General features: G+C 33.0%; 1 protein-coding gene across 1 annotated transcript; it reads right to left on the minus strand.

Annotated features, from left to right (window-relative positions):
• Positions 1-53693: 53693 nt before the first annotated feature.
• LOC129219156 (Ca(2+)/calmodulin-responsive adenylate cyclase-like) lies at positions 53694-224943 on the minus strand. Its single transcript, XM_054853475.1, has 20 exons — positions 224905-224943; positions 174835-174953; positions 169641-169752; positions 169425-169552; positions 153101-153259; positions 145660-145804; positions 138472-138651; positions 136978-137018; positions 120260-120404; positions 118525-118622; positions 113178-113262; positions 105723-105818; positions 102728-102984; positions 96781-96901; positions 96551-96670; positions 85516-85662; positions 74844-74942; positions 69417-69537; positions 63293-63417; positions 53694-58640 (listed from the first exon to the last, which is right to left on the minus strand). The coding sequence occupies exons 1-20, from the start codon at positions 224926-224928 to the stop codon at positions 56298-56300; spliced, it is 4665 nt and encodes a 1554-aa protein (XP_054709450.1). The 5' UTR covers positions 224929-224943; the 3' UTR covers positions 53694-56297.
• Between the last annotated feature and the right edge of the window lie 62281 nt (positions 224944-287224).

Below are 287224 nucleotides of genomic sequence, written 5' to 3' on the forward strand. Positions count from 1 at the left end.
GCAGGAATGGACCGCAATTGTGTTGCATTAAAATCAGAAAAGAGGACGTTTATTTTAACATGGTAAATCGTTGCATCGCAAATACTTCTTAGAGGTTTTTTTCTGTTTACTTAGGTGTTTCTTTAATCTTTACAAAAATAAAAAATAAAAAAATTAATTTGAACTAAAATTAATAATAATTTGAATTTTGATCTCTTGTATTCAAATTATGTTTTTCGCAATCACGAGTGTGTGTGTGTGTGTATGTAGGCGTGTGTGTTTGTGTGTGTGAGGGGTATGTGTATGTGTGTGTAGGCATGTGTGTTTGTGTCTGTGTGCAGGTATGGGTATTGGTAGTTGTGTGCATGAGTGTTTGTGTGCGTGGGGGCGGGGTATGTGTATGTGTGGGTAGGCATATGTGTTTGTGTCTGCGTGCAGGCATGAATGTGTGGGTAGTTGTGTGTGTGTGTATGTGTCTGTATGTATGCGTATGTGTATGTGTTTATGTATGTGTATGTGTGTATGTGGTTGTGTATGTCTGCGCGTGTGTAGGATATTGACACAACCTGGAGATGGCTTTCGCTATAAAAGCAGCATCGTGAGGAGCCGATTGACGGTGATGCTGCAGAGGGTGCTGGCGGGAAAATAAAATGATAGCACATGAAAACAGTCAAGTAAAAACAATAAGCAATCGTGATTGCTCAAAAAGTAGGAGATCATTTTTCTTTCACCCGCATAAGCAAAATATAAACAATTCACATTTTAAATGTTTTTCGAAAACTTACCGTTAAAAAAATCGGATATTTGAATTACCGCTGTCGATTGCGAATGCTTCAAGCGGGTCAGCATGTTGAGACATTTTTTTTTTCGTAAAGTTCCAAAGTTTAAACAAACAATGCTTCAAAGTTCAAATTTGGATCACAGACACTTTTGCGTGAAAGCCGACGACTTGCTCTTTCTAATGGTTAGAGAAAGGCCGAAAGTTTCAAAAGAATCATTCTCAATCTTGGTTCAAGTAAAAGTAAGATTGAATACGGTCCTTTTGAAACATTTTTTACACAATCAAAATGTAATGTTTCTAGATTCTGGAGGTAACTACAACAATATTACAAATTGTTTTAAAAGAAGGGTGTTATGCAACTGAATTGTTTTTAGTGCCCTGTTTGGCATGCATGGCCAAATCTTGAAAATTCTTTCCTGTTTATTAAATAAGTTCACTGTCTTGCTTTTTGAGAGAAAATTCAAACTACTATTTAGCCATAAACCTCTCAAAATTTCGTTAGAACATGGTATTTGACAGTATCATTTCTAAAATTTTAGCTCAGTTGTGACTAAGAAAATGAAGTTTCATGATGCAAACTATAGATAATGCAGAATCACAAACCATCAAATTTGACAAAACCGTAGTTTAGTTATTAGTGTTTCAACTTGACTTTCTCGAGGTACTTAAATCGTCATAACTGCGCTGTGTAAGATCTAAAATTTCTATACCAGAATTTAGAAACGTCTTTTATTCTTCATGTCGTAAAATTCATGTTAGATTGAGTAGTTTCTAAAACTGGTTTAGCGGCAACTTTCTAAAGTGAATTCTTGATTATCTAAAAAGAGGTCACAAATACAGTCGATAGGCATATTTTGATGCTGTGGTTTTTTCCCTTCGAAGTAAAATATGAAAAATTCCATAAATCTTGAAAATTACACACCTTGCATAAATCGACTGTGCTCTTATTTTAGAAACGGCTGGTTAAAATTTCATTGAAATGATTTTAATCTTCAAAGAATGTTGTAAAATATCAAATAAATAATTTTAAGTACTTACTTTTCCCTCTCTTGGGGTTTTCCGTAAAAACCGATAAAAATCGATTTTCGCATTACAACATGGCGAATCGTTATCTAAGCTAACCAATGGGAAAATATTGAGTAGTTCAATAGTTACCGAATCAAAACAATAACAATTTTAATGACGTTTCGAAACGGTCTTAGGGCTGCCGAATTTGTGTTATGCCAATTATGGCAGAAGAATCTCAGACTGAAGTATATGGTACAAAATCGGAAAAGCTGCTACTTTTATCTAAAGAATAAAAGGTGGTGTTGGCGTTTCAAGTTGTTCTCTAGATTGTCTTCTACTTAAATTGCCTTTATCCTTTCAGCCATTTCTGTCACCTACTTGTACTCTGCGTGAACTGAAGTTACTTTCAGCAGTAAAGAATATTTTTCTGTTTATTGAGTCAGAAAATATAATTGTACATTATGCATACTTTTTCGTTTCTGGGAATGTTATTTTCTATGCCATCTGAAATAAATTGCAGATCACTTTGCGATAGATCGACACGTCATCAAATGAGTGACATCAGCCGGAGGAGCCTCTTACGCGCTTGAACCTGTTTTTCCAGAATAGAATTTGAAAGGTGGTTTTTACATACAGGGTTTCCTTGACACATTTTAAAAAAATCCGAACATATTATGTGTCAAGGACTTTTCGACCATCCTGTGTATGGAGGGCGCTGAATCCAAAGGTGGGAGTCCAATTTTCCATTTTCAAGATAAAGAGTATATTTTATATAATGGCATATTTTATTGGCATAGTCTCAGTGTATCGAACAGGATCCGAAAAATATTCATACACCTTTAAAAATATTAGAACTAAACTGGGACTACTTCACACATAGACACTGAATTCAATATACAGTAGAACCTCTCAATAAGGGATACTAAGGGGGACAAGACATTTTGTCCCTTAAATAGAGGTGTCCCTTATTTGGAGGTGGATGAATTGATGCATGCCGTGTACTTAGTAGTATAATATCCCAATAAACATTAACTATTAACACTTATGATTAAATACTGAAAATGTTTCATATATGCTAAATAAAATTCACAATCATTAAAATTTCTAAGTTTATATTATTTTATTAATAAAATTTTTTTTAATGACAAAGTTTTATAGCATACAGAAATAATTTTGAAGTAATTCCTTACATATATTTGCTTTACATCATGTAATTTACAATGTAATACTATGTGAATTACGATTAATGTTCAAATTTTAAGTTTTATATACAAAGCTAATTAGTTGCTGTGCACGCATCGGCTTTGAATCTACTTGAATCAGTTGTTGAGAGGACAAATCATGCATGTTAGTTTCAGCGAGATTTTTACACAATACATTACTGGTTTTCTTCACACATGTGTATGTCAAACTTATAATTTTTAGAGGAATAGTAACACTTTAATTCCAGTAAATTCATTATTTCTTAAGCGCATATACATTATTTTTTGCATTTTTTGGGCTTCGTGACTGTCCCTTAAACAGTGTCCCATAATTAGAGGTAAATACATAGAAGTCCCTATTCAAAGGGACTGGGACCAAAAAAAAATGTCCCTTAAATAGAGGTGCCCCTTATTCGGAGGTGTCCCTTAATGGAGGTTCTACTGTAGAAATAGAAAACTGATTCAATATTTAAGAAAATGACTAATGACTACCAGGAAGTCTCATAATCGCTGCACAGCTACGTTACTATCGAGGGCCGTGGTCGAACTCGTAACCGAAGGGTCTCGGGTTCGATGTCGACACGGTCAAAGATCCTCCGTGTTCGTTAATAGTGACTGGGCACGTTAAATATGCTCGTGGTCCAAGTGAATCAATACCTCAGGGGGTGCTGGACTAGGGATTGCTCGGCTTCTGGTCTGAACAAAAAAATCAGAGCTGTCTTCTGGGCTCCGTCCAACCAGTCAAACCATAAATAGTGTAGGTACTGTAAACTCTGGTGTGTGATATGATACGTAACTACCGAGAGTTACATCATTCTAATACACCATTATATGCATTTGCTATATTTCAAGTTGCGAAAAATTGTATTCAGCGTCTTCGATGTATATAAAAACAATGTTTTCATTTTCCCCCCTGGATAGGCAAGTTCATATCATCCCCTCTTTAGGCTATTGTTAAAACTAGATGTAAACATCAAGAGTCATGAACATCGTTAGTTTAAATAAATGTAACTTGTTAAGAGAAAAAACTAAATAAATAAATTATTACAATTTTATACAATAAAACAAATTGTCGCTAAACGCCTTGTTCGATAATCTTTCAATTCAAATTTCACGATTCCTTCTTTTCAAACACATCTTATCATTTTTGTACTTCCGTTTTTTTTTTTTTTTTTTTTTTTTCAATGTATGCCTTTATTTTCCCCCATACAGCTTGTTTCCCATTTTCGTTAAATTCTCCCGCGTCACTTCGAGCCTATGAATGCTTTTGACTATCTTCCATTTTATTATTTACATAATATCAAGTAAAGGAGTGTCAGTCACGCCAGCAGCTTGAATAATAGAGTTTTACATTGCTGAAACAATCTACAAATGCGATATCAGATCACCCAGTTAACGAAAAATTTCTTTTCGCTACACATTCCTATGATAAAGTCGACAACTTAAACATTTAAATAAATCTTTCGCATGTTTTTGAGCAAAGCAATGCATCCTTTATGAAAGAAGTATAACTTCCCTCAGATATGGCCAATTTTTTATATTATATTTTGTACCTGGCATATCTGGTTTATATTTGCATCACATTGCAGCAAGAGTAAATCTTTTCTTGAGAAGAAAATTTTCTGAAAAGCTTTTGAGTGAGAAAAGCATTCAAAGGAATGAATTCTGATTTTTCGCCTCCAAACTAGTATTTATTGATCAGAGGGGGAGCTAATGTTAAGTAAAGCATTATTTTGTGACGAAAATGTTGACCGTTTTTAATTTTTTTTAATAAAAAAAATGTAATGCATAGTTTGACATTGTAAACAAATATAATTAAAGATGACGCGTTTGATTTTTTTTTCTTGGCGAGAAAAACAATTTTACTAGAAAATTTTTTAAAACCTGTAGCTTTTGTTGGCTATAAAACGAAGGTATAACGCCAAAATTTGTTTTTAATGAAAAACGAAGGAGTTGCTCCTTATCTGAATAGCACTTACAACAATGATACATTATTGCGTTAAAATATTTTTTTTTGAGCAATCACGATTGCTTATTGTTATCATTTGATTGTTTTGATGTCCTTTGACTTTATTTTCCCACCGCCAACATCACCGTCGACCGGGTCCTCACGATGCTGCACCTATAGCGCAAACCGTCTCCAGGTTACATCCATGTCCTACACACACACGCATATATACACCAGGGGCGGATCTAGAGGGGGGCCATGGGGGCCATGGCCCCTCCCAAAGCCTTGTGATTGTAAGAATTTTTTTAAGAAAAAAAGAAGAAAAAAATATGAGAAGATATCAAAATTTAACACATGTGTTTTACTGAAAAAACAGTATATAGGCCTTAACTGGGAGATAAATTATGTCCCTATCCTCAAAACAAAACTTTTATTTCCAAAATTTTCTCCACCTTTTACATCATTTCTTGATACCAACTACAGACACTTGGACGATCTCTAAATGCTGCTGTCGTCAGAGTATACCTATTGTTCAAAAGACCAAAGAGAGCCTAAATTTTCGTTTTTATGGCTTTAATTTCGAAACTAGGGAGAGCATCTCCCTTTCCCATGCGTTTTCACAAATGCCTTGACATGTAACAAAAAAATTGCATTTTAAGTCTTTTATTTGGAAAACATGTCAACGGAAACTAGCTTATCCAGCCCTTACCACTTAACTTGCTTAAAAGCAACTTAAATGAAATTTTTTGGACTTCAATTACAAACGATTTTTGATAGGACCCCCTCCCTCCCTAGTTTATATCGTGATGATAGCTTTAAAAGGAGGTTTTTGGAGGAATTAACGAATCTTCCATCCCTTTCTAAAATATGTATAAATATAGTTAAAAATCGAATTTTTAGAGCCTCGAAGGCAAAATATTTCCAGGAAGGAAGGATTCTAAGCACCTTCACATTTCCTTTAATGTAAGCAAACATTACCTAAAGGTGCATTTTTAGGCTAGACAGCTTAAGAGCTAGAGAAGAGCACCCCTCCTATTCTAACTTCTCAATGTATAATAACAGAATATTTTGGTTTCTAAGTTTTATTTTCAAAAAGCATTTTGGGGCCAGCGCCTGAAACCTGACCTTTCTCCGTACATCATCAAAAATAGTTTCCTAATTTTCAAAAAATACTCGGAAATTTAAATTTTGAAACATTTTCGAAGGAGATTCCTAAATCCACACCTTCACTTAATGTCTCGATACTCCGAAAATTGAGTTTTTAAAACTTCATTTTAATAAAATTTCATGGGGAGTTCGGAGCTTGTTCAAAAATTTCGGATGGCCCCTCCCAAAACAATCGGCTGGATCCGCCACTGATATACACAACTACACATACACACTCGCGCACACAAAGACACACACAGACACATACCCATAACTACCCACACATTCATGCCTGCACACAGACACAAACACATATGCCTACACACACACATACACCCCCCCCCCCACACACATATTCATATACACAACTACCCACACACTTATGCCAGCACACAGACACAAAAACACATGCCTACACACACATACACCCTACACACAAACACACATACCCGCCACACACAAACACACACGCCTACATACACACACTCGTGATCGCGAAAAACATAATTTGAATTCAAGATGTCAAAATTCAAATTAATTTTTTTGTTTTAAATTCGTTTTACATCTAAACTACCATTGTACAGATCAATAGCAGTGAAGCAAACTAATAATAAAAATGTTTAGGGGGTAAAAATATTAATTCAATTTTACGAAAAATTAATATAGGGGAAAAAAATCAACCGTATTATGTTTCAAAAAAATTATTCTTTACATAGTTATTTAAACCATTTTTTTTCATGTACCTGAAAATAACCGAAAGTTTTTTACTATGTCAAGCAATCATACAGTATCTCGGCTTTTTTAAATACGTTACAGTAACACTAAATGAAAATTCTATTTAAAAAGCCTAAACTGACTTAAGAATTAAGTTGAAAAATATACATAAATATCTATCATTATTTTTTCCCCTTTCACAAAATACCGAAGAGTACTGAGCAACGACTAAGCCTTAGTATTTTTTAAATTGTCAGTCAGTAAAAGCATGAACATGAGTAGAATTTTAGCAACTTTATGCTAAATTTATCATTCCTGGCTTTTTTCCTAATTATTCATCATATATGGTTTCCTAATTATTCAGTATATTTCATCAGATTAGAATCTTGAAGAATGTGCACGGTCATTATGAAGGGTTTGTATTAGTTATGAGTTCAATTCATGTCGAAGAGTCCGAGCACTTGCCAACATGTAAGAAACTATCTTTACATTCTAACATAAAATACAACGTTGAAAGGAAAAAACTGCAATAAATTTCTGACACGTGTTTTGAGGTTACGATAAACCCTTTTTACTTCCTTTTACAAAAAAGGAAGTATTGTATTCGCAAAAAAAATTTCACCCAAAAATCGGCCTTAATTTCCATTTTGCTCTCCCCGAAATGAATGTTGAGTTTTTTTTTTTTTCAACCCGACCTCACGTGGATGTATGCCTAGGAACGTACAGACATCCGAAATATCCATTTTGACGATCCCCGCGTTAATTACTACGAGTTTTCTCGTGACGTCTGTATGTATGTGTGTCGCATAACTCAAGAACGGAATATCCTAGAAAGTTGAAATTTGGTACGTAGACTCCTAGTGGTATCTAGCTGTGCACCTTCTTTTTTGGTTGCATTCAGATGCTCCAAAGGGGGTCTTTTGCTCCTTTTTAGGGGGAAAATCATTGTTAATTTCGATGTAATCTCAAGTGGTGTTATAATTTGGCGGACACTTGGCGATACATCTCCAGTCTTTTGGTCGCCAAGTCTTGTCGCCAACTTGGCGACAAATTTGGCAATTTTTTAAATTTTTTTTTAATTTTCAAATCTGGTTTCAATTTGGCCACTGTTGGTGATATTTAGAAAAAAAATTATTGAATCATATTAAAACTGCCAATAATGAGAAAATGACATTAAATTGGAGCAAAAGGAAGTCATGTGATGCACACATCAACTCGTTTCAATGCAAAAGTCTGCTTAGAGACATGAAAAGTACCAGTACTCAAATTTTTCCAGTTATTTTTGTTTTGAAATTTTATAGAAGAAAGCTGCTATCGACAATTCATCTATAAAAAAAATTTAAATCTTATTTTTAAAGCAAATTATGAACTACTTAATTCCATGATTGGTCTACCTTAGTTTTAATTTCCTATACACAGATATTGAACCGCAGATCAGATTTCTAAAAAGTCGTAACTAGCACCTTTAAAAGATATACAGTCAAACCTTGATTTCTCGAACCTCCTTATCTCAAAACCCTTGATGTCTCGAAATAAAAATTTTCCCCAGCATTTTCTATAAAAACCCCTATGTATTTTCCATAGTTATCTCGAAATTTATTTTTCAAAGCCTTTGATATGTCGAAATTTTTGCACAGTAGCAATTTTCAATTGTCGTTTTGCTTTGGCAATTTTTGTAGTAAATCCAGTTCCAGAGACAATTGCTTTTAACTTTTTTCATCCCTTTTCTTGGAAATTTTGTGAATAGGGGATTGGGGCAAGATGATAGGGGAGTGTTGGTATGAAGGAGGTGCTGTGTTTTCCCCGAGTTTAGAATCTTTGGGCATTTCTCTCGAACATGTTGTCCACTTTGAGGAAAAGGGTTCGATTTTTCGTCCGTCAGTATTCAATTGAAAACGAAAAATGCGTTCCCCATTTTCATCATTCAGCTTTTTTAACTCCTACAAAGTGGCTGTTGAGAAGTTTTTGAACGTGAGATTACTGGTTAAAGATAAAATTAGAATTTTTAAATTTTTAGGTGAAGAAACCAAGTTCAAATTGTTGTTCATTTCAAAATATCATCCTGTGCACTTTCGACAGTTAAAAAATTTCAAATCTAGTGAAATATTGAAGACTACTGATTGTAATTCGAAGTGGTCGCATAGTACATATATAAATGCATATAGCGTACGTGTGTGTAAATGTGAGAGTTACTAGTGTAGTTTTTTAAAAACCTTCATAACTCGAAAACTCGATATCTCGAAAAATTTTCCCGTCCCGAGAGATTCGAGATATCAAGGTTGTACTGTACTCAGCCTGCTAAATTTGAAAGTTTGCTTCAAAAAAGGGAGAAATTAATCTTCACACTTTTCACTGGCATAGAGATCAATCCGACTATGGCAACTTTCACTTCCAAGTGTTTTAGCATTTACGAAAGTGTAAATCCTTACTTCTGGGGAGAATATTGATTTCAAATAGGTAGCCGACGTGATTAATGGAAACTTACAAAAACTAACGATTGAACTTTTCCCATTTCTTCATCAGTTTTATGCTGCTTTCATACCAAAAGATACCCAATACTCTTTCAGATTGTGAGAAATGAGATGAGTTCGGTCTGCCTCGAGATCGATCATGCACTTTCGTTATTTAGAACAATCTAACTCTCAAAGAAGACTGTCAAGCACTGAATCATAGAAAAGAAATCTTTTGATATTTTTAGCGGAAGCACTTTTAAACAGTTGGGTTTTTTTTTCTTTCTTTTTTATTATTTAAAAGAGACATTTTTACTAAACCGTTCGTTCATTTCAAGTAGAAATAAACTTCAATTAGCAAGAGGTATGTTCTTTTGTTCTTAAGGGCTAGGGGGCATTGTGGGACAAATGGAATTTTTCCCATGATTCAAAATAATAAAAATTAAAACAGTATGCCATATTTTAGTCAACCTGTTTAGAAACTGTGGGGACTAGCCCCTACTACCTTTCATCTCGAAAGGAAGTGGCAGCACTTTTTTTATTTCCTTTTTACAAGAAAGGAAGTATTGTATTCGCGAAAAAAATTTCACTCAAAAATCGGCCTTAATTTCTATTTTGCTCATCCCCGAATGGTAAGCGCCATCCTTCAGGGCCCGAATGATTGTAAGATCTTCTCGGTTTGGTTTGCCCTGAACGACGTACGTGTTTATTTAATTAGAAAACAAAAACGGGGTTTTTTTTCGACTCGACCACACGTGGATATATGCTTAGGAACGTACAGACACCCAAAATATCTATTTTGATGATCCCCGAGTTAATTACGACTCGTGACATCTGTATGCACGTATGTATGTGCGTATGTATCTCGCATAACTGAAAAACCATTCGTCCTAGAAAGTTGAAATTTGGTACGTGGACTCCTAGTGGGGTCTAGTTGTGGACCTTCTATTTTGGTGGTATTCGGATGTTCCTAAGGGGGTCTTTTGCTCCTTTTTGGAGGGAAATCATTGTTAGTTTCGATGTAAATTCAAGTGGTGTTATAATTTGGCGGACACTTGGCGATATATCACCAGTCTTTTGGTCGTCAAGTTTTGTCGTCAACTTGGCGACAAATTTGGCGTTTTTTTTTTAATCTGGTTTTGATTTGGCTACTGTTGGTGATATTTAGAGAGTAAACTATTGAATCACATTAAAATTGTCAATAATGAAAAAATGACATTAAATTGGAGTAAAAGGAAGTCATGTGATGCACACATCAGCTCGTTTTTTTTTTTTTGATGTCACTGTTATCTAAATCGTGGAGGATTTATTCTTGAGCTTCAGGTAAAAATTATAGGTCAATAACCCATATCAATGCATTTATTTAAAGCTGTAACTGAATGCGTGTAGTGTTTCTGATTTCATTAATACATTTTTTGCAACTTTATACGCTTGATTTATAAATACTGCTTTGGTGGTTCAGCGGTACCCGTTGATTTGGGGGGGGGGGAGTACAGTGGGAACTGTGTCCGATTGTACCTCCAACATTCTCCACTATAAAGTAAACGTTTGAGAATAATGTAAAGCAAATACAATTTAGAATATCAAGAATAAAAATTATGTTATTAATTATGGACATTGATTTTAATGATGCTTTACGTGAACTATTTTCATTGGCTAAGGGGGCTATAGCCTCCCCCCCCCCGACCATGAGGTCTGAACTTACACTAGATAAAACCGAATTTTCAGAAATTTTTAATATTGCAATACATTTTAGAATTTAAATATGCATTTAAATAAACAACTATATTCAGAGCCATAATAATGAAAGAAGGGGGGAGGGGGACTAGGGGACTGTTGCCCTATTCTCCCATTTGGCCAAAACTTATAACAGATTAAGTTGTGATCTGCAATAGAAGGGAAAAGCTTATAGGAAATAGTTGCAATCTGCGATCAGGGTTTTTTTTAACTTGAAAGTCATTGATTTCAAATTAAACCAGTCAAATATATTTTGCTTCGTTCAAAGGCTAAAGGTGCTACAGCCTCCCCCCCCCCCCCCCCCCCATGAGGTCAGAACGTACTCTTGATAAAACCAAAATTTCGAAGATTTTCTATATTTCAATACTTTGGCGAATTTAAATATGCATTATCTTAGAATAATTAGGGTAGATCAATTTTTTTTTTTTTTTTTTTGGAATTCCAAATCGGCCAGGGTGAGAAAAGTTGTCCACTAGCAGTAAGCAGTTACATGTGAAATTTCAAGTGAGTCAGATAAAATCGCTCTCCAGCAAGGCGGTCAAAGTTCGCAAGTTGAGCCCAAAAATGCGTTTCTTCTTCTTTACAAATGCATCAACTTGTTTTATTTTTTCAAATCGGCCAGGGTGAGAAAAGTTGTCCACTAGCAGTAAGCAGTTACATGTGAAATTTCGAGTGAGTCAGATAAAATCGCTCTCCAGCAAGGCGGTCAAAGTTCGCAAGTTGAGCCCAAAAATGCGTTTCTTCTTCTTTACAAATGCATCAACTTGTTTTATTTTTTCAAATCGGCCAGGGTGAGAAAAGTTGTCCACTAGCAGTAAGCAGTTACATGTGAAATTTCAAGTGAGTCAGATAAAATCGCTCTCTAGCAAGGCGGTCAAAGTTCGCAAGTTGAGCCCAAAAATGCGTTTCTTCTTCTTTACAAATGCATCAACTTGTTTTATTTTTTCAAATCGGCCAGGGTGAGAAAAGTTGTCCACTAGCAGTAAGCAGTTACATGTGAAATTTCAAGTGAGTCAGATAAAATCGCTCTCTAGCAAGGCGGTCAAAGTTCGCAAGTTGAGCCCAAAAATGCGTTTCTTCTTCTTTACAAATGCATCAACTTGTTTTGTTTTTTCAAATCGGGCAGGTTGAAAACGGGTACCCAAATGGATGAAATACTATGATGTAAAATTACATTACATTCCGATAAATCTTCATGCACGCATGGCGGTCGAAATTCGCAAATCGAGTCCTAAAATAGTATGTTTTTATCACGAATGAAAAAAAAATCTTAACTTTTGAAATCGACCACGGGTAGGAAAGTTGCTAAAAGCCCTGGTTTCCTAGGAGCGAATCGCCGATCTTCGACGTCGCTCCTCGCTGTGACGCTGAAATCAAAGTAAAGTGGAGTCCGGCGTGACCATTCACGGCGTCGATTTAGCTCGGGCGCGCATGCGCAGAAAAATCAAGTTTTCCATACGGCGAGGAGCGACGCCGACGATCGGCGTGTTCGCTCCTAGGAAACCAAGGCTTAATACGAAGTGTGAGTGGTTTTCTCATCAAGCGAGTGCTCGGTTGGTTGGTTAAATTTTCATTTTAATTTGGTTCATCAAATGACTGGGGGGGGGGGGGGGCGGAAAAAAATTGTATGTTGAAAACAACAACTTCTTACTACAGCCAAAAAACGAATCTGCTTTGTGCAATATACTAAACAGACCACGGAGAACAACATACGTTTTCCCATTCAATAACCTGATCATTTCCTATTGCAAGGAAACCCCAAAGAAGGTTTGTTACATGAAAGTTCTTCCGTAAATTTTATACACTGTATTTGCAAAGTCGACGTCAACTAGTGCACTCTCTGAAAATGTAAACGAACTGAAAACACAAGTGATTCATTCTCTGGACTATATTCATCATTTTTATAATGAAAAAAAATAATTGTTGAAAAGCAACCTACAATCATTCAAATATTAAACCAGGCACGTACCTAATTGGAGTAAATGATTAGATCCATTGAATATTATGGTGCTTGAATTTGAAGGAACTAGGTAGTTAAAAAAAATTCTTTCGCGTGAGCTCTCGTGTTACTCATTTTGACTCGAAATCGGGAAGATAAAAAGCAATCCGATTGTAAAAATCAGTAATACTTTCAATTGCAACACAAATTATTCAAAACATATAAATACCAACTAGATTGCGAAATTTTCTCAGAAAATAGGCAGTAGTCAAAATTTGAAAATTGTATTCTCAATTATCGTGCAAAAAGCAAACGAAAAGTTTTCCTGCTTTGCAAATTCTGAAAAATCAGATTTTATGCAGAAATTTATTAAGTTTCCGAAAAAATCCAGAAACTAACTACAACCATTGTCCAAAAAATATGAGTAAAATATTACTTTAGCATTGGAAAGTGTTGAATCAATACGATTATAAATATCTCAACTTTTGTAGGAATCAGGCAATTTGTCACTTAAAAAAATTGTAAGAGCACTCGAAATTCCTCAAGTGAAACGGAAATGTCAAATAAAGATTGCTCATTCCACATTTAAAGCTACGTGGAAGCAATGGCATAGTGAGTGTTATCGAAATCAATCTGAGCATGATTAATTTTGAAATAAATGTTAGAAATACTTGATTTACAGTCTGGTATTTGAGAATATCGCATCTTAAAGATAACGATTCAAAAAAAAAAAAAAAGCTAAATTAATTTGAATTTTGGCTTTTTGAATTCAAATTATGTTTTTCGCAATCACGAGTGTGTGTGTATGTAGGGGTGTGTGTTTGTGGCCAGGCAGGAGTGTGTGGGTATGTGTGTATAGGAATTTGTATGCATGCGTGTGTGTTTGTGTCTGTATGCAGGCATTAATGTCTGTAGGTGTGAGTGTGTATTCGCGTGTATTTGTGTTTGTGTGCAGTCATGAGTGTGTGTATGCGTGTGCATTTGTGTCTGTGCAGGCATGAGTGTGTGTGCATGTGTGTGTAGGTGTGTGTATGTATGCGTGTGTGTGTAGGATATGGACGCAACCTGGACACTGTTTTCGCAAGAGGAGCAGCATCGTAAGGCGGCCGGTCGACGGTGGTGGTGCAGAGGGTGCTGGTATGAAAATAAAATGATAGGACGCCAAAACAGTCAAATGAAAGCAATAAGCAATCGTGATTGCTCAAAAAAATAGTTCATTTTTTTTCTGTAAACAATTCAATATGTCTCTTCAACTTTAGTGATTTAGGCTTTCTTTTGTTAAAATTATCTAATACTACAGCAGAAATTAGAATTTTTTTCTCGCTGGAAATGCGAACCAAGGTAAAATAGCGAAACACCCCCGTAATACTAAATGCCTATTTCTTTCCGTTTTTAACATAGAGGTAAAACTAACTAAAAACATGTTCATCTATCGGATACATAAGAAACTAGCAATACCCGCGCTAAGAATTTATAACAAGTCCGTTGAATAAAAAACAATAATGCGGCTAAATCAATGTTTTCAAATCGGTTTGAAATAAATAATTTACCATCAAGGTTGTCAACTTAGTGCCGCAGCATCTGTTTGATTTAGTTATTGTCGAAGTGAAAGTTGATTTTTTTTTTTTTTTTTTTTTTTTTTAGCGCTAGCTAGTAGAAAGTGATGTCTGCTGGTTTTTCAGCATGTAGGGAAAGTGGGGTAAAAGTATTTTTTCACTTTGCCACCCTATTTCACTTGGCCGAATATTCCCCTATTTGACAGATGCTGATATCAGTCAAAGAATGGCAAAAATGACAAATTCTTCATTTTCCCCTCCATTCTAACCTTTTGTGATAACAAAAATTTGAATGAATGCGTTGGTTCACGTTGCATCGAGAGAGACTCGCCTGAAACAACTCATTAAACTTATTTTAAATTCTTGAAAAGTTGTCATATTTCTGTGTTATCCAAGGTTAATAACCCGAACTGGCGATTACACACGTTGTTTAGCTAAATTGATCTTTGTGCCGCCCATTTTCAAAACTGAAACTGTATTATTTCAATATTGTCGGATGCTTTTCCGTAACATACAGCTTTATACTTCTGATAAATTTTGTTTGGCCTTCTACAAACATCAGGAAAAGAAGTAGGAGAAAGATGGAGGGATACTCTACCGAAATTTTACAAAAAACAAATTGAAAGACCGATGGAATCACCTCGAAAAAGTAGAAGCATTTATTTCTACCTAATGATAAGTCATGAAGATAGAAATGTTATTTTTACTTGTTTTTGTTTTTTTAAGAATTCGTCAATGTCTTCGACTGACACCTTTTCTGGTTGAACTGAAAATGTTAAAAGCAAATAAAAGTTCCTTTAAAATATATCCACAATTTTTAAAAAACTGTGGTTAAAAGTGTTAAAATATGTACCCTTTGAAGCTTGGTGAACTTTTGACATTTATGCTCCAAGTTTAAAGGAAAAGGTATATCGATACCCTAGAAACTTCTTTTTAGTACATCAAAAACTAGAACAAAAAAACAAAGTAAATACAAAATTTTTTTTCAAATTCAGATTTCAATCTTGAATAACTGAGTGCGACAACATTATGACAGGATCAGCTTAAAATATCTTTCTAATGAGAAAAGGGTGATGTTATACAAAGTTGAGACACTTATGTCTACAACTTTGTACCAAACTAACATTCTTCCACCCCCCCCCCCTTTTTTTTCAGGCACGGCATCACATGTCTGAGATGTGTGGATAGTACATTGGGTAAAATTTCCATCCCGTTACATCAAATAATATGGAAGATGTTCTTAAAAATCATCAAAAAGTGGCACAAAGTTGGTGCACTTGACATTAACTTCTTTAAGTTTATTTCTTTTTTTTTTCTCTCTTTTTTATTTTCTTTTGAAACTAAAATTTGTTAGGATAAAGGAATTGTATGCATGTTTTCTTAATTATGTAGCTCAAATTTAAATAATTTCCTAAGTTTTTAAAATTAAAGTAGATTGATGGTTTTTTTTATCATTATTTTAAGGATTACGAGGAAGATAAAACCAAGAATCATTGACACGAAGCATTTGGAAGAAGATTTTACAGATAAATTATTCTTATTTAATTAAAATAACTGAAAAAAACACGGACGAAATGAAACGATAAGACGAAAAAATACGAAATAAGTGGGAAGTTGCTTAGCCGTCAGAGAATTCTTTAAACAGAACAGCATTTAAAGAATATATTTTTAAAGCGTATTTATTCCCCCTTTTTTTTCGTTTTCAGAGTTTTGGGATCTACAAAAAATAATGTTTCTAAATAAAGTCTTCGAAAGTGGGTAAATAAATTCGATATATTTTTTCAAAACGTTTTTCAAACTGCAAAGAAAGTTCTGAAATTTAGTTCTTGCTGTCCATAAAAATGTCGATATATCTTTTTTTTTCCCAACCCTTGCGGGAAAAAGGACAGAAAAGTTTCCAATCTATGCTGAAGAAATTCGGCAAAGATGAAAAATATCCGAATTGTGAAGCTTTATTCGAACTGTCTGAGTCCATTTTCGTTGTATTCACGGAAGAAAATTTATCAGAATCAAGTTTGACAATCTTTTGGTTCAAACTGTTTGCACATAAAAGTTCTTCCGTTTTCACGATATATAAAGTTTTACTCATATAAATATTAAATGACTTTCGAATAAGAAATTAGCATTGATTAATAACTTTTTATTAATTTTAATTACTTTCTATTTTTATCAATTCGCAAAACAGAATTTCGGGAAGTTTTCCTTTAATTTTGAAAGTTCTATGTGGAACATTTGTTTAAAAAATTAATTATAAAATTTGCAGTATCAATATTTTTCGATTTCTAATGAACAGAAAGGTCATTTTTTTCTTCGTTATGGCTGTTGTATATATATAAGCATGTGAGTAAATATTATTCTGATACTGGGTGAGTGTTGATAATTGTTAACAATTACAAAAATTTACACTCCATTACAAACTATAGTTAAACTTAGAAATTTCATGCTTATAAAATGCTTATAAAACGTATTACTGTTTAATTTCATGGCACTTCCATTTAACGCGAAGAAATTATATTTGTTTGCAAGTGCACTTTGTATCACTCATACACACCTGTGCGTTTAATATTTGTTAGTAATTGCTGATATAAAGTGAATTTTTATTTATAGCTTTATTTTTAAAACATTTTCATTACTAGAAATCTATCTGAAAATGTAAACTAAAGCGAATATTAAATTTTTCTTCGTTTACTGGAGCCACATCGCAAAGTTTATGTAAATAGATAAAATCAGACTGAAACGCGAACAACCCAGTGTAGTCAAAAAGCAATTCTGAACTTTCTCCCTTTTTATTATGAACATTCTGTCAATTTACAGTAAATTATCCTATTTGGTGCAAAATATTTCACTTAAATAAAAGCGTACAAAAGCTACCGTGTAAAAAATTACTTTGTAGTAAAAACTATCAATAACATTTCACTAAGCCTAACACCCACTTCAAGTTCTTGACTTATATCATAAAAGAAATGGAACTTTTCTTACCTGGTTTTATTTTCAGCTGACTAAGACATCTTTCATTTCATTTAGTTCAATATGAGGCATTTGCTTCACCTATAATAGTGGCTTTGCCTCCAACAATCCACACTAAAGACATCTTTTAATCAAACACATAGTAGAAGAAGTATAAACCAAAGTTTAAAAACAAATCTTTCTCTGCAAAACTAGATTTTAGGGCCGTGGTAGCCTGATCGGTAGGGCATTGGACTCGGGGCCGGAGGGGCTCGGGTTCGATCCCCGCTGGTCGAAGACCCACCGTCGTCATTAAAGGGGACTGGGCGACGTTAAATATGCTCGTGGTCTCAATGTCCTCCAAGTGAAACGATACCTCTGGGGGTGCTAGTACCAGGTAGCTATTAGCTCTTGGACTAGTTCTAAATTCTCATTAACTGTTCGATCCGGTGATGGTGCTGCCATCTATCGGTATATAAAATAATGGAGGCAAGGCACTAGTATGCAGACTTCGACATAAATACAGTTGTAGTCAGTTGTGACTCTTAAATAGAAATAGAAATAGAAACTAGATTTTCACCAGGGCTGCGTTCGGAAACAATCCACCGGTTACACCGCGTGGTTAGCCCGGTGTGGTTATGACGTATTTGGAATTTCTCTAGGAATTCCGGTAGAACAGCTGTGTTTCCGAACGCACGTGGTTAAACCGCGGTAGTTCTAGTTCAGCAGCAAACGACACTCCAATCAAAGCGTAACTTTCATAATAGGCAAGTCACGTGCGTTACGATCAAAACATGAAACACGACCGGATTGGCCAACACAGACTTTGTGACGTTTGTGATCTCGCTAACCGCTTCCAGACAGCGGTGCCACAGGTTGCTACCAAGTCGACCGCCAAAAAACAACCGCAGCGTTTCCGAACGCGGTTAAGTGACGTCACCGGTTCCACCGCAAGCGTTCGGAAACGCTTGCGGTTGCACCGAGGCGACCGATCCTTGTTTCCGAATGCACCCCTGGGGTATCGGAAACAAGGATCGGTCGCCGCGGTGCCACCGCAAGCGTTCGTAAACGCGTAAACGCAAACGCTTGCGGTGACCCGGTTGCAACCAGTCCCACCGCTGCCTCGACGTGGTTAGCGAAATAATAAAGTATGAACAGTGGTGGTTAGAATTAAAAGGACAAACAGAAAATTGCACAGTAAAAAAAAATTATTAAATAAAAACAAAAAACCCGACTGCTTAAAAACCAAAAAAACTAAAAAGAAAAATGTATAAGTCCAGTAGTTTAGAATGTTATTAAGTACTACTGAATAACTACAGCGTTGAAATAGTTTTATAACCGTACACAGATAAGACAAATCATAAATTCAAAAGCAGAATAGAAGGATCAACAGTCGGGACCCATTTCTTTCTGATTCAATGAACCCCGTAAAATTTGAATGATATTTTGCTGCTTATTGCACGGGTTTATTTTGATGAGGACTACAATCTGAGTGTCTTGACTTCGTTACGCATAATATACTTTTTATTACAGTACAGAATACAAATAAAGAACACACGAAAGAGGGGAACTTACATCAGAAAGAGGGGAAAGTACATCCGGAGCAGGGTGTCTTGACCCACCGCCTCAAGTGAGATAAGCAATCGCTTAGACCACTCAGCCGCTGAGATCCCAATTAGTAGACTTAGTAAACAAAAAAAATTCAGGCAGCGAAAACTACCTACATTTGTCGCACGCAGGTAGCGTGCGACACAGTGTGCAACACCAAACGTGCGCCGATCCCGAACTGACAAAATATGGCAACAGGTTGTTGATATGGTGAATTTTGATCACTGTCATGTGTTTAACACTCCCAAGGTTAAGACAAATCGATTGAGGTAAGAATTACCAAAATTGACCAAGTCGTTTAGCCCCTTGAACGCCACATAGGAACAGACATACATACATACACTGATATATACATTACCCTCCTTTGTGTCGCGCACACGCAGTCGAGTAAAAAAATATTTCTTAAATAATTCAGTGAAATTCTTACACAAAATGTCTTTTTGTGTTAGGAATCATTGTGGAATGCAGAATATTTGAATATACAAAATAAAAATGTTTTTTCGTGATTAATAAAAAAAATGTCATTGTTAAAATTGGACAAAATTATAAGGACAACTAGAGTTTTGGCCTTAAAACCCCCATTAATCAATAATACCCCTCTTTTTTCAGTCACTTTCAGCAGTCTTGATGTCATGGAAAATGAAGAACGTTCTTGGAAATTTTTATCATGAATTTTTATGCGGAGAAAATGAGTTCTTGTTTGTTTCGATATTGAATACCATTTTTTTCATACTTCAGTTTCCAGAATGCCTCACAAAGATTCGATTAAACTTATATCGAACCTTTTGTCCGGTCAGTACAGTTTTTTCATGAAATAAGCACAAAAAAAATCATTTTGAGGTATGAGAAACATGTAATTAGGGATTATTATGCTAGAAAAGATTGTTTAAACTCATAGCTAACGGTGGTTTTTATTCAAAAAAATATTATTCAATACACCAACATTACTCTCAGAATTCATTCGGCCCTTCCCCAAACATATTGCTAGTGTTTCCGTCCGTTGCGAAACTTCCTCAGATCATTATTGTCCCACTTCCAAATGTATGCTTTGAGATTTGTTTTTTCCTTTACAGAGAATGTACCTGAAGCAGCAAAAAAAAAAAAAAAAACATCTAGTATATCTTAATTAAACTTTTTCTCATCAGAAAAGATTACATTATCCCACTTTTTATCCATAACTCAATTTTGGCACGCTCAACCCTTATGAACCTTTTTTAAGAGTCAGTCGTGACCTTAGTTTCACATCATGAAACTTTTCTCTTTTTGCAAAACATGTTGAATCGTTCGAGAACAGCATTGAAATTTAAATTCCCATTTAATATCTCATTATGTTTGTTTTTTGGAGCAAGCTTGTCTAATTATCATGTGTTTCACGCGCACAGAAACAGAAGATTTCCTACCTGTTCGTCTTTGTGGTCCTTATTTGCCGAGTGTTTTGACAAAACTCTAAATGAGCAACTCTAACTTTTCAGATTTGTTGTTATTTGACGTACAGTAAGTCGTGAAGTTTTAATTAAGCACTTTCCTTTTCTCAAATCCTTTGAGTTTAGTACCTAACGGCATGACTGAGAAATTGATTTTGACGTCCCCAATCGCTTATTGAGCATTTATATTGCTAAATTTATATTGCAGATCAAAAAACAAGCAAGTTTTGGTTTTTAGAACACACAAATCTAATTGTCCTTATAATTCTGTCCATATTACGAGGATATCTAAATTCAAACTTAATTCTATGAATACAAAATTCTAATGTATTTCCAATAAAAGAAGTTAAAATGTTTCTTTTATCATTAGTTTCCAGTCATAAAATTTGCATAACTTTCGAAACGCAGTCAGGATTTTAGGGATTTTTCTTTTGTCCTTATAATTTTGACCACCACTGTATTGGCCAATCCTGTCATGTTTCATGTTTTGATCCTAATGCACTTGTTCACAACACAAAAATTACGCTTTGATTGGAGAGTCGTTTGCTGCTGATTACAACTACCGCGCAGTAACCACGAGCGTTCGGAAACACAGCTGTTCTACCGTCCCACTAGAAAAATTCTAGCTACGTCATAATTACACCCGGTCTAACCACGCGGTTTAACCGGTGGATTATTCCCGAACGCAGGCAGGTGACTGACAAGATGGCTATCACTAAACCGATTGTTTCCAAAGAATTTTTTTTGGAGCCGAAACAAAGTCAAACCAATAGCAAGAAGCACATATCGGTCGTTTGGGAAAAGAGTGCCACAATAAGAAATTTATAATTTTCTTTTTTTTTTCGCTTAAAGGCCTTTAAATGACGTTATCTTCATTGGAAAATTTTCACAGATTTTTTGTTCCAATATTAATTTTCTAATAACAATAATATTAATTACAATGGGGCACATAGGTGCCCCTTGACCGAGAGATCGTGATTCCCTGTGTAAACCTGATGTCTGGGGTACGATTCCATTTTTTATGCTGTAAATATTTTTTATGTTGTCCTGTCTGTCAAAATTTCGAAAAGGTATCGTAGCTAGGCTACATTCGAAAACAGGCACCGGTCGTACCGGTGCCACCGCAAGAGTTCGGAAACGGTAGAGTCCCTATGCGTTTTCATACAAGGACTCTGCCGTTTCGACCACTTGCGTTGGCACCGGTGCCTGTTTCCGAATGCAGCCGTATTAATACGAGCCGATACGTGCATCACATGACTTCATTTATCTCAAATTTTAATGTCATTTTCCCATTATTGGCAATTTTAATGTGATTCAAGAGTTTACTCTCTAAATATCACCACCAGTGGCCAAATTAAAACCAGATTTTAAAAAAATCGCCAAATTTGTCGCCAACTTGGCGACCAAAAGACTGGCTATATATCGCCAAATCTCCGCCAAACTATAACACCACTTGAGCATACATCGAAATCAACAATGATTTCCCCCCAAAAAGTGGCAAAAGACCCCTTTAGAAACATCCGAATGCAACCAAAAGGGGAGGTGCACAACTAGACCCCACTAGGAGTCTACGTACCAAATTTCAACTTTCTAGGATATACCGTTCTTGAGTTATGCGACATACATACGCATATCCGCATATACGCACATACATACATACGTACATACGGACGTCACGAGAAAACTCGTTGTAATTAACTCGGGGAATGTCAAAATGGATACTTCGGGTTTTTATACGTTCATAGGCACTTATCTGCGTGTGGTCGGGTTGAAAAAAAAAAAAAAAACTCAACATTCATTCGGGGGTGAGCAAAATGGAAAATAAGGCCGAATTTTGAGTGAAAATTTTTTCGTGAATACAATACTTCCTTTTTATTTGTAAAAGGAAGTAAAAATATATAGGCAAGGCTCTTATTACTACGCGAGTGAATTCTATCGATTGAACTTGAACTTCCCCTCACAACCATCTACCCTACCTGACTCTATACCTTATCTTAGTAAAACTGCTAAATTTAGGAAAAGGCTGCAGCTTGGTCATTTAGAGCTGTTGTTCAGATGAAGCATGAATAACGCTTTCCTACTTTGTTATTTCTTACTCTTGAAACCTATATTGAAATTTTCGTGCAGGAACATGCAGCTTCTTTGTTTAATGCTTGATTAAATTAAATTATTGTTGTTAGGTTTCTTTCATGTCTTCATGAAAATTTTAACTTTTCCTTCTTAAACCTGGAGTTGGCTCGCTCTATACCAATATAAAATGTCGTATTGAAATTAGTGGAGAGGAAACAAATTTTTTTTAAATTCATTTATGTCTGAAGATATTAAAACAGAACAAAAAATTTCGTGCATCTCTATTTAGGGAACCACCCGATTTAAGTAATAATGAAAAAAAGTTAAAAACGGTAGTATTCGAAAGAGTACACTGAGACATTTTTTTGAGCCATAAATTATGTGTTCTCGTCCACTTGTTTTCGAGATATAGGGTCTTAAAGTCTGCCGAAATCTTTAAAAAAGTCGCCAAATAAGACTTGGCAAGAAATTGAAAGCACCGCGTGATTTCATCGCACTCATTTTGCAAGGCATTTCATTTCCATTTTTGGTCATGTGCAATGCGTGTGAAAGATGTTTTGCATTAATCCTTTTCTTGTGTGTGTTAAATTCGCCATTAAAGATCGCCATCAAGCCTATGAAGTGGAAAATCGAAAGCGTTGTCCAGAGGCGCGACAACTTTACAGCGAAATGAATTGTAAATTTTTCATTGCATTCCTGATAATAATATATTTCAGAATTCTACAGTATTTTGAGTGTGTTTTGATTAACAAATTTAAGCGTAAATTCTTATTAATGAAATATGTTGTAAGTATTTTTTAATAATCAAGGAAATTTTTTTGAATAAGTACAAAAAGCAGGCTAATTTGAGCTTATATATAGAAAAAAAACTGAAGTCTTTGATGTTGAAATGAAATGATCATGGGTTATGGTATCAGTTCTTATTTGTAAAAAAAAAGTTTTTATCGAAACATGAAGTTTTATTGTCTGACCACTGTAAGGAAAAATATTAAATTTTTAATTTAAAATCGAAAAAATAATAATAAAAGTTTAAAAGGAAAACAACGGATAGTAAATGTCGAAAACATGGACTTCAAAATTATGGATATCGGAAAATACACTATGCATAGACGGAAATAGTTGTTTTTATTCTTAAAAAATATTAATATAGTCGGCGTTTAAAAAAAAAAAAAAAAAAACTGGTCGTCCGAACAAAATCGGTCACTACAGCTGAAAGTGACTACAACGTAAATGCGCAACATAATTATATGTTACTTGTTCAATTTGAAAAATACTGGAAAATGTTTTCAAGCTATGCTTCAGTCAAACTACAAAGTCTTACTCATTCCCAAGTTAGTGCACCACGATGCTCAAACATGATAAAATATGCCTGGTACAAGTCTGGGTTATTACATACTCAGCCACCTCCATTTGAAACAGTTTTGCAATTTTATTTTTCGCAGGAGGTTGATCGTTCTTTACAGGACTTAAGTTCATGAAATTTTCCTGGTGCCATAATTTTCTATAGTCTGTATTTAATATTAATTTGTTAATTAAAATTTCTAAATTAGAGGAGTTTTTTTTTTCAAATTTATATTGCCTAAAGTAAACAAATTAGCTTTGCACAGAACTTAAAAGAAATACTTATAATTAGTACTTGTAAGAACTATACTAAGAAATACTTAAAATATATTTCATAAATAGTAATCAACACTTAAAGTAATGAAGTAAAATCTACTACAAATACACTAAGATGCTAAAATATACTTTTATCCTGTTTGCCCTCTCAAAATTTATGGGGGAAAGGGTCTATTCAGCCATGGAACGTTAAAGCGCAGTATCTGCAGAAATGAATTTTTGAGATGTTTATAAAAACGCGTTTTGGGTTCTATAAAGAGAAACGTTAGAATATGTCGTTCTTTTCGTGCTTAATTTTCAGCGGAAACCAAATGAGCAAGCTTGTACACTAAAGCTAAAGTACAGAAGATGACAAAAAAAAAAAAACTGAAAAATTTGGAGATAATACGCTTTACCTTTCCACGTCAGAATTATACTGAATGCTTACTGTACCGAAAAGCAACAAAACCTTACTAACATACTCGTTGCTAGAGTTAGCAAACACGTTTGGGGAAACTCACCCTAGGGTTTAAGGGATTCGCCGAAAAAAAGGTGGTTCGAAATCAATTTACATTATATTTGCATCGATTTCACAATAAAAAACCAAACGTTTCGGATGACGGCATTCTATTACGTCCCCTCCCCTAGCATTCTCCACCATTACGCGTATATGTAAATACCTTTTTCTAATACCAGAAGTATCAATCGACACCTTTTAACCCCTTAAGTGGTGGGCCTGCTTTTATCACCAATAATAAGAAAAATCTTAAGTTTAATCTAGTTTTCAAGTTGGAGTTACTGTGGTGAAAATTCCTTACTTCTCACTTCATAAGCTTGGCAATGAAAATGGCAATGAGATAGATGTCTTGTCAGATGCAGATGTTGAATTGGCGGCGCACTTTTCATTTAGCTACGAAACACTTTAAATTTGGCGCTTTTCCTTAAAATTTCGGCAGATTTCAAAACCTCATATTTCAATAACGAGGTCACGTGGGCACATAATATTCTGCCCTTTACATTTTTTACTATGCTCTTTCAAATGCCACCAAAAAGGATTTTTTTCAAATTTCTTTGATCGTGTGGTTTTCTGGTAAGAAACGTAAGCCTGCTGACAGTTCGATACTTATTTTGATTTTCCAAACATTTTAATTAGTGGACAGATGTATTATAATTCTTAATGTAGGACAAGAATGTAACAGAGTTCTAATCTGTATATTTTATTGAACAGTTTCTACGTTATCTGTGTTGCTGAAAGAGAATAGTAAACTTCTATAGTAAACCGCATCGTTTACTAGGAAGAAGTTAACAAAGGTTTTATTTTCAAATATCGTGTTCTCAGTGTCTGATTAATACATGAACCGGTGGACCTTAGGCCTCATAATTTTAGGGGCACCAAAATAGTATTAACTTCTTATTATTATTTCTTTATTTTTTTCGAAACTACTGCTTAGAAAATGTGCGGATTTTCTTGTGAAAATGGGCATCATTTGATGGGATTAATCGGGCCCAAGGGGGCTTAATGCGTGTACAACGAATATTGTTTGACATTTCTAAATCAGTCAGTATGTGATCTGGTTTTGTGTTCTGAGCAAACAATTGTGATAGTTCCGTTCACACAAAAAAAAAAAAAAATGAACTTTGACATCTTGAGTTCAAATTATGTTTTTCACAATCACGAGTGTGTGTGTGTGTGTGTGTGTTTGCGTGTGTGTGGGGGTATGCTTGTTTGTGTGTGCGGAGTATGTGTATGTGTGTTTAAACATGTGTTTGTGTGTGTAGGCATGTGTGTTTGTGTGTGTGTGGTTAGTTGTGTGTATGTGTGTTTGTGTGGGGAATCTGTATGTGTGGGTTGTTGTGTGTATGTGTAGGTGTGTGTTTGTGTGTATGTGTGTGTGTGTGTGTATGTGTAGGTGTCTGTATGTATGCATGTGTGTATTTGTGTGTGTAGGTGTATGTGTGTGTGTGTAGGTGTATGTGTAAGCGTAGGCAAGTAAGTGACGCAACCTGGAGACGTTTTTCGCTAGAAGAGCAGCATCGTGAGGCGGCTGACCGACGGTGGTGCTGCAGAGGGAGGCGGGGGGGGGGGGGAAATGAAATCATAGGAATTCAAAATTGTCAAGTGAGAACAATAAGCAATCGTGATCGTGATTGCTCAAAAAAATGTAGATTATTTTAACAAATTTACTCGCATTCAGAAGTAGATCTCTTTGAATTCTTAAGTTAGTTCTGTTCAAAAATTTAGTGCCCAAATAAACTCATTTAACTAATTTTCACACAAATTGATTTATATGGCTGACATTCACGAATATTTACATACACAATAAAAATGCACCGGGATTTACTTTCCAAAAAAATATTTCCGATTACTTTATCTGGAAATTCATTACTCTAACCTTTCAATTTTTTCTTTCCAAATGTTCTGAATATTTCTTTTTCTGTGTTTTCTTGCAAACCCAAACAGTTTTTCTCCCTCTTGCTTCTGGAATCTTTTATAACACTTTTTCTTGCGTAAATAAATGCTAAGAATGAAAATGTTGCAATTATTTTTAAGACATCTAAGAAAAGTAAGACTTCATCTGCGTGTAGAAATAAAGCTCCAGTTTCATGCTCCGTTTCCTGGCGTTTACCGACTTGTGAAAAGAGTCGGAATGTGATGGAAGTCGGTTGCCTTTTCAGAATATTGATCTTTTTTTTCGTCTCTTGGAAGGGAAGCAAGTTTAGAAAAAATAAAGAAATGAAAAGTCAGGTAGGATATGTATGTTGAAGGACCAAAAAAAAAAAAATCTTCAAGGATTTTTTTTTTCTCGTTAACATATTTCATAAATGAATTAATATTAAGAGTATTAATCTCTCTCTCTCTCTCTCTCTCTCTCTCTCTCTCTCTCTCTCTATATATATATATATATATATATATATATATATATATATATATATATATATACGTTTACTTATTAGTATACGTTGCATTTTAGCACTTCTGAATACAAAATAAGGACTGATTAACTACCAGTTGAGACTAAGTTTCAGAACATGCCATCACTTAGCTTAATCAGTATTGTAGAAAGTCGCCAAGGCAAAAATGTGAGATAAGACGTGAATAGGAAATAGGGATCAAAAATCACACCATTAAAAATTAAAAAAAAAAAACAATGTTAAGTTGGATTTTTCAGCTTTTTGAGATTTTTACAGTGAAATTAAAAACATAATACAAAATTTAAAGTCTCACACAAAAGGTAATGTGTAAGTGAAACTGTGTGTAGTGTCGAAAGTAATGTGTGAGAGTAGGCACATAAAAATAAGCAGTCACCATAATGCATATAAAATACGATAATTGTTTTGCTTTTGAGTGGTGTTTTGTATGGGTGAGGACGTCTTCTGAAAATTATTAACCGGAATCAGAAGAGTTGTAATTTATTTGATGCTTAAGGGAGGGTCAAAGACCAGTCGTTAGTTGCACAATCCGAGGAAGTAGCATGGTTGCTACTATTTGAAACGGTTTTTTACACACTACAAATGCATACCAAGGAAAAGACCAGAGTAGCGATGAATAATTACATCATTATAGAATCTATGTTTAAGGTTGAAAGGCAGAATAAAGCGACATACCCCTGTTGCTCTTCTCTACTAATAACTTTGCTCGATTACCATCACCACTGGATCCAATCAAATCGGACGAAATCGACTGCGTAGTAGGTAGTCTGTTTGTAATCTTTGCTGCCTATCTGTCGGCAAAGGGCTGAAAACATCTGTCATCGGATTGAGAATATGTCGGGGTAGCTACTCGGTCGTATCCCTGTAGAGCTTTAAGAACCAAAGGCATTAATTAAAGATATGCAGTTAAAACCTGCTCTGATATGTTTTCCCAGGCCCATGTGGTCTGGTGCTTCGTGCTGCTTTCCTTTACGCAGACGAGCAGCATCCGATCTTCGACATGTGATGAATCAATCACATCTTCCGCGCTATATGGCAATCCTAAAGCTTAGTTGTAAAAGAGTCTATGTCATTAGGAAACTTCCATGTGGCCAAGAGTTTAGGACCACTATCTTTCCCTCAGACAGCCCAGGTTACATAAGCAAGGATATTACATGAAAAAAATTTTTGAAAAAAAAAAAAAATAGAACCGACTTCAAAATTGCTCTAAAAAGTGAAAAATAATTTTATTCTTTAAACACCATCGATAATGCTTTCAAACATAATTTTTAAAGTTGGCGCAAAAACAAAACGTAAAATCCAGTGTAACCATGCTTCGTTCATATTTTTTTCAGAAAAGCATCCAAAGTTACGAACGAAACATTTATATCGTTAATCAAATTTGTTGTCATCAATGCATAATTTATGTGATAGTGAAGAAACTGGGCCTGGTTAAATTTATAGTTGTAGTTGAGTTATGACTGTGAATGATTTTATCTATCGTTTTTGCGCCAACTTCAAAAATTATGTTTAAAAGCATTATCGATGGTGTTTAAAGAATAAAATTATTTTTCACTTTTTAGAGCAATTTTGAAGTCGGTTCTATTTTTTTTTTCAAAATTTTTTTATTTCATTCTTTTTAGTGTAAATGTAGATATTTCAGTAAAAGTAAGAAGTTACCTAGTAAGAAGTTCGGCTTCGGCTCTATATCACTGTATTGCTTTAAAAAAGCCTTTATTCAAAATTATCATTACAATTACTATTAATGTTATATGGCACCAAACTTTTATAACAATGATTTCTTATTGTCGCGTAGATGAAGATAGCGAAGACAATGTGAAAGCCAAATGAAGCGAATACTCGTTAGTCTCAACTCGAGATCTTTATTCAGAACCACGAATGAACCTTACATCTCCTTATATACAACTTGAGAAAGTGCTGGAACTTTCCAGACTTGGAAAGATACAGAAATTAATAGAACATTTGAGGAAATACGGGAAACAGTAGAAACGAAATTTTAGTAAAATTCACTTTGTCCTAGTCGGGATCTGAACCCGGGTCGCTTGTGTGGGAGGCGAGAATTCTACCACTGAGCCACCGTTATATACGGTGAAAATTGCGAACTTCGCTACAACATCATTTTAATCATTTAATAGGGAAATTGTATGAAATTTATGGTTTTTTGCCCATAACTTTTTTTCCAAAGAACAAATATGGTCAAACAAAGTAATGGGACCTAAGTTGAGCCATCCCCTATCCATTAAAAAAAGAATCATCAAAATCGGTTCACTAGGTGAGACGCTATGAGTGGACAAACAAAAAAAAAAAAAAACATACATACGGTATGAACTGATAACCGCCTCCTTTTTGAAGTCGGTTAAAAACAAATATGAATCCAGAGCAAACAGCGAAGAAGTTATTTAATGAGATGGTTCCTATGTCTTACAGAAGACGATTTGTTGGTAGTGCGAGTGCTCGAGCCAGTCCGACATTTGTGCATTTCCCAAAGTACCGTGAGAGATTCGAGCTTCTTAGATATTATAGCATTTAGCCTTTGAAGTGTGACATTCAATTAAAATCTGGCGATTGAATTTAGGACACGTTGAAGCTTTTTTTTTTTTTTTTTTTTTTTTTTTATAGCATGCGCATTGTTGTTCACTGTTTGGAGAAAATGTCTTAGCATTTTGCTTCTGAGCTTCTATCGACCGCCAAGGCCTATTATTCGAGCACTATCAGTCCAAATGCGATTCGAAGGAAATTTGTGATCGAATCTAGGCTGAAGACAACCGGATCAAATGTTATACCATCCAAAAATTCTTAAAAGGACGATATGTCATTTTTTATTGATCTCATTCCAAATATCCAAAGTGACAAAGATTTCGGAAGAATGAGATTTATGGAGGACAGCTAACGACCTCCTCCAATTGATCGAGTGTTAGAAAGCCTGAAAGAGCTCTTTGGTCGAGGCGGCCACCGAAAGCGGCTAGCATAGATTTTTAAAAAAAATCAGGGTTGGCGTGGGCTCAGACAACTAATGCAACTACCCGGGATAACGTGAGTCTAAGACTCAGGGTTCTGAAGGAGAGGGAAGTTACGTGGAGAAACTCCACGTCTCTGCCAGTTTCACTTACCTATTTCATAGAGTTCCTCCTTTCCCTTCTACCCGACTTGATCGGAACCTACTCTTTGGGTACGGATCAAGCTCAGTTTGATTTCGACACTTCAGTGTCGATGCCGCCGAGATTTATCCAGAAATTATTACTTTCAAAGCCGTCTTAAAATGTGGAAGGTATCCAAAATACAGTCATCCACAAAAGGCAGACAACATGCACACTCCGAGTACTGTATTCATAAAGTTGACTGACTCCCATAACCACGAATAGACAGTCAGTTTTGGAGTTTGCTAATCATGTGAAGATGTGGGTTGTTTCATCGTTGAAGTTCCAGTGAAATTAACGCTTGAATTAACAGTGAGTGCATGATGTCTATCGGCTCAACGTACGTGGGGCATACTGCGGTTTTGCAGATTTACTATTTACACTTCTTCATTTATTTAGAATCTAAACAGCTTCACATACATAGAGGGCTGCGTGCCAAGTGCCTAGCCTCCGGACACACACGGGAAAGATTTACAACACAAGAGAAGGAAATAAAACCCACGACCTCCGGCTTAGAAGACGAAGCTTCTACCACCAGAGCCACGGAGGTCCCTATTATTTACATATTTTCCATTAAAAAAAATCATGCTTATCATTTTTTCTTTGTTTATTTACATTTTTTCTTCATAATTAGATAGCTATTTTTTAAAAAGCTTTATTCTGATACTTTTATCATGCTTTATTTGAAAGATTTATTCCTCATTTACAAGAAGCAGAGACCGAGATAAAAATGTAACATGCTATTGTATATTCATAGACAATTTTAAATTACATTGTTTTTCAGGTGCTGCCCGTTCAAAGTAGGGGAGACCGGGGTTAGTTGTTACACGGGGTAAGTTGTTACATCCGAATTTAAAAGTAACCGCCTGGAGAAACTGACTTTCCTTGAAGTAGATGATAGCACTCACCCATCTGCATTCCCTGACAGTCTCTGGAGTGCTTGCAGTCAGTAGCATGGAGAGTGCTCAAGAAAAACGGTTTTTTGTGGCAGGAAGTAATTTTTCTTTACGCTGTTATTTTTCTATTTCTGGCGAAGCCGTTGCAGATAACGAATTTATTTCTATACCACGCGAAAGCCTACATTTTTAGGTAAGTTCTAACATATTTTAAAATTTTGTACAAAGATATAATACCAGTAATATGTGAGACAAGAACTAAAGTGGAGTCGTATGGGGCAAGTTGTTACAATTTTGATGGGGTTAGTTGTTACAAGTAACAACTTGCCCCATGCAAGTTTTAATTTAATATTATGTCTTCTTTTTAAATGTGATATGGCGGGGGACTATAAAAACAAGACGAACAGGGGCAAAACACCTAAAGAAACATACCTGGATGTGGCTAAAGAAGTAATTGCAGGTAGTTCATTACGAAGGGCAGCCGATGAATTTCATGACACTAGAGATATTCTGTAGTAAGATGAAAAATGGTAGTGGTGGTAAGTAGTATTTCTGATCTGTGTTATTTCATGATTTAATGCATATAAAGTAGTGTAGTTGGATGACGATAGTAATAATAATAATAATATTTCTGATCTCTTACATTCTATGATTCTTGTTAATATGTATGGTTGAATAAATAATAATAATAATTACAACAATGATAATAATAATAAATAATGTATTATTTGAATGTATAGGTCTTTCTCCAACGCTGCAGGTAGTGCAGAAGTGAAGACGGTTCGCAAGCGGAAGCCATAGGTCAGCGCCACTTTAAGAGATACACCAGTAAAAAATGTTTTGCAAGCCGAAGCTGGGAAACAAAAATCTGTGAAAAGGAAATTGTGTCTAACAGAGAAGAAATCAACAAACACCAAGGCAAAAAAAAAAAAAAAAAAAAAATGCAAAAAGGTGCATCCAAACAGTGCGTCCTTCGGATGAAGATGATGCAGACTGGTTCTGCATAGAGTGCTCTAAACCGTACTCAGAATCCAAAAAACCAACTAAACGGCTTCAATGTCGTAATTGTGACAAATGGGCACATGACCGATGTGCTAAGTTTGATAAATTATATGCTTGTGAAAATTGTAATTCGGACAATGATGATAGTTTATTAGAATAAGTCATTTATGAAGTAAATTTGTAAAGCCAAAAGTTTTTTTATTTTTAACGTGGTTAAGAATTTTTAAAATTTAACAAAATAAACCAGAAATGTGTAAAATTCATTTCATTGCTAAAATATATCTCATGTAACAACTAATCCTATATACTGTAACAACATGCCCAGTGGTGGGGTAAGTTGTTACAATCTACATCTATTCAAAAAACTTGAAATATTTTGGAGCAGTGGCTTCAAATCATTTTTTTTTTAAATATGTTATGAATGTTAAACAATCAAGATGCATTTAAAGTTTCACGCGTGTAAATAATTAAAATAGTTTAGCGTAAAAAAATATTGAAACAAATTGTAACAACTAACCCCGATCTCCCCTAATTATCGTGTGCATTCCAGCTGAGAGTGAGAGAGTGTTGAGAACAACCACTCGACCTTGAAGTAAAAAATTAACTTTATTGAAATAAAAATTAGAAAAGAAAGGTAAAATGATTAATTTTAAACTTCATAAATAAAGATTTAGTTTCTTTTATGTTTTGAAAAGTAAACACAATGTTTTTTAGTGAGTTACGAATGACTGAGCTGGCGGCGTATTTCAAACACAATGTTGCACCACAAATGTTGTATGTATTTGTATCTACACCCTTTTAATTAACACGAAAAGCATAAGCGTATCTTAAATGATTTATTCCTTTTAGATGGCTTTTTTAATTTATCGCAAAAGTTAGTGGCGAATTTGGTGTAATGTAGTATAATAAATTGTCGAAATGAAAAGTGTACATTTCAAAAGAAATTAGTACGCATAATTCACAGCTTTATTATCATTTCTTAAGCCATAATGTAAGTAAGGCATGCTAGCATTATATTAATAGTAAAACAGTAATAATCAAAGATTCATACAAGAAGAAAACACTATAAAGAGATATATTTAAACACTAAAATATTCATGATTTATCACAGTTTATGCACTTTCAGAGGACGAACACTCACATTATCCTCTCGAAATCGAATACCAAGAACTAAAATAAAATTATGGAGTAATAACAATACAACAATAATGTGCAGTTGTACACATATGAATTCATTTTACATGAAAAATTCACAGAAAAAATTTAAAAAATACATCAAAGAAAAATTTTTAAATGTAAAAGCTCATACGTAAAAGCACAATCACACATTCATTCGCACATGTTTCGTTCTGCAACCAAAAGAAACCGAAAACCTCACCAGTTTCAATTTTAAGCAATGTTTTTATGGGACAGCTGAAATGAGTTTTCCGGAAGTTAGTTCATTATTTAAACCTTTTTTAATCCACGACGCGAAATGAAGGGAATATGAGTTGAACATGCGTATCAGTAAGTAGTATCATAAGACAACAATGAAACTATTATTGATATAATAGCATTCGAATTTAAGTAGAATTTTGCAAATTCAAATATGGAAAACAATATCACCTACGTAATGTCTTCTATCACTGTGTTCTTGGCTGTCGTGTCACGCAGCTTCCCAAACCTCACTCTGTGGAGAGAGGAACTTTCTCGAAAACAGTTAACTTCAGTGATTCCTATGCACGGAGTTCTTTTATACAGTGGTGGTAAAAAAAAATTGCATCACCCACGCCGCAAAGGAGAGGAATATCATCCCGACTGCATTCAACACACAGTCAAGCAACCCGTGTCCCAAATAATTTGGGGACGTATTTCTGATCAAGGAGTGGGTGGGCTTCACTTTGTGCAAGGAACAGTAAACGCTCAGGTGTATATTGGCATTTTGGAGGAGAAATTGCTTCTTACTATCCGGGATCACTTTACTTCAGTTCCGAACGTCATTTTCCAGGATGATTCTGCTCCGTGCCATAGGGCAAAACTGGTAAGTAACAATTTAAAAGCCTTTATCCTGCCATTAGACTTAAATTGACATGGGGTTAAGTAATTTTTTTTCTCTAAACTCACACGCAGGTTCAGAAATGGAAAAATGAGCATGGAGTCAGCAGTTTGCCTTGGTCCGAAAATAACTCCGATCTACGTAAACAATTATCGGATTCCTGCAGTTAAGTGTTTATTTCATAAGTTTTGCAGAATTTCACCTACATTCATCGTTAATCGATCGTCCAAAACTTCTCACATAATCCCACTGTTGTGAAAATGCGAGGGTGATGCAATTTTTTTTACCAGCACTGTATATGCCTTGAGGCGATTCCGCATGAAATTATCACCTATGGTAAAACAGGGGACCTTAGAGGCCTTTGAATATCCCGAAATTAGGTGAAATACGAAATTACATAAAATAGAGCGCCACCAAATGATTAAAAAATGCTGTATTCAGAATATTGCTTCTCTGCAGATGAACTCAAATTGCATAACATTTCCTCTGAAGCTTTCATTTTCTGTGTTACCTACCGTTCGTGTATTTCCGATGGTATTTTTCACAACAGATCAACTCGTGTACGAAGTGCTGAATGCCAATGCAGGATAGTGCTACGTAAATTGCATGTACAGGGGGATCCCTCGTATAACACGGTTAATTCGTTCCGTGTAGTGTCGAAACCGTGTTATACGAACCTTTTTTATAAATGGTTTTTTTACTCATTTTTTAACCAAATTACTAATGTACAAATCTTAATTCATGTCAATGTGTGCCGTGTTATATCGAAACCGTGTTATACGAGACTTTGAAATAATGTAAATCAAGGAATGTGTACCGTGTTATATCGAAACCAAGTCATAAGGTGCAAATTCTATAATAGCTGAAATGTCGGCTCAGTTGAACACACAAACGAAAACTGCCAACCAGAACATACAAAGATCCACTGATTTAAAAATAAGGGTTGTTATAAACGATAAAACTTAATTATTTTACATACCTCAAATTAAAACTGTTATGCACAATCAGAAAAAAAACGTTACCCACTTTTCTTTACTAAGAACAAAACGCTTCTTTATAGGAAAAAAAAAGAGCTTTTCTATCGCAATATAGTTCGTCTGAGCAACAACAACAAAACAAAATATAAAATAAAATAGAATTATTCTATTATTTCATATTTTGTTTCGACTACATTTTTTATTTATCGTTTGCCAAACTTAGCTTATGCTTAATCCTAATATTATTTTCTTACAATGCATTAGAAACAAAATAATATTCATCTCTTTGCTTTTAGAACACTGATGAGAAAAATAAAGTATGTATTTAAAAGTTAGTGTTATATGGGGATACCAAACTTTTGAGCAACAATCTTTATTGTTTGAGAGCAACATAATGATTTTGTGCAACAATTCTGAGAACAATCTTTCGTAAAAGTAAAACCTTACTGCAGTTTTCATCATACATTTTTAACAGTGTATTGAACAAAAATTGAATTCCTTCTTCTAAAATTCGTGTTGCATCAAAACCGTGTAGTTATAAATTAAGTTTTCTTCCGTGTAATATCGAAACCGTGTTATGATAATAGCAAATTTGGTACCGTGTAATATCGAAACCGTGTTGTAGAAGTACAGTATTATACGAGGGACGCCTGTGTATCGAAAAGGCGACGACATTCCTGTTAAACTGGCATGAGGGAACGTAATTCTAGGAGAAATTCTTCTGCAGAATCCCGGTGTTGAACTGTTCAAGGATTCATAGTTTCAACTGAAGAAAAAAAATCCTAATACTACGACCCAGGTTATACGCATTTTTCACTTCACTTACTCGGTGACGTCTAGCCTTTTCAAAAACGTGTTGCTTTCTGCCCCATCCTGTGTACTAATATAACGTGTATGTGTATGACCAGTCTAATATAATCATTAATTATCAATGTTCTTCAGAAATTTTGATCATCTTGTATGTGCCTTGTTTTTTGTATAAAACTCATTTATCCCATTATGCCACTAAAGAAACAGCTCCAATATCGCATGTCGAAAACAGTTTCACACATGTAGAGATAAATATAGAAGTTATTGTTAGCATGAGTTTGTGTGTGGTCGTCTCTTAATTTATAAATTTTATTAATCCTCCGCGTTAAGGTTTGAACCTACTCTTTGTTTAGCGTACTTTAGACATTTGATTGCTTTTTTACGTACTTTTTTTAAATTTTTTAATTACCCCCCCCCTATTCTGAAGGTTATTAAGGCTTTATTGCTATTAGTCATGTAGCAGCGTCTTATTTTTTAACTGTCCCGTGAACTGGACAGTGGGACGTTAAGCTTTTAACTAGCTTTGAAGTGAGACTTGCATTTCTGCCTTTTTGTGATAACGCGAAAAAGAAAGAAGTTTTTATTCCTAGTTTCTCCAGATCATCAGGCTCTGTAACTAATTTTGGCTTCTAACTTATCATTCCGCCCCTTGCTATATTTTGTTAATTCTTAGAGCTCATCTTAGCCGGAGATCAAAGTTGATTGTTTCTTTTTAGCTTTGCCCGATTTCGTTTGATAAAAGCAGAGTTTGAATTATTCGAAGAATTTAAGACAACATCACTGTCTGCCATGCTTAATAACAGTTTAACGAAGTTCTTAAACTCCCCAACAAATCTAATCCATATGAAATAATAATCATGCAAAACAAAAGGAATAATATGAAACATTTAACCCAAAGCACTACGTTTCAGATTTAAACTGGAAGTGGAAGTGAAGAACAGTATTAGAATTTCGCTCTCTACTGAGTTGCAAAATCTAGTACGAGGAAAAATACTCCACCGTATTGTGATGACCGATAACATATTAAATCCTTCAATTTGCATTTAATGTGTTGACGAATATTTACCAGAGTTAATCACATGAAAATTCTTCGAGCATGAGGTTAAGTCACAGAAATACTACTAGAAAATCTAACGAACAGAGAGTATTCTTCAGAAAAATAAAGTCACCGGCAGGCCCGGCTTCTGGGGTAAGGCAAACTAGGCGGCCGCCTAGGACGGCAAGTTTTTTTTTCGTAAATTTTGAAGTTGAAACATTTTTTAAAAAATAGTATGAATATCTGTTTCAGAGCCATAAGCTTCACTGCTTCAATGCTAAAAAAATAATAACTTAGTGTGTGCACGAGTGCTTAGATATGCAAAACATAGTTCAAAATTTAACTAGACATTCAATTTAATTTTAGAGGTGGCAAATTGCGTGAGTTAAAAGTCTTTTGAAAATATATAATATGTGTTTCAGTGCCATAAAATGCACTAATTTAACGTTAAAAAAAGACAATTTAAAGTGTGTACGAGTGCTTAGCAAATGCAAAACCCAGTTATTTAACAAGAAACTCGCTTTAATTGTAAGCACTTTACTATTACTTTTATTTTGTTAACATAGTATTATTTTATATTATTATACAATGGGGGCGGGGCAGCACTTGTCAATATCGCCTAGGGCGGCAGAACTACTTGAACCGACTCTGGTCACCGGGGAAGAAAGAACGTTGTACGTGTGGTTTTTCATTCGATGATCATTTAGAAACGTTTTTACGGCAGTGGATGAAAATAGTAAAAATTGCTTTTATTACTACCTAAAGATGAATTTGCGAAGATACCAAATACGATTAGTTCTTACAAGAAACATATTGGTATGCCGTTAAGATTCGTGAGGCCACTTTTTATTCGTCGCACAGCGTTAAATGCATAGGTAGCCCAAAAAGCTCTCAACAATGGTGATGTATTAAATTTGAAGTATTTCCAAAGATCGATAATAGTCTATCTGAGAAATATTGTAGGAAAAATAAGACGTAAGCTTAGGATTTTTTCTGCCCTTTCAAGCGGAAAAGTAGACATCTGCTTTGGTGTAAGTCAGTTTCTACGGAAGATTTAAAAACAGCGTCATTGTTAGAGAGCTGCCAAGCTAAACCGAGAGTAAAAAATACGGTAGAATGTTGTCAGGCTCTAGACCTTTTAGTGCCACATTCTAACTAACTCAGATGAAAATGAGGAATTGTTCGCACATGGTAAAATTTGTAGCATGAAATTGTTTTTCACTAATGAAGAGAAACATGCTAGAGTAGATTTTACTCCCCATTACCACTATCCGATTTAAGAAAATCATAAGACTTCCAGTATTTTTTTTTTTTTTTTCAAATTTTGTTATTTATTTAAGTTTATTATAGCTCATAAAGTATACTAATTCTCCAAGTTTGAACAAATTAAATATTAGTTGACACAAAACGGGTAATTACTGCTCAAAATACAAGGAGCGTCAACAAAACATTATAAATCACGCTGATGGCTACAAAATGACTTTCACGATGCAAGAAACATTTCGCTCTGCACTCTAGTAGAATTTAGGTGAATTATTCTAGTGCCCACGAGCCCAATTTCATCGATAAAATTCAAAGAGTGACTTAAGTACTGTCCCCAAACTATCTTCAAAGAGATTTTAAGTTGCTGAAAACGTCTTCATTTTCACAAGTCGTCAAATCATACATTGGGAAAAAAAAACATAAGCAAATGTAAGAAAGTTTCCTTGTTTTAGGCCTATTTACTACACAATATTTTTCTAGCTTCTGAACACATATATTCAAAAAAAAAAAAAAAATTGACTTTTTTGTTCCAGAATGAATTTTACAATGTGAATCAATGTTTACTTTGCTATACTTGATTAGCAAGAGAAAAGTAAAAAAAAAAAAAAAAAATACTTAAAATAAAGGGTTTTTGGAATTAAAGTGAAAAGGCTGCAATTATAATTTCCCATGCAATTTGAAAGTAAAGTCATTATTACAATTTCGTCTCACTCTTCAATTAGTTCATCATTTACGTGAACACTTAAACGCACTGTCTAAACGTAAAAAATAACATTATTTCATTATTTGTGAGACAAAACTTTTCGCACTAGCAGGCTTCTTAACAGGCTATCAACTTTTAATCATTTAAGAAAAAAACCACTTTTAATGATCACTAAAAAAAAACTTTTTTGTAACGTTAAAAAAAACGACTCAGTAGCGAAATCACAAAAGCCTTCGATTATAATTATTATTTTTACAATGGTTGGAGAATAGTAAATATCTCGATTATCTGCGGCTTTTCACACTTAAAAAAAAAAAAATAAAAAAAAAAAAAAAAAAAAAACAATGATAAACTGAATGTAAATAAATTCACACATTTTAACTCAACAAGTGCAAAATCTATTTTTAGACATTCCTATTTCTCTCCTTCTCCCTTCTATTGACATCAAACCTTCCAAGATCACCGAAATCTGACTAGTTGAAACCAGATTTTTAGATCTGCACTACTTCCTGATATTTACTACCCCACTTAGTGAATTTTAGATCTACACTACTTACGCGCGCAAACCTTAGAGCAAGAATTAAAATGGAGGGAGCAAGTCCAATCATTTTATAAGAAAAACCTGACCCAAACACTACAAGTCACGTGACTCAACAATGACGAATAGTTGACACGTGTTGCGTGAAACAGCGAGAAAAACCTGATTTCTTCCAATGCTTTGCTTACAAATTTATCACGTGACTTGGGGGTCTTAGTTTCATGAATAAAAGTCTTCACTACCTCCATCTTATCTCTTCTCAATGGCGCAAACGAGTGACTGGACCGGCCTTGAAAAAAATCTCCATCCGTCCCGTGCATTTTTTTGGTGTATCCAAGTTTTATCCATCTGTTGCAGGTAATCGTGTGGCACGATTTGCCCGCGTATGTGTGAAATCCGTTTGCAAAAACGAGCGATCTTTTTTTAAAACTTTTACATGCATTTTATCACACATTTATTTTTAGCTGCATTTTAAATGCATGCGAGTGTTATTGATATTTCTAAGCTATTGCACACAAGCATCGCTTTTATCTAGTTCGTGGATTATCCGTAGTTACCGTGCTTCGTTCCGTGAATAATCGGGAGTCGACTGCAATTATAAGGTCTTGAAGTTGCCATCAAGGCAAGAAAAAATTCGTGTACCAGCATAATATGAACATTACATTGTTTTTTCAGACTTCCCTGTCCATAACGCATACATGTATTAATCCCCTCATAATGATGTAATAAATCTTGGAATCCTTCACTGACATTTTTAGATGTTTCACATACAAGAAAATAAGTACTCGCAGATGCATAAAAGCATGGTGTGTAGGAGTAAAGAGATTTCGGGCTTTATGCATGGATTGCGAGCAAATCCATTCGCAGATAAGGTGACCTGATGTCAAGACGCAGTTAAAGGTCCGGTAGTCTTGTTAAGAGGAATTTCGCTTAAGGAGGTTAGATACAACGAAGTAGTTCAAAGCTAGAAAAGACCTCCAACCAGCAGTGATGATAATGGTTGAAATTGGAACAAATGAAATTCTATTTGAAAGAAATAATTTGTGCGTAGTTAAAGAAAGAATAGATATATGTTTGTAAAGTACTTGAAAAGTAGAAAATAAAATTAATAATTTCTCTTTTCCTTTTCAACGACTGCAAATATTAGTATATAATACAGAATGAGCTGCATTGAGATTGGGGCAGCAAACGCAAAAACGTTTTATAAGGGTTTCAAATATCAATTGAGAAAGTGTCCAAGTCTCTGCTCAGCAAGAAATAACAATAAAACTATGCAGATGAAAAACCACATATACAAGTTTATCAATATAAGAACGTTGTAGGGAAATAAAAAATCTTTAATGGGAAAGTAAAGTTATTCAACTCCTCCTGATCAAACGAGCAAATTTACGTCAGATGAACTTCGGCAGGAAAGAACTTGTGATGTACATTCCAATCTATTTTTTTTTTTCTTGCCCTTTTACCTTTATTTGATATAAGAAGATTTCCTCAAAACATAGCATTCATGGGTTTTCTGCCGTGTGAACGTAAACGGCAGTATCTGCAGAAATGAGTTTTCGAGATATTTGAAGAAATGCGAGATGGATTCAATACTAGGGACTACAATAGGAAAATGTTGGAAGAAAGACGTTTTTTTCACGCCTTTTTTTCAGCGGAAAACAACTAAGCGAGCTTGTACAATAAAAGAAAACGTGCAATAGATGACAAAAATGCAAAAAAAAAAAAAAAAAAAAAAAAAAAAAAACTTTACCTGCACACGCCAGTTTTGTCTTATATAGGGCACTGATATCAGAGCATAGTTGCTACAAGATATTTTTAACAAATCCGTGTTTTAAAACAAATGAAATTCGGTTTGAGATAACCTAAAAAAAATGTTTGCACATTTATAATATATTTATTATAAACAGGCGAAGTAATTTTGTGTGCATGTGTTTTTTTTTTTACAAAATAACACTCCAAAACTATTCATTTAGCTTTCAAAACTACGTTTCCTCAGAGGGAAAAAAAGTTTTATTTCTGAATCCCATATTTTTTTTAAAAATTATTTCTTCAATTAAAAGGTACTATTACAATTTTGGTACAGGAAACATCCGCTTCGATAGTACGGCAACTAAAACATTTTGTTAAAAAAAATGTGTTATGAAAGATTAAAAGATCTTTTCCACTTCCCAAAAGTGATTTTAATGGGTTTCTAATTGGGTTCGCCTATCATCCCCCTGTTACACCGTACAAAATCATTTTCCTTTCTGTTAGCAAAAGCAGATTAGATTTGTCTAAAAAGGGCCATTTGTTCAATGAATTCAACGACACTTCCAAAGAACAATTCGTTCACAACACACATTAGTTTTCCTGTTGCGACCTGTGTGAAATAGCTCTCATGCACTATATTATTTTTCCTCTCTTCGGATTGCCATGTTGCATTGAAAACCCGTGTTGCGCCAGGCACAGTAGGTTGCAAATAAATAAAATGAACAAATGAAGTAGTAGAGTTGAAGAGTAATAATAATGTCACAAAATAGACGCTGATTAAGAGGAAAGTCGTTCCAGATAAAAGTTTTGCCTGTTTAAAATGCTTTGTGCTTATAAGTATTTCAATCTGCCTTAATGTTATCCGGATGTCAGTTTCGACTGCTGAGAACTCGTTTAGACGAGAAATTAGGAGTACTGAAGCTATCTTCACTTTGTTTCTGTGAGAAGAAGAAGTTACGTTTTGCATTCATTCATTTTAAATGTACAAAGATGGATATTGCACCTAATGAGTTAGCGAAGATAACCTCACTTGATATGCACATATCCATGTCCATAAAAATATTTTTTCTTCCTGGTTTGTATTAGAAAATCGCACTTTAATCGACTTCTTTTCTGACCAACAGTGAGAAGACACAGCTGAATACTCGAAGAATGAATATTGAATATGAATAATAATAGATGATAGATGTCCCTTAAGGTATTTGCCAGTTCATATAAGTTTAATAATGCTTACTTAGGAAATTTAATTGATACTATTTTAAGAGTTTAATTTTTTTTTCTTTCACATTTGAGGCAGTGAGAAGCAAAAGGATGTAAGTGGACACTTTTAAGTTTTGAGTAAAAAGTGTTTTAAGTTCAGATCTTAGGAAGGCTTTCATTGGAATTGTTTTCTAAACCAAGCTGTAAAGCCCCACCTACCAGGGCTAAAAGTACCCAAAACAAAGGAGAGGTTCACCTACCATTTGTACTGGTTATCTAAAAATTTTTAATTTTGGCTCTTACATCCCTTTATTTCTCACTGCCTTATTAGTCCTTTCTTGGTAAAAAGAAATCATATTGCTTCAAGGAGTCGATAACAGCTGGATTGTTCAATACCAACAACGGAAGCGATATTCTTATGCCCACGGATGTGCGTAAGTTAAGTACGACTATCTTTGTTGATATTCTAGGATTTATATTCTTTTTTGGTACACTAAAATGAACAAATGCAAAACATAATTTCCTCTTTTCCCACAAACACACTGAAGAAATAATCTATATTCCTAATTTCTCACAGAATTCTACGCAGTCGAAAACAACACCCAGATGACATTAAGGCAGATAGAACTGCTTAATGGGACCTTCTGGAGGGGATGGGACCAATCAACTTAAAAGTCTCAAAAAATAGCTCTGTCCCAAATAAGCCAAACTTTAAAATAAGTTCAGAATTACGTCTTACATAGTAGCAGCAGCAGCAAAGGATCATATACGAAAAGCAATTTACCCTCAAAATCTCAACTCACCAGATACATTTAACATCAATTATCAAAGAACTATCAAAAATGAAAACAAATTTACATTTATAATCAGATTTGCAGCACTGTTTTCTATGTTAATATAGCTGTATTTTGTCAGAAAAAAACTCCCCCAAAACTTCAAGCATCTGAAATGCCTGATAAATTCTTAAAAATGTTTTACCATCCCTCTGGAGGCAAACACGCTTATCTGTTAAACAAAAGTAAATTTTATGGGAGCCATTGAATAGGCACATATACATTTAACAATATGTACACATTTATAAGTATTTTAACTAAGAAAAATTTGGGGAACATGGCTAGATGCACTTTACCTTCTGAATAAAAATTTTCTGTAATTTAAACAAGGAAAATAATAGAACATAAAAATGTAATTCTGAAAGATTCTTTTAATCCTATAATATGCAGATATATTGCAGTTTTATAGCCAAGCTATTTCTAAGCTTGTAGATATGAACTTTTACCTCATTCATCAACTTATAAATATCCATATAGAAAGCTATTTTGCTACTTATGTATAATCTTAACTTGTATGATGTATGAAAGCATACTTCAGTCTAAAAGAGGGATTGAAAATAAAGTGAATTTCACTTAATGATTGAGATGAATTTCTATTCCTAAACCAACACCAATAAAAAAAAAAAAAAGATTTTACTGCACTACCACAATTTAAAATAAAATTCAAAGAAAAACGTAAATGATCGGGTTAGTTATGTTACTATTACAAAAGATCAAGACAAAATCATTCCTAGACCAATCTCAATCCAAACATATTTTATTTATTACAACTAAAAAAAGGGGGGGGGGGGTTTAGAAAGTCATAACCGCCTCTTTTTTGAAGTCAGTTTTTATGTAATGCATCAAATTTAATTATGAATATTCACTTTCCTTTTGAAATTTTTTCATAAAACCAATTTGGAATAAAATTTCTGGAGATTGAGGTTTAAATATTTTATCTATATTTTTATACTAAAATTTCTAACAAAGTATATTCAATTTTTAACATTCAGAGTACAAAATAAAAAATAGCATTGATTTAAAATCAAGCATAAAATGACAATATCTGCATGAAGTACTTATAATCAAAGTTAGTAACATATACCACATTGTAATAAGCAGATCTAAATTCAGTAAACATATTATTACATACCATAGAAATATAAAAACCATTTAAGGTTTCGAACGATACATTATTTTAGAAAAGCTTGATGTAGTCAAATTCAATTAAAACATTTTTACAGCTAAAATATTAAATCCACTCAGTTCAGCAACAATTAAAAAATATCAATGCAAGTATGAAAACTTGTTCTTTAATATCGATTTGACCCTTTGATTCTTGTGATCCTTTTTTAAAAATTATTTAAAATCTACTTCAAAGGCTAATAAATATGATACACACATATATTCAATGCCATTTGAGGTAGTATTCGACTAAAATGTGCACGAGAGCCAGGGTTATTGGGGGGAAAAAATGCAAATTTTCTTACCAATTTTTAAACTATGACTTAGAAAATACTTATATAATAACAGTATTATGTATAATATCTATTATTACTGCATATAATTAAAAAAAAATCAATAATAAGAATTCCGTTTCACTATTCATGTTTCTCTACATTGGAAATACCATACATATAAAAACTTGAATAAGATTTTATAATCTTTAATCAACAACAAAATTGTTTCATAGTTAACAAAGCAAAAAACATATTGGATACTTAATATGTTTCATATTTTCTATTCATGTAATGTTAAACTTGTGTTTGTGTGTGTGTGGGGGGGGGGGGAGTATCATACTATTAGGTTGAGATTATTCATATAAGTGAAAGGAAGCCGTAGAAAAAGATAAAGAAAGCTAAAAACTTTTGACACATACAAAAATAGTTTTGAGTGTACAATGGAAATCTGTTAACATGCCTTACACTACCATTTCTGTGTTTAGAAGAATAGATAATTGATATTAAAATGTATCTTGCATATATTTCAATTGGAGAAAATAAGTGAAATATATGCATTAACATTAATAAATTATTCTTCTTTGCATTAATAATTTTTAATCATTTGCAGCAACTGTTTACATTTTATTAATTTTTGTTATTAAAGAAATTGAACAGAAACATATAAAATTAATAAGTTACGAAAACCTTATTAAAAACCTTCTTATAATGGAACTGTCTCATTCAACATGACATAATAGTATCCTTAATGTATTTAAAAGGTGAAACACAAAAAATTGATATGTGACAAAATTTACACTGACAGTCTATGACAACATTTGGCACATTGTTAAAAATTATATGGAACGTCACGGGTAATAAAATTTTCAATGCTACACAATATTTATATTCCATAGATTAAGCTTTAGAATCGATTGTTTTTCTTCATGTAAATGCCAAAATTCACAATGATTTCATCGTATGTCACAAGAGAAAATTAGGTACTGAGATTAAATACAAACATATCAATGAGTTATTAGAGGTTTAATAACATAACAATACTGAAGAAAATGACTTTCATTATTATAACACTGATGAAATTTGATTTGTTACTAGAAAAATGTTTTTATAGAACTACTACAAAGTAACTATGTTATGCAACAACAACAAAAAAAATAACGTCTCAGTTATGTAATGAAAAATGAACTAATATCAATAAATTTTGCTTTCGGGGAGGGGGGGGAGGACATCTCAAAGCTAAATATACTTGCCATAATACACTAAAATAGAATTTTTTCACCTGAAATAACCAGTTGAAGCTTCTACACTATTTTGCTATTTGAATTCCTTACTGCTTCAATTTCAATCAAGTACTAATGCAGTTTTCATTGTTTTATATAAAAATTACAGCATTAAAAAGCTTTGACAAAGTATATTTTATATTAATTGTCGTTGTCTTTGTATCACGTTTCAGTTTGATTTGTAGAAAATTTATTGACATTATCAAAAAGAAAAATAACCCAAAGTATCGACACAACCAGGCCAAATATATACAACATATTTTGCAGAACTAAAATCTGCCAACTAGTATTTCTGTTGCATTAAAATCATTTAAACATCCTTCAGCATCTAATCAATTTATAGTCTAACAGGCAGTCACATATACCATTATCCTTCAAGAGATATTATTGAAAAATGTTTATATTCAGTCATTTCCAAAATTATTAACTTTGAGTGTGAATGAAAGAAATCATCACATAAAATTGAATATTAAGTCCTGAGTAAAAACGTAACATGAGCAAAAAAGTATAATGATTTTGAATAATGTAATTGAGTAAAAAATGTAGAACTTAAATATCAAAGGAGTAGGAGTATTTTTATATGATATAAGAACTTCTGAAACTGCAGTCATAATTAAACTTTCATTTCATTTAAAGCACAAATAAACCCTCTACTTTGAATTATCAGTAAGATCAATTTAAATATAGCCATTATGTTATCAATATAATTAAAATTCAAGGTCAAGTTGCAAAACTATTTACGTTGCACATTTTACTTTCAATTTCGACCTGGTCAATATGAAATGACAAACAATTAAAATTGACACATGAATGCAAAAGTATATGTTATTAATGTTCCTGCTCTAAAAAAGAACATTAATAGAAAATTACTCTTGATAACACGTGAATAGACACTGAGTAAGAGCAAAATACATTTAGATGAAAGTGAATAAATTAAGTGCAAATACTGTGGAAAGATAATTCTGATAACATTCAGTCAAACAGCATAAGACACAAATATTTCATAAGCTTTACATACAAGCTATAACACACATTAGCACAAACAAATACATTAGTGAATCAAGATGAGTATAAGCTGAATTTTTCATGCATGCAAAAATATAAGGCACAGCTGTTGGGTGCATACATAAAGTTATAATATTTTGCTCTTTTTTATACAAATGGACAGCCCTAATTATTCAAGAAAAAAAAAGCACAACATAATTTATCAAATTAAAAGTTATACATTAACCAAACAGAATAAACCTAACAAACTGACAAATGAAAAATGCACATCAAAATAGATTCACATATTTTTTATCAAGATTAAAGATAACTTTTATATTTTTATATGTAAGTAAAGATACAAGCAGTAAATGCTGCATAAATAGTAATTGCAACACCAAGAAAGAATAATGGAAAGTAATCGCAATGCACATCAAATGCTAAGCAAGATTTGACAGGTAAATTATCAAAACTGAATAAAGTACAGTAGAGTGCTGAATTTTTCGGATCATGTCAGTATCAGATCCCAGAATGTTAGTAGTTAAGGATTTTTTTTTTCTGAGCACAGCCAATAGAACAAATTTTTAGTGCTTCTTGAAAACATTTTGCTATAGTTAGTTTCAGAAATATTCTTCAAAAGGACTATGAAGTGACTGTATAAACAATGGCAAAACATACAGAACCATTAATATTAAGTAAGTCAGGTCATTTCATTAGCGACCTTTCATACAGAGTGACATTATAGCAAGCTTTACCTGCATTAAAACCTATATGACTAAATAAAACCATTTTGGTTAATGCTCCATATGCCTTGACAAAGACAAAAGTCTTCATTTGAATGGAACTTGAAGAATAGGAAGCTTTTTAGCAGAAATGATAAAATTCACATTGGAAATGATGATAGAACTGGGATATGTATGTGAAAGAGATGAATGGAGAAGAACAAAATAGAGCCATTCCATTGCAGAATCAGGCAGTGCCTGTCACATGACCATCACCAATTTTTTTGAAAAAATTACAGTAGTTACAACTAAGGGACATATGAAATATCCCAAAAGGATTTTGCAAGACCCTTTTTTTTCTTCAGTTACAGCCTACTAAAATTCTGCACAAAATCGGCCATTTTGGAAAAAACCAGCAAAACACTCAATTTGAAATGGACACTCTGTTTCAAAAGTATTTAACCTATTTGAATAATTCTTTTTTCTAAAAATAAATAAAGATCCATATATCATCTAGACATCGTTTTTGAAAATTTAGTTGGGTTTTTTGATAAAGAAAAAATATTATTTTTGTGGCGAAAAAACTGCATTTTTACCGATTTTTGCCATGAAAAAAAAAGTTTCTTTTTTTTTTTACTAAACGGAAATGGCAATCTAAAACCCTTATATGATATTTTAAAAGCATATTTTATTATAATCTTACGATCCATACAGCCTTGGAAATCAAATTTGAAATTTTGAAAATTTTCAAAAATCAACGATTTTTTGAAGTGAAATTACTCAAAAAAAACCCATTTTTTTTAAATTTAAAAATTGGCTCATTTGAACCCGTTTTAATGCTTAACAAGTGGATATACACCGCATCCCGTGTTTTTTAACAAAAAATGTTTTATGATTTTTTTGAAAGTCACCTAATCGACCATGGCATACATGTAAAATGAAAATGGCTAATAATTTCATTCATTGAAATTCTGATTATATTAATGCGTAATAGCTACAGCAATAGTGTACTTTATCAGTAACAACTAAAATCTTACTGACTTTTAATAATACAGGTGTAAAAAACCGCTTTTGATGACCCTGACTATTTGTCTTTTTGTATGACTCTGCGTAATTATAGATGAGCCTTTGGTGACCATCTGACTACATTATATAAATATTTTCCTGCTGATCAGGGCTTAATTGTTATGGGAGCTGAGCTCCCATACTTCCTAGCTTATTTCACTCAAATTTTTGCATTTTTGACCGAATTCACGCCACTTAAGCATTAGAATAAGTTCTGAAGACTATAGAGACTTCTTCTGTTAGAAATTGGATCCCTGGCTATAATAGCTCGTTTGGTGATCTGTTTGGTTACCTCTTACAAACTTCTTCAATTGATTACTTCTCTTATAAAACAGGTGGTTTTTTTTTTTTTAATTCTCAAACTATAGGTAAGTTTTGCGTTTTGAATTTAGTGTACCTATACTTATGTACTATGAAATCGTACCCTGGCATTCAACCACTTATGCTTTTCTAGTAATATGGACATGATGAACTGCATGCAAAATGGCAACACTATCTTTTGAAATAAATAAAGCAAAAATGATGATTAGTGTTGGAAGTTTATGGTTCAAAAATTAAAGATGTATTATATGAAGCAAATGTATGTTAATACTCTTTAGGATGATGAGGAATAAGATAGTCACTTCAACCACTCCAATAACAGATATTCACATCATTAAGTGTTCGATGAGTAAACTTATGAAACCAGATATTTTATCTTTGCCTTTAACACATTCTATACCTACACACTCATATCTCTATAAAACATATATACATAATGAATGCATAAACATTATTAAAGCACAATATCTGGTTCTTTTATTACCTTTTCATTGTTAGGATGCTGCATTTAGTTGACCTAAACTGATAACTGCTTCAAACAAAGAAGAGCTTAAGTTTCATACTAGATCTAGGTCATATAAAATAGAGGTAAAGTATAGAACCTCTATTGATTCAATATCACAATGTATGCACACTTTCACAAGTGCTAATGTTGGCTATATACAATATGGATTCTAAGCAGGAAGTAAAAAGAAGGAGAGGAATCTCCATGACAGCAGTTTGGCGACCCAATTTCACTTCTGCTAGAGGGTGCTATGCCCCAAGACTCTTGATGCTTATGTGCTTATTCCCATAGTCTGCATTTAAAAGAGTGTTTTAAAATATATTGTCAAACTATTTTAAAGTATTGAGTTAATTTTAATATACAAGCACTTTAAAGACACATAGAATGTCTTTAGTTTCATTCTACGTTGGAGATTTGTTTTAGATTCAATAACTTTTTTTTTAAAATTTATTATTATTTATTCATTTATTTTTTTATTTTTATGTGAAGCTATAATTTTATCCATGAAACTAAATGATTAATATAACAACTATTTGGAAGATAATTTAATTGATTGCGTGGATGTTTCTCAATTTATAAGTAGAAGTTTATATTGTTTGTAAAATGTTGTGATTAATCTATCCTTAGAATACTTTGGAGTTTAGCCTAAGGATTGCAAAACTGCCGGGAAATAAAAACCAATATCATTCCTTTATTCAACATAATTATAATGTTATATAATTATAATGTTCTAAGTGCATAAAGCAAGTTGGTTAAAGAAAGGAAACTAAATATTACTGATACAATTGATAAGAAGACAATTTAATTGTTGGAATATTTTTAAGTTGCACAGAGAACATACCTGTATCGAAAAAAAAATGTGATTAACCTATTTTCAGAACAAAATTGTAGTTCAGCAATGATTAAAAAAAATGTATGTTAATCAAGCAATCAATCATTTTAATGTATGCAGGGGTTATCAAACTTTATCGACTAACGTCACCCTTAGACGAAATAGAATTTTCTCGGGGCACCCTATCAGATTAGGTAAATGAGCTAAATAAGGCCATCCTAATGTTCAAAACTAAATATCACTCGCATTTATAAGTGAATTAGCACCAGCTTCTGCATCCTCATCAGATGGTTTATTGGGGGTACAATCTACTTTTCTAGGATATCAAATAACAGGGCAAAATGATGGTGAACAAAAACATGTTTCTCTTTGAATTCATCAACTACATAAATTAAACTTTAAGAGCAATTAACAATTATTTTTATGCTACTCAACTATAGTGAACCATGTAGAAACAAAACCTGCTGTAAAATAAGACATATTGTTTTGACATCTCTCTTCGGTAATAAATTTTGCTTCATAGTTGGTTGGCAACCAAAAAATACTTGTTGAAAATGCTTGATCATCAGTCAGGCTTGATGATGACAATGAAGTCACGATATAGGGAAATTTTATAATGCTAGAGGCTGGAGAGAAAAAAAAGGCTTTATGAGTTTACATGACCTTATTTGGCACTCCCCCCAACATACATATGGATACCACAGACACTTCGAGGCATCCCTTGCCTCTTTCTACGGCACCCCAGGGTGCCACGGCACCCAGTTTGAGAACCCCTGAATGTATGAGTTAAATTCCAGAATTTTTTTCATAAAAAATTATAAAAGTCGGCACATTATTTAATTTAGAAAATTAAATACTAACCAATGAGCAAGCAAGAAAATTAATTATGAAATAATAAAGGCAATTAAATTTAAACTTAACTTTGCAAAAAAATTGTTTTCCTTCTAATTTATGTTTTCTATCACTTGGGTGACCTGATTCACAAAAGGCAGATGGATAATGCATTTTTGTGAAAGATAAAACTAAAAAATAAAATAAATAAATAAAACACAGCAAAATGATACAGAAATAACCATGATGCAGATATGTTAAATTTGTAATGACAATAATGATATGCGTAAAAATACTGAAAATATTTGAATTGGTCTAGTTATTGAATAAATAATGAGAATCAAAATAAAATATATGACAAAGAAACATGTTGATATCATAATAATAAAGATCTCTCTTTCAAGGGAATAACCGAGTGCCATATCATGCCTCTCATAATTTCCTCATATCCACGGCCAGAAACTAACAACTTGCCTGCTACCTCCCATTGGTATCTCCGCTGACTCCGTCGAAAACATTCGGGGTCCAGCAAAATTCTCTTTTCCCTACTTCATCAATAGAGAGTCATTGAGCACTAGCGCCTTGAGTGGGGATGGAAGAATCAAGCCACAATTTTCTCCGTGTTGCCAAAGGAGATGAGGTCCCTTCCTTTTAGCCTCCCTGATTCTAAGCTGCTTTCGTTTGTCATTTCAGTTTATAAATTCTCTTATTTTTCAAAAAAAAAAAAAAAAGGAAAACTGTAAACAAAAACTTTATTTAAAAATAGCTATTATTGTGGTCTGGTGATTCCTTCTTGGTGTTGTCATTTTCACAAACAATAATAATAGATTTATATAGATATATGTGCAAGTGTGTGCCAAAATCAGTCTATTCTTGAAGTAATTTCTTTTAATTTAAACGCCTGATACAAAACTTCCTTTGACCATGGTTCAGATCATTGCAAATATTCAAAATGTGGTTATATTGCGCAATACATGCTTACTAAGTGCAATTTTATGTACATATATATATAATGAATGACTCGGTGTAGAAAGATAGTTTTCTGATTATCAAAACAAATTTTGGAAAAGAATATAGAAGTTGAAAAAAAAAGCATATATATATATAATTCAGTTTGTTAAAACAGTTTTCAAGACTTAGAGAACAATTTTTGCTTCAATACAAAATTTTTACACTTTGCAGATTATTATTTTTACTAATTACCTTTTATATTTATAAATTAATGATTGAATTTTCAAAAACTTAAGAAACAGAAAGTAACAAATTATCTGCATTTTCAGAAATTTTGGAATAGTAATATCCTTGATAAACACACATACAAATACACACACATATATATATATATATATATATATATACAAAAATAAAAATTTAAGAACATAGTGTAAATTAATATTGGAATTTCTTTCTTATGCTATAAATGCTTTTCTTTTTAATAGCCATTATTATTTTTTCTATGATTAAAAAATTGTTAATTACATTATCACTGATTTTGTTTGCTTAGTTAAATCAGAACCATTAAGCTCCTATGCTAAAAAAAAGAAAAACTATAAATTTTAACAAACCAATATTTTTTACAGGAAAATGTTTCTAGTGTAAAATACATTTCAATGTTAATTTCTATCAACATTTAGTGCATGCGTAATTATCAATGATTTTAATAATCTAATATATTTTTGTAGTAAAATTTTCGAATTCTCACAATAAAAAATAGTACTTAATATACAATTTTTCTCTGAGTTATGTGGGCATGTAATACATTTGTCTAAACAGACTTCACAATAATTTGAGAAGTTGACCACATCATGTTAAAAAATTGTGCATGAATTAATAATTTCACTATTTCAACAATTAATCAAAACCATAAATATCAATCAATAACAACACCAGAAAAAAGAAAACATAATCAGAGAAAATTAATTTTTGAAAAAAGTTTTTTTTACCGCATTATTTGAGCAAAAGAAGGATTTAAAATAAATTTAAGGATTAAATTATTTTTTAATTGGTTTTAATGGTATCAATAAACAAAAATAGAAGATGAGCTGTCAAGTTGAATATTTTTACCTTCTAAAAGGTTAGTTGCTCATCAAACACCAACGAATAAATTGATACAACCATAACATTAAATGGTAGCCTCCATAGTCTTGCCTTCAGATAGCTGCATAGTTCATTTAACAATGGTTGCCAGCCCATTTTATATGCCAGCTTAATTAAATAGTAACAATGCACTTATATACAATATATCATGTATGACAATTAAAAAAATATTTCCTTTTAGAATATTATCATAAACATTTAATCCTTCATAATTAAAGAAACAGATTAAAAATTTAACAAACTACAATGCTTTTTTCAATCATTCCCAAGAGGTCAAGTGCATTAAGGACGGATGTGAGGGCTACATACCAGAAGAAAACGATAAAGTACCTTAAAAAAGAGAAAAAGAAAGGTATGCTATCAAAACAAGATGTTAAAAAATTAGATTTGTCAATGTTTGTAAAACCAAACTTGATGTATTAGTTACAATACAATAAAATTAACAATTTAATGAAAAATGCAGGAAGTATTTTATTTGAAAGATGGCATAATTAATATGAAAATGCAAAAGTAAGGGAACATCACAAACTTGTTTTCTACAGTACTAATATTACTAGATACTGCCTAAAATCTCAGAATTAAAGAAGGTGATCAAGATACGACATAATTAATTAGCCACTTATCTCCCACACCTAACTTAAAAATTAGCTTATGTTTTTATCACATATTCTGATAGTTTACAAAATATCAGTTTGAAAGGGGTTTCAATAGTTTATCTTCAATTAAAATTCAATGAGAACATGAGTCCATATACTGTAAAATGGGGTGACTTGGTAAGAAAGGGATTACAGGTGATTTGAACTATACAACTTCAAAATCTCTTTTTTTAATGACATCATCACTGCTGTCTCATTAAAAGTTTGAAAGGTGGTATGAGGACACTATTTTATGCTTGTTTCCTTGACAGAAATAAAAATTTTTTAATCATCTGGTTAGAGTTCCAAAAAAGGATTTAACATTGAAAATGAATCATATGTATATGATTCGTTTGAAATGATTGAAAGTCCCCCTAAATATAAAAAAGACAGCACTTTTAGCCTGAAAAAGAGGGAAATTTTAGTTTTGAAGAGCACCTACATAAAATTTCAAAATATGCTCAACTATTTTGATTCACAAAAGGTTTAAACTTTCCATCTATTTTTTCACTTATATTTTACTTATCAATCTTATAAGAGCTGTACAATCTCTTTTTTTTTTTTTTTTTTTTTGCTGAATTAAAAAAAACTATATAATGAGGTAATGCAAAAGCAGCTAAAGTAAGCAGCTGTTATTATAGTTTGATTAGCATTAAACATAGGTCATTTTATTTTTATAAAAAAAGGACATTTGCTTTGAGGAAAGGGGCAACCCTAATTAAAAAGATAAGATTTAAACAAAGATGTATTTTAATGTTTGATTAAAAGTATGATGATTGCACGTCTTACATTGAAACATGAGGTAGCTTTTTTTTTCTGTACAAGAATCTGAAATGTCTGTATGCCACTGCAACTCCAAAGATCAAGAAAATGTTTACTTATGGAACAGTTTCATGCAGGATAAAGCTGACCCGATTTCCCAGACAGAAGTTTTACTTCAGTCAAACATAGGGAAAGAAAGTAAAATATAACTTCAATTTAACGAAACCCGATTTAAGGATTTCCTCAATTTTATGATACATTTCACTAGTCCCGATTTAACTGCATTGAATGTATATGCTTCTCGATCTAACGATAGCCTTGATTTAGCGATAATTTTTTCCAGTCACTTGACAATGGTTAAATCTGGGTTATACTGTACCAGGTTTGATTGCCAAAATTTCTGATGGTAAATTCCATGCAGTAAATGAAAAACATTTGCATTTACTACAATTATGCAAAAAAAGTTACTTTCACTTGTTTTTATCTTAGATCTTTTGTTCTATTACACTCAAATTATTACTAGAGTAAGATGGAAACTTAAAATTCTGAAAGGTACATTATTGAGGTAAGAGAGAACAGACAAAGTCAACCCGCATGAAAGGATGATTTGAGTTTGAATTTGCAACCATTTTCTCAAAACATAACTAGCTGAAACTCAAAATTCTTTCACAACCAAACAATGATAAATCACTAATTTTCGGTTATATATTTTTAGTTTTTTAACGGGAGACTGCTCAAAATATCTATAAACCATACTCAAGTCACTCCAGCTTACAATATGATACAACTTGTAATTTCGTATCTAAATTTCTGAAGGAAAACAGACGTTAGTTCATTTTGGGATAACATAATGCAAGTCCATTCAAAACTAATTTTTTATGAAATATTCTAAATAAAATAATCATTGCAAAAGCATTCATAAGATTACATGATTTTATGATAGAAAATATGGTGCAATAGGAAATATTACTTATTTTAAGTGTCATGCTAACCCATATTTCTAAAAGTTCATGATACATTTTTTAAAAAACCAAATAAATTGAGCTTTAATATTTTTTTTTAAGCTGGGAGAAAAAGATTTTTCTTTCTCTCTTTCTTACTTTTATTAATATTTTTTATTTTTAATGTAGTTCAAAACTTTCGAAAGTTAGGGGGCGAAAACACCAATATGTAACTCTTCAAGTGGACAGGACTGGCTTTGAAATAAATGAAAGCATTACTGAGTAAAGGTCTCTAGTCTCAGTTAATTTATATTGAGGCACTTCCACATTTAACATTTTTTATATTTTTTTGTATGTATCATCTTTGAAATACAAATATTTAGCATTAGGATCTCATTTAAGCACACACTAATTTCTATATATTATTATGTGAATAGAAGAGGCTGATTGCTCTACCATTTGATTTCAAGAATTTCTCTACACACATATAGTCCTAAACATCAATGTGTTATTAATATTTACTGTAATGTTCCATTATTTTCAAATTACATTTCATCTGAATTTTACAGAATTTATTTTACTATTGAGTCACGTGCTAAACATGTGCACAAAGGATATGACCTCTAAATTTGAAGTGAGTGAACACAAGTTTTAAACCATTTACCATACTTATGAAAAATCAGAAGATGACTGGCCAAAATTTTTTGTAATATTATTTGACAATTCCTTTATATTTTCTGTATTTGGGTTTTCTAGATAGTCAGGATCAACATTTACATGTTCATGACAAATATCCTCATTAGAAATCATTTCTAATCTGTAATTGTCACACTCAGAGTCACAAGTAACATTTAAACTATCTAAACTTAACAACTGATCGCTATCAAACACTCTACTACTTGCCCTAGAAGATACACTTGTATCATCCATATCACCATCTCCATCACAGGGATCATTAATAATTGAATTGAGATCACTCAAAGCACCTTCAGCATCAGTCAACCCATGCTCATTTAGTAATGAAGCATTTTCTAAATTGGGATCATCTGTACAATATTCATCTATCAATGGAATTTCAACAGATTTCTCATCATCACTTTCATCAGTTTCGCTTTTTTCTGACACTGATTTTGCAATACAATTATCAACAGTTGATCTCAAGTCACTGTTTCTCAAGTCTTTAGAAGGATCTTTTGGGCATAAAGAAATTGAATTTGATGAATCATGAGTTTTCTGGTTAATATGTGATTTTGCATTTTTATGCGAAACTTCTGGAGGAAAAACTTTAGTAGAATATTTAGAGGGCTGTTCTAACACAGATAAAACTTTTGGATCAAGTTTGCTGTCTTGATAATCCGGTAAAGGAATGAAAATACCTAGTTTTTTTGGAACATCATTCTCACATAATTCAGCCTCTGAAGTGTTATTATTGTCATAATCTTTGAAAGGCTTTGATACAAAAGATAAACCTTCAGAAACTTGATCTGATTCCATTCCCTCAGAGGACGTACAATTTGGTGACAAAATGTGCCCAGATTTTTGTAAACAATGCATAGAATCATTAGATAAACTTCTTACATCTGACAATTTAAAATTTTTCATACGGGTCGAATCAGAATTATTTGTCAAGGATACATCTGGAAAACAAAAATTGTTAACTGCACTTTGTTTAGGAGATACTGGTGAGAATTCAGCTTTTGGTGGTAGGGAAAGGGAAGAACTTTTTTCCAGTTTTGACCTGTTTTTCTTTCGTTTGGAAGATTTAGAAAACAAAGGAAAATGTCTTTCTTCTAATACATTTGATTTCACAAATGTTTCTCCATTGGTTGAAACTAAAACCTCCCGATTGCATTTGAAACTCTCCTTTTTCTCATCAGCATTATCATCTTTACTTAAGTACATTTTCTTCAACTTTGACTGCAAATCATTTTCATTAGAATCACAGATTTTACTATCAGAGATGTAGTGAGATGGTGATAAACCTACTTCTGGCAACCCTTGTTTACCTTTTGAGTGATTTTGAGCATGCACAGAATGTGGTTGAGCAAGAAGAGAATTATCCCTATCTTTCTCTGATAGATGAACCCATGGAACATCTGAGCAATAATCGTAATATGCAGGGGAAGGGCTATCAACATCAGTACGTGACATATCTGTACGTGCATAGCTGTCACAAGAAGATACAGATGAGCGATTTGGTGATGATGTATCAACAGAGTTATTCCTTTCATGGTCCAGTAAACTTTCTCGACTGCTACTAATAGTGGTAACACTGGCATCAATAGGAATTGATTCTGTTGTATGAGTTTCAGGCCCTTGTGGAGAAGAATGAGATGGAAAGCAAAGCGTTTCTTCTGGTGGTGTAAGTACAACAGGTTGTTTGTTGGCAGGATGAGTTCTTGGATGTGTGTACATTTTGGAAGGCCTGTAAACTTTGCTTGTGTATAAAGAAGAATTAGAGCCCATTTTCTGCAATCTATCTTGCAGATCTTTAGATTCCGGCAACAAAGCATCATGTTTCTGTTGCTCGCCATCTTGAATTGCATTATTGTTGCACCATGGTCTTATTTGAGAATGAGCTTTAGTAGGAGCATTGCCAATGATTGGCTTAGGTTGATCATATAAGGCTGATTCCTTTTGAACAGGTAAACTAGATTGGTGAGTAGGTGGTTGCCATGGAGGAAGCTGCATTGTAGGCAGTCTAGGACTGCTTGTAGATAAAATTTCATTAACATGTGATGTTTGGTATGCAAGAGATTTTTTGCCACGTATACCAACATGTTCATTATTAATGTTGACAGAATTAACAGCACTTAAGGAATTTTGTTTCATAATAGACTGAACTTCGTTTTCTTTTTTCACAATTGGTTCTTCAGAATGTATTATTTCTCCTGCTTCCTTTCGTCTCAAGAGAAAGTATGTTGTCATATCACCTTTACCTTTTACTTTTACAATTCCTCGACATTGAAAAACATATCCATCTTTCAGTAGCAAGTATACATCTTCTGTAACCTTGATAAATAAAAAAAAGTAAGTGTTCATATCTTTTTTAAAAAATCCATAAGCATAAACTAATAAGGCTTTTAGGCAAAAAGCAATTTCAGAAATTAATAAGGGAATAAAACAGGTGATAAATGTATAGATAATTTAAACTTGTATGCTTAAATAAAACAAATTCTAGTACATTGAAATATTCTGCAAAACCAATTTTTGTTTCTTAATTATTTTAGAATACAATATTGAATTAGATCTTACACTAAACTAATCATTTTCTTTGCTTTTTTCTAAACCTCTTCAAGTTCCAAAAATGCCTTTCCAAGCACATACAAAATTTGAATTGAGGAAAAAGAAAATAAAAACTGAATTATTGACAAATGGAATACAGTTATAAGAAAAGTAAGAAAAACAATGTTAAAACAAAGCACAAATTTGCCAATTACAGCAGACACGTTGTTTCGGCGTTACAGGGAACGCCTTTTTCAATGCAAAAAGTAATGAGCTTATGGATGAAAAGACATCCGACAAAAGCTTTTGTCGATTACAATGAGTTTTGAGATTACAATGAGCCTGTTTTTACAATCCAAAAAGATGTAAGTAAACAGACAAAAAGCATGCATTCTATTCAAAAGCTCACATATCCTTGATTAAAAAAAGCTCCTTGTAATCAGTAGCAGGAGAGAGGGGCGGCACCAGGTGACAGTCAAAGAGGATTTCATAGTTCATAAAAAATATAAATACTTTATTTTTAAAATGTCCACCAATAGATTTTAAATTATATTTAATCTAACAAATTCAACAAAAATAAAATGCCCATTATAGCAGAGAGAAGGAAAGGGTACATGGGTCTTTCCATGTCAAATCACACAACTAAAAAAAGTGAGTGCTCATAGATTTTAACAATATTTTGCAGGTTCATACCCATTTACTAAGTGGTATAAAAAAAAAACAAATTTTGACCCTCTAGTTGTTGTAGTTTTTTAGATATAAGGGGTTGAAATTTTAATGTTTTGCTCCACCGGCTCATACCTGCCTGACCATAACTCTGGAACAAATAAAGTTAGAAACTTGAACTTTATATATTTTGAAAGTTTACATTCAAAGCTTTAAAATGATACATTAATTGATACAAAAATACAATTTTTCATTTTGAAGGTCATTTGAAATTGATCTTCGACCTTGAGTATTTTCTAAAGTTATAATTTTAAAAATCTGAAAAAAATATATTTTGTATACACTGCTATTTTCCTTATTTGTGCCGAATTTCATGTTGGGACAACACTGGGATCATGCATAATTTAAAATTAATGTTACTTCGAGTGGTCAAAAGTCAATTGCTATCAATTGAAAGTCGAATATGTGTGCCCAAATGTGTCATAATCATTCTGATAATACAACCATTAAAAAAATCAAAAATTCATTCAACTTGATGTACAATGAGTAAGTTACATAGAATAATTATACAAGTTATCCATGCAGTTAAACTTGACTTAAGAGTTATATACTTCTTCCTGACAATGCTTTGCTAGGTTGCTTTCTGCTTCTGCAATTTTATATCTCCTTCCAGTTTCTACACTTGAGTAAAAACTGGTCTCAAGTCTTCACGCACACAATGTTATGGCAGCCGTTGACTCGAGTATTCCATTGTTCTCACACGAGGTAACTTCATAGATTCAATTTTTCTTCTAAAAATACTCCACAACGCTGTTAAAACTGAACCGAGTTGACTCAACAAATTTACTCATGTGTAAAGCGAACACTTGGCAATGTCCCTAAGAGTTGAATCAACTAAAATGTTGATTGAACTCATTGGGATGAGAACCTTGTTGTTGTCTTGTGCCAGCAAGGCTGGCAATTTGGGGTGCGCTGCTTCACTTTTCCAACAGTGACATAATTTGGCGTGAACTCCGTCTTCCACAATACACACATGCTATAGGGACCCATTAATAGGGTAGGCAGCCATTCACAGCATAACAACCTATTTACACAAAGGAAGGACAAGGACAGGAGAGAGAAAGTACATCCATGCCCGAGTCGGGATTCGTACCAGGGACCACCCCATCGCAGGCAGGGAAAATAGCATCTGTAAGTCAATCTGCTGATGATATTTAAAATAGAGCAAATATAATTTTAAAATAGTTTTACATTTCTAATTTATCATCTGCCAAACGTTGCTATATCATTATTTTTCAATTTATCGTCAAACATCCGCTGCATGAAACATTAAATTATGCTGATCCCCTAATTGTCCCAACATGAAATTTGGCACAAATAAAGAACACAATAGTGTATACAAAATATATTTTTTTCAGATTTTTATAATAATAACTTTTGGAAATATTCAAGGTCAAAAGTAATTTTGAATGACCTTCAAAATTTAAGATTGCATTTTTGTATCATGTAATATATAATCTTAAAGTGCGTTTAAGAGCTTTAAAATGGTATCAAGTTTTTGCATGTAGTGCAATTAAAAAAGTTATGTGTGTTCAAAAGCAACTCCGTCTACCAAAATTCGATTTTTTGTATTGACCCCCTATCAAAGAATATTATTAAAAATCTAAAAATTTAGGTTTTTACTTTTATTACCAAACACTATCTGTGTATAAAATTTTAGAAAAACCGGAAGGGATCAACTTGAAATTTTTTTTTTATCGATTTGGTATGGAATGACCCACATATAATCTAGAACAACTTTTGCATAAAATGGATTTGGTTGTCTTGACTAAACTTTTGTTATGCCACAAAAATATGACTGAGTTGTATCTGATAATTATATATATTTTATATATACATAAAACATTTATAAAGTTGTTTTTTTTGGGGGGGGGGGAGCTTGGAGACACTACAAGTTACCGACCTTTGTGACATTTGTGCTAGGAACTCCACTTCTTGTAACACCTAAACACATGTTGCATTTTTTGTTGATATTTTGCTCTATACATTTTGCTTTTTTTTTTCTAGCAAGTGACTAAATGATAAACTTACTAATTGATCAACCTTCCTTTCATCTATAACTAAGAACACATGTGCAATTCTTACATGTTTTGGGAGAAATGAAGGTCTAAATCTTTGCAACTTCATTGTTAAAATAGATTGTATTGACACACTGTTAATTGACATTAGTATGAAAAAATTAGACATTGAAACGGCAGCAACCCTGAACCAGTGTCTGTATATCAGAGCAGTATTGATGCATCGGTTTAGAGAAAAAGAGGTTAAATGATGTAGGACGCACACCAGTTTTTGGCGGTTCATCGCCCAGTCAAAGTACATATTTTTAAACAACCAAGTGTGAAATTTTAATTTTTTTGATTAGCAGATAGGTCCCTAGGGTTAAATCTTTAGGAGAAGTTTTTTGTCTACAATCCTATGTATCTGGTTTAGTGTTCACATGTGTGTACAGATTCAGTGTGTTTACATTATGAAATTAAAAGTTACTTTTCTCAGAAAATGCAGAAAATTAAAAATAAGACTTCCTGATTTCCAAGTTCTAATCTTTTGTTTTCTAAATGCTTTATGGCGATAGCTGTTTGAGTTTTTCAATGCAAGAGCAGTGTAATAAACATCTTTCTACTTATTTTCAATGATTATTTTTTAAGAGCTCAAATATTCTATTCAATGGGGAAAATATTTGTAACCTAAGTTTCTTTGCTTTGTTATTAGTTTAGCATGTTATGTCTCTTGGTCAGCTTTTTGTTTTTATTTATTTACTGTTTTAAACTAGTTACTTACAGTTTAGATTTATTGTATGGTTTCTTATCCTTCAGGTTTGTTAAAATTTTTACTTATTTCATAAATTAGTTTAAATCTATCTTTAACGTCATTGGTTTTTTGAATTTAGATCCCCTTCAATCTCCTTAACATTAGTAGAATGATCTAGAATTGGCCACTCTTAATTATGTGTTGCTCAGGGAAAACCTTTTTTGCCCCCCTGTATTCCCTGTTGATGAAAAATATTAAGAACAATTGTTAAATTAGGAAATTTGCACAACGTTGAATGAGAGCAAACTGAAAAAAAAAAAAAAAAAAAAAAAACATGAAAAGTAGCTCTATGTTTTAGCTGCGAAAATGCAAAAGAGAATCTTAGGTTATATGAACATAATAGTGTAAGATTTCTTTGCACACAAAAGTGAGTCAAAAAAAAAAAAAAGAAAAAGAAATGAATAAAAAAGCACACATAAAAAAATAAACATCAACCAATGTGCATGTACAGTTTTAAAATGCTAGAGAAAACATAATTGTAATGCACAAAGTGAATAAAATTTCATGGGTTTTTCAACTGAAATTGAGTGTATTTATATCCTTCTTGCTTTTCATCTGCTTACTTGGGATAGGGTGCACAGTATACCAATATACAATTTATAAAAGTGCTTGAGTACAACAGCATTCAAAGATTTGGTGCTTCTACCGAAGAGACTAGCAAATATTATACAAGAAATTGAGTCATGTAAGTGAAAACCCTTGAAAACAAAAACATCTGCAAGACACTAGTCTGTACTGCCAACGAAATTTTTGGAAGTACATTAAAAATTATATGCATAAACTCAACTTAAAAATTAATAATTTATTTATTTTATACATGAATCAATTTTTTTGCTTAAAATATTTTACATACCAAATCATAGGGCAATATTTAATATTAAAAAAGTAATAACAGTAATATTCACTTGGATGTGATTTGGGAGCCCAGTACTATCCATACGACTAGCAACATTTACTGTATTACCCCAAATATCATATTGAGGTTTGCTTGCACCAATGACTCCAGCCACAACAGGACCAATGTTCAAACCTAAATTCAAAAAACATCGAAGTTCATTCATCTAAAGTAACTTGGTAAGATCATACAATACATCAGCCATGTACATGATATTAAAATCAGTTTATCAAAGTCAAATTCAAAGGAACAAACTCAAATAAATCATTATAAAATCACTGCCTCATAAGATTAGAAAGCAAATTGTAAAAAATCAAACTTTCAGTTATGTTAATCTTTTTCCCATGTAAAATAAATCAGAATTTTGACAAGCTTTTTATTTCAAGCCTGTATGCTGCTAAAGACCAGTCAATATTAGAATCTACAAAAGTTAGTTTTTGAGATACTTGAAGAAACGGATTTTTGATAGCCCCAAACATCAATTAAATATCAATTTTGAAGGAAGAAAAACCTTTGCTTTCAGCCAAAACAAATAATCATGCTTGTCCAGTAAAACTGAAGCAAAATAAATGACAAAAACCTAAAAAAGGAAGAGAGAAAAATGTAGTACTGCCCTTTAAACAACCCAGGACAGTATGAGTTACAATGCAGAACTGCACTAGGCAGGTCAACAGCAGTATCTTTAAATTTTTGGTTATTTATTTTTTTTTGAATCTTTGTCGTACTTTTTACTTTAGCTTTAGTGTATAAACTTGTTTATTTTGATTCCAATGAAAATAAAACTTAAAAAGAACAATAAATCCTAACATTTTACTAATGCTGGTGGGGGAATTAAAAATGTGTTTCTTCAAATATTTCAAAAAATTGTGCACATACATAATTGTGCACAGATAATGGTGCATACTACGGTTTACAAGCTCACGGCAGTGAACTTCTTTTTATCGGAACAATACCTCACCCTTACTTTTGCATCCAGTAATGTTTCCTGAGCCCTTCCCCAATATGTGGAGGAGCAAAGAAAAAGAAAAGTTAAAACATAATAAAATATCTTGAAGAACTGCGTTGCACAAATTCAAAAAAGGTGCTTCATCTATGGTCAGTTGGTATTTGGTCAGGAACAAGTGAACATAAGTCTGAGAAAAAGTAGGAAATGTTTTGAAACAGACCAGTCAATTAGTGGGTCGTGGAGGGTGGTCAGTTTTACTGCCTTATTTTGAAAAAAATAATGTTTTTATTTATAAATGGGAGTGGTTTTTGTTGTTTTCCAATTAAACTAGCATTAAGCATAGTTTAGTTGGAAAACAAGAAGCCTTTGCCCCCCCCCCAAAAAAAAAGTCGAAATCAGGCCTGTGTTGAAACAATATACAATGAGATGCCAAAAGGCAGACAACGAGAAACTTTATCAAAACTAGAGACTCCCCAAACTTCATTCTAACTCACTGAAATGACAAAATGTTACTTTTGAAGAAATTAAATAGAATAGAGACATCTCCTTTGCTTTCAAGAATTATAATTAAACTGTGCATTAAATTTATGAATTTCAACATTTGAGGTAGTTAGAAGCAAAGGGATGTAAGTGGCAAAGTTAAACATTTGGAGATAACCAGGGCACTTATTCCAAGCTTGAAATTCACCTAGAGAGATTAGTTCTGATCGTCTCACTAGAATGCGCAATAGGAAAAAAGCAGTCTCTCAAAGAAATTCTCACAAGTTGCTATTCCAATCACCAAAAAAAGGCAAAAGTGACTTTTCGCGCGCTTGTTTTCGGAGCTAAATCTTGACTGACCCTAAGTAGGTGAGATTGTGCAATTTTTTTGATACAATTTAGGAGTTTGCTTTTCTGAAAGGTATTGGCTCGAGGAAAACAAATTTGGATGATGCCAATCCCGGCGATAGTGCAGGGGGTAGGGGGTGGGTTAAAACTGCACGGGGGGGACGGGGGACAAGTGGTTTTCCATTCAATTTATGTGATACAATTGCAGGAGTAAGTTTTTCTAAAAAATATTCATTGGCAGGAGGAAAACGAATTAGAAATTAGGATGTTGCCAACCCAAAAAATGGTGCAGGGGCAAGAGGGGGGGGGGTCATAACTGCACTGGGAGTAAGTGGTTTTCCAATCAATTTTTGTGACAAAAATGGGAGTTTTTTTTTTTTGAAAGACATTGGCAAGCGGAAAACAAATTAGAATGTTGCGAGCACCTAACAGGGTGCAGGGGAGGGGGGGGGCAAGTGGTTTTCCGTGGAATTTTTGTGATAAAATTATGGGAGTTAGTTTTTCTGAAATGTATTGGCATGGGGAAAATGAATTAGGATGTTGGAGGGAAATAACTGCACTGGGGTAAGAGGTTTTCTGTTCAACTTTTGTGACACAAAAACGGGAGTTAGTTTTTCTGAAAGGTATTGGCATGCGGAAAACAAATTAGAACGTTGCGAGCACCGAACATGGTGCAGGGGAGGGAAGGGCAAGTGGTTTTCCATGGAATTATTGTGATAAAATTACTTTTTCTGAAAGGTATTGGCACGAGGAAAACAAATTAGGATGTGGCCAACCCTAAAAATGGTGCAGGGGGCAGAGGGTGGGGGGAGTGACCTCTCAGTACACATGGTAGGTGAACCTGTCATCTGTCTTTGCGCAAGAGATGGTACTAGTAGCCCTGGTAGTTGCTGCTATACAGCATGATTTAGAAAAAAATATCAATGAAAGCCTACCTAGGATGTTATCTTTAAACGCATTTTACTCAACACTTGAAAATGTCCACTTACATCCTTTTGCTACTCACTGCCTCGTATAATGCATTACACTGAAGTATCTGTTTTCACTTTTGTTTGTGGAACTAATTTTAGTTGTAGAGGGATGTAAGGCAGTGAAACAGGCTAAGATAAGTTGCACTTTTCAAAATGAATAAATTGGAAATTTATTTTTTAAATTACAGTATGTAAAGAGTATACAATGCATTTTGTACTAGAACTCTTCTTTCAATGAAGACAGAGCAGCTACTTTTCAGAATAATGTTCATGCCCCCATTGAATTTCTCATGTAACTCTGCCTAAGGGCTAATTGCTGTCTAGGGATATCTAATTGAATTAAGATTGACAAAAATTCAAGTTTTTTTTTTTTTTTTGTGATGAAAATTTTCTAGTTGGATAGGTACTCATTTATTGTACATTTGACTTTGTACTAGAAACAAAGAACGTTTTCAAATTTTTAAGAGAAAAAATGAATTTTGTCTATTACTCATCCTGTCTGTTACTGGGTATCATCAGATTTTTTGGTGTCTGTTACTGTGATTCGGAGCTTTCTTAGAAATTTAGCAAATAAAAATAGAATTGACTAATTCAGAGGATCCAGAAGCAGCCAAATGTTAGATGAGATGTTGTTGCATGAGAGAAAAATAGCTTTAAAAATCTAATTACATTTAAAGGGTCAGAAAATTGAGTTAACCTGAGAGCAATGTCTTGAGTATGTCTGTTACTGGTGCCGTTACCCTACTATCTATCTCTAAATTTTCTTCTCTATCACAATTTAGTTTAACCTAACAGCCAATCCTTAACAAAAAAAAAAAAAGCAAAAAACCATGGGCTGTATTTATTTAATTAAAATAGCACCAAAAGAAAAGTTCTATGCATGCTAAAAAAACCGCAGTGTGCAAAATTTTAAAAAACTCACTGCTTTTATTGAATTAAAAGCACACAAATATGTAATGTTAAATAAACATAGCAAAATGTCCGGGGGGAGAGTAAAGAATAAAATCCCAAAATTAAAAAAACAAAAAAAAAACCAAGAGCAAGTGCTGCAGTTAGATCACATGGCTGCGACCTCATCATACTTTTAAGAGTGCAAAACTTTGACTATACTTGGAAGTCATTCTGAACTCTGCATTAAAGAGAAATGCATATTTTTGAAAACTTTATTTCTGAAGAGGGTTATGTGTTTTTACTATTACATAGTTAATTTCAGAAAAAAAGGCCTTTATACTTGTTGCGGGATGAGTTAAGCAAAAAATTAAACCCATTAAAAATTCAAAATCAAGGTTTTTTAAAAATTTATTTAAAAAAAATAGCTCTACCTGCAAAAACTTTTTCATCACAGCGTAAACACGGAGTACTTGGCTCAAATTGAGAAAAAGATATAATGTTCTCCGTTTCTGTAAACTTTCAGGAAGCAATGTTTAAACATATTTTGACAAAATCCTTTAGAGAGCAGCCCCAAGGACTCAGTAATGTATACCAAGCAGTTTGATAGCTGTCCACAAGAAGCAACACTAGTGGTTTTGTGTTTCTTGTGTCAACATGTGTCTTTATAAACTTGTCGACTTTCACATGTAGAAGCAGTTCTACATCAGCTAAGAGTTTGTTAAGTACCTATTTATGAACACTATTCAATACTTAATGTAACAGCAGAGTTGTACTTCTCATTTCTGTTAAAGTTTTTGCTTAAAATTTTCACAATAACAATCTAACTCCTTACCTAAAAATGACGACCTACTTTGGCTCAACATGAAAACTTGAAAAAATTCATCAGAGAGATTTGGAAACGAAAAGAAAAGCTAAAATAAAACTATAAGTAGGAAAAATGAAAGAAAAATCCAGGAATTCTCCAAAATCAGGGTTCCAGTACATAACTTTTATTGTGAAAGATGAAGATAAACTAAAAGTTCCAACAGGTTTAGAAAACCCTGACCCAGCTGCATCTAATTCTTACAAATTCTGTTAAATTTTTAGGAAAGTTTACAGAATTTTGTTATTGTATAAGATTATTAGATATTATCTTATAGAAAAGAATGAGCTCAATTTTCCAAGGAGCTGTTCATGTAAGAGAAGAAGGAGCTAATGTTGAGAGCAAAAAAAAAAAAAAAAAAAGGAACGACCCACAAAGTTTTGGAAGTGACTGAAAATTTAGTATCCTTTGTTTTACGAATGATGCTCTCTTAATAAAATTATTCAACCTTCAAAACTCATAAAAGGACTGTATCTGTCAGTAATTTCTGAGTCAACAAATAGGTATGCATACACATTATATAAATATTTTTTAATTTTCCTTAAAATATGTGACTCAAATTTCTTGAAAAAATGTATTTTTCTTTAAAATAAATAGTTTTTCCTATCAACACGCGTCTTTCTTTGGCTCTAGTTAATTCTATAATAATTTTAAATCGGGAAAATCACTTTGGGCCAAAATAACCAATATGTAAGGGTAACATTGCCCCAAATAAAAAACAATGGTAATAATACTGTGAAACAAAGGTATCAGTATTCAAAAATTTAATTAAGAGAACTCTAGATGTGTTAAAGGTTTCCACAGATTGGAAATATGAATAGTTTAAAAATTATTGAGAAAATGTGAGAAAAGTTCCAAAATGTGGGTGGGCCAAACAAGCCTGCATTTACAGTACTTTAAGTTATGTTTCCTACATTTTAGTACAAAAATATTTTTCTGGCACAACTGATCCAGGGTCTGTGGGGTAGAAAGTACTAAAAACTGCTAATAACTTTTTCAGCCTCAAGTTTTTTAGAAATGTTACTTCCTGATAAGGTAGTTTTCTATTTGTGAAAAAAAATAGTTAAAATGGTATAGTAGTTTTGGAGCCTATTCAATACAAAAAGACAAAATAAAAAAACCCTCTTTATAATATCAGTATAGATTACCAACCAATAAACAAAAAATGTATGCATTCATACGCATAAAGATTAGTCTCAGTGAATGACAGAAATTGAAATTTTTTAAAAAAATTAAGATGATATAAAATCTAAACCCCACCACAATTTGGGAATGCACGATTACTTACCAGTATAAATGCATTAAATCGCCAAATTTTATCAAAATCCTAGAACATGGAGTACATGGCTAATTAAATTGATGTGGAATGATCCAATTGCCAAATAATTTGCATATTTAAGATGTACAAAATTGTAAAGTCAGAAGAGTTCAAATACAGTGTATGTTCTTAATTTAAAAATTACTTTATACAGGTTAGCTAAGGACAACATCTTAATTATAGATTGACATATATAACTGACATAAAGTTTTTAAACATTTGATAGTGTAATAACAGCTTAAATGAAGATAATTAATGTTCACAAAAAATTCAGACACAAAAGGGTTATTATGAACAAAACATTAAAATGTAATTTACCAACTCTTAAGAAGAAATTGTTATATGAGTTTTCATTTATATCAGCTAACTTGTCTTTGAATGCAAATACCATTTCAGCCAAAATACTCATATATTCCACAGCGGATTCATGGTTATCATCCTAGAATGTAGATGATAAAACTATATTTTTACAGCAGGAAATATATAACATAGATAATTTTAGTACTTACAAATATAACCAAGATTTTTTTGATAAATGGCACATAACTAATAAATGATAGACTACAAATTCAGTAAACAACAAATGAGAGTAGTTGCATTTACAGAATGGTTGACCAAACTTATTTAAGTTTATTTTTTAATTATCTGTGAGTATTATAAGCATTGAAAAAAAAGAAAAAAAAGATGTTGTGAATTGTTAAAAGTATTACAACTTCCCATGGTGCCAAAGATTTTGTGCTACACAGTAACCCAGAAAAAATAATGAGGTTACGTTCATTATGCATGAAAAAAAAGGACGTATATTAAATAAACAAGGAACATAGTTATATTTTGATCAATTAATGTAAATGTAACTAAGGTTAGGTGCGCATACAGCAACCGGTTGTACCCGTTGGTTGATTTGACAATGTCAGCCATTGATTTGATGATGTCACAGTGAGTTTAAATAGGATGTTTTCATTAACAGGTAGCTCTATGTGAATGCCTCTGATTAGTCATCAGTTGACCAAGGTTGACCGGTTACTCTTAGCGAATATACCCTGTATTCATAAATTTATATTGCAAGTAAAATTCTACCTTGGGGAGCGAGGGGGGGGGGGGCAATTCCTATCGCATTATGTGAAACATTATCTTGGATATTTTAGTTGACTGATAGTAAAATGTTAAACAAGAAGAACAATAGAAACTTGAACATAGCTGATTAGTCAATAAAAGTACAACTAATTCAATGCACAACAGTTTTTGCAGTCAATAAAGAAGATACCAGTCTTCTTTTTACATTTTTTATCAAACAGTTTTATTTGATCGCCATGAATATTGCATTGCTGAAGTTTAAGGACCTGTCATCCAGTTCAACAAAAAACTAATTCAGTAGTTAATGTATGTTTCTTTTACAAATATACATTTTCCTTTTCCCCCATCAAAATTCTTTATCATTGGCTATCTAAAAATCCCCTCAAGTTATTAAAAAAAAATGTTTGTGATAAATTCCAAACAAAACTTTTTCAAGTAATTATTTTCAGACAGGTTTTTGACAGATAATGAGTGATCTAAAGGAAGTATTAAGCTTGTTTCAGAACAGATCTAATCCCAGGTTACTTTCCTATTGGTTCTTTAAACAGTTTTTTTTAGTAGGGTCAGGTGGAGTAAAATGGGTGTAAAATAGCCTTCTTTTGCATTTTTCACTCAACTACTTTTGCCAAAATATTTTTTTATGCATACATTACATATGTTGAGAGCAAAATAAAATGATTTTCACACATGATTTATTACAGATTTTTCTTTTCTTTTTTTGTAAGGGAAGTGTTTATTAATTATATGTTTTATATACCCATTTTAACCCAATCAGGTGAAAATGGGTAACCTGTGGGGTAAATGGGTACACAAGTCTAATACAATAAGAAATGCTAAAAAAGCATACTATTTGTTCAATGCAGTGTGATAGTAGAGAATTAAGAGTCAGTTAACTAATATTAACTATCTAATTTTTAAAAAAATAGTGCATACAGTAAATTTGACAATATATTAATTAGTTTCCTTCAACACATGATATCCATACTTGTCATTCTTCAAAACAATAAATGAATTCTATTATTAAACTGTGGCATGTTAAAATTTTGTTACTAGATGTTCTTAAATGAAATCTATGTCATCTACATCTGGGGGAAAAAATCTCCCATTTCAGATTTTTTTTCAAATATTTCAACTCATAAGTATTTTCCTCAACAGCCATATATTTGCAAATAAATTATTTCTTGCTGTTTTCCTTAAGTTTAATGCTTTTGCCCAGGCACCTGTGGTTATACTTTGCTTTGTTAGCACATTTTTAGCAGTTTCTATTCCAGATACTTCTGAATCAAAAAACATTCTTTCTTTTTTTATTATTTATATTTTCTTATTTTTCTAATTCATTACGTTTTTCCCTTGCAACTTTTAGCGTTGCTAAAACATCTTTGTTAATCGATACTTCCTGTATTTGCCTGCACACGTTAATGTTTTTATTTTAAATTATTCACACAGGTTGCTGTCAAATTTGAAGCTACATATAGTGTACATTTAAAATCTTTATAAGGTGAGGAAATTGTGCTTTGTGACGGGTACTTTTTGGATTGAAACAAGGATATGTCCTGAGAATTTAAAAGTGCATTTGAGAAATTGGTAGCATCTCATTGCAATCAAATACAAATGTGAGGACCAGCAACAGGCTGGGCACAGCTAGGCTGTTCTACAAGATTCTGAAGATATTGTTATTTTGTGTGCAAGTGCACACAAATACTAGAATAAGTATACCTGTGGCTTGTTTTTATTCATTATGATGGAGCGAAGTTTATTTTGTATAGTCATGGCATTGCACATTTTTATGTTTCAATCACTTTAAATTGAACACGAACAGATTAATATTCATTTTAAGGAAAATATCATGCTGCATTTATTATAAACAACTTGCTGGAATGACAAGACTAACCACATACCTACTTGGCCCCATTTTCAAAAAAATATATAAAAAAGGGGCTCATGTGAACACGGGGGCACATGTTATCATGGTATTTTTACTAAAATCACTTCAAGCAAAAAATCTGGAAAAATTCTCAAATAAGGACAGTAGGAGTTGTACCTCTTGGACAAACATTTAAAGCAAAGTGATATTTTATGTCTGTGTAGTGGCGACTTCTTTGTTTTAGCAGGTGTTGAAAAAATTTGATCACCATCTTCTTCGTGTGAAAACATTTTTAAAACTAACTGCTAATCGAAATTTAAGTATTACAAACCATTGTATGAACAATCAAGTAAATTAATGACGATGTTTAAATTTTTTTATTTAATTATTTTTTTTTTTTTTTTTGTGTGAATTAGCTTTAAAGTAGATGATGGGGTACTTAATGAACACAACATCTAGAGGCACCCTATTGCTACTCTCCTTAATACTATTACTAGTGTGGGATATCGTAAGTGTTAAAAAATGTGTAAATATTTATAATAATTATTTTCTTATAATCAGTTAGTAAATTTATTGTCAGTTGTAATAATTACTATTGAATATTTATTTTTTTATTTTTAAATTATTTTGTTATTAAATAGTTGGTCAATAATTTAGGGTTATATAATACTTAGAGAAAATAAAAATACAAAATATTTTCATTTAATTAAAAACTGAAGTTTAAAATTATTTTAAAATATATATTCAAACAATGTATGAAGTTTAAAAGCAAAATATATATATGGAAGAACCCTTACTTTTTTAAAAAATTCTTTTAATTATGTAGTCTATAAGTTTTTTCTAGTCTATTCAGTGATCCAAACAGGCTGCAAGACTTTAAAATTTGACAATGAACAATTATGTATTTGGGAAAAAACATTTTCTTAGGGGAACAATAACTGTACAGTTGAAATTGACACAGTATAGGTAACAAACCCTTCAACGTATTTGTTATTTAGGTATATGTTTCATATTGTTGAATTTTCCTTTAAAATATGATGCATCTTCTGCATTTTTTACCTGTGTTCTCATGTGCCCCAGGCCTGTTCACATGTGCCCCCCTCTAAGGGCACATGTGAATAACTGTATACATTTTTTCAAAATACCATAAAGTAAAGAAATATTTTTTAAAAAATCCCATGACACAAAAAAAAGCTTATTCAATCATGGGGATACTTTGCACTGTGTTGTAACCTTGTCTGTTTATTGTTCTATTGATGTTTATATTTACTTGGCTTATTTGTTTGGGTGCTCTGCGCATCTTTGGGCTTCTGGTACTCTAATTTTTCCTATTTAATACATTTTTAACTATATATTAATATTTCCCTGTAAGTTGAAGCAGCAACAAAAATTTCCTAATTAAAGATATTATTACAGAACAAAAAAAATTCATCAGGAGCTCGAGACAGAAATTTAAGCAGATAAAATGCGGCTTGAATTTATCTACTACAATTTAAGGTGTTATCACTCACTAAAAATAATCTATTGAAAAAATATATATTGTGAAATAAAATTCAGAACAGCCAACTATAGTATTCATTTCAAAAAAATGCAAATTTAATTTAAAATAATTTGTTTTTTGAGCCATGTATTTTGACTACCTATTTTACCCTACCTGATCCTCAGTCTTAAAACTAGTTTTGATTCTATGTGGAAACATACTACAGGATCTACCCCCCCCCCCCCCCTTCATGTACTATATTTGGATTATTTTTCAACTATTTCCCTCCTATGTTCTCGTTAATGGGCTTTAAAATTTCACAGTCATATTATATGTTTGCTAGTATAAATATATAGACATACAGGAATACTAAGCCCCCAAAAGAACATTACAGAGCAAATATTAAGACATGAAAATTCACAGAAATATGCTTTTTCTTTGAATGCAAATGTATAAAAAAATTGTTTTCTGAGGTGAAAATGCAAAAGAAAATACCATCAAGTAAAAAAGAATTTTGATATTTTCTTATGAAAAATCACATTAACTCTGAAATTAAAACACAATTATAAAATAAAATAAGAAGGATTCTAACTGAAACAATTACAAAATGACTTGTAGATATACAACCATCTATAAGTTGACACCCGGATAACTTCACTACCCTGCTTAGCCAACATTTTTAAACCGTTGGCCTAGTGCTAATTTCCACATGAGAGAAAATCTCTCTAACTTGACGCATTTACATGAACTATTGTCGACCACTACTGGCTATTCTAGTCTACTCTTTGCTTTGGATATTCTTTCATATTGAACATTTCTGAGAATTCTACATTGAGGTTTTTTAGTCAGTAAAACAATTAAACAATTCTTTTCTTTAAGCTCTTTCAGAGAGGATTCTCGTTTATACCATGTAGAGTTGGCCTAACACCCTGCACAGTTGGTGCAATCCTAAGGCTTGGACCCCAGGGGAGCTGCCAAGAGAATGAAAGCATCATGGAACATGCTTTTCAAACATGTGTGAACAAGACATTTCTCTTTAATAAAACTGACTGCCAAAAAGCTCTTATCTTTTTTTTAAAATTATGGATAGTTCCTTATGAAGTATTTAAATTGATACAATTTATTTTGCTATTTAACCTTTCAAAAAAAAGAAAAAAAGAAAATCATTTTATGATTTTTTAAGCATGAATGGTAAGTGTACTAGTAAATAAGCAAGGTAAGTTGACACCCACTTAACAAAACCTGCTTTCATGTTCCCTTGGGGTATTGAGTTATCCAGGTTTCACTTCATTGCAAATGCTTTCCATAAATGCTCTTAAGAACTTACTACTATTCTGTAGTCTGGCATTAAACCTATTGCTGCCATGTAGGTACTGCCCACTGTTTTGATTTTATCAATTGCTCTGAAGCGATCATCATCTAGAAGCTGACAAAAGTATATTTGAAAATTTATTTCAAAAATTCGAATAACGAAATAAAGATATAAAATAAAAGTGATAATATGTATAGCTATAGGTATCACAGTTTAGTTTAAAATAAATGCATTCAACAAAACATACTCAAAAAACCATTTGTTAACATTGTTAAAGGAAGTCTGGTAATACTAGAAGCTTGAGTAGGGATGGTCTATCTATTTTAAACAAAAGCCATGTTTTTTGCTACAACTCTGGCAAAGGAGACTAGATTGTGGTCCTTCTCTCATTTCAGTATCCGTACACTTTTCAGCTGTCTCCATACAGTTTACATAATTTAATAAAATTCTAACAATATTTTTTTCTCTATAACAATGCCCTCAACAATCAAGGAGTGGGTAACATTTGACAGTACATCGGAAATGCTTGCACAGGGTCTTTATTATTTACGTTAACTTTGAAAATGCCATAAATGGAAATTTTTTGGATTAAATTATATTCTTGAAAGCTGTTCAAAGGAGGTCAACAGTATTTTATTTTCAGCAAAAAATAAAGTTGAAATGCTCACCACTAATAGGGAATTGGACAGTATGCAACATTGTCAAATAACAAAAACAAAGATGAATGAATTTATGCTAATTAGAAATATTTTCTAGCTCTCTCTCTCTCTCTCTCTCTCTCTCTCTGTATATATATATATATATATATATATATATATATATATATATATATATATATATATATATATATATATATATATATATATAACACATAATATTGAAAAAAAATTAAAGTCAATTTCTACAAAGGTAAAAAAAAAAAATTAACTTTTGTTACTTTTTCTTAAATAATTGCAATTAATATAAATATGCATATATGTATGACAAAATCACAATATTAAAAGGCAAAAGAGAAATTAAATTTAGTTAATGAATAAATATTTGAGAAAACAGCATTAACATCAAGTGTCATCCACTACAAATTTTAAAAAAATGTATTGAAACATGAGTGGATGAATAAAAGGCATTTTATTAATGGTTAGAAATTTGAAAAATACATAAATATGGAGAGGGTATGGAGAGGGTGAACTAATAGCGGGAATTGAAAAATAGCTGTATATGTGTGTTCCTTATATAAAACAAGTGTACGTGGGATCTTTGCCAAATTTGACACAGAAATCCTTTGATACTTAGAAATTCACATGGGGGGAGGGGCAGAAAATCCCTGAAAGGAAATGTGTTTTGCATATTAAAGCAATGACTGAAATTTTAAAAATAGAAAGAGGTCTAGCTTTAAACATTTACTCATAAAAATGCTCTTTTAACCTCATTGATGGGAAAATGTTACATGATTTTCCCTGTTAGTTAAGCCTGATTGTTGAAATATGCGTCGCTTGACACAACTTTTATTTTTGACATAGACCATGCAATGCAACTAGATTTATAAAAAATGAATGTGATGATAACACATAGCTAATCACATATTATAGCTAATCACATATAGATACTAATTATATCAATCAAAAAGGCAACCAGAAGTGACTACTCATTAAACTCGAAAGCATTTGTTTGAGCTGTTTGTAAGCATGAATTTTGTATAGTAATGGCTAATAATATACAAAATCAATAATATTGTTATAACTGCTATCACATGCAGCTGAATATTCATAAGCTATATAGTATATAGTTATCTGGAAAATAACTCTAATAGGTTTAATACTTGACAGAGAAATGCTCACCAAAACGAAATTGAAATGTGCAGACCTTGTTACTGTAGATATCGAAGATTATTACATATAGGCCTTAGCCAGAGATTAATCTCTGGCTAATGCCCTGGAAGAGGATTGTAGGCTCTTAACCTTATTTACTGAGACATTTAAATATTAATGCTACATTTCTGGTTTCATTATAAAACAAAGTAACAAATTAACTTTATTGAAGCACTGCAGTGCTATAGAAGAATTTTGTTTTAAAAGCAAATTCATAGGGGTTGGAAAGTGATAGCAAGCAAGTGGCTTTTTCTCCTACTGTAACAATTTATAATAAAGGCGGTGTGCACAAAGCTAAATTTCTAATGGAAGAACTGTGGGAGCCATTTCCTCTCTAACACCTGGTACCTAATACTTTGAGATTTCCAATGGTGATAAGTTCAATCTCAAAGCAGCCTTTCTTTTTCTACGTTTTTTTTTTCTTTTATTCCCCCCCCCCTCCTTTTTTTAATGTTTAATTCCATTTTTTGTTACTTGCCATCATTACTGTACTTAACTTTTGTAATTGCTGCTTTGTGCACTTTTTAAGTTAAAGTTGTGCTGTTTTTTTCTTTTCTACTTTTATTCGTTCATTTGATTTATGTAATATATATATATATATATATATATATATATATATATATATATATATATATATATATATATATATATATATATATATATATATAAGGGTGATCCTTAAAACTGAACTTTTGAAATTTGAACGGGCCACCCTTTCATTTTTGTTTACGGCATCAAATCAGACTTCCACAAAAATTTCAGACAAAACAAATGTATTTTAGGGGTTGCTATCAAGCTTCAAAGTCGTGAAAATTTGGCATTTTTTCCCAAAATTCAAATGAACTTTACTGTGAATTAAAAAATGCATAAATAAAAATCAATACCACCTGTTGTTTACACAGGAAGCCTACCTTCTTCCTCGTACAAGGTAGAAGGGAGTCAAATTAAAATTTAACGTTTTGATTTGAGATTTTAAGACCATATGTTCAAAGAGCAAGTCTGGTGAATTTTCTTTTCTTTCATTGGGGAATAATACGAATAATGGCGCCGCTGTTTGTTTTTTCAGGCTTGAACCAGTTGACAGTAAGGAAAGCAAAAACAATTCTAATGTTATTTCTATCAAACAACATTATTTTGTTGTTTTTTTTTTCTTTCTTTCTTACTTTTTTAAAAATTTGTAAATGTAGGAAAAGTAATGTAACAAAAGCAATGTATTTTGAATTTGTCTCACAAACAGATGAACACATTAGACTACAGTCTGCTACTATACAAATTTGAATATATTTCTCTGAAAGTGGATTGCCAATATTTCATACTTAATTTAAAGTAGACTAAATCAAAGGTTATTTTAAAATTGTTAGTCAAATGGTTTGAAAGATTATTATTAAATTAATACCAATGGTGCAGCTTATAACACTTTTTTTAATGGCATCAAGCAGAACGCCAAGGAAACCTAGATATTTGGCATGTTGGTCATCACTATGCCAAACAAAAGTGCTATCTAAAAGAGTAGCTCACTTCGGTTTTTTTTCCATTATAAAACTGCCTTAAATCTGAATAACTGGAGATTCTGCTCATAGTGCAGCTAGTAATGTACTTCTTGTTTGGGAAAAGGCTATGATTCCCACTGTAAAAAAATCATGTTGTAAATAAACTTGTAGGACTTTTATAGAATAGCAAAAGTTCAAAAAGAACAAAGAAAATAAAGCCAAGCGCTCAGAAGGTTTGAAAAAGAAGACAAATGAAGACTGGTTTTACCGGAACTGTTTGATATTGCTCATGCTAACGCTCTCAATATGATCCATATCCAAGAAGGTAAAGATTTTCTCGTTTCTCAAAGAAAGAAGACCTGGTAAAATTGGTAAAAAGATGCAAAATTGCCGAAGAAAGAAGCAATGCTCATTAAAAAAAGGATTAGTTTCGAAAAAGTGATGCAACGCGAATAAGAAAATGCAAGATTGCTGTTTGATCGAGTACCAATTCCTTCAGAGAAAAATGAAGATAAATGTGACTTGTTTGAAAGCTACAGTGGTTTTCGTTTTTTTTTTTTTTTTTTACTAAAGATAAAGTTTATTGTGCAATTTACCCCCTTGCAAAAGAAAAAGAAGTAAGAAGAAGAAGAGTTGTAAATGATGCTGCTGTAAGTCTTGATGCAGCAAAGTTGAATGATAGAAAAGTAGCTGTTGTCTTGACAACAACGCTTAAAAGCATAGGAGAGCTCTATCAATTACAGTAGTTTTCAAACTGCCATATCTGATGTTTTTATCTACCAGAAATTAATCCAAAATGCACCAGATATCATTGAGTGTGTCAAGAATCAACTTAACCAGTTCCAACCTTGAGACGAATACAAAAAACTTTTAGAGTTGCCCATTATATTTCTTGGAGGAATTCCCATAAGAGGAATATACCTCAAAGCTTCAAGGGGGTTATTTTGTTCGATGGATGGCAAATGCAATTTACGCTCTTAAAATGTATTTATTTTGAGATCAATTTGAACTTTCCCAACAAGAAAAAGCTACCATTCGCGACTTATGCTTGTTTGTAGTAAAATGATATGCAAAGAGTTGTTTCAAGCAGCAACTGCTGATTTTGCCCCAAAAAATAATTTGTAACTCTTAAAAAGTTTTAAAAAGTATGAAATAATTAATTATGAGATTTCAAAGCTTGCAATAAACAAGTTCGTTCGCCATTCGTGGTATCTATCAGAGGAGCTCGTCGCTCTTGCTTTTTTTGACGGTTGTGTTCCTCAAGAAATGAAAAAGAAGATGGTGGATGCTTTGAAATGAAAAGGAGATGATGAACCGTTAAAGAGAGCTCGAATAGATCCAGATGTAGTCCTTTAAAAAGGGGTTTGAATGATTTTGCATCGAGTAACACAATGCGGTTTTTTCAAACTTTGAGTATATCTTTAGAATTCTGCAAAACGATGTGACAGAATGGAAAGAAGACGAATCCTACAAGTAAAGTAAAGAAATTGTTAGTTCATTAAATGTTTGTAAATAATGCAGCGGAACGAGGAGTTGCCCTAATGGAAGAACCCAATAAGCATCTTACAAAAGACGAAGAACAAAGCAGTGCACTTGTTGCTCTTAGTGAAACAGTTCAGAAGCAAATATCTGGTCTCTGAAAAAAGCACCTTATTGTCTTAAAAGGTAATAACTGTGATTTGTTTTTTTATTTATGTTAATTGAAAGAGTATTTTAAAATCTTAATAGATGGGTTTAATTATGAATTGTAAGAAATATTTAATAAATACTGTTGTTTTTACTGAAAATAAAAAATTTCAAAATTTTTTGTAAAAATTCCAAAGTTTCAGCTCCGGTAGCGACCTCTAAAATTTGTCTTAAAAATCTAAAAAAAATACAGTAATTTGTTTTTATATAATAAATCAAAACTAGGGGGTAGCCCGTTGAAAATTTACAATTTTATTTTTTAACCTCACACATATAAGAACCACACTTATATATATATATATATATATATATATATATATATATATAATAAAAGTGAAAAATATTGAAAAGACCACTATGGACCGATTTCGGGATATGTTTTTATGTTTTTAATGTTTTGTTGACAAATGGATTGGTTTTTTTATCAGGCTGAACAATGGATTGGATTTGTTTACGTGGATTTCAAGGTAAGACAATTTTGTTATTGGCAGGTACTGTCCCGTGGAAGGCTAATTATCGGAACTTGTTTTCCTAATTAGTCGAGGCGAAACCCCCTGCTTTTAGTTTTAGGTTTGAGCTCTAGTTTATTGTTTTTAGTTTAGCAAGTGGTGCGTTTTCCCATTGTTACTCTATATTACATGTACTGGAGCTTAAACATTCTCTTCTAGTTTATAGTTAAAATTTTGGTCTTTTGACCATAATTAATGAATCCTCCACGGCTGATGAGCTCTGGATTCACTCTTTTTCTATTCCTACTTAATAGCTGTTTGCATTTTTCCTTTTTATCATCATTTGTTATTTATAATTTGTTTAATATTTGTAATTCTGTTTGCTTAATTTTATATACAGGGTGATTCTGAATTCATCATCAATATTTGGTGGGGAGGTAGGGAATAGGAAAAGAACACTATTTCACATAGGAAAGCATGGGCGCAGACGTCATGTAGTAGGGCAATATGAATCCGGTTAAATGATGGAAAGAAAACATAACAAGAAAGTGGTAAGAGAAAAAACATTTATTTGTGCATCTTTTGTACAGACTTACAAGAGGTGCTCGAAATTCTGACCATTTGCTAGATTACATGCCTCACAACGACGTTGCATGGACAACCGAACTTTCTGGAATATGCCTGGCGTTTCCCGGATGTTTGCGGCGGCGGCAACCGATATGCGTGCTACAAGGTCCATATCACTGGCAACAGGGGTCTCGTACACCATGGTTTTCATGGCACCCCATACAAAGAAGTCTATTGGAGATAAATCCGGTGACCGTGGTGGCCAACAAACCGGTCCACCGCGACCAATCCATTGAGCTCCAAATTTTCTGGTCAGGTAACAACGCACATCATTTGCGAAATGTGCTGGAGCCACATTCGCCGGAGAATAACAGCAGGAACCTCGTTCATAAGACCCGGTAACACAGTCTGAAGAAATATGAGGTAGTTTGTGCAATCTAAACGGGATGGTAGTAAATACGGTCCCAGCAAACAGTCGCCGACGATCCCAGTCCACACATTGACGGCAAAGCGTTGTTGCGCAGCTTGAACTCTCGTACCGTGTGGATTCTGATTAGCCCACACATGCGAATTGTGTGTGTTGAAGACACCTTCACGAGTGAAGGACGCTTCATCTGTGAAAAGAACATACGTTGGGAAATTGGGATCAACGGCTGTTCTCTGCATGAACCACTGACAAAAAGTAACACGCTTGGGATAGTCCTCTGCTTCCAGTAACTGCACTGTGTGCAAATGAAAAGGATGTAAACGTTCCTCGTGTAGTATCCGCCACACTGACGATTGTGAAACTCCAAACTGGCGAGCAATACCTCGTGTGCTAGAACTTGGCTGTTCTTCGATAGACTGTAGGACAGCTTCCTCGACTGAAACTGTCCGTGTTGATCGGCGCCTGCCTCGATCAACATTAATACCAGCAAATGATCCAGTTTCGCACAGTTGTCGATGCACACGTGAAAACATTTGATGCTGTGGCACGCGCCGGTTGGGGTAGCGCTCTGCATACATTTGCCTAGCTCTAAGACAGCTTTCTCCTGCGGCACCGTAAGTTAGATGCATATCTGCAAGTTCTTGAAACGTGTACCGGTTCATGTTACTTCTGCGAAGTCACCTTGTCGAATGACGACTGACTGCACACGGCAGACAGCTATGCGCGTTCATGGGAGATGCGGACACACACCGCCCTCTACACCGTCATGCGTTCGTTTGTGCCCATGCTTTCCTATGTGAAATAGTGTTCTTTTCCTATTCCCTACCTCCCCACCAAATATTGATGATGAATTCAGAATCACCCTGTATATATACATATATATATATGTATGTGTGTGTGTATAATAGATGCTCCCGCAACCCTCCCCCCCCCCCTGCTGCTCGAAAGAAAAAAAAAAGATTTTGATAAAGTATTAGCAGTTGTTGAATTGAGAATTGTATTACTGAAGTCCTGAAGTCAGTGGCATATTTACACTCTTGGGGGCTCTCCTCTATACAGAGTGCATATTAAAACCAATGAGTATAAGTCCACAAAAAATTATTTATTAGAGATATGGTTACAAAACTTTAGTAGTCTTCAAAATATGCTTTTGAGCATCAATACACTTCTGCAGTCGATGTTTCCACGCTTTGTGTGCTCCCTGGAAGTTAGCAACTGCAACATCCCTCAGAGCATGCATGCAAGCCCTTTTGACGTCATCCAGGGCCCCCTTGGTGGCACCTTTTGAGGGAGGTTTTCACTTTGGGGAAGAGGAGTCTGCTGGGGCAAGGTCAAGGCTATAGGGAGGCTGTGGTATTGTTACGATGCCATTTTTTGTCAAGTGCTCGGCAACCACCAAGCATGAGTTTGGCGCAAATCTTCTTCATCCCAAGGCCTTCACTGATGATTTTGTGCACAACCATTTTATCCATTATTAGCTGTTCTGCGATCATGCGCACATTTAACGCTGGTCCCTGTTCAGCAAATGTCGCACACGTAGTTCGTTGTCTGCGATTCTTGATGTTGATGGGTGACCCGCATGGGAATAGTCCTCCATGCTCTCCCAGCCTCTAAAACCTTGAATTTGAGATAAGCTTTCCCTGCTGTACACTTGCTGAATCATTTCCAGCATTAATGCACCTGATTTTCCAAAGCGAACGCAAAATTTGATTGCGTAATGCTGTTCAATGCTTTCTTGCATTTTGAACTTGCACACTTTTTTGAAGCTGTCCACGCCACATTTCATCCTGCCTCAACCAAAGCCAGCAGGCGACTGCCGAGTGGAGCATTATCAAAATCAAAGGCCCCCAACTAACTCCGACCGGTCGGAGCGCCCTCTGGTGTACAGCCGTGTCAGGACAAAAATATTCTCATTACTTAAAATACACACATACAGTAGGCATCGCTTAATGTGATCACAGTTAATGTTATCATTCGCTTAATGTTATCAGAATCACGAAGTCCCGGAACACTTGTATGTTAACACACGTTAAAAAACTCAGATACTGTAATCAGTGTCTTTACTTTTTCATAAACTTTCAATTTTTTCTCCGATTTTGTTCATCAATTAACAGAAATACATAGGTAAAACCTGATGAAACTAACTTTCTGTGTAGCATTCTGTGGTTTTCAATAGCAGTTCAAAATTTTTCTCGGAATGAAGCTAAGGAAAGTTCACCCCCCAGTGACCACAGACTCCCCCTAAGAAAACTTTCTTTTGCACCTAAAAAAATTCAGTCGCTGGACATGTTGTGCAGGCACTGATGTAGGATCTCCATTGCTGCCATTACTTTGTAAACTATTAGAGAATTGTGTCGAGAATGTAAACAAAGCAAAGTTAAATTAAAATTTAAACAACAAGCAAAACCATGCTGGAAAAGATAGAAAAGCTGAATGTGCTTTGAAACTGGTTTATGAATGTTAGGGAAAACAGTCATATTTTACTGCACCTATTAGGATGTGATTAAAAATTGCATAATTTAGCTTTAACATTTTATAATTCAGATATTTCCATTCTGTTAATTTAATAATTAATAATTGAAAACTGCGTTCAGTTGAGTCATTGTGATTTTAATTTGAGGTTGCCAAAACAAATGCACCTTAATTGGAAAAAAAATCATTATTTTGTGTCTCCTGGATTCTTTTCGGTTATTGTTATCAGTCGGTTATTGTTATCAAAATGTATTTTTCCCAAAGTGATCACATTAAGCGGCACCTACTGTATATCACTCATATATCCCGGACGACGCTGATCAGCATTACGGCAAATGCTACTCAAAAATCCAAACAACACTCATTTGCTTTTTGTTTTCCGAATGAAATGCTTACTATCACATGGCGTTACTTATCTATTTTCTGCTCAACTGATTGGTCTCAAACAATAATAATTCTCTCTCTGATGTCAGAATGGGGTCCATCAAGTGTCTACGATTTACTGGATTTCGTGAAAGCAAATAAAGATGTGATAGCAAGTGATAAGAGAAACATATACTCATTTTGGAAGTGGTTGTTTCTAGTTTTGATTCCATTTCAAAATGGGATATTCTAGCAAGGGATTTTACTTTTAAATTCCTTTGAGTAGCCATAGTAAACACATTATCTTTCCGAGGGGGAAATATCTATCTTTATGACTGTTCCATCGATGGATCTTTGGGGAGACAGTGAAACAACAATAAATTATTAGAGTTCTTCATACAGTAGTTACTTTAATTGTTATAATATTCTTCAGGTATTTCATAATATTAAGCGAAAAAATGTTTCCTATTTTGTACAAAATATCTAGTTTTGGTACTTATAGTCATAGTAAAAGCTATAGTATATTTTGTATTTTTACTTGTAAATATTAATTATTTTCATCAAATTTTTTTGTTATGATTGAAATTATGATATATTTTATCACACATTAAAAAATGGTTTCATTTCTACGTAAACTGCATTTTGTCTATTATTATGTAATGGGCGATTCTCAAAAAATGTTTTTTATTTTATTCAAGTAACTATTAATTAAATATTGGATTGACTGTTATGCTTTGATAGTATATTAAAGCATGTATTATTCCCCTACAGCATTATTTTTGAAGGCTTTGGTAAGTTGGACAAAATTAAAAACTTAGCATTATGCATGGGATATTTTTTCAAGAATCCTCCTAATTGATACTTTCCAAAATTGGGTATTAGGATTAGGGGAAGAAATTGACCCTGCCTGTATGCACAGTCCACGTGTAACAGCTGCAGTTCTGAAGGAGTGCTATTTTGATATACAGTCAACTCTGGATAACTTAAATCCTTATAACTTGAATATTTCGTTATCTCGAAGTTTTTGTAGGGTCCCAAACTCTTGAGAAGGTCGTGGGATCTTCACATGACTCAATTGTTTTAGCTAGCCCTTCGGGATATCGAGTTATTGAGAGTTAACTGTATATATAAGTTTGAAATAAATAAAATGAATTCATATACTGTGTATATATATATATATATATATATATATATATATATATATATATATACTTTGGGCATGTAAATTAAGTATTGCAGATTGTCATGAATTTTCACTACACTACAATAGTATCTTTATATAGTAACACAGAAATAGCTAAAATAGCAATATAAATACCAACAAAAAATAAAGAGAAGGACATTAGAAATATAAGAACTACTAACTTCATCAAAATCAGCAATAATTTCATTTAATAAACGCAAACACTCCATGCCTTGATTATTCCCATCCAGTTCCATATAAAATTCATGAAAATTTGGAATTGAGGCGAAAACAACTCCAACCTTGGAGTAACTTTGGTTATAAAGATCCTAAAACAGAATAGATACATTATTTTGCTTTTTTAAACAACATATTGCATCATTATCAACATATCCTCTTTGCTGTTGTTATGAAATTTGTAACTTTAAGTTGTAACTAGGTAACTAAGAAACATTAACAGTATGGGACCCAAATGCAGAAGGCTTGAGACCGCAACCTTTCCGGATTTTAGATTCTGATTCAAGTAAAAGTGAAAACTATTGTATTGTGCAATGTTTCATATGCTTTTGAATGATTCCCTAATGTTTGAACCACATTTCATTTTTTCCATGATCAATCTTAATGAAAGTACTTTAGTATGCTAAAACAGGAGTCAAAGATAACTTCCAGTGACTTATAATCTACAGATGTTGCGTTTAATTACTATGCATTATACAATGAGAGATTAATACAATGAATAAATCATATTTACACTATGAACTGTTTTTTTTTTTTTTGCTCAATATGTTTTGCATGACATATTAATAATTGAACATAGGTCTAATTTGAACATAGTTTGTGTTTACTTTTTGCTTTAAATTTACTGTAAAGGGGTATACCTATTTTACTCCAATGCATACCCATTTTACCCCATGCTTCGGGGTAAAATGGGTATACACCGGGGTAAAATGAGTATATGCTGTTTAAAGCTGAACTACACTGTAACTAATGGAGAAAATAAAAAAAATATTAAGTTTAATTGCATTGGGGGATAAAAACTTAATCTAAAACAACTACAAAAAATGTTTACTGAATCAAATTTATGAACAAAGGGTGTATTAGCAAAGACTTGTGGTTCCATTGAGGTAGTATTTTTATAATTAGTGATGTCTGCACATCATCAATGTCATCTTTCTTAGGGAGCACATAGGATGAGTCCTATATATAAATATACTTCTCATTTTATTCACCTTCAGTTGAGATTTAACCTATGAATTTGTGAATCAATTTCTTTCACAAATTTAATAATGACGCAGCGCCAATGGCTGGATTTAACAACGAGGAGAACCACTAGTTTTCACTTCTATTTAATTGGTTGTTTTGTCAATTACTGTTCATATCTTTTCTTTCTTTATTAATTAATTGTGTATTTATTTCTTTTTATCTATCTTTTTTTGTGTGTGTGTTGTTTTTCTTGCCTGTTCTTCTGCAGCCACCTGCTCTGTCGTTAAAACTTCTCCCACCTTTGTACACTCTTGCATTTCTTTTGTGAATTTCTCATAGTCTAACCAGTGCTAAAAAATGGCTGTGGACAAAGAGGTACAGCTGGAGAATTTAGTTGCTTCAGTACAACTTTGCTATGTGGCATAAGGATTATGTTGTGATTGTGTGAGGTTTTACTTAGATTATGTTCTGGACTTGGTTTAAAAAGGAAATTAAAAAGACAACATATCAGCTATCAATACCTACTATGTCTTATAATGTATAGCAATGAGAACCATATACATAATAATAAACCTACAGTAAATTACTAACCTACAGTGATCATGAACTATCGATAATATCAAAAAATATAATGCCTTTAAGTACTAATTGGCAAAACTTATGGTAATTAAAATAATAAACAGAACAAATAAATACAGCAGTAATTATTTATAAAACTTTTACAAAACGTACTTTTAGTTTAAAACATGAACAATGTCTAATAACTGTCTTGCAAAGATAATTTAAGTGTATTAACCTTCATGCATTCAATGTTTTAAACTCGAAAATATTGGCTATGCCCATTTTATTCCGTACAACTAAAAGTACTATTTTTTTTTGTTAATATTAAAATTTACTTATTTTTTGAATTTTTCTGTTAGAAAAATTCTTTTTCTATCAAATCCAAATAAAATTTTTCCGAAACTTTTCCTGTAAATTTTTCTAGAAAGAAGTTTAACACTCACTATAAACACATTGTTTTGTGTCCTGAAAAATCAAATGACTGCCAAGCCTGGTAAATGAGTTGCGATATTTTTCTTCCTCAAGTCAAATTGTGCCAGATATATGTAAATATTTTCATCATAATTTTTTCTTTTCCAAAAATGTTGTCTAGTAGAATAAAAACAAGAAAAATGCAACTATACCCATTTTACCCCGGGTCCCCCTACCCTCTGGAAGGGGAGGGGGGTTGACCAAAAATACTTTCTAAAGGGATTTTTTTGACCAAAACAGTCCCTTCATATGAATAAACTACTGTATTAGAATTTGCAATTACAGGCGAATCTTGATAACTCGAAGTTTATAATTCAAATATTCCTTTATCTCAAAGTTTTTATCGGGTCCCAAACTCTTGAGACTGTGGTGGAAACTTCCTATAACTTTAACGTTTTAGCCGGTCCCTTGGGACTTGGAGTTATCAGGAGTTGACTGTATGTTAAAACCAATGCCTCTGGGGGGTGTTTTTACCCCCCCCCCAATCCCTTTGCTGTGCCACTGGCTATGTGGGATCAAAATAGAATGAATGTCCTTACTGTTTTAATTTTTCTAAATTGCAAATTGATCTCTGATAATTTTATTTAATCATTGTGAGTAAATGTATTTAATCACTTCTGGAATCAAAAAAGGGTTGAAATCAAATAATAATGGTTGTGGAAATTGAGTACAATTAGTAGCAAAATCGAATCAACATCTCTAACGAAATGTATAGAAAGTAAAAGGCACTTTAAGGAAGTCAGAACAAAACATAATGTTCTTAGAAAATAAAATTTAGAAATGAAAACGCTCTTTTTTTTTAAGAATATGTGAGCGTGCACAAAAAAGTACTGAGGGGGAAAATGTTAGTAAGCATATGAAAACAAAATACACTATATTACAGAAACGCCCCTTTTTGAAACGTTACTACTTTCAAGTTAGTTTGGAAATTAAGAAAATTCGGAGAGTAAACGAAGCATAAAGCATTATTCTATCAAGAACAAGACATTTTTAAATAAAGCTAGAACAACAATATATGCCATTAGCACGTGCATTTGTTTACACTTCTCAGTTGATGCAGATGTCATACTGGATCTCAATGCTCTCAAAAACATATTTATTAGAGCACTTCAAATTTTTCAATAATTTTTCCTCTTCGGGATCACCTTAAACCTCGTGTTCTGATTTTTAGAGCAGCGTTCAAAACTGTTTCATGACGATTTAAAAACTCTGGTTCAATGGCACTCTCTTAATATTTCTTGCAAAGCCTTTAATGGTGGTTAGTTCTGTTACAAATCCCAAGGGCAGAATATTATATTAATTTTTTTAAAATTTACTCATATCTAAATCATTAAGGATTCCCATGGTTCGACTTTCTATGTGCACGTGAATAGATCGATTATAAACAAAAACAAATAGAATGATGCCAAACGAAATAAAATAGTTCGAAAATACTAAACAAGGCTGATTTCAATCCAAGTTAGCTGTAAATAAGCGCATTTAAATTCTCCTTTTCAATTCTTAAAAACGTTATTTTTAAAACGGGAGAATGTGTATGTAACAATGTAATATTTAAACTAAACCCTTTTCACAGTTGAGTTGGTTAGCAGGGTTTATTTAATAACCACTGAACGTAAGGAAGGTTTATACAAAAATGAAAAAGGCTCAGAAAAGGGATAAATGAAAAGAGAGTATAAGTTTTTACTAAGTTCCTGATGAGGAGCCACTAGGCTTAAAATCAGGAAAATACTGTTGTAAAGAGCAGGGGTGGCGATTCGGGAGGGAGAGGGGGCAACTGCCCCCTAACCCTTTCCAATTTTTATATTTCATTTACTTATTTTATTTTCTAATTTAGAAAGTAAAACTGGAAATTAAAAAAAAAAAGAACTGTCAAAATTTTCAGAACATATTTGTTTTTAGCATCGGGGGTTAGATTCGGGGAGGGGGGTTGCAAAACGGGGAAACTGCTCCCCTCCCCTTTATGAGAAATTTACTTATTTTATTTTCTAATTTAGGAACCAAAAGCCTAGAAATTATAAAGGAAGCAGAAATGTCAAAATTTTCAGAACATAATTATTTGTTTTACTTTGTATATCTGTTTACGAAACATTATTTAGCAAAAGCAATTACTTTTAGTTTATGAATTCATTGTTTTGATATTGGTAAATCAATTGTTTTGCTTAAACAAGCTATATTGTTTTATGAAGTTATTACCAAGTTTGTGACAGTTCAAAATACTTCGGGGTAGTCTAATTCAGGTCTTTTCAGGGAAAGATATTTGTAGAAAATTCATCAAAATTTTAAGAAAAACATGAGATAAGTTGATAGACTCTCAAAACCAGCCCTAACAAAATTTTGTATCCTCCCCCCCCCCCTTTTTTTGCCTCCTCTAACAGTCTCATGGCTTTTAGTTGTGTTTTTTTTTCTTTGCCCTCCCCCCCACCTCACTTATAAGCCCCAATCGCCGCCACTGATACAGACAATATTTTGTACCAAACGAATCGTTCTACTCCTACTATATAAAAGGGAGGCAAAGTGCTACGTCCGCATCCCTCATCATTATTTTCTGGTTGTTAAACCCGTGTAGAAGAAAAAAAAAGAAATAAATCGTTCGTCTCTCTCTTTTACAAGGTTTCTGATTTAAAACTTTTCAAAAGACTTCTTTTTGAAATAGTTCGTAAACCGCAAAAACGCATGTGCTAATTGACGGATCATAACCAGATTTTCGTGTGCTACAGTACTCATACCCACAATGCCGTTAATACCCGCAGTGACGTCAGGTATATAGAATCCATCCTTAAAAATCATTTTATATCTCGTGATCACAATAGGGAAGTTGCAACCTATTAAATGTTCATATTTTGGCTATTGGATATTGTTAATTGACCCTCAAAACTAAAAAATTCACCATCGCCGAATTTTAAAATACCGTGATTGATTTTTAATCAATTTTTAAAAATCCACGCGCAAAAGTGCGCTCTTCTGAAACGTCAGGAGCTTACGTCACAGGGCACTAATGGGCAGCCTTCCGCCGAAGATCCCTTGTTTTCGCTAGGGACATTTTGAGCACGCTGATATTTTTATTTTTTAGAAATTCAATAATCCTTTTGAACACACTATGGAGGCCGGATTCGTTAAAGCGCAATATAAATAATCTTCCTCAAGTAACATCAATGATGATATTCGAATATTTCCGAGAGGATGAGAGGTTTAATGCTCCAGAATTGCGAGGAGTTAAATGCGAAGAGATAAGCCTTTTACGTTTCGTCTTCGAAGACGAACGCACGTCCTTCGGTTTCTCCCCTATCGGAAGAGCGCATGACGTCACTTCCTATGCCATTTGACGTCACAAGCGCTTGAACTTCAAAAATTAATTTAAAAAAAAAACTACTTATCGTATCGCAAAATTTTTTTCACCTATGGTGTTCATATATGTTACTCTATCATATAAAAATAAAATTGAAAAATCGAAAACTTCCCTATTTGGGCTACTAAGATATTGAACTAAAGGAGAAAGCTGCAGCGAAGAGTAACCATGGACCCACAAATGCAGTATATGCACAACTCCGTAGCGACAGCCACTAGTCGCCATTGAACGAGCGAAACTAGATGAAAACGGGAAAGAGCGTGGCAGATGCTGTTTGTATCTTATCAGGTTACGGCAAAAGTTGCTTGCGCGTAAGATCTTTTCAGACACTTACCCGTCTACTAGCGGTTTAGGAAGATTGAGCGCTGGCAATTTGGTGTCGGAACATTGGATGCCGGAAACATTGCGGGCGCCCAGTTTTTGTTTTTGAGCGTGTAAAATTTACGAAAATGAGGGCTCAACATCCCATTTTCAGGCGATCTTTGGAGAATGATGTCTTAGTAACTTCATTTTTAATATCAATGAAATTGAAAATAAATGAGCATCTTAATTTTTTTTAAAGCCCTCCTGGCGGTGCTGTCGCCAGCGGCAAATATGTCTCCTCGAGATCCCCTTAATCCAGTCACTGCAATAGTATTTTAAATTAATGTAATAAAAACTAGAACAATATGAAAAGAAAAAAAAATTACCAAAAATGGATAATGTACGAATTTTTCATATAAATTTGCAACCTAAAGGGCTATATCATTAAAAACAGAACCCTTATACAGGATCCAATTTCTGACTACAAATGGCAAATAATGGCCAAAATCGTTTTCTCCAGCGACTAAAATTGCAAAGTTTGAATACAGGGCCCCCAAAAAAATATTTGGCCTTGGGCCCCTGATATCTCAATCGGGCCCTACCCTCATATGCACGTTTCGTATATGTATGCATACAAAAATAGACGCAAATAGGGTGTTTGCGTCTTTTTTTTTTTTTTTTTTTTGAGCAGAATACTTTTGACTTACATTGAAAAGCTAATAAATACATAAAGAGAAGTGATTTAAACAGTTAAAAAATGCACTTTTTTTAAAAGTCACATTTATTGTTCCTATTCTGTTAAGTCGTCTTTTTTCTAAGTAGCTGTGTCTTCAAAAGAAAGTTGCTGGCAAAAGCACTATATGAATTTCTGAGTAATTTACAAGCAAAAAAAAAAAAAAAAAAAACTGCATTGTTTGAAGCACCACTATAATCTGGGGGGAGATTCCACTCTTGGACAATCTACGCATTTTTAAAAACTACGTCATATGAAAAAATTATAATACTCATGCAATCACAAAGATCCCTCGTGCTTAGTCAAGGCTGAATTTGAGTAGGATCTCACGGAAGCTAAATCCTGCGCTTATTTTCTATATTATGGATTTTTTTTTCGCATATAAAACGGAATTCAGACTACACTATGACCAAAAGTATTGGGACACTTTCAAAAATCGACATTTTTAAGGATTTCTCAAGAAATAAAAGACCAATTGCTTTGTAACTTTTGTCACGTAAAAGGTATGCTCCAGCTGTTATTTTCCAAAAAAAGGTAACATTACTCTTGCATTTAGGGGATCAGTAACAAATTGAGGAAAACAAAAATGGTTTTTGATCATCATTCCTCGTTAAAAGCTGAGAATGAACTGTAAATTACAGAAATTAGTTCGCTGACTATGTACAATTATTTTGTATTTTGAGCTAGTATAACTGATATTCACGAAGATATGAGCATTTCTTTCAAAACTACGAATTCTATTTGAAGGTTTTTGGCACATAACACGCAAAGTTTTTCATCAAAGCCTTTCCAAACTTTCACAAAACTTGTCAGCATACAAGAGAAGCGTAACACTAAATTTAATGTTGAAAATTTGATAAAGTATGGACATTTAAAGCAATTAATTTCTCACTGCGCATGAGCGAAAGATAGCAATTAACAACTTTCACAATCTAAAACCCAACTAAATTCTTCAACCCGTAATAAAAATTACAGTTCACTATCTTAAAAATTCAGAAAGTTATCAGTGATCTAATGAGCCGAATTTCAACAATTCTTGGATAGGCGATCAGTCGTGAGGGGTCGTTCGCAAGTTTGCAACATTTGCTTGCAATCGTTTCGTGTGATTCATGATAAAAACAGATTATTTGCAATTATTTTCTTTTTTTTTAAATAGAAAAAAGAGTTTATAAGTCAGAAAAATGCATACGTTAATAGATGCCATAAAATCAAGTTTTCGTGGGCTTTAGTACCCACAATGCTGTTTAATACCAGCAAATGGCGTCAAATTTTCAAAAGTTAAGATTTAGTGATAATAAACTACATTTTTGTTTTTCACCTTTTAGAACAATGATTTCAACCTGCAGAGCTTTTATTATTTATGTGCCAACAGGTTTGATAAAATCATAGTTTACGGCATGGAGTATTGAAGGTGGAGTCAGAGACCCACAAGTTCCTCCAGAAATAAATTAAGAACTTCTCCATTGTGAATACGAACAGTAATATTTTCAAACTTAAATTTGAAAAGTTCTCGTAATATTTATCTTCGCATCTTCCTCTTCTCAAAAAAAAAAAAAAAAAAAAAAAAAAAACGACCTGTACGAGCCGCCTAAGTGCGCAATTTATAGCTTAGACGGAAAAGGAAAATGTAAAAAGATCCAGAAACCTATACTTCTTCAGTTTAAGACTACAACACTTCAGACATAATAAATTCAAAAATATGACCAAAAGGCCCATTTAAGCCGAATGAATGAAAAATTATCATATAAGCTTTAAAGGTCCATAAACCCGACATTTCTCTTAGGCCTATTGTTTCAAACATTGGTACTGCTTCATAGCTAAGTATTTAGTTTCCATCTTCTCTTCTCCTTTGATTAGCAACTCTTTTACTGTCAGAAATTTCGTTCATTTTGTTCAGAAGTTACGTTATTTTAAGCCGCATGGTTTAACGATGGCTTCTTTTGACGTGAAATCTCTTTTCACTAATGTACCGGTTATTGGGGCATCGGATTGTCTTAAATTGAGGCTCCAAGAGCATCATTTTTCTAGTTTTGAGATTGATGAATTTGCTTCTCTCACTCGTGTTTGTCTTGAGCTTGAGCAGAATACTTTTGTGTTCAATGGTATTTACTTTCAAATGTCTGAAGGTTTAGCAATGGGTAATCCTTTGAGTCCTATTCTAAGTGACATTTATAGGCACTATTTTTAGGCTAAACTTTTTGAAACCATAACATTTCCGTTCTGTTGTTCATTATGTTGATGATTGCTTTGTTTTGCTTGGTCAAAAACCATGTTGAAAATGATTTTTTACTTTATACTCTAAATTCTATTGATCCTTGCATCCAATTCACTATTCGGAAAAGGAAAATGCACCAAAATTTATCAGTTCTAAAAAAGCAATTTTAGACTGCATGCAAAAAAACAGACGTCTTTGGGATGTCAGAAAAGCGGAACGGAATTGCAGGGAACGGGGGAGCTCTTCTTGGAAATTTTTTGAAATTGAAGTATAAAAAAGCAGTTTTGGTACGGAGATGACGGTTGGGGTAGGGGAGGTGGAGAGGAACGTTAGGGGTCAGATAAACCACCCACGGTTTTTCTTCAAGAGTCCTCAAAGCTGATTTCAAAAATCGCAAATTTGGACTGTTTTGTGTAAACTGAATGGAAGGGGGGAGAGGCAGAAGTTCCCTGCCTACCGAATTATTCTTAAAACTTAATTTTAAATTAAGTTTGGTAACGATAGGGAATTGGGGGGGGGCTAATCTCACAAATTTTTTTCCGAAATTTTAGTCCCAATTAAGTGATGTTTGATGAAAATGGAGAAGAAAGGAATTTGGTAATGTTCTGCGGAAAACTTTCAAAATCGAGGGCTTTAAAGGCACAGTTTTAGACTATCATTGGTGACGTTGACGTTAGGGGATTCAGTGACTCTTTGAAAAGTTTCGATATTGCAGTGTTCAACTCAAATTTAGGCCCTGTTTGGTAACGATAGAAGAAATGGAAAGATATTCCTCCTGGATTTTTTTTTTCGAAACCGAAATCAATTTTATGCTATCCATGGGAGGAAGGGTTCAGGATTTTCTCGTAGTAGTATATTCTAAAACGGAAATTTTAAGCTACTGTGCTGATGCTAAAGAAAGGGTTCATTAGTTAGGAAAAAGGTTTCAGAGCCTTCCCCATGAAATGTTTCGAAATTTAAATCTTAAAAGCATTATTTTAGGCTACCTTTGGAGACGTTAGAGGAGAAGAAGGGGAGGAGGGCTGTCAAATTTTTGAATCTTCTTTCCTTGGGAATCCTTTAAAATTGAAAACTGAATGATGTAATTTTAGTCAGTTTTTTGTGATAAAGTTGAGGTAAGAGTGGGCGTTTGAGTAGCCTTTTCCTAAGTTTTTTTGAAATTGAAGTCTTAAAAACGCATCTCCAGTCACGTTAGGAGATGTATCAGGGTTTTGTGGCTGTCCAAAGAAATGTTTTGGTCTTGAAGATTTAAAAACCGAATTCCAGGCTATATATATAAACGTTACATGAAGGGCAATTTGCTTTCTTTAGAATATGGAGATGTTTTAAGCGTATTAAGCAGGCAGTATTTGAAGCTTATCATTTGCTTATTTATTTTTCAGAATGCACATACGTTAGGGTTAATTGTGAAAAAAGAAAATGTCATTGCTGCTGAATTTTAAGATTTTTTATTAACACAAATAAAGAATGAAAAGAATAAGAAAAGTGAATTAAATGAAATAAATTAAAAACATAGCTTTCGAAATTCCTGAAACTTCGGAGTCTTGGGGGTATCGGAGTATCTCATGGGCATTGCCCATGTGATAGTAAGGTTCTGGGATAGGGGCATTTGACCCTTACGCTATTGCGGACCGTATTAATTGCTGATAATCATTAAAAATTTATACTTTGGATCCCCACTACTTAGTTCCTTTGTCTTGACCGGAAGTTATAAGGTACAGACTTAGGTATGTATTTAAAAATGTTCAACTGGCTATATATTTTATTTTTTTCTTTTGGATATTTATTTGAGACTAGTAGTTTTGGACATGCATTTGCTAACTTTAATAAGGATGTTAAAAGCCTCAGGAAACTCCCCCTACTCCCTTAATTACATTGAAAGTAGCTCCATATATCCCCAGATTAAATATCAGTTAATCATATGATTAATATCAGTTAAGTTCGTTTGAACTTTTTATTTCCTTTATTTTCTTATTTAGGTTTGTGAGGAAAAAAAATATTTTTTTTTAGAGCGGGGTCCCATTGGGTTCTTTTGCTCTAATCGGCTTAAGACTGGTCTGCTGATTTTATCACGAATCACACTGAAGGATTGCAGCCAAAAGTGTTGCAAATTTGCGAACGATACCTTACGACTCGTCGCCAGATGAAGAGTGGGCTCATTAAGTCACCGTTACCTTTTTAACTTTTTTAAGAATTCAACTGGAATTTTCTTACAAATTGCTAAATCTATTTGGCTATAAAATTTTGAAATCGCTGAACTGTATTGCGTATCCCCAGCTATTTACGATGAATGATGATAATGTCATCAATATCATTAGTTCAATCCATTTATTCATTTAAAAAACTAAAATTTTATTTCTGAGTTACATGTACGGGTGCACTTACCATGTTGTTCTTGAATTGATTGTCAAGAAAATGCGTAGCAACATGTGCCGGTAATAAATTGAAAAGAATTCTTCTATTACTACTTTGCAGTTCATGCATTTCATGTTTTTCTTCATTAGCCTGTGTGAGAAAGCATTTTAGATGTTGCAAAAGTAATCAAATGGTGTTTAAAGACTCTTCTCATCTATTTCAACTAAATCATAAATAGACAAGGAGGAAAAATTTCAGACCTGAAGATTCCATAAGAAATCCAGTCTTGCTGTCCATTCAACTTGTCTGCCATGAATAAGAACAGCTATCAAAAAATGAATTACGACTATTAAACTAAGTCCGTGGGCAGGTATGGTAGATCTAAAACGAAAAAATGACGAAATTATTTCACAGAAATTAAACACTTATTTTAAAAAACATATACATTTAGTACACAAGTACATTTTCAAGTAACTACACCAGGGACTCCTAAACTTTAACATTTTTTAAAAATTCAGTTTATAGAGATTCATTTTATCCATGGTTCGTTAAAAGGTTAAGAGATAATTAATTAGCAATGTGAAACAGGAAGAGAAAAATAATTAAAAAGATAAAAAAAATTTGAAAAAAAAAAAAAAAATAGAACCGACTTCAAAGTTGCTCTAAAAGTGAAAAATAATTTTATTCTTTAAACACCATCGATAATACTTTTAAACATAATTTTTGAAGTTGGCGCAAAAACGATCGATAAAATCATTCACAGCCATAACTCAACAACAAGTATAAATTTAACCACGTCTAGTTTCTTCACTACCACATGCATTATGCATTGATGACAGCATATTTGAGTAACGATATAAATGTTTCGTTCCTAAGTTTGGATGATTTTTTGATAAAAATATGAACGAAGCATGGTTACAATGGATTTTACTTTTTGTTTTTGCGCCAACTTCAAAAATTATGTTTAAAAGTATTATCGATGGTGTTTAAAGAATAAAATTATTTTTCACTTTTTAGAGCAATTTTGAAGTCGGTTCTATTTTTTTTTTTTTCAAAATTTTTTTATTTCATTCTTTTTAGTGTAAATGTAGATATTTCAGTAAAAGTAAGAAGTTACCTAGTAAGAAGTGCGACTCTATATCACAGTATTTCTTTAGAAAAGCCTTTATTCAAAATTATCATTACAATTACTATTAATGTTACAGTTATATGGCACCAAACTTTTATAACAATGAGTTTCATATTGTCGCGTAGATGAAGATAGCGAAGACAATGTGAAAGCCAAATGAAGCGAATACTCGTTAGTCTCAACTCGAGATCTTTATTCAGAACTACGAATGAACGTTACATTCCTTATATACAACTTGAAAAAATGCTGGAACTTTCCAGACTTGAAAAGATACAGAAATTAATAGAACATTCGAGAAAATACGGGAAACAGTAAAAACGAAATTTTAGTAAAATTCACTTTGTCCTAGTCGGCATTTGAACCCGGGTCGCTCGTGTGGGAGACGAGAGTTCTTCCACTGAGCCACCGTTATCCACGGATGAAAAGTGCGAACGCTACAATATCATTTTAATCATTTAATAGGGAAATTTACTGTTTTTTGCCCATAACTTTTTTCTAAAGAACAAATATGGTCAAACAAAGTAATGGGACCTAAGTTGAGCCATCCTCTATCCATTAAAAAAAGAATCATCAAAATCGGTTCACTAGGTGAGACACTATGAGTGGACAAAAAAAAAAAAAAAAACATACATACGATATGAACTGATAACCGCCTCCTTTTTGAAGTCGGTTAAAAATTAAACAAAAATCAAACATTCCGGGCTGTTGTGCCGTAGTCATAGTGTATCAACTCCTAAAGTTTCGACCGAATCTGCGGCGGTCATCATCAGTAGCGGCTTGGACAAAGCTTCCAGGGAAACGACTTCTCTGCAACTGATGCAGATGTCGGATTGTTGCCTGTATTTTTCGGCGCCCTCTTCGTTCTGGTCGGGATTGGTTGATGAACGTCCGTCCTCGTTTCTGGTTGGCTGAAGATTTCTTTCAAGATGTTTCTTCTGAGTACAGGATGTCAGACTTCTTTAGTTTTATCCCTTCTTTTTTTCCTGTTAAAATTATTGGGATGCTTGAAAATCTCGATGGCTTCTCTGCTTAATTTTGCGTAATTGTGGGAAGTCCTTGAAAGTATTTCCGTTTCTTTAAATTTAAAGTCATTTATCCCCTCACTAAAAGTGTGTTCCCCGACTTCTGACTTCTCAATGTGGCCCAGACAGCAATTTCTTTTATTCTTGTACTGACGCATCCTTTTGTCGTTCCAATGTAAACCACAGGAACAGGGGATCTGGACACTCTTACGACGGAAAAAAGATCTCTGGCTTCTTTCACTGATCATAGTAGCAGCTGGTTCTGTGGGTAGGTTTAAATGCTGCGTCGGCGCTAGTCTTTCAATTCCTATCGGTGGCGTCCTCAACGTAGGGAAGGTAAGCTGTAGACTTGAATGGTAAGTGGCTGTCTTTCAATTTTGGGGTGTAAAGCTCTGTTAATTTCTTGCTTCGAAAAGCCATTGACTTGAAAGACATTAGTAAGGTGGGAAAGTTCCATTTCAATGCCATCGGTTCGCAGATTCTATTGGCCCTGATGACTAAAGTTTTCAGCATTCCCCCTGTCGAGGATGATGATAGGAGTCCTTGTGCAGATAGCGATAAGTATGTGTAGGCTTACGAGAAACACAACGGGGTTCCGTTTTCTTCTATGGTAACTTTCCGTCATTTTCAGCTTCCATAGTAAATTGGACTGTTATGAGTCAAAATCGCCGAAGTTCGTCTTTTCCATGGCTCTATATTACGAAGGTATCGTCGATGTATGTTTGGAGTTGATACACCTAAGATCGAGCACATTGGGCCCAAAGTTACCGGCACCCAATATGCTTGCGTCCAATGTTCCCAGCGCCCAAAGTTCCCGGGGCCCACAGTGCTCGGCGCCCAAAGTTCAAGACGCCCAAAGTGCTCGGAGCCCAATGTTCCCGGCGCCCAAAATGCACGGCGCCCAATCTTCCCATTTCGCGGGTTACAGGTATGCAAATAATTTCTCTACTTTTCAAATTCACATTAAATAAATTGATTATTCTAAATTTTTGACCCATATAAAAGATCAACATAATTTTCAAACTTGTTAACGACCCCTATATTGTTAAAATAATACCTTTGAGGTTGCTGAAATAGTTTCACCCATTCATTAATAACATGTTTTAGTTTGTTTAATTAGCCTGCATTCATTTAGCCCGACTCAGTGACAAGTTTTGCTTAAATAGCTATGATACTCTATTTTTTTGAATTTGGGTTATATATATATATATATATATATATATATATATATATATATATATATATATATATATATATATATATATATATATATATATATATATATATATACTCTATAACAAAAAAACCGACGCACCAAAAAGGAGAGATCAGATTGAAACGAAAATTGGTGGATAGGATGACAATGCACAGAATAGTAAATGATTACATTCTCAGAACAATTGAATACTTTATGTCAGAGTTACAGTAACAAGTTCAACAAGGTATTGACCAGCCTCTAGCCTAGATAAAAGCTGAAGCCCAGCGTGGCAAACATCGATAAAGCTCCCGAGGGTGTCCGGCGGTATTTCCGGCAAAATCCGCTCCAATTGTCGGACGAGGTTATCAACATTCCTTGCCAGATGCAATCGCCATCCCATCATATCCCAGACATGCTCGATGGGAGAGAGATCTGGCAGGCCACGGAAGAGTTTGACAAGCTTGCAGATAGTTCATAGCAACACGTGCCGTATGTTATCTGGCATTGTCCTGCTGAAAACCAGCCGATGGTACTGCAAAAGGAACGGCAGCAAAACAAGTCTTAGGATGTCGTCTACGTACCAATGATCAGTAAGTGTACGTCTAATTACGACAAAAGGGGTCCAGTTATCAAAGGAAATGGCATTCCAGACCATAATGCCTTGTTGAGGGCCAGTGTGACGTGCAAAAGGGACACCAGGATTCTCCTTCTGAATCTTCCCGGCCTCGTGAATGGCCACGACAGAATCCACTTGATTTTGATTTCAGCGTCACGGCGAGGAGCGACGTCGAAGATCGGCGATTCGCTCCAAGGAAACCAGGGCTTTTGCCAGCATCTTCGAATCGTCGCATCGCTTTGACTCAAATGACGAGCGATTCTCCTATTTGACCAAACGGCCTCTTTCAATCCAATGATACGACCTCTTTTAAAGTCTGACAGTTGCTTGTAATGAGCTTGAACCATGCGGCGAGGCATTTTTAAGTTGTCGGAAGGTAATCTGAATCACAATCAAACCGAAAGTTTTAACAAATGTTGAAGAATTGCTCTTTATATACATCTGCTGGATGCGCAGTTTCGATGCGCTGGAGATCAAATTATTCATTCATCGGACACCAAATTTTAATCATTAGCATATCTTGTCAAAACACTCATGGATACAAAATTTCAAAGCAATCGAATCATTGCTTCTTGGTGCGTCGATTTTTTTGTTATAGAATATATCTATATATATATATATATATATATATATATATATATATATATATATATATATATATATATATATATATATATATATATATATATATATATATATATATATATATATATAGGGCCATTCCAACATCACCTGCGGGACAAAAATACACTTAAAATATTTTAATGAAACGGGGGTAAGGAATTTTTTTAATCTTTACATTTGATACAAAGATACTCCTGACACAATTACAATTTTATTAAACAATTTTTTTACTTAAAATAAAATTTATTTACACGTGTCATGTGCGGTACATCCAAAGTCAACCTCTGGTAACTTGCTTATGAATAAGCTAATATTTTTGCTCTATTAATACAGCAATGACAAAACAAATTGCAGATTTAGAGAGCTATGGTTCCAACGTAAAGAAAACATATCTCATTAGTTTAGAAATAATTATTTAAACTATTGAAAAAATATGTGTATATGCCCATTCCATTGAAAATGGTCATTTTGTCCCGCACGTGACAGTTTCTATATTTCTGAAAAAAGAAATAAGTTTTGAAGAAAGGTTTTGCTTAAGAAGTTACACATGCGTTTGTGATTTTTTAAGCAACAAACTTTTGTTCATCATCCTTTTAAATTACTACATTTTATGAAATGTCTGAAGCGTTAAGTGCGGGACAAAATTACCGTTTTCCGTGGAATGGCCCTATATAGTTCCAAGTAAAGTTGCCGGCAACACTAGCGACCTATCAGTTTACCAGTCGAACTAGAATTTCAGACTTGGTCGTTTGAAGGTAAGCGTCGGAAATTGTGATGATTGTTAACAACATGTGGCTTCTGTTGCAGTGGAAGAATTTCTAGAATTTCGAATGGTAACACTCCCTTTTTCCTTGCGCAAATTAATCAGCATATTGGGAAACACAAATGGTGTTCGGAACAACTGGCGAGTGATAAAAATTATTTGATAATAGATTCGAGAACTCAATTAAGGAAACAGTCTTCTCACACTACGTTTTAAAAGACTTTCCATAAGCAATGCCTTGCAGTAGATGCTCTTTGTTTGGTGCTTTTTTTACTGTCTAATTAGGAGATTTATGCAAATGCGTCAAAGGTCTCTTCGCTTATGTCATCATTAGGCCTTCATAATGCTCAACTTTGCAAATACGTTGGCAGTTTTCGTCACTCGTCGATCCGACGTTGTTTGTGGTTTTCCACTACGTTTTCAATAAGTATAACTTATTTTATGCAGATTAACGTAATATAAAAAAGAAAAAAAAACTTGGTGGAACAAAAAGCAGATGTACCCTGTCTGACCAACTAAGCACCAGTTAACTCTACAACAATCGCTTCAGCTTGACCCTCAGAAATTAAATGTTTGCTTTTCTAGAGAATTTCCAGAAGGAAAATAATTTTTGCCTATTAAACTTCCGTCCGAATTTTTTATACTATTTACGCATGAATTCACTACATAAGTAGGCAATACCCATGTTGGTCTGCTGGTATCATGCCTTCAAAAAAAGTCACCTTCAGATGATACCTTTGAGTACTAAAGGTCTAAGACAATTGTCCCCTTTTTTATCATCACATTAGGCCGTCTTTGTTACTGAAATTCCATATGAAGAAAAGATCAGTCAAATTGCGATTGAAAAATACTCACCCTATGTGTTCATCATAGCACTGAAATATCTGCAGCTGAACAAATTCTATTGAAGCAATGAAAACGCTTGTGATGAGTAAAAGTAAACAGCTTTTGACTAAAATTGGGATGCGCAGAAATACGACGATAGAGAAAAATGTTAGAATGCAGCTAATGATGATATACTGAGGCAAAGGGCAATAGTAATGATCATACAGAAACGATGTCTGCGAGGTGATAGTGGATCCATTGCACTTCGGTTCTCTTTTGCAGGACAGCTGAAAAAGAAAAAGTTCAGTTAAGAAACTAAAATATATACGAAAGAAAACTTTTTTAATCAATAAATTTTGGAGTATGCTGTTCAGTTTTGGTCTCCTCATCTTAAGAAAGATATTAATGTATTGGAAAGGGTTCAAAGGCGGGCTACAAGGCTAATAAATGGATTTTCTCATTTAGACTAGGATTCCAGGCTTAGAAGGCTAAAAATGTACAGTCTTGAGCAAAGAAGAGACCGAGGGGACATGATTCAGTTGTTTAAATTTATTAAAATGAAAGATGTTACGGGCTGAAGTTTAGCACTGAAAACAGGACAAGGGGTCATTGTTTTAAGCTATTTAAATCTCAGGCTAACATGGATATTAGGAAAAATTATTATTATAGCAGGGTAGTGGAACCTTGGAACAGCTTAACGGAAGAGGTGGTAATGAGCACGGGAGTAGATAGTTTTAAGAGGGCCATTGATCTTCACTGGGGATTGTAAATTGTCTAGGACCAGTCTAGCTGAGCCCAGAGCCTGTTGCTGGTCGTCACTTTTGTATTTGTATTTGTAATATACTTCTGCCTGAACCGCATTTTTGTTCACTTCAGAGAGAAAAAAAGTTCAATTAATCCTCAGATATATTGTTGAAGCATAAGCATAACTTTTTCGACCCTGAATGAAGTAAAGGAAGAAAGAAAAAATCATCCATAAAATAAACAGAAAACTCGTTAAAGGAAATTGTTTAATCATATTCTTCTAAGTTCGGAACTTTTTCTAGAAAATTTAATTAGTAAGCATGTTTGGAAAGTAAAGAAGCAACAAGATCGTATTCCTCAAAAATAATTTATTCACAAGGAATGTTGTGTACTATGGTATATATTCCCCATTGAATGTTATATGCGGGTATATTAATTTCATTTCGACTCAGTTACCATCAATTTTTAAGAGCTTATTGAAACGGGTTACAAGCATTTGCATCATAGAGTAAGTAAACTTCACTGCCTTTTGGCAAAACTGCTATAAATGTTCTTTTCATCCGAAGATCTCCCAGTAACCGAATGTCTATTTCGAATGTAGCTTTTGTCGTTCAAAATAGATACATTGTCAACGAGTCATTTTCATATCTATCAGTGCAGCAACGATAGTAAGAAAATGATAATATATATTCACTCTCACACATTAACTTACACTAAGTTTAGAACTTTTGTTAGTTATTTAAAGAAAGGATTTTATGATGAAATGTTTCAGCACGTTTGTATCATAGGAATCAGTTTATCATCGGCTGCGACTCCAGATACGGGTCTATATAGGCCAGGTTCAATAATAATCATAGACACACAATCATAACCTATCGCTACTCCAGCTCTGGCGTTTGCCATGCACATCTGCTCTTTGCTGAAATAATTTTGAGAACAATCTCGATTTATTCAGACTTCTATGAACATGCAGAACTTATTTGGGCTTATTTTCAGGAGCTTATATATACTCTAGAGTGCGTGTTACTTTGCAGAAACTAGTTGTCAACATGACGAGAAAGTTATGGTCCACAGGGTTGCTGTCAGTTCTCTCGCGACTTTTAGTTGTGTTGGCCAGCTTTTTGCACTGATGAAGAGGCTCCATTGTAGCCTTGAAGTAGCTATATGCTGTATTTTCTTTAAAATTTGTGCTTTATTTACGTTGGTTTTTCACTTTAATCATACTGTAGCACAAAGCTTATTGATAATTTTTCATTCAATTTTTATGTATTTGTTCCTTCTTAATTAAGTATTATTTATTCACAATAAGCTTCAAAACATTCAACACAAAACTTACTAAACTTGGTAAAAAAGCAGTATATTATTTCTGCATGCTAGACCGAAGCTCAACTGATGCTCAAAAACTTATGCGAACATTTGCTAGAGAGCAGCATCAATCTGTTATGACTGTTGGTTCTCCATTTATAGTTGGTTTTGAGAAAAAAGGGCACTGCGTAAATGTGCCCGGTCTACTCTATATTGTTTGACGAATTAGCATTTATTGTCATACAAAGTTTCTGTTAAAAGAATAAAATCTGAGTAAACTGCTCTATAAAGGTGGTGCTGTTTTCTAGATTTTTACGGAAGCCAAAAGAAATAAACATCAACATCGATTTAATGACGCATAATAGGAACTTAATGGGCTTTATGACTGATTTTGTAAAAAATATATAAAGGATTTTATGAGAAATACATAAAGCACAGAGAGTCTATAAATAAGTAAGAATATGATGAAATGACTAATACGTTTTGCTTAGCTTTCATCGAAGACAAGTCACTAGGCAGAAGAAAACTCACGAAATTTAAACAAGGCCTTAAAAACTAAAAAAAAAAACCTTTGTGCTTGAAAAGTAAAATAAAACGTAACAACGTACGTACGTACGTTGTTACGTACGTACACAACGTACTACACAAAAATCCTTATCAAGGTTAAACCTTCAGTTGCGCACAAAAATTTACTGCTCGGTAGAACTAGATAGTATTATTTTCAATGCTGAAAATTTCGTTTACTTATGAAAGCAGAATCAATGTTTCAAAAGCAATTTCGTACAAAAAATAAATAAATAAATAAATAAAAATCTGTCAATTATTTCAGCGTAAGAAATGCTTTTGAATTGATTTTCTCATTGAAATATTTCTTTTTGAAAGAAATAAAATACATTTAATTAGTATATGCTTGATACACTTCAAAGTATGAATTAGTTTGATATATAGTTACCTAAATGGTTAACTTCTTACTTACTATATTTATTTGAGCAATAATGAAGATGAGAGAAATAGTTAGGACAATCAAGGTCATTCGAAGAGGAAAAGACCGTGTTATATCCCATTTTATGTACTAAAAAGAAAAGAAACACGTATCAGACATCAAGATGTGCAAAACTACGAACAAAGTTCATAAAGCAAAAAGTATGAGAGTCATATTTTGAATCTTATTTTAGCACATAAACAGAAGCGACATTTCAAATCAAATGAATTTAAATAGTTTAATTTAAATCATGAATTTGAAATCTCGGTACATAATAAATCAAAAACTATCTTACAAACAGCCCCATTACAATTTTATTAAATCTTAAATATTACACTTTAAACGTTTACTACCGTAAGGCTTAAATAGTTGTCATAAGTGCTTAGTACTCTTATATCAAATAAATTTCAAAACATTAATTAATTTTTTTAAAGGATTATTCCATGAGATTCTAATTTGTTGTAAGTGTTTCACGTTAAATGAAAAATAATGATGCTTTAACATATTAATAGATATTTCACCATATCCCTCACTATTCTTTAATATTGTTACAAATTCTGTAAATAGTAATTATTTTTATGATTAATTTGTTGGAATCTGGCTAAATTGGGCGTTTATTCCATTACACAGTTCGACACACAAAAATCATCAGGAAAGGTAATATGTCAGTTTTATGTATTTTGACGTCCTGATTCCAAATATGTGCTTAGTTTTGCTCTTTCACATAAAGTTTCTGAGATATAAGCATTTTAGTGATTACGTTATTTCTGCATTTTCAATGTAAAAGTGTTTTTATGTTATTCCCATTTCTTTGCTTGTCTTACTTAATTCTGAAATTTCTTACAGGGACAACATCAGTATAGGTGTTAGTGACTTTGCCATCACCATTGAACAGAGCGTACTCTACTGTTTGATCTGATTTAAATGATAAAAATGCCCCGAAAGTGTATCAATCATCCCGACAGGTTCTGTTATGTGTGTGGTTCTTTTACACCAAAAGGCCAAGTACGTTCAATCACTCATGATATTAAAAAGATGTACCAGTTGTACTTTAAGTGTCCACTTGGTGATCAAGACAAAAGCTGGGCCCCTCATGTGATATGCTCAAGTTGTTCAAATGGTCTTCGCGACTGGTTGAATATGAGGAAAGTGGCTATGCCATTTGCTGTTCCCATGATTTGGAGAGAGCCCAAGAATCATAGTGATGACTGCTACTTTTGTTTTTTGAAACTGAAGGGCTTTTCTGCAAAGAACAAACATAAGATTAATTACCCAGAACTGGAATCTGCAATTAGGCCAGTTTCACATGATGATACCTTGCCAGTTCCTGTACCCCCAGTGTCTCGATTGGAAGAAATTGAAGTCGAATATGAAGACTGTGGATCTGATGCTACAGGCAGAGACATGGATACCTCAATTGATGATGAGTATGTACCTGATGGAGTAGCAGAGCAGCCAGAACGCTTTACTCAACATGAATTAAATGATCTCATCAGAGATCTTTCATTGTCAAAAGATAAATCTGAACTTCTTGCATCTAGGTTGAAACAGAAAAATCTTCTGTACGACGATGTCAAAGTGTGTTATTACCGAAATAGAAGTGACACTTTAGCACAATTTTTCACAGTTGATGGACCAATGGTGTACTGTAACAATGTCAATGGCCTCTTTGAAGAACTGAATCAAGAATATTTTGTTGCAGATTGGCGATTGTTTATTGACTCCTCCCAGAGAAGTTTGAAAGCAGTGTTGCTTCACAATGGAAATATGAAACCATCAATCCCTATTGCTCACTCGTGTCATCTAAAGGAAAGTTATGAAAATATGTCAGTTGTTTTGGATGCTATACAATATAAGCATCATCAATGGAATATCTGTGGAGATTTGAAAGTGATTGGTCTGCTAATGGGAATGCAAGGAGGTTTCACAAAATATTGTTGCTTCTTGTGTTTATGGGACAGTAGAAATACAGAACAGCATTATGTTCGTCGTGATTGGGGACAGAGAAACATGTATGCTGTAGGTAGAGACAATGTTCAGCACAATCCTTTAGTTAATCCAAACAAAATCTTTCTTCCTCCACTACATATCAAGTTGGGATTGATTAAAAACTTTGTGAAAGCCATGGCAAAGACAAATTCGCAAGGGTTCCAGTACATTTCACAGAAATTCTCCAGCATTTCACCAGCAAAACTGAAGGAAGGGGTATTTGTTGGTCCTCAGATCAGAGAGCTTATGAGAGATGATGTGTTTGAAGGGACTCTACATGATAAGGAATTGAGATCTTGGAAAAGCTTCAAGTGGATCTGTAAAAACTTCTTAGGAAAAAATAAATCTCAAGAATATGTTGAAGGTGTTGAAAAACTACTAAATGCATACCAGTCTCTTGGATGTCGCATGTCTCTGAAAATGCACTTTTTGCATTCACATTTAGATTTCTTCCCTCCAAATCTTGGGGACGTTAGCGATGAACAAGGCGAGCGGTTTCACCAGGACATAAAATTAATGGAACACCGCTACCAGGGTTTTTGGAATGAATCAATGATGGCAGATTACTGTTGGATGTTATACAGGGACAACCCAGAAACATCATATCACCGCCAGTCTAATGTCAAGCACTTTTAATTTTTGCTCATATTTTGGTTTCCGGTTTTCATGTGAAATGTATGGTTCAATAAAAACTGTTTTGTAAGGTCTAGCATTTTTTGTCATATGTGTAATACTGTTTTCTTAATGTCGCCCATGTATTTTCTATACCTTATAAGCTATGGTTTTCGCGGAGCAGCACCATTAAAAATGGTGCTGCTACGCGAAAACTATATGTGCTACAGAAAAACTATTTACATTTTTGAATTCAGGACAAAAAAACTGATTCAGAAAAGTACAAAATCATCTGCGATGATTAAAAAAAGTTTTTTTTTGTCGACCTGTGTTATCTTTCATCTAATATCCCACACATTAATAAAGAATATCCCACACTATTCTTTAATATTGTTACAAATTCTGTAAATAGTAATTATTTTATGATTAATTTGTTGGAATCTGGCTAAATTGGGCATTTATTCCATTATCTTTCATTTAAAACTATTGTAGTAACGTAACCTGTAAATAGTTTCTTGTAATGTACATACAACCCCTGACATTCGACTGAAGTATACGGTCCCCCTATTTTTCATTGATAAGGTTTGTGAATGAATAAAAAGAAACTAGAAGGAAACTTCGGGAATCTTGTGGAATATTTGAGAGGTCTCTTTCGAGATTTATAAATAGCCACGGCCGACGGCGGGCGCTAATCTCGAGTTAGTTTTTGCTCGTGAATCGTGTCAGTAGTACGCTGGAGAGCATGTATTAGCTGTGTTTTGTGAAGCCTTTGGGTTGTATTTTTGCGTATTTGGATGTAAATACGTGTGTAACCGTTGAGTTTACGGTGTTAGTTGATATTTTCTTAATTGCTGATGATTGATTTAGCAGTTGTAACTACTCTTCCTGTATATAAATGTAAATAAATCTCCTGTGTTTTCTCAATAACTGTGTCGTCATTTCAAGAAAGTTTGAAGCTGCACCGAACTCGTAACAATATTATACTTTAAACAACACTTTCACCCAAGCATATGTGATGCTTTCAGTTGTAACGTATTCAAATTTTGTGCGAGTACCTAGTTTTAGATCCGGGACTGGTGCAAGATTAAAATGGATGCTTCAGTTGACAAATCGATTAACTCCACTTTAAAAAAAAAAATCCCTGTTTCTGCTCTGATAGTGCTTAATAAATGCTTAGAATATGAATTTATATTAAACTTTTTGTTCAGTACATTTCTGATCCTGCGATGGCAAAAAATGTAACACGAGGGCCCATTCACTCCTATTAGATAACACTATCTTCTTCATCACTTTTCTCGACTTTTTGTTTTATGGAGTTAATCGATTTGGCAAGTGAAGCATCCAAATAATTTAAGACCAAATAAATTTATACGAAATTAATGCTTGCCATTTTACTCGTCCTTTTTATTGTGCGATGAGGTTTTATCAATGAAGTTATCGCACCGATGACTAATTTAATTAGTGCATTTTTAGTTGCAGAGTGTAACTGGAGTCCTTTTCAGAAAATAATACCTGTATTTTAAATTATGACTTTATTTCCTCCTTGGTGATACTATACAGTGGTATCCTTGGCGAGCTATTTACATATGAAAAATGATATTGCAAAATAAGTTCTCTCGAAGCATAGATAGTTTAGTAAAACAGGCAAAACCATTATTTGTAAATTTGCATTATGACAAATGAAGAATCATTTATGCAATTGTAGTTTTAGTTATTTAAACTTAAGGTTTGCAGATAAAGTTTACTGTTATAAAATGCCTATTCGAGAGCATGACGGCAAGTAGCCGACTTGACTGACTATGAAACTAAAATACGGCGCCTTAACAGAGAGAGAGCAACTGAGCTACAGAAGCAACATATATAGTCAGCCAGAGTCATTTGCATGTGAAATGCGCATTTCCCGATGTTAGAACGGCGGCCAATCAAATGGATAAGGAATTTCGTCATTTTATGACGTAAGGCACGCACGTGTCTAAGATCGGGAAATACGTTACATACATTGAAATTAGCATTTGTGACTTTGCAAGATAAAAGAAAATGGTGATTTAATTAATGCCAAATATATCAAAATAAACGTGAATTATTGATAATATTATTTGGAATTCCCAATACTTTTAACGTGTGGAAACAATTGAGGCAGTGAGAAGCAAAGGGATGCAAGTGCCCAAATTGTTAATCTAGATATAACCAGTACAAATGGTACTGTCCTTTGTTTTGAAGCAGGAGATAGTACTTGTATAATTAGTAGGTGCTGCTATACATCGTGATTTTGAAACATTTTTCCATCAAAGTCTACCAAGGGCCAGGCCCGCGCCAAGCCTGATCGGCGACGTCGTGCAAATGTCTTTTGAGCGCCTTTAAGCAATAATGCTCGAGCAAAATATAGTTAACACTTGGGGTGAGGTTTTGTAGACAAATGTATTGTGGAAAAAATACATTTGGCATTTAATTTCTCAAAAGAAGAACAATCTGTAAATTTTTAACTGTGGAACAGTGTACGTTTTTACTCGATATCTCGAAGCTGTTTCGAGTAACGGCGGATGTGAGGGAGGGCCGATCGAAATTGACTTTTGAAATCTGACTTTTTCTCTTGGAAACCTTGTATTGAGTAAGAAATCTTGGAATTTGATTGAAATATTTATTTTTTATTTTAGTCTAATACGTACTTTAAAAAATGGGAAACGACTATTATACAGCTTAAAATTCTAATATTCTTCTTTGGTATACTGTCCAGAAAGCAAAGATGTCTATTTCTGAGCTTCGTATTGATGGATAGTTAGTTTCTGAAGAAAATTTCAAAATGTAGAACATTGTGAAATCCCTACCTAAATAGTGGGTTGTTTCAAGTGTACCTGCCCGAAAAAAACCGGGCAGGCTTATTCGGGCTTTGCTCGCTTTGACGAACCCCGTCACAAAAGACTATGATTGCACAAATTATAATACAAGATATTCATCGCAAGAACCAAAATGGGGAATAGCGAATTTCTTGCACCTTGCTCAACCTTGTGTACTATAGACATACCGAAATAGCATTCACAGCTCCACATTAAGAAGGAAAATGCCAATGTATGCATTAAGTAAAGTCACTTGTTTTCAGTGTAAAAGATTGCGCTTTTGAATAGCATGTGTAGACACAACAAGTCAACAATTTTACCCTTTAGATTCTCAGCGAGACGAAATAATTGTTTCAATGCGCAGCATAATTTCACCGCCGCCATTAGATATAATTATGAATTACTTTTTTGGTTAGAGCATTTTTTCCCTTCATTTGGAGCATTTTTGATCGCTAGAGCTCGGCGCCTTTTTGGCTCTGACGCTGTCGTGCGTCGCACGACCTTGCACATAGAGACGGCGGACGCGGCCCTGCCGAGGGCCTTATCTTTAAACGCGTTTTACTCAAAACTTGAAAATCTCCCCTTAAATTCCTTTGCTTTTCGCCTCATTTCATAAGAAAAATAATAATGTACAGCTGAAATTGCGAAGTGTATCTAATTCACGTGTTTTCGGATTAAAAATAACTTTTTGAAAGCAAATTTTTTTTCAATAGGGAAGTTGCAACCTATTAAATGTTCATATTTTGGCTATTGCATATTGTTAATTGACCCTCAAAACTAAAAAATTCACCATCGCCGAATTTTAAAACACCGTGGTTGATTTTTAATGAATTTTTAAAAATCCACGCGCAAAAGTGCGCTCTTCTGAAACGTCACGAGCCTACGTCACAGGGCGCGAATGGGCAGCCTTCCGCCGAAGATCCCTTGTTTTCGCTAGGGACATTTTGAGAGCGCTGATATTTTTATTTTTTAGAAATTCAATAATCCTTTTGAACACACTATGGAGGCCGGATTTGTTAAAGCACAATCTAAATAATCTTCCTCAAATAATATCAATGGTGATATTCGAATATTTCCGAGAGGATGAGAGGTTTAATGTTCCAGAAACGCGAGGAGATAAGCCTTTTACGTTTCATCTTCGAAGTCGAATGCACGTTCTTCGATTTCTCCCATGACATGGGAACCGGTTCGCTAGCGTTTCTCTCCTATCGGACGTCACTTCCTATGCCATCTGACGTCACAGGCGCTTGAACTTTAAAAATTAATTTTAAAAAAACTACTTATCGTAGCGCAAAATTTTTTTCACCTATGATGTTCATACATGTTACTCTATCATATAAAAATAAAATTGAAAAATCGAAAACTTCCCTATTACTGGACGCTTACACCAACTTCATTGAAGCTACAGATTGCTTTTCCCACGATAATTCAACTAGGGTAAATGACTAGTTATGGGCACTCAAGAAGTGATGGGCAGGTTCGCCTTTTGTTGTCAGTATCAAGTTTGTAACCGATAGTCCAGCAACATTAATAGTGAATTATCAAAAAAGCATTTTTCAAGAACACGCCCACCATATTTTGTTCTAAACTAACTTGAAACAATTTCCTATTATGCCCTCCGCCACTGCATTAATCAGCAGCGTCATGTAGTGAGTCTCTGTGAAGTTATTTCATTTTAAAGTTGTAGTTTAATTGAAACAGACACCCTGTTTATATTTTACATAGGAGCATCGGACAACGCAATCTTCTTAATATAGATTTGAAATTTTATTTGAACCCGTTTCGTTGAATCAGATCTATAAGCCTCTGAGCACTGTTAGTTTAATATTAAGCACCATGTACACTCACGAATGCCATACAATTATTTTTCAGTTTCATGGATACTAAAAATATTTTTTTGTGTTCAATTTTAACTTAATTTTCTCGCCTTCTTAATAGACTTCTTTGTATTAATAAGCATGTTCATTCTTATGGAACATGCATTTTTTATTATATAATGTAAATAGTTTTTTACCTTCACTTTGGCAGCTAGTGTCAGCATAATGAGTACAAATACCCAACAAAATGTAGAAAGAAAAAGAATCACCATCAACAAAGACCTGCATAAGAAAACATTTATATTTATTTGAGTTTGTCATCATAAATTATGTTTTTCAAAAAAGAAAACCCCATACACGAATATAGAAATACTGTAACAGACACGGTGAAACATACACAATAAGTAAAGCATATTAATACACATCACAACTTTCATAGAATCTATAATGGTAAGGCAATTAAACTGTAAATGGGAATCATGGAATTGAAATTTGTAAAATTCCCTTAAATCTGTAATAAGTAAAGCATATTAACAGACATCACAACTGTCATAGAATCCATAATGGTAAGGCAATTAAACTGTAAATGGGAATCATGGAATTGAAATTTGTAAAATTTCCGATTTTAGAGCCTTACTGTAATGCAATCATATACAGACAGCTCGATTACGACATCCAGACGGTGCAGTTCCAAGTTTATTAGTTATTGATTATAGATATTCCAGACTGATCATCGCTAATACGTGCAAAACTGCATCAGTATCTGGATGTCGTAACAGAGCTGTCTGCATGTCCTTCTACTTCTGCCTTGAGCCCGACTTGGAGCAGTCACTTAACAACTCATTCAAACTGCAAGCATTTTTTTTTGCTTAATCTTTCATTAAAGCTTTGATTTTCTACAGCATCAGGACATGATAACTTCAGAAAATGTATGCAACTGCCCAAACCACAATATCTATCAATAGATCAAATGAATCAAAAATTCACCAGCCGACACGTCTCATTACTGTTGCAAATGAAGTAACAAAAGTAATTTCAGATATAAATGCCATCGTTAACGAAGAATATTATTTCCTTATGGTATTTGAGAGCTTGTGAATTTAAAGCAGCCTTATGTTATTAAACTTCAGTTAAGGGGGGGGGGAGAAGAAAAGGGAAAAACACTTCTTAATACTCTGTTGTTATATGTTCTAAGAAAAAAGAAAGGTATTGATCAATATGGATTAAATCCTCCTTTAGAACTTGTATTCAGTAAATTACCACCCAATAGTTAGGGCTAAAGCAGAAAGACATGAAATACACCGCCAGCTCAGTCATTTCCAGCCGAGGACTGCAGTTTCGTGCTTATTAGCACTCATCAGCACGGCATAGGAAAGTGACTGAGCTGGAGATGGAAAATCTCTTAATGAAGCCAAGAGTGCCAAACAAACTGGTAGCTAATATAGAATTAGCAGACCAGACAGGTGAATATACCATGCCTTGCCTTCAATCTTCGAGTTGAACCGAACCATTGCTTCGGTCGTTCGTCTGGTTTGTGCTAATTCTATATTAGCTACCAGTTTGTTTGGCACGCTTGGATTCCTTAAGAGGTTTTCCTTCTCCAGCTCAGTCACTTTCCTATGCCGGGCTGATGAGTGCTAATAAGCACGAAATTGCAGTCCTCGGCTGGAAATGACTGAGCTGGCGGTGTATTTCATGTATTTCTACGTTAGAACTATTCAGATGGAATTTTTATGAGGGACTACATACAAATTAAAACGAATATAAAAATTGAGTTTTTGATAGGAAACACCTGTTTTTTACTACACAGTGTGTATCAGTTAACAGTTTCAGAACTTCTAAGAGGGGTAAGGTGCTTCGTGACGTCTCGAAATCATACAACAATGCAGGGTCGGAAATGCTTTCCTGAAGCGCTGATTTACACAGAAGCAGCATAAAGTAAGAGACCAGTAAGTGAAAAATCTTTTTAATTTTGCATGTAAAAAAGCAAAAAGTAAATGGGTCAAAATAAGTGTTCGAAGCATTTTCTACCGGCTACTATTCATACCTCACATCTTCAGCGAGTGGAACTCCGAACAATCTGGAATACTACCGGTATAAAATTTCTCGGGTCAAGAAATCATTTCCGACCCCTCAATGCAAAACGATTTCGAGTCGTCCCGATGCACCCTACAACTCTTAGGAGTTCTTAAACAGTTAACTGCAACACTCTGTATAAATAAGCCTTGCAGTCTAAACGAAGTGAAGTAAATGATGTTATTGAGAAATTAAAAAAAAAAAAAAAAGATTTCGAGAAATGCAGGTACCGAAGCTTAGTATTAAACAACGGAAAATAATTTAATGATACATCAATCACAGGAAATAAGTAAATCTACTTTTTAGAATAAGTAAGTTTTAAGTAATTGATTGAAAACGATGTGGTTTTGTCGAAACTAGTTAGCTGGTGAAAGAAAGCATACGGTTAAAGATATGAAACGAATGTTCGTAAACTATTAAATACTCAGTTTCTAAATTGTTCAGTCATTATTAAAACTAGTGACCAAATAGTTTACAGAATAGTTTAAAAATTAAAATTATACATTATTTTTCAAAGAGAGTGAATAAGGTAATACATTTAAAAAGTACGAGAATTAACTTTTATGTAGTTATATAGTATCATAACCAACTACATTGTTTTGTCGAAAGATTGCGGTTCCTTAAACGGTAGTAAAATTAATTTTCAAGAATAGCAATAAAACTGCTGAATATGTTGAGCTCAAATTTCAGATTGCCGTATAAAGCTCTTTTATATTCACTTTTCATTAAAATAACACGTGGATTTAAATAATTTGTTTTCAACAATTAATTTAATAATTCATTCAAAACCTAAATTAGTATTCGTGTGCTTGTTAATATGAAAATATAATCCTCACCGTATGCAAGATAGTTTAGATATTGTACGCACAAATGAGGTAAATCGTTTCAACATTAATAGAATTTTTTTTTCTCAATTTAACTTTGATGCAGCAGTTAAATCAAATAAAGAAAAATAATAGTATGCGAAGTTAATGCTGATACTTATTAGAAATATCTGATAAAAAAGGAGGTTGCTCCTCAACATTTTAAAGCTGATGCTCATTTTAATGTGAAGACGACCCCTTAACAAACATTTAATAAAGGAAGTTTATGGAATATATTATTCCTGAAAAACTGACGTATTTTATGTGTCTCTAGTGTAAATAATCTTTAAATACCCGAAGGAGAGTCCCCCCCCTCCACTATAACAGCACTTAGCCGAATTTTCAATTTCGGTTTGTAAGCAAAATGACTTACTTTCCCTGACAACTACGCGAAACACAAATCTCTGAACAGAACAAAGACAGTAAGAGTCCCTTATTTTTTAACGTTTAAATATGCAGTTGAATACTTTGCAACTGGACAAAGTAAAAAACAAAACTATGAAATTAAATATTTACAATTAATTCATAGTCATTGCTTCGTTAGTGATTTAGGTACTGCTTATAAGTTAAAAAGGAAAATTTACGTAACAAACTTTTGTGCTTGTTGACTCTTCTATAGAAAACGTTTCTACTGCACTAATTAATGCTTTAATTTTTAAACCATGTAAATATTAACTACGAAAATATAGCCACTTTCTCTGAAGAAACTTTTATATTTGCCTTCTTAAAACACACCTTAGAACACACATATTGAATAAAAATATTTAAAAAAAAAAAAACGCTCCCGATTTGTTCATGTTCTTGTGTCGCTGAGTGCTCCAAACGGTCCGTGTGTCTGCCTGTTTAGGATTGACACATCTACCGTCGAATACGGTATACTCTCGGGAAACCATTTCGCTCAGTTTCATCTCTTCATAGATTTTGTTCCGAATATATCTATTAATCTATATTATTAAAATTCATCCAAGCTTGTGGATGTGTATCTGTTTTTCCGGATTTTTATCAGTTGACATATGGGTGACCCCAATTTGGCGAGATATTTGCGACAGTTTCAGGATATTCCGAAAAAGTCATTTTGCCCAGTCTCAGTCATCTTGGGCTTTAATTAAAAGATATAATGATTAAAATCTTTTCTAATGTTAAAACCTGACCACGTCTGTTTGTCTATGAAATCCCTTTTAGACCTCAGATTTGGTGAGATATTGCCATTTTGTTGCCGAATTTCACTATCTCTAAGAGATAAAATGAACGAACGGAATTATACATTACTAGACATTATGTACCTTTGAATAAAATATGCGTTATTTTACATTGTAACCTTCTGAGTAGTTCATAATTCGCAAGCTCAATGCGTTTACAGATTTTCAAGCCCTCGTACCACCGTGCAAAATATCCACCGAAGACGGTTGCTGATCGTAAAAGATGACTACGAACGCTGCTTGCTCAACGTGCAGTTTACTTTTTAGTACGATATAATTCAAAAATCACAAAATAAAAATCATAATAACTCATCTTGACATTTGTAATTGATTGACATTTGTAAAGTGACATGACAAAAATAACCCAACTAAGGGCACATTTTTCATTTTTTACTCTCGACTATATGGAAATGTTTACAGATACTGGCGTGATGTGCTAATAAATGGGGCTTATTTTAGAGGCATAGAACTTTAGGTTCAAATAAAACACAGTTAAATGGTGTTAATCGCCATGAATTTGGCTTTATGCGAAAGATGATTCTTTGCCATTTTTATTTGAATATGATTTCTGGCATATGGCCACCTCGGCTGGCTCGGAGAAAGTAAAATCGGTAAGTCCAATTTTCTCACCTTTTGCAGCAATGGATGCCGTATGTCAATAACATGGCGAATGTTCTCTTCCGAGGCGTCAATCGTCTGTGGCTTATCGGTGTAGGCCAGAGACGTTACAAAGCTCCACAAAAAAATAGTCCAGCGGTGTTAAATCGCATGATCTTGCAGGCCAATTCACGGGTCCATTACGCGAAATTATTCGTTCACTGGACGTTTCTTTCAAAAAATCAATTGCGACACTCGCTGTGTGGCATGTTGCACCGTCTTGTTGTCTATTCATGATGAAATGACAAACTAAACTAAGCACAAAACAAGTGACAGCTATCACAACGGCGCACATATCAAACTGTGTTGCAAACTTAAATTTCTATACCTCTAAAAAAACACCCTTTATTATGACGTAAATGAATACGATATCAACGTATAAAAATCCCTTTAATGTAACAGTTTGTAACTCTACATAATTAAACATACTTCCGAATCAATTTATATGTAAAAGTAAATGATGAAGTCAAATTATTGATTAAACTTTATTAAATTCTGATTAGAAATCAATGAAATGCAATGATAGTTAAGCAGTTTTAGAAGAAAATAACTGATTTTAAAGTTTTTGTGCAAAGAAATTTTAAGAACCTTTACGTTTTAAAAGGTTTTAAAAAATTTAAAAAAACATTGAAAAAAGGAATTTTTTCAAATCAAAAATAACAAAAATAAGAACTGAAAGCAAACAATACTTATGACTTATTTCTAAAAAGAACATATAATACTCAATGGACTTAAAAGCCAAACTTTACCTGGTCAGAACAATAGCTTGAACGAAGCCTAAAATCATTAAGACGGCTAAACAACAAACCATGCTGTTGGCAAATCCTTCATCTCTTTCATTATAGTACTACAAAAGAAAAATAATTAATATGACGTAAATTCCTTTTATTTATATATTTTTACGCAATTGTTAAAAGGCAATGGTAGTTAGTGCTTTAACTCCAAGAATATTGAATTATGACTATGAATTGAAGGTAAAAGATCTAGTATTGAAATTTCTGAAATGACTACTTTTGTTGCAGTACATATACAGCATACATACACTTCTAAATATTTGTTATACCAGTTGTTTTTTACTCCTGCCTCATTTTTTTTATCAAGTCAGTTGAAATCTTCAGTCTCGGAAAACTATCATTTGTCTGTTCACAGAAGCCTTCAGATCATAACAACTGTATTACCTTACAAAAGCATGTTTTTCTTCATGTCATCTAGGCTGTCATTTGCGGTTGTTTGGAAAGTGTAATCGAGAGTGAGTAGAAATGTCAAACTTGAAACAGCAAAATCGAGATGAGAATCTGCGGGGGGGGGGGGGCTGTTTCATTCTATTTGTTATGCGGAGAATATTTTCAGTGCTGATGAAATCCAAGTGCGGTTTTTAATTAAAACTTTCTTCATTAGAGGAAATTCGCTAATGAGATTTTATAGTGAAGAAACCATACATTTTTAAACTGTCGATAGACGAAGACAAAGCCATTTGTGAATTTAGTACATTTTTTGTTGAATCGAACTAATTGAGATTGAACGTTATCTAGAACTATTCTATAACATCGTATATTAAAGTTCTTAAGCATTTTTATAAAAATTTAAACTATTTTTGATTTTTGTATCGTCATCACGAGCCTCGCGTCTTTTATAAAAACCATTTTACTTTTTGCAGATACTTTTGTTTTTTATGATAAATTTAGGAGAGGTCATATTGATTAAGGGTTCAGCTTATTATATGCAATGTAAATGTTCAAAATTTTGAAGTATTTTATTTTCAGGTATCTTTTTAGATCAAAATCATAATTATTGCTATTAGACTAAGCTTGGAAAAGACCTAATTTATTGGGATTTATCAACTTTAATAATCTTATACAGGAAGTATAAGTTGAAGCGCATATGTTAGAAAGCATCTTCGATTAGCAAAATTTGGGCAGTAATTAGAATTACTTTTTCATGAATAATTACCTGCACTAAGTAACCTATTTAAATGAAATAATGTGAACAAAAAAAAAGTTCATATGGTGACTTAATGATATGATTGGAAAAAGTCAACGGCATTAAAGTAGGAAAGTTTTCAAAGTATATGCATTTCCCTGTTTCAGGGTTACAAGAAATGCCTTTTAAAATACAGAAAAAAGTTGAGCTTCGAGCTCTAAGCAGCCATCATGCAAGTTTTATAGAAGGGTAGAGAAGATAAAAGCTGGGCAAGAAGAACCACTTGCATTAAATGTGCAATTTTCGAAATTTCTTGCTTTGCACCATAACGTTGAGTCTACCATTTAGTTTTTTATGAAAAAGATTCTACGTCTTATGGTTATTCAGCGTAGAAAAATCTGATTTTTTGCTGAAAAGTTAATAAATTACTCAAGTATTAGGCATTCGAGTTTCGAGTTTTATGCCGGAGAAATTTCTTCTTAAATCCCTCTTCAGAATCAAATGCTGCTTTTTAAATTTGATGGTTCATGTGAAAAGCAAGAAAGAAGAAGAAAACATCCTCACCTGTGTCTCTTTCTCATTATCCTTAAAACATAAGGTGAGCACATTTATGTAGGTTGATTTTTCCTGGTCAACGCTTCGAGCATCAATAGCCTGAGCCAAATATTTATTGACTCGACTTGTTGGTTGGTGATACACAGTGGAATGTCTGAAAAGAAATATATGTATATACATATATGAAACGTAAAATTTGGGCTCATTTTTATTCATTTTTATTCAAAGTTGGTAAACACAAGTAACAGATTTTCTTACTAATAAATTTTTGAATTTTTGGTATGGAATTTGAATAACGTACACTAAAAAAATAGCAGATATATCGTTTCCCGCAATTAGAAATTTTGTCTGACAGAAAAACTACACTTTGGGCAACTCAAAACGAGACAGTAAGTAGTATTTTGATTTACAACAATGCTACAACTGATACAAAAAAGTGGGGGGGGGGAATAGGTTTGAAAACAGACAATTGCACATTCAATACTTTTTTTTTCTAAAAGTTAATAACAACAGTATTTTAAAAGTAGATAATCTATATATAACTAAACGGATGTCTATTTGTTTGCGAGTGTTTCTTGTACAAATCCAGTTTACCTCCTATGTTTGCTAAGTTTGGCAAAGATGTTCTATGACGCTCAGAAATTCACATACGGTTTTTTTCGGCTCCCCTCGATGTGAAATACCACATGGTGGGTTTTCTTATGCATATCCACAATTTTACGTCTGATCTTACGTACGCTAAATATGGTACAAAAAAGGTCCTTTATCTATACAATGTTCCGTTTTAACCTGCAAGATCTTTTTTTTCCACACCCGTTAGTCCTAGATATGTACTTCCAATTGCAAAAATGTTCAAAATCAGATGCAGAGTTAAGATATTGAAAGTTTGAAGCAAGGTCGCCTAACTGATATTTAGAGAAGTAACTTCGATTGAAAACTATTACTAACACAAAAAACTTGACACTTGTGCCACCAAAACTCAAGGAGATATTCCAGTTTAAAGTTTTAAGGGACCGTACAGAAGATGAGATTGGAACTTATCGCTATTTCAGAAGAATGACAGGTCGTCAAAGTAAGAAAAGCAAGGTATTTATATTTTTCATTGCTTGTTCAAAAATAAATGCAAATGTTATGCCGTGATACGCAAAAACGCGCTACAAAACATTGAATGATTTGAAAAATCACACTCTATGCACACATGTAATTTTTAACACTTGTTATCCACTATATTTCCCCCAAAAAGGTGTTATTGACGGCTAGTGAAAAGTGGTGTAAGTCACAAAATGCTGCGTTTCATATCTCGGTGAATATTGGTCGTACTGATTTCAAACGTTTTGTGTTGGAGTTGTTTTTCAATGAAAATCATTTCCTTAAATTTAAATTAGGGGACCTGGGGCCCTTATAAGAAGTTAAATTTTGTATTTTTTGACTCATTTTTATTTTCACTTTAAACTTTCAATATCTCAACCCTGCATCTGAACATTTTTTCAACTGGAAGTATACATCTAAGACTAACCGTTGCGAAAATAAAGGTATTGCATGTTAAAACGGAACACCCTGTATACTGATTTTCCTACTCGATACCTACTCACGTTAAAGCACTGTCTAAAAATAATGTAAACCGGAGACTTACTTGAAAATTTACATAACACATAACACCTTAGTAATTTAATGCTCCAATTGATATTTCTCTAAAATAATCTTTGTAAAAGCAAGAAGGCAATCTTTTGAGATTTCGGAAGGCAAATCAGGCAATCACGACCGCGCTATTGTTTTCATATGAGAGTAAAATGCCTGGAAGATGTGGCAACTAAAACATAAAATGTAGCTAAAGACAGCTATATTAAAAGCGTCTTCTAGGCACTTGCTAATATAAAACATTCTAAATTTTCATTTATATATACAGCTCCCCTCTTCACGGAATTTAATATTCAATGATACTTAACAACAGTTTTAAATTGGTTTAAAACTTAAACCAATTACGTAGTTAAATTGTTTAATTGTCTTTTCAAAAAACTGATGCGAGAAAAATCGAACTCATATCCCCAAATGGTGCATTTAGTTTTAAAGAGAAAATCATTTTCGTTCAAATTAAAAAAGAAAAAAGAAAAAAACTGCTTCAAAATATCGTGCTTCGCTTTGGAAGTAAAGCAGTTTAAAAATGCTCTTAAAAATCGTAAGTGAGAGGTGATACCCATGTTGCCATGTTTCGTGGGCTGTGTCTCGTGCTAGGAGTGTTTGTTTTTATAAAAAAACATATATGTGCCTCTCAGTTTTTCGGAATTTCAACGTTATTACTGTTTAAATTCAAAAACTTTCGAGATTATGAAGGTAAGATTATTTTTTTCTCCTGAACTGACGTGGGCTACGCCACCTGTATTATTTGAAAATATTTACCATTTTGTATTGAGTAACACTAGATTCATAAAAAAATTTCTTAAAATCCTTAAAGAAAATTAGAAAATATAAGTGCCCAGTTTTACAATTGCGCGTAGGAGACTTATAAATACAGTGGTGGACATAATTATAAGACACCTATCTAATTTGACAGATAATGAAAAAACGATTTAGAGCTTAAAAATATAGTATCAAATACGTCAAAAACATCAACTTATTCTGTTATCACAATTAATTATTTTATAATAATGATCTTTCCATACAATTTAATGGAAAAAATATAAAAACATAGTGGACAAAATTATAAGACATAAACCGTTTTTCCCAAATACAGTGGTCATAATAATAAGAAGACACTAATGTTCTAAAAGAAAATCATCGAATTTGATTATTCGATATTTGCTGAAGTCGTCAATGTTTTTTATAACATGAAAGATACGATTCGCCATCGAATCTGTCAATTGTAACGAAATATCGCAAGACAGTTCTCCCTAAGGACATTTTATAGTATTATTTAGGTCTTCGACACATATCATCAGCCTCCCATATCAGTAAACCGCACGAGCTAAGATCCCCAATAAGTTTTCGATAAGATTTAAGTCTGGGGAGCGAGAAGACCACGGGAGAACATTGGTACTCTGCTCTAAAAGCCACTTTTTTGTTTCGCGTGATCGATTAATCCGTGCGTTATCGTGCTGGAAAGTAGTTTTCGCCACAAAGAAGATTCTTATACTTTTCAGAAGTTATTCTTGAATGCACAAAAACAATATCCGTTTTCCCTTGAGCCAGAAAACCAGCCCAAACCATTACTGAGCCTCCACCCATTTGGCAACTCATTAGTACATGAAGAGATTTCCGTAAATCATGTCAGTAATATTGAAACCCGTCAAGCCCCCCCCCCCCCATCCAGGTTAAACTTTTTTTCATCATAAAATTATACAACCATTTGGAGGTCGAGGCCATACTTAGTTTTGCGAAGTTTAGACGGTCCATTTTGTGCCGGTTTAGAAGCGGTGGGGTTTTTTTTCCCATTTTTTATATTTAACATAGAAAGCACTCGAGGAAAAGCAAGGATTACGTCCAGATCTTTTAATCATAGATCCATTAATTCCTTTTTTCAAAACATTTCTAGTAGCACATCAAAAGCGTTTAATAGTTTTTGAAACATTACTAGTTGAAGTACCCGTTCCATTTAATCTCCAAATTTCGCAAATTTCACTTTCTTTTAATTCTGTACCTCGTGGCATGTTTGTAAATGCGTGAAGTCGGTTATCGTCAGCTTTAGTTAACTCTGCTGACTTCATAACAGCGTGCAGAAAATTTCAATATTGCACATTGTTTACGAAAAAGAGCAGGGATTTTAATTAAAATATTAGGATGTCTTATATTTTTGTCAATGGTATTTTTATTTATTTATTAATTTTTAGTATAGCCCTGGTAGGTTCCGGTATACAGCTTGATTTAGAAAAAAATTTCAACTAAAGCCTACCTAGGATCTGATCTTTAAACGCGTTTTACTCAAAACTTCAAAATGTCCACTTGCACTTTGCTTCTCACTGCCTCATTTCTGTAAAACAATTATGCGTGATAAAAAAATAAATTTTTGCTTTTGACGTATTTGATAAAACATTTTTAGCCTCTGACTCCTTTCTTTCTCTCTTTGACAAATTAGATACGTGTCTTTTAATTATGTCCACCACTGTAGGGCAGTAATAGCTATCAGCAGGTAAAAATAACTATAAAAAAATAATAATCATAATTTTTTGGGGTCAAGCTTAAATTGAACTTAGTTACAACACAGCTGGTGTAGTGGTGTTCATTTTCTGACAATAACCGCAATGCGAGCTTCTGGAGGCATTGAAATCCCTTTATTTTTTCAAAACAGTTTTCTCACTCCAATGATTTCTCCTATTTTATAGTCAAACTCGTAAATACGTACATTTTTCCGACAGCAACAAAAAGAAGAAAAAAAAAAAAAAAGAAGAACTGTGTGAAAGGAGTTTATGTAACTGTCTTTCCAAGAACTAGTCGACGAATGGAAGCGTGAGAAACTGCCGCACAACCAGGTTGTCGCCAATGCACAACGCATTGGGAGTATCTTATTGTGTGGAAGTTTTTGAATGAATGTGCGAAAGAATAACAGATGATTGGTGATGAAAAATAACGTGCCATTATGTCAGTGTAAGTGCTACCACTGTTTGAATACTTCATTTTAACGATCAAGTTTGAAGTGCCAAGTTTAGGTTGTCACGATGGAAAGACATTTTGAAAAATAATAGACATGCATCTTTTTTATCTTGAAAAAAAAAAAGGGATTTGAAAAGTTGCCACTTATTTAAGAGAACGAAAATTAGAGCTACTTTGAAGACTTTGAAATTACGTGCTACTTTACTTACTTGCTACTTTGAAATTACGTGTTAGACTCATTGTACACGTAATTTCGTAATTTGAAGAGCTTGATATATATATATGTTAGTACATAAGATGCTCTATATAACACTCTATATATATATATATATATATATATGATATTTTAAAACAAAAAAGTCTGTAGAATATTTATGTAAGACAGATAATTTTTTTCAATCCGAACAAATTCGGGACGGTCATATATACAGGGTGTTCCGTTTTAACCTGCAAGACCTTTATTTTCGCAACCGTTAGTCCTAGATGTATTCTCCCAATTGCAAAAATGTTCAAAATCAGACGCAGAATTAAGATATTGACAGTTTGAAGCAAAAATAAAAATGAGTCAAAAAATACAAAATTTAACTTTTTATACAAGCTCTAGGTCCCTAACTAATATTTAGAGAAATAATCTCTCTCTCTCTATATATATATAGAGAGAGAGAGAGAGAAAGAAAAGTTATTTTAGTGCAATAAAAGTTAAAAGTATTTAACAAAAAAAAAAAAAAAAAAAAAGATTAAACTAAAAATGATTAAAAAATTACAAATACGAAATAAAAAAGCAAATGATGAGTTTTGAAAAAGGGAGAAAAATTCAGTTTTAGTATTTATTTCCTCTTTTTCTATTAATTGCTAACTAAAAACAATTTTCATTAAAATATATAATTTAATCATTCATTAGCGAAAACTCCGTTACACATCAAATGAGCTATCAGCTTTCTGGGATGATTTTTAATTAGTTTTGAGATGTCATTTAAGTGTTGATTCATAAATTAATGAAAAGCAGAAGCTTGATTAAGAGCATATCCTTTTCTTCATAAGCTTAGTAAACACTTTGAAGCAAATGAATAGCAGATGATCGCTGATGAAAAGACGCGTGCCATTTCAATTAAATAAATGAAAGTATTCAAAAGGTCAGCTAAGGACTAAGTTACAAATCTACTTAAGCTTTAGATATAAATTTGGGTTGGATTACTGAAATGATTAATCAAGCTTCGGAAGCACTTGGTCGTTGGTGATATCGCCATTTATCATGTATTTGCATAACTGGGAAATGCTGAAGGAGACTGTGAAAGTATTTGTTTTCGCAAGGCTTTCGTTTTCGTCATTTTTGCGAGCTCCACGTAATTGTGAAAATTTAAACCTCGTGAAATATTTTTTCCTTTCAACTCTTTGTTCTGTTCATATAAAATTTTCGGCTCGCGAAATCATTGATACATTTATTTTCGCGAAAATTGCGGTCAGCAAAAATAAATGCTTTTACAGTACTACTTTATTCTATACAGGATGAAGATTATTTTTCTGCGGACAGCAGTTGCTTAACCTTTCTTTGAACATTCTCTATTTTTTGTGGCAAATTAAAGCAAAAAACTATGATTTAACAAATTGAAAATATAATAATATATGTAATAGGATATCAAGAAACATGAAAAATACTTTAAAAAATTAATTATTCAAAGAAAGAGAGGAAAAAAAAAACAAACAAACAAGGAAGCTATAAGTGACAGCCATGGGAACAAAACAAAACGTTATTTTTGGCTGCGAAAATGAATTCTTAGTTCTAGATTTTATTCAAAAACTTAACTAGTTGCGAGGATTAAGATAAACCTAAGATTCGAGTGTTGCTGAAAACACTTATTGCAACTGTTCGATTTCGAATGACATAAAATGTAACAAAGTACATGTAATGTCGCCTCGAAATTAGCAAATTTACGCGAAATATGAGCTAAAATCAGAATAAAATAACAAAATGGAGTTTGAAAAAATGCTTCGAGGCGCACACAATCATGATCCAAACTAGTTTTATGCTTAATTTCATGAATATAGATCAAACGGTTTTGGCCTTATGCGAGTCACAAACAGACACACAAATTTTCTCCTTTATCATTAGTAAAATAGGTAACGGTGCATTTTGATGAGTAAAGAAAATGTAATACTTATTATTTTTGCACATGATGACGTTTGAATTAGATAGTTCATCAACCACAGAAAAAAATGTTAGGCGGAAAACTCCCTCAGCAATGAAAAGTATTTAAGATTTTTCTTCACTTTTGGAATGTATGATTGAGTGTTTCGTTTAAATCCTCAGCATAACGTTTGCATAGCAAATGGCTGCAGCTGAAAATATTACTGCATTTTTTTCAGTGAAAGTAAAAGATTGCATTATTATTTTTAAGAACTGTACCAATCAATTTCCGAAAATATTCCTAGTCAATAACTAATGTGCAAAACAAATATAGGCTCAAAGCGGGTAGGCATTCGTATCTCGCCGCATGGTTTTCAAGCTGCGATGCATGCATATGCGTTACCCGAACACCCCCGAGTCTCAATCAGTCACAGCGAAGCAGCAGTGAAACGGCATGGCGTAACCAGGCTTAAAATAAGAAAAATGATACATATCTAAAAGAACTGATGGTATGTATCTTGCGACTAGTAGAGGACCAGTTTATTTATTTAAATATCAATAATGTTATTATGACATCATTCACCTACGAACTAAAATGGTCATTTCGTTAGGTTCTTTTCAAAATTTAATGTTATAATTATTGAACTAAAAAACGTTCCTTCAGCCAAAGCGGGTAGGGAAAAACGGAGAGGAAATCTAGGAAATAAAACCGAAGTTGTGTTGTGATAAAAATCCAAAAACTACAACTTTCGCGCGTTCTTACTTAACCTACGCGCTTTGAGCCACCCTCCCTTAAATGAGTAGCACAAACGTAGTTTTAAAACAAAATATTAAGGTAACATTTTTCTTAGCAGCCCCTGAGGACGAATAGCAAAGAGTATAAAACATTTACCTTCTCTAAAATCTCTAAACAGTTTTAAAATCTTTCAAACAATTATACAATAATATCGTGTTTCACGACCTTTACGAAATATTAACTTGGTGAGAAAAAGAAAAGTGGAGACTACGCTGTAAGGAGTAAATATTGGAATCAAAATGACAAGTACTTTGAAAAAGTTAGAGTGATGCACAAAGAATGGGAAGAATTAAAATTTTATATCATTTGATATAAAGTCATAAATTAGAGTTCCATACTATTTGAACATGTATACAAGTCGTTATAAAAGTCTGCAACTCGTAACCCAACCAGGAACGTAATTAACAGTAAATTCTTTAATCAAAAGTTTGAAGTTTAAAGTTAATTTAAAAATAGTATTTTGGTTGGTCATGTGTGTATGCACAAGTCACTCAAAATACCGCAAAAACCAATCACATCGTCTTTTCACGCTTTGTATTTTAAATAAAAATTCAGTATCTTCAAAATGGAGGGAACAATTTTTCAATTTTAGAAATATTAAATTTGAATGCTTTGTTACATTCTTAATTACAGAATATCGAATATTCTAATTATAAAAAGCAATAAAGTATACATTTTTCCTTCCCAGAAATCTTCTATTTCATCTTTTGAATTTTTTTTAAAAATTAGAATTGATCACTCTACGGTCTCCACTCTACTTGGTATATTCAACTCCTTTCATAATATCAAGGAGTAATTGTCACGCTTTGATAAGGCTGATTCTAGGATGCGTGCAAAGGCCTAATGTTCCGCCCCTCATGAGTAATTTGCATATTTTGACTAATCTTCAACGTCCATATAAATCTTTCTTCAAATTTCTATATCAAGTTCTAGTTAAAAAAAAACAAAAGAACGATGAACTAATAAAAAGGAAGAAAAGTTTTAAAGTAAGAAATTTCTTAGGTACAATTTATATCTTTGAAGAAAGTAATACACTGTTAAAACTACAGGATGCATTCGGCACCTTTCAGGGGAGAAACGCTTGTTCACCAGCGGCACCCAATACGGAGCCGAAATCGCACCTCTAAATAGGGTGAAAAACAGGCACCTTTTAAAAACTAGACAGCCGGAGTGAAAAAAAGGATCCTTCGGAGAGAGAAATGGCACCCTTACTATAGATCCTCCTCCCCCCTCCCCCGTATTGTGTGCGTTTTTAAATACAGTTGTGTACCTTTTTTTTTAGTTTTGTTTTGATTTATGATATTCTACGTTTTGGACATTTTTCACATTGAACTCGGTATTGGAAATGATTAAAACATGTAATTACAGCATTTGATCATATTTCAGAGTTTTCAACATAGTTAAGAAGTGCTCATAGCGTTAATTCATCTGATCGTGCTCTAACTCAGTGTTTCTCAACCTCTTTTGACCCACGGGCGCGGTAAAAGCAAATGAAAAACTTTGCGGACCGGTGAAATCTTTATCGTTTTCTTAAAGAATCATAAAAAAATAATATGAATAATAACTCTGGGGTCGTTAAAAAACATGTGAAAAAATTCAGGGTTCTGATGGTTTTTTTTTTTTTTTACAAAAAGTAATGTTAAAAATTAATAAAACAATAAATATCTACCCCTTCACTTGTATCAAAGATCTGTCACAAATACGTTATAATTTAAAAACGAGTAATTATTTAAAACATGTGAGAAATTATACATTTACTAAAACTTGACGTATTCCGAAAATGAAGCATAGCTGTACTTATGGATTATTTAAATGATGAGCCAAAAATATTCAGGGATATTACAATTACGGAAAAACAAAATCGTTTCATAAACGTTAATCAAGAGTAACAAAAGAAACTGCACATAAAGTTTTTCAACAGTTAAATAAAAAACCAAAAGAAAGTTCTAACGCTTTCGAGGACTGCTAACAGGAAATGATTCTAACACTTGAATGAAAAAGCAAAAAAAAGAAAAAAAGAGCTAGACTGAGAGAGATTTTTTTTTTCGCTATCTTTATGTTATAATCTACGAAGCACAAGAAACATTTTTATTAAGGTTCTTTTGGTGACTAATAAAAGCTGCTTATCGAGTATTCAAGAAAATAATGACAGATATTTTTAGTAGCGTTTTGAATGATGGAAATTTCACGATAGTAACAGTAAACGAGAACTAGAAGACTAACGGTTACTGTGAAAAGCAATAAATGCACGTTTAAACACTTAACTATGTTTGAAAGCCCTAAAAGCTACAAAGTGATCAAAAGCTGTACTTACTTGTAATTTCGGATAATTAATCCTAGAAAAGTTGGGTTTTAATCCAATAGTGTACTTCATTCAATGTGAAAGACACACAAACGCAATCATCATTTGTCCGCCATATTGAGGTGGTTGAATGTATGTCTAAGGCAAAAAGCGCATGCGCAATGAGTCTTTCTGCGATTGCATGATGTTCTGGCTCCTCTGCTCTATTTTCTAGCCTGTGATGCACCTTCAGGCACTATGCTTTCACCTTAGAGGGAATATTTTCACTCGTCTGGAACCCCTGCTTTTAACAGTGTAGATACCAAAATTTACTAGTTGTAAAAACGCATTTTATAGTCTGTCTTCGGTGACATCAGAGGAAGGACGGAAGAAGGGGAAGCAGGAGGGGGGGGGGGATTGCTCCCAGAAAATAATCGAAATTGGCGTATGAAAAGTAGTTTTAGTTATTCTTTGGTTGTGTTTGGTTGCAAGGACAAAAGAGTCGGGTCTATTCAAGGTGCATGGAAATCTTTTTGAAATTGACGCCAAGTATCGCAATTTTAGGAACTTTTTCGAGACTTCAGGGGAAAGTAATGTTGGAGTTCTTTCATAAAATTCTTTCAAAATTGAAATCAATTTAAAGCAATTTTTTTATGACCGTAGCTTAGGAAGGATCGATACTCTTCCCGAAAATTTTTCGAAACTGAAGTTCTAAACACGAAATTTTGGGTTAGCTTTAATGATGTTGCTAGAGGGAGGGAGATTCAATCGTCTCCCATAGAAAGTTTTCAAAATTGAAGTTTAAAACGCTAATTTAGACTGTATTTGGTGACGGTAGAGGATCTGGCGGCTTTTCACCGGTATTTTCTCGACACTATTGTTTCAAAACCCCATTTTTGGCTAAATTTGAAAACGATAGGGAAAACGTGAAAATATTCCGAAAGGAAATATTTTTCGGAACTAAAATCCATTTTAGGCTATTTTTGGGAAGGAAGGGTTTTGTGGCTGCCAAGCGGATATCTCTAAAAGCGCTATTTTGTACTATCTTTGGTGACGTTAATGAAACTAGGAAGCTTGGGCGGATCTTTCCGATATTTTTCGATACTAATGTATGAAAAATACAACTGTAGACCCTTTTGTCCACCTCACCTCGACGATTGATAGGTATGTCTTAGCGTCGTAAAAAATTATATAAGACAGGCAGTTCTCTTCCGGAATTTTTTAGAAATAGAAGTCCCAAAATCGTATTTTTGGCATTGTTTGGTAATGATGGGATAAAGAGCAGGCGGGGTTCAATGTGTCATCACGAACTGGTTTTTGAAACTGAAGTCAATTTCAAGCTAGTTTAGGCAGGAAGGGTTCTGTGGCTCCACGGAACCGTCTAAAAACGAAGTTATGAGTTATATTGATTGCGTTTGAGAAAAGGGGGATCCGAAGTCCTTCCCCGAAAGTTCTTGAAACTGATGTTTGAAAAACGCAATTTTAGATTGTTTTCAATACGTTAAGTGAGAGGGGGTGGGATTAGGGGGCCTCTCTAAAGACGCTAATTGAGACTCTCTTTGGTAGTCATGTTTGGGAATGGATTTCGGGGCTCACCAAAACAAAAATTTTGGAAAAGAAATCCGAAAAATGTCATTAAGCAATTTTTGATGACATTAGAAAGGGCTGTCCTCTGAAAATACATTTTAGATTTGGAGCCAACATTTTTAGGCTATGTTTGATTAAGTTAAGGTGGAAGGAGTGAATCAGTGACTGAACTGGGTCCTTAACATCGGTGGGTCAACCAGCAAAATTTTCCGAGATTAAAGTCCTAAAAACGCAATCTTAAGCCTTCTTTAGTGTCGTAAAGGAGATCACGGCATCGTTTTGGATCTCCGTTTTAGAGCTACATTTAAATTTGCTACCCGTGGCAAGAGCCCTGTCTCTTACCTAATCTGCAACCGGGCAGTTCATTCGTGATTTCGATTAGAAAAAATATCTGTAATGGGGGAAAATTGCAAAATTTTAGTTTGTCATTCATATATGTTTGCCTCTCAGAAGAGTCGCAAATTTTCAGTCTCTCCACGCACACGCATCCGCGATTGTTGAACACAGAATTTGTTATTTGAAATGCTTGCGAGAGTATCTCTAATCAGTACAGCTTATATATATATATATATATATATATATATATATATATATATATATATATATATATATATATATATATATAATATGTCTTCAAAAATATGCCTATAAAAGCTTGGCGCGTTAACATTAGAGGCTGCCCTCGGTGCTCCTTTTAGAAGGCACCCTTTCATGCTTCAGGAGGGGGCCATTTCTTTCATTTCCCTGTATCCATGCCTGATTACCGGTTCTGCCACAAATTTTGCAACTGAATGAAGCATGTGTGTAAAGAGTAGATATTAATAGACAATAAACCAACACAATGTTCCCTAACATTCTGTTTTTCTTAAACTATACTATGCTGTCGGGAAATCGGCTCTTTGACAGTTGAACATTTAAAATTCAGCATATCTATTCGACTTATTATAAGTTATCTTGTGATTAATTCTTGAGGAATTTTGCTTGATAAGAACTATATGATGTGGCCAGTAGCAGCCCCTTGCTTTGGCTGCACACCTGATAGGATCGGCCCAACGCTTAGAAATAACCCAGCTATATCTTTGCATATGAGTGTCTGCTGAGGATAATAACGTGATATATGTTTAAATAGCATACAATACTTCTCATAATAGTTTCGTAAGAAGCATTCAGTACATTGAAAGAATTTGGCTGTGCTATAAACTGATCGCAATAATTTTGTTAATAGAAACAAAAACATATTTGGTCAGTCACTGGTATTATTTAGAACCGTGAAAGAGAGTTTGAACAAAGGGAGAAGCAACGAGAAGATAAAATGAAATCTTTAGAAAACTGCATTAAAGGTATTGAAAGAAGGAATAAAAGAAAAATTCTCTCTTTCTTTCTCTCTCTCTAATCATTTTATTTTTGAATACTGTCGGGAGATATCGTTGTCTCTTGGGAACATAAAAAAGCAAGATACAATCGATATTTTCACTGAAATTTGGAAAATACATAGAAAGAAAGCGATGCAGATAATTGTAGTTTTCGCAAGTATTCAGGAAGGGATTTATCAAGTTTTGAGAAATGCTGATTGCGAATAAAAGGGCTAAATTAAGTATTTTTACTTCCTTTTACAAAAAAGGAAGTGTATTCGAGAAAAAAATTTCACTCAAAAATCGGCCTTAATGTCCATTTTGCTCATCCCCCCAATGAATATTGAGTTTTTTTTTTTTTTCCCACCCAACCACACATGGATATGTTCCTAGGAACGTACAAACACCAGAAATATCCGTTTTGACGAGATAATTACAACGATTTTTTCGTGACGTCCGTATGTACGTATGCATGTGCGTATGTGCGTATGTACGTATATGCGTATGTATCTCGCATAACTCAAAAACGGTATGTCCTAGAAATTGAAATTTGTTACGTAAACTCTTAGTGGTGGTCTAGTTGTGCGCCTTCCCTTTCGGTTGCAATCGGATGTTACTAAGGGGGTATTTTACACCTTTTCGGGGGGAAATCATTGCTAATTTCAATGTAAACTCAAGTGGTGTTATAATTTGTCGAAAAACTGGCGATATATCACCAAGCTTTTGGTTGCCAAGTTTTGTCGCCAACTTGGCGATAAATTTGGCGTTTTTTTTTTTAACTTTTAAATCTGGATTTTATTTGGCCAATGTTGGTGATATTTAAAGAGTTAACCACTAAATAACATTAAAATTGCCAATAATGGGGAAATAAATCGGTGTAAAACGTTTTTTTGCTTCGGTTCGCAAGAAACTGGGTTAAAAATATTTAGTGTTTCCTTGCTTACTCGAAGACGCTATTATCATCAAGTTGGCGTAAAAAGAAGTCATGTGATGCACACATCAGCTCGTTTATACATTCACTTTTAATCATTTTTAGAAAAGAACGCGATCAAATGTACAAAATGAAAACACATTTATGCGTACAAATTATTAGTATAAATTAATGAAACATAGAAGCAAAAATAAGCTGATTGTAAGGTCCTATTTTTTTTTTTTTTGTTTAGTTTCTCAAGCCACTTTTTTAATGAAAAACAACTACAGTGGCTCCCAAAAGTGTTCGTACACCATGAGATTTTGTAGTAAAACCAAAATAACGCAAAACTGAATTCGAATATGAAGTCCAATTTTTTTTCGCACCATTCCTATGCCATTCTGAATAAAACCCAGTAGTTTTTTTTCAAAATATTGCCAGATTTTATTTTTGAAATTTGTCAAAAAACGAAGAGACAGAGAAAAAATACTTCACAAAAGTCATCGTACACTGAAATATTTTCGAATAAATTCATTATTTAAATTATCATATGTCGTTTTTTTATTATTTTTGCATTGTATTGACCCTTAAAAGTCATTTGGCTTTAATTTTTTGTTTATTTATTCCCTAATATTCTGCTTATTATTTTTAAATGGCTGGTATGCGTAGTAAAGTGCGGCTGAATACTTACTCAGAAATTGCAGAAAAAAAGAAAGAAAAAACAATGAAATCTATTCCCAGACGTTTAAAAGCTGTTGTTGATACTCCATGATCCTCTACTAAATAATAATTTTGTAAAAAGTAAGATTATTTACTAATTTTTTGACATTTTTTTCAAAGTGTACGAAGACTTTTGTGGGATAAAATTTCCGGCACTTTTTGGTTTTTGATTTTTAAAAAATTAAGTTTTAATGTTTGTTTAAAAAAATTCGTGTAGTTTTGTTAAAAATAGATCATATATCTTATAATTAAATACCTATTCCGAAATATTAATTCTAACCAATGGATAAGGTCCTATTTCATTGAAAGTCGTAGGTGTACGAACACTTTTGGAAGCCACTGTATGTTTTGCTCAAAATAAATGAAGTAAAATAGTTTCAAGAGCGATTGACAGCTTGTTTTGACGCACAGTAGCTTTAAGTAAGTTTGCATTATTTTCATTCAACCGCACTAAACGTTCCACTATATTAACATGAAAGTTCTGAAGGTATCCTTATACCAAAAAAAAAATGCAAAAGGTTCTAGTAAAATTGAATGGCTAAGACATAAGAAAAACTAGCACGCCAGAAAAAATTGCAGAACACTTTTTTTTGAATTTTCTCTCTCTTACAATCGTTATTTGTTCATAAAAGTCAGAATTGTGACTTACCTTATCAAATAATTTCTAATCAGCCCGTGGGAGAATTTAAAGCTCACAGCCACATCCATGCACACTTTGTCACTCATAAACAAGAATGGACCGAAATGTTTTTTTTTTCACGCTAATTATCGTTTAACATAATTTTGATTTGCGCTAATTCATCGTACCACTACTTTCACTATGTATCGTAATACTTTTACTCAGTTTTGGGAAAACATATTAAGTTGGCGTTGTTGCACAATTTTCAAGTATATCGAAGAACATTTCAAAAAAAAAAAAACTTTAATATGATAAGAAATATTTTTTTTTAAAAATACATGTAACTTCTCTAACAGTACATACTTCATTTGAATAACACAAACGGAAATGTACACATTTAAGCTATATCAGTAAAAAAAAAATCCCTCCTTCAAATTATGTGTTTTGCATGCGGTAACGAAACTAGCATTTTATAATTGTGTGTTAATACTTTTACAAGCACAGGCTCTAAATATATTGCAGAAATTACCTAAAGAAGACAAAAAAGAGAAAAAAAAACATGTCAATTTCAGGACCCTCTCAATTTTTCTGATGCAGTAGCTCATCTTCATGATATTTAAAATTTTATTACATAAAGGTCGTAAATTGACGTTAATATGTAAAAAGCAATGTATTTAACTCTTTCACGATCCAAATAATGCATTTTTGGAATTTTAAATACAGTATTTGGGAAGTAATGAGTCATAAATATTCCGATACACTAGATATAAACTAGAGCACTTGCTAGAAAATGTAATGAATCATCAATTTTCTTACATTTAGTTTAAGCTCAGCAAGTAACATGCAATCATGTACAGTGGTGGTAAAAAAAATTGCATCATCCGCGCCGCAAAGGAGAGGAATATCATCCCGACTGCATTCAACACAAGCATCCCATATCCCAGATGATTTGGGGATGTATTTCTGATCAAGGAGTTGGTGGGCTTCACTTTGTGCAAGGAACGGTAAACGCTAAGGTGTATATTGGCATTTTGGTAGAGAAATTACTTCTATCTGCGATTACTTTACTTCAGTTCCAAATGTTATTTTCCAGGATGATTCGGCTCCGTGCCATAGGGCAAAACTGGTAAGTAACAATTTAAAAACATTTATCCTGCCATTAGACTTAAATTGACATGCGGTTAAGTTTTTTTTTTCTCTAAACTCACACGCAGGTTCAGAATTGAAAATATGAGCATGGGGTCAGCAGTTTGTCTTGACCCGGAAACAGCTCCGATCTACGTAAACAATAATCGGATTCTTGTTGTTAAATGTCTATTTCATAAGTTTTGCAGAATTTCACACACATTCATCGTTAATCGGTCAACCAAAACTTCTCACATAATCCCACTGTTGTGAAAATGCTAGGGGGATGCAATTTTTTTTCCAGCACTGTAATAACAACACCAAACTTCTCACTTCAGTTTTTCTATTCTATTATGGTTTTGAATCAATTTTGCAAATGAAGAAGGAAAAACCGATTGTTTTATTACTAATTGGAGTTAATTGTTCCACACACTTGAAGTAGAAATCTGAAAATTTTCACTCACAGAAAGTAAACTATTTTTTTAAATGTCATAAAACGAGTGTAATCAATAATTAATTTTCAAGTCATTATAGTGGAGGTTTCCTCTTGTACTTAAGAACGGACTTTTAAAATGAAACTCAAAGCAAAAACATAAACAAAAAATAAGTATAACACGATTTCACTTACCTTTTCTTAAACGGCTTTCTCAGTTTATCGGCAAAATGTGACTGCATATGCAAAAAAGAAACTTTTGTAAGAGAGTGATTATAGTTAGAAAAATATAAACATGCTCAAAATGTAACGAATCAAAACCCTTGTGCTTGAAAATTAAATAAATCAATTAACCAATGTTTTGATGCACAAAAATCGGAAAAGACTGCAGACACGTGTTTCGGTGTATCAATGAACACCTTTTTCAATACAAGAAAGCGAGATGAAAAGTGATCCGAGTAATTAATTGATTCATTTAATGCTCAAGATATGCTTGAGTAGAAAATAAATGCTTTTCTATTACTGTAGTCGAATCTCATTAACTCCAAATATCGTTATTTAAGTATCAGAATCAAGACTTAAAAGGTTTCAAGACAAAAACTGCCATTTTACCAATCTTTACAATTAGTAATAAAATAAAATGAGGGAGCAAAAAGAAAATTATTAAGTAATCCATTAGGCAGGGTCGATGAGAGAAAGTTAGAGTCGTGAGTTAAGGTTTTCCGGTCACTAAAACAGACATTTACCCTTAGCCGTCAAACTCTTATACAGCAAAGTTAACAGACAAAAATTATGGGTAATCAAGAAGCTGTACTCTTTCTAGGAAAATTAAAGCTTTTTAACAATATTTCCTGGGAATGTGATGAAACTACGAAACTTGCAAGACATATATCGCATTTTTAAAACAAAATGTGTTTGAAATTATTCATTATGCTAAGATGTGTAAACTTATTTTTAAGATAGTTGGTTGTTTGAAAAAGTAGTAACTTTAAGGGAATCAAATCTTTAATTATGAACCTTGGTGTATTACGACTCAAAACCAGCTCGTTGGTGGATGGATACGCATGATAAAAAAATATGAAAAATTTTATTGCCTGCTGCATATACATTCGAATCTTTTTTTTTTTTTCCCTTTACTCATAATTAGTAGTTTTTATTATTTTTTTCGAACATAATGTCGAAATAGCATCGTGTTGAAGGTCGGTTTCCGATGGTAGAGGAAGAAAACAATTAATTTGTTGGAGGATGTTTATTCGATAGTGGAGATTTGAAATAATAATGTGTCAGCAGCCAGTTACTGATGGTAGAGAAAGAAAATATTGATGTGTCGTCCGCCAGTAACTAATAGTAGAGAAAAAACACATTAATGTTTAACTAAATGGTTATCCATAGTAAAAAGGAAGAAAACATTAATTGCTGCCAGATTGTTATAGATAGTAGGAGAAATAAAATAATAATGTAGCACCAGCCAGTTACCGAAGGTAAAAAAAGAGAAGATTGATGTGCTGTTCGTTAGTTACTGCCAATATAGAACTATCACATTAATGTGCTGTCTAACTGTTACAGATAGTAGAGTAAAATTACATTAATTTGCTTCCGGGCGATTAAGAGTTGATAAATTGGAAATTTCTAAGTAATTCTGGTTTTTCATTTAAAAAAGATTCAACTACCACTAGAGCAAACACTTACCATTTTAGTGCTTTGTTTCTCTGCATTTGTACTACCGGTTTCAGCCATATTTGAGAAAGGAACGTCCATGCTGTACTTGATGGAATGAAGCAGTTGTACGACCACGTTGGAGACATTTTTGAAGGATAGTTTCCGTCGATTGCCCAAAGCTCTCACTGGCAAGTTACTGAACATTAAAGGCTGCAGAAAATAATGAAACAATTAATTACCGCATAAGTTTCTCTCTGTCATTTGCAAGGGGGAATTGATTCTCTGTACCGTTTTTCTGGGAAAACAATTTTCCTTCCAAATAAATTGTGTTTTCTTTGGGTTATTTTTTTATTTAAACATCTTTAAAATACTTTTTTTTATTAGCAAGTGATTGCAGTTAGGTTTTATTTTGAAACGTAGTTTGTTTTTTCCTGAGTGAGAAAAAAAATTAATTGAACCCGTTAGGCTTCAGCTATTTCTCACTGGCGTTCCAGTACTAAAACATTTACGAATGTACCTGTATTTTACCATGACTTCCGTCAATGACGTACCATTTACGCTTAAATGAAATGTTTTCGAGTCAAATTTCGGGAATCTGAAAACGCGTTATACCAACACTTGGGGAAACTTATTTGACAATACGTAAGCTGAAAATACATTACGTATGAATGAAATATTTAATTTGTATTTTTATTGTAAATGTTAAAATACTATGTTCTTATTCAAAAATCATAAAAAATGTAACTCTGTATTGCTATTAAAATATAAATTGGTTACACGTCAGGGTTTCCTTTAAAACCTCTTTGATTCCCAAGTATCACATGTGATACAAAAATTCTGTATTTAAAAAAAAAATCGAAAGTAAAATAGCTCAGAAAATATTCTCTTTTGTCAACACTAGACAGAAATTGTGTCCAAATTAGGTTTATAGTACCAATTACAATGAAAACGAGATGTTTTCCCGCCATTTAATTAATTACGTAGAATAATACATTTTGAGCAAAGGAACAAAAGATGTTTAAATAATATTACTAAACTAAATTACAAAAATATTCCAGGAAGAAATGGTTTTCTCTGACCAACATGTTTTACGTGGTGACATTTGCATGCTGAATTCTAGTCAAAAAATAATTACTGGTCAAATTATATAAATATTAAGAAATTTTTTTATTATTCTTTCAGCGCTTGAGATTTCAACACCATGTCACGTGCTCACGGGTGTTAAATTTCTTGCTTTTGTTTTACGTCAACTTCTTTTATGCTTCATTATTTTTTTCTCTCAGAAATGACAGACATTAATCCTGATAATGAACGTATTAAATTTAAAAAAAAAAATTATCAAATACAGGCGAACTAAATTTCAACACTTGCCGGGAAAATGCGTTTCAAATTTTTCAGTAAATCTTGTGAATTCTGAAAGGTTAAGAAAGCATTGCTTAACAGCAGGTTCCGTGTGTACAATCATAATTTGTTTTCCCGACTTCTATTGTAAACAACATTTTAAATCAACATCAACACCGAATTTATCAACGCTTTGTTTATTTTGTGCCCAAAACCTATTCAGTATTCTAAATCAGAGGAGCACAAAAAAATAAATAAATAAAGAAAGAAATAAAAAATAAAAAAAAAATAAATAAATTAAAACTTTTCCTTTACCAAGACGCCACACACATCAGCAAAAGATTCAGTTATTTTCTATGGCGAAATAACTACCTGTATTCACTAAACAGGTGTAACACTAAACTCTTTTATAATTATTTTAAAAATTTCACTTTAATGCAGAAATTTTGTTACATGAAAAAATCCTTTAACAACTTCTTGAATAATTTGATCCATTTCGTACCTGCAAAATACGCTGTAGTTTGACAATATGCGTAAATATTCAGTTTAGTCTTTCATGTCGCCAGCTACGCACATCATTTATTTTGAACAAAGAGTACTTTCAAAGTGGCTTTAGATCGATAACAAGAGCAACAAACTTTCCGGGACTCAGGCTCTACGGTTGTATTCTCTCAACCCCAAAACTGAGCAAACATTGTGTTGCTTTTGCTTACAACGTGTACCAAATAAAAGGGAAAGTTTGTCTTCAAGGGTCTCTTACATCCGTCACTGTTGGATAAAAGGGCTGCTTTAATAAACGAGCCGATGTGTGCATCACTTAACTTCCTTTTACTCCAATTTAATGTCATTTTCTCATTATTGGCAGTTTTAATGTGATTCAATAGTTTACTCTCTAAATATCACCAACAGCGGCCAAATTAAAACCAGATTTTAAAAAAAATCGCCAAATTTGTCGCCAAGTTGGCGACAAAACTTGGCGACCAAAAGATTGGCGATATATCGCCAAGTGTCCGTCAAATTATAACACCACTTGAGTTTACATCGAAATTAACAATGATTTCCCCCCAAAAAGGGGCAAAATACCCCCTTTGGAGCATCCGAATGCAACCAAAAAGAGAGGTGCACAATTAGACCCTACTAGGAGTCTAAGTACTAAATTTCAATTTTCTAGGACATTCCGTTCTTGAGTTATGCGACATACATACACACATACAGACATCACGAGAAAACTCGTTGTAATTAACTCGGGGATCGTCAAAATGGATATTTCGGGTGTATGTACGGTCCTAGATATATATCCACGTGTGGTCGGGCTGAAAAATAAACTCATCATTCATTCGGGGGTGAGCAAAATGGAAATTAAGGTCGATTTTTGAGTGAAAATTTTTTCGCGAATACAATACTTCCTTTTTTGTAAAAGGAAGTAAAAATAACAAATTAGATTTTCTACAATAGCTTTCATATGATTTTGTTTTCAAACTATACAAACTAGCTGTAAATGTGCTGCATACAAAGAGAAAACTTATGCTTGTGAAGAAAACTTATCTGTATTAAAATATAGTTTCACCTAACACAGTTATACTATACCGCATGAGCGAATCTGCTGAATTTAGAAAATTATGCACGTTTTCCTAACAGTGACATTATTTATTTATATTTTATTCAATTTAGAAGCGGAAAATGTCTTTTCTTCATAATTTAAAACGATTTGTGCCACTATGCCAATGCAGAATTTTGCGGTGCTAGCAGAAGAATTGATCAAAATCGTGAATAAATAAAAAGCGTTGTCGTTACTGCGGAAAACTTGCAATGCTTATTCTTCGATAACAGTAGCAAAGAGATTGACGAAAAAGAAAAAAAAAAAAACTGAATATGGAACTTCTTAATATGAGAAAAAGGTTCTTTTGAAAATTTCGGAAGAAAATAAATGTCTCAACATATTTTTTAAAGTCCAAATAAGAGTCCCGAAAGTTTGTTTGAAGGAATGATTTCTTTTGGAGTAGAGATTGATGTAGCATATGAATGTTAAATTTCGTTCGCTGTTTTCCCCGAAAAATTCATGATTTCTTTCACACAGATTAATGTTAGTTTTTTTACTTAAATGCTCTCAAATCATAAATGTTAGACTTTTTACTTAAATGTTCTCCATTTATAAATGTTAGTCTTTTTACTTAAATGTTCTCCAATCATAAATGTTAGTCTTTTTACTTAAATGTTCTCCATTTATAAATGTTAGTCTTTTTACTTAAATGTTCTCCAATCATAAATGTTAGTCTTTTTACTTAAATGTTCTCCAATCATAAATGTTAGTCTTTTTACTTAAATGTTCTCCATTTATAAATGTTAGTCTTTTTACTGAAACGTTCTCCAATCATAAATGTTAATCTTTTTACCTAAATGTTCTCCATTTATAAATGCTACTCTTTTTACTTAAATGTTCTCCAATCATAAATGTTACTCTTTTTACTTAAATGTTCTCCAATCATAAATGTTAGTCTTTTTACTTAAATGTTCTCCATTTATAAATGTTAGTCTTTTTACTTAAATGTTCTCCAATCATAAATTTTAGTCTTTTTACTTAAATGTTCTCCATTTATAAATGTTAGTCTTTTCACTGAAACGTTCTCCAATCATAAATGTTAGTCTTTTTTACTTAAATGTTCTCCATTATTTCAAATGTTAGTTTTTTAACTGAATTGTTATCTCTTCTTTAACAACAGCATAGACGTGAGGGATGTTTGAAATACAAAATATAAATATTATGTCAGTGGTTTTAATCTTTCTAAGCTTCCTTAGGAGCTTTTCATTCAAATGTTCAATACGCAATATTTCGGCATTTCGAACAGACTTGCTGCTAAAGGATTGGACTGCAATACTTAATTTCCAATGGTTTTTCCCGCATGCAGCTAACAAAACCAGAACTGCATTTTCTTAAAGCAAATTCCGTTAAAGTAGTAAAAAACATATTGAGAATAATGTTTTGATCTATCACTCTTTGGTAAATCTTTGGTAAAATGGATGGCAGTCATTTCTTGTTCTTGGCAAAGCAAGAATTGTGATCAAGAAGCATCCTAGGTCAAGAGAAAACAATCTGAAATCTTTTCTAAAAACAAAGTTATTGTTAAGGTCATTTTGCTCAACTCATGTGCAAACATCTTATTACATGTACTATCAGTAAAAGCCATTTAGTAGGGGAATGTGGGGCAAAGTGAAATGGTTAAGATGACTGAGCTTTTTCAAAATGAAAAAAATGGAAATTTGTTTTGAAAATTACAGTACATAAAGAAAGAACATTGTATTTGATAAAATTTGCATTGAAAAAGTATTTTTTATTTTTGCCGGTGAATTTTAGCTTAAAAAAAAGTGGAAAAATGTCACTTTATTTTTTCACGGGGCAAAGTGAAAAATGAAATGTTTTTGTAATGAAATGTTTTCTATTGGAATATAAATTTTTTTTTGATCAAATGAATCAGTGAATAAAAGAATAACTGATGAAGAAATAAATAAATAGATGCTGAATGAATAAATGAATAGATGCTGAAAAAAATATACGAATAATTAAGTAAATTGATTAGTTGATGTATAAGGACAAATAAAGGAGTGAGTAAAAGGGTGAATGAATGAAAAAATAAGGAAATGAATAAATAAGTGAATTACTAAATGAAGGTTTGTAATAAAGTTATTAATAAAAAACGCGTAAGAGATTTAATAACTGATTGAATAATTAAGCGACATTAACTATTTCATTTTGCCAAGTCCACTTAACCTGGCCTGTACTTGTCTAATTGTACAAGATATTTAAAATACAAATAGGCTTAGTATTAACTAAATAAATGTTACACTGATTATTAGAAGGACTCAATTAATATTTCAAAGGTTAATTACAAGAACTGTATCATTTAATACACTGTTAAAAATTTTCCGGAAAATTTACGGTAATTGTTACTGGCATCCATGTTGCCAGTAACTATTACCGTAAAAATCAAATGTTACTGTAAAGTTTTACGGTTTCCTTGGTAGGCAGCAGCAACCAATTGGCGCTGGGATCGCTTATTTCTCCGGTAAAAATTACCGTAAAAATCGGCGATGCGTTAGCCCGCCATTTTACAGTAACAATTACCAGAAAATCTTCCTGAATTTTTAACAGTGTAGTACCAAAAATAATTTTTAACTTTCAGCAAAATATTACAATATGAGTATCATTTTTTGAAAACTGCTCGTTTTATCATATTCTATTTTCAGAGTTAATTTTTTTCTTGACTGGAATAGGCTAAAAGTGTAATAATATGTGTAACAATAACATAGTTAAAATATTAAAAAATAGGTAGCGCTAAAAGTAGAGTAAATATTTTACCGTTTCACTTTGCCCCGCTATTTTACTTTGTGTGCCCCCCCCCCATTCCCCTGCATATTTTCATATTTTCATTCGTGATAAATGCAACTAAGAATTCAAGTTCTTGCAACAAAAATGGGAACAATCGATTCTTGAAGAACTCAGCAGCTTTCTTAATGAAAGCAAGTACTGTCGAACCAACACGATTTGACTGGTGAAAAAAGCTTCCGCTTGAAACTCGTAAGGGACAATGACTATTTGCATATGACTAACCAACCATATACCACATATTCGAAATATGTATTTAAACGTGAGACTCTTAATTATATTCAATACTAATTACACTGTTAAAAATTCAGGAAGATTTTCAGGTAATTGTTACAGTAAAATGGCGGACTTAACGCATCGCTGATTTCTACGGTAATTTTTACCGGAGAAATAAGCGATCCCTGCGCCAATTGGTTGCTGTGGCCTACGGAGGAAACCGTAAAATTTTACAGTAACATTTGATTTTTACGGTAATAGTTACTGGCAACATGGATGCCAGTAACAATTACCGTAAATTTTCCGGAAAATTTTTAACAGTGTACTAGCTTCTTAGTCTAATTTTTTGCTTTGGCTTTATTTCTTTGATAGATCAATGTCAGTACTCTTCAACGCATAAATAACCATTACTGTAACTAATCGATTTTGACACGCCCACAAATTTTAAGCATTGAGTAAACAATGTAGTTTCAGTAACAATTATTCCTCAAATAAGAAATGAACGCTCTCAGGATCAGGATTCGAGTTACCTTATCCTGCAGTGCTGAATAAAATTTCCACAAAACAGACGACAGACGCTGCTCGAGAAATCATCAGTATATAAACTTAAGTACATATCATCAATATCTTATATCCTTAACCGGGAAAAATGTATATTTATTTATTTATATATATTTCGTATCTCGGAAATGGCTCGACGACGATTTGGATGAATTTTTGTATTTAGATGTAATTTTGCACTCTAAATTCATCTGCATAGATGTTTTTTTCTGTAAAAACGGGATTTTTCACACACAAAAAAACGTTTTTTTTTAAAATGTAAAACCTGCTTAAGTTAAGCTTTGAAAACAATTTTGACAGTCTATTGTCAGACGATTTGCAACCACAACAATGAAAATTTGTCTCACTTTAAAATTTCAAACTTGCTCAGGGTTGCCAGGCTTAAGTAATATTAGCCGTTTTAGCTAATTTCAATAACACTTGTGTAGAAAGAAATTCAAAAGCAATGACCCTTAGAAAAGCATGATTTGTTTAAAAAAATAAAAATAAATAAATAAAATAAAATAAAGCGGAGCGAGGCTCGGTCGTCCAGGTACTGAAGACTAAAGAAAGGAGAGTTTTCCTTCCCACTGATTACACTTTTCGACTATTACAGAAGACAGTTTTTGACATTAGTGGCATATCTCAGACTGGTTTGCGGAAGTTTTGTTATTAACCAGCCACTGACTAGATACTGAAAACAAGAATTTAGTTGGAGCATTGTTGTGAGAAGGACTTACCTTTCGTCGATGGGATGGTGGGATGATAAAATAGGAAACAACATTATGCTCTCGCAAATAAGAATTTCTCTCCGCCCCCCGGCCCGGTTCCACTTCATACTCGCCCTGCAAGTAGTCTAAGGTAGCTTGAGTCACGTGAACTCGCCTGCAATAGACATATTTCAGCAGAATTAATGACTGGCGGAGTTTTTGCAGAACTCCAAATTATGAGTCACGAATTTTTGGAAGTAATATTTTTTGTTATCTTAGACATTTGAATTTTGTCCATTATTTCTTTTTTACGAAGTATGTGTATAACTGATGTATGTGTTTACTGATGTATAAAACAAGCTCAAATTTTTTCTTTTTAAATTTTTTGAACAAAAACAAAGCTTTGTAGATTTTTTTCAAAAATTCGATTTTGATTACTTTTCGGAGTCAGCTTTCTGGGATGAATTTATAGAAATCTTCTTAATTTCTTTATTTTTCAACGAATTAAATTGAGCTGAATTAGGTATCCATTTGTTATCCATTAGCAAATACTTTCTTCTTTCAATATAAATAAAAGAAAATACTCTGTGAATAGCAGATTGATGCCACTCTAACTAAAGTTAGTTTTTATGCTTTTTCGATAGGGAGATTTAACGATTCATATCTCTGGAATGCTAACTAATATCTGCATCAAATTTTTGTATTGTAAATAAACTATTTTCTTGTTATGATCAAAAAATTAGAAAGGTGGTTTTTGTAGTTTCGAAATAAAAAAAATCAAGTTTGTTTTTCAGAAAATTTACTTCAAATTCAAATTTTCTATTACTTTAAAGACTTTTTGAGCTTAAAAATTCCAAAAACATTTTCAGAACAAATAATATCAAAAAAAAAAAAAAAAAAAAGATTTACATCCATTGTAAATCGTTAAAATTAGTTCATTTTGGAAAATATTTATGTAAAAACCTCAGTTTTAGACTTGACAAAAAAAAAAAAACCTTTTTGCTTAAAAAAAAAAAACTAATTATTAATAACAATTATAAAAAGAATAGTTAAAGAACCATTTCTAATGGCCTTATTTTGCATTTTTTTCGACACTAAAAGACAAAAAAAAAAAAAAAAAAACTATTGAAAAGTTTTTACAAAGTGAACTTGTTTAGATTGTGTAACACCTGACAATGATCCTCTACTCTTATCTTACTAATATTTACTTTATTATAATCCAACTTTAAATTTATCTCAGGAAGATCATTTTTCTGATTGAAGCATATTATAAAATATCTTCGAAACTCATTTCAAAATTGTTGGAAGTCCTGATTTTTCCTCTTTTGATATGAAGTAAATATGTTTCGTCTGCAGACTTAAGAGACCCCTACATCAGCCCAAATAAAAATAATTGAAAGAAACGTTAAGTTGCTCTGCAATTATACAAAAATGTAAAATAACTTTTAATTGAATTAAGATACAGAGTAAATTTTGAAAATAAAAGCAATCGGCGTAAGCATGCTTTCCATTTAATGTTTCATAATATACGAAATATATGCGTTGGTCTACTTTCAAAACATTAGAAGAATGATGTATATTATGACCTACAAACTATGTTGCTTGTGTTATGAAAGAAATGTAAACAGCTGCTTGTACTAGTACCAAGTACAAAAACTGATCGTTTTGTATAATGGAGAAATCATTATTAGAAAAGTTCAGAGGATTTATTTAGTTTTGCAATGACTTCGTTGTTACTTAAATGATCTGATTCACACTCTCTGTCTGAAAAATTGATTTCTTATGACTATTTAGAGGCAAAATTGAATAAAAATTCTTTTCAGCGAGAAATACATAATTGTGTACTGGGTACGAGTACAAGCAATTTTTTACATTATTTAAATAATGCAAACAACACAGTTTGTTATACACACATTATACACACACTGTACAGATCATTATCGCTTTGAAGGTGAATCGACGCATAGCTTTCGTCGATTATAAAATGTTAAATGAAAGGCATGCTTTTGCCGGCTACATTTATTTTAAAAATTTACTCTAGTTCTTAATTCAATTAAAAGTTATTATCTTACACTTATCTGTGCAGAACAACTTACAAAGTTTCCTTCAATACCTTCTGTTTGTGCTCTTTAAAAACATGATCTCCAGATTTAACACATTTCCTTTGTATCAAAATATGAGAAAATAGGAACTTTTATCAATTTAAAAATAAGTTACAAAGAGATTTTAAAATATACTTCAATCAGCAAAAATAACCCGGATCATTGTCAGGTGTTACGTAATCCAATCAAGTTCACGTTATAAAAACGTTTCAATAGTAATTCTTTTCTTTTTTTCCCTTTTTTTTTTGTCTTTTAATGTTGAAGAAAATGCAAAATTAGGTCATCAGAAAAATTTTCAAAAATTATTCTTCTTAATATTATTCTTAATATTTAGTGTAATTTCAATCAAAAAGCTTTTTTTGTGTGAAGTCTGAAACGGAGGGTTTTCCACAAATCCAAAGTGAACAAATTTTTAACGATTTACAATTGATACAAATAGATTTTTACTCGTTGACATTCCAAAATTAATGGTTTTGAAAATTTTTTGGGCTTTTTTAAGCTCAAAAGATCTTTCAAGTTATATAAAACTTGTATTTGAAGTAAATTTAATGCGAAACAAACTTAGTTTTTGTGTTTCAAAATTCAAAAAAACACCCTTTTAATTTTTTGAACCTTGCAAGATAATGATTTATTTATACTACAAAAAAAAAAAAAAAAAAAAGACGCAGATATTAGTTGGTACTCCGGAGCAGAGCTGCGGAGTTGGAAGGAAAATGGAATACTCCGACTTCTGGATTTTTAAACTTCCGACTCCGGTTTACTTATTAATTTCTTTTTTTACTTTTTCCCCCGGGGAAAAAACAAAGAGATCCCTCTTTAAGGGATTCATTCCTTGTACTATTTTATAACTGAGATGGAAGGAAAAAAATATTATTATTGTTATTTGAAAGTGATTACTTAGAAAATGTTAGGTAATAAAACCGTTTTCTGACAGTTGCTATTAGTTAAAGAAAGTTATAAAACAAGGAAACTAGGGGACGGTGTAGTTAGCTATAACAGAAATTTCGTTAAACAATCAGACCAGCTGGTTGTCACAATGGCAGTTACATGCATCTCTCGTATAACACGGTACAACACGGTTTCGATATTACATGGTTCCAAATTTGCGATTATTACAACAAGGTTTCGCTAAATACACGGTACGAAACTTAAGTTTAATACTTTGTGGTTTTGATATAACACGAACGGTATCTTTAAAAAATGTGGAATTTCATTTCTGTTTAATACATTCTGTTAATGTTTGATAACTCTAATAAGTTTTTACTTTGTTTTTATGAAACTTGGTTTCTATATAACACGGTATACGTCCCTTGATTTACGTTATTTCTAAGTCTCGTATAACATGGTTTTGATGTATTACAAAACACGGTTTCCATACAACACGATACATATTGACATGATTTTTACTACGTACATGATTAATTAGTGTAAAAAATAAGCTGAAAGTTTAATAAAAAAAAGTTTAATAAAAAAGTTTAATAAAATAATTAATAAAAATTTAATATAAAAGTTTATTAAAGTTTTAAAAATAAGTTATTTTTAAAAAGGTTTCGATACTACACGGAACGAATTAACTGTCTTATACGAGAGACGCCCCAGTATTTCTTATTAGTAGGCTTTTATACGCGTCATTCTTCAAAAAGTGTAACTTTTCTGTCTCACGCACTTTGCAGTAAAAACTTTAAGGAACAATTCATTCACAATGATTTTTACTTTCATCAAAAATATATCTATTTAAACATGCCAAGAATTTCTTTCATAATAATTTAAATTTAGTATATTTATGGTTCACAACATGTGAATTCTCACCTCCGTGACATGTCACGCACCTTGTGTGACTGTTTATGTTGCTTAATAACTTGTTTGATTAAAAATATATACTTATTTATTTATTATTCATTTTATAAGTGTCTCAAATACTAATTTTTTAAGTACATTTAATCTTTTATTACTGTGTTTTAGTTCGTTTTAGTAAGCCAAGGAGTCATGTCACACAATAAATTCTCATACCCGTTACCTAAACACAAAGTGCTGTTTCCCATTGACACGTGGCAGTAATGACATCAAATTTTATTTTCCATGATACAAGGGAGCCCCCTTGTTTATTTTCAGCCATAGTTCAAGTTGTGAGATTTTTGTTGAAAAACAAGAAGATAGATGTCGCTTTAAAAACTTAGTGTGGTTATTCTGACTTCTTACTTCTGTGAACTTGAACTTCAGGGATGCAAATTAATGTAAAAAAAGAAGTGAACATGTTTTCATATGCTTAGCATGTGCAGATTGTAGCAGCGAAGAAAAAAAATCTTGAAAAATGTATCTATTAGGCCCATATTGCTAGAAAATTCCTCACCTCCTTGATAGACCTTATCAATGTCATTATTTCTGAGGTGAACATAAATGATGGAGGGGAAATACATCAATAATAGGCGTTCTACCAAAAGTATAAATCGCTAGAATATCCTCAAATTTACTAAATACTTTTTAAACATACAGTTGAAACTACTAATTAAGCCGTAATTTAATTAAGAGAGCTTAATATTATGTTCCCACTATTCATTAAAATAGCTGATTGTTTGCATAATCAACAAAAGTACTACTTTGATATTAAATTGGCTTCGATTTTTAAACTTAAGAAGCTTTTTTATTTTTTTATTTCCGTGAGCAAGGCATTTTTTAAATTTTTTTTATTTATGAGTAAAATAATTGGAACTTCGCTGGGCCATTGTTTATGGTTACTTCTAGTAGGTAACACATTTATGTTAGAACGAAGAAAAAAAGAAAACAAAAGCTTTCGAAATTGAAAAAATATTTGCGTTCAAAAGTTACGTTTTCTGGCGAAATGACCCATACATGTAATGGAACCAATTAGGTAGTTAGTTTTTTTTTAATGCAAGGAGAGTCAGTTAAAGTTAAAGAGAAAAAAAAAGCCCGGATCCGGCAAGTTTTCCAACTATTTCAACTCCAACTCCTTTACCCCAAAATCAGTCCGACTCCGACTCCACAGCCTTGCTCCGGAAATGTGAATAATTAAACTTCCCAAATTGAAAATGCATAAAAACTGACTTTAGATTTACTTAACCTCATGTCAATTTAAGTCTAATGGCATGATAAAGGGTTTCAAATTGTTACTTACCAGTTTCGCCCTATGGCACGGAGCAGAATCATCCTGGAAAATGACGTTCGGAACTGAAGTAAAGTGATTCCGGATAGTAGGAAGCAATTTCTCCTCCAAAATGCCAATATACACCTGAGCGTTTACTTTTCCTTGCACAAAGTGAAGCCCACCAACTCCTTGATCAGAAATACATCCCCAAATCATCTGGGATACGGGATGCTTGACTGTGTATTGAATGCAGTCGGGATGATATTCCTCTCCTTTGCGACGTGGGTAATGCAATTCCTTTTTACTACCACTGTATTAGCTTGAAATTGACACCTAATTCAGCTTAATTGGTTGAAAAATAAAGGAATTGGAGAGTGTTTTCTTAATTCATACAAGAAAGGTGAATCCGAAAAGTGATCAAAAATTCTCTAAAGCTTAATTTTCATTCAAAAAATTTTAAAAGTATAGTTTGAGCTTTCTCATAAATATCTATTCGTAAAAAAATAATGGAGAAAATCTGAGACATGATGGCAGTGTGGAATATTTAACTAGGTGATTTGAGGTGGAATGATCTTTGTACGCCTATTGTCATTAAATTGTGGATTAATTGAAGAGTGCATTTTAACGTCAGAAGGAACACGTTAAGAACAAGGAAAGACACAACTACAGAAATTCTATGGATTTTTTTTCGATTTGCGTTCGTACAAAATGAAGAATTTTTATTCATCAGTCATTTCATACTATTTGCATTTATTTGATGCTCATAATGATTCATTATTTCAACAAAATATGAAAACATCAGAAAAAACTGAAGCAATGCCTCGAAAGAAATGAATAGTAAAATTAGAAAGATGTATTAAGCAATATTTTCTTACATTAGCATTTATTTAAATACTAGGTACTATCTGAAGACCACAAAAAAAAAAAAAAAAAAACCCTCTAATCAAGTTATACGAGCTTCCCGAATAAAATAAAAATTAGAAATTTCAGAACACAAGTACAAAAGCAGCTTATGTTTATTGAGTAAGAGCTGAAAAATTCCATTGTACTTTTTTTGATGTAAAATGTTCGTATCAATTAATACATCCAAAGGCTCGATTTGATACATCAAAAGGTAAAAAATAACTCTTAGAAAAAAGGACTCCTATTCAAATGCTAAAAATATTCCCTTTTTATGCAAAGTAACATGTAAGCCCAATATTTTTAATGCATAAAGACGAGAAACCTCTTTTTAAATCCTGTTCGGATTGAATTTTCATTTCAGCGGTTGCTAAGGAAACCATGACTTGGAGCAACAATGGCTTAACAAAGCTGTGTACCATGCGTACGTGTAAACCCGATTACACTTAAACTCACAGTTTTATTTCAGGCTAGATCATTGTTAGAACGTCTTACTTTAGATCATGTGACACTAGGCAAGGTGTCACAAGGGACTTCTGAACTTAACTTTTCGGGAAAGAGGATTTTTTCGATTTACGGAATGAAACTCAAAATCTTACTGAATGATAAAATATGTATGAGCATGAACTGAATATATATGTACGTCTAATGAGAAAGACTTGAAGCTTATTGGGGTTTTTTTATGGTAATTTAGCAATTCTCTCTCCAAATATACCGAATGGTCAGACAAAATTTCCTGGATAAGAATATTTTTGGGAGGGCACAGTTACCTTCCATTAAGGAGTTCCTGTCACCAGGTGCATAACGGTAAGAATTGAAATCAAAATGTTTCGTCGAGTAACACATGAGGATTTATTCAATTACGGTTGTTAAAGAATTTTACTCGGATGAAAAAAAAAATTGCTTAGCTCTCTTGGTAACTCATTTCCGATATGAATCTCATAAACCACCCACATTTGCGACAGAATGTACACAAACAAGTGCTACAAAAGGTAAAATCAAGAAAAAGTATCTCCATCTCAACATTGAAACAGAAAATGGATGCTTCACTTGCCAAATCGATTAACTCCATAAAACAAAAAGTCGAGAAAAGGGATGAAAAAGATAGTGCTATCCATAGGAGTGAATGGGTCCTCGTGTTACCTTTTCTGCCTTCGCAGGGTCGGAAATGTATTGAACCAAAAGTTCAATATAAATTCACATTCTAAGCATTGATTAAGCACTATTAAAGCAGAAAAGAGGATTTTTTCAAAAAGTGGAGTTAATCGATTTGGCAACTGAGGCATCTAAGTAACAGTCTGCGCAGATTAGTTAGTTTCATAGCTCAGTGATTAAAGTTGTGATTGTTTTTGAATGCATTTCTTACCCTGGTTCTCCACCCGCTTCCATGTAGTTAGCCAAGGTGACATCGTTGCTCCACACGTCATATTGCCACTTCCTGAGTCCGAGAACTCCACACAAGACGCGTCCAGTGTGAATACCGACTCGCATATTCAGATGCACGTCGGTTGCTTCCACAACGGATCTGAAATTGAGATGCCTATTGATTATTTGTAAACTGGAGAACCACATATTGAGATCTGAAAATTTGCAATAGAAAACTTTCCCTTTTACAAAGTTCAAAGTAAACGAGCTGATGTGTGTCACATGACTTCCTTTTACATTAGTTTAATGTTATTTTCCCATTATTGGCAATTTTAATGTGAGTCAATAGTTAATTCTCTAAATATCACCAACAGTGGCCAAATTGAAACCAGATATAAAAAAAATCGCCAAATTTGTCTCCAAGCTGGCGACAAAACTTGGTGACCAAAAGACTGGTAATGTATCGCCAAGTGTCCGCCAAATTATAACACCACTTGAGTTTGCATCGAAATTAGCGATGATTTCCCCCCAAAAAGGGGCAAAAGACCCCTTTAGATACACCCGAATGCAACCAAAAGGTGAGGTGTACAACTAGAACCCATTAGAAGTCTACGTACCAAATTTCAACTTTCTAGGACGTACCGTTCTTGAGTTATGCGACCTACATATGCACATACGTACATACGGACGTCACGAGAAAACTCGTTGTAATTAACTCGGGAATTGTGAAAATGGATATTTCGGGGGTCTATACTTTCTTAGGCACTTATCCACGTATGGTCGGGTTGAAAAAAAAACTCCACATTCATTCAGAGGTGAGCAAAATGGAAATTAAGGCCGATTTTTGAGTGAAATTTTTTTCCCGAATGCAATACTTCCGTATTTGTAAAAGGGAGTAAAAAACAAAGGTTTAGCGTCAAAAGGCAACTCAATATATTCTTCACCCAACTAATTCAACCACAGACCTCTAAGACATAAACGGAGCTACCCTCTTACTACTCTTCCTACGCTTCATCGGTGACTAGATCACTCGATGAGGACCTTTCACTTTAAAAAAATGTGTCAGGTTGTCAATAATTGGAGTAACGTTACTGGAGTAAGTGGTGCCGATTTTAAGAAAGTTCTCACTGCTGGAGCAAACATTCACGATGACTTGCGAAAAGTTCTACCAAACTACTTTTAAAAACTGAGGTAGAATTCATAGCGCATGCGCAAAGACCAGCTAATAGGCTACCTCATAGTAACTTGACTATGGTGTAACTTCCCCAAAGCGATGCGTTACTTTACACCAATTATATCAGATTATTCCAGAACATTGGAGGCTGCTATGCTGCCACAAATTTTATCGAGTTAGAACACACCACATTCTTTAGTGTTGATTACTCGAGTATGGAAGAAAGAGCTACTGCCGGACTTGAGAACTAGCCACAAGCTCAATAGCATTTTTACAAAATGTTTTTGTACAGAACGCCACGGTATTATACGGAACATCATATGTTCGATATTTACATACAATCACGCAGAAGTCATGTTTTTGATGTACTTGCGTACGAGGGTGGATCTTACTTTTGAACTATGAATTTTGTTCCTTTTTCACGAAAAAAAAAAAAAAAAAAAAAAAAAAACCAAGCTAGCGTTTAGCCCAAACTAACAACATTCAGAGGTATCTCAATGATGCAAACGTTGGCAAGGTTAATGTATGTAACCTTATGGAAATCGAGTTTAATGCTCACTCTCTCTCAAATGCACTACTAAGCTTTATCTTTTAACTACTATTTAAAAGATAAAACTTAACTACTAGGCAGCAGCACTAGATTATGTCAAACTACAGTAGATACAAAAACTGCGATTGTGCATTACAATTATAGAATGCACTGGCATTTTTTTCGTACTTTGAATCATATTTTAGATTTAGTATTTAGAAAGTTTAGGCAATTTTACGGGGATTTAATTCTGAAGGCAAGATGTTATTTAACATTGTCAAATTGTAATAACTACAAAATTATCGTAAGAAGACTCCCAAAACTGTGCTTAAAAAATCGATGTAAATAATATATAAATACTCGAAAATGAATTAAAGTTCTTGTTTCTAAGAATAGAACGATCGTTACTTATTAAAAATGATTAAGACAGCGAGATTTAATTTCAATTATTATAGTTCTTTGGTGACTCAATCTCTAGGCAGCAATTTGCTGCCTTTACAAATGTCCTCTAGAGCTAGTGTCTTTCGTATCTTTCCAACGAAAACTTTTTCACAAAATAACTTTTATCGTTTGCTTACGGAGAAGATAACTACGTAGTTCGGTCTTTGAAGCATACAAGGGACTCATATCTTTTTCAGATGTTGCACTGCTACTCCCAACTCAACAACAAGACTCAAAGAATTGTTAAGGAATTTTAACACGTTGCAATAATTGTATGTCTTGTACATAAAATGCAATATTTTCAGACTAATTAAGTAAGCTTTGTTACAAAAACTCAATAAGGTTTCAATTTCAATGAGGTTGTTTCAATGATAAAGACATGTATTAATCAGGGATTTCTTTTGATGTGGTTGTAAAACTAGTAAATATATAAAAATAGAGACTACGCAAGGAAGTAGTACCAGCAACAAAGCTAAGAAGAGATTATAAGGAATTTCAAGAATTGCGATTTCCTTTCTTGGTGCTATTCCAGTAATGGGAATAAGATTTATGTCACTTGGAGCATTCGCCAAGACCACTAGATGTCTGAAATCACACTTGTCTCAAGATCTGGATGCCCAAGACTTTGTTTAAATTTAGCTTTACCCACATCATACAATCCCTTCTCAACAGAAGAAGCAAGGGCGCCAATATAGGGAGGCGAATGGGGGCTCAAGCCCCCCACCCCCTTAGAAATGAGAATTTCCTTGCTTTTAGTGCTTTTTTCTTTGAAAAACTGTATTAAAATTTCTTTTCCAACCATTAATGAATTCATATTAGATTTATCATCATGTACATTTTTTAATTACGAGTGATATTAATATGATTTGCTTTTATATATGACACAACTCTGACTGAGTTTAGACCGAAAGACGTATTGCAAACGTGAAACAAAACAAAGTTCTGTCTGGAATAAATGAAAATTACTCGAATGATATCAATGTTGACTTTAATTCGTTTCAGAACAAGCACAATAATTTTAAATTCAAATGTTAAGCTAAAACTAATTGCAACTTTCCCTATTTTTTTTAAATTTTGAGTGCAATGAGCTATTTCTAAAAATGTTACACACAAAAAAAAAACTGATCTACCTTTTCGTGTGTCACTTTTAATCTAACAAGATTAGACGGTGAGATACGCAAAAATAAATAGGTATTTTTTCTTATGTATTTTGGGGTGTTTCACCGTCTTGGGCCATCTTAGAATTTTTCTCACTGTTATGACTTTTAAACTCTAAGCTTAAATATTTAAGCTCTAAGCTAATTTTACAATCAAAATCAGGCCTAACTATTTTCCATATTAAACATAATTTCTTAGTTTTCAAATTAAAATTTTCAGGTAGTCAAGGATTAGACATTGTTTTAAAAGCATTAAGGTTTAAGTTTTAATGTACCTACCTGATGTTCAACTGATTTTTCGTTTGCTTTATGAAAATTTGAAATATTAGTTATTTTTCTAACAGTGGTCCGAACGTGGATCGTTCGGACCACTGCTATCGGACCACTGTTATGTACCACTGTTATGTACCACACAAGGTATCGATCTCCTTGATGTGTGTTGAACTGTAGCATTATTTGTATTTTGTAGCATCTTTTTTTTTTTTTTTTTTTGTCTCTTCAAAACCTTAGTTATAATATTTTTTGCATGAAAACAATATCAAACTTATAATTGGTACGTTTTAAGGGGGGAAAAACATCTCTATTTTTCTACAGATTAGTTAATTCAAAATAGTTTATCTTTTTTTTCCTGAGATTAATTTATAATGCAGACTTAATGAAAAATTGAAAATTTAACTATAATTGTATGCATAAAACATTAAATATTATTTCATATGTATTTTTTTCTCTCCAATATTGCTGGGTAAGCGACCTTTTGCGGACCTAGCGCGATCCCTCTCTATAGCATCCAAGTGCCACCATTTAGAGACGGATGACAATGGCACAGAAGGTTTTAGACACCCCATTTTCTATCAGATGGTATACACTTGGGCTCTCACGATGCGAAATTTTGCCACAAATTTGTTGTTGCTTGTCCCACTTGGCAGACAGAAACATCATACCAAGTCCATGAAGCCGTGCAAACAAAGTCCCTCCAAAACAGCAGAAGGGTCGGAATACAGCTGATTCAGGTCACAGCCGATGCAAGAGAAAATATGGGCGGGAGCAGCCTGAGTCAAATTGCATTTTGGGCACAAGGGGAAAACCTTAATACCAGCCACATGTCGCTGTGCTCGAGTGTGTCCACTTCTCAGTCGGGTTAGGACGGTTTGTTGTTCCCTACTACTTGCCCGAAGTAAAGCAGCGCCAGGGCGGGATGCTTTGTACCATTCATGAATAGGGGGCTGTCTCCAAGAGGAACTGATGCTTTGCTTAACACGGGTTGCAATTTCTGAAAAAGAAAGGCATCCGTTATGGGGAGAGATCTCTCGGCTCCCCTGACGAGCCAGCCCATCAGCAATCTCATTTCCAAATACATCAACATGTGACGGTATCCATTGAAAAGTAATGGTGAGACGTTTACTCAAGTGTTTTAGATGTTGGATTATGTTCAGAGTCGTTTTGTCACCTTGTTTCCACCATTCAGACAGATGCTGAATAGAGCTTCGGCTATCACTCAAGATCCAAATATCAGTACTGACACTCTCTGTGACGCAATAATTCAGAGCCTCCTCAACAGCTAGAAGGCCACAAATTTAACTGGGCTGAGAATGCATCAGTCAAATAGGCGCTAGAGAAATCTTCAACAAGCCACATCATTATTAGGGTGGGCCGAAAAAACGTTTTTTGGAAATGAGGCCCCTAGTTTCAAAACCGGATACTTGTAGGAGCGGACAAACGCTCAACTTGTAAAAAGTCCGGTTTTGAAACTGAGGCAGACCTTTCCGCCCCATTTCAAGGGGGAAAGAAGCGGTTTTTGAACCTAAGATTGAGCAGGCAAATAGGCCTTATGGTTCTCTACAAGATTAACAAAAAAAAAAAAAAAAAAAACCGAATTTTTTGCAAGTATCCGGTTTTGAAACTAGGGGCCTCAAATCTGTTTTTGGATAGTGCGAAAAGTTGCTATATGGGCCCGTTATTACCCATAAAAATTTTCGCTAAATTTGTTTAATATTTAGCCGGCGATATTTGACCTTGAAAAACTAAAAAAACGGAGGGGGGGGGGGGGTCAAAAGTAAAAGTTCGAAGCTAGTTTCAGCAAACATTAGAAGTATCTGTCAGTGAATTAGTTGAAATCCTCAAAGACTTTTATACATTTCGTAGAATATTTAGCTAAGCTCCTTTAAGACTGAAACATTGGAAAAATGAAAAATAAATAAATAAATAAATAATAATAATAATGTAGTTTCGAAATAAGTAAATACTGAAATGTTACGCAATACGTTACTTAGAAAAAAACAGTGAAAATTCAATCAATTTCATGCGACATTTGTACGCCAATTTTAAAAAATGCACACACTGAAATAAAAAATAGTTACATAAGATGCTATTTTTTAAATCTTCGGTTCCAATTGTTTCTCCTGGATAATAAACGGCGCTCAACTGCTTCTATTATTCTTAAGATTATTTTATAACTATTTTATATATGTTTGACAAATAGAGCCCTTGAGTATTAAAAAAAATGAGAATCCTCTGAATTCCTTTAAACTGACCAATGAATTGAACACAAATATTCTTCTTTTCCTCAACCCATTTCTCTACTCGACTTACGAAACCCCCTGACAGGAAATGCTGTAATTCTACACCTCCACAGCTGGGGGTTAAGCATTTAAAGGGGTCCTCTCTTGTGTCCAATGTCCATCTTTGGGGAAAGAAAAGTTTCCAGGCCGGCTGCTCTCTGCGCTTCAGTCAGAACGAAATTCTGAGCATTCGATTGTTCACTGCAGAACGTGTTAAAGAGAAATTTCGAATGTCATTGCATTATTACCTTTGTTTTGCTATATACAAGACTGTTATGGAGAAACGCGCGAAAAAGAAAGTAACGCGAGCAAGCACAAGTCTTCTATTTGGTCCTGGAAAAGAGATTTGTCTCCTCCCGATGCTTTATTTCTTCCAACATATGAGGACATTATCAGATGCTATCAAATCATTAGTATGCAAATAAAGGAAGAAGGAAGTAAGCAATCATCTTCTGCAAGTGTGGCCGCTGTAGTTGCAAAAAAAGTTGTTGATATTTGGGAGGGTGCTTCCCTTCCCGTTGTTTCGATAAGGAGAGTGATTGCCATGATTTTATCTTATTATTCTAAATATAATAGCGCAACAAAAAATGCTAAGAATATAAAGACGACAACTTTTACAATCAAAGCTAGGCAAATTTAAAGCAGAGGCTACGATTTTGTTTGACATTTGTGCCTGCAAATGTGCAGATTTATATTCGTGTAATTGCAGAAAAACGCAAAAGTCCCTGATAGAGAAAAACAATTTCTAATTGATCAAAGGATAGTAAGAAAAATGGCTATTGGAAAAGTGGATAAGGTAACAACCAAGAAACTACGAAAAAGAGAAAAAAGATGCCAGAAAATTGAAACAAGTGCTGCTTTGGATGAGAAAGACATATCAGTTCCCAGCACAAGTGGATTGAGGGTTAAGGAAAGTCGTATTATATTGAATGAACCTGAAACAGAGCTTGAATCAGGAGAAAGCACAGACAATACAGATGATGATTTTAAATTGAATTATCCGCTTTCAAGAAAACGTAAGCGAACTGATGCGCCATCAACAACGACAAGTCAAATGAGGCTTTCTATGCGCCTCATACAGCTTTAGCAGCAGATCAAACTGGCACTTCAAATAGAGCAGTGGCTAAAATTGCTACAGCAGTTCTCGCCAATTTCGACTTAGTTTCTCCTAAGCAACAAAAATATATAGCCGATAAAAACAAAGTAAGGAGGGAAGTCGATAAAAAAAAAGGAGCGAGCTAAGAGAAACTGATTTAAGAGCAGTTAAAGGGACAGCTATAACGAGTTGGTATTTTGACAGCCGCAAAGATGACACCCTTCAAAAGACATCTGGCTATCAAAAATTAGCATCTGAAGCACATGTAGCACTGATAGAAGAACCAGGTAGCAAGTACATCGGTCATTTATCACTAACAGTTGGTGAAAGTGCACAAGAAATTTCGCAAAGTATTATAGGTTTTGGGATTTGGTTATTGGATGCGACGGAACAAATGTAAATACGGGATGGAAAGGAGGAGTAATTCGTAACATATGTCTGCTGCATGCTAATGAGTTGCCACTGAGGCATCTTATTCTGGAATTGGACGGTTGCACAAAGGGGCCACATTCATATTCTGGAGCTATCGGACAACTTCTTAGAGATTGTGAAAAAAATCCGGTGGTCAAATTTGATAAAATTGACTGCAATCTTCTGGTTTTGGACATGGAAGATATAAAAAATTTAAGTACTGAACAACAATATTTGCCGTAAAAGATGGTAGTTGTCCTTCTAGGGTGGCTGACAGTAGCCCAGGCAAACTCAGTCATGCGCGATGGCTGACAACTGCAAACCGTTTGTTACGCTTGTATATAGACACTCCAACTCCATTAGAGAATCTTACAATGCTTGTAAAGTATGTAATGTTAGTTTATGCCCCAATGTGGTTTGAAATAAAAATGAAACCGAACTGCCAGTATGGTGCCCAACATTTTTGGAAAATGATTTCTCTTGCAAGGCAGTTTCCAGACAACGTTAAGGAGATAATTTTCAAAGTTCTCTCAAATAATGCATATTTCGCTCATCTTGAACAGCTACTGTTGACTATGTTATTTGACTCAAGAAAATACATTCGGGAATTAGCTGTTAGGCGCATTCTGAACTCTAGAAATAAGAAGACGAAGAGCTCGGATGGTGTACGGTTTTTTAAGCGTCCTAAACTCAATTTTGAAGCCGTTGATTATGTTGATTTAGTTGATTGGGCAAACTGTGTTGTAACATAGCCACCTCTTACAATGCATCTAAAAGAACAACAATTGAAAGAAATGTGCAAAGGATAGCCTACAGATTTCACTTTCGAGAAATTTCCCTGTCACACGCAAGCTGTGGAACGTGGTGTGAAACTAATAACCGAAGCTGCAATAAAAAATCGTGGTGAAACTGCACGAGATGGATACATTCGTGCCAAACATCAAGCTAATAAAGAACATCCATCATTTGATAACAAGGGACAATATTATTCCAAAAAATAATATTCATTATGCATGAGGTATTATAAATCAAATTTGAAGATTTCTTTTTCAGAATTTTATCATCTCTATGTATAATTTTCTAGAAAATGTATGATACTATTGCGTGATAATAAATACTATGATTAATAGTGCTATTTAATTAATTAGTCTATGATTTAATTTTGAAAAATAATTTTCACATTGGTTTTTAAAAAAATTCAATATTTTTTCACTTTTCTCCAATTTTTGATGTCGGAAAGGAGCGGTTAAACGCTCATTAAAATCAATGAAACATTTTACGGGCTCGAACTGGCTCATTATTTTGCATTTTCGGTTCATTCCAGCCAAATATTTGGAATTTAGTTTTTTTAAAAAAATTTCAACAAAAATTCATTTTTCTCTTTTTTTTTCGGTGTTTCAATGTCAAATAGCGCCGGCTAGATATTTTTTAATATTCAAGAAATTTTTTATGAGTGCTAACTAGCTCACTACGCAACTTTTGCGCGCCTATCCAAAAATTGATTTCGAAAAAAAAATTTTTTCGGCTTATTTCGGCCTACCCTAATAATTATTCGACATGGATGCTGACGATTTTCTGCTAATCTTTCGAAATAATTGGTTGATTTTTTTTTTATATTCAGGTAGTATTTGGACATGACTTATTCTGACCGCAACTATTCTACATCCTTTTTTCTTTCTTTCTTTTTTTTTTACAACATTCTTTCGGAACACTAACAATTTAAAAAAATAAAAATTAATCTTTTGTGGAAACAATAAGTTAAAGAACCAGTATTTCAATATGGTATGAACTTCAAAAATAAGACGCATTTTTATCCATAATAACTTTAACTTCTTCACATTTTAACAGCCACGCGTTCTATCCACAAAAAATTGCTTTAAAATGAACGCGATTTATGCGTATTGAAAGCGCAATGCGTTTAAATCTCACAATTGAGGGAGTGAGAAGCAAAGGGATGTAAATGGACACTTTCAAGTTTTGGGTAAAACGCGTTTAAAGATAAGGTCCTAGGTAGGCTTTCATTGAATTTTTTTTCTAGATCATGCTGTACAGCAGCACCTACTTTGGCCCAATACAATACCCTCTTCTCTGTCTTGGGACACCTACTAGGTGTCCCAAGACAGAGAAGAGGGTACTAGTTAACTCCAAATTTTTAATTTTGCCACTTATATCCCTTTGCTTCTCATTGCCTTGAACGAAGCCATACATATTATAAGAGTGTGATGCGTTTTCCGAAGCGGTTATTTACTTACTAAATCTAAAATAAAAACACATAGCACATTTGTCACTGAAAGAAAATCCATATGAGCACTGTTTTACTTTCTATGTTAATCAAATACATTTTGAATCCTTTGCAAAAGCAGCTTTCAAAAACTTTGACAGCGATTTCTTTTTTTTTTTCGTTTTCCCACCGGAGCTGACATTTACTCATTTGAACACTTTTGTTTTTTTCGTTTTCCCACCGGAGCTGACATTTACTCATTTGAACACTTTTTCTTTTTTTCGTTTTCCCACCGGAAGTGACATTTACTCATTTGAACACTTTTGTTTTTTTCTGTCAAACTAATTTCTGCTCGTAGAACATTTCTATTAGTTGCCCAACGGTCATCAACTTTTTTTTCGTATCTGTGGTCTCATCAGGGCTTCTGCAGGTTCACTCTGCCCCACATTTTCCTTAAATTAGTTATGTTCATCCGTCCTTCTAGAAACTTTTCAATCGCCGACATTCAGAAAGGGGAGCTGTAGAGTCTTAGCTCCTCCGTTCATAAAGGTGTCTTCCTAATAAAGCACGGTTGGGTAACGATAACATCACCGAAAGCTAACTTGTCCGTAAATCAAGATATTGTTTCCTATTTCATTTAATAAAGGTTCAATATTACTTACTCTATCTGGATTAAATGGGCTTTTATAATCAATTTTTTTTATCGCACACATACACGTCGAAGAATACACGTAAGCAGACAATTAATACATACTTCCATAAAACAGCAAGATATTTTTTGTACTTTTTAGTTTGATTTTTTTTTTTTTTTTGACCGACAAGGTAGCTATTTAAGATTGCTCCATATGCCTCTTCATAAAATATCAAGAGGAAGTCTTCTTGAAAAAAAAAAAATTCTGAATGCAAGACCCACTGCATTAATTTCATACCTCCAAGTTGTGCTAATACGGTGTGTAGAAGGATTGCTAGGGTTTTCTTTCTTTCTTTTTTTTTTGTAACATGTTGTGACGAAAAACCCTTTTCCAAAAAAAAGGGGACTAAAAATAAATCTCACAATGTACGCATTTTGCAAATTTTTAGGAGACTGGGTCTTGCTAATGTGCACTTGGGCTGGTTTAAAGCAAGTTAAAACAATCTTAAGCAGTTTTAGTGCAAAGCAAGTGAACATTTTCTTTGATTCTAGCGACGAAGCATGAAAACAAATGCAGATCAACAAATCTCTCCAAGACAATTTCATTTAAAGTGAAATTAGTTAGGATTCAAATATCATGTTATTAAAATTACGTACAAAATTTAAAGTCAGTCTAAGTTTCTCCATCATACAAATCTATACTTGTTAACCAATTCATACGGAATTTGGTACAAAATTAAATCATTTATAATGAGGTAAGGTTCATTCCGACGATACGAAGTAGTTTCAGTTTTATATATTTTGATTTTAGATTCTTTAGACAATATGAATTATAAGAAATTTTCCAATGCTTACAAGTTTTATTGTTATCCTAAATAATAATAGTAAAAAAAAAAAAAAGCTTCGTAAGTTAAAATTTTTTCAAATGCATAGAATAAAAGTTATTACGGTTAATTATTTCTCTTTGAGGAAAAGTAAAAACGTTAACACACGAAGAATAAGCGAAGCATTATTTTTCCTTCTATACTTTTTAAAGATTGAACTTAAATGTATTTTTACTGAAAATAATATTTAGTGAAGTACGTGACTTTTATTTTCAGCTTTATTTAGTAGGGAAATGTGGGGCAGAGTTGAGATAGTTTACTTTTTTCAAAATGAAAAAAAATTGGAATATTTTTTTGAAAATAACAGCACATAAAGAAAGAACAATATTTTCCGATGAGACTTGTATTGAAACATTATTTTAAATTTTTGAAAGCAAATTTGTACCTTAAAAAATGGAAAATTTTAACTTTTTTTTTCGTGAGGCAAAGTAAATTATCAAATATTTTTTCTAATGAAAGAGTTTTTTCTGAGAAAAAAAAAATAAATGAGTAAATAAATGGCGAATGATTACTAAATGATAAAATAAGCAAATCAAAGGAGCTATTTCCTTTCACCCGCCATGCAGTGACTAGTTGTACAAAACATTTAAAATGAATATAAGATCAATATTAAGTACATACATACTGCAGCGAATACTAAAATATTAATAATAAGAACTTTATTATTTTATACTATCAAAAACAATTTTTGACTTACTACAAAATATTACAATATGAGTACCCATTTTTAAAAAATTGCTCGCATTATCATATGCTTTGATCTTCTGAGGTTTGGAATGGACTACATGTAGTACTACATGTTTAAAATATTACCTGATAGGGGGCGCTAAAAACAGTGAATACCTCACCATTTCCCATTGCCTCGCATTCTTCTATATATTTTATTCATCATTTAGAGATAATCAAGAGAAATTTTGCGAAGTTGGTACACATGCTTTAACACCAAAATGGCTGATAGATTTACAACTTCCAAACAGTTTCTTTATAGTGTGTATATTTATCCTTTCGAGTCATTTCTTGCGAAAGAATACAGTTTCCATGCAAGTGCTGTTTCCCAGAACCTTAAATAAATCATTTGTAGAAACTTGAGTATAAGCCTCTTGTTTAACTCTAGACATAACATTGAGTGTCTTCCTTGTTCAAATTCATGGGGTAAAATAAACATTTTACATTTAATAAAAGAAAGATACGCAACCACCAACCTTGCACCACCAAGTTTTAAATTCGAACAAGTTGGCAATGCGAGGTGTGTCAGCAGCATGTTATATTTTGAAGAAAAGCATGCAAACTTTTATTTAGGAATAAATTAGAGAGAGAAATGCAGGAACAACGAGAAGCGTGTTACACTAAGTGAAAGAAAACTCCTGTTGCAGTTGCAGTATAACAAAATTGAATGAGTGACATTCATTTCCTTAGCAGTCAAATAGAGTTAGCGTGAAATTACCCACCTTTGCCGAAAGGAAATGACTGGTTTCTTACGCGGAGAGAACACTTATGTTATTTTCTTTCCCATCTCGAATAATTTCGCTTCGAAACCGAGAAAAAAAATCAATTTTTCAGAACTGATTTTCTAAATTTTGGCGACAAATATAATTTTTACACCACTCGTATATTAAATTTTCGAATAATGGGCACGTCTTCACTTCTCTTCAATTACATCAAAGCATCTTTTGCACTTCTTTTAAGTTTTGTTCTTGGTCTTTTCTTCAAATGGCGCGATGTCTAAAAAAATTGAACGTGCAGTCAAAAAACTGTCGCAAAAAGTAGCGCTATTCCTTAATTTCTTTTTTACTAATACTGTTTGATGTAGCGTTCGTATATTTTATTTTTTATGTCTTTAAACAGAGAAAGAGCCTTGTATTCACTAAACTTTTCCCCTCTAAATTTCAGTTTTAATTTCCATTTAATTAAGCCGGAATGCATTTTGAACATTTTTTTTTTTGGAGTTCATTCGTAAATGCATGTGTGGCTCCTGATACGTAAAACTCTTTCGGTAATTTAGATTCGATCAAATTAACCGATTTTCTCAGTAGCAGAAACAGCGCGATGGTGCGATGAGTGTCGGAGTTTCTTGGAAATGTCTGCAGACTATTTTTGAGTAGAAGAAGAATTAAAGAAAATAAGGCTTTTCAATGACACAAAAAAGATTCTGTAAATATAGATTTGTGCTTATTTTATGAAGTGCAACACAGGCGTCGCGTATACTTTAGAATGTTAAAATAAAGTAAAACTACGATATATATATATATTAGGGTGGTCCTTATTTACATGGACTTTTTTTTGGAACTCAACCCCCCTCCCCTAGTTTTGTGACACTATGATAAAAAGTAACGTGTGAAAAATTTGAACTTGATCGGTCAATAATAACACGTGCCCCTAGGACGTTGAACTTAAACACTTTTGATAATTTTCTCACAAATCTTCGAGTTTTTACTTCAGACCTAGTACATCGTTTCTCCTAGGTTTGTAAAATAAATTAACAGTGAGGTAGCACTAAAACTAATCTTTTTAATTTATACCATCTAAAGATTTAACTTAGAATAAGAATGAAATAATGCTTTAGAAACTTTACCTTAATCGTACGCTTTTCTGGATGTATCTCGATCGTTTTTTTTTCCCGATAGTCTTGGACTGTCTGTAAAATAAATTACTTTTGTGACTCATATTTGGTAAATTGGTTGTGAATTTTTTCGATTAGTTGTGATCCTCTTTCAGTTGTATCATTCGCAACTCTCAGCATTTATTCCATCTATCTTCCCTTTAAATTGCTAACTTTATTTTACCATAGAATCATTTGGAATTTATCAAACAGCTTTATCGACTTGTAATTGATTCTATAAAGAAGAAGATCTTTGCTAAGAAAGTATTCCAAATCATCTACTGTTATTTGAAAATTTTTATGCGGTTATCAGCCACATCTTCCTTATCAGCAAGCATCTTTTGGAGTAGTCGTTTCCTATCCTCAAAGTTAATTCCTTCATCCAGTGCGGACAAAGTTAGTAGTTCATCCCCTTAATACCATAAGTGATTTATGAATATTGCAATCGTTGCTTCTGCTGCACGTTTGTTTTCATTTTTGTACTTTGCTAGTTTTTAGACACATTATATTACTTAAAGGAACCTTGATTGGGTTAGTTGCGAAAAGCCATAACTTTATGCAGCATTTAATTGTAAAACAGCACTGTAAAACAGAGTTTAAGGACTTTCTCTTCATGTAAGATCAATTTAAATTGTTTTCTAAATATATGAATTTTCAAACACATTCCTTTTGCCACCCATCTGGCTCAGAGGTAAGCTCCAGGTTGCCAAAAACATATCCCTCTAGGAGGGATTTCACCAGGAAATATTATTACAAGTTATGAGAATTCTCTGTAATCTGAAAGGGAAAGATCTCTGTTAGTTTCGCTTTTTACGAACAATAATACGTCATCAACTTCGTCTTTTAGAATTAACCGGTATGTGCACTTGATTGAAATGTTATAAGTTCTGGATGATGGAGATCTTTCCACAAAATTTTGAAGTGCTTAAATAATGGAATTTCGGGTCTAGAACTAAGAGAGGCGAGAATTTCTTTAAAGACACACTCTGCAGTACAATTTCGAGTGCATGATGATGGCGATTCAAATGTAATATATCACCGCTCAGTTTTTGCTCTAGAAAATTGCATGCACAATTTACACGGCTGGTATTACAAGTCGCTGTATCAAACACTACAGCTTAAACAGTTATCAATAAAGAGCACTCATCTAAGATATCATATACAACTGAAGAAAGTTTTAGTCCAGTACCTCAAGGTATCTCAGGAATTTCGAATAGCAGTTCAACATTGGGACCTGAAGCTATCGCGGTAAGCCTATCGACGTTCTTTTTCCAGTCACATCTGGATGTAACTTTGTATCCCAGTGAATAACTACAAAATCTAAATTTGAATTCATGAAATTTGATTTTACCTGTCGAAAATTTTCTCTTGATCTATTAAGGGATATACGATTCATCACAAGGTCATTTGGATTTAAATTTACTGCATCTACATAGGCTGTTAATAAATGAACAGCATCTTTATCTCTAATATGGCATTAGTCTAACAGTGCTGAAAGGCGAGCAGTTATCAATAGTTCTCAAGTTTGTTTGCGTTATGGTATACCAGATGTAGAAAATATTTTCAACAAGTTAGGATAGATACTTATTTCGGCTTCTAAATCTTGTGAATAGCAAGAAGAATTTGATGATAATAAAAGACTTTGTACTGAAATAAAAGAAACTTAATTTAAAGTATAGATTTTTTACATTATTCCAATCTGGATATTTTAAAATTTATTTTAGGTTTTGAAAATATAGTATATTTTTTTTGTTAGAGTAATCGAGGATTTTTCGAAATTTATGTTTTAATAATAAAAAAATGCATAAACATTTAAGTATATTTATAACTAAAGAACATAAAATGCCATTACTTATATTTATAGCATTGAAACCTAGCGACCCTATTTGCCATAATTTTTAGACACAAAAGAAACTTTCTAAAACTATACCCTCAAAGCCTGGAGGAGGCAATTTGTTGTTGTCAAAGATCATTCATTAATGGCCAAGGCCTTTTATTAATGGCCTTTAGATTCCCTTATGTCCATCTTAGTGGAAAGAAACGTTCCTCCTGCCGCTTGGTTTAGAACGACAGCAGAACAGCGGTATGCCTGACCCAAGGCCATTGGTGTACATGTACTCTCTCTGTAACATGTAAAATTTTACAGAATGAAAGCCGAATGAAAGTCGGTCTGGAAGTAGCAGCATCTATTGATGTTCAAAATTACTTTAAATATAAAACGTAAGAATATTTTTACATAAAAATGAGAAAATCCACAATTTTTTCTTCGAAACTCAAAAAAAGAGGTCCTTGGGGCAAGTGTTAATACTCATGGATTTATTTTAATTTTGCAAGGATCATTTATTTGTATAATGGAACAAATTGAGGGGGCGTCACGTAAAATATCATCTGTAGGCGCATGCGTAGAGGAATGGCTCTTGATATAATCTTTTTTTTAATTGGAAGGAAAAAGAAAGAATTCTAACATTAAAATAACTTAACTTGTATTTGCGAGTTACACAAATTATAAAAATTTGAAACAATAATCATGTATGAATTATGCACTTAAAAAGACCTATTCCGTAAAATACTACATACTTCAAACATAAATCTCGGTTATTAAATTGAAAAATTAAAATACTCACGCTATTACATCAATCATATCCAGCCCCATTTCTACAGCACAATGAGCATGATCTGAACGAGGTTCGGGTAAGCCACTGACGCAGTAGTAGCAGTCACCTAGAATTTTGATTCTCAAGCAATGATTATCCTAAAATCAGAATCCAGAAAAACATTTACAGTTTAAGCAATGCATAGTCACTCAATCTACACTCATTTACTCTTGAAAATGTACTTACGCTCGACAGTTGGTCAAACCTTCCAAATAACTCATTCAGCAAACGCACGAGCTCTTGAGCAGTACACTGGGATGCGAGGATTGTGAATCCCACAATGTCAGCAAATAAGATGCTAAAAGAAAAGAAAGGATCATTTGAGGTTGAGCTCTGTTTTTAATTAAAACCATACAGGTAGTTATCAAAATAATGGAAACACTTGGAAAAATTTTTGGGAATCGCTTTTTGCCGTAAATGTTCTGTTTATAAAGATGCCCTTCTAACTCTAATCACTCACACTAGTGAATCCAGATGGTGATTGAGTTCTGTGGTCACTTTTACTGCTGTTGTTCGCTTTTTGGACTTAACAGTCCGCTTCAATACCCGACGACCTCTTTCACTGAACTTCTCTTTCCGCCCACTATTTTGCTTTGCAAAGCTTGTCTTACCACGCTGGGTGTATGCTGTCATGACTTGAGATACTGTACCTCTAGAAGCGCCAAAAAGTTGAGATGTTTGAGCTACACTTGCTCCAACTAGACGCGCCCCAACAATTTGGCCTCTTTAAAAATTTGAGAGGTCCGACATTTCACGAGCTTGAAAAAAATCCAAGAATTCCAGAGCTTCCGTTAAACCACCATATACTACCAGAATATAAACATTACTACTTATTTAAAAAAAACAGCTATCTAGTTTTATTCTTTATTACTTTCGAAGCGCATTCAAAAATGCCCCTTTCATTTACAGGTGTTTCCATTATTTTGATAATTACCTGTAGTTTTAAAATGGGAGCATGTGTAGGTAGTGAAGAATTAATTAAAGCTACTTAATTAAACATCTTCACTCAAAATGCATACCAAATGATACACCTGTTACATTTAAACTTCATTTATTTATATTTGTATGATTAATTGCAAAGTATTTATCTCAGATCTGATATGCGTTAATTTCATTAAAGATACGAAATATGAAAGTATATAAAAGAAGTAATAGGGTAAGTTTGGATAAAAGGACACAGAAATTCAATGTTTGAATATTAGATCCTTTCCATTCTTATGTATGAACTGCGAGATAAAATTTGACGCACTTTATGACCATTTGTGAGCGAATGAAATCATGTTTCCGTTTACCCCACCGTGTTTCTTTTTACCTCAAAGACTATGGGGTAATTGGAAACATTCCATCAATTTCTCCATGAGTTTGATGCAGGTAGATAATTGCACAAAACACAATCTGTTCGCGTAGAAGCTTATGAAATTCTACACGAACAATAATCAAACTATGGCCCATAAGTCACCCTAAATCGTCCAAATTATCGGTTCTACAGATATGTAAGATCATACTGGATTTAAGAACATGAATCCAGTGTAGTTCAATGCAAGTTCTATAAGCATATCGTAGAATATTTTCAATTATACTATGAGATAACTTCGGAAAATATCTTTTCCACAGGCACTGAAAATCGTTCACTTACAGTATTTTTTTGTTTTCGACTTTTGCTTAACTTGCATTTTTATACATAAAATGTATGTGTTAATACATTTTATGCATAAAAATGGAAGTTAGGTTATTTTTTACTCTCAGTGACTGTTTCGCTCAAAAATGCTAAATTATTACAATAGAGGGCAGTCTGACCACAGAATGGACACGCCCTAGAAAATGAACACTTCTTTTTAAGATATATGGTTTCAAAAAGTTTTTTAAAGATGAATTATTTCTATACAACTCTAGATAACTTCCTTCTATACAATTCTAAAAAGAATGTATGAAAGAAAATCATTTTGAAAGAAAAGTTAAAGTAAAAACCAATGAAAACTATGGAGGAATAAGGAGTAGTATGAAATAAGTATAAAGTATAAGCTACGTATAAAATAAAAGATAAGTATAAAAACATGTAAATGCGGAAAAGCATTAGTGAAACTTTGGTTCAAGGTAAAAATGTCACTAGCACATCGATTAAAAACTTCTGTATTTGTTCACTGTTTAGACATTTTCAATTACGGATTTGCGACACACCCCTTTTTAATTTGAACCTCCTAAAAAAATAAAAGCAAAACCATAAAAACTCCCAGCTTTTTCATAAATAACTACATAAAAAAATGCTTTTACTTTTATGTATCAATTGTTGGTTTATAACAATATTATGATTATCCGAAAACAAAATAGTAATTAGTGTTTATTTACTAGCCAGATTATTGTACTAATGTATAAAAAGTATTAATACTGAAGTTCCCGACGTAGTTAAATTCTAGATCCCTCCGATTTGATTGCGCTGGATGTTTAAACGTGCAATTAGTTACACAATCATTTAAACATCATACCTCTACTCTTAATCTGATTTAACAGAAAGATATATTTCAGCCCTGAGCATTCTCGCATCAGCCCCATGCGTTCCAGCCTGTTGTTATTGACGTGGAACATATTTCATTTGCGTCATAACAAACGTCAGGTAGTCACTCACTTGGCTACTTTAGTCAAACCAACTGTTTTCATCATGTTCTATTTCTACTCATTTAAACTAAATAGTTTTAGTCTTATTACATTTAGTTTTACAAAAGATAATAGTTTCGTTAACAAAGTTTCGTTTCCTTTCTTGCAGTCTTTCGTTGTTTTGTTAAAAAAATCCTTTTACATTTTTCGATAAATTTTACCCCAAAAAATATATATTTTTTAATATAAATAATTTTTCAATTTATAGAGCTTGTTTTTGAGCATAAAAACTTTTCACTTAAATGACATTTTTTTTATTGTATAGAGTAGACCGGGACACGTTTACGCAGTGCCCCTTCTCCAAAAAGAGTTATAACTGGAGTCATAAGAGTTTGATGCTGCTTCCTGGCCAATATTCTCACAAGTTTTTGAACATCAGTCGAGCTTCGTCTACGACGCGGAAAGGATAACCTGTTTTCTACCACGTTGAGTAAATTTTGTGTTGAACGTTATGAAGCTTATTGTGAATAAATAATACTTAAAAATAAACAAATGCATAAAAATTTGCAGAATGTTTTTCTTTTTTGAGAATTGTATTTGTATGAATAGAAATTGTATTAACTTTTATTGCACTTTAAAAACAAATCCAAACTTGGCGACGGGGCAAGTTTACGCATTGACATCGGGGCACCTTTACGCACGTTCTTACAGTGTGTCTTACTACTCTGTCTTACTTCTTAATTTGCCCATACACTTTTTTCGCTCCGTATTGTCTCAAACCTTTTTAGTACTTTCTAGCTATTTAGTTTTGAAAACCACCATTTAAATTTTTATTAAGTAACAGATTCGTACTTTGTAGCTTACAATCAAACCATGCCTGTTCAGCTTTAACTTTATACACTATTCAGCCTGTAATTAATTTCTTTATTTTAAAGATGGTAAGACATTATGCTCAAAAGTTTAATTTTTAGATGTCAAAATAATGAAAAACGTTCTTCATTGAGACTTGGTTAAAACACTATTCTTCACTGAAGATGCGACTGACTATGCAACATGGAATGCTTCCAACATTTTTCAAAAACGATTTTTACAAAAAGAAACAAAATCAGACATGGGACTCATAGGAGAGAGTTGATACTCTGCTTTTATGGCGAAATATAAGTGAAAAAGTTGCAAAACAAACCCCTGTACAAAATATCGATTTTGATGAACTTTTAAATTTCTTAGGGAGGAGTACTCCCATGGGTTTTCCAACATGCTCCAAATGATGCTTTTGAACTTTGCACCTCTCTATTCCCTCAGAAGAATATTAATGGTTAATATAAAGTTCCCCATTCTTCTGCAAATAAAAATAGTAGCTATGAAAACAGAAAAAAAGAGAAGAGGAGTTTTATTTACAAAAAGTATGACTAGAAGACAGCACAGAAGAAAGTATGAAACCAAAATTGCGATCCTGAAAAAGTTTAGCAAACTCTAAAAAGGAAATTAGTGGACGATTCCGATGACGATGTAGAAAATTGTGTGTGCATCTATTGTTTGAAAGCACACAACCAATCCAAAAAAAGGACAAGACTGGGTTCAATGTGTTAGACTTCAAAACGTGGTCACATGACAAGCATGCAAAAGTAAATACTTTATTTTTGAGAATAAAATCGAGCAGTGATTGTGAAGATGACTAAAGTGTTTCTCTTTTCAATTAGCAATAAGCCCTAAGAGTTTAGTTTAGCCTAGTTGTTTCATTTAGCCTAAAATGTTCTTTTAGTAATAATTTGTTAATTTTCTTATTTTTAAACAGTGTTTTAAGAGAAATAAAACATTTAAATTTGGTTAAATATCTATTTCACTTACTTCGTGGTATCACTTTTAATATGCGTAAACGTGCCCTATTCGATGTGTATGTAAACTTGCTCCTTGTCCGGCGCAAGTTTACGTAAGCGACTTGGGCTCTTTTTTTTTTTTTTTTTAAAGTTAAAATACAAACTGAACAACAACTCTATGTACAAATTTTGACTAACTACTTCATAAAACCACTATGTCTAATATTCTCTATCAATCATAAAAACCCGCGTAAACGTGCCCGGTCTACCTTAAATACAATTTAGAAAAATATTGCATATAAGGTAAAGTTACCAAAACTTGACACCTAAAAATAGTTCCTAAAGCTGACATCTTCAAATAAAACAAATATTCATCGTATTACCAAAGGTTAGAATTGTAAGGGTTTTTTTCTCTCTCTTCTTAAGAACTGGAAAGAAAACGCATTCTAGTTTAGTGTAGAAAACTAGTAAGGTGTTCTTTTTCAGAGATTTTACCTTTAGGAACTCTTAATTAGCTTTGTTGTACAAGCTTGCTAATTTAAATTTCTCCGAAAAAAAAACAGCGCGAAAAAAGCGTGTAATTCCAACATTTCTCCATTATTCGTATTGAATCCAAAGCGCGTTTCTTCAAAATCCCAATCAGCAGAGAAACTCATTTCTGCTTACCTGCCCACGGCAGACACAATGAAGTATGAAACTTAATTTTGTCGATTATACTGTTAAGATATTTAACTTCATTTTTTAAGTTTTAAATCAAAAATAAAAGTACCCTTTCGCAAGAGAAATGTTTTGAAAATGCATAAAAGAACTATTTATGATAGGAGAATATAAGCAATGCAATCAGTGAAAACTATTCTTGTCTCTCTGTTATTAGGAAGAATCATCATATTCGTTATTCTTAATGGCTTTACTGACTTTAGTACCTAAAAGAGAGAAATATACAGATTGCTAAAAAGAAGCTCGAAAGGTACCTGACATTTTCATGCTTTTGAATGTAAATCTTGTGAAATGGGCCTTCACGAGGACGTATGATGTCAGCCTTCATTTCCATGGCAACGTGCTGTGGTAACACACTCAGCAAGAGTCTCTCCTGCAAAAAGTGTAATTATTAAAAATGTGCGAAGATTAAGAATAATTACTTTCTTGATGCGTTTAATCCCGATCAAGTTCATTACGAAAATTTAATAAAGACTTTTTTTTTTTTGAACAAATAATGAGACACATTTTCGGTAAAAGGTGGGAAGTTATTGTTAACAAGTGTTATTATTTTGAGTTTTTGACATTGAATGGAACAAAAAGAGCTGCAAAGAACTACTTCTGTAATTCATTAATTAATACAAAATAAATTAAATCGAAAATAAAATTACCCAAGTCGTATTGGCAACAGCGAAAAATCTGCCGGTCATGAAATTGCCGCTGGAGACATTGCCGGAAAGTTTAACAAATAGACCGTCTAAAAGGTGCATGATTTGAGGAAAGCGTACACGTTTCCGTAACGAGTGCACATCGTTGGATGAGATAGAGTATTGAGTTTGGAATTTATAGGCCACCTAGATTGTTTGGAAAATTTGTAAAACCGTTTCATGTTTTGATTTGTCTTAAAATTTAACTGTTATTTCTGCTGCGTTGGTTTGCTAACACTGCTTCAGCCACTGTTCGATGCTTTGATGATGAGTTTTTTTTTTTTTTTTTACAAATTTCTTTCAAAAGTTTTAGAACGGAGATAAATGATTACGTTCTGGTTGATTCCTAAGCATAGTAAGCTTTCACTGCATGGATGGCACCACTTTCATTGTCTGTGCCCTTAGTGGTGATTTCGTAACCAGAAGATTTTTCGCTACTTCTACGTTGAGAGTTTGAAAAAGAAGGCAAAAGTTAACTGGGTGATTAAAAAAAAATATAAACAAGCAAGAATCATATAGAGCATGGATCGCAAAGTCGATGCTGATGCGCTACATGCAAATGATGCCAGAAAACTGGTGGATGCGAAACATTTCCCCCATTATTACACAAAGACGATTCATCACAACATTTTGGTTTTCAAGAAAGGTGTAAAGCGGTTGTTTAAAGTTGCGATCTGTTGTTATAATGCACGCAACAACGCTGCGATTGGAAAAACTTTATCTAAATGGATGGTCGGTAAAACGGCCGGTGCGTTGTCCTTGCGACGCAAGTTGTAGATGCCTGTGCGTTGCGAGCAGTTGTTGAAATTTGCAGGTACTTGCTGCAAATTTCAACAACTACTTTAAAGCTTTCTTAAAAACTAAAATGTCGTGCAAAATTGTTTTTTCTTAACAAATTTGTGACTTTCTTCCCACCCGTCGATTTACGATTTTGTGTGCATGTAGCGTGCCAGTATTTCGCTTGCGGTCGCAAACGTTCCATATAAGTATTTCTTGTTTATATGTTTTCTATTATCCATTGATCAGTAGAATCTTAGTAGTTACATTTTTTGGTTTCAATAGGTTTGACAGTGAATTGCGAAGTAATTAGAGAACATTAGAGATGAAATTTCACATGATCCCTATAGCGCTTAGCATTCCTTTTAGTGTCCCGAAATACCGGTCGCAATAGAGAGACAAATGTCCCGACGGTTGACAATGATGCACTACTTCATTAACTTTTTTCAGCATTTTTAATTCAAAAAGAAGTCTCGCTAGACTCGAATTCTTTTTGACCAGCCCGTCATCCGACAATGAAAGCGTGCAATTCCTTCTCAAATTTAAGAATGATATAGCACTAGAATTACGACGGTCTTCGTACCAATAGAAATACGGCGGGGGTCATTTTGACCCCTGAGAGCAAAACTGCATAAATCCCTACATAATAGTATATATTTGTAAAAATTAGTTAAAAATAAACATATTTATAACAATGCAGTTTATTTAAAGGATGCAGAGATTTTATGGACATTCAATGAAGTATTGAAAAACAAGTTTGTAATACCTTTAAAATAACCAGGGCTGTTTCAGTTGCATTTCAGAAACTAACGGCTAATGCTCCCTTTTATGTACAGAAACATTATAAATGCTTCAAGTTCTTGCAATGTTACATTCTAAGACGCATTTTTGAGTCTTCGCTCTATTTTAGCATCAGTAAATGCATTTGCATTTCTTTTTCCCCAAAATGGTCGAAATCGCACCTACCCAGACTTTACAGTATGACCCTTTAATTTGGATTTTAAAAAAATAAAAATTTTTTGGAAAACTTTATGTTATTACACCTTACGATGATTTAGAAAAAGTCAAGGAAAGTTTTCACTTTTTTAGGAAATACCAAAGAGCTGTTAGCAAAAGAACTTTGCTTGGGGCCAAATTGACGTAGTTGAAGGGATAAATAAGATCTACATTTCATTCCAATAGTTTTATGCCTTAGCTCTGTCGTGGAACTGTAAGACTGATGGTGGTTTTTACTTGATTTTGCAAAAGAAAGTCTAGTTCTTCTGTGATCATGCCACATTCACTGTAACGTTGACAACCGAAATCCCTTTCTGCACTAAACGGAAATCGTGACCCCTAAGTAAAATGCTATCTTCTACAATGATTCCCATCCCTTCTACATCGATCTCTCTACATAAAAATATGGCAAAATCACAGTTAATACAATTTCGGAAACAATGACTTCTGAAATATACCATTCAATTCGTCTCCAAATTTGAAATAATACTAGTCACTATTAGAAATAATAAGTCATCATTTCATTCTGATAATTCTGTTGTAGCATATTTTCTCTACAGGACACTAACAGTTAAGTACAGGTTAATTAGTTAATAAAAGTTGACTAGGAAACAGATATTACAGGCATAAATGTCAAACGGGGTTCAACTCATCACTAATCAAAGCTTTTGCTAACACATTGACAGCTAAAGAATGCGTTAGGATCGTATATGAAACATATATAAGGCATATTAAGTAGTTTAAGGGTCGGAATAAACTATTATAAATTAGCATAGTTTTTCAGTTATATTATGATAATCACTTTCATAATAGGGCACAGCAAGATGAAAGCAACTGGTATATTTAATGGGAGAACCACAACAATTGAAGTCATCTTTGAATTCATTGAAATAAAGTATAGGTAAGGGGCTGCATTGTAAATTAAATAAAAACTAACTTTAGAACTCACACTGGAATTCCTATTTTTTAGAGCATACATGAATTCACCATGCTGCAAAATAGACAATTTGATTGCATTATAACCATAGAGCTGAATAAAACCACAAAAGATATTTGAAGAATAATCATTTTAATCAACATATAAATCTTTAAATCTGAAATCTTATTGTAGCTATGGGGAAGGAATAAACACGATATTTTCAAAGGAAGTACCTAAATGTTATTTGCTATAATATTCAATACCACCAAGCAAAATGCAACGGTTTTGCTAAAACTATTTACACTTACCAAGCATGAGTAATTTTACTAACGTATATAGTAGTAGTTTAACCTTCAAATTGGTTCAGCTATATTACTATACGGTATATACGTCGATATAATTTAAGCATAAAAGATAAGTAATTAAAACTTGACCTATTTATCAATGGATAAGAAAGCCTTTTAAATAGAGCTTTTTTAACAAAGTAAATGAGTGGTAATGCTTAAATCATGAATTATTCAGAAAACAGTGAAGATTATGTAGAGGGTTTATTTATTTATTTTGTTGAAATGTTTTGTTGCTCTCTAACCATTAAAAAAAACTGTGCTCAGGGATTACCACGGAAATTGCCCGGAATTGCCCAGGTGACTATAAAATACCACAATCTTTCTACGGGATTCTTATCTACGACATGCTGAATGCAAATGGTTAATTAGCCTCAGATATATATGTCTGAAAGTTTGCATAAAACAACTAAAAAAGACAATTTGTTTCTATGCTTGCACCTACTGATCCAAGGAAAAATACGCAATGTTTTCGTTGTGTGTGAGCTGTTCAGAATGTATAAGGACGTTTTAAAGGGAAGAAAAAAGATAAATAATGCAATATTTATGCGATTTTTTTTATCTAAGTCAAAAGTCAAGGAAATCTTTTGTAATGACTGTTTATCATATAGCAATAACATAAGGCCTCTAAATCAGCAGCAAAATGTATTTTTTAACCCTTGAAGGACTGAATCATTTCAAAAATCTCTTTTTAAACATTCCAGGGCTTTTCTTTTGATCAAACTCTGGAAAAAAGCTTTGAAAATAATTATTTAATTTTGAGTATGGTTTATAGTTAAAAAACATTTGTTGACCACATACAGTTTGAGCTAAAAAAACAGCAACAAAAAAAAACTTACAGTTAAGCATCTTAAAATATTAAGCAGCGGACCTCAGCGCCAAATTTGATAAAGATCTGACATAAAAAGATGATTCGTATGAGGAACACACTTTCTTAAAAGAGTGTAGGCGCAAGAAAATTATTCCGAAATTTATTTCTTTGAAATGTAATTAACCACGTTCTGTTAAAATTGACAAAGTAATCTTTCGGTCGAAATTGGCTTTACTCAGAGCTTCGATCCAGGAAACTAGGAAACATTTATCGTTTATTGAACGTGAACTTTATGATTTACATCTTTCGGTTTCTAATTCCATTCCCAACTTTAACATTATTAACAGAAATTCTTGGTCTAGAACCCTTCGTTCCTCTGATAAACATCAAATTGTTTTGAAAAAGAAATTAGCTATGCTTTGTAAATCTTCTCATGTCGTTCCTCTTGATAATTTACCTGTTGTTAATAAGAATTGTTGTTGTTAATCTTTCTAGCGTTCCATTAAGTAATTCTCAAATTGAGGCACTAAAATGTAATGATAATTTTGCTGTGAGTGTTAATCCTTCTTTTTCAAAGCTTATTGCTCCTGTTGAGAAAGCTTTTAAATTTAGTGCCTTAACTTCCTCTCAAAAAGATTCAATTCGGCATCTTATAGCTTCTAATATTGACTTTAACTCGAAAATTTCTAAACCTGTATTTGCTAATACTGTTAGCCGCTCTGTTAAAGACTTAGTTTCGAATTCTGATCTGGTTGTTACCAAAGCTGACAAGGGTAGCCAAATTGTTGTTCTTGACAAATCATCTTATGTTGATAAAACTAATGATTTGATTTCTTCTGGGCCATATGTTGAAATTTCTAAAGATCCTAGTGATAAAGACTTAAAAACTATTTCATCTGCTGTCAAGTCTGTTAAGTCTATTCCTTCAAATGTTAAACGCTCTGTTGTTCCATCTATTGCTAATTGTGCTAGATTTTATGCTTTACCTAAGGTGCATAAAGCTGGTATTCCTTTCAGGCCGATTGTTTCCAATATTGGTACGGCTTCGTACAAACTTGCAAAATATTTAGTCTGTGTTTTCTCCCCTTAGGAGTCACAATTTATTTACTATTAAAATTCTGTTGAGTTTGTTAAAAAAATTCATAGTTTCGTTTCAAATAATTCTTTTATGGCTTCTTTTGATGTTAACTCTTTATTTACGAACGTTCCCGTCGAGGGTTCATTGTTATGCCTTCGTAGAAGACTTTCTGAATTTCATTTCACCAATACGGAAATTGAGGATTTAATTTTCCTTACCCGTACTTGTCTTAAGCAATGTTCTTTTGTTTTTAATGGGAAATTTTATATTATGTTAGATGGTCTGGCTATGGGAAACCCACTTAGCCCCATTCTTAGTGATATTTACATGCATTATTTTGAGGTTAAGCTGTTCCAAAAACTGCAGTTTCAATTTTATGTTCGGTATGTTGATGATTGTTTTGTTCTAATGAACCAGAATCAGTTTGAGGGTAATGAGGTTTTATCTATTTTAAACTCCATTGATCCTCATATTCAGTTTTCTTGTGAGAAAGAACGGAATAATTGCATTTCATTTCTTGATGTACTTGTTTCTCGTACTGAAATTGGTTTTGAAACTACTGTTTATCGCAAACCTTTTGCTGTTTCTTTACCTCCTCATAGACTATCGTCTCATCCTCCAAATCAAAAATATTCTGCTTTCAATTCTTTTGTTTATCGCGCAATTAATATTTGTTCTTCGTCGGAACTTCTCAAAGTGGAACTTAATTATCTTAAAGCTGTGGCAATTGATAGAGACTATCCGCCAACTTTGATTGATTCTATTTATAAAAAACTTTCAAATAAATCCCAAACTAATGTTCTTAACCGAACCTTCATCAGAAAGAATTTGGTTGTTTTGCCATTCTTTCCATCTGTAAGCTATCAGGTTGCTAAGATTCTAAAACGTTTCCAATTCCAGGTGGTGTTCTCTCCTACTAATAAACTTTCATTCTCTTCTCTTAAAGATCCTATTCACCCTCTTAATTGTTGTGGAATTTATAGAATTAATTGTAGTTGTAAACTTGCCTATATTGGACAGACTCGGCGTGCTTTAAAAATTCGCTTGAAAGAGCATCAAAATTATGTGAAAAAACAACAATTAAATAAGTCTAGTATTGCTCAACACTGTTGGGATTCGAATCACTCTTTTGATTTTAACTCTTATCAGATTATCCAAAAATGCCCCAATTCATCAGATCTTGACTTTTGGGAATCCTTTCATATTTTGAGGAACAGTTCTAACTTAGTTAACGATCTTAGTGCAGTTCCATATTTTTCTAACATTTGGCTCCCATATCTTTAATACTGCCCTTTCCCCATTCCCCCCCCTTTTTTCCCCATTCATTTTTATCGATCTTCCTTTGTTTATTTTTACCTTTTTGTCATGATTGACACCCCCCCCCCAATTTTCTTCTATTTATCTTTATTTTTCCTTTTTTCGAATATTTTTTGTTTCTGTTTATTTTTATTTCATGGTTTTCCATTTAGCTTTTCCTTTCTTGCGGTTCACGGTTACTGACAATTTCTTTTCTTTTTGTTAAAGCTTCGGCTTAATCTTTGTCTAATTGAATTCTTTCTTTCGGGGTTCGAACCTAAGAGAAAGCTCTTGGCCTTTGCTTGCATTCCTATTGGTTCCTGATCGGTTTATAACTTTGTCATTGGTGTTTAGCTAATCCGCTGTTTTTATCTTTTAAGCTGCATGCTTATCTGCTCTTGGCTTTTGTCGGATGTCTTTTCATCCATAAGCTCATTATTTTTTGCATTGAAAAAGGCGTTCCCTGTAACGCCGAAACACGTGTCTGCTGTAATTTACAAATTTGTGCTTCTTCTACGTTGTTTTGTCTTACTTTACTAACTTCATAATTCATAAAAAAATGAATAAATACTTTAATGTGCGAGAAACATTAGTATATTTATTACTGGATTGCTTATGCTTTGTGAATAAGAAAAATCAGGGTTCCGTAAACTTGGTAGTTCACATATCAAATTGAAAAACATGGGGATTTTTTTGTTAATCGTCTCAAAAATAATTTTGATCAAGTTTTTGAAGTATTTTCGCCTGCAAGATCTGTATTTACAAATAGATTAGAACTATGTAAGACATGACAGCCATATTTTGCATCAAGATGCTATATTTTAGCGGTCATTTTAATATACCTATTTCTTTTTTCATCTTGTCTTGGGAAAATGTGTCAACTTTTATAACTCAATGATGCTTTCTTATTAATGAAAATACGGGTTATAATTAAAAATGAAATTTTACAACCAATGCCATTGATATGCTCATTCAATTCTTTAATTGCTTGGAGATATCAACTTTCGCGCTGTGTAAGTCGTGGTAGAGATACGGGGATGAAAGTAGGGGAGACCGGGATTAGTTGGCACAATTTTCACTTTTTGATTTTTCTATTTTTTTTCTGTAGTGTTTACGGTAAAAGTGATTTATGCCTCTGATTGGGTAATATCTTGGCTACAAAAAAACACTGGGAGCTTCATCTAAAATTCACTGGGAAACTCGTGAAAAATTTTTCCGAAGACGCCTCAACAGCGCCAACTAACCCCTGAGTCGGGGTTAGCTGGCATAGGCAGTGGGGTAAGTTGGCATATGATGTGAGGTAAGCGTTTCTACTCGTCTTTATGTAAGGTGCTGTTAGAAATAATGCTAATGTGCTTGAAATTGAGCATTGTATGTGTCAAAAGATTAAAAAAAACCCAGATTTTTAAGTAAACAAAAAATATATTGACAAAAATGTACAAATCATAAGAAGTCAAAATCAAATCATCCAGTGAAGTCTCATGGCAACTGAATAAAGTTCGAGGTCACTGCTTATATCATAATGGATGGTTCAATTTTTTTGATGATTTTCTTAGATTTGTACCAGATTATGTCCATGTTTTCAGACCAACACAAGCTTCCCCCAACAGCAATCTTATGACTCTGAGTTCCTATGACCTTTTTCTCGTTTGAATTTTTCACATTGACCAGCATGCCAGGAAATTGAATTTTATCTGGCATGTCACAAAATTCAAAAGTTCATTTCCAAAAAAAAAAAAAAAATGAATTTTTGGCATCTTAATTAAATTCAAATTATGTTTTTCTCAATCACGAGCGTGTGTATACGTGCGTATGTGCAGTGGTGTGTGTATGTAGGCGTGTGTGTAGGATATGGACGCAATCTAATGACGGTTTTCGCTAGAGGAGCAGCATCGGGAGGGGGCTGCTCGACGGTGGTGCTGCAGAGGAAGGCGGGGAGAAAATGAAATCAAAAGACGCCATATATGTATATATATATATATTCAGCAATCAAATGAAAACAATAAGCAATTCGTGATTACTCAAAAAAATCAGATTTAAACTTTAAAAAATGTCATTTAAATTTTAAAAAAATCCAGATTTTTTTTTCATTTCTTCGAATTCATATATGGATGTTTCACTTGCCAAATCGATTAACTCCATAAAACAAAAAGTCGAGAAAATGACGAAGAAGATAGTGTTATCTATAGGAGTGAAAGGGCCCTCGTGTTACCTTTTCAGCCATCGCAGGGTCAGAAATGTATTGAACCAAAAGTTTAATATAAATTCACATTCTAAGCATTGATTAAGCACTATTAAAGCAGAAATGAGGATTTTTTTTAAAAGTGGAGTTAATCGATTTTGCAACTGAGGCATCCATATTTATTTACATTGAAATCCTTTATTATTTATTTATTTTTATGTAAATCTATGAGGTTTCCGTGAATTCTTTTCCTTTCGGGATAAACGAGACATTCTCAGAGGTAAGAAAAAATAAAAGTCTTTTTTTTCTTGCTGTATTTCTTTGAAAATTATAATCTGTGGAAAGTGGAAAATGAGATGAGTATTCAGAGCGCATTAAAATAATTCAATAATGCAGTGCAAAATCGCTTCATATATGGATGTTTCACTTGCCAAATCGATTAACTCCATAAAACAAAAAGTCGAGAAAAGGACGAAGAAGATAGTGTTATCCATAGGAGTGAAAGGGCCCTCGTGTTACATTTTCTGCCATCGCAGGAATAGAAACTTACTGAGCCAAAACTTTAATATAAATTCACATGCTTAGCATTGATTAAGAGTTCTAATGAGTGTAGGTAGGGCTTTACACAAACCGTAGTACAAGGCTCCTCCAACAATTTGAGTTTTTAAAACAATGATACTACACTCCAGAATTTGTGTTACGTTACACCCATTAACACTGGTAACCTTACCCAAATTTTTTACAGTGCATCCCATTGCTACTTTTGTAAAGTGCACGACGCACGTACATTGATACCACTTACATCGCCATATCCCCCCCCCCCTACACTCACCAGGGACAGGTCCAGGATTTTTTCTCACTACCTATTTTTGTGAAAGTTTTTTTTTTTTATCAGCATTGATTTTGTCATCTTTTAAAGGCACATTCTAATTTTTGTCTCAGAAAATTAGAGCAATTTAAACGTTAGTTTGAAAAGTGCAAATGTCATTAACTAATATTTCGAACTTTTTTTTTGGGGGGGGGACCTAAGAGGTAGGGAAAATATTATTATATCTCAGCTCAATAAGCTTTGTACTGTGTACAATTCAGGAAATCACCATCCCCTAAAACTGATGCTAAAAGATTGCTTAAAAGCAATTTGGCGAAAAACAGTGAAACTTGAGTTGAATACTATGAAAAGGTTGTTACCTAAGCGATTGTTCATATAAATCATCTTAGCATTTTATTTTATGAGTAAACTATGTTTTAAACAGAAAAACATGTTTTCTATTTTAAAACACAGGTTTTTGTGAAACTTTCGTTTTTTAAATATTGTTTCTAGAATGTGTCGATTTTCAAAGTTAGTTTTGTGAAGCTGCTGATTTTATAACTTGATTTTTGTGAAAGTACCGATTTTAAAATAAAATTTTTGTGAAAGTACCGAAAAGCGGTAGTAAAATCAACCTGTATTGGGCCCTGCTCACGCAGCGTTCTCTCTAAAAACGGGAGGTGGATATGCCGATACACCCCCTTTCTTATTTAAATCAGCAGCAATTTGAAGAGTTTTTTCAATTATTTGTAATTTTGATAAAATAATGTCAATATTTGTACAGTTGCTAAAATTGAATGCCTTTTTGATTTTTGGGTAAAACAATAAAATTTGCGACACAATAAGTTGGGTATAAGTCAATCTATACTAAGTTAGTTAAAATCGACGGTTTCATTCAACATCAGTAAAATCAAATGTTAACATATGAAGCCACGCATGTGTCTTAAAAAATCGAAACCCTTTTCTCTTTACGTATTCTTATGACAAAATGAAAATAAGGGAGAAAAAAGTCTTAAGCACCCCTCAATATATGTTGTTCGTATGGCTTTTAAACTTCTTTTTTCCCTTTTGGATTATCTTTGGATATTTAAAATCTGCGGACCTTAAAGAAATTAAATGAGCCGTTAATCTTAATAGAATAGGCTAGCAACTGCAACCTGGCAAAGTTTGATCTCAGGATTAAATCTAAGGAGTATATAATAAACTTATCTGCAGAACGGCACGCCGAATTTCCTCAAATAGGATTAAATGGAAATAATAGCAGAAAAAAATCCGCTATTTAGAATATAAACTTTTTTGTTTTTTTTCTTAACAATGAAAAATTGGTTCCAATGTTAAAAGACTTGATGCTCTTGGACATTTCCTGCAAACATCATTGGGACTCCTTATAATTTATAAATTGTGGTAATATATAAAAAAATAAGTAAGAAGACAGAAAAACTGAAAAAAAAATCAAACTGAAAAAAAAATCGATGTAAGTTATGCATTTAAAAATAGCACAAATTCATGTATTACATGTATGCCTTTTTTGTACTGACGTCTGTCCTATCCTGAAATTTCTTAATGGCTGTAAAAGCTTGGTCTATGAAAGTTAGCCTAGACGCTTGTTCTTTTGGCAGTTTTCATAGATCCTATAACTAGGTTTTTAATTATCCGAAAATGTAAAAAAAATGTTTTAGCATTGAAAAAAAATGATGCAATGATTTCTGCTAAATTATATTATCAGTTGGATTAAATGATAACACTTCAGATCAAACTGTTTAAATATAAGTTATAAAAAATCTCAAGTTGAATTGCGCGTCAAACATATGCATAAAACTTTATTCATATTTTAAACACCTTTAATTCCAGAAGTCGTACAATGACTCTCATCGATCACTGAGCTTGTTTTGACACTTAAATGTAAAACACTGGAGGAATTTGGTGACCATTAAAATTACAAAGCTATATTTAGAGGGAATATCACCAGACATGACAAATAACTTTTGGTCATAAACAAGGGCAAGTTTCAGAAAAATAGAATAAGTAAAAATGGGTTTAAAATATGGAACACTATTAAAATATTTGAGTGAGTTTAATATTTGTTCTACCCGTTTCATGATTGTCATCACTTATCAAATGTATTTCAAACCCCTAGGGCTAGCATCCAGTTGAAATACACTGTTAAAAATTTTCCGGAAAATTTACGGTAATTGTTACTGGCATCCATGTTGCCAGTAACTATTACCGTAAAAATCAAATGTTACTGTAAAATTTTACGGTTTCCTCGGTAGGCCGCAGCAACCAATTGGAGCTGGGATCGCTTATTTCTCCGGTATAAATTACCGTAAAAATGAGCGATGCGTTAAGTCTGCCATTTTACAGTAACAATTACCAGAAAATCTTCCTGAATTTTTAACAGTGTAGAACCGAGTTTCTTCTCAACCAACATGAAACGGGTTTTCGTTTCATGATCATGTGACAATCCTTTGCGTCGGCAAATTAGATGGGGTAAAATGCTTTCTTGGAGGAAAAAGTTTTGTTCAAATGAAGTTCGTATACTTAAACGAATAATAACAGTCAGTGAATTATTGATCTTGGTGAAGCTTTTCTGATGATTACAAAAAAGAATAATATGTTTTCTGCTATATGTCATTTGAGTTTAAGAAGTACATTATACAGAACTATACAATAGCCACCTAACTATTTATTTTTACAGAAACTATGTTGCAATAAAATGAACCTGTTTAAGTGATGAAAATACACAGTCGAACTCGCTTATAACAAATGCCAAGGGACCACGTTTATTGTTTGTTTTAACTGAGTGCTCTTAAAAAAAGAGTTGGTGCTAAAAATAATAAAAATGCATACATTATTACTTCGTGTTTTTTTTTTCATTTATTATTTTTGAACAGTAGCAAAGAAGTTGCTTATTTTGCTTTGCTGTCTTATCTGTAGTGTTATTTTATTCGAGAAATACTCGTTGCCCGAAGAACATTGTCATTTGCATTTTGCGCTTTGTAAAAAAGGGAATTTTTTCTGCATCCCAAAAGCCATTTCGTATGTTGAGGGTTGTTCCAGTTTAAATTTTTCCTATTTATCGTTATCGCTTTCATTATTTTTTTTCACTTCATTAGCTTGAAATTGAGCTGCAATATCCCCAGAAGTGTATCTCGGAACTGATAACATCGGTGTCAACGTGCATATCATTTTCAAATGCTTCTCTACTCCTCAAATAAAAACAAAGGGACGCCATCACTTGCTTTCAGGATTTATGACTAATCACTAACTTTTGCTTACCTAAGAATTTTTCTTTTAAATGAATTTTTATAGGTTTCTTTAAGGAATTTTTCCAGGCTTTCAGGATTTATGACTCATCACTAACTTTTGCTTACTAAAGAATACTTCTTTTAAAGGAATTTTTCCAAGTTTGAGCTGAGTTGGAAGCCAACAGAAAACTTTGAATCTCAAAATATTGCTCGCTTTAAGCGGGGTTTGCTTGTTAATAGCGTGTTTTGCTCCCATGGACTTAACATTGCACCAACCAAGCCTTTCTGATGTTATCGTTAAATCAGGGTTCGATATAAGCGAGTTTGACTGTAGTAGTAGCTTTGGAAAAATATTTCACGCAAAAAGGCAGTTGAAGCATTCATGTACTTCATATATTATGTAAAAAGAAGAAAAGTATCAAACAAAATGATTTATTAATTGAATACAGTAAATTCTCGATTAATCCGCGAGAGGCTAATCCGCGGACTTTCACACTTTCAAAAAAAAAAAAAAAAAAATCGGTGATGAGTAACAAAATATAGATAAATGCACACAGTTTTACTTAACAAGAGCAAAATCTGTTTTTGGACATTCCTATTGTTTTCTTAACCCACCCTTTTAATGACATTAAATCTTTCAGGGTCATCGAAATCTGACATGTTGAAACCTGATTGTTAAATCTGAACTACTTACTGCTTTACATCTACACTACTTACTGCTTTAGATCTACACAACTTACTGCTTTAGATTTACACTATTTACTGCTTTACATCTACACTACTTACTGCTTTAGATCTACACTACTTACTGCTTTAGATCTACACTACTTACTGCTTTAGATCTACACTACTTACTGCTTTAGATCTACCCTACTTACTGATTTTTAGATGAACCCAACTTATTCAAGTTTAAATCTACACTACTTATACAAAGTTTCTTCCTATTTTCGGATTATCCGCGAATTATCTTATCCGTGGTTACTATGCCACCCTAATCCGCGAATAATCGAGAGTGTACTACATATTGTAAGTGCCAGTTACCACGCTTAGGTAGTATAATATTAAAACATGCAGTCCCCCCTTCCCTTTTTCTGTTGACATCAAGACGATTCTTTGCATAGGAGCATGTAATCGTTCTAATCATCGTCTCGTAGTTTCCTTTTCAGTCAACAGATAAATGATCTGTTGACTGAAGATAAAATATCTAATTAAGTGTCGCAAAGGAAATCTCGCCTGCCTTAAGTAAGAAATATCATATCCGCGCCTGTATCGTTTCCAAGGGTTAGTTATTGATCCCGATACTTGCATTGGCTATTTTCTTTTCTTCCAAAAAAAAATATTGAAATAATTACTCGCATGCTGTTTAGTCGCACTATGGTTAAAAAAAAACTCTATTGAGAAATTTAGAAAATGTAGCATGACGAGCATAATAGAAATTAATTATTGTTTGACTTTTTTAGTTAATCAAAAAATAAAATCCATAATTTTAAGGAAACAGTTTTGATCAAAAATTTTTTGCAAGTTCCAAAAATCGTTACTATATATTTCTTTTCTTTTTTTTTCCAGCTCTCCAAGCAGTTTTCCTCAAAAGGAGTAAATTATTGAATTTATTGCATGATATCTTGATTAATCTGAAGCATAACTTAATTCCATATCGTACACCGGAACATTTGAAATGAATTCATCTAACAAAAGCTATTTTCATGGCTAATACAATCTATAATTGCGTAAAAATTTAACAGAAGGTCATAGATGTGTCAAAAACATATCTATGCCCCTGCCTGTCTAAAGCTATTTTCTGCTTTTACCGGCAATGATCGGGGGCTGAAAAAACCTGCGCTCACTGCATGCGTGCCGTTTTCCGCAGTTTTATGATGGCTAACCGAAACGATATACGGAGTCTAGAAACATAAATTAAAGTAGAAAAATAAGTAAAAAACACACTCGGGTTTTGGGAAAAGGCCTCAAAGTGTAGCAAGACCTGACTCAAACGCTGCAATCAAACTTTTGAGCTTCTGGAGTTTTTTATCTGCCAGAAACGGCCAACAAACACACGCACAAATTTTGTCTTATTCATATACATATACGTATAGTTTTTCCATACTCCACTGCTAGCTTACTTGACAATAGAGAAATAAGCTGAGGCCAAGCGAAGGAAATAGTTCCTAGCCCCCTGTCCAATATTTGGGTGAAATTACGCTATGATTAGATTAACTAATATACGACTTATGATTAACTAATATAGATTATTATATTAATTAATTAAACCCACGCATACTTTCTTTTTTTTTTGTCATAATTTGCCTGTCAATCGTTAAATATTTTCAGTTTTACCATTCAGTTACCATTTTCAGTTTTTTGCCGTAAATTCTATCAAACGCGCCAGCCAATAGCAGCTCATAGACAGGTGGCAATCTCCTCTTATTCGCGAAGTAGGTAGGGTTAAGGCCCCTATAGTGGAAGAGCCGACGCATCCGCCATTTTGGAGCAAACTTAAATCCAGTGCTTCGTAGCGATAGCATTGCTGCTGACGTTTACCTTTCTTTAGCATGTGTTAAATTGAGTCAAATGGATGGTTTTTCGGGTGTTAATTGTTTAAACAGCTCCAGAAAAGGATTTCAGTTCTTCAGATTTCCACCAGTTGCAGAGAGAAAAAAGAAATGGATAAATAATAGCCCGCGAAGTGACTGGCTGCCTGGAAACGACGCCAACTGTGTCCAAAATCTCGCCAATGTTCACCTTCGCTCTCCGACTCTCTCGTTCCCTGTTTGGCGAATGATTGCCAATAAAGGTAGCTTTCCCTGTTGTTCGCTTGCTCCAAAATGGCGGATGCGTCGGCCTCTCCAGTTATAGGGGTTCTAGGTAGGGTAGGTGGCTAGTAAGTGTTACGTCTTATCTGATAACTCAGCTTTTCTTCCAGGCATCGTGACGTCACTGTCAACTTAAGTTGCAAGCAAGTATATATTTTTAGTGAAATGTGGGAAAAAGGACGGGGGAATAGAAGTTCATTTAACGGAGAAAAGAAAAGCACAGAGTTACTCATTATTTATTTAGAGTCACTTATTTATTTATTATTAGAAAACACTTATTTATCGTTAGCAAGATCAAAGCAAAAGACGAAAGAAATTAGAACCATGAAATTCGTTCAGAAGAGAAAGGCAGCAAAAGAACCCAGTCACATATGCCATAAAATAGAGTAAAAGAAAACACGGTTCCTGAAACGTAACCCCCTGTTCTCCAAAATGAAGCATTTCTTGTTCCCACTCCACAGTAAATTGCATAGCCTGAGAAAGACTCAAGCGTGAAAGCGAATTTAATGGAAGAGAAATTGATTCCGTAGAAGGCTCAATATTATTAAGCGGAATATTCCTACATCCGACAATGACTAGCCCGTTCCTGCTTCCCGCATAATTCGAATTTCCCCTAAATATGATGATGGAAACTCAATTAGCAACTTTTTCTCAACTTTCAATTACATCCGCATAAAGATTTCTAATTAACAGCTACTATTAAAATACTTTGACTCCTGAGTACACGAACGAGAATTTAACAGCTCGAGAGTTTTTAATTTACGCAACTCTGCGCATCTGCAATTAGTATTAGAAGAGCTTCCAAACCAGGTCCTTACTTCATAACAAAGGTAGCAGAAATATGTTTAACTGCTTCTGACTGATCTCAAATAAAGAAATAGCACCGTTTGACAAAGTATACAAGACCCTGACAAAGGTCTTATATTCTTTGTATTTTTGACTTTGTATTTAAGACTCTATACCTAGTTTTAAAAAGAGAGAGATAGAGAAAGAAGTACGATTATTTTTCATTCAATATAGGTTACGCATAAATTACTAGACCCATTGACATTGTATAAGGTATTGCTGATTGACAATAGGAGGTGTAAAAGGCTGTTCATAAATGATGTTACACTTTTTTTCAACATATTTGTCCCCCTTACCCTTTTGTCAAAACGTGTCACACTTCTCCTTACCGCCTCCGTCATATGTCACACTACATTATGTAAGCATATTTGTATTAAATTGCTTGACGATTTTCGTTTCCCCCCTCTTTAGTTTCCCTACATATATATATATATATATATATATATATATAATTTTTTTTTGCATCTCATGTAGGTTCAAGACACCCCCTACCCCCCATACGGTTTTAACAACTGGTTATGAGCTATAAATCACATAAGGTGCTGTTTCGTTCCGAATCATTTTAACAGGTTGAGTGCCATGAACATGAGGCTTTAAATGTAAACATTATAGGTATTTTTTCTTGAAATAAATCTAAATGCCTAACACGTGTTCAGTCATGCTACTTTTACTCCATTAAAATGGACATTGTAAAAGAAAAAGCAAATTTCACTTTACTCAAAGGAGCACTGTAAAATAACCAAATTTACCGGATACAATGTGAGATTGCACTGGTAAATTGACATGTGTTTAAAAAATTCACTACTCGTACGTGCACGCAACATTTGAAAAATAATTTTTACCTCAAAGGAATTTCTTTCTGAGAGATAAAAAAATCTGTTTTAGCTCACACCTTTTTGAAAGAAATATTTGTGCAATTTATTCCATTCAACTTCAAAGCAACGTCTGTAAAGACAATAATAAATTTTTGCCAGCAATTTTTCTACCACAAACAGAATCCTTTTTGTCCGAAAAAAGGTAACTTATTTAACTAATTAGAGCAACGAAACTAATTAAAGTAACTAGCTGACATTTTCTAGAGTGTTCCATTTTCTTCTAAAATCTTGAATTAACTTTGCCTTACAATGCATTCCGCAAAATCAAATGAGCAGTCTGAACATGAAGTAAGAAAACCAGTTTAAACAAAAAGAAAAAAAAATCTCGGATTGCGGAAAAAAGCTTCTTATGTAGAATAGCAAAGATTTACATCATCTCTTTTGCTGACATATATTTTTTTGTAGGGATTATTTTTTCTATATGTTGTCTGTGTATACCTGTCATTGATTTTTTAAACTTTAACATTTCAATTTTTTTTCACAATTTTTTTCTAAATATTAAGTTCTGTAGGGATTGGGTAGTTACTGTAATTTTAACCGCGATGGCAAAACGTAGATGTTCAACTTTAAAGCACCGATGATATCAATACATCGACCCTAAAACATCGATGCTTTTAAAAATCGAACGTTACATGTAAAGTGCATTTTTTGTTTTCTTTGAATTACTTCGTTTTTGTTTTTCGTTTTCTGAATTTTGGTTACTGTTGTATTTTGATTGTGACTTTTCTCTTCTTGTTTCTTATTCATTCGGTTATTGTTTGACATTGATTATTCTCATTTGTTTTGGTTTTGCTTTGATATTATAGACAGAAGTTCTTGGTCTAGAACCATCGTTCCTCTGATAAACCTATGTAATTCCTATGTAAAACTTCTCATGTGGTTTCTCCTGATAATTTGCCCGTTGTTAATAAGAATGTTGTTGTTAATCTTTCTAGTGTTCCATTAAATAATTCTCAAATTGAGGCTCTAAAATGTAATGATAATTTTGCTGTGAGTGTTAAACCTTCTTTTTCAAAGCTTATTGCTTCTGTTGAGAAAGCTTTTAAATTTAGTGCGTTAACCTCCTCTCAAAAAGATTCGGTTCGGCATCTTATAGCTTCTAATATTGACTTTAACTCGAAATTTTCTAAACCTGAAAATATAAATACGAGATGACCTCTGGCATATCATTTTGACGCCATCAGTTCTATCTGTTTGACGCCATTAGTTCGTTTGCAATTGTAATTTTTTATGTTTCGCCAAAATTTGTATTGAATAGAGCTTGACTTAAAAAAAAGAAAAGTATATATGAATTAGCGATAACCGCCAATTTAGTAACTCCTTTATTTTTTCTGACTGTCGGGAATGTCCCGTGGATGAACGTTTTAAACTTCAAGAGATCCAACACTGTAAAAACATTTATTTTCGTGAAAATGAAGATATCAATGATTTTGCGAATTGAAAATTTCGTTAATTTTATATGAACAAACCTAAAGTTGAAAAGAAAAATATATATAATATATATATTTCGTGAAGCTTAAATTTTCAAGCTACTGTAAATGTTATAGATGAGGATGATATTGAATTGCCCTTGCCGGCTTACAATGAATACGAGAATTACAGTGTTATATAAGGGAAGAATAACAGACATTTGGGGGGGGGGGAAATAAATAATAGATAATTCTTAGTAATATTCCATGTTTAAATGAGCTAATTTGTTAATCTAAACCTGTTTTCGTTCAATCCTCTTACCGTGTGTGTTTGCATTAGGGTGTCTGCCAAAATCGAAAATTGATTTTTCAAGTCGCACACCCTTTTATATTTTCCCGCTTACATCAAAACAATTATAAAAAAGTTTCATATAATTTGAACAACTGCAACCAGTGCCAAATTTAAAAAAAAAAAAAAAAATTGGACCTCGAAATTTCTGTTGATAACACGTTGCCCCCCTATACCCTGCATGCACCACAAAAACATTTATTCAAATTATAAAACATTAAGGTATCCCCTACACTTGGCCTAAAACTTTCTATCAAAACACTTCAAAACTTCTTCTTCACTTCAACTTCTTTTGAACTTTCTTCAAAAAATTGTTTTTTTTTTCGATACATATTTTTTCAAATTTGTGGTAAATTTTACGAAATTACTAAGCTGAAAAATATTAACAGTAAAGTAGGTAATTAGCGTTAAATAGAAATTTTTGCTCTCCTGCAATATTGAAGTCTCCCACATAGTACTCAAAGATATGGATTTTTTCAAGGTTAAGTTGAATTTTTCATTTTAAATGTATTATTCTTTTGTTACTCATTTGAAAATGTTGATCCAAAAATGAGCTCGCTAATAATTTTTGAACTTGATTTTTTATTTAAATTCATGTGTAAATTTTTAAAAGATAAATAGGGAAAAAAATCAATTATTTGAAGAAAATTATAATTTTTAGGCCAAGTGTGGGGTATCCGAATGATTTTTAATTTGAATAAATATTTTTTGTGGTACATGTGGGGAGTAGGGTTTAGGGGCAACGTTTTATCAACAGGAATTTCGAATTTTTAAAAAGTTTTTTTTTTGGAGGCGGGGGGGGGGGGAGCTAGCATGCAAGTGCTGGTTTACACTTTCAGACGCAAGTCGGCACGGGTTGCCGTTATTCAACAAATTATATGAAACATTTTTTCAAATTGTTTTGACATAACTGGAAAAATATAAGAGGGTATGACTTGAAAAATCGACTCATTTTTTGTGGGACACACTAAATCCACTTATTTCATTTTTTTTTTTAAATTTTTGTTTATTTACTTATTTTTTGAAAAGTAGCGAAGTAGCGACTACCTTTTAAAAGTAATTTGTAGTTGCTACTTTTTTAAAAAAGTAGTTGTAGTTGTAGTTAACTACATTTGCAAGAAAGTAGCTGTAGTTGTAGTTCGCTACCAAAAAAATGTAGTTTTTCCAACCACTGGGTTGACATTTCCCCCCTTTTCTTCTATTTATATTTTGTTCCTTTTCAGAAAATTTTTGTTTTTGTTTCTTTCATTTCCGGTATTTTTTTCTTCCATTCAGCTTTCCCTTTCTTACGGTTCACGGTTATTCACATTTCTTTTTGTTTTAGCTTTGACTTAATCTCTGTTCAATTGAATTCTTTCTTTCGGCTGAACTGTGCCTGTGAGAGAGCTCTTACCCTTGGTTTGCATTCCTATTGGTTCTTTATTGGTTTATGATTTTCTCATTGGTGCTTGGTTAATCCGCTATTTTTATCTTTTAAGCTGTTTGCTTATCAAGCTCTTGGCTTTTGTCGGATATCTTTTCATCCATAAGCTCATTACTTTTTGCGTTGAAAAAGGCGTTCCTTGTAACGACGAAACAAGTGTCTGCAGTAATATGCAATTTGTGCTTTTTTGACGTTGTTATTTCTTACTTTAGTTTTCAGCACAATGGTATTTATTTATCTTATTTACTTTGTTACATGTATATTTTAGCATAGAGAAATACAACAAATGCCTTTATGAGATAGTTCAATTTACAGTCTGTATTTATAAAAATTACAATTGAGATTTCTGAGATGTTTAAGCTAAGTCAGTAGGAATACTACTAATAATAAAACTAATTAAGATAACACAAATAAAACTAATAATACTAAAATAATAACAAAACTGATTAAAAGAATACGAATAAAACTAATAATACTAAAATAATAAGAAAACTAATTAAAATAAAACAAATAAAAATAATACTAAAATAGTAATAATACTAATGTAATAACACTAATAACAATGCCAAAACTACTACTACTAATGATAATAATAATAATGAGTAATGGACAAAGGAAAAAGTAACTTATTCGTATACAAAAATTGAACATTGAAACGTGAGTCCAGATTAACAGGAATAATTTCGTTACGTTTTTCAATTTCACACCCGACTAAAACAAAAACTATACGATTAAATGCGAATTAATTCGAGTGGTTATAGTACATCTCAAACTGGGTAACAACGGAGGAAAACACGAATGATAAGAACAAATGTCTGTTCTAGTAGATTTATTTTCAACCGAATTACAAAGAAAGACAAGAAGAAATTGTATTTAACGCGCAAAATATGTAGTCACAGATGAAAAATTATAGATAGCGATTTGAAATACCTTCTGCTAACAGTATGATACATATAAAAAATAAAATTCTAACTTATGTAAATTAACAACAATCGTTCGAGAGGAAATGATTGACCAAATTTGTACCTGGCTCCCGGACTGTTAGAGGCCTATTGTGCAGGAATTGCAAGTGAAGGTGAATTAAATTTTCTCTCATAGTCACTTGTTTCTTTCTTTCTTTCTTTCTTTTTTTTTTGTTCTTTCGAAATAAATGTCAAGTCATCTTTGAAAAAACTTCGAGTTAAAAGAATTTAACTTCGAGGTATAGAGAATAATTAGCATGTAGTTAAAGACAAAGGGGTCTGGACTTGATAAAAACTTCGAGTTACAGTAATGTTCGAGATATCGCGAATTGACTCTACATACTATATTTTAGTTACATTTTTTACCAAAATGCGGCACCAAGTGCTCTTGCCACGACAGGAGCCGAAATAAGGACAGTACTTGGAGGCAGCCATGTCCTTATTTACCCTGTCTTTGTGTCCCATAGCCCTCCTGGTCTCCGGATCTTGCACCTTGTGAAGCTTTTTAATGTGGGTTCGCCGATCTAAACAAGCAGGGAGCGAAGCCTCTACTTTTAAAGATTAATATTTGCGAAATCATTGCACATCTTAAAAGAATAACACTATATTAAACAAAAACGTATCAAGTTCTTCTTTTCCTCCTTAATACAGTTTAATTATACGAATGTGCTTTGTGTAATCCCATTGCGCACATGTTCGATTACAAATGTGGATCGTCTGATAGTTTTGTTGTGCGACAAACATCTGATCCGTAATCTGTGAATGAGTTTCCAGTGTCAAGCCAGTTTTTGCAGTTCTTTTAATGTTTTTTTTTTTTTTTTTTTTTTGGCATCGATGGCGGAACAACAGTGTCTTTAACGCAATGCTACAAAAGGAAATCACATGGAATAGAGGACGAACTGGAGCACAGATTAGATGGTTGTCATGAAGTAGAAGAATCACATATTGGACATTTGAAACTGGGGGGGGGGGAGGGTAATGTATATTTTTCTTTAATTGCGTGTATCAAATATTTGAAATTTGTAGTTTCGAAGATATAGTCTCTTTTATATCCGGTCTTTCTTGTGCTAAAACTGTATTTATCTGAAATATGTGAATGATTTAATAATCTTGATGGTTTCTAGGTAGCTTCACCGAAAAAAAAAACCTTATATATATATATATATATATATATATATATAATATGAAAAATCCTTTGCTAGGCCTTTTCCAGATTAAGTTCTGTTCACTTATATGTCAGCTCGTATGAGTCACAGACATTATTTATTACACACTTAAATGCTTCTCATACCATATATGGTTATGTTCTGGGCTCAGATGAGATTCCCCTTAAAGTACCTACCAGACACTTTTTTTCCCTCCAGACTTAAGCCAGCCTCTGTCTGCGGTGCAAAGCCCAATAATATTTCGTTATTGCAATCTGCTCCTCCTATACAGATCATGTGAGATCACATGATCGAGGGATAATTATCTGTAATCTTTTAATGATATTCCCTATATAAAAATCGTGGCACAACTAAACAAAGTGGGTTAGTTAAGAGAAGTTCCTGCTGGTATATTCTATGTAAAAATAAAGATATTGTGAATGTAGCTTTGTCCTCTTCCTACGTGGTAGATTATCACGGCACAACACTGCAACTTGCGAAAATCAAGATTCGTAATAAGAACCGAGCGGCGGTTCTTACATATATATGTATAATGGAAATGCGCTTTCAAGAGCTTTTAAAATAGTTCACATACCGTGTACGTCAAAGAACCGTGACTCTAAATTAGTTTTTATCGAGGCTGGCAAGTATCCTATAAACATCCTACAAATCTCTGAAGATCTTTTCGGCAGAAAAGTATTTTGAGTTTAAAGCTCACTAAGCTCCAAAAAAATTCTTGACACTTAATCAGAAAATGAGCCCCATACTCAAACGGCTCGGAACCATAAATTCATTACTGGTTTCAACTCGGTCACGTGACAAATTTAACATAATTTTCGATCTTTGCAAATTCAACATATTTCATACTTTATCTCAATGCCCCCCCAACCTGCGACCTGCAGGCCGCATATTTTGTTCATGATTACAAATCGAAATTAACGTCTGGAAACTTCCAAAACTACTAATAATTTTCATTTGGATTATGAATGATTGCTGAAAATTTGGTTTAAAATGAGCAGAAACTGGTATCACTTTGTATTGATAAAATATGCATATAGTAATGCTGAAAAAATTCCTGGTTCGTAGTTTTCCACCCCTTTTCGTGCTTCCTCACGTTTCATAAGGAAAAAATTCATGTACATAAAATTTTTTATATGCGTTGTGGCCTGTGAGAGCCATTTTAGTATAAGGTACGGCTCTCGGTTAAAAAATTTTAAAAAAGTTTTAAAAACTATAACACGACTACAGTAAAAAAAAAAACACTAAAAGGTAAAAAACGAGGTTAGTTGCTGTTTGTTATAATCGATTTAGTAAAACAAGTCAAATGATATGTTACATAATTTATTTATTTACATTGAAATCCTTTATTATTTATTTATTTTTATGTAAATCTATGAGGTTTCCGTGAATTCTTTTCCTTTCGGGATAAACGAGACATTCTCAGAGGTAAGAAAAAAAAAGTCTTTTTTTCTTGCTGTATTTCTTTGAAAATTATAATTCTGTGGAAAGTGGAAAATGAGATGAGTATTCAGATCGCATTAAAATAATTCAATAATGCAGTGCAAAATCGCTTCATATATGGATGCTTCACTTGCCCAAATCAATTAACTCCAAAAAACAAAAAGTCGAGAAAAGTGATGAAGAAGATAGTGTTATCTATAGGAGTGAATGCGCCCTCGTGTTACCTTTTCAGCCATCGCAGGATTAGAAATGTACTGAACCAAAAGTTTAATATAAATTCACATTATAAGCATTGATTAAGCACTAGTAAAGCAGAAATGAGGATTTTTTTTAAAAGTGGAGTTAATCGATTTTGCAACTGAGGCATCCATATATAAATATACACACAGTGTCTTTTAGTTAAACGTTTCAGAACTTCCAAAAGAGGTGGGGTACATCTTGTCAACTCAAAATCATATAGCAATGTGGGGTCGGAAATGTTTTATTCACTATGTCATAAATGAAGAGCTTTTACTCTTCATTTATAACAACAACTTTTGGAAACTCGAACAGGGTGAATTCCTCATTTTTAGGCCCTTTTCAACCCGATAACCCTGATTATAGTCCATTTAGCAAGATCTGATAGTGGACGTAAACAAAGCAACGTGACAATTGGCGTTACCGCTGTCTGCTTGGCGCTGGGATGATTGAAATCAGCGCTAATCAGATAAGCGAAATGTCCACGCTTTCAATGCGAACAGCACTGCCAATCGGGCGAGTAAGTCATGAAAGTAGTAACCCTCTTTGTTTACTTCCTCTATCAGCTCTCGCTGAATTGAGTATAGTTCACACGCAACTAGTAGGTAACCTTATTTTAACCTTTTTTTTTCAGCTTTTACTCTTTATTGATGATAACAGTTTTTGGAAATTCAATGAGGGTAAATTACTCATTTTTGGGTACTTTTTAGCCTTTGGCAGTCTTGCTTAGGGACCGAAAAAGGTGGACAACTTTACTGTAGCGTTTTATTTCCAGCTTTTATTCTTCATTTATGACAACAATTTCCGGACTCGGTGAGAGGTAAGTTATCTCATTTTTAAGCACCTTTTAGCCCCTGACAACCCTGATTAGAGACCCGAATAAGGTAGGCAACCTTACTTATGCGTTTTATTTCCATCTTTTACTTTTCATTTATAACAATTTTTGGAAACTCGATGAGAGAAAAATTTCTCATTTTCAAGCACTTTTCAACCACTGGCAATCCTGATTAGTTCACGTGAAAGAGGTATAAATTCGTACTTTCGCGTTTTATTTACAGCTCTTCCTCTAGGGTAACATCTTTTGAAAACTAAAAGATGTTACCCTAGAGGTAGGTAGAGTTGTTACCCTTTTGTAACTTTAAGGTTACGTTAAAGGAAGTTTACGAATATTTAAAGTAGTGAAAATGAATATCTGCAGTTTATAACTGTACCAAAAGGTAAACTGGTATACCTGAAAAATAACCACACAACTTTAACATTCGGATTTAAAGTTTTTTTTTTTTTTAATATCATTTGAATTTTGCCAGCATGAGCTTCGGTAGCTATCTCCAAGTGATGTACAAAGTGCTCAGCTGGTTACGAATAGATTTTGTTGCTTTGGCCTAGAGAAACTTGAATCATGTAAAATGATACGTGTTTACTATACGACTTACATCATCAGCTAAAAACAAAATATTTAAGTTTTTCCAATTTAATCAGTTTCTTTAATCCCTTAAACCAATCTTACATCTAATTCTCTTTAAATTTGTACGCTGTCATAAGAAAAAATTTCACAATTCCTTCTCGCTGGTTTAAAATGTCTTGTTTATAAAAATCGTCATTTCTCTTCGAATCTTTTTCAAGTTCAAAGCTCAAGGAATCAAGTGTGTGTAACGTAAAGCGTTTCGGAAATTGAGACGCAAATTATTATTCATGTGTTTTGTTTGGAATAAGGGTATTCGACTGTGTTCGAAGACATTTTTTTAAATATTATTTCTGTTTTATCAAATATGTTTCATGAAAAACTACTACGCATGTACTATGAAAAACAGTAAGAACAAGATTTTAAAACATTGTTTTTTTTGAAAAAGAAATTGGACAAATGTGAAGAAAAAGAGCGAAAAAACGTGTCTTACGCTATCACACGTTTCGCGGTATGGAGAAACGGACAATGGGATATGAAACGCTATGGACAAAATTTGGTTCTAATTACACATAAATCCTTGTAGGAATACCTTTTTATGACTTATGTGTGTTTTGCTCTAAAAGGTTTCTTGTTTTTCAAAAAGGTTCTGAAATACAGACCTATACTAGAACCCTAAATTCTTATACTGGAATTTGTAGAAACAAAATGCTTTTGTTCAAAATTATGCATATAAAATATTACTTAATTCCAAAATTCAGCTTAGTTTTTAAAGGAAAACAGCAAGTATATTACAGAAAACTGTCTCAGAAAATTTCACGTCAATACTTAAACAACTTTTTGAGAAATTGACCCAGTAGACAGTATTCTTCAAAAAATATCATTCTTCAGAAAACGCATTAAAATGCAACTTCCGGTCTCGAGTTTAGTTTACGACTCTGTAATAACACAGCTAAACCTCCAATTGGAATTTTCGTGGAGTAAAAACTTAGACAGTTTTGGAAAGCTAATGAATCAGACTATAAAACAGAATCATAAAAAAAGGTTTCAAATATTTTATCGAAAATGTAGATTTTAGCGCAGTTGGATACCTTAATTCGGCGTTAGTACAGACGAATGCAAATTCTGTCGATTTAGCAGCTCTATAAATCCAAGCTACATGACAGCATATTAAATCTAAACGACTCATTCTTATTTTCAAAGCGAAGTTTCGAATTAAAAAATTTATGAAGCGTGAAAAACAATACGGGTTTTTATTAATACTTTTCGAATGTCGAGGTATAGTAGTTCAATCAAACCAAAGACTCCAAACTCTGAATTTATCTTTTTATAGGGTCAGGTGGGGTAAAATAGGTCAAAAACCGGCAGTCTTCAATCACACCTTAATAGCAAAAAATATACGGATTCAACCAGTGAATAAAATGTTCAGAATATGTAAATGAAAATTCCTTATGATATCTAAAGTAAAACATCTCTGATAAAACAAAATTTTGATACGGATAAGTTATAAAATATGTTGTCAATGACCTATTTTACCCCATAATATGGAATAAAATTGGTCATGCTTAAAAACTTTTATTTCACATCTTATTGAATAGTAATTTTATTCTTTTATTCATTAAAGGGAAAACAATTAGTATACAAGGTGACAAGAAATAACTTAGACACACATAATACACCATAACTTTAATGCTAATTAAAATATTACAACCAAACTTCAAAATAAATATGAATACATGATTTCGTCTAATATATTTACAAATTTTCAAAGTGGCTACATTTAGGATTAATACAGAGTTTTAAACGAGTCACAAAATTTTCGGTTCTGGGTTGCAGCTTACTGATATTTTATCCCATCCCTTGTATAAGGATTTCTTTAGGGATGCCAAAGTTTCAGGAAGTTTAGCACACAAGCTTGTCTCCGGGACCTTCTTGCACTGTTAAACTGCATCAACGACCCCAATCTAACGGTTTAGGGGTGGGATATCGGCTACACTATTAAAACCAGGAGTGCCTTAGGGGTAAAGAATTTCACCCTAGGGTGAAAAAACGGTGCCTCAGGGTGCAACGGAGGCTAGGAAGTGTCGTTAAGGTGCTTTTGGTTCCTCAGTGGGTGAACGACGTTAACTGAAGTGCTAAAAGACCGTTCAATAGGAAGGCGACTCGTTGCCCATGCGCCCTGACAACAACTCCAACGACAACTTCAATTTCAATGGCGGACGTTGGAAGTTGCAACGAAATATACTTTCACATTGAATGAAGTAGAAAACTGAAAACTTCGTGGATTAATCTTCGTAATCTCGTGTAAGTAAAGGCATTTGATCATACAGGGTGTATCAAAAAGGATCACAAGGGGGACCTGATTTGGCATGTCTATATTTCGAACAGTAATAAACATATGCAATTACAAATTTTTTTGGATGAAAGGGAAACTGAAAAAGTTTCCATATGTCCACCTTTAGATATACGGCATATGTCTAAACGGTATTGAAACTCGTCCCACACTGCAGCGAGCATGTCCTGAGTTACGGATTCCACTGCTGTTGTTATGCGCTTCCTTAGATCATCCATTGTTGTTGGTGGAGGAGGCACATATACAGAGTCGTTGATAAATCTCCACAAGAAAAAAATCACGTAAAACTTGAGAGTTTCCTCTTTCCAACAGTACGTTGTTGGCGCCTTTAGCTCGAAAAACAGAATAGTTATGATTTTTTGAAATCGGATGATTATTTTTGGTACACCCTGTATTGTAGTTCTTAGAGCTTTCGAACATGTTTAAAAGTTAACAACGTTTAAATCAGCTGATAATTGAATAGCTAATTCCGGAATAAAAATGCATCGACGTGAGCAGATATACCAAATGTTTATTTCTTCTCAATGAAGTAACTACGTAGAGGAAACGAACAGAGAAGCAAAAGTGGAAAAAAAAAAGCGTGAAAAGAAATCTCTCTCAGTGTTTGACTCATGACTTTCACATCATGTTTTCGTTAAGGTAACTTTCTTTGGCGTTATTGCATGAAGCGAATGTAGTTATCTACTCGTTTTTATTTTTAATCTGACGAAAAACTTGACATTAAAAAGAAGGGTTTTTAGGTTATTTATCTTATACGCATCAGGATACTCAACTGTCGAATCTTGTAATAAGTATTGATATGTTACGCTCGATTAAAATTTTAAACGTTTATGAAACACTTTTATTTTCCCATGATTCTAATCTAATGTTACTTAATATTTCTGGTTGTTCCGGCAAATGATTGATAAATACTTTCCCTGTTCATTTTCGGTACGATTCATGCTGTAACAGATGTCAACACCATATTAATTAGTGAGCAATCCAAGTGTAGATATAAGAAAGTAAGTGCACGAACAGACAAATTAAAGTCATGAACACTTCTAAGCTATGTTCGAAAGTTGAAATGTGATCAAATGCCTTTGTATATATAAATCAAAATAAATAAAACACAATTGTATTCAAAAACGCACAAAACACGGGAGAGGGGGAAGGAATCGCTATAGGAAGCAATAAAGGGGCCATTTTTCTCACCTAGGGTACCATCTTTCACCTCCAGTGCACGTTGGGTGAAGGGGGCCAGTTTTCCACCTTTGCTAAGGGTGCAATTTCGGCTCTCTATCGGGTGCCGCTGGTGAACAAGCGTTTCACCCCTGAAAGGTGCCAAATACAACCTGTAGTTTTAACAGTGTAGTGGAAGAATATCACTTGTTTTTGTTTATCAGGGGATAAATTTAATTCAAGAATCATATCGCAATCGCATTTTGGAAGATGTTGTCTAACCTTGGTCGCAAAAGTTCTGTGGAATCAAAAGCTGGACCTTCCAACAGTATTCCACACCTGCACGCAGAGCTAAAAGCACTCAAGACTGGTGCAAGATACATTTTCCGGATTTCATTGGACTCAAGAATGACCACCGTATTCCCCAGATTTGAACATAATGGATTATTCTGTTTGATCCATCGTGGAGACAAGGGTGTGTGCTAAACCTCATAAAACTTTGTCATCCCAAAGGAAATCATTATGCAAATTATAGAATAAAATATCAGTAGGTAAGTTGCGGCCCAGAGCCAAAAATTTTGTGACACTTTTAAAGCTCTGTATTCATCCTAAAGGTAGCCACTTTGAAAATTTGTAAATATTATTAGATGAAATAATGTACTCATATTTATTTTGAAGTTTGGTCGTAATATTTACATTAGCATTAGAGTTATTATGTATTATGTGTGTAAAAGTTATCTCTTGTCACCCTGTATAAACGTTTCTTTAAACTATTATTGTCCTCTGTGATTTATCACAGGGTTAGTAATGAAGTAATGGCTCGGTATTTGTGATGCATCACCCCCCCCCCCTTCAAATCTCTCTCTCTCTCTCTCTCTCCGGAAAAGCAAAACAACTTTTGCAAATTTCACTCTGTATGATTCTTCATTGCGGAAAGAATTGTAGCATGAAATAGACTGCTTTGATTTTTTTTTTATAAAAACTCACTGTATACTACTTTCTAACTTTCAAAGTTTGGCCATCATGCACTCTGAATTAGTTGCACAATTTTCCTCCAAAGAAAAGGGCTTTTTAAACTTATTTATTTATTCTTTTTTTTTTTTTTTTTTGTTTTGAGTGTGTATGTTTCTTCACTGACTGTGTTTAACTGATTTATTGTTTCTTTGTACTTTTTGTGTGTGCAATCTTTCCAAAGTTGTCGGGCTTGTTGAAATTTCATCAGTTTCTTTCTGCGTACGGGTTTTTTTGTTCAGTCATTCTTCATAGCTTTTACAGGATTTCCCACCTGGAGGGAGGGGGGTCACGGCACAGACTGCGCAATTGAACTTTTTCTTTCTTTCTTTTTTTTGGGGGGGGGAGGGCTCTTGCTTTTTTGGGGGGAGGAGCTTCCACTCTACCAGTGATAAATAAATAAGGCACAACCCCTTAAGGTAGTGCGCATTTATTTGTATACTTGTCGAATTGGTTCACAGTATGATCACATCAGGCTGTTGTGTGGTCCATGTTTAGTTTCGTGGTGTAATAATACAGTTTAATCGTTTTCCTCAATTATTATTATTTTTATTTTTATGTTTAGAAAATGGTTTTGAATTTGCTATGGGAAGAGGGGAAGACTTATTTTATGGGAAGAGGGGTTTATTTATTTTTATCAACCTACTATTTTGCTTTCCATGAAAGATCTTTCATTTTAAATGATCATCTCTCTAATACTTAGTCAAAATTCCACCGTGGTTTTTAAATAAAAATAAGTAATAAATCAATATAAATACACTAACATATATGCCAAAGTGTCGCAAATGTGTCTCTCATACGTTTTGACAATTTCAATAAGACTAAGGGTCAAGTTTGAGATAATAATCACAAACGATCATTCATGAACTTACACACAAGGGCACACATAGTATATTTTTCTAAACAGAAAATTAGCTCGCTGAATATGCTTAGAATACAGTTGGCTCTCTGTTTAACGACTTTCAAGGAACCACAAAATTCGTCTTTAAGGGGTCTAAGGACCCTTAACCTTCAAAATTTTTGACTTTCTGGAAAAAATATATGTTATGCATATTTTAATTCTGAACAATTTGATACCTTATTTATTACCATACGCCAAAAACTTTTCAAGTTATTTTAAAAATGCGTAAACTTTCCCCATAGAGATTTATGTTAACAAAGATTTATGTAAATCTAAATTTGTTTAATTTTTTAAAAATTATTTATTAATTTTTGAAATTTTACAAGTCATAATAAAAAATTTCCAAAATTTTGGGCAAAAATATATATATTTTTTAATATTACCTTTCATTTTTAGTTAAAATTTAGGTTCAGATCATAAATATATACCAGACAAACATGTATAAAAAGTTTTATGGAAATATATAAGAAACTTTCTGAGATATCATGCGCGCAAAACGAGAAAACCGAAGAAACCGGTACCTGAGAAAAAGAGGCTTAAACAGCTGCTATTAACAAAAATCTCTATGGGGAAAGTTTACGCATTTTTACGATAACTTGAAAAGTTTTTGGTAAAAAATAAGGTATCAAAATTGTTCAGAATCAAATTATGCATAACACATATTTTTTCCAGAAAGTCGAAAATTTTGAAGTTTAAGGGTCCTTAGACCCCTTAAGTAGAGAGCGTCCTTAAATAGAATGCTTTTAACACTACAGTGGACCATCTGGACTGTGAAAAGCCGTCGTAAAATAGAGAAAGTCGTTTAAATAGAGCTTCGTTAAACAGAGAGCCAACTGTAGTGGAGCATCAACACGAAGAAAAAAAAAGTGCCAAACATTGTCTGAAACTCTTAATTGCCATACAGTTAAGTATGAAAAGACATCTTTTATTCTTGGTTCTTGTCCCAATGTGTCTCCATGCAGCACTAGTCTCCTAAACTGACCCATTCCATCATTTTCAAATGAAATAATTCGATCACTTGGAAATATGATTTACAACAAAAAGAGAAGTTCAGTTTAGAACAAGATGGAATGTTTAGAAGAAGATGGAATGATGCTGGAATAAAAATAATGGCCGTTCATTTTTAGCTGTGAGCCAGAATACTTATCCTACCAACAAAAAAAGATAACTCAATAAGAATAGACTTAATAACGAATAAATACCTTTGTGCTGACAATTCAAAAAATCAGTAATCCAACGTTATAAAGCACAAAAATTGAAAAATATTGCAGACACGTGTTTCGGTGTTACAAGGAACACCTTTTACAATGCAAAGAAGTGTGAGCTTCTGGATGAAAAGTCATCCGAGAAAAGCAACACGGTGGAACAGGAGATTGTATAAATATCAAAAAATAGAAATTAAACAAAACAAAAAAGATAAAATGACGCAATTCCCTATTTTTCTTCTGTGTGGACTCCTTTGTTAAAATTGGTTTAGTTTTTCTATTATTTTTATGTAAACGTCCGTACATTTCTTACTTTTATTTTTTTCATTTTTTGCTTTCTTATTTCTTTTTTGTGATTAACTAATTCCAATATGTTTATCCTTCACTTTGTTCTTAAATGCATTTCTCCATTTGATACATTGCTTTCATACATAGTTTTTTCCCGCTGGTAAATTTTATTGCTAATTTATTCAGAGTGGTTTCATTTTTGGACTTTTTGCATTGTTTATGGGTTTTTCTTGGAAAATTTATTACTTAACGGTTTTTTTCCTGATGGAATTATATAATACATTTTGCCTCCAGGTGTCATTTTTCTCTTTTGTTTTGTTTAATTTCAATTTTTTGATATTTATACTATCTCCCGTTCCACCCGTGTTGCTTTTCTCGGATGACTTTTTATCCAGAAGCTCACACTTCTTTGCATTGAAAAAGGTGTTCCTTGTAACACCGAAACACGTGTCTGCAATATTTTTCAATTTTTTTGCTTTATAACGTTGGATTACTGATTTTTTGAAGAACAGACTTGTTCAAGACACTAAACATTATTTCCAAAAATTACTATGCGTAATGCCTAGATGGGTTTTATGCAGTTTTTATTTTGGTCAGTCGTTTTGGTTGGTTGGTTGGATTGAGGTTTTGGCGCAAGAGTCTTAATAGGCTGTAGTGCGCCAACAGTCGTTTTAAAATTATAGCCTTTGTCTCAATGTGCTGTCTTCTCCCTTAAAAATTCAAGAAATAACGAACTAAAATTTGATAGCAAGTTGCAGATGTGGATGAATATGAATGCAAGCAAATAGGGGGAAGTACACGTGAGCATCGGGCGCATGTGATTAAAGTATGTTTTACCAAGACAACGTCAAGCAAAAAATCTTGAAATTTTCTCGAGTAATGTCAGAATTAGTCCTAATTCTTGGCCAAACGTTTTGAGTAAGGAGCCAGTTTATGTTTCTGTGGTAACAGCTTCTTTGTTTTAGGAGTTGCTGATGTAATTTATCACTCTCTTCTTCATGTAATAATATCTTTTAAACCATAGACTAATAATAAGAATAGACCGAGCTATGGCAACCCTTTTGCTGCTCATAAACTAAACCATGTGACTGGTGGATATCCTAGCAACAGCGGGCGTTGATCGTAGCAGACGATCAACTCCCGCGAGAAATAAAATAAATAGAATTGATGGAACACGGAAGAATAATCTTTTATGGAGTCCGATTTGCAAATTTGTTATTCTAAGTTGTAAATATTTTGTTAATATAGTGAGTTTTTCGTTTAGATAGTACGGTAAATTTTCTTTAGTCAATTTCAATAACTCTCTAGGCAATTAAAGATGCAAGCGCCCAAAAAGAATCGGCAAACGGTAAGATTTTTACCTACATTTTCAATTTAAGATACCGATTAGTACATTTTTGCGTTAACGCAAAACGTTTACGCCATTATGTTCACGCCAACGCTGACGTAGCATTTCAAAATGAAATAAAAGTTACTAAAAACTGTGATCAAAAACTAATTACTAATGTCAAAATAATGCATAGCTAAAAGAAAAACAGTTCAATCTCTGCACCTGGAAAAAAAAATTATAATGAAAACACATTACGTCTTAAAATACATGTCGAGTGCCAAACTATAGATAATGTTGCCATCTAGCAACCATGCTGCCAAAGTTTTCGCCAAGCCTTCCACCAGTCACATGATGTATCCATGAACCAATTTTTTCATCAGCATGTCTGGGAAAGCTCGGTCTACTCTTATTATTAGTCTATGTTTTAAACTAATTAATAAGCTAAACTTAATTATTTCAAACCTTTATATGAACATTCAAGTAAATTTAACCCATTGTTCAATTTTTTAAATTAAATTAAGAATTCTTTGTTTTTGAAAATTAGTTCTAAATGACGGGCACTAGTGAACACAATATGCAGGGGCACATGTAAACAGTTTCCATATAGGGGAGACTGGGGATGTTTGACTAACTTTTGACTTAAGCTTGTATATCTCTGATGTTTAACTTAATATGACAAAAACAACATTTGCTGCAGATAGAAGAACTATTCAGGACCTAAAACACTATAATATGACCTATATATTCATCACTATAATACTTATTTAGCCGATTTTATAAACCCCTGACACTTAGTCAACCTACCCCATGTCCGGGGGGGGGGGGGTAGTTGACCATATACGCATGGGGTAGGTTGACCTAGGCAGTAATTAGTGTAAATAAAGAGGATTACTATAAAATAAAACACCAAAGTTTACTAAATGATTGAAACTTTCTGTTTAATATAAACAAACTTAAATTTGAGATCCATTCCTCTGTTCACAAAGAACTTTGATAAATGTAACAATTTTTAATTCTCTTATTTTAAATATTAAAAACAAAACTTAAAAATAACAATAAGTAAAGATTAATTCTTTGTATACTTTCTGTTCCAACCTTAATTGTAACTTGAATTATTGTAATAAATCGCTAATCAATTAGTCTATCTACCATCATCATTAGTCTATCTAAACCGAACAAAATTTGTCAACCACCCCCTGACGCCATTTTGAATTTTACCTGCTCATCATATGCAAACTCTGGCACTAACATAGAAGCAATACTGTGTTATATATAATAGAACAATTATATTTTAATTTGGCATAAGAACAACATTGTTTCTAACAGATTAATAGGCACAATAACAAAAAAAGTACGAACGAAAAAAATTACTTACGGGTCATTCCATAGAAATGTCAACCTCAACCTCAGAAATTTTTTCCCCACAAAGCCTTAATTGTGACCTATCATTTCATTCAGCATACTTTCTAGTACATAAATCCAGTAACAGTGCAAAAATTTCATTCGGTGTTTTTCTTCTGGCTCTAAACGGTGCGAGGTTGTAGAAAAGGATTAGCATGTGGAAAAAAGTATTTTAATTAGTTTGGTTATTTCACTGAAAATATTGGCGTTACGTTAGTCACGAAAATGTACTATTTTCTGCTTAAAAACTAAACCAGATGATTAAACCAAACAGCACATTTTATTTTCTTACATCTGTATCATATCTACTTAAAAAGTGCAAAATATTTATTTATTATTAGTAGGTATAAAATAATTAGTGTGGCTAACGTAACATTTGAGCTGTGACTAACGTAACAGTTTGCATGTGACTAACGTAACATTTTAAAAATGACTGCTAATATTTAAAACTTATTTAATTTAATGTACATTTTCATGAACAATTTTGAATATATGTAGGCATTCTATATTGATTAAAAATATAACGGGTGAGAAATACCAGTAATATTACATTGTAGACCTTCTGTTTACTTAGAAAAATACTTTTTTTAAAGGTCTTTAAAAAGATACTTCCAATTTAAAGAATTATTACAAAAGAAAAAAGGCGAGTAAAGCAAAATGAGTACTCTGCTGAATGTGCATTCAAAACAAGAATCCAAGCTTAAGAATTAAGATAATAGAAATACAGTCTTAACAAAGGAGAACGTCTCTATTTTTTAGAAAATACATCTCCACCTATTATTAAAATGAAGTAATGGCTGCTCATATATTTCATAAAATGCAAGAATGATCAATTAGAAATTCAAACATTTGCGGTGATATCTGGAATTAAAACGCATTCTGCAAAAACGTTCGAATATTTTTTTTTTCAATATTACATTTTAATTCAAAAGGATGCACAACACTATTCGTTCGATGAATCAGTAAATCTTAAAAAATAATATGCCAATGAAAAGTACTACGGAGTTTATGACGATAACTAGTGTATCGGCAGAATACTAGAATTCGGTGAAATTATCAACTTGCATAAAAATAATTTTTTAAAAGAGAGATATTTAGGATTTAATTAGCCCAAAATGATGTTATTCAGTTTGTAAAAGCAGTTTTTTTTTTTCATTTTTTTTCGCACATTCGAATTGGGTTAATTGAACTGAATCCTTCCATTCAATTTCTCACACTAATATAGAAAAAAAGTAAAGAAAGAACCATAATGCAACATAAAGAAGGTTCGTAAAAAGTGTAAAAGTAATATAAGAGCAAGACATTTATTTCAAAAAGTTATTTAATATGCATTCATTGCTTGTTATTCGATGGTTACGTTAGACACGTTACGTTAGTCACACACAGTTTTTCGTAAAAGTACCATTAATGGCCAAAAAAGATTTATCTGTAATAAATCTGTAGTACATTTTTAAAAATAGATTGTTTACCTCTTACAAATATATCGGCCAATTTTAAATGCCTGCGTAAGTTTCAGAACAATTTGCCTCGTAACATAAGCATTGTTTCTCAGGGTTGCAAAAATGTTACGTTAGTCACGATGGCTTTTTTGGTGAAAAAACACCTGCCAGCGCTTATTTTGCTTCCAATTCTTGGTAGAATAGAAAAATAGTCACCTTTTACATTTTAAATCTGCATATTAAACCAAAACACACATTTTTTTCTTACTCCCGGTGTAAGTAAGAAAGAGTTTGAAAATCAGCTGCGAATGTTACGTTAGTCACTATGGAATGACCCTTACCGAGACCAAAAACGCAACATGTGATCTCACTTCCGAACGTCTCGCGCCTGCCGCGGTTCACTTCGCACAAGTTCGCGGCTCGCAGGGAGGCATCGACGCTCGTGATTAGTTGATGAAAATCACGCAATGTGGTTACGAGTTAGTGTTGCTTAGTCTACCTGCCCCTATAGCCAACCATCCCCGGTCTCCCTTAATCTCCGTGATAAAATATGAGTGTAGCGTTATTAGAAGTGTTAAAAGAAGGTGTAAACATTTATAATTATTATTTTCATACAATGAGCTTGTAAATTTAGTGTTCATTATTGTTACACTATTATTAATTAAATATTTATTTATTTTAGTATTTTTCATTTTTAAATTCTTTTGTTGCTAGATATATGGTCAACAATTTTTTGTTACACAATATTTACAGGGGAAAAAAAGACAAAATATTTTCTTTCAACTAAAACTCAAGTTTAAAATAATTTTTAAATTCATCATCGTATTCTGTTAGAAGCTTAAACGCAGTATATAACAAGAATGAACTTTTCATAATAAAATATTCTTTGTATTGTTTAGTCTCAAGGGTTTTTTTTTTCTTGTCGATCCAGTGATTAGAACATGCTATGAAAGTTTAAAATTTGACAGTTAGCAGAGTTATATAATTCGGAAAAAAAAAAAAATTTCCTATTAAACATTTACTGTACAATTTAATCAGAATCAGTACAGGCTAAAAACCGTTCAATGTAATTGATATATATATATATATATATATATATATATATATATATATATATATATATATATATATATATATATATATATATATATATATATATATATATATACATTTTATATTAAAGAGGTTTTCGTTGAAATGTGATGTTTCAATCGCATATTCAATTCTGCGTATTTCAATCGTGTTCATATGTGCCCCAGGCTTGTTAACATGCGCTCCCTACAGGGGCACATGTGAACAATTGAAGACATTTTTTAAAAGGTCCATAAAAAAAATATTTTTTTAAAAATCTGAAAAAAAAAATTCCTGGGCACAAAGAAAAGACTATTCAATAATGGAGACACTTTTAATCCGAAAAATTAATAATTTTTTTGAGAAACTAAGAAATGAAAAAAAAAATGTTCACATGTGCCCCCTTTCCCCCCAGATGTATTTTTTAAACTCAAGCCCATTTTAGTACAATGCCAAAAAAAAAAAATGATAGCGTTTTGAAGAATTTTACTCGAAGTAGCCTAAAACACCGGAAGGATTACCCAAAAACGAATATCCTCAAGATATTTAAATAATTACGTTGACCACGTTTGGTTCAAACTATGTAGTTGGAGCAAAGATAAAGTGATAATAAAACAGAAATGGAGAAAACGTTGCTCGTAAAAGCCAAGAGTAGGACGTAAAAAACCTATTGGCACTTCAAATTAATAGATCAAAAATTAAAAAAAAAGAATTCTTCATTAAATTTATGAACTCATATCTTTAATTAAAATGTGAGACAAAAATTATTTGACCGAATTTAAAGAAATATAAATATTCTGCGAGCATAAATAAGCTCCAAATTTGATGCTAACAAAGCAATTTAAAAAAAAAAAAAACTTTATGTACTTACAATGTGAAATTCATAAATTGTTTTTCCTTTACGGCAACTCTTAATGTTCTCTTGTGAAATGCTTATAGAGATAATTCAAAATCCCAAGGGTTTATGAGGTTTTAAACGAAGATTCATCGTATCCTTTAAACCGCATTAAAGTACCGTATTACCCCGCATTATTCGGCAGGCCACAAAATTCGGGGGTTACCAGATTTTCAATAACACTGGCCTGGTCCTTTCCGGCATGCCGGAAAAATCGAGGTTAAGAAAAATAACATTACCATAAAAAATATATGTTCAGCTTAAAAATGAATATAAGTTCCATACATATCTTATTAGTATTAATAAACAATTTAATTTTGCAAAAATACTTACTAACAATGTTATTTGTTATTTTAACTAGAAAAATATTATTTAATAACGAATAATTTTATAAAAAAAATGAATTAAAACTGAGTAAGCAAACATTTTAAGCAGTAAGTTACCGCCCCGAAACCGGTGCTAAAGAATTGGCCATAGCTATTCAATAAATAAAAATTAAATTTACCTCTTTAAAAGGAACTTAAAATAATTTATTAAAAAAATTATTAACAAATCGCAGTAACGATTATTGCTTCTGAATTGATTACTTTATTAGCATGTAATTAAATCCATTAATAACGACCTACCACAAATAACAAGCACATATTATATGAAATACACATTTTTACTTCCTTTTACAAAAAAGGAAGTATTGTATTCGCGAAAAAAAATTCCCTCAAAAATCGGCCTTAAATTCTATTTTGCTCACCCCCGAATAAATGTTGGGTTTTTATTTCGACTCAACCACACGTGGATATATGCCTAGGAACGTACAGATACCCGAAATATCCATTTTGACGATCCCCGAGTTAATTACAACGAGTTTTCTCGTGACGTCTGTATGTACGTATGTGTGTATGTATCTCGCATAACTCAAAAACGGTATGTCCTAGAAAGTTTAAATTTGGTACGTGGACTCCTAGTGGGGTCTAGTTGTGCACCTTCCCTTTTAGTTGCATTCGGATGTTCCTAAGGGGGTCTTTTGCCCCTTTTTGGGGGGAAATCATAGTTAATTTCGATGTAAACTCAAGTGGTGTTATAATTTGGCGGACACTTGGCGATATATCGCCGGTCTTTTGGTCGCCAAATTTTGTCGCCAACTTGGCGACAAATTTTGCGACTTTTTTTTTTAAAATTTGGTTTCGATTTGGCTACTGTTGATGACATTTAGAGAGTAAACTATTGAATCAAATTAAAAATGCCAATAATGGGGAAATGACATTAAATTGGAGTAAAAGGAAGTCATGTGATGCACACATCAGCATGTTTTCAAAAGTTTTTTTTTTTTTTTAGATACGCAACGAGACGGATTGCTTGTTTCAATTGAGAAGTATAATTTCGCTGCCACCATTAGGTACAATGTGAAGTTCAATTGTTCGATTTTGTTTTTTTGGTTGGAAATTTTTTCCACGTTTGGAGCATTTTTAATTGGCAGATTTCGGCACCTATTTGGCGCTGGCGCCGTCGTGCCGCTCACGACCCTGCACATAGGGACGGCGCACAGTGGTTCAAGAGCGGAAAAAATAGCTATTTTTAGGTTTTAAGATAAAAAATATTTCATGCCGTAATTACTTAGCTCTTGAGTTGTAGTAACTTACTCCATAAGAGTTTTTGAAAAAAAAATTCCTTCTTCACAAAAATAAGGCAAGATTGTTGAACAATTATGTTTTTACTTTTTTCGGACGTACACCTTATACTTCAGTTTTAATTCATTCGTTCAATAAGGAGGACTAAAATTTAATAGAAGTCATTTCTGATTGGTTTTTCACACTTATAGGATGCATATTACATCTTAGTTAAAAATTAAAAACTGATGAAAATTGAAAACTACCTGAAATAAAAAAACATCATTTTCTAAAAAATATAATGAAAAATATTGTGGAATATACTTTTATCGGCGGCTTCCGGTGGGCTAAAATTTACATATATCAATAGTTGAATCCTTCCTGTAAATAAACAACAACATTTTAGCTGCGACCACCTGCGACTGCAGTCGTGGCAGATGTTTTGTTTGATTTTCGCTATTTACAAACACCAATATAGTAAGCTAGAAAATAACCCGTAACCTTATGACGGGGCTAAATTGCTTTTTTATCAAAGAAGTTGGTCATTAAATTTGACATGCTCCAGACTAAGTATGTCACAGTTTCACTACTTTGCAGGAGAGCCTAAAAACGTTTGCTTACTGTTTCCGAAAGTTGGGGCTCTTGAAACATTCATCAATAAATATAGAGGATTTTTTAAAACAGATTTACGTGTTGTTATAGCTTAATGCGGAGCATTATTCTACACGCAATGCAGTAGTAACCTGAAAATAACAATTTTCGGACTCGTTTCGTACGGCTTTAAAGAAGATACATATGAGAAAGAAATTTTTAAACCTCATACAGAATTCTGTATAAAAAGTTAAATAACTATTCTGTTCATAATACAATGAAACTAGAAAATCAAACGTTTGAAATTTCTGATTTCCTTTCCGAGTTCATTTTAGTATGAAGCTGTTATCAATTTGTCAACATTGCCAGAAAATATTGTTCCAGGGTATCAATTCCAATAAATAAACCTTGCGTGTTGCATACAACTGATTTAATTTATATTTTTCGCTAAAAACAAAAATGAATTTGAACTATAGAGAAACCCCGATTTCACGTTTCTCAGTGGCGTAAATCAAACACAAAATACATAAAATATGAGAAAACGTCGGTTCAAATTAAAAAACACCCATAAAATATGGGAAAACGTAAAGTATGAGAAATGTGTAGAAAGCAAAAATCAGATTAAAAAGGAAACAAAAATAATAATAAAGGCTGCTACGATGACGCTTATAAAATGTGAAAATGCGATATTTTACGAAAAGAACATTATTGTATATACCAATTTAGATCATTCTAACACATTAAGTTACGAATCCGTGCGTTCAGGTTTAAAATAGTCAGTAATACTGAGTCATTGAATTCATCCAGGATTGAAATACTTTGCTAAGTTTTTTTCTGTTTTTTTTTTTTTTTTTTTTTTGAAAAAGAAAATGGTCTGTCACTATTAGTAAGCTCTTGAATGCAGTATTGAAAGAAGAGACGAGTTGTGTTTCCTCTTCTTGTTCATCCTCATTGGCGGCCGAAGGGTCCACAAGGTCGGCTACGGATGGAGCAGTAGCATTTCTGTTTTCATGGATTAACTTTCAACAAAGTGGATTATGTTTAAAATGCACAGAAGGAAACACGTTGCTTAATTTTAAAACATTTTTTCTCTTTTTTTAACTGCCAAGGGAAAACGTAAAATACGGGAAATTCATAGATAATAAACTTGTCATCCGGGTTAAATTAATATTATTAGTACACGGAAAAACTGGGACCTGATGATAAAAATCGTAAAACGCGGGGAAAACGTTGATTCGGGGGACTTAAAATCGGGGTTTCGCCGTGAATACGATCAGCCAACAGAAAGATAAATATTATCATACGACAATTTTAACAATTTCCCATAGCATTTTTTGAGAGTATTCAAAGTTATTGAATTTTTTCCGCTTTTTTGTCGTTTTGAACCACTGTGCGGCGTGGCCCCGCTTCTTGGAACTTTCTAGATACGAGTTCAACTTTACCTCTGAGTTAAAAATAAGTGCGTATCGTGTATGAATACAAAGGCAAATTGAGTACTCAATTGAGAACTACCTTTAAGGCAGATACTTTGTTTCTGCTCTATAGACCAGGAGTTTCTTAAACTGGCTGTCGTAAGAAGAGGCGAGGAGTGCAGCGAAGTGTCCATGTTATCAGTATACTGCCGTGCACTGTTAAAAATTTTCCGGAAAATTTACGGTAATTGTTACTGGCATCAATGTTGCCAGTAACTATTACCGTAAAAATCAAATGTTACTGTAAAATTTTACGGTTTCCTCGGTAGGCCACAGCAACCAGTTGGCGCTGGGATTGCTTATTTCTCCGGTATAAATTACCGTAAAAATCAGCGATGCGTCGGCGATGCAATTTTACAGTAACAATTACCAGAAAATCTTCCTGAATTTTTAACAGTGTGGGCAGGATAACGGTAGTATCTGAAGAAATGAGTTTTCGAGACATTTGAAGAAATGTGTGTTGGATTCAATACGAACAATAGTGAAATGTTGGAATGAGAAATGTTTTTCACGCCACAATTGATAAGACAGTTTATGCGCCAAAACGTACCATTTATGTAAATAAACTTTGTACCAGTTCTTTAGCAAGAGCATTATACACAGGTTTTGCCAGTAATACTCTAAATAATATTACGCTGTTTAACATTTTTGAGATGTTCCACTATCGTCGCTGGTGCGCAATGATTGCAGTGTGTGTCCAGCAAACTTCGCTTTGTTGGATAAAGAAACTGCGCAAGTTTTGTTTTCCAAATGTTCGGTATGTGAACCTTTCGTAACACTGCAGTTACCAGGTCTAAAGTCTAATTTTTGTTTCACTCACTAACATTTCACGATCATTTGTAGCTTGTAGCAAAAAAGGTTGTGATCTTTTTGCGTAAATATTGTAAACCATGTGTCTCATGGGGCATAAACTCACGATCCTTGATACATCCCCATAAAAAAATTGTCTGTTATATAATAGGGGGGGGGGGGGGGGGGGGTACTCCATCTTACAGCGAGTGAAACAAGACCTAGACTTCAGACATGATATTTGCCGCATTACGAAAGGTACGTATATTGAAAATTACCCAGTTTATATCCCTTTCGACTAGCTATCGATTAAATCAAAGCCATTTTACTCATCATGCCTCGAAAACATGAATACCCCCCCCCCCCCAAACAGGCCTCATCTTTTACTGTGGTAAACAGGCATTATTTCAGGCAATAAAGAGCTGCTGACTACTTATGCAAGGATTAAGGCGGAAATAAAGGAGAAATCAACTTAAGAAAGGATTACCGATGATCGAAGAGCGGCGAAACGCACCCTCACCCATATTGTCTTATCAAACAGTAACAGAAATATAAAATCTTTCTACCCCAAGTATTCACCGCTTTTGTTAAGGTCTTTTAGCACTTTAAGCAGTTTATCTCGCATTCTGTGCGTAATCCGTAAGACGAAGCAGAAGTGCTTAATGAAAGCCCTGCTCTCTAAAATTTAGTCACTAAGGAGCCTCCTGTTTCTTTATGAATACAAATGGAGCACGTAAAGCAAACATCTTTATGACGTTTTTCCTTTTGAAGTGATAATGTAATAACGAAAAAAAATATACCTTCTTCATAACTTGTAGCAGTTGGATATTTTGATTTTGGAAAATCTTGACGCAACTTGGCGTTGTCCAATTTAAACAGGAGGAGAACTAGAATCATCATGTGGTTAAAGTGATCATTGTTAACTAAAGCACTTTTGTAATTTAGATTTATCAGGAAGATCAGTTCTGTAAGTGCTCATAGAATATTTAAAATAATCTTTCCGTACGGAAGAAAATATAAATGGTTCATTTGAAGCGTTTTAGTATCAAAGCCAGCTTAATCGATATTAAAAAATTTTACAGGAGAGACAAAAAACATTTCACGCTTTGCCCACTTATTTTTCCCAGGTTTTTTTTTTTTTTTTAATTTGAAAACATTCTGCTTGCGATTTTATTTTTGCTTCCTTTTTTCAAAGTTGCAGTATGGTCTAATTATTTGCAGAAAAAATGTAATTTGTGTTGAAGTAGTTTCGAACTAAATCGACCTTATTTTATTTCTATTTTTAATTTTCCATTAAAATTCCAATTTAATTCATTTGATATCTCGCCTTTGCGCCATGTACTAACCTGTAAAATTAAAAAAATTAGCCGATGAAGCAATTCATCTTATAACAATGTTGTTGATGTCACCCGTACGTTTTTATAGTGGCGATATGGTAAACGCCTGAATCTAGATGGTTTTGAAGTAAAATGGATTTTTACTTCACCGAGAGGGATTCGTTCCAAATTGCTTCTTGGCGTGATAGTACAGACAAAAAAATTATCAAATAATAATAATAATTCTAAAAAAAAACACATTTAAAGATTCATGGATTGATCTGGTTTTAATATACGAGTGCATTTCCCGTCATCCGCTCTCTAATAGCAGAATAGTGGTTGTCCATACGAAACCATTTCTTTTTTTGTATTGAAATTTAAGAGAAGAAGAAGTGTAACGCAAAAGCGTCACTGATATTTGTTTTTAGCTGGTTACAAAAAAATTTCAAATCCTAATATTTCCGAATTAATTGTTTTCTTAAGGGTTGCATACAATAAAGCTCGAGAAGACATATTTCTTGGCTAATTACAATCACCTATCGAGCAAGAAATTCATGATTGTGAAAAATAAATAAACTTTGGGATAGTGTTTGAATGGTCGATGAAAATGTTTGGAACTTGGACAATGAAAATCTGCTGGCTAAGCTCGTAAATATTTCAAGAATAAGCTCTAATTTTAAAACATAATAGGGACAATAAAGTTGCAAATATCAGCAAGAAAATGCAGACGCACGTTTGCTGTTATAAATCACCTTTTTCAATGCAAGAAAAATAAGCGTGCGGATAACAAAACTTCCTATCTGGGTCTCCTCGAAACCCCAAAACACGTGTCCGCAATGTCTTATTGCTATTTTTGTAAAACATTAACGTTGTTTCTATGACATTTCTAACTTTTCGCACTTTAGTAAACCTTTTTCACTCAATTTTACTGTCAGCTCGCTAGAAGCTAGTTAATTTTCAATAATTTACGGAGTTCAAAGTAATTTACAAGTAATTAACGGTAGTAAAAGCAACTTAATTAAGATAATGTTGCTAATTTTCCCCCATTTAACGAGCTATCAACTCTGTGTTTCTAAATATACATCTATAGAAACATTTAATTCCGTTTATCACCTTTCAAAGGTACAGAAACTGTAGTTAGAGTTGAATATCTTTCGGCATTTCTCCGCGGATATTGTTCTTGTGAGAAAATTTAATGCGTTTTTGAAATACAGTAAACTCCCGATTATCCGCGGATTAGGGAGGCACGGTAACCGTGGATAAGCGAAACCGCGGATAATCCAAATTATAGATAAAAAAAACCTGTGTATACAATAGCTAAAAATAGGAATAAAACTCATACATACATAAAAGTTATAGGAAAAACAATGACATTGATTCAAAAAAATATATGAAAAAACTAAAAACATGCAATAACATAATCGTTAGTCACCACCGTTGAAAAAAAAAATTTAAAAGCACCGCGGATAATCCGACCGCCGATAATCGGGAGTTTACTGTACGTTAACGTCGAAAAATATGTTCTGGAAGCAAAATAACCGCTTTGGCAGTTAAATTTTGAAATTCCAAGAAAGAGTTAAGTGACAAGTCTATCAATATACATTTTGAACGCATCACTTAGAATGTATAATGTCTTTCGAGATTATATGACTTTATAGAATATACAAGATACAAAGTATTCTCGATGGGAGAAAAAATATTTTGCGCTAGCTGTTTAATTTGCTTTTTTTGGAAGCGAATAAATTTGTTTTTACAATGTTATAATCGAAAACTCCGGGCAGACTGTTATTGGCTTATTGACTAACATTAGCTAGTTTAATATGAAACTAATTTGCATACTTATTAACAACACCAGATGGTACAAGCGTGTTGATCGAGAAGATTAAATATCCCTGCATTCGGGAAATGAACTGTTAGAGTCTAACGAGCAGTTTTAAAGTATAGACACAATAGGAGTTCAAGCCATGTAGCGATGGTTTTTCTTGAAAGAAGAATTTGAATAATTAAATTCCTTGAATTTGGGCAGCGCCACAAAGCATCATAGGCATATTGAAGTGAAAATAAGCAATTTGGGGGTAACTAAAAGTTAAAAGAAATTTATAAACAAATGCCCCCCCCCTCCCCCATTATGTCATGGGCGCCGCATATACTCCTAGTCCGCTAGAACTTAATAGAGAAATCTATCACCCAGGTTTCACGATACATACTTTTAAGAATAAAAACTGAGGCTACACTTTTTCACAACAGAGTAAAACTGCACGTTTTGCTTAGCAAGTTTCCGAAAATTGGGCCACCAGAGTTCTTTTTATTTACAGCAGTTTCCAGATTTCTCTAAAATCTTTCTTTGGTCCGTAATGTTAGTGTAAAGTAGAAAATTATTCTATAGTCTTCTGTTTTGTCTCCCATATGTTTTCTCAAAGCTATTCAAGTAATTCATGATTGAAATCAATTGCTCCCGGGGCATATGCGGCAATTTTTACCAACTCAGAGTTATTGCCAAAGCACGGATTTCAGCACTTAGTTTTTCACAAAAGTGTTAGCCAGAAGTATACGAGTCTACCTTACTGGAAATCAATAATCAATTAACTTAACTATCTCTCAATTACCTTAAGTTGTAAATGCTTTCCAAGATAACTGTTTAAAAGTTAGAATAAGATTTTACCCAAAAAAGCCCCTCACAGTGGCATACAAAGGGAGGGTCAAGGGGGTCATAAGCCCCTAAAATGTCGGCAATATTATCCGTCCTCATTGTGTTCAAACATTTTATGAATAATATGTAAACGATTTCGGTAATCTTTTCAAGCTTTAAAAAGTAAATATTTGAAGCACTACTTCTTTTCAATGCTTATAAAATTAATTAGTAAAGTTTATGCTATACCAAGTGGTGGGACGATTCCTGGACGATTTGGTGCTTGTGCTGGCAGTCAAGCAATTTCAGAAAAAAAAATTTATACCGAAAACTGTAGGTTCGTCCATGGGGCCATTCTTTAGCATGACCCCCCCCCCCCCTCAAAAATGGTAATCTGTATCCGCTTCTGGTCTCTCTTACATTTAAAAAAAAGGGAAAGAAAACTGCTCGTCAATATTAAAAAGTTAGTCGAAAGTGTATTAGAAAAGCAAATTATTTGACTGAATTACAACAAAAGTTATTCGTAATATTGAGTATTTATAATAATAATAAATAAGCAATTTAAATAAGAATAATATTTACATTACTCTTCAAAGACACCTTTTTAAAGCTTTCCATAAAAAATAATTTTCCCTTCTATTCTTTCGTAAGAAAAAAAAAATAAATAAATAAATAAAATTTAAAAGTAAAATTTACAATGAAAAAATATTTTTAAATTATTTGCATTGTAAATAAAGTCGTTTACAGCTCTCTTGAAATGAATGTCTTACGACATTTCTGAATTCTTGTAAAAATAAATCATTTTGAAGTAAAAACGTAAACGTAGAACTTGTTGCCTATTTTTGAGCGAGAAGCAAGAACTACTGGCTTTAATTTTATACATTAACCAACACTCGGGTATAAAGTATCACAATGAAGGGAATTCAAACGATATTTCATTTGAGAAAGCATACAGCAGAGCGAAAAATATTTCTTTCCAATTTCCCAGCATTTTCCTCGATTTTACACAATGCCAAAGAAAATAAGGTTAAAAAAGAAATAAAATATCGTTTTTGAGACATTAGGTTACATCTGAAAATTTTTACGATGATTCTCAAACATGGAGAAACGAAAATATATATGGTAGAGTCCATGTCAATTTAACAAGGGCTGTAACAGGATCGTCTCGGGTTTTTTTGAATTTAAAATATGTTAAAATTCATAAAAAAATTAAGAAATGTTTTTTTTTTTGCCCAGAAAAATTCCTGGACCGAGATACAGGCCGCCAAAATGGCGGTCCTCTCATGTTTTCTCACTTGGGATTTTCGTCAAAAGCTTTAAAGTACATTATCTCGGGAACGGTAGAACATATTTTGTTGCGATTTATTTTTTCAAAAGGATATTTTTTCTTGTTTAAAAACATATGCAACATTTTGAAATGTGTGTTTTAGTTTTTCTCCCACAGTCTTTTGAAAAAAAAAAAAAGTTTAAAATATTTTTTTTCATTTTTCTCAAATATGTCAATTTCAAAAATTTTCATTTTTTTTTACAGTTTATTAGTACCACTGATCACTATGTTCCCTGTAAAGAAGAGCTTCCACTTTTTCGTTTAACAGATTTTAGAGGCATTTGAAAGAATGAGGGTTTTTAAGGAACTCTTTACGTACTTGCAGACCTGAAAATTCAAAAAAACAATTCGCAACAAGTGGCCGGAAACACATTTAATTAAGCTATATAGGGAAATTTTCATTTTAAGTCTACTTTATCCAGGAGTTTTAATTTTTATGAAAACAAGAACGCGGTCTCCAACCGATTCGCTGCATTTTCCCACGCAACCTTTCAGCGTAGCACGCCGAAAGAATAGTTAAGCGCAATATGCCATCTTGTTCTAGCTAAATTCAGTATCCTGAATAAAATGGCAACTCAAAATGAAAGTTTCGCTATATGACTGAATTAAAAGTGTTTTCTGGCCACTTGCTGTGGGGAAAAAAATGTGAATTTTCATGTCTGCCTATACATAAAGGTTCATTAAAAACCCTCATTTTTTCAAATGCCTATAAAATATGATAAACGAAAAAGTGGAAGCTCTTCTTTTCAGGGAACGTAGTGCTCAGTGGTACTAATAAACTGTAAAAAAGTGAAAATTGTTAAAATTGGCATATTTGAGAAAAAAAAAAAAAATCAACTTTTTTTCTTCAAAAGACTGGAAAAAAAACTAAAGCACACATTTCAAAATGTTGCATATTTTTTTACACAAGAAAAATATATCCTTTCAAATAAAACAAACTGCAACAAAATATGTTCTACCGTCTCTGAGATAATGTACTTTAAAGACTTTGAAGAAAATCCCAAGTGAGAAAACATGACAGGACTGCATATTTGGCGGCCTGTATCTCGGCCCAATAATTTTTTCGGGAAAAGCATAAAAAAAAACGTGTTTCTTATTTTTTTATGAATTTTAACAAATGTTAAATTTAAAAAAATCCGATACCATCATGTTACAGCCCTTGTTGAATTGACATGGGATGCTACCATATATATATATATATATATATATATATATATATATATATATATATATATATATATATATATATATATATATATATATATATATATATATATTATATATATATACTCATTTTGCAAGTCGCTTAAAACGCGATTTTTTCCTTTTTTGATATAAAAAGCTTTATTTTTGGAATCACTCAACTGTAAGGTTTTAAAAACAGCAATTTTATCTAATGCGAATTTTGTGTGACATACTGAAAATGTGTGCAAATAAGGAAAGAAATAAAATTTTGCAGGATCGAAAGAAAGGCACTTACCAACTTTTCGTTCTCATCCTCCATCTCAAGCCGTGCTTTAATGCAATTTCGCGTGTCCATGAAAGCCTTTCGCTGAGCTCGTTCCATCAAGTTGTGTACAAAAAGACCAACTATGTTCACTCCCAAGAAAACCAAAAGATTTGCCGCTACCTGGAAAAAAAAGGAAAACATTTAACATTGATTAGAAAAACATTCACTGCTTCTGGTAAACTTTTTTCTCTCTCACTGGTGACAGTAATGGTGTATCTCACAGAAAAAAAGAGCAGTATTCGAAAAAATCAGAATTTTAAGCTATACTAATGCCATTTCATTTATACTCAATGCTACAATACATTAAAAAACGTTATTAAGCGTAATAATTACTGTGGTTTTTGCAGTCAAAATTATCAAGTAGGGGAATCAAATAGTTAAGATCGAAACGAAAATATTTATAATTTGTTTTGAAAATAACAGTTCATAGTAACAAGGTATTTTATAGTAAAATTTGGCATTGAAACATTATTATGGATTTTTGGCAGTAAATATGTATCTTCAAACTAACGGGGAAATCAAGGGTTTTTTCATTGGGCAAAGTGAGAAAAAAAATTGTTTCTTGTGAAATATTTTCGAATTGATTATTAAAAGTTTTTTAATCAAACGAATTAATGAACAAAAGAAAAAATAAAGAAACGAAAAACGAATATGTAAATGAATTAATATATGAGACAAAATAAATGAGTGAATAAATTAGTGCATAAATAAGAAAAAAAGGGGAAAGAATGAATGAATAAATAAAGGAACGTAAATAAAGTGATTAATGGTTGATCGCATAAGTGATTGTATTAATGAATGAATTAGATAAAAAAGACAAATTGTGGTAAACACATTTAAAATCAAAACATGTCTTGTATTAACTAAATGAGCAGTGCATTGGACATCCACTGATCTCAATTAATATTTAAAACGTTAATTACAAAAACTACATCATTTTATTGCAAGGACATTTTTTTTTTGTTAAACCATTAAACATTACAATATATGTATGAATTTTTTGAAATTACTTGCATTTTTATTTAACTTGATCTTCTGATCTTCAATTTTTTTTTTTTTTTTTTTTTTTTTGACTGAAATTAACTGTATAATACATTGCTCGACTACATTGGAAAAAGAAAATATTTTACCATTTAACTTTACCACACAATCCCCTTATAAGTGCAGTTTTCTAAAGCGGGTAACAATGCACCTAATAATAACGCTCAGGGCTTTATTTCTGGCAAAACAATGTGACAGCCCTTAAGACTTCTGCTTCTATTTTCATACGTAAACTGGCCTAGTTGTATCGTTCGTATGTAGCCTAGCACCAGCTATGTCAGCTAACTTTGTGTTAGTATTCTGGCAAGAGAGAGCATTATATCCACAGACCCAGGATCAATAATTACCAGGATTCTTTAAATGTGTAAGATGTGTGACTATTGTCGCTGTTGAGCGAATCGTTCTGCTCATAATGACAGTATCCCCTCGCCTGTCAGGACAGCAAAAAGGGGCGAAAATGCCATTTAACCGAGATCATTAAAAATAATGATTTATCTAATATTCAAGTAACTACGCGTACCCAAAATAAATGCAGTTTCTTCTTGCATTAAACATACTTTTTAAATAAAAACTACAAAAGAAAATGTACTTTGCCAATGCTTTTCTTAACGTTAAGAAATAAACTTTAAATCTTTGGGGTTTTTTTTTGGAAATTAGAATTTAAAGAATCAAGAATTAAAACTTCAGTGAACTCAGATGAATAGAAAACCGCCTTATTTTATTTATTGTCTAAAAAGAGAAGAAAGGTGCTTAGGAAACTTTTTTTAAGGGAAAAAAAAAAAGACTTTTCTTAAGCCGTATAAATTGTTTTCCTACTTAAGTGATATCAAATTTCTGCTTTTCAGGAGACAAAGGAGAAGCACGTTATATTTCAGTGCGCGTTATTACATTATGTCATGTAACAAAACGCGACGAGATTGCAAAAAGTGCTGGAAAATTTCACACAAAAGATCTTTTAAAAATAACTTTGAAAATTGAATGGTCAACAGCGAAAACTTGTCTAATCACAGCTTAATACCATACGTAGGACCATAGTTTTTTTTCTTTTTTGCACATTCATGTTCAAAATTATTATTATTAAGTATTGATGATGAAACCTAAGCTAAATTTTGCAAACGATAAATAAGAAAAGGCATCAGTGGAATAGCTCTTGCTTTTCATTAATTTATTTTCTTTTGTTGTTGCGCAGATGAAGCTTTCAAAAGCGAAGTTTGGTGTACTCGCAGGGGGGGGGGGGGGACTGGCCCACGGGTCGATGCACCTTCCCGCCTATACGCCCTCCAAGCTTTAACACCTTCATTTATTTATTTTTTAAATTTGTTTTATTTTTTAATTTCTGGACGCAACTTCCTTTTTTTCCGCTAACAAACCTGCGCGACTTCACTTCGCTTTTTTTATTCTTTCTTTTTAAATCCATAAACCTGTGTACTATCATTGTTTCTTTTTCTTTCTTTTTTTCTTCTTTTTCTTTCTTTTTTTTTTGTACATTAGTTCTCCCCTTTTGCACCTTCTTTTATTCTTTTATTTTTGCACCCTTTGCAGGCCCAAGGTTAGCTCCCTTTTGAGGGACCCAGTCCGACCCTGTGTACTCGAGAGTGACTCTCAGATACATGAACATTGACATGTATCACTATACTACAAAATGTTGTTCGTTTGTCGGTAAATGGTTTAATGTACATCAATCAGCAACTAACTGCCGTATTTTTGGATTTAAAAATGATTTTATGTACATCAGTGACTGTCAAATTACTATATTGTGTGTAAAATGTAAATTCATCAGTTTTAAACTAATGTATTCTCGGGGTTAAACACGCTTTTATGAGTATTTTGAGCATTTAATATTTTTGGTTCTCATTCTTTTGTTGGAATAGAGAAATAATGTAGTTCGCTATGGCAAAAAATATGATACGAAAATCGTTATTTCTGGACAGCAATGATGATGAACTTATCACAAACGAATATGCAAGTGATTGATTTATGTAATGAAGCTGTGATGCTGTTGACAGTGACACTACTCTATCAGGAAAGAAAAAATAACATTTCTCGTACATAATGATTCTGGAAGCAAAGATATTTCCATCAATAAACTCGTCATTGTGGCAACTGACGACAATTTCTCGATAAAGGTACTATCCCTGAATGGTCAAAAAGACAGATGACGCCAAAGAAGTTTGATTTATTGAAAAAAAAGGGCGAAAGGTAAAAATAAAGATGTTGTAAAAAATTAAATTAAGTGACAAATTCTGAAGTTTGGAGTTTTGTCGTGCTTAAAACCAGAGAAAATAGGATAGAAACCATCCTCAAATAAGCATACGATACCACAACACCTCATGAGATAGATGAACAAGAAGTTCGTCAAGAATTTAACGAACCTACTTTTCCGTATATAGACATCTATTTTCTAAAACAAGCCATACTTTTCTGTCGAATGTATTACTCTCAAAAACATATAAAATGCACAATTTTAAAAGTTTAAAGAATTATTTGAAAAAAAGTCTTACATATGTAAAAAAAATTACCGATTTGAAAATGATATTAAATTTACCGACACGAACTGGTAGGCATTATGTTTCTGTAAATTCTAATTAATATTGATTTTTCTTTCTGAATTTTTTTTAAGTGATGAACACTATTTTTCTACACTAATGCGGCATTCAAAAGTAGAAAAGAAAACTTTATTGATGAATTTTAATTAAAAAAAAAATAACTGCGCCCCAGTGTAACGTTTTGAATGTGAGTAAGTAGAAAAAATATCAAGTAAAATAAGGTTTTTTGACAATGCTTCCCTAAAGCACTTAGTTATAACCGGATAATATTAAAATGCCTTTAAAAAAAAAAGATTACTAAATAATAATAATAATAAAACTTAAAGATTATTCCAGTGTTTCGTTTTCCTCTTAATTCGCTGCTTAAAGAAAAGTGAATTATAGTAAGTAATATTGAAGAGTGGGAATGAAAGTAAAGAATTCGCACTTCAGTATAAAAACTAAAATCGTAAATAACGCTATATCCTATTTTAAACAATTTTTCTTGCTTATATTTCATAGAAACTAAACTATTTGAATTCAAGTTCCAACAATAAAAGCAATTTGCTTTTTATCAACATTTTTTTTTCCATTTTTTAAAAATAATGGCTAAAATTAAATTCAGAATTTTTGCATGATTCTTGGTTTTTCACTGGTAAAAATAATATTTAGTGCATCGATTGAACAGAAAAAAGGAAGTCTGAATTTTTAGCGTAGGCACTTAGGTTAAAAAACATTACAGGTGTTCAAAGATTCTCAAAACAAGCGTATAAAAATTTCTTTTTTAGAAATAATTTCGCTTCAAGAATCTCTTTCCAATTAAGTTTATTCGAAGAATGTTAGGCTTTACATATCTGCAAATCTCTATATGGGAGGAAACTTGTTTCTTTTTGTTTTGACTGGTCAAAATTCAGCCAAAATTGTTCGAGTCGAAAATGTGTTAAATAGATGTTGTTTTAGATCCTTAGGGCAAAAAACGTTTTGCTTCGATCGATTTATTGAATCAAGAGTTATTAAAGGGAAAGAAAGATTTGAGCAGACACTTTCCAGACAGTTTTTTCTCTACTTATCTTAATTTTAAAATTTATTTTTGCAAGATATCAAATCGTCTTTAATGTTTTACTTTTTTCCCCTCTCCTATGCAAACAAGACCATGTATTAATTTCACAATGAAAAAAAGAAACGTTAATTTCAAGTGAATGTTCGTGAAATAGGGTTGACGTTGCACACATGGAAATGGATCAGACATACGACAAATTTGAAACAGAAATAATGGGAACTCATATTTTGGATCCTCATGCTAGACATGTTATTGGTAAAAAAAGATAAAGACTTTTAGAATTCCAGAAAAATAATGCTAATGGGTCATATTCCTTTCAAATCAAAATTTTAATAAAATATTTTTAATGAAAAAAAGGGCCTTCAAAAATCCTCAGGAACTAAAAAGCAAAATATTATTGGTCACATTTACACACGATTTCCTACTCAAACCTTTAAATCAAAAAAAAAAAAATTTTTTACAATCCCAGTACAAAAATCAGCAAACAACTAATTACAAAATAGACACTAATTTTAATTACTATACGATAAACAATTTTGATACACAACTAATTATGTACGATTTACCCCTTTTGATGTCGGTGGCTCTATAATCAACTTCTACCTAACTCAACTATCTACCGAATCTTGAACTTAGCAGTTATTAAACACGAAAATTTAATAAAAACGAAATTAGTCTTTAAAACCAAACCTAGTCAGCTTGTAGCAGTAATTTACCACTCCTCAGCCAGGGCTAAGGCTCAGAACTACATGCAATATACCAGACAGACCGGTCATCACATCCTGATACTGCTGTTTCGTTCTTACTAGAACTCCTCAGTGTAGAATACTTTGCCTTCAATTCACGGGTCGAACCGCACCATGCTGCGGACACTCGCTGATGAGATAAGTTCACTTTATCTACCAGTTTGTTGGCACTCTCTGCTTTAATGAGATGACATCTGCCTCAGCTCGGTTATTCACTATTCCCGGTTGAGGAGTTCTAATAAGAACGAAATTACAATCTCAGAATGTGATACCCGGGCTGCCTGGTATATTTCATCTAGCCAGTTAGGCTAGGTAGTAGTTTATAGGAGGTAGACTTCCTGTGTGATTAAAAATTATAAAATCGTACATAATTAGTTAAGTATTAAAATAGTTTATTGTATCGTATTTAAAATCAGTGTTTAATTTATAATTGGGTGTTTAGCTTAGTTGATTTTTTTACTGTAATTGTAAAATAAATTGAATTTAAAGGTTTGGGTCGGAAATCGAATGTACGTGTGGCCAATCATTTTCTGCTTTTTAGCTTCTGTGTGACTTTTGAAGACTTTTTTTTTTAATTTAAAAATAATTCATTTAGTGGCGTCTTAGAGAGTCCTCCAAAGACCACGGAGAAAGGCTTTTTTAAATGCGCTATTATGTACAAAGAAAAATTGCCTTCGCCATCAGTTCGGCTTTATCAAATTACGCTTTTCGAAAGCAAATGCACGATACACCAAAAAAAAAAAAAAAAAGAAAGAAAGAAAAGAAAACCAAATCGATTTAAAGTGTTCCCATAAAGAGTTTTCTCGAGTTCTCTAGGATCCCATCATCAGATATTAACCTAATGACCATGGGACCATTTGGGAAATAGACCCTTTCAATAAATAAATGATAATAATAATAATAATAATAATTTTCCTAATCGGTCCGAGTGTTATGTCTCTATACTTAGCCCCGTTACAGATGAAGATAAAAATACTACTAAAGAACTGATAGTGAATGGATTTAATGTTAAATGTCTAACTTATTTAACATGTTAAATGTCTAACTCGTCATGACCTAAGTTAGATTAAAATTAACAGGCAATACTGAAAATTAATCATCCCTATACCGTGAGAATTAAACATCGTTCAAGACGAAGAAAAAACCTCCACCGTAAAAATGCACCGTTTGCGGCTGAACCGCCCCCAGACGTGAGTTTTCTATTTGCCTGACCGCAGCCATAACGTGCAAAATTCAAAGTCTTTCCTGGATTTCTCCAGGACCCCACATCAGACCCAGACAAATTACCATGGGACTACCTGGGAAGAGAGAATAACCTTTCAACCAAAAAATAATTTTTCAAATCGATGCAGGCGTCTTCGAATAATCGAAGAACACGCATAAAAAGTCCCCGACGAATATTCTGAACCTCCTTTTTGGATAATGGTTGAAAATGGCCATGTCTAGCTAATATGAATGAATAATTTACTTCCATACTATAGGATGAACCACTTAAAGAGACACTTAAGTTTCATAAAAATGTCCCCACAAGTTTGAAAACCTGTTAAACAGTTTTATGAAACCGAACCTAAGATATTATAAAAGTATGATTACAAGTATGCGTTTTTCAAATATTTATCATTTTAATTCGTTTATTTAAGCTTATTTTTGTAAAGAAAATAAGAATTTTTTCGAATGTTTCAGAAATAAATCTAAGGGTTTAGGTTTTAAAATAAAAGTAACTTCTTGAAAGAAGGGGAGGGAGAAATAATTATCATCTTGCGCACTGTCCCAGTTTATTCTACGTATTGATATTTTCTAGAAAACGAAACTGCGGTTGTCAATAAAGTGCAAAAAGGTGTTTCTTCATTCGCATCATTTATCTGTTTTGAAAGAGACTGCTCCTTTCATGTAGACAAAAAATATTCAGAGAAATATGAATTTACAGTATGCAGTCAAGCCTTTAATATTAAAAAAGAAAACTTGCCAAACATGTGTAATACTTAGGCAAGAGTAAGGAGAAAATCATTCATTTAAATGAGTCGTTCAATATGCGAGTGAAGAATGGCGTCAATGGTTCGACCTCTATTGCTGTTTTATAGGAGGCAAACCCTTTGAAGAATGAAAAACTGCTTCTAAAGTGATTTTACTCCTGGTTGGCAAAACGCCATCCAACTCTTGATCTTCGCTTTCGACTTCAGCATCATGCAATCTAATTTCAGCTCACGTTTAAGGACTTGTTGTCGCACGCAAGCCAAATGCGTTTATAACCCACATGTTTGGCATTTTAGCAGGAAACGATTACAGATGATATATTTAGAAAAAAAATAGAAAGTAAGGTCAAAACATAAACAACTTTTCTAAATACTATCTATTAATACGTGTTTTACCGATTCTCAGGTAAAGTGCTTATTCCAAGGTTCAGAACAACTGATTCGTCTGACATATTCGTTACTTGACACTTTTCGGAATATTTTCGTTCCATCAGTTGATTTATCAACAATTTCTTGAAATTTTTCTTAAGACTTTTTTAAACTAGAAGACCCGGGGATGCATTCTTACTGACAAGACTGTAAAATAAGATTTCTACTCTTTATGATTTTAAATATACTACAATGCAAAAAAAATATGAGGTGGCATAAAGTTATCTAGACCGGCTGCTGAATGACTGTATTGATTTCCTTTCCGAGAGAAAAGTCCAAAAATTCAATGGGACACAACTAGTAAAATCTGTTCGTTTTAATGGGACACCTGTGTACTGGAAGAGTGACAGAAAACGCATTAAAAAGGGTTTTTTTAAATTTATCTACTATTCCATCGAATCATAGTTGAAACCGAAGGCGGTATACCACATTAGGTCACCGTCCTATGGTAAAAAAAATTCCGATTTCCATCGGGCAGGGCAAGGAAAAGGTGCAAAATGACGTTTTAAGGTTATACATTAAATTTCATTCGATTAGGAGATCATTTTCTGCCTCTGGATTGAGTTTGAAAAACAAATATTTAAGGGAAAAAATCAATTAAAAAACTGAAAAACAAAATTACAAATATATGTAACAACGTAAGGTTGTCCAAGTATTAATCATTTGTTTACCAAAACTTTATGATAATCAATAATTTACAAAATTAAAAATATTCCTCTTTAAATGACTTGAAAGTCCTTACTATCAAATTTTTTCATAAGTTCCCAGAACTCCAGTTGGATCTTTATTCAAGCTTCTCATCCAGATATTTTGCACAATGTAGTTGAAAATTCTGTCAGTTTTAACTGCCCTTTCACAGGGGTGTCCTTCCCCCTCCTCAAGGGCAATGGCACCCCCCCCCCCCATCAAATGCTGGGCTCAGCCAAATTAAGATCAAAAACCCTGTCAAATCAACACCCCTAAAAATTTCAATGCCGCAGTCTGTGCCCTGGATAGACTGTCTTTCAACAGAACTGTGTATGGAATGGCAGGCGTAATAAAGACTTCTTTTCTGCCTGAAACAAGCAGTTGAATATCTTCGTGGGAGTTTGATTTCAGTATTAGCGGATCAGACACATTTTTTCAGTCAATGAGATCAATGTAAGGTTCGGCATCAAACTTAAGAATTTGAAAAAGCCAGGAGTCTATTGAATCTGCTGAACACTACGAGTTTCTAAAATCCAACGGGCGGACAGTTCTCGGATGTGCTGTTCCAAGTCTGTTAGCATTGGAAAAAAAAAAAAAAAAAACAAATTGTTCATGATATGCAAAAACACACTGTTTCTTTGGATTATGGGATCTATTTTGCCCTTCAATTCAGTGGATAAACATCTAGTTGCAGTGATGGGTTTGAACAACTGCGGAGCCCCATCTTCACACACAGAGTAACTTTTGATAGCAAACCAGATTGGAGCATAAAGTTTAACGACAAATATTGCAAGAATTAGTAAATTTTCGGCAGGAGATTCCACTGAAACACACAAACGTAGAATTCGATTAGCACGAGTTAGCCATCGAGCATGAGACATTTCGCCAGGCTTTGTCTCTTGACTGGGCAGATTTTCGTGCTATTTTGCGCTTCCGACGAAGCATATTTTCCTCAACAATTCCTGAAGTGATGGGGTAAAAATCTGCTGAAGCAATAGCTGCTCCAGTCCTGCCCTGTCTGACAGTATGCCCTGTCTGATACTTCGTATCTATCACATGTCCGTAAAAGCAAATTAAAGTCTACCTTATTGCTTGTAATAGTAAATTTAACGATACAAGCGTTTGAAGTTTGAAGCTTGTAAAGGTCCCTTGAATTCCTCCTCACTGTTCGTATCCAATAGAATAGATGCGATGAAGTAATGATAATAACACTGCTTTCACTTTCTTCTTGACGCTGAAGCTGCAATTTCTCTTCCTCTCAAGTTTTTTTTTTTTTTTTTCGTGGGACAAACGTAGTCGGTAATATCTTTGCATTTGCAAGATGAAATATCAAATAGCAGATTACTAACTAAACTAACTAAAAGTGAGGCCATAGGCCCACAATAATTTGGAGACCCCCTGAAGGCTCTATAGCGGAATACAGTGGTTGATTTACAGGTTTGAGGGCCCATCGGAATGCATTTTTGAACGCCCTTTTGCCTATCACAGATCTATGTAAATCATTTATTATGTGCATTTATGAATCTCTTTCGGGGCCTCTCTTAATTGTGACATGATAAATTGACTACAGGCAGAAATAATGAAAATTTTCCTTTATGAAAGTTTTTTTACAATTAACAAATCATTATTTTTTAAATTAATTTTAAAACGCGTGTATTTTTTTGTGTAGTTGTAATGCAATGCGTAATTCAAGTAATTTGGGGCCCCTAGGAAGAGGGGCCCCAGGCCTAGTGGGCCTGTGCGGTAATCAGGTTCAGGCAGTTTACTAGCTTGGTAAAATAGTTCTAATTATTTTCTCAAGTATTTCGGATGGGATTTCAAAAGATTGTTGAATTTCAAGGGGTAGATTTTTAGCATCTCTCACTCATTTACGGTGCATAGTACGCAGGAAGCGTTTTAATCGAATTCACACATTTCAGCCAATCCTAACTCCTAAAATAACAGGTCTGAGTTTAAACCAGGTGCAAATTGCAAGTTTGATCATTTGTTTCTGTAAACGAATTGACATTTATTATTATTGCAATATTTTAATCTCACATAGAACGTATCCTATTTGGGTAAGGAAATCCAAACTTCAAACTCTGGAATAAAATTTTTCACATGTCAGTTTGAGATCATTCGGCACCTTTTTAATCCTCTGCCCCTTAACATTTCGAAAAATAATTTAAATGACCCACCCTAATACACATGTTCTGGTGAGGGCAAAAGGATTACACTGTAAAAACGATTCAGAAACGTTCCTGGAAAATAATGGGCATCTGATGTGCCCAATTTCTGCCAGTAACATATCGCGCAAAACCAGGAACGTTTTCCACTAAAAACCAGTAACCTCCCTGAAATTATTGTAGAATCTCTCTGAAGAATATGAAAATCTCACCGTTTAAAGCTAGTTGGAAGAAATTCGGTATTTTTACTACAATTGATTAGACCCTTCCAGAGTAACTAAGAAAGCTCCAGAAGCATCAATGCAGTCACGGTCAAAGCTAAGGCAGAATTGCAAGTAAGAACCAAGCATCTCCCATGCCTGCAATTCTTGACTTGCAAAGCTGCAGCTATCCAGAGACTTATTCACTCCCATTTGGGGTTTAGTCACCCTGGACGAGCCGGAATACGACTAAAGATGAAACTCGTAATAAATACACTCAGTTAATCTTTAAACTGGTCATTAAAAATATTTTTCACACCCATGAGGAATCTGCATTTTGGCAAATTTAAGCAATTCAGGAAACTTTTCTGCAAAGATGCTTGATTTTATGAGGAAATTGGTGAAAACTCGTGAAATCTCGCAACGTTCCACGGAAATAACCAGTAACGTATCGGAATTTTTTTTCAGTGTAAAAGTAAACATGAATACAATTTTTTTTAATGGATTCAGGTCTTAATTCGGAAAAGTAAAAATTTTCTTTTAAGGGGGTCCGGGACACAAAAATCGTCAAATTTTGCAATTTTTTTTTATCATGTGAAAAATTACTCCGTGTTTTTCTACTTAAGAGGACGTTTGAATCTTGTTTCTATCTTAAACAGAACGAAAGATATAATTATTTTTGTTTCATGCACATAGCTAATGTGTAGGGTCTGGTGGGGTAAAGTGGTCATAAAATCGTAGGTTTTCAACTTTGGTGGATAATAAATACAACAAATTATTTAAGCACTTCAACTTTTTTTGTTTTTATTTTACATTGCATTATTAAAGAACACAGTACATTGAAGTTTAGAAAAAAATATTTTAATTTAATTAGTTTTATAACACTTTCTTTTCCCTTTGTATTTATGACCACTTTACCCCATGGGATGGGGGAAAGTGGTCATAGCCTGGGGTAAAGTGGTCATAGTTAAAAATAAATGCAAAACCATATTAAATAATCCTAATATTTGTATATTTCAGTTATTTTTATGGTTACAAGTATATGCACTAATATATGTGTGTATACACGAGTATATACGTGTCATGTAAACATGAGTGAACACGTTCATATATGAGTAGATACATGTGTACATCAGCTACATGCATGCACGTACCTACTCAAGTATATACGTGCATACACGAGTATATAAGCATGTATACGTGATTACCTAAAGGAGTGTTGACGTATCTACACGAGTATATATGTGTCATGTTTATATACGTGTCACGTGTATATATGCGTATAAATGAACGTCATATGTAAGTATGCACTTGTATCTCGAGTATACACGTGCATACCTGAATATATACGTGTATAGTAGACGTATATACGCATATATGTACAGGTGTACATGTGGGTACATACACATAACTGTATATACATAAATGTATATACGGATATACACGAGTTAATTCCTGGATGTATCCAGTGCGTGTTTGTACGTATCTACTCACGTATACACATGTATATATGGAAGCACGAGTATATACGTATGTATACGCGTAAACACAATTATATACCTGAAAAGACGTATATACGTACACCTTACGTGTATACACCAGTACATATATGTATACACGAGCATATACGCTTATATACATGTATGCCTACAGAGTGAATCCAAGCTCTGGAGAATAAATTTAAGGCGTGTGAGAGGGGAGGACAAAATGCAAAGAATAATAAGGAGCTTATGGTCTCTGACGCGCTACATGCACCCAAAGCCAGAAATTGATGGATGCAAAACAGGTCACAATTTTTTTACACAAAGATGATTTTCCTCAAAATTTTAGTTTTCAGAAATATTTAAAGCACTTGTTAAAAGTTACGGCCCGTAGTAGTTCGAATACACGCATCGCAACAAAGGCGCAGCGACGAATGAAAGTTTTTCAAAAGTATCGTTATTAAAACAGAGAAGTCTTTGTGATTACGACGCCTGTATTACAGCTGCAGGCCACAAATTTCTTCAATCGCTTTAAAACTTTCTTACGACCTAAAATATTGTGTAAAATTGTCTTAGTGTAACAAATTTGTGACCTGTTTTGTATCCATCAGTCTTTGGCTTTGCGTGCATGTAGTGCGTCAGCATTGTGTTTGTGACCATATGTTCCTTATAATTCTTCCTTCTTATCCTCCCCTCTAACACCTTTTAAAAATTTTCCCAAGAGTTTAAACTCACCCTGTATACTTGTATATCGTATGCTTGTATGTAAGTGTCTACTCGAGTACGTAAGTGTACTAACGTGTCTACCTGAGTATATATGTGTTCGTATACATACGAGTAAGAGCAAGTATATACGTGTGTAGTCGAAGATAAAAAATACCCATATCGCAGATACCCGTATACGTATTTACTGATGCATTTATGTGAATACGTTTATGTGCGCGCCTACACGAGTATATGCGTATGCATACGTATATACTCGTATATTTAACCCTACTTACTGTAAAAACAATACATATTAAGTGAAATTAATATTTAATTTATATCTGCCTTATACTTAACTATTAAGTGACATTAGGAGAACAATATTCGTTAAGCCTAATATTATGACCACTTTACCCCATCTTACTGAAATTGTTCTAAAAAATTATCTAAAATATATTCAGCTCACTGCTAATGAGTAAGCGATCTTAAGACATGTAGGAAGCTTCCTGTGCCGTCAATCTGTTCATAATTCTAACAAACAAAATTTCACAAAGAAGTTAAAAGAGGTGTTTAGATTTTAAAAATTTTCATATTTACACAAAATATTTTTTTTTTACCAAATAAAATTTTGCCAGTTTTGAAATTTTGCATTCAAAATGTAGTTTCTAACTCACCGAACCTAAAATAAAATCTTTACATTCATTCGAACATTTATTGCCAAGCTATAGTCATTTATTTGACGTATGACCACTTTACCACATTGACCACTTTCCCCCACCAGACCCTACTTTGTAATGTAACTTTAAAACTTTAAACGCGTTTTTCTCCATGATGCAATTTTTCCCGATTTCTTGCATTCAAACTCTTATAAGTCAGGAACCGATAAAGATAAAGTAATGAAACTTGGAGCATGTCTTTTTCAAACAGTTTACTTTAAATTTTATTCGGCGAATTTGAAAAAAAACGTTTACTGCAAAAATTATGATTTTTTTTTAAAAAAGTGTCTTCGAATTTTTCGAAATTTTTCTTCAAATACTTTTTATTTTTTATTGAATCATTATTTTTAAAATCGCCGAATAAAAATTAAAGCTTAGATATTTGTGCGTAATTTATTTTAAAAAAATTGAAAATTGATCAAGAATATTTTGAGTTATAGCAATTTAAAGCAACCCCATTTAAAAAAAAAACTAATTAAATTTAAATAAAAAAATTTTTTTTTCATATTTATGTCATGATTTTGCTTATTAAATAAATGGTGAATCAGTGCAAAAAATTTCAAAACTCTAAAGTGTATAATAAAAAAAAATTCAAAATGTGTCCTGGACCCCCTTAAATAAGATTATTGTTTAGAAAGGATTGTAGATTTAGATCACACGTTTAAGTATTTATTTTTGATTTTTTTCTTTGAGTTTAAACAAGTTAAGCAAAAAAGGCTTTTAAAAAAGAGATGAAAAACATGCTACGGGAAAAACATCCACACCAACAAAGATCCTTGTTACAATCTTTTCAATCATTCATCGTCTGATTTACCAGACAGTCTCATGTTCTCTCTTACTCTCTTTACAAAACAATCTGCATTTAACTATTGTTCTCTTTAAACTATTGTTAGAAGTTTATATTGGAAAAGCACATTTTTCAAAGCACATTTTCAGTAAAAGCTCTTTGTTAAAGAAAATTTAGGAAAAACAAATTTCTTTTCAAAAAAAGAGGATCATCTTTAGCATTTGTACGATCGATTTCTAAGGAATAAACTTTCCAGGAAGACTAGACGGGAAATTTCATTTTGTTTTTAAACAAACCTTAGATAAGCTTTGGATTTTGCTCCGACTCCGTTTCACATTTGGTGCTAGAAAAATAAAAAGCGGAAATATTATTGAATTCGATGTATTGCTCAGCATTTTCCTGTTAAAAACGGTTTTTCGACGTTCTTCCTCATAAGTTTCCTTGCGATGTCTAAATGAAATGATATCCCATAATCTAAGATGCATGAACTTCTTGACACTTACGTCATAACACAGTTCACAACACACTCGATATTGAAATCACACTTCTCTCAAAAATTAAACTTTGTATCAGTTTCTTTTTCTTCTTTTTTTTTTTTTTAAGTGTTTCGTATTGTCCGCGGTTTATATTTCTTAAGGGGGTCCAGGACACATTTTGAAATTTTTTTTATTATACACTTTAGAGTTTTGAAATTTTTTGCACTGATTCACCATTTATTTAATAAGCAAAATCATGACATAAATATGAAAAAAAAATTTTTTATTAAAATTTAATTAGTTTTTTTTAAAAAAATGGGGTTGCTTTAAATTGCTATAACTCAAAATATTCTTGATCAATTTTCAATTTTTTAAAAATAAATTACGCACAAATATTTAAGCTTTAATTTTTATTCGGCGATTTTAAAAATAATGACTCAATAAAAAATAAAAAGTATTTGAAGAAAAATTTCGAAAAATTCGAAGATACTTTTTTTTAAAAAAAATCATAATTTTTACAGTAAATGTTTTTTCCAAATTCGCCGAATAAAATTTAAAGTAAACTGTTTGAAAAAGACAAGTTTCATTACTTTATCTTTATCGGTTCCTGACTTATAAGAGTTTGAATGCAAGAAATCGGGAAAAATTGCATCATGGAGAAAAACGCGTTTAAAGTTTTAAAGTTACATTACAAAGTACACATTAGCTATGTGCATGAAACAAAAATAATTATATCTTTCATTCTATTTAAGATAGAAACAAGATTCAAACGTCCTCTTAAGCAGAAAAACACGGAGTAATTTTTTACATGATAAAAAAAAATTGCAAAATTTGACGATTTTTGTGTCCCAGACCCCCTTAAAGAGAGAGTTTTCATTATCTCTCCCTGATTCAACAAATTTTGAGGGTTTTTCAAGAAACTATCTGTTTTAGAATCTCTTTTTAACAAACTCGTATCTTTTATCTCCTTATTTTACCAGAATGTAGCGATATCTAATATGCATTGTTTTAAATTCAGGCAGCACATTTTAACCAATGCTCACCTGTGAAATTTTCATACAACTTTCTTGTGAAGCTCAAATTAATAAATAGGGTTTGTACCCAGTATTAAATAACTGCGGTACAACAAAGCTTATTTGTACCTAATTCAAACCAAAAAGAATAATACAATGCAATAAATTTTGTCAAATGTTGCAATCCAATAGATGTTGAACTAGATATACCTACAACTTTATTGAAATTACATCACTTGACTAAAAATGTCCCTTAAAATGAACTATGCATCTATTGCTGAATTTATTTATAACCTGAGCAGGCTACTGCTTAGGGTCCCCGCTTTGTTGGGGGCCTTTAACTCTCAAAAAATCGCATGATTCTCAAAAAAAAGTTAAGTACGTGAAAAATAAATTTAATGTTCAAGTGCTTGAAAACCTTGAAAATTTGGAAAAATCTAGCAACAAACCTTGTATTTTGAAATTTCCGACAAATGGGAGGGAGATGTCAAAATGTCAATGTGTCAAAGTCAGCTTCTAGCTACATCCTGCATTACATACATAAAAATGGTGGTTCTTACTTGATGTAACATATTGCTCGAGGTAAGATTTTGTGACTTATGTGTTTCATAACTTGCTATATATTTAATCTCGAATTCAGTACCGTAAACGCGGGATACTTTGACCCAAAGGTCATTTTTAGGCCCAAACATAGAAAAAGATACAACGCTCTCTGCTAACATTTAAAAAGCAATTTTTAAATTGAAAACTGGCCTATTTTGCCACCGACGTAAAAGTTGTTTTGACCCCCATGTTGTTTGAAAAGCTACCCCATTCCTGAAAACGTTTAGGGCCCCATTAAAGCTAAATTCTGCCCTGAATGCGTCTGATGCATCAAAATTTACAGTAGTATCTGAAATGTGTGAATGTATGCCTCTTAAACGCTGTTGTATGTCAATGGGATAAGGTCATTGCAGCTATTTGTGATTTTGTCAGAACGTGAACCCATTCGTCACATCGAGGCATGAGAAACCAGCGGGAAGTTTCAAATTGCTCTATGGGAAAGATCTTATTAAAAATCACTTCGCTTTAACTGTATTTCCTTCTTTATTTAGGCACAACACACATTTGTGTGGCGCTAAAACATACCAGTGAGACATATATGCTACATTGAATCCCTTCTTGCTCTTTGAGCATTTTTCTCGTAAAAAAAATACTTGATGTGAAAGAGCTACATGGTTGACATTGCGCGGAAATTTCGTTTTACAACTTGGTGAAGGCAAGTTTGCATCACCGAAGTAGAGGCGTTTTATATCTATTCCAACTTTTTAGAATAATCAGCAAAAAATGAAATGATTCTTTCAATTTTTAAACGTGGAATGAAAAATCAGCCAAACATCAGAACATCAGGTTCAATCGATTGGAAAAAACAAGAAATCCTTAAATAGCTTAATAAGATTCTGAATTTAATTGCATTTCTTGTTATTGAACTATCCATGACTATACACTCGGGTATAAACGACCTTTTTGGACGAAAACTCAATTTCCAAGTCAACATTTTTCAAAATTAGATACGCGGAACAAATCCCTACATATAGTAATAAAATAAAAAATTAACATCGTACTTGTTTTTTGCATTTAAAAGACAAATAGTTTGAAGAAAAATTAGGTACAAATTTTTCTCTACCACTGCAACATCGTTCGTGTCGTCACAGTGTCTCCTTTTTTCAAATTACCAGACTTCGGAAACCATAAATTCATTCCCCCAAGGTTCTAAGCCCGTCTTCGAACGGCTCATTGACACAAACATGGAACGATAACCACTCTTGGAAGATTTTCATCTTGGAAGAACATCATTTGTATCATTTGTAATAGGTTGTTTGTTATTATTTTGGAATCGATAGGATTAGCGACACCATGACTCTTACTATTCGATGCTTCCTGGCAGATTCTACCTATTACAAATGGTACAAATGATGTTTCACTTCAAGGTCATCCGCCTTCTTTTCGTGGTCAAGCTTTAGTTTAAATCATCAAATGAAGGGGGTGTTTACACGCGGGTCAGCCAGTCTTTAACGGGAAAGTTGGTGGCGGGGGGAATATACACCTGTTCTGTGTAAACGGTAACTAATTTGCTCGCCCTAGTGAGGAGCAAAATGTATTCTGAAAATGCGGTAATTTGTAGCATATGACACACAATTTCACATTATCTACAGTTATAAATATGTGAATATATAGGAATTGTAGGCATGCAAAAACGTGTGCTGCTCCCGACACTAATCTTTGGTGACTAGAGCCTAGCAGCCTAAACTCTTAACTTCATCAGCGTTGAAATCGGATTCCTTCTAAACCCAAAACTTGCAGTTTTTATTCTATAACTTAGGGGCTCCTTGCTCGTTTCGATCGCCAACACCCGTTCGCGGGTGACAATTGGAGAATTTAATGTTAGATATAGTAATTCTTATCTCTGGCTCGTTAAGGTTTAGAGGGGTGACACAGTACGGAATCACTTTTCCTGGCTGTCCTGCATTCAACGATACTAGTATTGACCTGGCAGGTATTGACAGTCCAGAAGAGATAGGGTTACAATCATACGCTCACACTCAGAGACGGGTTAAGAGTATAATTTAACAGGGTTTATTTTTCATGTATCTCTCCAATGTACACACAGTTATAACGTTTTTAAGGCAGTCCTTTTTTAAACAGAGCAATCATGTGCACTGAATACTAGGTTATTGAGTGATTTAATCATGAACATGTGTACATATGAATTTTATTACGTTCATATTTAAAGCCTGCACTTAGCACACTTAGAAAAATACAAATTGGAATAACTGAATTCTAATGTCTAAAAAATACTGTCTTCTCTTCTCACGGAATAATTGGTAGCTTTTTCTACATGAGCAAAAATTTATATCGAAGTCTAGAAGTGGTGCATAGAAGTGCAGTGGTTTAATACTTCACTATAAATCTTACATATAAAGAGTGGTAAAATTCTTCGCAAAATTAAATACGAAAATTTGATTGAAAAAATTGGTCATAGTTGCAAGCATTCATCCGGCTTAATTTGCGTGGGACCTCAGGACAGGTCAGTTTACTTCTTTTCAATTTTAAGGGAATTTTTATACATCAGTCGAATATTCAAGCTATGTTTCACGAAAATAAACCCTGATCAAAATCCTTCAGGGAAAAAATTCAAATGTTGAAGAAAACATTGACAGCATTAATTTTGTTGACAAATATTCTGTAAACACAATTTTTAAAACGAATCATTTTCAAATTAATCCAAAGATTAAGTTCATGATGCATTGAATGTCGTTTTTCTGATTCAAGAGAGAAAAAATATATTCAGGTTTACTCATACATTTTCAATAGAAATGCTTGGCTAACGGCATGATTCGCAAATGATTTTTTTTTATTCCATAACTTTGCCCAAACTTCAAATAGATGTTCAATTTAGGAATGTCTAGAGGCAAAATAAATTTTGCGATACATGAAACTTATTTTATCATTCCTATTGAGTAAAAACGTGGATAAAAGTTTGACAAATATTTATGTAAAACGCCTGCCTTCAAGTTTTTTTCTATTTTTCAGGGAGGTTATAAATATTTCATTTTACATTTTATCTTCCATTATGTACTCCGTTTTTATACGTCAATTTTCGTTCTTATACTTTGCAGGACCTCGATATTCTTAAGGGGAACCAAATATTGGACATTTCAGTTATTTATTTTGTAAGGTACTGAACAGAAATATAATCTACTTTAATATAATTTGAATGATGTTTTTTATTTGAAATATTTGGAAATTCGCAACAGTGTTTGACTGTAAGCACATGAAAATTGCGTGGTCTTGAGTGGTCGACAAAGTTTTCAAAGCGAATCGTTTTTACTTCAGATTTGGTTGAGGTTTAGTGCAACAGTGTGCCTTAACTTGAAGTTTGTGGATATGATAGCAGAAGCTGCAGCTAGCTCGTATATTGTAGGTAGTTGAAAGGAGTTAAGTCAGGAGGAGTTAGTTAAATAGAATTATTAAGTGCTGTCTTTCGCGAGTGAGTTAATTTAATATTTAGTTCGTTTACACAATCTCTGCTGTTTACTAATTGAACCTAGACACCATTCACGAAGAAAATTGAGAGATTTGAAAAGAAAGGAAATTTAAATGTAAAATAATTTGCTTGAAATTATTTTCGGATTTTTGTGAAGTGAGTAAAGACCGAAAAGATTCACATCCGTAGGACGGTTTCGAAATATTGATCGTCAAGTATAAAGGTCATAGGGGAAAAAGCTTCCAAAATGTTGCGTAGTTCAAGAATTCTTAAAGACATTCGGATGTGTTTATTTGAAGCAAGAGGAAAGATTAGAATTTTTATTTCCACCAAAGGCACCTACTTCCGAAAATGAAAACACAGATCGAGAGCTATTGTTTGCATCGATCGTTTCTCCCGATCGTATTCAGGGTTCACCTTTCATGTTAAGTAATCGATCGCGTGCTGAGATACCCGACACATTCTCAATTTTCTGCCCGGAAAAAGTAAGGATCGCTTTAAATGTTTGCTTCAATAACCACTCCTCAGGAAGAAACAAAAAGAAGTTAGAAATGAAATTTCTTCTCCTTATCGGGGAAAAAACGACAATTTTTTAAACAATATGAGAGTAAGAAAATTCCGACTTTTAATGGGACGGCTTTTCATTGCGAAGGTTTAAAACACAAATTAATTTTTGAAAGATATAAAATATTTTAAGTTTTATCAGAATAAATACAGTCAAAAAGATGGACCACGTAAAAATGAATCGATCGCATGCTGAGATACCCGACATATTCAAAATTTCCGGCTTGGAAAAACTAAGAATCGCCTCGAAATGTTTGCTTCAATAACCATCTCTCGGGCTGAAACAAGTGTTAGAAACTTAATATGTGATGACGTCATCGGGAAAATTGGAAAATATTTAAACAATATGAGACGTTTTACAAATTCTGACACCCAAGCGAATGGATAAATCATTAAAAATAATAAGAACAATTACTCATTTATGAAAGGTACAAAATATTTGGAGATTTACCAGAAAAAAATATAAAGAATAGACCCCCTGAAAACAAATCGATCTCGTGCTGAGATACCGACACATTCTGAGTTTTCGACGCGGGAAAACAACTAAGGATAGTTTAAATGTTAGTTTCAATAACCATTCCTAGGGAAGAAGCAAAAGTTTAAAGGGAAATCATTTTTCGTCATTGGAAAAAAAGTGAAAATTTGTGAGCAATATGACATTTTGAAATTTCGACATTTAAGGGGGCCAGTAAGGGGCTCATATTAAAGATTAAAAACAAAAAAAAAACTAAACTTTGAAAGTCGCGAAATATTTTAGGGCTTATAATATGAGCTTTGAAAACAGGAGAGATCACAGGAAATAAGACACAAAAATTTGGAAAAAATGGATCATTTTCAGAAAAGCAGGAATGTCTCATCTGATATTTATTTAAAAAAAAAGCATTATTTTTCAAAATATAATATGAATGTATTAAAACTCTTAATAAAACTGAAAGCACTTGTTGAAATTGTAAAAAGAGTTTAAAAAAAATAAACTTCTTGTTAAAAACATGTCCACACGGATGGTGATTAGTCACGTCTTTGAATTGTCACTCCTCACCATTTCTCGAATTACATATGAGGTACCTTTAAAAAGAATTAATTTCAATTAAAAAAAAATTGTTAGCGAATGTATTCAAAATTCTGAACTGAAAACTAAAACCATACTTTAATGTACTCGTCATTTCAAAAATGATCCCTGTAACCGGTCACATCCGTGGATAGAAATAAAAATACACTAACAAAGTCATCCAAAAGCATAATATACAGGGTGATTATAATTAAAGTTCCACTTTCAAAACGCTGTAAAAATAAAACCACTGGTCAGAATAACGTCAAACTTGAACGGAATATTATCCAAGACGGGGGGAAACGTATGGTAGAAGAAAAATAAATAGTTGGAATTTTTAGTAATAGATGGCGCTGTAAGCATCATAATTTAATTAAATCGGTTTTTAATTGTCCTGAGGCCAAAAACCGTAGAAAAAGCATCAGTAAAAATCAATCAGTCTTTAATTTTTGTTTTACTGGCGTAAAAGATGTTCAATATGCTAACTCTCGCCTGTTTTCTGAAAAAAGTTGAAATCGAGAAACAGCAGGCTCCACAACTGATCGAAGCGTTTCCGGGATCACGTTTAGAATGTGTTGCGCAATGCGTGCCTTCAGCTCAGCAAAGTTTGCAATCGGAGCATTGAACACAACAGCTTTCAAATAGCTCCACAGCCAGAAGTCATACGGGTTGAGATCAGGTGATCGGGACGACCAGGCTGTAGGGAAATGGCAACTTCAATGAGTCGTGCGCATGACAGGTGTTTTGATTTACATATTTTGACACCTGCAGAGTCATCTATTGCTAAAAATTCCAACTACTTATTTTTCTTCTGCCATTCGTTTTCCCCCTTCTTCGATAATATTCCGTTGAAGTTTGACGTCATTCTGACCAGTGGCTTTATTTTTACAGCGTTTTGAAAGTGGAACTTTAATTATAATCACCCTGTACATTGTTATTGTTCGTGAATATCTGCTGTAGAAGATGCATTTTTTTTTCCAGTGTGGCTGTGTAAGACGCCATTTGGCCTTTACCAGACCTAGTGTACTCCCCGGCAAGGCATCAGTGTTTCATGTGCCAATATTGAGGCGCTAATGCATGGCGCCGAAGCTGCAATTACAAGTACATACTTTATGTTTTTAAGCTTTTTGTAATTTTTTGTCTTTCGCCGAGATCAACACATCACGTTTGTCGCGCTAATAGAATTGAAGTACTAAGGTCAGATTATTATGATGTAAAAAAAAAATAAATCTGAAGTTTTAAGTGTTAATGATATGTTTTACAATTTTTACAAACAACGTTTTAAATGCATCGGTGCTTTAGGTATGGAAAATTATGTTTTATAACCTTTCTGGACACAGTATATTCAGAATCAACACTATTTCCACAAATGCGATGAAAAAGAACAAAAAACTGTAATCACTAATGTGGCTAAGATTTAAGTAGCCTAAACATTTAGCTACTTTGAACAAAAAAAGTGAAATATTGATTTTACATCGTTTTTAAAATTTGCAATTGCATATTCAACGTTCAAACATCCTACTCACAGCTTTGCCGTGAAAGGCTTTTTTGGATTGTATCTCTTGATTGTTAAAAGCGAAATAATTGCAACTGCGGTTTATATGGTAACTCGGGTACGCAGTTAAAAAAAGGGGCTGCTAGATTTAATTTATGTAAACTCCCCTACTAAGTGGTAGGACATGGCGGAATGGTTTTCTCCGGATATCCTGCATTCAACGGTACCGGTATTGAACTTGTAGACATCGTCACCTCGGAGGAGATAGGGTTACACACACACACACACACAGACGCGCACAGCTTGTAATAGCATAGATAAGCAACTTGACCTTTCTTTTCTTTTTTTTTTTTTTTTTTGAGAGAGAGAGGGGCTGTTTGAACTGTGAAATAACTGTGATTAAGAAGAACAAATTTAAATGTGAAGACATTTTACGGTGTGATAAATGAACAAACAAAAAAGTGGAACATGAAATTGAAGATGGGATTAAATTTGTGTAAGTCTATGGCATAGAATTTTTTTGCTAACTAAACGTGAGCTAGTTTGGAAGTTTACGAAGCAACTATCAGTACAGTACAGTATAGTGCAGTAAAATACATGTAGTTATCTTTAAGCATCAATACTATGTGACAAGCCCAGCAGTGACCCTGCGACGTGCGTCGAATATTCTTGAGGAAGTCTGCAGATTATTTCTTAGTTGAAGGAGAAATAAACATAAAAGTTTTAAAGCAACAATCCTCAATTTGAGCTAGTAAAGATTTGTACCGTATTTTCTGGAATATAGCCCACAGGTAGCAGATTCTTGTATTAGCATCTTCTTTTTAAGCATATCTCTGTGCGGATTTAGATTTTAGGATTAATCTAATGTCAGCTAATTTTGTAGATTACTTTTTGATTTTTTAAATTGCTTCGCGGACTGCTGAAAGAGATTTTGCTGCTGGGGTGACAAGCAGTGTCACGTCTGTCTGTGGACACAATTTAGTTTATATTTAAATAACATAATTAATTTGTGTTAACGGTCTGAACCACTATAATGGGCCATTCCACGGAGAACGGTAATTTTGTCCCGCACGTGACGCTTCATATATTTCATAAAAAATAATAATTTAAAAGGATGATGAACAAAATTTTGTTGCTTAAGAAATCACAAACGCATGTGTGACTTCTTAAGCAAAAATGTTCTTCAAAAATTATTTCGTTTTTATGAAACATAGGAACCGTCACGTGCGGGACAAAATGACCATTTTCAATGGAATGGGCAAAAAAAAAATATTTCTAAGGTTTAAATAATTATTTCTAAACTCATGAGATATGTTTCCTTTACGTATGAACCATAGCTTTCAAAATCTACAGTTTGTTTCGTCATTGCTGTATTAATAGAGCAAAAATAATAGCTTATTCATAAGCAAGTTACCAGAGGTTGACTTTGGATGCCCCGCACGTGACGCATGTAAATAAATTTTATTTTAAAAATCAAAACTGTTTAATAAAAATATAACTGTGTCAGGAATATCTTTGCATCCAATGTAACGATTAAAAAAATTGCTTACCCCTGTTTCATTAAAATATTAAGAGATATGACGAAATGTTAATGAAATTTAAGCGTATTTTTGTCTCGCACGTGACGGTGGAATGGCCCTAATAGTATTATTACTTTAACTAAGATAGCTTTTTAAATAATTACAAACCTGATTTAAGATACTTAAAAAATAAAAAACTTCATAGAATTCCTGCTTTTTCTGACAATGACCCAAATACGGACATTACTTACGGAAAACATTGTAAATAGAGCGAAAACATGTAAAACTGGCTTCAATAGAACTTGAAACATAAAGTAGTTAAAGGATTGCGAAGGCTCTGGGGCGCTGTAACAGGAGATAACCGAGAAGAGTTGGAGAATTCTGCAAATCACTTGATTTTAAGGCTTGTTTCCAATCCTAGTACGTTTTTATATTTAAACAAAACTAGGAACCAACACTGTCGCTGGAGATAGTTCTGGTTACTCCACTGGTTGTAAATAACATGGGACCACGTAAACTAATTTTTTTAAAAAATACATACGCAATTTTTACAGGATTCAGAGAAGTGTTGTAAAATATTGTGTAATCGCTTAGAATAAAAATTAACTTTAAATTAAGTAATATAGATGCATGAATTGTGAAATACTTGAAAAAAAATAGAGTGAACTAAATGAAGTCGCTTAAAATGTTGCCCTGTAAAATAAAAAACAATAGAAACACAATCCAGGAATCACCTGACAACCGTAAAAAGACTGACTGCTGAAAATCAAGTCGGACACGAAATTGAGAAAATAGATATAAATATATCATACGGGTTTCCAAAAATAGGGAAAATAAAGAAAATCTATATTTGATGAATGCTTAAAATGAAGTTTAACATAAGATTAGGAGAAATAGGAATCGATCATCACCATTTCTTTAAAGGAGAACCAAACTCGAATTTTGATAGGGGGTAAAACAGTCAGAGAATGTATTACGGCTACAAGTAGCATTTCCCCCCTTTTCTTATCTTATTTTAAGCATATCGTTATCTCCCCTCGCGTCATTGATAATGCTAATAACCTTTACGTCCACAAAAAGAACGTTGTTGCCTTAATGAGTTTACTTAATGTTAAAATAGCCCAATATTGAAACAGCACACTTTTCCCCCCTGAAATCTAGTTCATTTTGTGCATATTTCCGAAAAAAGGATAATTAAAAGTAAATGCAAAAACTGTTTAACGGGCCCAATATTAAATTTGCCTCGTTGCTACGTTGCAATCTTTTACTAACTGCTTAAAACTAAATTTCAAAAAAATGTGTGATGCATTATTTTTCACACGCATATGATAATTTTCATGTAAAAAGATTGAAGTAAAATTCCGCAATGTGGCAATTCAGAGTGGATGCTGCCCTGGGCAGGTAATGTGCAGTAACTGCATTTTTTTTTTTTTTTCATTTTTGTCATCTCTTCTACGTTAGTTTTATTGTACAAGCTTGCTTTTTTGGTTTCCGCAGAAAAAAAGGCACAAAAAAATAAGTCTAGTTCCAACATTTCCCAATCGTTAGTTTGAATTCAACACTCATTTCTTCAAATGTCTCGAAAACTCATTTCTACAGATACTGCCGTTTACCTGCCAACGACAATATGATAATATATTCTTAAATTTAAGTGAACTTAAAAAAAAAGTCTCTAACAACATCGGTTAAACAAGTATTTTTCCACTCTGCATGAAATTAATGATTTAACACATTAGGGGAGAGAGTTGTACCTTAGTACACTTTTCATATTTTAATTTTTGACGTCAATTATTTGAATCAAATTTGAAAGTCACATTAAAATACCCCAACATACTTCTAGACAATATATTTTTTTTTTATTCATACAGTCTGAAAGTAAAATATTGCCAGCCATTTAAAGTAAAGCTTCCAAGCTGTCCAAGGTACAACATCCTATTGTACCTTGGGATACACCCTGTTGTACAATGAGAAATAAGGTTTCCAATCCCAATCCCGAATCTCGCGGGATTCCGCAGGATATTTAGCGGCATTGATCCCGCAAATTTTTTCCATTCCAGCGTTTTGCAGCTTTTGCCGCTCATAAAACGATAACACTATATGACCAAAAGTATTGGGACACTTTCAAAAATTCACATTTTTACGGATTTCTCGAGAAATAAAAGACCAATTGCTCTGTAATTTTTTTCACAAAAAAGGTATACCCCAGCCGCCATTTTCCTACAGAAACTAAGTCTAGTATTCATTTAGGGGACGAACAACAAATTGAGGAAACAAAAAAAGGTTTTTGATAATTTTTCATTGTAAATAGCTGGGAATAAGCTTCAAATTTCAGAAATAAGTTAAAATCCCACATAGGATTCATTTTTATATTTTCGTGAAAGTATCTCTTATACCCACGGAGAAATATAAGCATTTCTTTCACAAATGCAAATTTATTTTGAAGGTTTTCGGCTCATATCACGCAGAGTTTTCCGTCAAACGTTACTAAACTTTTAGAAGATTTGACAGCATGTTAGAAAAACATAATAACAAAACTTAAAGTTAAAATATTGATAATTTAATGAAATAGGAACGTTTAAAGCAATTAATTTTTCACTGCGCATGCGCGAAAGATAGCAATTTATAACGTTTATAATCCAAAGCTCAGATATATTCTACAACTCATAAAAAAATTCCACTTCAATATCTTTAAAATATAAAAAGTTATCAGCGTCCTAATGAGCCGAATTTCTATAATTCTTGGATAGGCGACGAATGGTAAGGGGTCGTTCGCAAACTGGCAACACTTTCCTGCTATCGTTGCAGAGTGATTCATAATAAGAACGGATTATTTGCGAACGATCCCTCACGAGTCGTCATCTAGCCAAAAATTATTAAAATTCGGCTCATTAGATCGCTGATAACTTTTTAGATTTTAAAGATATCGAGCTGGAATTTTTTTGTGAAATGTAGAATATATCTGAGCTATAGATAATAAAAGTTATTAATTGATATCTTTTGCTCATGCGCAGTGAAAAACTAATTGCTTTAAACGTTCATATTTCATTAAATTTTCAATATTTTAACTTTAAATTTTACTATGATGTTTCTCTAATATGCTGTCAAATATTCGGAAAATTTAATAACGTTTGACGGAAAACTCTGCGTAATATGAGTCGAAAACCTTAAAAAAATGCATTTTTGAAAGAAATGTTTATATTTCCAAGGGTATAAGAGATACTTTCACGAAAATATGAAAATAAATCCTAGATAGGATTTTAACTTATTTCTGAAATTTATAGCTTATTCCAACTATTTACAATAAAAAATGATCAAAAATCTTTTTTGGTTCCTCAATTTGTTGTTCGTCCAATAAATGATTACTAGACTAAGTTTTTGTAGGAAAATGGCGGTTATAGTATATACTTTTTATGTGAAAAAGATTACAGAGCAACTGGAATTTTATTTCTCGAGAAATCCGTAAAAATGTGAATTTTCAAAAAGTGTCCCAATACTTTTGGTCATACAGTGTATTTTCACAAGCATCATATGAAGTTTGAATCTTCTTCCTCTTATATCTGCAAGAAAAGCAATGACCATAACGATGGATTTACCATTTAAGAATAATAAAGAGTATATTTTTCTGAGAATTCATTGGTATTCTCATTCGATGTTTCAGTTTTTATACGTTCAGCAATTGAGAAAAGGCGTATAACTTATAAGTATTTCTGAAAACCGTCACTAAAATTTAAAATCCAGTAAATTACGCTTTAAAAAAATATAGAAAGCGTATTACATATTGCAAAGCCCGCTGGAGTGGCCAGATGGAGAACTTCTGTAAACTTTAGTAATGCACTCAAAAACGTTAAGCTACAAAAAGTGCACTCCAAAGAAGAAACCAATTAAAAATCTGACATTATTTATATATATTCGGAACGACTTTAAAAGGGGTGACAAACTTGTATGAAACACAGGATGACTCGCATGGCAGTGCAGTAAGTTAAACTGATCAAGTTTTTGAATTCATCTTTAAAGTGAGAGGTAAAATTAACGAAATTATCCAAACACTTTTACTGAGACTGCGACTTGGTGAAATCAAGCAGTATTCATCCCTTGCTGTAGTGAATCAAATTCACTGATACAATGACCAACGTTAAAGAAGCAACAAGCGTATTTATTAATGCAAATTAAATTGGATACATCAAAACAAATGTCCAAGAGACATCGTTTTGTCCGATTGTCCGAAATTTGCCGTTCTTGGGCAAAAAACCGAGCAAAGAGAAGAAAAATCTACACTGCTCAAAACAATTAGGGGAGCAATTTGACAATCACACAAAAGTGAAGAAATCGTTGTGAGGTAGCCTTGCAAAGAGATACAATGAAGTATACACGTGTAGTAAGATGCAATACAGCAAAGAAAAAAAAAAGAAAAAAAAAGGCAGAAAACATTTGACTGGGAACTTTACTCCTCTAGAACAGTGAAACGAATTATGCCTATCCAACATCGTCTGCTACAGTTCTTTGTGTTTGCCCGGATTCCAGTCCCCCGATAAAATGTCAGGCCATGGAATCCGTAAATTACGGTGTTGTTGCATTTTCCAATCAAAAAGGCAATGAACGGTTGAATTTTACCGCTCAGACAGTGAAAAAATGAGCTTCTGTTAAATCACGATTTCTGCACTTGTATCCTTTTTCTGCTTTTCGACGACAGAAACGTTGATTTGCTTCCGAAGTTTATGTTTCATTCTCATGTTTCCTGAAAATATGGAGGCTTTATTGGAAATTTGTTTCCAGAATAATGTTTTTTTCAATTTTGTTAAAACCATGTGCTCTTCTAATTTTTTTGAGCAGTGTATTTCAGAAGGTGATGAAGTTAATGCGGATCTTTTCCTAAATGTCCACAATTATTTAATTTTAGTAAAACCAATTGCAGAGGAGCCACAGCACGTGTTTTCATCAAACGCATTATTTTTAGAACAAAAATCCTTTACCATCCCATACGAGAGGCACACTTTAGCTTACCAAACGATAATTTCTACTTAGGATCTGACTTTGTAGTGATTTACAATTGCTACACGAATTTCAAAAAAACTAAATTCAAGTAATAAAAGCGGTGATTCCTAAAACGCGCAAGGGTTTTTTTTTTTTTTTTGGCATAAAAATTAAATTTTTAGGAGAATAAAGTCAATTCCGCGGGATACCGGGATCCTGCGGGATTGGCTCCTTACAATCCCGAAATCCCGCGGGACTGAATTCGGAGCGGGATTGGAAACCCTAATGGGAAAGTGTTCGTGGTTCAGGAAACAGTCACATACTTGAACCAATTTTCCACCAGAAAACAAAAAAAAACAAAAAAAAAATGTTTTCATGGTTGTGAATAACATCATGAAAAATTAATTATGAATTATTATCTAACATTAAATGTGTTTAAAAGACTACATACGATTAGAACATTGTTCCATGGTTCAAAACATATCTCAATTATTAAGAACCATGCATATGTTGTACCTTGAAACGTGTCCTAAGGTACAAAATGTTTGGCCGTCCCAAGGTACAATCACCACGTGGTTCAAGAAAAAAAAATTATGGTCAATCTAGAGGCACTATCATTACTTTCTCATAAGCAAAATATTTAAAGTACTTCTCTTTTAGAACAAAATAAAACTCAGTTGATTAAAGTTACAAATACAAAGACAAATAAAAATGAAAAAAATATTTAGTTTTTAATCATGAAATTTTCTTTCTCTCACAAAATCATCAATTTTACTCGTTTGATGCTGATTTTTACGATGGCACCATTTAATAGTGAAGGTTACTATTAGAGATTACAAAAACATGGCTGCTAAAAATAGATTCTTGGAAATTAGCAGTGTCCCAAGGGACAACACTCTCCCGTACAGCTGAACTTTTGACCAAACTGATAACTTACTTTAAATTTGACTTGTCGCAAAAATAATCTAAAACATTCTAATGTCAAGGGTGTTGGCATCAAAAGTCCATAAATTAATTATGAAAATATTAAACTACAATAACAGCTACAGTTTTTAAATAAATAAAATAGTGAAAATGCACAATACTGTCAAGCTGTAGGTTATTTGGCATCAGCGAAAATTGGAAAACAATAACACTTGATTCACGCGTAAATGCAATATTAAGAAAACTTGAACATTATGCGAAATTTTTGAAAATCGAATCTAAAGGTGTTTATAAAAGTTGATACGAAAACACAATGCGCAAAAGACGAAACACTCCCAATTACTTTGTCATGATACATATTACGAAAATAAGTAAGGTATCAATCAACATCGGTTGAGGTGGCAAAAATACACCATACAACAAATAAAGAGATGGGCAGTCAAGGAGAAAAAACTTAACACTCCTAATCACTTCGTCAGGAAGAGAAAGGTAGTCGAGTTTTGCGCACTTAACTTCTCAAAGCTCTAATGCCTTTAATATTACCGACGTTTTTAATATTCGAAAGTTTAAGAGGTTTTATCGAAATTTTAGTGTCAATTTAAAAGCATTTTTCATTGAAATATAACAATGTTCCTGATGAAACTGTTTCGAATATTAATTTCCTAATTCATAAAAAGAAAAAAGTTTTTCCGACCTCACAAAACGTATTTTATCAATAAATTAGCTCATTGTTATAAGGGGAAAATAACATGTATTCTAACCATAATAGTTATTATACAAAAGTTAAGAATTATACGTAAAAATATCAAATAAGTAAATAAATAAATAAACATCCTGAAGTAAATTTTTCGCAAATTGATTATAAAACAACGGATGAACCAAACTACACGAAAACAGGTAATATACGAAGTTGAATTTAAATAAAGATTGAATTCAACTCTGACCTAAAAAAAAAATTGTTGCCGCTTGAAAGTTCTAGGCTGAAACTAATTTTAATTTGAACACGAACCGTAAAAACAATGTTATAATAGAAATGTTTATGCTATTTATTCTTGGTTATTTATTAATTTCATTTGTGTTTCGTGTAACACGTTTTTAAAAATAAGCAGGGTTTGTTTTTTTTTACGTTTGATGGGCAAATAAAATCCAATTTCTGGTTTCCTGTTCAATAAAAGATTTCGAATAAGTGAAAGTAAACTTTTGTATAGCTTAGTCACAGTTATTTAACTGTTTTGGGTGAAAATGATAATAAAAAAGGAAAACTACTGCGACGATTACGCCTTTTGCACTCACCTGAAATAAAATTCTTCCATATTGTGCAGCGTGTATTTCAGTTTGTTTACTAATTATTATTATTATTGCTTTCTTTTGCAATGTAAAAGAAAGCAAATCTGTAATATGATAAGTTTAGTACATAGTATGTTTCTGCAAAAAACATTTCTGTGCATAAACTTATCAAATATGACAGGTAGAAATAAATTATCGAATGCAAGAGTTTGTACTTTTTAGTTATTTTCAATGCAAACAACTAGCGATTTTTGCTATGAGCAATTTTAGCATACAAGAGAATTGAAAATCATGCGCTATATAAGAAGAGAAATCATTATTTCAACTAATATATTTGCTTTTACCCCTTATCAAGTCACTAAGCTCTTTAAAATAAATTATCAGTTTTATTCATTACATACATCTTTCATCGGAAATCATTTTATTTGCGATTAAAGAAAACAATATTTATTTAATACTAAACAAAAGAAAATCTGAGAAAATTTATTGCTGGATCAAAGTTAACTTCAAATTTCTAAACTTTACACTAGAAAATATAAAATTAAGGAACGCTCGATTTAGATTATGGTTGTGAATTTAAAAAAAAAGCTTTCTGCTAAATAAACAGCTCTTCAACGAACAGACATTTTATAATTAAAAGTCCCAACTGTAGATAGTAGAAATGAAATTGTTTAGCAGAATTGAATGCAACTAAAATAAAAGTTTCATCTTTATAATGCGACGTTGTAAACCATTTTAATTGTACTTGTACCGAATTATTCATAATATCGTTAGGAAATGAATGTTTCATAAAGCATCCTTAGTTAATTAGTTTCAAAACTGCTTTCTTGCAGAACATTTAATTGCAAGAATTCGTTTCAGAGCCTCACGTAAAAGTCAAAACCACACCCTCCTTAAATGGCAATCAAGCACGCGGTTGAGGGATTACGGGCATTTAGGGGTGGCAATATTTTTGACGTTAGTACTAAATGAACTGAATATGAGGAATTTTCATTTGAAAGATTCAGTAAATAAAGACCGGTGAATGTAGGCTCGTCTATGCTTTCTTGGGTCAAGAAGAAGCTGTAGGGGAAAGAAATTACAATTTACGTGATGCTAAATGTAAACATCTCCTACTTTGTCACATTTTCATTTGAAAGATTCAGTAAATACAGATCGGTGAATGTAGGCTTGTCTATGCTTTCTTGGGTCAAGAAGAAAAAGAAGCTGTAGGGGAAAGAAATTACAATTAACTCGATGCTAAATGAAAACATCCCCTACTTTGTCACATTTTGAGTTTATAGAAATCTCAGAGGAAAAGGATTTTCTTCAATTGTTTGATTAGAAAAATTATGCTAATGAAGGTGGAAGATTCAGTAAATAAAGACCGGTGAATGGAGGCTCGTCTATGCTTTCTTGGGTCAAGAAGAAGCTGTAGGGGAGAGAAATTACAATTTACGTGATGCTTAAATGTAAACATCACCCATTTTGTCACATTTTGAGTTTATAGAAATCTCAGAGAAAAAGGATTTTCTTCAATTGTGTGACTAGAAAAATTATGTTAATGAAGGTGGAAGATTCAGTGAATAAAGACCGGTGAATGTAGGCTCGTCTATGCTTTCTTGGGTCAAGAAGAAGCTGTAGGGGAAAGAAATTACAACTTACGTGATGCTAAATGAAAACATCTCCTACTTTGTCACATTTTGAGTTCATAGAAATCTCAGAGAAAAAGGATTTTTTTCAATTGCGTGATTAGAAAAAATATGTTAATGAGGGTGGAAGGTCTTGGGTTCAAGCAATCGAATATTTTGTAAAAACATCTGCGAAAAATCAAGATAACGTAAATTTTAACTCTTTCGTATGTAAATCTAGGCAGTTTCTTCATTGCGCATCAACTTGAACCAAAAGGTACTTGTAACATGTTTCAGATCACCTTTAAATGACTCATACCGTCATTTTACATTTACTACGGATATGCTGAAAGAAAGTCAAATGTATGCAACGCATTAAAAGAGCTGCCTCTCAGCTGAAAATTTAGGCTACCGGTTCGACAAAAGAAATGGGATGACTTACAACGCTATCATTATCAGTAAAACAGCAGTTTAGGTAAATGGGCTGTTTTTATGCCCTCCCAGTGGCCAGTACATAATTGGATCTTATTTGCACAGATGGTGCACTAAACAGATGAATTAAAAAGGAATCCAAATTAATGCTTAACTCAAATTGTAAATTTTCAGTCTGACAACAACTTCATTCTACCCATACATATATAGGATCAGTTGAAGAAAAGTTAAACATAATTTCAATGTTTCAAATTAAGATCCTTCCATTTTCAATGGATTAACTGGGAGATGGGTGAATATGCGCTTTTTGGGCACTAATGGCGCATAGAAAAACTTAATTTAAAACTTTGTATTATTGTTATTGTATGCTTAGTTAATAAAGGGTATTGTCCTTAATTTGGCCAACATAGTTAATTCTCGGTAACTGTTTCATTTTAGCATTAACATCTGAAAATAGTTATAAATGTATATTACCCTGGCTTGCCTTATTTCTACTTTTTATACAAACATAATATGCAGAGCCGTGTTTGTATAAAAATTATGAAATCCCTTAGGAGAACGCATGAATATTGAGTTTGAACACAGCACCAAAAGATAGAGTTCAGAAAATAGAGTTCAGAAAATTAAAACCGTTCATTAGGAAAATATCCACCTCCCACACATACGTGAGATAGATAGAATAAATAGTAAACATATTGAAAGTTACAAAAATACCAAACCAGGAGTCTATAGATGCGCAGAAGCAGCAAAACTAAGCCAAAGTTAATAGTGAGATAGAAAAACAATAAAAGTGCAAAAAACAAATTAATAACAGCAATACAAATGTAAAATGAGAACTACAGTTAAAATGATAGATTCTGTCCTCATCAGCAGAAAAATCCAAAAATTAAAACTACAGAGGTCTACTAAAAGAGAAATGCATTAGTGCCGAATATCTCTCTCTTGCTCTATTTATATATATATATATATATATATATATATATATATATATATATATATATATATATATATATATATATATATATATATATATATATATATACATATATATATATAATATTGAACAAGAAAGAACGAAAATTTGAAAAAATCCCAAAATACCCTGCGGATACTCCTCAAGGTACTCCCCCCCCCCTGATGAGGCCCCAGGGTGTTTTGGGATTTTTTCAAATTTTCAAATTCTCGTTCTTTCCTGTTCAATATTATATTGCTATTAAATTTATCGTCTACCAGTATCATAGAGCTGCCTATGGCGCCTATTGAACTGAGCTGTGAAGTTCAATTTGATTGAATTGTCCAGGTTACAAATACAGTATGTGATATATATATATATATATATATATGGTGTGTATGCGAGTGTGTATGTGTGCCTGCGTGTATATAGAACTCTCTCTTTCACTTTTAATCATTTCTTTCCTTCTCTTATATTTTTTATTCAAATGATCAACCGAATTTATTTACAACAGAGATTTCTTACTCTCCTCTTTCCGTACATACTATTAGAGTTAATTTTAAATATGTGTGAGTGATGCTTAGAAATAAGTTAACAATAAGGATAAAACTTCGTACGAAAAACAAGCTTATATGTTTTAGAAATCATGAAACATTCATTTCTACAACTCAGAACTCTTTCTCATGGTTAATCACCAACCCAAACAATGTCTCTATATTTCCTTAATTACTTTCAGTTTGTATACTGAAACTAATCAAAACAATAGAGAGACTAAGCTGAGAGTAACGGGAGAAAGTTAGGAAAAATCCAACTTATTATTTACGAGCAGGAAATAAAAAGCATAGCATTTCCAACAGCCAGAATCGATCAGGTTATTAATGACAGCAGATACAAGAAGAAAAATGTACGTATATACTGATAGGATTAAATGAAGCCATTCAAGAAGTCAAGGAGTAAGACTAGCGTTTTATGATTTTAGAGAATGATTAGCAGATATTCAGATCTGTGGCATAAGGAGAAAAGGAAAAAATGAAGACTTAATTTAAAACAATGTTCGCTAGTATTCTTAAACTATTTTTCTCGATTTAAAAGCTTATGAGTTGGGAGCTTCTGCCCTAGATAATTTCAATAAGGAGACTTTTCAATCACTTGACAGTTGCTTCAAAATCAGAATATGGACACTGAGCAACTGCAGATAAAACGAAATAAATATGATTAATAATGTAAATACGCTGTTTGTAATTAGAAAATTTTCAGATTCTAGACTAGATTTTTTTCACTCAAAGACTAGAATTTTTTTTGTCACTCAAAGAAAAAACAAAATATTGCTTTAAAAAAAATAAATAAATAAATAAATAAACCTCAATTTTGGGGTCCATACAAATTAACGGGCCTTGTGTCGGTTCCTGATTGCCCATGGCCTTGAATCGATTCGAGATTCTACAATAGTTGCACTTGAAGTGAACATTAGTCCAGCATAAATTTTGGCCGAAATTTAATATGATTATCACAGTGTTTATGGAAGTAAGCTGTACTCCAATAATCAAAAAGAAAACAATCTCTTATCAAGTAACCCCCCCCCCCCAAACATATAAATTAAATTAAAATCATTCCTTTTTATTCAAGCCAAATGTACTAGATTTTTGATGAATTTAAATATTTGCATTTCCTAGAAATACGTTTCATGAATGAAGATACCTATTACTTAAGGAGACGAGCCAAATGATTCGTTTGCATCCTAAAATTGAAGATAATGTACAAATCGATTCGCTTTTTGTGTATGGAAGAAGACAAAAGGAAAACTGTTTAAAAAAGAAGACAATGTGATGAAAAATAACAATATGTATTAATAATTATAATTAAACATTTCTTTTTTCGGATTTAAGTGTAGGGGAATGCGGGGCGAGGTGAGATAGTAAAGGTAACACATCTTTTCAAAATAAACAAATCGGAATTTTTTTTTTTTTTTAAATTTCAGAACATAAATAGAGAACAATAAGAGCAATTCAACATTTTTGGCAGCAAATATCTGCACCTGACCAGGAAACATCACGATCAAGGAAATTCAAAAAAATTCAAAATTGGTGGCATTCGAAAGAGCATTGGAAAACATGTTTATGGCACTGAAACTACGTGCCCTCGTGACCACGTTATCGAAATATGAGGTCTTAAAAATTGCCGAAATTTTTAGTAAAGTCGCCAAATTTAGCGAGTTTTGTTCAGAAATGTAAGGTACGGCGCGAATTCAACATCTGCATCTGACAAGACATTTCACTTCCATATTTGGTCACCACCAAAGTGCGTGAGAAATATCACATTAATTCTTTACTCGTGGTGACTACCATGGCACGGGGTGTCGTGGCGCAGACTGCGGCATTGAAATTTTTAGGTGCTTGTGTTCCGGGATATTAACGTGCAACTGTATAGGGGAAAACGCCACCGCCCGAAATATTTGTTTTATTTTATTGTAAAAACAATGGAAATATAATGTATATTGACTTCATATCATATTTTCTTTTGGCGAATCCCCTAGACCCCAAGGGGAGTTCCTTCAAACATTTGTTTCCAACTACAGAAATGTGAATGTGGGTGTGTCTTTTGTTGCTTTTCGAATAACTAAAAGTAATTTTCTCGAATAATTTAAATTGAACCTCCCCTCTGTAAAATGTTATGGAGAAGGTCAAGATAAAAATGTCTTTTAGCATTTTAGGTAGTAGTAGTAGATGTAAGTAGATTTTACTTCACTAGTTTTCGTGGTTATTATTATTGATGAAATATATTTTATTTCTAAACAAGGTTCTCATAAGTATTAATTATTTTTTCTTTTAGGTTCTGTGCAAAGCTAATTTGATCTGATTTTTGACACTTTACTGTAGTAATAAAGCAAATTAAAATATACTGCAGTGAGAGGTTCCCCGAGCTTAAACTTTAGGGAAAGCAAAAATTCTCAATCTACCGAAAGAAAATTCAAATTTTGCCGAGCGATAAAATACGAGTATGCGCAAATAATAATGTATGAAAAGTGACTTTCGGGAGTAAAAAAATTGTAATTATGTCCTCTAATTTGCCGAACTGTCAGACAAACTTTGTCGAATAAGGAAAATTTTTGGGAGATCACAGTGACCTCCCATCAGTGCGCTCCTAACTGCAGTCAACAAGAACGACCTCCTATTACTGCGACCGATCTGTCATAGGGTTCGAGGACAAAATCTCGTTTAAAATTCCACAGATGTAATGATATTTTAGCATCCAATAGAACGTATTAACTGAATACATTTGAATATACCGTTCAAAGTTTAAACTTTTTTGTTATTCTTAAGACTGTCCTGTTAAAAAACTGATGTTTAAAACTTTTATGCTTCTGCGGATGAAATATTTCCACTGAAAGAGTTTATTCGGTGATGAAACTGTTTTGAAAAAATATGATAACCGTAGAGAAACGGTAAACACACTTTAAAGTCTTTTTTTTTTTTTTTGAAAAGTTGTAAATCTGAAGTCTTCAACAGTATCTAAATACGAGGAAAAACGACATTTTTAAAGATTTCAAACCATGTTCTCAAATTAAAAAAAAAAAAAGATTTCTGTCAGTTATTTCCAGTGTGTTTTTCGTTATGTGTATCGTTTTCAAGTTATGTGTAAGCCCTCTAACAAGTCAAAAAAAAAAAAAAAAACTGTATTAATTTTTATTTTGCTCGTATTTGAATTCCCTTTTAACGTGAAACATAATTGGTAAAAGTGACTTCAGTATTTTTAAAAATGACTAAATAACATGCAATATGATGTGCATTTACGTTATAGCGATTTTCAGTTGCAGTGACAGACTTTTTCGAACTACAGGGGTTGTTGTAATGAACGTCGACTATAAAATTTTTGATAAGAATCTGTTATGAAGTAATTTCCGACATCGTTAGTTTTGCTGTGCAAATTTTTGACATTTATTATCCGTTGTTTTTTTTTTTTTTAATTATTATTTTTTCGATTTTAAATTAAAAATCAAACATTTTCGCTAGCAGTGGTCTGATAATAAAACTTCATGAAAGATAATAACTTTTGAAAAAATAAATAAGAGCTGGGGTACTACAATCCATGATCATTTTCTTTCAACATCAAAAACTATCAATTTTATTTTCAATATATGAACTTTAACAAGCATGTTTTTTTTTACTTATTCATATTAATTCTCGTACATAATTATTAATTACTTACAACACATTTCATAACAAGAGTACAAACTTAAATTAGTTAAGTAAAACACACTTGAAATGCACTTAAATTCTGAAATGCATTATTATCACGATTACAAAGTTAAATCCTACGTTCAATTTCGTTATAAAGTTGTAGCTCCTCTGTATAAAGCTCTCTAGTTTCCATTTCACAGTTTTCATAGTTACTTTTTAATTTTACACACACAAGTAAAGGGTTAATTCGAAACATCGTTTACGCGCTTTGCAGATGACCAGAAATGGGAATGAGAGTCTTGCTAGACGCAGGCGATGAAATCACGTGGTATTTTCCATTTCTTGCCAAGTCTTTAAATTTGGCGAATTTTTGTAAGATTTCGACAGACTTTGACCCCCCATATCTTAAAAACAAAAGGACGAGGGCACACAACATTTGGGTCAAATTTTTTTCTAAAGATACTCTTTCGAATGCGACCATTTTTAACTTTTTTCATGATTACTGAACTCGTGATGTTTCCTGGTGAGAGCCGGACTAGCGAAAGACCAAAAATTGTTAATTTTCCGTTTATGTAGAATCCTATTCCGCATTGAGCAATGTGGACTTAATTCTAAAAAAAAGGAATTTTTTACCAGTGTTAAAAGGACACGCGTTCCAGCTTTTGTATGCGCCAGAGATAAACGTTTTCCCTCTCTCCTCAAAAGTAGGGATTATGTGACTTACTTTACTCTTTCTCTAAAGTTCCAGATATGTACCTTCAGAAAAAAAAAAAGCAGAAAATTTTCACTACATACAGGGGGCAAAGTGAAAAATGAAATATTTTCTACTTGATTATCAAAAATAGTTTTCACCGAATAAATGAATAAGTGAAAAAATAATAAAACAATAACCGAATATATATAAAAAAAATATGTATGAGAAAAATGAATGAATGCAATAGTGAATGAACAAGAAAATTAGTGAATCAATGAATAATTGAGGGAGTTAGTAAATGAAGGAATGTTAATTTATAAATGAATGAGTACGTAAGTGGTTTAATAAATGAATGAATAAGTAAACGAAATGAACTCGTTCGCTTTTCTCCGTGTGGACTTTACAAATTGTGCTAAACGTTTAAGATCAAAACATGCCTAATATTAACTAAATAAGTACTGTATTAGCCATCAGTAGATCTCAAATAATACTTGAAATGCTGTTTTGAAAGTTTCTGCTATTTTATAATAACAAAATTATTTTTGATAAACCACAATATATTACAATATATCAAAGTTGCAAACAACTTACTATCATATTATTGGTACCTGCACGGCCTTGCTCGTGGTAGAAAATTAAAAGGCCATTTGGTTCGCCTGTATAGTTACAAGTAACTTATGTTGTGCGAATAGTATTTTTATTTTTCAAGAACTCTACATATTTTCGGTAGATTTAAAATTTTGACTACGAGTTGATTAGACTTTTTTACGTCAACAACGGTATTTCTTGCGATAAAAATGCAAAAGAAAACAAAAACATGTTTGCATGTAAAGTGTGGCTCAATGCTTTTTGCACTCGGTGGAAGTGTCAAATGTATCAAATTCGTAGGAAGTGTATAGCGCAGTAAATGTGAAAAGCAAATCAAGACTTCTACAATCTGCACCACATCTGGGAGTTATTCATCAGTTTTCAATTGAAATTTCTTATTGTAAGCCAAAAACGCCGCTTAATGGGTTAAAACTTGTTTCGCCAACGCTTTGCTTACAGAAACCCTTGCTTCGCTTGTTTTGAACTGTTTTTTATTTGAACGCGTTTAAGACCGAGCGCCAACAATCTTGAGTTGCGCAGTGTTCATGTACGCTTGTCACTGAATTTGGCACATAAATTTTGGCTTCAAATTTAATGAAATATCAATAAGTTGTCGCCAAATGCTATCCAATTTATGACGTCACTTCTGTCCCATTATTTTTGAGACTTTACTTCCACTAAGACCTAACTCTTCGACTTAAGGAATTGTGAATTTCAAAAACATTTGTTTTTTAGTGATTTAACTTCGTTAGAACTTTTCGGTAATAAGGGAATGTAATATGTGACATAAATGCATTCAATTAATAATGGCTCTAACACAAAACCGTGAGTTGTGTAACGAAACTCTAACGGAACATAAATATTTCTTCCTGTAGTTAGCTCGAACTAAAATGTTTTCATTATTTGAAAGGAAATATTGACATTGCCTCGGAATCCTGTTTTCCAAAAAAAGATTCTTCACATTTGAGCAAAAATGGCAACAATTCAAATGCTAGATTAAAAATTGATATTCCCTGACATAAAATGCTTATAACATTTTCCCTCGTTAATTAATCGTCTCCTTTCTCTTTCAGCGTTGGTAGCAAATGTTCCAAAATATACTTTTTCCGTTTTTTCCAATGATATCAAAATCGATGCGAAACAATAGTTATTTCCCCTAGAAAGAGCCATTTTGTGCTCAAAAGTAATATTTCGAATGAAAGAAGAACTTTTCAACGATTTTTTTTTTCGAAACTGTCTATGAACCTTCTAACACAAAATGAAAATTTCAACGAAATCTTTATATAAAGATTAATAATATTTAAAAATTTACTGGATCTACTCTTCACAGCAAGATAAACTTTATATAAATCGTGAGCAAATTTTATTTTACTTTTTTTACAGCTTTTAAATTTGAAGAAAAGTCGTCAGACTACTACCTTTTTAAATGAAATTACCGAATTGTAAGAGCTCCGAAAATGAAAATAATACCCTCACGCATGCTATGGCATGAGATTCATTGTTTGAGACATCTAAGCGTTACTCGTTCAGCTTATGGAAGGAATTAAACTGATAAGAAAGAATATCTGATTCAAATAATAATTCAAATGGATAATGAGCAAAATGTCACTGCTTAACAAACTACAAACGTATGTGCGATTCTTTAAGCAAAACATTTCGTAGTTACCTTTCAAAATTTATTACATTTCAATGAAAAATTGGAACCGTTACGTGCTGCCAAAGTGACTACTTTTTCGTGGAATGTGTGTGCGTGTGGCCCAATACATTTTTTTTTCAACGGTTTTAACTTCTGCTCCTCAACAAATCAGGTATGTTTCCCTTACATCGGAACCTTTGCTTTCAAAATCTACAATTTATTTTGTCATTGCTACATTAATGAGGCAAAAATATTAATTAATGCATACAGCACGTTACCAGAGTTTGACTTCGGATGTCTCGCACGTGACGCATGCAAATAAATTAAATTTTAAATAACAAAATTATTTAATAAAAATATAACTATGACTGGAGTATCTTTTTATCAAATGTAAAGAGTAAAAAACTTGCTTATTCCTGTTTAATTAAAATGTTAAGAGATATGACAAAATGTTGGAGAAATGTAAGCGTCTGATTGCTACCATGGAATGGCCCATATTTCTTTTTTCATACACTGTGTTTAAATCAACTATTGTTCATACGTAAATGTATTATATTTTTAACAAATTCTAATTCAACATTTTAAAGAATAATTTTCCAATCAGTTTTATTTTATTTTTTTAACCTTTTGAAAAAAGTTTCATTACAAAGGCGATTTCAACATTCGAAACAGCTGTTGTTGTTGTTTTTTTCCCGGAAAGGGATGCTTGGCTCCCCTATTCTCTTCTGCATCCGTTACTTAAGCGTAAAATTCGTGGTTAAACTGTTTTATTCAGAACAAAAGTAACATTTACATTGAAGTCACAAAAGCTAAGGATGTTTTTGATTTATTAGGACTTTGTTAACATCCTGAAATTGAAACACGTTTCGTGATGACAAAGATGTAAAAAGGTTTAAATTCATTCAAGGCCAGTTGAACGATGCACGAAAGAGATTGGGAGAAAATAGCACGATCTATTTAAATGAATAGTATTAAAAGTACTGTTTTCACCTCATGACCTCAAGAATCTGGGGGGTCGTAATACGGACAAAAAAAGAGAATTAATTTAGTTTTAAAAATGTCTACGATTTTTTTTAGGAAAAAAATATTGGTTTTGAAAAAGTTATTTGCTTACTACTGTAAGTTTTGCTTACTTCTGCACAGATTCGATTAAACACTTTAAAGAGATAGACGGCCGAATGCAGAAATACCGATGCTAGAACGTTGATACTCAAAGCAAAATGGGACCCATAGAAAGAGAAATGGAAAGATTTGAATTATTTTTGTCTTTTGACTAGTTTCAATTTCGGTGTCATCGTTTTCTGCATTATTGAATTGCTTAAAAGTTTTGCTTTCTAGTAAAATATGCGACATGTATCCATATAAGTGAGTGCATGTGTATGTGTGTACTATTTACTGTATAGCGCGGCTGAATGAAAAAAAAAAGGGGGGGTTCCACGCTAAAAAGTTGGAAAATTAAATTATTCTATTGTTGTTGGTTAATAACTTTTATGATTCGCTATTTTTTATGAAACTCAATCAGCATTTATGAATACCAGTCAAAAATGGAAGACTGAGTATACAAACGTTTACTTGCAGCAAAGAAGAGAAGCATGAGTTGCTGTAATGAAAATTGGCAAAATAAGCTTTTTTTTTTTCGTGAAACAGGATGTTAGGCTAATAGTAAGAAATCAATCTCAATTATAAAAGGGTGCCTAACTCCCGGATAAGGTGAATATTGTGGAAGTTTTGAATTGCTTATCGCATTTACGTCCATTTCCATTTGCTACGAATTCGATGTATTTGACTCTTCCATCAGCCACACTGTACATGAAGCCATGTTTATTTTTTTTCCCTTTTTCTCGCAAAAAATACCGTTGTTGACGTAAAAGAGGCTAATCTTCCGGTAGTCAATGGTGTCAAATTTTCAATCTACCGAAAATATGTAGATCTCTTGAAAAACAAATTTACTTTGCGCATAAGAGAAGATACCTTTAAATACACAGGCGAACTAAACCCTTGTTTAATTTCCTACCACGGGCAAGGCCTTGCGAATACCGCTAGTTGTCAGTAAACAAAAGAGCTGCTAGTCGAATTTTTGTTTTAAAAATGTTGTTTCATGTTAATTCATGCATGGTTTCCTCAAGGGACCGATTTGTAACGATCCCCATGTAGTGTAAGAGCGTTCTCAAGTTAAATTAAAGAAAACAATCTTAGACTCAGCAAATTCATATTCAATGAAATTGAGGATGCTTTGATATAAAATCCAAGGAAGTCAAATCCGAACGAATGTATAACCAATTGCTAAGTTGAAGAAATCGTGAACTGAAATACAGTAAATTCAAGTTGTAAGCACAAGATCCCTCTTAGGTTGATCTGCTCTGATCAAGTTTCCTAATAAGTTATATATAAAAATGTGGATGAAAATATTACCAACGCGACTGTCTAGGGTTGTCTAAGCAATGGTGTCAAGTAATCGGGTTGCCGAAATTTGAAGTTTAAAAATTGAGTAATTCAGCAGATGTTCTCGTCAAATTAAATAAATTTTGCAGAAATCTTCAAAATACCAGTAGATTTCTTGCAAAAATTTTTAAAGGCATAACATAATAATTTTAATCAGAAAATTTCGCGTTTCGAGCAAAATAAGCTTCTATTTCAGAAAATTTAGATCTGCTTCTAATTTAAAAATTTGCAGATTCCATCAAAATTTGAAGACACTTGCAGAAAATCTGCAGAATTACCGAATTGCGGAAGTTCAAATTGCGACAGTGACAATTGACCACTTTTGTTTTTACAAACCTACACCATCATGTTTGTAATATTTTTATCAGCAATTTACTACAGTACAACCTCGATATCTCAAATCGCTCGGGACAGGAAAAAAAACGAGATATCGAGTTTTTGAGTTATCAAGGTTTTGAAAAAATTACACTAGAAATTCTCACAATTACATACACGTACGCTATATGCATTTATATATGTAATATGAGACCACTTTGAATTACGATCAATGAAGTAGTCTTCAATATTTTACTAGATTTGAAATTTTATAATTGTCGAAAGTGCACAGGAAGAGATTTTGAAATGAACAACAACTTCAACTTGGTTTTTCACCTAAAAATTTAAAAATCCTTATCTTCAACTAGTAGCTCCCCGTATTCAAAAAAGTTTTCAGTAGCCATTTTGTAGGAGTTAAAAAAACAGCTTGATGAAAATGAAGAGAGATGAAAACTGGTCCCTGGAACTGGTTTTACTACAAAAATTGTCTAAGGAAAACGACAACTGAAACTTGCTTTTGTGCAAAAATTTCGACATATCAAGGGTTTCGAAAAATAAATTTCGAGATAACTATGGAAAATACATTGTGGTTTTTATAGAAAATGCAGGGGAAAATGTTTTTTCGTGACATCAAGGGTTTCGAGATAAGGAGGTTCGAGATATCAAGGTTCGACTGTATATAACTTATGAGGAAAGGCGATATTGGTAGGTCAACCTCAGTCAAATCTTGGACCATAGTGTATTTGAGGATAATCAAACAAGAAACCGATAAAAAAGAGCTGAAAATGAATCATTCTTCAGTTCTTATGAATGATTCGGGCTCTTTTGATGTTCTGGATGCATCGACCTTCACGCTACAGTGTAACCTCCCTCAGTCAGCAAGTAGGTGGAGTCTTCGAAATGAGCTCGCTATTATTAGCAAAGCATAACTCGATGGTTCAGTTCAGTCACGTCACTACCGAAAGATTTAGCCTTGAAATCACCTACTAACAGTTAAAAGGTGGAAAGAAAAGTGCTGCTGTCACACGGCTTAAATGAGTTATGTGTTTACTTTTCAACCAGAGAAAGGCGCTGATTATTTTCCAAGCGGACATTTTCCCATGATGATGAATATTTTTAAGAAATCTCGTTCTCGACAATGGCCAATTGCATGGTTTTACACCAAATGCGAGCATATAATTCCCGACTTTAAGAAAAGAGGAGTGCAGTAATAACAAACGGGAAATATTTACGTTAAACGAGCGATTGAAAAGTACAAATTTTTTTTTCAAATGCTACTTAAAATAGTTTTTTTAAAGGAACTCAATTACATTTCTTTCAAAACAAAGTTGAGTTTCCTTTTTCTCCCCTTTGACGAGAACCAAACATTCAATATATTGACAACATTGAATAAAAGTATTAACGATTTTTCTTTTGCATCAAATCACTTCTATTAACCCTTTGTTATGCATTGACATCTCGGAGATGTGTCTACAATTACTAATGAAATGAGTGATGTTTTCAGACATCATTGTATGTCAAGTAATTAGTATTCTATCCCATTTTAAGCTTTACGAGAATGCTGAAGGAATCGACACGCGCATCTTGGCACTGCTCTCTCTCTCACACACACATATATATATGTATGTAGTAAAAAAATCGGAAACATTTTTGATGTAACGGAAATGTTTCCTAAATAAACACTCCTCCCGTCAATAGCACTCACTTCATAAAGGTTTTTCATTTTTCCAAAAAAGAAGTGGAAGTGTTGACGTACGCACGAGAATATACAACACGGCGAGAAGTAAAATTTACCAATGTCATGGTGAGAATTTTCGTACATTGCAAAAATTCAATGAGTGTAAGATAATGTTTACGGCTTATTATATTATGCTAATTTAGCGTTATGAGATTAAAGCTGAAGCTGGATAAAACTTTTCCTTATTTTTAAAGTACGAAGCGCAACTTCTTGACGAATACGCGAAACAAATTCAAAATAAAACTTAAACCCGAACAACGACCGAAATTTTCATGCCAAATGGCATAAAAATTCGTTGCGTCGTGTCAGTTGTATATTTCGTATTTTGTCTTGAAATTTTCATCTGCAGAATTTTATTCTCTCTGGTATTTATTACTGACGAAAAACTACCAACGAGTAAATTCCTTTGCAACTCTATTATTTTAGAGTGATAAAGTTCAAAATTTTACTAAACCTATTTTCCTCTTTTTTTTATCAACTCTTATGATTTAAAAAATATTTTACATTATATATAACACATATTTAAATTCAAGTGTGTGATTTTTATTCTTTTACGTTTCTGAGTTGAAAAACGTAGTAAAACCCAAATAAGTCATTGTGTTAGTTTTTTTTTCTTTTTAAATGTGTCAATCCTTGTTTACCATTAGTAATTTATTAAAATATATTTAATTGAACATTTATTCATAAAAAATTATGAATTGAATGTTTTAATAGGCAAATTGACAGATTTGATGGTTCATTGTTATGGTTGAGTGCTTTCATTATCTTGTGAACAGTGTAACTAGATTTAAAGTTTTTAAAAATTGATTACTAACATTGTAAAAAACTGAGAATTAAAGATGGTGACTATGCATCTTTTGTAACGAGAAACCTAGTGTTTCAGTATTTTTTAAAGCTGATATCTCTAAAAATATTGATATTAGCATTAAACTTCCCTCGCTTTAAATTAGTTAAATTTGTATGAATTCCTGTAAAAAATATTTAAAAGATATTTAAAAAAAAATTCGTTTTATGACCCTCGACTTTAAAGAAAAATAAATTCGCATTTTTACACAATTATTAAAATTTTTGATTAAGTTTTTATTTGTGTTTACTTTTTAAAATGGCAAATTATTTCTCTCATCAGAGTTCCATTTGTACAAATTATTTGAGTTGTAGTGTACCTGATTGCACTGTACACATTAAACAAAAACTTTAGGTATGTCCAATGCATCAATTATACACTTTATATTACAAGAAGCTTGGTATGAAGCTAAGTGGAATTACACCCTTAAATGAAACTTAAGACTGATAATTTTTTTAACTCAAATTTAATCTAATTAACCCACCAAATTCGAAGAATTACAGAACCTAAGGTAAAATGTTTTTAAAAATATGTCAATAGATATAGTAGTGCTGATATGCAAGTTTTCTTTCTTTTGATTTTCTTTGTAACCCTTGATATTGTATTTCAATGAATTGAAAATTGAAATGCATTGTGCTGGTAATCACGCTGTAGTTAGAACTTCAATAGCTACCTGTTGCGACTTATGAAAGCTTATTAAATAAAGCTTAACTGGAAATGTTAAATTTATTAGTTCTTTCAGTATTAACAATGGAATTAGTTCTTTCAGTATTCAATTAGTTCTTTCAGTATTAACAATGGAAATTGATTTGACATTTGCAAATCAAAATTATACAGGATGATACATAGAAAGCACAAAAAATAAGTAAATAAAATGAAAAAATACATAAGTAATAGCTAATGATTTCATAATCGCATGTTTGATGCTGTTATATGTGAAAAAAAAAAAACAATTAAAATTGTTATAGCACAAAATATCATTGTTAAGATTTTTTTAAAAAATCACAGAACAAGAATTTTGAAATAGTCGAAGCCGTTTTGAAAATTTCATGAACCTTACTAGTCTAACTGGAAATGCCTTTTATTTGCTTAATTTGGTATTTTTATTAAACCAACTTAGAAGCTGCTTATTATTTTACTAATCGTTGAATGCACACCTCTTTTAAATCTCTCTAATCATCTCTCTCTAATGCATCTAAAGCGACAAATTCTGAAAAATATGCTGACATTTTTTTCATACAGGTGCTTATCTACACTTAAGTTACAGATTTGGAATATTAAAGAACTTTTCACGTGTACTTAAGTATCATTTACTCCCAAAAACAACCTACTTGATGAAAACGACATTTTGCGTGGTTCTCAAAAATGGAAAGAAAATGTTTTTTTAGTAACCTCTAACGTTTGTGAATAGCACTATGTTATGCCCTAATAAAACAAACGTTAAACCTTTCAAACAGCATTTGAGAAAAAAATCAAAGATACCAAGCAAAATAATATCAAAACAAAAAAAAAAATTTGAATTTTAGCAGCTTGAATTCAAAATATGTTTTTCGCAATCACGAGCGTGTGTGTGTGTATGTATGCGCGTGTGTGTTTGTGTAGGGGCATGTGTGTGGGTGCGTGTGTGTGTGTGTGTATGTAAGCATGTGTGTGCATGTTGTGTACTCAGTGCTGTGTGTGTACGGGTGTGTGTGTGTTTGTGTAGGCGTGTGTGAGTGCGTGCGTGTGTGTGTGTGTGTATGTAAGCATGTGTGTGCATGTTGTGTACGCAGTGCTGTGTGTGTACGTGTGTGTGTATGTATGCATGTGTGTGCATGTTGTGTATACAGGGCTGTGTGTGTAGGCGTTCGTGTGTGTGTGTGTGCGTGAGTTTGTATGCGCGTGTGTGTGTAGGATATGGACGCAACCTGGAGGCGGTTTTCGCTATAGGAGCAGCATTGTGAGGAGCCGATCGACGGTGGTGCTGCAGAGGGTGCTGGTGGAAAATTAAAATGATAGCACGCTAAAAACAGTCAAGTGAGAACAATAAGCAATCGTGATTGCTCAAAAAAAAAACATAGGAAGAATAAGCAAGTAATTATGTACATCATTTTGTTTCTTTCATTGTGATTACTTCATTCGTACAACAAAGTTATTTCAAGCATTCAATATTTAGAATTTGATATTTTGCATTTGATTTATATTCATAAGAAAGTTTATTGCTACAGAAGTGTAATTATTCAGCTAAAAAAAAACAATTTTATTCTTTTAATTTTACCTAAAATGTCTGCAGAAAATATTTCCCTGAATAGTCCATTTTACATTATCTTTTTAACCCATTGCAAAATTTTAATTTACCACTTCAAGACGTAGAACTAAACTACACAATATTACTGAAATTCGTAAACTTTTAGTTTTTATGGATCTTCTACGGCTTTTTATATAGATCCTTTTGCTTATGATTCTCTACAAAGGCAGCAACAGAAAAAATAAATGAAAAGAATACTAATTGAAAGAAGATAACCAGCTTATATAAGTTGCAAAAAAAAAATGAGTAGTACTTAGCAAGTCAGGAAAAACAATTAATAATCAAAATAACGAAAATAAAGAGGGAATTGAGGGAAACAAACAACAATAAAAACGGCCATAAATGGTGAACGGAAAAGCACTTTATTGATAGAGCAAATGAAATCATAGAACATAACCCGCAGAAAAAGTTATTTGAAAGAGAATTCTCGCGTCAAAACGTTGGCGTTAATGTGTTTTCGATACGTGCTAAGTAAGGCTGTGCTACTATAAAAATTCGTGACACTGTCTCCACAATGAAAAACAACTCATAAATGTAATGGCTCGGAAAAAGAGAAAACAATATCGAATTATGTAAAAAGGTAAAGTATTTGCAGCAAAATAAAGAAAGTAAATAATTTATTTTTTTTCACTTTGCTTGAAGAAAAAAGGAGAGAAAGCTGAAATTAATCATAAACGTTAAATTTCTCTTCAATTTTTAAAAATAAATAAATAAATAAATTATATATATATATATATATATATATATATATATATATATATATATATATATATATATATATATATATATATATATATATATATATATAGTGAAACCTGTGTAAGTTAACCACCTGCGGTGCACTAATTTTGTGGTCAACTTAAACAAGCGGTCAACTTACAGAGGTGTATTTATATAATAAGGGTTAATTCCGCGCCTGAAAAAGGTGTTCAACTTAGACAGGTGGTCAACTTACAAGGGTGGTCAACTTCACAGGTTTTACTGTATATATATATATATATATATATATATATATATATATATATATATATATATATATATATATATATGTGTGTGTGTGTGTGTGTGTGTGTATCTAATTTGAATTCTGACACTTTGAATTCGAATTATGTTTTTCGCAATCACGAGTTGCGACAGGACCCTTCTCATTGGAGGCTATTGTTTCTAGAAACGGCCCATGTCCTCCCAAGCCTGCCCCTCCTCCTGGGCGGTTACGTTTGTGTATGTGTGTAAGGACTTGTGTGTAGACGTGTGTGTATGTAGGAGTGTGTGTATGCAGGACACGGACAAGGAGGAATGGATTCCGGTGGACAGTGTTGCTAGTGGAGGCTAGGACCAGAGGAGCAGCTCCGTCCTCCGGTGGACGGCGACGCTGCAGAGGCTCCTGGTCCATTCTGAAAAAGGAACCGGACATCAAGGACGGTCAAATGAAAGCAATAAGCAATCGTGATTGCTCAAAAAGAAAAGACGACAATAGTTTTTGCATATACACCTACCACTTTTTGCATTACTATGAAACTAAAACGCAACACTTCTTTGGAATATTTTTTTATAACTCTTTTTAAAATAGTTTGTATGGTGAGAAGTATATTTGAACCCTGCTTGCGCAGCGATAGATGTGATTTCTGATAATTAAAAACAATTTTTGAAGCTCTGTACGAATTGTTAGCGGATTTCTAGTTAGCTTAGTCTTGCCTGATTACATAAAAATGAATCAGATTAACCCGACCCGTTAGTGAAATTTATTTCTTTGCAATAGTTACGTTTATAGCAAAATTCAGCATTCGCGGTTTTAAATGATTTTTTCGTGTGTAATGCTAGAAGGGAGCATGTGGTTTTTCTACATTTTCTGAAACTTAATACGGCATTTTATTAATGAAAAACGTGTCTACATCCTAGCAGATATTTCTTAAAAAACTAAATTGTTCGCTGGTTCAAAGAATTTGTGCAAAGTCTCAACTGTTTCTCAAAATTAAGGTACCCTTTTTTTAGAGAATGATATATTCACATTATGGAGTAGGCATCTTATAAATATATCTCTTTGAGGTGCGATGTTTTCTTTCTTTTTTTTTTTTCGTGAAACTGAGCGCACGGGCCTTTATATAAGTATTTGCAAGTACTTCACAAAACAAAATCAGTGCAATGGCTTAGATTATCCTATACAGCATTTAGACTACCTCCAAAAATCAATACGACCTTAAAACAATGTCAAAAAGCAAAGAAAGGCTTCCAAACCTTAGTGCAGACTTATTTCCAAAACAAGTAAAATAGTTACAACAAAATCTAATGCAATTTATCAACTAGAAAATGCGACGAGATTTGGTCACACAATGAAGTTTTTGAAAATTTGAATTTCAGTTATAAAACGAAACGTAACAACTACTGCGAAATAAATCATTCGCTCACAATCAAATAACTCTATTCATTATCCCCAGTTTCTGCTGGAAGTTTGTAATCGACGACGATATTTGGCTTCAATCAATGTAATGAAAGCACAAATATTGATTCCCGTTATTGAGGAGTTACGTTTAAATCCAAAACGTATTTAAAATTAATATCCGAGTTTTTAATGCCTAGGTAGAAACGAAAATGCTTCTAAGTAACTCTATATTTAGACAACTTTAAACATCATTAAAAATTAGAGCTTGTAATGACATCATGGTTGAACTTTTATCACGCGATAGAAACATCACTTATTTAATGGTTTAAATGCGTTATCACATTTTTGGTCATCTGAATTTGGGTCTAGGGCAAGATAGTATGCATTATGAATGACTTGCTCACTTTTAACAGCAAAATGTGTGTATGTATATGTGTGTGTGTGGTTGTATGTGTTTGTGAGTGGTGGTTGTGTGTGTGTGGTGGTTGTATGTGTGTGTGGTGGTTGTATGTGTGTGTGAGTGGTGGTCGTGTGTGTGTGAGCGGTGGTCGTGTGTGTGTGAGTGGTGGTCGTGTGTGTGGTGGTTGTATGTGTGTATGGTGGTTGTATGTGTGTGTGGTGGTTGTATGTGTGTGTGAGTGGTGGTCGTGTGTGTGTGAATGGTGGTCGTGTGTGTGATGGTTGTGTGTGTGTGTGTGCAATGTATACGTGCACACATAGTAAGTAACTTGAACCTGAAAAGTTTCACAGACTTTTCACAATATGTTTTCCATACCTTAATTATGAAATGTTTTACATAATTCATCCGTAATTTGCTAATTTTTTAAATAATTGTAATAGAATAAACTTGACTCAGTGTGTTTGTAGTTTAAAATAATACTTATTCCTAAATTTGAGACATGGTGGCTCTGTGGTAGAAGCTTCGCTTCAAATGGTGTTCCCCACCAGTGCCCTGAGTGTTGATTCCTCTCTACAGTGTAAAAAATTTGTGTAAGGTTGCCTGCATTATCGGGTGTAACGTTACACGAATTCTGGAACGTGTACTATCATTGTTTTAAAAATTCATACTGTTGGAGGAACTTTGTACTATACTTTTTGAAGCGCAAGCGGTAAGATCACGCTGATAAACTCTTATTATTAGCGAAACAAAAACCAGCCTTAGTGGCCGAGCGGTAAAAACTCTTGCCTTGCTACCTGTCTGTGAGATTCGCGGTGTCGTTTCGGACTCCACTCAGGTTATTTTCTCTTTTAGTGCAATAAAAATGTCTTGTTTGTAAAGAAATAAATAAATAATTGGCGTACATTACTTGTGAAAAATCATGAAATTGATAAATATTGAATAAACGAATGATTGAAAGCAAAAGCTGTAAAGAAGACAAAAAACAAGGTTTTTTTCTGGCATAATTTGCTTTCTATACTGTTATAACAAAATTGTAACATACTAATTTATTTTTGTACTCTCAATTTAAAGCGGATAGAAAGAAATTATCACTTGATAATTTTTTTATATCTTTATAATTTAAACCATTGAATAGTTAACTTGAAGTATAAGTCTATTTACAATTGAAAATGAGTACCTGTTCAAGAAAGTCAGATGAATGCTTAATTTTCGCTAATGTGTAACCTTTCAAACAATTTCTCTGTAAGCACACAGAAAGTTCTGGTGTAACCTTACGCAGAAATGAGTGGAAGTTACGCTATAGTCACATTAACATGGTGTAACCTTCCCAAGCGATGTGTAACTTTACACCAGTTAAATCAGTTAAGTTACGCCCGAGTAGTAGAGCCAGCTATACTGCCACCGATTTTATGGAGTGAGGTTACACAAAATTTTTTAACAGTCTATTTGCTGTAAATCTTTTTTGTTGTTGTTGTTTTGTCTGTAAACAAAGAAAGAAGTCCAACTTCTCGGGGCAATGGCACTACTCTTTCTGTAGTGTTCATTAACTACGGACACGACTACAACTTCCGTCAGTTGCAAAAATAGTGTCACTTTATTTTTTTTATCGCAAACTTATATTTTTCACATTCATTTTTCTTTGAACTTGACTTTGAAAGTATAGAGGTAACATAGTATATGATTCAATCACATAAACTGGCTATAAAAAGAAATGCTTGGGAAACGTGATTCCCAATACATGGGCGTCTTGAGAGTTGTCTTGAGTTTTATTGCTATTAAAGTTCACCTATAACCCCTACGTGGTCCATTAAATGTAATCGCATGACATACGTAAGGTTTTCCCATACCAAGTGATCCTTTTTCATAGGGCACATAGTACAAGAATTTCGAAATGTTTTAGATAAATTATCGATATTAATGAACAAAACGAATAAATAGATAAGTAGTATGAATTATTGAATGCTGTAGAGGCCGTTTTTCAAGATTATTCAGAGATTGAATCAGAACTCTAAAATCAATTATATTTTGTCACACATTCAGTGCAAACATTCAATAATAATGCTGCCACATTTCGTGAAAACAGTTTTCCCTTTTTTTTAGCAATGCAGAAACCAAACACATAAGCTAGTTCTTTTATTTGAGGACTAATTTATCAAAAGGGAACATATCCATTTTTGAAAAATGTTCAGGAGGTGAGAAAAAGGAATTAGGGTAAGGGAACAAAACAGTTTTATCAACTTCTCTGGGTACAGAATTGAGCACGATAGCACAGCAAATCATGGCACAGAGTAAGAAATGTTTGTGTAAAAAAAGAAAAAAAAAAGAAGGAGATATCGCCATCTTAATTTTGGATATGTGCTCTTTTGAACGAAAACCTGAATAATGAAAATTCCAATTTCACCAAAACTCCAATATGTCACCTTCTCATTCTCTTATCAAATCACATGAACCTAAAAGTAGTGGATTAAAATTTGCGAATTTTAGACATGTGCTCCTTTGGATCTAAAAGTCTTCGTACTACAGATTCTTTCAGGATGTGTCCCCTTTTGTTCAAAATAAAACGTGCAGAGGACGGATTTGTTACCTCTTGATCAAAAAACCCACACTTTACCCTTAAATAAAAGAGGGTTTTCCACGTTTGGACTGCTTGAAAGTAAGAGATTTGATAAAAGTCAATCTGAAGATTTAGAAAATGTCATAAGATGAATTTTTCTAAAAAGTGGATATGTTCCCTTTTGATAAATTACTCCTCATTTAAACTCTCAGCTCTCCTCTGTGCCAATACTAAATGTTTGAAAAAGTCTAAATAAAAAAGGCGAAACATCTTTAAACTAAGATTACAGAACCTATATCTTTGCAACATAATAAAAATTAACAACACACAGGTCAAAAAAGATAAAGAAGAACGAAAACAAAAACGATGGATGTTAAAAATGAGAGCATACAACAAAAGAGAACAAGAAAGTAAAGTGAAACGCTAAATCAAAATAATACAAACCAAATCATAGAGAAAAAAAATAGGAGAATGCAACGTAAAGCCCGTTTAAACCACAACTCAAACTAAACTCGTTTAAACCTCAGAGCCAAATTGACTAAGTCCAAAAATTGCGATTTTCTGTGTATAAGTACATTGTATGTAGAAGCCTATTTCGCAACGAGCCACGTAAAAGTAATTCTAAAAAAAAAATCAATTTTTTTACCAGGGTTAGAAACAGCGCTTGGCAAATCCTTTACATGCGTCAAAAACAAAAGTATTTCCTCTTTCCTGTAAAATGACCATAATGTGACTTACGTCCTTCTGGCTCTGAGGTACAAAGATAAGAAATAAACAAATACATTAAAACGCAAATAATAACAAGTACCATGTTAAAATGCAAATTTGTAGGCTATTCCATAAAAATTTGAACTTTAAATTTGTATTATCATTTTTTTAAAACTTTTCAGCACAAAGGTACAAAAATTTACGAATTGGCTATTTCAGTTTCAAAACGGATAAAGGTCGTCTTGAAGAGTTATTTTTCAAAATGGGAGGAGGGAAAAGTAAAATTATAATCTTTGGGAAACGCGTCAGATGTGAGTCGAGTGCGTTATTTGTAAACAATCAGCATTAGCCAGCAATCAAAGCAAGATTAGATTTTAGCAAGAATCGCTCAGTATTGAGAAATATTCCGTGCCGAAGTGCCATTAATTGCATCTAGAAGAAAATCCTGATAAAGCCATGCATCTTAATAATTGTTTGCAAAGATGGTTCTTTTTTGTGTTTTACTGCCAAAAATTGTCCAGGTGTTATTGATAGGCTGGAAGAAGTATGCGATGACTAAAAAGAGACGTTGACGAAACCTAGCCACTCTCCTATCCTTCAATTTCGTAAAACATTGACGCTCGTCTTGAAGAGTTATTTTTCAAAATGGGTGGAGGGAAAAGTAAAATAATGATCTTTGGGAAACGCGTCAGATGAGCCGCGTGCGTTATTTGTAAACAATCAGCATTAGCCAACAGTCAAAGCAAGATTAGATTTTAGCAAGAATCTCTCAGTATTGACAAATGTTCCGGACTGAAAAGCCATTAATTGCATCTAGAAGAAAATCCTGATAAAGCCATACATCTTAATTGTTTGCAATGTTGGTTCTTTTTGTGTTTTACTGCCAAAAATTGTCCAGGTGTTATTGATAGGCTGGAGGAAGTATGCGATGACTAAAAAGAGACGTTGACGGAACCTAGCCACTCTCCTATCCTTCAATTTCGTAAAACATTGACGCTCGTCTTGAAGAGTTATTTTTCAAAATGGGTGGAGGGAAAAGTAAAATAATGATCTTTGGGAAATGCGTCAGATGAGCCGCGTGCGTTATTTGTAAACAATCAGCATTAGCCAGCAATCAAAGCAAGATTAGATTTTAGCAAGAATCGCTCAGTATTGAGAAATATTCCGGACTGAAGTGCCATTAATTGCATCTAGAAGAAAATCCTGATAAAGCCATACATCTTAATAATTGTTTGCAATGTTGGTTCTTTTTGTGTTTTACTGCCAAAAATTGTCCAGGTGTTATTGATAGGCTGGAAGAAGTATGCGATGACTAAAAAGAGACGTTGACGAAACCTAGCCACTCTCCTATCCTTCAATTTCGTAAAACATTGACGCTCGTCTTGAAGAGTTATTTTTCAAAATGGGTGGAGGGAAAAGTAAAATAATGATCTTTGGGAAACGCGTCAGATGAGCCGCGTGCGTTATTTGTAAACAATCAGCATTAGCCAACAGTCAAAGCAAGATTAGATTTTAGCAAGAATCTCTCAGTATTGACAAATGTTCCGGACTGAAAAGCCATTAATTGCATCTAGAAGAAAATCCTGATAAAGCCATACATCTTAATTGTTTGCAATGTTGGTTCTTTTTGTGTTTTACTGCCAAAAATTGTCCAGGTGTTATTGATAGGCTGGAGGAAGTATGCGATGACTAAAAAGAGACGTTGACGGAACCTAGCCACTCTCCTATCCTTCAATTTCGTAAAACATTGACGCTCGTCTTGAAGAGTTATTTTTCAAAATGGGTGGAGGGAAAAGTAAAATAATGATCTTTGGGAAATGCGTCAGATGAGCCGCGTGCGTTATTTGTAAACAATCAGCATTAGCCAGCAATCAAAGCAAGATTAGATTTTAGCAAGAATCGCTCAGTATTGAGAAATATTCCGGACTGAAGTGCCATTAATTGCATCTAGAAGAAAATCCTGATAAAGCCATACATCTTAATAATTGTTTGCAATGTTGGTTCTTTTTGTGTTTTACTGCCAAAAATTGTCCAGGTGTTATTGATAGGCTGGAAGAAGTATGCGATGACTAAAAAGAGACGTTGACGGAACCTAGCCACTCTCCTATCTTTCAATTTCGTAAAACATTGACGCTCTTTGGAATCACCTCCCATTACTGCGACCATTCCGTCAGAACGACGGGTACAGAAAGTACCCTTTTCCATTCCATAGATGTAATGTTATTTTAACGTTCGTCAGAACGTCTAAACTAAACCGTTCATTCTCATATATATAATAACGAATGATCGAGTAACGCTCCTGACGTCATCAACAATGTAACTCGCGCCACGGCATGATAATTTGATAATATTTTCTGCTAATGTTAGACATGCAGGGAAATGCTTTATTTTGACAAGGCTGAACTGGACTGTCAGATTGTCATTTTAGGAGAAGGAAGAAACGAAAAAGTGGTCAACATTGAACGCTATCTACTAGAGTTTAGGGTTAATCCACTGGAGTTAGGGTTAAAATTTCAACTATCAAAATATCGCCAAAAAGGCCATTGCTTTGTTCAACTGTAGAAAAATATGTCCAAAATTTAGTTTCTTTTTTTTTTCTTTTCGTACTTCTCGCATTCGAAAACTGATATTTAACAAGCTTAAGTTTCCAAAGTAAAATATTTCTTTTCAGAGTTATCTGACGATGAAAGGGTCAAAGAATTGATGAGCAGCACACAGAAATGACTCATACTCCGAAGAAATAATATTAATTCGTTTTGTGAAAAAGTCGAAAGACCAGAAAGCTGCCACGATATCCAAATGGGAGGAGAAACTAATATTTTAGAGTAAAAAAAAACTGAAACAAAGCAAACTAATCATGATGTCTAATTTTGAGAAATACCCAATTTCTGGCGGTTCATTTTAGTGTACTTTGTTGGAAATGTATTATTTTAAAGTTAGGCGCTTTTTATTGTAATATTGTAACACATAAAAAAAACGAGCTGATGTGTGCATCACATGACTTCCTTTTACTCCAATTTAATGTCATTTCCCCATCATTGGCAATTTTAATGTAATTCAATTGTTTACTCTCTAAATATCACTAACAGTGGCCAAATTGAAACCAAATTTAAAGAACAAAAATCGCCAAGTTGGCGACAAACTTGGCGACCAAAAGACTGGCGACATATCGCCAAGTGTCCGACAAATTATAACACAACTTGAGCACAACGAAGTTAACAATGATTTCCCCTCAAAATGGGCAGAAGAACCCCTTAGGAACATCCGATTGCAACCAAAAAACGTGCACAACTAGACCCCACTAGGAGTCTACGTACCAAATTTCAACTTTCTAGGACATACCGTTTTTGAGTTACGCGAGATACATACACACATACGCACGTCACGAGAAAATTCGTTGTAATTAACTTGAGGGTCGTCAAAATGGATGTTTCGGGTGTGTGTACGTTCCTAGGTATATATCCACGTGTGGTCGGGTCGGAAAAAAAACTCAACATTCATTCGGGGGTGAGAAAAATTGAAATTAAGGCCGATTTTTGAGTGAAAATTTTTTCGCGGATACAATACTTCCTTTTTTGTAAAAGGAAGTAAAAAGGAACGAAAGAAAATCCGTTGCTCTTATGATTCATTAAAAAAGGGATAAGAAAATAAATTTTAAAGTTATTCCAGTATTTTAAAATAGATTTATAACATGCAATATCTTGTACATTTGGGACCAATTTTGTTAGAGCGAAAGGGGTCGTTATAATGAACGTCAATGATCTTTAAAAAAATCATTTCGAAGGATAAATTAATATTTCGTTCTGATTAGAATTTATTCAATCATATTATTTTAATGTCTCCATTTGAAACTTTGGTGACTGAAGGGGTTAAAGCTTTCGTTCCATTAAAAATGTCAAGGTACCTTTTACATGTATCATAATGCTCTATAGTTGGAGCAAACCAAACGGCCAACGCCATAATACTGTGGTTATGATCTGCGTGGCCTTTACAATGCTGCCAGGTTAGGTTTGTCCCAACTATAGTCCACATGAAATGATTTTCTCTAAAACTCGATCAAATAAATCACACAAAACATTCCTAACAACATTTTCTTTTAAATTTAGTTCAAATAAGAAAGTGCCGACTTAAAGTAAACTAATACATGGCCAGTGATGCAAACAGGATTTTTTCTGTTGCAGGGAGTTTGAGTTACCATCACACACACACACACAACCTTCATATGTACATGCATACACATAAAGATTAAAGAGAGTTTCTGGAAAGGGTTGAATCTAAAACACATTTCTTCTAATAAACCACTGTCGTTTCTCGAACTTTTACGCAAAAAAGAAATTTTCAGGGTATTTTTCAACTTGATTCATTGCATTTACTTTCAAAATCGCATTTCCCCTTTTTCTGATCTTTTATTTCAGTACGCATATTTAAAATTTGCAAATACGGTGGCTCTAAATTTGTCTGCGTCACTTTTAAGCTAGCAATGCTTCCCAGAATGGGTAGAGTGACTTATAAGAGAGAATAAGAGTTTGATGACAGAACAGAAGTGCACTTATAGAACAATGTGAGAAGGGACTAAAAAATCACAGCCTAGACAAGTGCTTTTGTTTTTCTCCATAAGCTAAAGTATTTACTCTCTTTCAGCATGAAAAAAATCTGTTATTCGAGAAAGGAAAGTTTATCTTTTTATTTCAACACATCAAAAGCAACCGCCATTTTTCACAAAATTCTTCGTTTTTCATTTTGCAAAGAATATTAATTATTTCATTATATCTGGTTAAATGAATGTTCGATATCAAATATTTAAATAACGCCTTTTCTCAGTTTCCGTTTATTAAGTACATGAATCCCAATTTTATTTATTTATTTATTTATTTATTTATTTTGGAGAAAACTGCAGGAAAAAAAATCATCATAACTTTTCCGCATCATAAAATAATTTTTCATAGTAAAATTGCGGATGCCACTGTAATCACACAGCGTTGTAGTTGATGAATACGAAGACACTACTCCGACGTATATAATACCTTTATTACAGGAAAATTCAAAATTATTTAAAAAAAGGACTGTAATACGTATATTTTCTTGTCAAACACGGGAACAATTCCAGTTTATAACAATACATATTATAGCTAACAATGACCATCTATATTCACCCACACCCTACAACTTGATATTTTCATGACCACACTAATGGTCACTTATTATATTCCATTATACGGCCATTGAAGAAACGAAGTCATAAATAAGTTCAGGAGAATTTTTCTTTTCTTCATTGAGTTTCAGTTTCATAATCCACAAGATGATTAGAAAAGCAAGTACGGAAAACTTTATTAGGATTGGTACTTATCAATAGCAATTTTCATCATAAAATGCATCAATTAAATAAAAACGCAAACGCCGCACCGTGAGTCCGTTTTCAAACATTCTCTCTGCAAACAATGAAACAGTATTACGGGAAATCGTGAGGGAAATTGGCAAGCGGATAGTAAAGTGGGAAATAAATAAAGTAAAGCAAGAAGAAAGGGTATTTTTAGTTAATTTGATAGAATAACAATGTCACTATAAAATTTTCGGGGTGGTTTTGCACAACATAGTTTTTCTTAAAAGAACAGAATAATTTCATGGCAAGCGCCAAAAGCTTCACGCTGAAGGGTAGGGATTTGTTGAAGAAAAAACCACACTTGAATGCATGTTTTTTTTTATACCGATAAATCACTGAAAGAATGCTATTTTAACGTTAGCGAGCTTCCATGCTTTTCTTGATGAACATTTTTTGTATAGATGCGTAATACACATCATATGCAAAAGCGTTCCTTTTTTCGAATTGCCCTGCATATCTATCTGTCTATCTATATATATATCTATCTATATATATATATATATATATATATATATATATATATATATATATATATATAGTACTAATCAAAGAAAATTGAAATTTGAAAAATCCCCCCCCCCAAAAAAAAAACCCCTGGGGACTCGTCAGAAAACTCCCCTCGGATAGGGATAACTATGAGACGTTTCGTGATTATTACTGGCTATAAGCCTAGAAATGCATAAACTAGAAATCCAACTAATACTAAAACAACACATACACGAACAAAGTATAAAATATTTACATAAATAGTTGAACAAAAAACCAAAAATTTAACTAAATAAAAAAGCAAGGAATGGCCCAAAACGTACCTCCTACCTATTTCACGCGCCGTACCGGATTAAACATTTGTGAATTTTGCTGAGTAACGGTTCTCAGTTAAGGCTGCAGTTAAAGCTAAATTGCTTCCAGATTTCTTTCATTATTTCAAAGTAATTTTGTATCTTAAAACTTATGAGAGAATGTTTCTGAAAACTTTTTTTGCTAATACGGCTGTGAAAATAAATAACGGATCGAACATTTGGAAGTTAAAGTACAGTACGAGATTTAGTCCTTTATTACTGAATTTGATATTTTTTCCCAGGAAGATCGTTGAATCGTTACTATTGGTCTAATTTGACACACTTTCAGTGGGGTATACAGCCGTGTGCAGGTAAACGGCAGTATCTGCAGAAATGCGTTTTCGAGATATTTGAAGAAACGCGTTTTGGATTCAATACAAACAATAGGGAAATGTTGGAATGAGATGTTTTTTTCGCGTCTTTTTTCAGCGGAAACCAAATCAGCGAGCTTGTACAACAAAGATAACGTATAA

This window comes from Uloborus diversus, chromosome 3 (genome assembly GCF_026930045.1).
Source record: "Uloborus diversus isolate 005 chromosome 3, Udiv.v.3.1, whole genome shotgun sequence".
Lineage (NCBI taxonomy): Eukaryota > Metazoa > Arthropoda > Arachnida > Araneae > Uloboridae > Uloborus > Uloborus diversus.

Coding starts and splice junctions, on each gene's coding strand:
- LOC129219156 (XM_054853475.1), bottom strand. CDS start 224,928: ATGGAGGATGAGAACGAAAAGTTG. Junction 105,819..113,177: donor CACTAGCTGCCAAAGTGAAG/GTAAAAAACTAT, acceptor TTTTCTTTTTAG/TACATAAAATGGGATATAAC. Junction 96,671..96,780: donor ATTTCTTATGGAATCTTCAG/GTCTGAAATTTT, acceptor TTTCTCACACAG/GCTAATGAAGAAAAACATGA.